Source organism: Pseudovirgaria hyperparasitica (genome assembly GCF_010093815.1).
Source record: "Pseudovirgaria hyperparasitica strain CBS 121739 unplaced genomic scaffold EJ05scaffold_4, whole genome shotgun sequence".
NCBI classification, from domain to species: domain Eukaryota; kingdom Fungi; phylum Ascomycota; class Dothideomycetes; order Acrospermales; family Acrospermaceae; genus Pseudovirgaria; species Pseudovirgaria hyperparasitica.
The window spans coordinates 452,014-706,080 of NW_022985552.1; the positions used below are offsets into that span (position 1 = coordinate 452,014).

The 254,067-nt window shown below is 48.8% G+C and overlaps 93 protein-coding genes and 1 non-coding gene across 94 annotated transcripts in view; 52 read left to right on the forward strand and 42 right to left on the reverse strand.

Moving 5' to 3' along the window:
* The first annotated feature begins 19,841 nt into the window (after positions 1–19,841).
* On the forward strand, positions 19,842–20,085 carry EJ05DRAFT_474092 (uncharacterized protein). Its single transcript, XM_033743532.1, has one exon. The coding sequence runs from the start codon at positions 19,846–19,848 to the stop codon at positions 20,056–20,058; it is 213 nt and encodes a 70-aa protein (XP_033602649.1). The 5' UTR covers positions 19,842–19,845; the 3' UTR covers positions 20,059–20,085.
* A 1,142-nt stretch (positions 20,086–21,227) lies between these two features.
* On the forward strand, positions 21,228–22,674 carry EJ05DRAFT_474093 (uncharacterized protein). Its single transcript, XM_033743533.1, has one exon. The coding sequence runs from the start codon at positions 21,600–21,602 to the stop codon at positions 22,485–22,487; it is 888 nt and encodes a 295-aa protein (XP_033602650.1). The 5' UTR covers positions 21,228–21,599; the 3' UTR covers positions 22,488–22,674.
* Positions 22,675–23,039: 365 nt separating this feature from the next.
* EJ05DRAFT_498167 (uncharacterized protein) lies at positions 23,040–24,149 on the reverse strand (the record flags this gene model as incomplete). Its single annotated transcript, XM_033746645.1, has 1 exon — positions 23,040–24,149. The coding sequence occupies one exon, from the start codon at positions 24,147–24,149 to the stop codon at positions 23,040–23,042; it is 1,110 nt and encodes a 369-aa protein (XP_033602651.1).
* Positions 24,150–25,098: 949 nt separating this feature from the next.
* Positions 25,099–25,928, forward strand: EJ05DRAFT_474094 (uncharacterized protein). The gene has a single exon (XM_033743534.1). It carries the CDS (start codon positions 25,513–25,515, stop codon positions 25,762–25,764), a length of 252 nt encoding a protein of 83 aa, XP_033602652.1. The 5' UTR covers positions 25,099–25,512; the 3' UTR covers positions 25,765–25,928.
* EJ05DRAFT_474096 (uncharacterized protein) lies at positions 25,784–27,734 on the reverse strand (the record flags this gene model as incomplete). The annotated part of the gene is made up of 2 exons (XM_033743535.1): positions 25,784–27,450; positions 27,652–27,734. The coding sequence occupies 2 exons, from the start codon at positions 27,729–27,731 to the stop codon at positions 26,016–26,018; spliced, it is 1,515 nt and encodes a 504-aa protein (XP_033602653.1). The 3' UTR covers positions 25,784–26,015.
* A 1,722-nt stretch (positions 27,735–29,456) lies between these two features.
* EJ05DRAFT_508765 (uncharacterized protein) lies at positions 29,457–32,231 on the reverse strand (the record flags this gene model as incomplete). The annotated part of the gene is made up of 4 exons (XM_033748032.1): positions 31,293–32,231; positions 31,220–31,244; positions 30,576–31,154; positions 29,457–30,519 (listed from the first exon to the last, which is right to left on the reverse strand). The coding sequence occupies exons 1-4, from the start codon at positions 31,981–31,983 to the stop codon at positions 29,457–29,459; spliced, it is 2,358 nt and encodes a 785-aa protein (XP_033602654.1). The 5' UTR covers positions 31,984–32,231.
* Positions 32,232–34,554: 2,323 nt separating this feature from the next.
* Positions 34,555–36,275, forward strand: EJ05DRAFT_436040 (multicopper oxidase; the record flags this gene model as incomplete). The annotated part of the gene is made up of 2 exons (XM_033741722.1): positions 34,555–35,425; positions 35,473–36,275. 2 exons carry the CDS (start codon positions 34,555–34,557, stop codon positions 36,273–36,275), a joined length of 1,674 nt encoding a protein of 557 aa, XP_033602655.1.
* A 966-nt stretch (positions 36,276–37,241) lies between these two features.
* EJ05DRAFT_483973 (uncharacterized protein) lies at positions 37,242–39,354 on the forward strand (the record flags this gene model as incomplete). Its single annotated transcript, XM_033745301.1, has 3 exons — positions 37,242–38,172; positions 38,226–38,565; positions 38,604–39,354. The coding sequence occupies 3 exons, from the start codon at positions 37,242–37,244 to the stop codon at positions 39,352–39,354; spliced, it is 2,022 nt and encodes a 673-aa protein (XP_033602656.1).
* A 454-nt stretch (positions 39,355–39,808) lies between these two features.
* On the forward strand, positions 39,809–41,491 carry EJ05DRAFT_498174 (uncharacterized protein; the record flags this gene model as incomplete). Its single annotated transcript, XM_033746646.1, has 1 exon — positions 39,809–41,491. The coding sequence occupies one exon, from the start codon at positions 39,809–39,811 to the stop codon at positions 41,489–41,491; it is 1,683 nt and encodes a 560-aa protein (XP_033602657.1).
* Positions 41,492–42,154: 663 nt separating this feature from the next.
* Positions 42,155–43,336, reverse strand: EJ05DRAFT_275395 (uncharacterized protein). The gene is made up of 2 exons (XM_033740389.1): positions 43,112–43,336; positions 42,155–43,059 (listed from the first exon to the last, which is right to left on the reverse strand). The coding sequence occupies exons 1-2, from the start codon at positions 43,202–43,204 to the stop codon at positions 42,343–42,345; spliced, it is 810 nt and encodes a 269-aa protein (XP_033602658.1). The 5' UTR covers positions 43,205–43,336; the 3' UTR covers positions 42,155–42,342.
* An 838-nt stretch (positions 43,337–44,174) lies between these two features.
* EJ05DRAFT_474101 (PAP1-domain-containing protein) lies at positions 44,175–47,361 on the forward strand. Its single transcript, XM_033743536.1, has 3 exons — positions 44,175–45,140; positions 45,190–46,460; positions 46,796–47,361. Exons 1-3 carry the CDS (start codon positions 44,634–44,636, stop codon positions 46,959–46,961), a joined length of 1,944 nt encoding a protein of 647 aa, XP_033602659.1. The 5' UTR covers positions 44,175–44,633; the 3' UTR covers positions 46,962–47,361.
* A 4,582-nt stretch (positions 47,362–51,943) lies between these two features.
* Positions 51,944–52,500, forward strand: EJ05DRAFT_474103 (uncharacterized protein). Its single transcript, XM_033743537.1, has 2 exons — positions 51,944–52,105; positions 52,253–52,500. Exons 1-2 carry the CDS (start codon positions 52,014–52,016, stop codon positions 52,383–52,385), a joined length of 225 nt encoding a protein of 74 aa, XP_033602660.1. The 5' UTR covers positions 51,944–52,013; the 3' UTR covers positions 52,386–52,500.
* Positions 52,501–53,254: 754 nt separating this feature from the next.
* On the forward strand, positions 53,255–54,924 carry EJ05DRAFT_508772 (uncharacterized protein). Its single transcript, XM_033748033.1, has 3 exons — positions 53,255–53,601; positions 53,651–53,907; positions 53,970–54,924. The coding sequence occupies exons 2-3, from the start codon at positions 53,750–53,752 to the stop codon at positions 54,688–54,690; spliced, it is 879 nt and encodes a 292-aa protein (XP_033602661.1). The 5' UTR covers positions 53,255–53,601; positions 53,651–53,749; the 3' UTR covers positions 54,691–54,924.
* A 3,268-nt stretch (positions 54,925–58,192) lies between these two features.
* Positions 58,193–58,927, forward strand: EJ05DRAFT_483979 (uncharacterized protein; the record flags this gene model as incomplete). The annotated part of the gene is made up of 2 exons (XM_033745302.1): positions 58,193–58,773; positions 58,825–58,927. The coding sequence occupies 2 exons, from the start codon at positions 58,193–58,195 to the stop codon at positions 58,925–58,927; spliced, it is 684 nt and encodes a 227-aa protein (XP_033602662.1).
* Positions 58,928–59,600: 673 nt separating this feature from the next.
* EJ05DRAFT_525317 (uncharacterized protein) lies at positions 59,601–61,427 on the forward strand (the record flags this gene model as incomplete). Its single annotated transcript, XM_033748842.1, has 3 exons — positions 59,601–59,631; positions 59,744–59,769; positions 60,581–61,427. The coding sequence occupies 3 exons, from the start codon at positions 59,601–59,603 to the stop codon at positions 61,127–61,129; spliced, it is 606 nt and encodes a 201-aa protein (XP_033602663.1). The 3' UTR covers positions 61,130–61,427.
* A 1,342-nt stretch (positions 61,428–62,769) lies between these two features.
* EJ05DRAFT_275882 (uncharacterized protein) lies at positions 62,770–63,647 on the forward strand. The gene is made up of 2 exons (XM_033740391.1): positions 62,770–63,263; positions 63,316–63,647. The coding sequence occupies exons 1-2, from the start codon at positions 62,954–62,956 to the stop codon at positions 63,522–63,524; spliced, it is 519 nt and encodes a 172-aa protein (XP_033602664.1). The 5' UTR covers positions 62,770–62,953; the 3' UTR covers positions 63,525–63,647.
* A 253-nt stretch (positions 63,648–63,900) lies between these two features.
* EJ05DRAFT_498181 (uncharacterized protein) lies at positions 63,901–64,322 on the forward strand (the record flags this gene model as incomplete). The annotated part of the gene is made up of 2 exons (XM_033746647.1): positions 63,901–64,222; positions 64,273–64,322. 2 exons carry the CDS (start codon positions 63,901–63,903, stop codon positions 64,320–64,322), a joined length of 372 nt encoding a protein of 123 aa, XP_033602665.1.
* A 298-nt stretch (positions 64,323–64,620) lies between these two features.
* Positions 64,621–65,955, reverse strand: EJ05DRAFT_462279 (MFS general substrate transporter; the record flags this gene model as incomplete). Its single annotated transcript, XM_033742678.1, has 2 exons — positions 65,416–65,955; positions 64,621–65,365 (listed from the first exon to the last, which is right to left on the reverse strand). The coding sequence occupies exons 1-2, from the start codon at positions 65,670–65,672 to the stop codon at positions 64,621–64,623; spliced, it is 1,002 nt and encodes a 333-aa protein (XP_033602666.1). The 5' UTR covers positions 65,673–65,955.
* A 285-nt stretch (positions 65,956–66,240) lies between these two features.
* Positions 66,241–67,288, reverse strand: EJ05DRAFT_474109 (uncharacterized protein; the record flags this gene model as incomplete). Its single annotated transcript, XM_033743538.1, has 2 exons — positions 67,159–67,288; positions 66,241–67,084 (listed from the first exon to the last, which is right to left on the reverse strand). Coding segments are annotated over exons 1-2 (689 nt in total), but the record flags the coding sequence as incomplete, so codon positions are not given.
* Positions 67,289–67,416: 128 nt separating this feature from the next.
* EJ05DRAFT_508778 (FAD-binding domain-containing protein) lies at positions 67,417–69,069 on the reverse strand (the record flags this gene model as incomplete). Its single annotated transcript, XM_033748034.1, has 3 exons — positions 67,417–68,399; positions 68,448–68,662; positions 68,711–69,069. 3 exons carry the CDS (start codon positions 69,067–69,069, stop codon positions 67,417–67,419), a joined length of 1,557 nt encoding a protein of 518 aa, XP_033602668.1.
* Positions 69,070–70,061: 992 nt separating this feature from the next.
* EJ05DRAFT_508779 (uncharacterized protein) lies at positions 70,062–70,840 on the forward strand. Its single transcript, XM_033748035.1, has 2 exons — positions 70,062–70,448; positions 70,514–70,840. The coding sequence occupies exons 1-2, from the start codon at positions 70,170–70,172 to the stop codon at positions 70,667–70,669; spliced, it is 435 nt and encodes a 144-aa protein (XP_033602669.1). The 5' UTR covers positions 70,062–70,169; the 3' UTR covers positions 70,670–70,840.
* A 509-nt stretch (positions 70,841–71,349) lies between these two features.
* On the forward strand, positions 71,350–71,762 carry EJ05DRAFT_275965 (uncharacterized protein). Its single transcript, XM_033740393.1, has one exon. The coding sequence runs from the start codon at positions 71,391–71,393 to the stop codon at positions 71,703–71,705; it is 315 nt and encodes a 104-aa protein (XP_033602670.1). The 5' UTR covers positions 71,350–71,390; the 3' UTR covers positions 71,706–71,762.
* Positions 71,763–72,424: 662 nt separating this feature from the next.
* EJ05DRAFT_275976 (uncharacterized protein) lies at positions 72,425–78,919 on the reverse strand. Its single transcript, XM_033740394.1, has 2 exons — positions 74,021–78,919; positions 72,425–73,964 (listed from the first exon to the last, which is right to left on the reverse strand). Exons 1-2 carry the CDS (start codon positions 78,597–78,599, stop codon positions 72,595–72,597), a joined length of 5,949 nt encoding a protein of 1,982 aa, XP_033602671.1. The 5' UTR covers positions 78,600–78,919; the 3' UTR covers positions 72,425–72,594.
* Positions 78,829–79,920, reverse strand: EJ05DRAFT_275990 (subunits of heterodimeric actin filament capping protein Capz). The gene is made up of 5 exons (XM_033740395.1): positions 79,806–79,920; positions 79,701–79,753; positions 79,515–79,652; positions 79,152–79,461; positions 78,829–79,094 (listed from the first exon to the last, which is right to left on the reverse strand). The coding sequence occupies exons 2-5, from the start codon at positions 79,727–79,729 to the stop codon at positions 79,059–79,061; spliced, it is 513 nt and encodes a 170-aa protein (XP_033602672.1). The 5' UTR covers positions 79,730–79,753; positions 79,806–79,920; the 3' UTR covers positions 78,829–79,058.
* A 750-nt stretch (positions 79,921–80,670) lies between these two features.
* On the reverse strand, positions 80,671–82,620 carry EJ05DRAFT_436600 (uncharacterized protein; the record flags this gene model as incomplete). The annotated part of the gene is made up of 2 exons (XM_033741754.1): positions 80,671–81,486; positions 81,538–82,620. 2 exons carry the CDS (start codon positions 82,618–82,620, stop codon positions 80,671–80,673), a joined length of 1,899 nt encoding a protein of 632 aa, XP_033602673.1.
* Positions 82,621–83,107: 487 nt separating this feature from the next.
* EJ05DRAFT_498189 (uncharacterized protein) lies at positions 83,108–84,913 on the reverse strand (the record flags this gene model as incomplete). Its single annotated transcript, XM_033746648.1, has 1 exon — positions 83,108–84,913. One exon carries the CDS (start codon positions 84,911–84,913, stop codon positions 83,108–83,110), a length of 1,806 nt encoding a protein of 601 aa, XP_033602674.1.
* Positions 84,914–85,639: 726 nt separating this feature from the next.
* On the forward strand, positions 85,640–86,992 carry EJ05DRAFT_498190 (uncharacterized protein; the record flags this gene model as incomplete). The annotated part of the gene is made up of 3 exons (XM_033746649.1): positions 85,640–85,654; positions 85,729–85,884; positions 85,922–86,992. The coding sequence occupies 3 exons, from the start codon at positions 85,640–85,642 to the stop codon at positions 86,990–86,992; spliced, it is 1,242 nt and encodes a 413-aa protein (XP_033602675.1).
* Positions 86,993–88,578: 1,586 nt separating this feature from the next.
* EJ05DRAFT_474115 (uncharacterized protein) lies at positions 88,579–89,526 on the reverse strand. Its single transcript, XM_033743539.1, has 2 exons — positions 89,207–89,526; positions 88,579–89,153 (listed from the first exon to the last, which is right to left on the reverse strand). The coding sequence occupies exons 1-2, from the start codon at positions 89,275–89,277 to the stop codon at positions 88,685–88,687; spliced, it is 540 nt and encodes a 179-aa protein (XP_033602676.1). The 5' UTR covers positions 89,278–89,526; the 3' UTR covers positions 88,579–88,684.
* Positions 89,527–90,232: 706 nt separating this feature from the next.
* On the forward strand, positions 90,233–91,367 carry EJ05DRAFT_483990 (glyoxylase I; the record flags this gene model as incomplete). The annotated part of the gene is made up of 4 exons (XM_033745303.1): positions 90,233–90,273; positions 90,327–90,671; positions 90,733–91,244; positions 91,303–91,367. 4 exons carry the CDS (start codon positions 90,233–90,235, stop codon positions 91,365–91,367), a joined length of 963 nt encoding a protein of 320 aa, XP_033602677.1.
* Positions 91,368–91,690: 323 nt separating this feature from the next.
* EJ05DRAFT_276037 (phosphoglycerate dehydrogenase) lies at positions 91,691–94,297 on the forward strand. The gene is made up of 4 exons (XM_033740396.1): positions 91,691–92,273; positions 92,323–92,423; positions 92,478–92,606; positions 92,656–94,297. The coding sequence occupies exons 1-4, from the start codon at positions 92,014–92,016 to the stop codon at positions 93,903–93,905; spliced, it is 1,740 nt and encodes a 579-aa protein (XP_033602678.1). The 5' UTR covers positions 91,691–92,013; the 3' UTR covers positions 93,906–94,297.
* EJ05DRAFT_276114 (uncharacterized protein) lies at positions 94,087–95,913 on the reverse strand. Its single transcript, XM_033740399.1, has 3 exons — positions 95,711–95,913; positions 94,921–95,662; positions 94,087–94,804 (listed from the first exon to the last, which is right to left on the reverse strand). Exons 2-3 carry the CDS (start codon positions 95,551–95,553, stop codon positions 94,268–94,270), a joined length of 1,170 nt encoding a protein of 389 aa, XP_033602679.1. The 5' UTR covers positions 95,554–95,662; positions 95,711–95,913; the 3' UTR covers positions 94,087–94,267.
* A 794-nt stretch (positions 95,914–96,707) lies between these two features.
* On the reverse strand, positions 96,708–98,045 carry EJ05DRAFT_276112 (alpha/beta-hydrolase). Its single transcript, XM_033740398.1, has one exon. It carries the CDS (start codon positions 97,945–97,947, stop codon positions 96,925–96,927), a length of 1,023 nt encoding a protein of 340 aa, XP_033602680.1. The 5' UTR covers positions 97,948–98,045; the 3' UTR covers positions 96,708–96,924.
* EJ05DRAFT_276111 (glycoside hydrolase) lies at positions 98,046–99,412 on the reverse strand. The gene is made up of 2 exons (XM_033740397.1): positions 99,005–99,412; positions 98,046–98,953 (listed from the first exon to the last, which is right to left on the reverse strand). The coding sequence occupies exons 1-2, from the start codon at positions 99,344–99,346 to the stop codon at positions 98,144–98,146; spliced, it is 1,152 nt and encodes a 383-aa protein (XP_033602681.1). The 5' UTR covers positions 99,347–99,412; the 3' UTR covers positions 98,046–98,143.
* A 1-nt stretch (position 99,413) lies between these two features.
* EJ05DRAFT_525327 (Pkinase-domain-containing protein) lies at positions 99,414–100,953 on the reverse strand (the record flags this gene model as incomplete). Its single annotated transcript, XM_033748843.1, has 4 exons — positions 99,414–100,059; positions 100,111–100,274; positions 100,323–100,840; positions 100,917–100,953. The coding sequence occupies 4 exons, from the start codon at positions 100,951–100,953 to the stop codon at positions 99,804–99,806; spliced, it is 975 nt and encodes a 324-aa protein (XP_033602682.1). The 3' UTR covers positions 99,414–99,803.
* Positions 100,954–101,368: 415 nt separating this feature from the next.
* On the forward strand, positions 101,369–102,590 carry EJ05DRAFT_483995 (oxidoreductase; the record flags this gene model as incomplete). The annotated part of the gene is made up of 2 exons (XM_033745304.1): positions 101,369–101,675; positions 101,815–102,590. 2 exons carry the CDS (start codon positions 101,369–101,371, stop codon positions 102,588–102,590), a joined length of 1,083 nt encoding a protein of 360 aa, XP_033602683.1.
* A 250-nt stretch (positions 102,591–102,840) lies between these two features.
* On the forward strand, positions 102,841–103,280 carry EJ05DRAFT_474121 (uncharacterized protein). The gene has a single exon (XM_033743540.1). It carries the CDS (start codon positions 102,923–102,925, stop codon positions 103,226–103,228), a length of 306 nt encoding a protein of 101 aa, XP_033602684.1. The 5' UTR covers positions 102,841–102,922; the 3' UTR covers positions 103,229–103,280.
* A 1,475-nt stretch (positions 103,281–104,755) lies between these two features.
* On the forward strand, positions 104,756–105,526 carry EJ05DRAFT_276501 (uncharacterized protein). The gene has a single exon (XM_033740400.1). It carries the CDS (start codon positions 105,011–105,013, stop codon positions 105,419–105,421), a length of 411 nt encoding a protein of 136 aa, XP_033602685.1. The 5' UTR covers positions 104,756–105,010; the 3' UTR covers positions 105,422–105,526.
* Positions 105,527–106,461: 935 nt separating this feature from the next.
* Positions 106,462–107,620, forward strand: EJ05DRAFT_525329 (uncharacterized protein; the record flags this gene model as incomplete). The annotated part of the gene is made up of 2 exons (XM_033748844.1): positions 106,462–107,329; positions 107,584–107,620. The coding sequence occupies exons 1-2, from the start codon at positions 106,485–106,487 to the stop codon at positions 107,618–107,620; spliced, it is 882 nt and encodes a 293-aa protein (XP_033602686.1). The 5' UTR covers positions 106,462–106,484.
* A 6,676-nt stretch (positions 107,621–114,296) lies between these two features.
* On the reverse strand, positions 114,297–114,956 carry EJ05DRAFT_498202 (uncharacterized protein; the record flags this gene model as incomplete). Its single annotated transcript, XM_033746650.1, has 1 exon — positions 114,297–114,956. The coding sequence occupies one exon, from the start codon at positions 114,954–114,956 to the stop codon at positions 114,297–114,299; it is 660 nt and encodes a 219-aa protein (XP_033602687.1).
* Positions 114,957–117,863: 2,907 nt separating this feature from the next.
* EJ05DRAFT_276621 (uncharacterized protein) lies at positions 117,864–119,313 on the forward strand. Its single transcript, XM_033740402.1, has 3 exons — positions 117,864–118,338; positions 118,500–118,613; positions 118,767–119,313. The coding sequence occupies exons 1-3, from the start codon at positions 118,167–118,169 to the stop codon at positions 119,126–119,128; spliced, it is 648 nt and encodes a 215-aa protein (XP_033602688.1). The 5' UTR covers positions 117,864–118,166; the 3' UTR covers positions 119,129–119,313.
* Positions 119,284–120,381, reverse strand: EJ05DRAFT_276582 (uncharacterized protein). The gene has a single exon (XM_033740401.1). The coding sequence runs from the start codon at positions 120,234–120,236 to the stop codon at positions 119,499–119,501; it is 738 nt and encodes a 245-aa protein (XP_033602689.1). The 5' UTR covers positions 120,237–120,381; the 3' UTR covers positions 119,284–119,498.
* A 9,163-nt stretch (positions 120,382–129,544) lies between these two features.
* Positions 129,545–130,474, forward strand: EJ05DRAFT_276711 (uncharacterized protein). Its single transcript, XM_033740403.1, has 2 exons — positions 129,545–129,886; positions 129,942–130,474. The coding sequence occupies exons 1-2, from the start codon at positions 129,661–129,663 to the stop codon at positions 130,265–130,267; spliced, it is 552 nt and encodes a 183-aa protein (XP_033602690.1). The 5' UTR covers positions 129,545–129,660; the 3' UTR covers positions 130,268–130,474.
* A 4-nt stretch (positions 130,475–130,478) lies between these two features.
* On the reverse strand, positions 130,479–131,761 carry EJ05DRAFT_508799 (P-loop containing nucleoside triphosphate hydrolase protein). Its single transcript, XM_033748036.1, has 6 exons — positions 131,685–131,761; positions 131,498–131,636; positions 131,330–131,449; positions 131,052–131,276; positions 130,917–131,002; positions 130,479–130,862 (listed from the first exon to the last, which is right to left on the reverse strand). Exons 1-6 carry the CDS (start codon positions 131,736–131,738, stop codon positions 130,593–130,595), a joined length of 894 nt encoding a protein of 297 aa, XP_033602691.1. The 5' UTR covers positions 131,739–131,761; the 3' UTR covers positions 130,479–130,592.
* Positions 131,762–131,954: 193 nt separating this feature from the next.
* Positions 131,955–133,457, forward strand: EJ05DRAFT_498209 (TRAUB-domain-containing protein; the record flags this gene model as incomplete). Its single annotated transcript, XM_033746651.1, has 2 exons — positions 131,955–132,024; positions 132,076–133,457. The coding sequence occupies 2 exons, from the start codon at positions 131,955–131,957 to the stop codon at positions 133,455–133,457; spliced, it is 1,452 nt and encodes a 483-aa protein (XP_033602692.1).
* Positions 133,458–135,670: 2,213 nt separating this feature from the next.
* On the reverse strand, positions 135,671–136,451 carry EJ05DRAFT_277084 (uncharacterized protein). The gene has a single exon (XM_033740405.1). It carries the CDS (start codon positions 136,201–136,203, stop codon positions 135,808–135,810), a length of 396 nt encoding a protein of 131 aa, XP_033602693.1. The 5' UTR covers positions 136,204–136,451; the 3' UTR covers positions 135,671–135,807.
* An 835-nt stretch (positions 136,452–137,286) lies between these two features.
* EJ05DRAFT_530940 (Six-hairpin glycosidase) lies at positions 137,287–139,522 on the reverse strand (the record flags this gene model as incomplete). Its single annotated transcript, XM_033748994.1, has 5 exons — positions 138,605–139,522; positions 138,499–138,556; positions 138,243–138,450; positions 137,761–138,186; positions 137,287–137,713 (listed from the first exon to the last, which is right to left on the reverse strand). The coding sequence occupies exons 1-5, from the start codon at positions 139,454–139,456 to the stop codon at positions 137,287–137,289; spliced, it is 1,971 nt and encodes a 656-aa protein (XP_033602694.1). The 5' UTR covers positions 139,457–139,522.
* A 154-nt stretch (positions 139,523–139,676) lies between these two features.
* EJ05DRAFT_276837 (uncharacterized protein) lies at positions 139,677–141,814 on the reverse strand. Its single transcript, XM_033740404.1, has one exon. The coding sequence runs from the start codon at positions 141,595–141,597 to the stop codon at positions 139,897–139,899; it is 1,701 nt and encodes a 566-aa protein (XP_033602695.1). The 5' UTR covers positions 141,598–141,814; the 3' UTR covers positions 139,677–139,896.
* Positions 141,815–143,210: 1,396 nt separating this feature from the next.
* On the forward strand, positions 143,211–144,556 carry EJ05DRAFT_498212 (alpha/beta-hydrolase; the record flags this gene model as incomplete). The annotated part of the gene is made up of 3 exons (XM_033746652.1): positions 143,211–144,212; positions 144,265–144,366; positions 144,422–144,556. 3 exons carry the CDS (start codon positions 143,211–143,213, stop codon positions 144,554–144,556), a joined length of 1,239 nt encoding a protein of 412 aa, XP_033602696.1.
* A 795-nt stretch (positions 144,557–145,351) lies between these two features.
* Positions 145,352–148,216, forward strand: EJ05DRAFT_525355 (MFS general substrate transporter; the record flags this gene model as incomplete). Its single annotated transcript, XM_033748845.1, has 11 exons — positions 145,352–145,824; positions 145,932–146,109; positions 146,154–146,301; positions 146,358–146,436; positions 146,655–146,940; positions 146,996–147,296; positions 147,367–147,392; positions 147,621–147,707; positions 147,783–147,879; positions 147,997–148,054; positions 148,150–148,216. Exons 1-11 carry the CDS (start codon positions 145,361–145,363, stop codon positions 148,214–148,216), a joined length of 1,791 nt encoding a protein of 596 aa, XP_033602697.1. The 5' UTR covers positions 145,352–145,360.
* Positions 148,217–150,901: 2,685 nt separating this feature from the next.
* Positions 150,902–153,240, forward strand: EJ05DRAFT_498214 (uncharacterized protein; the record flags this gene model as incomplete). Its single annotated transcript, XM_033746653.1, has 3 exons — positions 150,902–151,130; positions 151,213–153,083; positions 153,151–153,240. The coding sequence occupies 3 exons, from the start codon at positions 150,902–150,904 to the stop codon at positions 153,238–153,240; spliced, it is 2,190 nt and encodes a 729-aa protein (XP_033602698.1).
* A 503-nt stretch (positions 153,241–153,743) lies between these two features.
* Positions 153,744–154,563, forward strand: EJ05DRAFT_436250 (riboflavin kinase; the record flags this gene model as incomplete). Its single annotated transcript, XM_033741739.1, has 3 exons — positions 153,744–153,866; positions 153,955–154,071; positions 154,231–154,563. 3 exons carry the CDS (start codon positions 153,744–153,746, stop codon positions 154,561–154,563), a joined length of 573 nt encoding a protein of 190 aa, XP_033602699.1.
* A 190-nt stretch (positions 154,564–154,753) lies between these two features.
* Positions 154,754–156,471, reverse strand: EJ05DRAFT_277143 (uncharacterized protein). Its single transcript, XM_033740406.1, has one exon. It carries the CDS (start codon positions 156,330–156,332, stop codon positions 154,944–154,946), a length of 1,389 nt encoding a protein of 462 aa, XP_033602700.1. The 5' UTR covers positions 156,333–156,471; the 3' UTR covers positions 154,754–154,943.
* Positions 156,472–156,834: 363 nt separating this feature from the next.
* Positions 156,835–157,710, forward strand: EJ05DRAFT_498217 (uncharacterized protein; the record flags this gene model as incomplete). Its single annotated transcript, XM_033746654.1, has 1 exon — positions 156,835–157,710. The coding sequence occupies one exon, from the start codon at positions 156,835–156,837 to the stop codon at positions 157,708–157,710; it is 876 nt and encodes a 291-aa protein (XP_033602701.1).
* A 988-nt stretch (positions 157,711–158,698) lies between these two features.
* EJ05DRAFT_277362 (beta-Ala-His dipeptidase) lies at positions 158,699–161,969 on the reverse strand. Its single transcript, XM_033740408.1, has 6 exons — positions 161,586–161,969; positions 161,413–161,538; positions 161,232–161,363; positions 160,618–161,181; positions 160,379–160,565; positions 158,699–160,333 (listed from the first exon to the last, which is right to left on the reverse strand). The coding sequence occupies exons 1-6, from the start codon at positions 161,817–161,819 to the stop codon at positions 158,793–158,795; spliced, it is 2,784 nt and encodes a 927-aa protein (XP_033602702.1). The 5' UTR covers positions 161,820–161,969; the 3' UTR covers positions 158,699–158,792.
* Positions 161,970–164,310: 2,341 nt separating this feature from the next.
* EJ05DRAFT_508809 (uncharacterized protein) lies at positions 164,311–166,436 on the forward strand (the record flags this gene model as incomplete). The annotated part of the gene is made up of 2 exons (XM_033748037.1): positions 164,311–164,601; positions 165,027–166,436. The coding sequence occupies 2 exons, from the start codon at positions 164,311–164,313 to the stop codon at positions 166,173–166,175; spliced, it is 1,440 nt and encodes a 479-aa protein (XP_033602703.1). The 3' UTR covers positions 166,176–166,436.
* Positions 166,437–167,297: 861 nt separating this feature from the next.
* Positions 167,298–169,056, forward strand: EJ05DRAFT_530943 (cytochrome P450; the record flags this gene model as incomplete). Its single annotated transcript, XM_033748995.1, has 4 exons — positions 167,298–167,369; positions 167,414–168,511; positions 168,578–168,744; positions 168,806–169,056. 4 exons carry the CDS (start codon positions 167,298–167,300, stop codon positions 168,981–168,983), a joined length of 1,515 nt encoding a protein of 504 aa, XP_033602704.1. The 3' UTR covers positions 168,984–169,056.
* Positions 169,057–170,462: 1,406 nt separating this feature from the next.
* EJ05DRAFT_484013 (uncharacterized protein) lies at positions 170,463–171,536 on the forward strand (the record flags this gene model as incomplete). Its single annotated transcript, XM_033745305.1, has 3 exons — positions 170,463–171,207; positions 171,249–171,362; positions 171,415–171,536. The coding sequence occupies 3 exons, from the start codon at positions 170,463–170,465 to the stop codon at positions 171,534–171,536; spliced, it is 981 nt and encodes a 326-aa protein (XP_033602705.1).
* A 1,788-nt stretch (positions 171,537–173,324) lies between these two features.
* Positions 173,325–175,744, forward strand: EJ05DRAFT_474149 (putative oxidoreductase). Its single transcript, XM_033743541.1, has 2 exons — positions 173,325–174,300; positions 174,350–175,744. The coding sequence occupies exons 1-2, from the start codon at positions 173,790–173,792 to the stop codon at positions 175,669–175,671; spliced, it is 1,833 nt and encodes a 610-aa protein (XP_033602706.1). The 5' UTR covers positions 173,325–173,789; the 3' UTR covers positions 175,672–175,744.
* Positions 175,745–176,260: 516 nt separating this feature from the next.
* On the reverse strand, positions 176,261–177,484 carry EJ05DRAFT_508813 (terpenoid synthase; the record flags this gene model as incomplete). The annotated part of the gene is made up of 2 exons (XM_033748038.1): positions 176,261–177,314; positions 177,363–177,484. The coding sequence occupies 2 exons, from the start codon at positions 177,482–177,484 to the stop codon at positions 176,261–176,263; spliced, it is 1,176 nt and encodes a 391-aa protein (XP_033602707.1).
* A 698-nt stretch (positions 177,485–178,182) lies between these two features.
* Positions 178,183–178,737, forward strand: EJ05DRAFT_277651 (uncharacterized protein). The gene has a single exon (XM_033740409.1). The coding sequence runs from the start codon at positions 178,244–178,246 to the stop codon at positions 178,637–178,639; it is 396 nt and encodes a 131-aa protein (XP_033602708.1). The 5' UTR covers positions 178,183–178,243; the 3' UTR covers positions 178,640–178,737.
* On the reverse strand, positions 178,725–181,432 carry EJ05DRAFT_277670 (FAD/NAD(P)-binding domain-containing protein). The gene is made up of 6 exons (XM_033740410.1): positions 181,087–181,432; positions 180,902–181,030; positions 180,778–180,852; positions 180,531–180,728; positions 179,838–180,477; positions 178,725–179,782 (listed from the first exon to the last, which is right to left on the reverse strand). Exons 1-6 carry the CDS (start codon positions 181,246–181,248, stop codon positions 178,836–178,838), a joined length of 2,151 nt encoding a protein of 716 aa, XP_033602709.1. The 5' UTR covers positions 181,249–181,432; the 3' UTR covers positions 178,725–178,835.
* Positions 181,433–182,728: 1,296 nt separating this feature from the next.
* On the forward strand, positions 182,729–184,452 carry EJ05DRAFT_508815 (zinc finger protein; the record flags this gene model as incomplete). Its single annotated transcript, XM_033748039.1, has 2 exons — positions 182,729–182,859; positions 182,916–184,452. The coding sequence occupies 2 exons, from the start codon at positions 182,729–182,731 to the stop codon at positions 184,450–184,452; spliced, it is 1,668 nt and encodes a 555-aa protein (XP_033602710.1).
* A 37-nt stretch (positions 184,453–184,489) lies between these two features.
* Positions 184,490–185,850, reverse strand: EJ05DRAFT_508816 (class I glutamine amidotransferase-like protein). Its single transcript, XM_033748040.1, has 2 exons — positions 185,603–185,850; positions 184,490–185,548 (listed from the first exon to the last, which is right to left on the reverse strand). Exons 1-2 carry the CDS (start codon positions 185,739–185,741, stop codon positions 184,815–184,817), a joined length of 873 nt encoding a protein of 290 aa, XP_033602711.1. The 5' UTR covers positions 185,742–185,850; the 3' UTR covers positions 184,490–184,814.
* A 146-nt stretch (positions 185,851–185,996) lies between these two features.
* On the reverse strand, positions 185,997–188,359 carry EJ05DRAFT_462321 (mitochondrial Rho GTPase 1). Its single transcript, XM_033742679.1, has 3 exons — positions 188,266–188,359; positions 186,475–188,192; positions 185,997–186,426 (listed from the first exon to the last, which is right to left on the reverse strand). The coding sequence occupies exons 1-3, from the start codon at positions 188,273–188,275 to the stop codon at positions 186,274–186,276; spliced, it is 1,881 nt and encodes a 626-aa protein (XP_033602712.1). The 5' UTR covers positions 188,276–188,359; the 3' UTR covers positions 185,997–186,273.
* A 938-nt stretch (positions 188,360–189,297) lies between these two features.
* EJ05DRAFT_530947 (catabolite repression protein creC) lies at positions 189,298–192,366 on the forward strand. The gene is made up of 8 exons (XM_033748996.1): positions 189,298–189,690; positions 189,741–189,896; positions 189,950–190,680; positions 190,730–191,085; positions 191,139–191,424; positions 191,491–191,649; positions 191,704–191,779; positions 191,944–192,366. The coding sequence occupies exons 2-8, from the start codon at positions 189,752–189,754 to the stop codon at positions 191,994–191,996; spliced, it is 1,806 nt and encodes a 601-aa protein (XP_033602713.1). The 5' UTR covers positions 189,298–189,690; positions 189,741–189,751; the 3' UTR covers positions 191,997–192,366.
* A 1,182-nt stretch (positions 192,367–193,548) lies between these two features.
* EJ05DRAFT_492081 (uncharacterized protein) lies at positions 193,549–195,476 on the forward strand (the record flags this gene model as incomplete). The annotated part of the gene is made up of 4 exons (XM_033746019.1): positions 193,549–193,601; positions 193,664–194,129; positions 194,184–194,636; positions 194,688–195,476. The coding sequence occupies 4 exons, from the start codon at positions 193,549–193,551 to the stop codon at positions 195,474–195,476; spliced, it is 1,761 nt and encodes a 586-aa protein (XP_033602714.1).
* A 718-nt stretch (positions 195,477–196,194) lies between these two features.
* EJ05DRAFT_474158 (uncharacterized protein) lies at positions 196,195–198,367 on the forward strand. Its single transcript, XM_033743542.1, has 2 exons — positions 196,195–196,940; positions 196,992–198,367. The coding sequence occupies exons 1-2, from the start codon at positions 196,626–196,628 to the stop codon at positions 198,123–198,125; spliced, it is 1,449 nt and encodes a 482-aa protein (XP_033602715.1). The 5' UTR covers positions 196,195–196,625; the 3' UTR covers positions 198,126–198,367.
* Positions 198,368–198,459: 92 nt separating this feature from the next.
* On the forward strand, positions 198,460–199,978 carry EJ05DRAFT_474159 (NAD(P)-binding protein). The gene is made up of 2 exons (XM_033743543.1): positions 198,460–199,802; positions 199,855–199,978. Exon 1 carries the CDS (start codon positions 198,877–198,879, stop codon positions 199,747–199,749), a length of 873 nt encoding a protein of 290 aa, XP_033602716.1. The 5' UTR covers positions 198,460–198,876; the 3' UTR covers positions 199,750–199,802; positions 199,855–199,978.
* EJ05DRAFT_474160 (uncharacterized protein) lies at positions 199,855–200,929 on the reverse strand. The gene is made up of 3 exons (XM_033743544.1): positions 200,719–200,929; positions 200,301–200,666; positions 199,855–200,246 (listed from the first exon to the last, which is right to left on the reverse strand). The coding sequence occupies exons 1-3, from the start codon at positions 200,732–200,734 to the stop codon at positions 200,047–200,049; spliced, it is 582 nt and encodes a 193-aa protein (XP_033602717.1). The 5' UTR covers positions 200,735–200,929; the 3' UTR covers positions 199,855–200,046.
* A 975-nt stretch (positions 200,930–201,904) lies between these two features.
* EJ05DRAFT_462335 (DUF747-domain-containing protein) lies at positions 201,905–204,082 on the forward strand (the record flags this gene model as incomplete). Its single annotated transcript, XM_033742680.1, has 4 exons — positions 201,905–202,253; positions 202,404–202,648; positions 202,700–203,353; positions 203,406–204,082. The coding sequence occupies 4 exons, from the start codon at positions 201,905–201,907 to the stop codon at positions 204,051–204,053; spliced, it is 1,896 nt and encodes a 631-aa protein (XP_033602718.1). The 3' UTR covers positions 204,054–204,082.
* A 267-nt stretch (positions 204,083–204,349) lies between these two features.
* On the reverse strand, positions 204,350–204,437 carry EJ05DRAFT_t32. Its single transcript has one exon. It is a non-coding gene; the product is annotated as a tRNA-Gln (tRNA).
* Positions 204,438–204,588: 151 nt separating this feature from the next.
* On the forward strand, positions 204,589–205,363 carry EJ05DRAFT_474161 (uncharacterized protein). The gene is made up of 2 exons (XM_033743545.1): positions 204,589–205,054; positions 205,117–205,363. Exons 1-2 carry the CDS (start codon positions 204,735–204,737, stop codon positions 205,301–205,303), a joined length of 507 nt encoding a protein of 168 aa, XP_033602719.1. The 5' UTR covers positions 204,589–204,734; the 3' UTR covers positions 205,304–205,363.
* A 359-nt stretch (positions 205,364–205,722) lies between these two features.
* EJ05DRAFT_536409 (uncharacterized protein) lies at positions 205,723–206,761 on the reverse strand. Its single transcript, XM_033749312.1, has 2 exons — positions 206,731–206,761; positions 205,723–206,683 (listed from the first exon to the last, which is right to left on the reverse strand). The coding sequence occupies exon 2, from the start codon at positions 206,508–206,510 to the stop codon at positions 205,896–205,898; it is 615 nt and encodes a 204-aa protein (XP_033602720.1). The 5' UTR covers positions 206,511–206,683; positions 206,731–206,761; the 3' UTR covers positions 205,723–205,895.
* A 154-nt stretch (positions 206,762–206,915) lies between these two features.
* On the forward strand, positions 206,916–208,086 carry EJ05DRAFT_278260 (uncharacterized protein). The gene has a single exon (XM_033740413.1). It carries the CDS (start codon positions 207,211–207,213, stop codon positions 207,751–207,753), a length of 543 nt encoding a protein of 180 aa, XP_033602721.1. The 5' UTR covers positions 206,916–207,210; the 3' UTR covers positions 207,754–208,086.
* A 1,018-nt stretch (positions 208,087–209,104) lies between these two features.
* On the reverse strand, positions 209,105–211,511 carry EJ05DRAFT_474164 (uncharacterized protein). The gene is made up of 2 exons (XM_033743546.1): positions 210,891–211,511; positions 209,105–210,641 (listed from the first exon to the last, which is right to left on the reverse strand). The coding sequence occupies exons 1-2, from the start codon at positions 211,011–211,013 to the stop codon at positions 209,355–209,357; spliced, it is 1,410 nt and encodes a 469-aa protein (XP_033602722.1). The 5' UTR covers positions 211,014–211,511; the 3' UTR covers positions 209,105–209,354.
* EJ05DRAFT_278145 (uncharacterized protein) lies at positions 211,007–211,786 on the reverse strand. Its single transcript, XM_033740411.1, has one exon. The coding sequence runs from the start codon at positions 211,595–211,597 to the stop codon at positions 211,091–211,093; it is 507 nt and encodes a 168-aa protein (XP_033602723.1). The 5' UTR covers positions 211,598–211,786; the 3' UTR covers positions 211,007–211,090.
* Positions 211,665–213,151, forward strand: EJ05DRAFT_474165 (short-chain dehydrogenase/reductase). The gene is made up of 2 exons (XM_033743547.1): positions 211,665–212,051; positions 212,105–213,151. Exons 1-2 carry the CDS (start codon positions 211,976–211,978, stop codon positions 212,980–212,982), a joined length of 954 nt encoding a protein of 317 aa, XP_033602724.1. The 5' UTR covers positions 211,665–211,975; the 3' UTR covers positions 212,983–213,151.
* On the reverse strand, positions 213,071–215,390 carry EJ05DRAFT_278182 (uncharacterized protein). The gene is made up of 3 exons (XM_033740412.1): positions 215,156–215,390; positions 214,526–215,101; positions 213,071–214,330 (listed from the first exon to the last, which is right to left on the reverse strand). Exons 1-3 carry the CDS (start codon positions 215,262–215,264, stop codon positions 213,159–213,161), a joined length of 1,857 nt encoding a protein of 618 aa, XP_033602725.1. The 5' UTR covers positions 215,265–215,390; the 3' UTR covers positions 213,071–213,158.
* Positions 215,276–217,490, forward strand: EJ05DRAFT_508829 (serine/threonine-protein phosphatase 2A activator 1). The gene is made up of 3 exons (XM_033748041.1): positions 215,276–216,145; positions 216,194–216,545; positions 216,599–217,490. The coding sequence occupies exons 1-3, from the start codon at positions 215,499–215,501 to the stop codon at positions 217,052–217,054; spliced, it is 1,455 nt and encodes a 484-aa protein (XP_033602726.1). The 5' UTR covers positions 215,276–215,498; the 3' UTR covers positions 217,055–217,490.
* A 273-nt stretch (positions 217,491–217,763) lies between these two features.
* Positions 217,764–218,993, forward strand: EJ05DRAFT_278331 (uncharacterized protein). Its single transcript, XM_033740414.1, has 3 exons — positions 217,764–217,889; positions 218,010–218,282; positions 218,468–218,993. Exons 1-3 carry the CDS (start codon positions 217,877–217,879, stop codon positions 218,812–218,814), a joined length of 633 nt encoding a protein of 210 aa, XP_033602727.1. The 5' UTR covers positions 217,764–217,876; the 3' UTR covers positions 218,815–218,993.
* A 703-nt stretch (positions 218,994–219,696) lies between these two features.
* Positions 219,697–221,629, reverse strand: EJ05DRAFT_508831 (uncharacterized protein; the record flags this gene model as incomplete). Its single annotated transcript, XM_033748042.1, has 3 exons — positions 221,577–221,629; positions 220,573–221,524; positions 219,697–220,488 (listed from the first exon to the last, which is right to left on the reverse strand). Exons 1-3 carry the CDS (start codon positions 221,618–221,620, stop codon positions 219,697–219,699), a joined length of 1,788 nt encoding a protein of 595 aa, XP_033602728.1. The 5' UTR covers positions 221,621–221,629.
* Positions 221,630–221,915: 286 nt separating this feature from the next.
* Positions 221,916–223,751, reverse strand: EJ05DRAFT_474169 (zf-C3HC-domain-containing protein). The gene is made up of 3 exons (XM_033743548.1): positions 223,035–223,751; positions 222,070–222,987; positions 221,916–222,009 (listed from the first exon to the last, which is right to left on the reverse strand). Exons 1-2 carry the CDS (start codon positions 223,720–223,722, stop codon positions 222,125–222,127), a joined length of 1,551 nt encoding a protein of 516 aa, XP_033602729.1. The 5' UTR covers positions 223,723–223,751; the 3' UTR covers positions 221,916–222,009; positions 222,070–222,124.
* A 134-nt stretch (positions 223,752–223,885) lies between these two features.
* EJ05DRAFT_474170 (3(2),5-bisphosphate nucleotidase HAL2) lies at positions 223,886–225,429 on the forward strand. Its single transcript, XM_033743549.1, has one exon. The coding sequence runs from the start codon at positions 224,199–224,201 to the stop codon at positions 225,255–225,257; it is 1,059 nt and encodes a 352-aa protein (XP_033602730.1). The 5' UTR covers positions 223,886–224,198; the 3' UTR covers positions 225,258–225,429.
* On the reverse strand, positions 225,342–226,145 carry EJ05DRAFT_436126 (54S ribosomal protein L6; the record flags this gene model as incomplete). Its single annotated transcript, XM_033741729.1, has 2 exons — positions 225,342–225,715; positions 225,770–226,145. The coding sequence occupies 2 exons, from the start codon at positions 226,143–226,145 to the stop codon at positions 225,342–225,344; spliced, it is 750 nt and encodes a 249-aa protein (XP_033602731.1).
* Positions 226,146–226,672: 527 nt separating this feature from the next.
* EJ05DRAFT_508835 (uncharacterized protein) lies at positions 226,673–229,212 on the forward strand (the record flags this gene model as incomplete). The annotated part of the gene is made up of 7 exons (XM_033748043.1): positions 226,673–226,742; positions 226,857–227,399; positions 227,459–227,751; positions 227,798–228,028; positions 228,076–228,132; positions 228,182–228,401; positions 228,449–229,212. The coding sequence occupies 7 exons, from the start codon at positions 226,673–226,675 to the stop codon at positions 228,715–228,717; spliced, it is 1,683 nt and encodes a 560-aa protein (XP_033602732.1). The 3' UTR covers positions 228,718–229,212.
* Positions 229,043–229,989, reverse strand: EJ05DRAFT_474172 (uncharacterized protein). Its single transcript, XM_033743550.1, has 3 exons — positions 229,565–229,989; positions 229,324–229,518; positions 229,043–229,272 (listed from the first exon to the last, which is right to left on the reverse strand). Exons 1-3 carry the CDS (start codon positions 229,619–229,621, stop codon positions 229,099–229,101), a joined length of 426 nt encoding a protein of 141 aa, XP_033602733.1. The 5' UTR covers positions 229,622–229,989; the 3' UTR covers positions 229,043–229,098.
* Positions 229,990–230,099: 110 nt separating this feature from the next.
* Positions 230,100–233,800, forward strand: EJ05DRAFT_508837 (uncharacterized protein). The gene is made up of 4 exons (XM_033748044.1): positions 230,100–230,473; positions 230,533–231,553; positions 231,603–231,657; positions 231,703–233,800. The coding sequence occupies exons 1-4, from the start codon at positions 230,220–230,222 to the stop codon at positions 233,514–233,516; spliced, it is 3,144 nt and encodes a 1,047-aa protein (XP_033602734.1). The 5' UTR covers positions 230,100–230,219; the 3' UTR covers positions 233,517–233,800.
* EJ05DRAFT_508838 (uncharacterized protein) lies at positions 233,702–237,185 on the reverse strand. Its single transcript, XM_033748045.1, has 6 exons — positions 236,339–237,185; positions 236,174–236,286; positions 235,911–236,116; positions 235,707–235,779; positions 235,081–235,661; positions 233,702–235,010 (listed from the first exon to the last, which is right to left on the reverse strand). Exons 1-6 carry the CDS (start codon positions 236,684–236,686, stop codon positions 234,106–234,108), a joined length of 2,226 nt encoding a protein of 741 aa, XP_033602735.1. The 5' UTR covers positions 236,687–237,185; the 3' UTR covers positions 233,702–234,105.
* Positions 237,186–241,280: 4,095 nt separating this feature from the next.
* EJ05DRAFT_278562 (uncharacterized protein) lies at positions 241,281–243,150 on the forward strand. The gene is made up of 3 exons (XM_033740415.1): positions 241,281–241,568; positions 241,621–241,761; positions 241,819–243,150. Exons 1-3 carry the CDS (start codon positions 241,490–241,492, stop codon positions 243,048–243,050), a joined length of 1,452 nt encoding a protein of 483 aa, XP_033602736.1. The 5' UTR covers positions 241,281–241,489; the 3' UTR covers positions 243,051–243,150.
* A 2,820-nt stretch (positions 243,151–245,970) lies between these two features.
* Positions 245,971–246,619, reverse strand: EJ05DRAFT_278588 (uncharacterized protein). The gene has a single exon (XM_033740416.1). It carries the CDS (start codon positions 246,390–246,392, stop codon positions 246,060–246,062), a length of 333 nt encoding a protein of 110 aa, XP_033602737.1. The 5' UTR covers positions 246,393–246,619; the 3' UTR covers positions 245,971–246,059.
* EJ05DRAFT_449992 (ubiquinone biosynthesis methyltransferase coq5) lies at positions 246,576–247,962 on the reverse strand. The gene is made up of 2 exons (XM_033742353.1): positions 247,681–247,962; positions 246,576–247,616 (listed from the first exon to the last, which is right to left on the reverse strand). Exons 1-2 carry the CDS (start codon positions 247,895–247,897, stop codon positions 246,847–246,849), a joined length of 987 nt encoding a protein of 328 aa, XP_033602738.1. The 5' UTR covers positions 247,898–247,962; the 3' UTR covers positions 246,576–246,846.
* A 142-nt stretch (positions 247,963–248,104) lies between these two features.
* EJ05DRAFT_462353 (branched chain alpha-keto acid dehydrogenase complex, alpha subunit) lies at positions 248,105–249,887 on the forward strand. The gene is made up of 2 exons (XM_033742681.1): positions 248,105–248,296; positions 248,350–249,887. The coding sequence occupies exons 1-2, from the start codon at positions 248,154–248,156 to the stop codon at positions 249,599–249,601; spliced, it is 1,395 nt and encodes a 464-aa protein (XP_033602739.1). The 5' UTR covers positions 248,105–248,153; the 3' UTR covers positions 249,602–249,887.
* EJ05DRAFT_474178 (uncharacterized protein) lies at positions 249,528–253,365 on the reverse strand. Its single transcript, XM_033743551.1, has 6 exons — positions 253,075–253,365; positions 252,807–253,022; positions 252,511–252,758; positions 252,050–252,361; positions 250,985–251,987; positions 249,528–250,939 (listed from the first exon to the last, which is right to left on the reverse strand). The coding sequence occupies exons 1-6, from the start codon at positions 253,167–253,169 to the stop codon at positions 249,895–249,897; spliced, it is 2,919 nt and encodes a 972-aa protein (XP_033602740.1). The 5' UTR covers positions 253,170–253,365; the 3' UTR covers positions 249,528–249,894.
* Positions 253,366–253,503: 138 nt separating this feature from the next.
* Positions 253,504–254,067, forward strand: part of EJ05DRAFT_278632 (uncharacterized protein) — a 2,147-nt gene continuing 1,583 nt past the window's right edge. Inside the window, exons 1-3 of the mRNA XM_033740417.1 lie at positions 253,504–253,729; positions 253,794–253,952; positions 254,015–254,067. The exon at positions 254,015–254,067 is cut by the window's right edge and continues 1,583 nt beyond it. Of these exons, the coding sequence (XP_033602741.1) occupies positions 253,547–253,729; positions 253,794–253,952; positions 254,015–254,067 (395 nt within the window). The 5' untranslated portion in view covers positions 253,504–253,546. The remainder of the gene's footprint in view (positions 253,730–253,793; positions 253,953–254,014) is intronic.

The following is a 254,067-nucleotide window of genomic DNA, read 5'->3' on the forward strand; positions in this document are numbered from 1 at the left end:
TTAGGCCATTTTAAACCATTACTATATAGTTCTAGATAGCTTATAGAGTAGCTTATAGCCCTACTAAGGGGGGTAGTAATGGGATTTCTTCTCCGTTCGCCCCGAAACGCCCTTAGAACACTCGTACCCCATTAATATTTAGTAATCCGTCTCTAATATATTCTACCATCTCCGGATATCTATATATTAGGTAATCTCCTTCGTACGTGATATACACGATTAGTCTTCGAGGCCTATCCTAGGCTATAACGCCTTCTTAGGAGTCTCGGGTAGAGACGTATTCTCTATTCTATATATAATTCTATAGATAAACTTATATTAGTTCTATAGGCATGCCTTATACTTAGGGATGTACTAAAAGATTTAGCCTTCGCGTCTACTAGTTAATAATAGCCGAAAGTAGCTTAGATTCGTACTTCTTAAGGGATAGGAATAAGAGATTAGAGGTAAAGTAGGACTTCATCTTAATTAACGTGAGGTCTAGTTTACTAAATCTCTCTACTATCTCGTTAAACTTATCCGATTCTAGCGCGACGTGTACTACGACTAGAGAGGGGTAGTTAAATTTATTAGTTCTTCTTTCTTCATGTAACTACTCTTCTAAGCCGGTCTTCTTACTCCCTATCTTTGATTTATAGTATATGGCTATGGCTAGCTCTTATGCGGCTAAGTACTTATTAATACGAGCTAGTTCCTTAAGTACTCTAGCCTTTTATAATATGAAGCCATAGATAATTACCTAGTCGTAACTATATACTTCTATCATGAGTTAATATTTCTCTATAGCCCGAGCCTTAAGACTATTAGGCAGCCCTTCTAGGAAGAGCTCTATTCGCGAATACGAGCTTAGGCTTCCTTTAGCCGTAAGTTTCTCCATAATAATATAATACTAGGAGTAGTATATAGGGAGAGAGTAGGATAGGTCTACTTTAACTATTTCCACGTATTTTCGGACAAAGTAGATGGTACCTTCCTCGAGGGTAGAGTTAAATAGAGAGAATTCCTTTAATAATTCTTCACGTAGCATAGCCTACTACTATTTCTAAAACCTACTCATTCCTTTAATAGTAGGACGGAGATAGTCCTCGTAGTATAATAGTAGAGAGGTTATTTTCTTATTAGGCGGAACTTCGTAGTTTATATATATATTCTTATACTTCCGAAGGAAGGCTATAATGTTTATTCCTTTAAAGCGCTCGGGGGCTAGGGTAGATAGAGATACTATCCTTCCTTATCGCGTAAATGCTATAAAGAAGTTAAGCATCTCTCTACGAGTTACTAGGTCGTTGTTTTAAGCTCCTATCGCACTATTACTAGTAGTAGATATACTAGTAGAGACGCTAGGGGTAAGGTTATTAGTTAAGGGATTACCTTAACTAAAGGTTAGCCCAATGCGTCTACCTATAACACCTATTATCCCTTCTCTATGTTAACTAATCCCTTTATAAGGTGAACTATTACTATCGTCTTTATTAATATAAGGTTCATGGTATCCTACTTATGTTATTATCTTCGTGTAAGGCGTTCCTAAAGTAGTATACTCATGTGGCCGTGTTTATAAATAACAGCTATGGCAGCACTAAACAGGTTATATTTATCGTTTTTAAACTCTTCTTTACTACTTCATCTGGCCCTATTTTATATCCTATTCCCCTAAGACATTTTCGAGTCGCGCTATCACCCGTGTTAGTATACGCATGCTTTTTACGGCTACTTTTAAGAGGCTAGCCCCTAGCGACTCCGGACTCCCTGTTTTCTAGACTCGTGGCTTCGATCTAGTAAGTCTAGACTACCTTATTAGGCACGCTATATACTTCCCCTAAGCTAGTTTCGGAGTCCTAATCTCCCCCTATAAGTTTATAGTCCGGGTACGACCTCTAAAATTATAGTAAGCTATCGCTACGTATGTTCCTTTTATAAATAGCTATATTCCTAGTATAGTAGTCGCGACGAACTTATAAGTATCTCTCCTAGGTATTATAAGTTCTCTTTAAACGTACGACTTCTTATTAGTTCTCTTTTATAATAGGACGGGTCTATACAATACTCTCAATCAATTCTTTAATAGCTAAGCCTAATAATCAATACCTATAGAGGCCTATAAACGTAAGAAAAGGTCGAATAGTCGAATATTAGTGATGGGGGAAGCGCGCCGAGTAGAATGACCAAGGAAAACGCCCTCCTTAAATATACAATGAAGCCATGTGATCGAGCTAGGGACATATACATGTAGGGCTATAGGAGCGGCCTTCCATAATAGTACCTAGGCTTATCTAATTATATTACGTAATACGCTAGGCCTAATTAGATAATCTTATCTATATAAGAATTTAGGATAGATAAAATCTAGTTTATTAGAAAAATACTTATATAAATCTTAGATTAGTAAATATTAGTAAATATCTAAGATAAAGCGTAGAGAACGACTAAGGTCTTATAAGACTTAGAATAGAGATATAGAAATAGATAATAATCTAGACTACTAAGAGTAGCTTCCTAAAGGGAGGGGATAATTATTAGAACTTAGTCTTAGATATAATCTAATCCGTACGTATCTTAGCTAATAGAGTTAGAAGATAGCGTAAAGGGCGGTAAATAGTTACGTACTAGATAGATCGGCGTCCCTTTATATATATACTCTTAGATTTCTACTAAAAGGGTTAGGTAGTAATTTATTCTATAATAGAATACACCCTATTATTCTATCTAACTATACTACTATCTAATAACCCTATTCTTATATATAGAGTAAGAAATCTATAGAGATTATCTAGTCTATTAAGATTATCTTCTTTAATTATTATCTTAAGTATAAGACTAATACTTCTTATATACCTAAGAATCTCTATAAGGCCTTAATAAAGTCTATCTATAATAGTAAGTAGTATAGAGCTAGTATATAAGTATTTTTTAATACTACTAGTAATATTAGAATAATAAAATACTAGAGATAAGCTAAGTACTCTTATAATCTTAATTATATAGATAGTCTAAAGCTTAACGACGGCTTATATAACTATATAGTTAAGATAATAAGGCTAAATCTAAGTCTATTAAAGACTTATCTTCTTTAGAGTCTTAGAAATCTATAGATAGAACGTAAGGTTTCTAAACTAAGTAAGGCTAGTGGTAGTTACCTAGCTATACTATAAATCTATAACTAGGCTTAAGTAGTTAACTATAGCCCTAATCAACTACTTTAGAGTAATAACCTAAGTACTAATAATTAGCTAGATAAAGCTAAGAAGATACTTAGAAATTATAACTAGAGGTATAAGAGAGTTATTACTTATTACTATAACTAAACTAGTAATAAATCTTTATTAGTATTTGTAATGGATATAACTAAGGTATTGCTACAATGGTAACTAAGATATATTATAATTTAACTTAGAGAGAATAGGGATAAGCCGTATGGTTATAGCTTTAAGTATAGTCTTAAGCGAGGTTACGTGATACCCCTATACTAGTCTCTATCCGTCCCGGCTCCGTTATATAATACTAGAGATAAGGTAAAGCCGAAGTCTATAATATACCCTTATTCTCTAGAATCGTCCTAGGGACCGGCTTAGTATTTTATATAATAATAACCGGCTTAGTTAGGTCTTAGGTTTACGGTCTTTATATCGTACTATATAATAACCGTAGGGCTATATATTCCTTCTAGTAAGGTGGTAGCTTTTTATAGTAGCGTCCTAGCGGTCACGTGGTAGAGGTTAGTTCCTTATATTACGGCGTTATAGGTTATATAATCGTAAGGTAGTAGAATCCTATAGTTATATTATGGCGGTTATGTGGCGGAGGTAGGCTCCTCGTATTACGGCGTGCCGCGTCGGGTTATATAAAGGTAGGGTAGCCTACACACGAACCGCGCGTCCCGTTTTATTATTATCCGTTTTAGGACCGGCTACTCGCTAGGCTAGGGGTTATATAGTAGTAGTAGGGTAGCTTACGCACGACCCGCGTTTATTATTATTATTATCTATTTTAGGACCGGCTCTACCCCGGCCCACACGATTTTCCCTAACGTAAGTATATAGGTCCCACGCCTAGCGACTTTCTTCTTCCTTAACTACCCTTACGCCTACTATCTTAATACCGCGTAGTAGCTACTACGATATTAGTAAACTCGTATACCACCTCGTAGCTTCTATACTATTATCATAAGCGCTCTAGGCCTAAATAGTTCTATTATAGAAACCGGCGCCGTCTCGGCGGTAGCTATAGGTGCTAGAGGTTAAGACCCTAACGATTATCGCGCGCCTAGGCGCTAGGAACCAGCCGATCGTACCGTAAGTGGGTCCTATCCCTACGCCGTTCCTTATACTAACTAGATAGACTATTCCTCCTACTATACCCTAATAGGCTAAGCCTATTTACCGTATAGGGCTATATATTATAGAGGGTAACTCGTTAGAAGACGAGCGTACTAAGTCCGTGTACTTCGTATATCGCACATATATAAAGGCCCTAGAGAAAACTAGGGTACTTAGGTATATGCCGTCTCTACGCCGTAGCGGCGCCTACTAATCTTAGAGCATAGCTATAAGCCTAGCCGCGGTACTAACTATATAAAGTACCACACGTCGAAGGGGACCTACTTATAGAATACTAAGGATCTCGCCATGTACCTAGCCTTACGTAAGGCGTAGAGTCGTCTTAAAAAGTTTATATATAAGTCGGTTAATAATAACTTTAGCCATATAACGGATTATAGTAGTCGCGGTCTAGACCCGATAAAGCCTTCGTCCGGTAAGTAGCCGCGTATAAACTCTAAGTTCTACCGCCTATATAAGGACTATAAGTCTAACTTAGAGATTATCTATATCACGCGATATAACGCTAGTATTATTAGTTAGGCTTCTATAACGCCTTATCGTGGCGCCGTAACGTTATTTAAGCCGCCGCATCACGGTAGTAGTAACCATGGCTAGATTAGTAGCGTGATTCACTAGATAAATTAGTATATATCCTATAACGAGGCCTAGATAGGTAAGCTACGCACTAGTATCGGTACCTTATAGATATATAAGCTTTATAAGCCTAAATGCCTATTCTAACGTATAACGTAGGGTACTATATAGTAAGTTACGTCCGGGTTAGCCCATCTAGCGGAGCCACTATCTCGCCGCCTTATTACTTAGGTAGTTATGGAGGATAAGGAGCCCTTATTAGATAGTAGCCGCTCGCGCTAACCCCGGCCTATAGGCCATAGGGAGTCGCCGACTCGGAGCTCTCGCTATCGCCCTATTAGGTCCCTCTAGCTCCCTATTGCCGCCCCTCCTTATAAGTCCTCGCTACCTTATTATTAGCCCTAGACCCCTTCTCGCCACCGTAACCGCTCCCGGTCCTATAAGCGTTATAGCCGGTCCCCCACCCGCCGTAATCGGTCTCCCTACTATCGTGACCGGTCGTATAACCATCGGGACCGGTCGTACGACCGTCGCCGTCGCTCGGGTAGCCGTCGGTACTATTCCCGCGAGGATCGTTAAGCGTTACGCCGCTATTAGTCGCCGGCCTACCCCCGCTATAACCCTCCCGTAGACGAGTATAACTCGCCCTCGCCACCCGCCTAGATTAATAGCTACTACCGTCGTTAGGAGACGGCCTAGGGGAGGACTAGATAACTAACCTTATATTAGGATTTATAGATAAGGACGGCACCGGCCCCAGCGCCGTATAAACCTAGGGTAGAGCTAGGTGAATAACCTTTTCATGTCTTAAGACGGGTGTCGGTTTATTATTAGGTTATACTAGGTACTAGCGTTCAGTGTTTATTTCTTTCTTTCCTAAAATCTCTACTCTTATATTAGGTTATCGGGGCCGCTATAGGCCTATAATAGTAGAGTAATATTACTACTTAGGGATGCGTTAGAGTCGTGGGCCGTTATATAATCGAGTGTTACTATATCTAGACTCGAACCGGTCTAGCGCCTCGGTATCTTCTACGTCCTTAAGTAGGACCTATATTAGTTATAACTACCCTTTCTACTTTACGAGCACCTATTACTTATTCCGCCCCTATATATTTTTCGTATGTAGGATATTCTTAACCTTATACTCCGCGACGTCCTCGTCTACTTCGTTAAGCTTAAGCGCCGGGCCCGGGCGGGTATTAAGCCGCTCTTAGCTAGGTAGAGGGTCCTCTACGGCGCGCTCGATAAGGCTTATATAGACCGTTTTATAAAGGTCTCCGGGGAGGTCGAGGGTTACTATTAAGGGAGTAGGTTAGACTATAACCCGGTATTTTACCTATAGCTAGTCGAGCTTCCGGCTCGGGCGGTTAGTCTTTACGTTCCGGAGGGAGAACTATACTATATTACCGACCTCGAAACGCTCGGCCGGGCGTTATAACCGGTTTACCGAGTCTTAGAAGCGCTACTCGGCCTAGGTAATAGCCGCTTAAGCTAAGGCAGTGCCGTCCTAAAGGTATTTAAGGAAATTCATAGCCCGACCTTTCGCCGAGGTCGTAGAGGCGTTAGAGAGTGGCTACCGTGGTAATAGTTTAACGTAGTATCCATTTAGAAGTAAGTTTAGCGCTATACCGGTTACTAACGAGGTATAGTTATTAAGGGCGAGCTAATATACCGGGAGATATTCTAGCTAGTTAGTTTACTCGAAAGTTACTATAACGCGTAGTACGGCCTACACCTTCTAGTTCGCACGCTTAGTACCGCTATCTATCTACGGGTAGTAGGCCGTAGAGAGGTCCTAGCGTATACCTATTATAGAGTAGAGGGTTATCTAGAACTACCTAAGCTAGTCCGAGCTCCGGTCTATAATTATTAACTAGGGGAACCCCTAGAAACGCCACCACGTGTTACGGAACCGCGTAGCGTAGTCTTCGGCCACCATAGAGGTTATCGCCTCTAGCTAAATAAACTTTAAGAGCCGGTCCGTAATAATAAGAAGATATTAGGGCTAGGACGGGTCTAATTAGGGAAGGTCGGTTATAAAATCTATAGAAATTTAGGACTAGAACCGGTCCGGTATTAGAAGAGGCTAGAGAAGGCTAGGGGCCTTACGTCGGTTTACGTAGGCTCTATAGTAGTTATAGTTTCGTACGAACTACTAGACATTAGCCTATATCCGCTCCTAGTAGTACTCCCGCCGAATAGCTATATAAGTCTTATTCTTACCGGGATAGCCCGCGAGGGGGGAGGTATAGGACTTCTAGATAATAGTCGTAGTAAGGGGTTCCTACTTAGGCACCTAAATAACCCCCTACCATATTAGTATTCCGTATACTAATATAGCGTAGTCTATAATCTATTTAGTAGTAAGCGCCTCCGGTAGAAAGAGGCGTACCTCGTCTACTACGGCCCCGTAGCGGGCCCGGTATACCGGGACTAACCGAATGGCCTAGTCCTAGAGCTCCTAGAGGTGGGGGTCGGTAAAGATACTTCGTCCCTAGGGGAGATAGAACTCCCTAGAGTAGCTACTTACTAGTACTATTCTAATAGCCCGTGGGGTTATAAGCCGTCCCCTTAGGAGGGACTTTTTAGATAAGTTCTAGTTACGGCGGCTTAGGGTATCCGGGTAGGCCGCCTAGGATCCCGGCTAGTATATAAGGTCGTAGTTAAATAGTATAAGCTAGTCGGACTATTATTACTACCGTAGGATAAGAAGGTAAGACTTAGTAAAGTGCTCGAGGTTTTTATAGTCCGTATAGACTATAAAGGGGCGGTAGACGCTTCGGAGCTTAGGTTCCTACGCCTAGAGGCACTAAACTACTATAAGGAGCTCCTTATTATAGATCGTATAGTTCTACTAAGCGGCCATAAGGGCCGCGGAATAGTAGGCTACCGGGTACTAAATACCCCGAACCTTTTAGGATAGGTATCTACCCGCTACGTATCCGGAGTAATCCGCCTCGACTATTATATCGCGTGTCTTATTCTAGGACTAGAGGATTAGCCCGGTAATAAAAGCGTTCTTTAGTATATTAAACGCGCGGTCCTTAGCCGGGCCCTAGTAGAAGGCCGTCCTAGCCTTAGTAAGGGCGTAGAGTAGGGCCGCTATAGTAGAGAAGTTAGGGAGGAAGTTATAGTAGAAGTTTATAAACCTAATGAACCGCTAGACGCCCCGGACCGTAGTCGGGGGCTTCTAGTCCCGGATAGCGGTAATCTTCTCTAGGTTAGGGTAGATCGACTCCCTAGCGGTAATAACGTAACCTAGATACCGGACCTCCTTAGTAGCGAAACGGTATTTAGTAAGGTCGTAGTAAAGGTCCGCCTTTATAAGGAGAGATAGAATAGTTTTTATAGCGGCCTAGTGGTCTTCTAACGTGCCCGGGGTATATATAAGGATATTATTAAGATACGCTATATAGGTAACCCCGAGGACCCTACTTAGTACCCCGTTAATATAGCGCTAGAAGGAGATAGGGGCGCCGGAGAGACCGAAAGGGAGAACTATCTATTCGAAGAGGCCGAACCGGGTGTAGAAGGCTATCTTATATTTGTCCCCGGCGGCGACCCGTAGTTTATAAAATACCGCCCGGATATCCACCTTACTAAACCATAATATATTACTAATAGTGTGTAGGGTCTCGCGTATAAGTGGTAGCGGGTATTAGTTCTATTCGGTAATACTATTAAGGGCCCTATAGTTAATATATAGCCGCTACTTCCCTCCCGGCTTAGGGATAAGAAGTACTAGCGCCCCGGCCGCTAAGGAGCTAGCCTATATCCATCTCTTATCTATAAGATCCGTAAGCTAGCGACGGAGCTCTATAAGTTATTCCTAAGATATAGCGTAGAGCGGTCCCTAGGGGAGGTTTATAGGGGTTCCCGCTAGTATAGACTTAATATAGATATAGTAGTCGGTGTTCCCTCTATAGGGAGGTAGCGCCGACGCCTTTTCCTTATTAAAGAGATCGTGGTAGACGTATAGCATTAACGGGAGCGGGCGCCTATCCTCCATAAGCTTAGTCGTATCCTAGTTAGGTACTAGAGGTAACTAGGGGAGTATAAGTTATAGGAGGCGGGTAACGTCGCGGATACTAGTAGCGACTACTCGCCCACGGCGGTAAGCCGTCTCTAGACCCCTAGGAATACGGCCCTTCTTAGTAAGGACCCGGATGCTTATTAGGCGCCTATGGGTATTAATATCCCGGGCTATAAGGCCGTGGGCGCGGTAAAGCGTGATTTCGTCTACGCGTATATCGATAACGGCGCCGGCCTAGTAGAGCCATAGGCTCCCGAGGATAAGGTCCCGGTCTAGCCTAGGTACTATATAGGCGGTAAGGCGTTATCGCTACCCCGCGATATTATACTAGATAGTAATAACTTCCGTAATCTCCGGTTCTAACGCTCCGTTAGCGGCGAGAGCCACTTAATAACGTAGGACCGAGATACGCGACTTAGCTACGTCCGCCGTAAGGGCCGGGCTAACTACCGTAAAATACTCGCACTCTATATCTACTAAGGCGTCTATATACTTCCTATCCTAGAGGAATAGCGATATAACGGGTGGGGGTCTATCTATAACCTAAGCGGGCGCGCTATCCTCTAGGTCGGAGCTGTTATCCGGGTTACCTATAGCTTCGTTCCTTACTAAATATAGTAACGTCCCCTAACCCGGGCTTTAGTAGAGGGCTATACTTCCCCCGCCTCGGAGTTAGAATTAGTATTATTCTAAGCTAGGGCCGTAACCTTAAGCGCTCATATATTAATAGCGTTTAGATAGCCCCGGTATTAGTAGCTAGCCTAGCTATACCGGGTATATACGCCCGCCGTACGGCGCTCCTAGAATAAGTCCTTCGGGATCCACGAAGGAGTCTCTTTCTTCTTAACCCTATCTCTACCCTTTACTATTAGAGACGCGGCTCGCTTCTTACCCTTTATCTTAACGGCCTTAATAGCGACCGCCGACATCGTCGTATTACCGTTCTTATCCTTACTAGGCCTATTTTAAGGTGCGGCGCTTTACCTAGTACGGAGCCGGAATAACTCTATATCTATACCGATATCCCGAAGGCGGCCTATAGCGGCCTCGTACTAGTCCGGAAGGCCCCGGTTTAGAGCTACCGCCTAGGTCTTCTAGTTAAGGCCGTCCCGGAGCTATATAAGCTTCTAGTCATCGGCCTAGTATATTCCCCTAGCCTTCTAGAGGGCGGTATAGAACCATACGAAGTACTCTATGAACGGCTTCTTTACCTTTTATATAATTATATTTAACCGCTAGAGGGCCCGCTCTTTAGTATATATGTCTCCGAACTAGAATTCAAGGTAGTCTAAGAACGCGTGCGGGTTCTAGTCGCCGTTTAGCCCCCTAGTAGAATACACGGCGCTAACCCCCCTCTATACCTTAGGCGCTAGGTTAGCCTAAATAAGAGCTATTTAGTCCCTATGGGTGCCGATAAAGTTAGCGTCCCGGGTAATCTTATACCGTATTATAATAGACTATATACGGAAGAGGGCCTTAGACCCGTTATACGGGTCGCTAAGGGGGAGGGGCTTCCTCTTAGGAGCCCGGTCGAGTATAATATATAGCGTAGGAAGTAGTAAGGCGGGAGCGCGTGTAGGAAAGGCTAGTTCGGGCCTATATAGACGTTAGGGCGCTACTAGGGAGAAGTCGGGCTAGGGTAGAGACGAGTCGCTATAAGTTAAGGTAGCGGGAGTATAGCTATATAACTCGACCGTAAGGAGGCGGGCGTTAATACGTTATAGAGCCGTATAGACGCTATATTCGATATTAGATATCCGAGACTCGCTTACCGCTTAGGCGGCCGTAATAGACTCGTGGATGGACCGTATCTCGTCCCGAAAGCTAAGGAAGGAGTTAGAGAGTTACCGTATTAGATTAGAGTCTTACGGGTTAAGACTATCTTATACTATAAGACCACGTATAGAAAGAGATAATTAAAGTTAAATTAATATAATAGATATAACTAAGGTGTTACTATAATGGTAACTAAGATATATTATAATTTAACTTAGAGAGAATAGGGATAAGCCGTATGGTTATAGCTTTAAGTATAGTCTTAAGCGAGGTCACGTGATACCCCTATACTAGTCTCTATCCGTCCCGGCTCCGTTATATGATACTAGAGACAAGGCAAAGCCGAAGTCCATAATAGTATTCGCCTAGAAATATTAATTAGAGTAGCTAATTAACTATAGTAAACTTACTTTAATAGACGCTACCTATAGAACTAATAAGCTAAGATAGTATCTATATATCTAGATAATTTAGGACTTCTATAGTTCTTATCTCCTGTATATATATATACTATCTATATTAGAGGAGAGTAGAATACTTACCGCTATAATAAAGATACTAAGGTATTAGTATTATAAGATTCGACCTTATAGTAATAGCTAGTACCTATAGTACTTCCTATAAGAATAGGGTTATTAGATAGTAGTATAGTTAGATAGAATAATAGGGTATATTCTATTATAGAATAAATTACTACTAAACCCTTTTAGTAGAAATCTAAGAGTATATATATAAAGGGACGCCGATCTATCTAGTACGTAACTATTTACCGCCCTTTACGCTACCTTCTAACCCTATTAGCTAAGGTACGTGCGGATTAGATCATGCCTAAGACTAAGTTCTAACACTTCCTTATGGATGACTCGGCGGCTAAGTAGTATATAATTAATAAAGCTTTTCCTAGTATTAAGAAGGGTATAATAAAGCTAATATAGTTTCTTTATATGGTATACTTCTAGTATATAATTAAGAAAAAGGTAAAGAATATAGATATATAGAGATTATTAAAATAGGTAATATACTAGTATATATAAATTAGCTATAACGAGTTACTTAATAAGATAATAAATATTACTATAATATATATACGTCTACGAGATCTAAAGTATCTAAATTCTTTAGAGATACTAGCGATTAAGAAGAGCTAGTAAGTAGTAGTAATAAGGGCGAGACTTATAGATTTATAGAGAGATTCTAAGCGTTAATTTAAAGTTAAGTAAGCTATAAAAAGTAGTAATAGGAATTCGTCTATACGTTCTACTACTAAGATATCTTCTAGTACTAAAAGGTAACTCTCTAGCCTAAAAAAGCCTAGTATAAAGTGTGGAAAATAGGGACGTCTATCTAAAATATCTTTAATAGTATCTATAATACTTATTTATAACTCTATACTACTAATAACGACTAATATACGGCCTTAAGATACTTAAAATAGCTAGAATCTATAAGTAGAAGGTACTAGTCGTTCGAAAAAGCTACTATTTAACTTACCTAAGTATATATAGATATATTAGACGCTAAAGAAGTATCTATAGACGATATTTATATGGTAATACTTACCTATATTACTTTAGATTATGACTATAAATATTATTAAAGCCTAGTACTCTATAATTAAAGTACGTACCCTAGTAATAAAGAAGATAATAGTAAAGTTCTCTATTACTAGCCTTATTCTAGCGCTTAATTAGTAAGTTAAAAGTTAGAATATAAGGAGTAGAAAACGAGTAACTAAGTTCCGTACTAAAATACTTAGCTTAAGTTATTAATATCTAGGCTTAGAAGACTTTCCTCTACTATTTTAGAAGCTTCTAGATATAGAGATTTAATTCGCTTAGCGTGAAGTTAATAATAGTATAGTATTAAAGCCGTAGAGAGACTCTATTAAGTATAACTATCTTTTTTTTAGATAGTATATCCTACCCTATTACTATCTCTAGTACTACTATATACTATTTAGAGATATACTTAATAGAGATATACTCTATAGCTTTAGTCTTAAGTTCGAAGAAGCCGGGTATAAGGTATATAAGATACTTAGTGTTAGGACTTAGCCTTAGGTAGGACCCGACCTACACGTACCTTAGCTAACAGGGTTAGGAGGTGACGTGAAGGGCGGTAAACAGTCACGTGCTAGATAGATCGGCGTCCCTTTGTATATATACTCTCGGATTCCTACCGAAAGGGTTCGGTAGTAATTCGTTCTATGATAGAATACACCCTATTGTTCCATCTAACTACACTACTATCCAATAACCCTATTCTTACACTTAGTTAAAGAGATAAGGATAGTAATATTAAGGAGATAGCTATAAGCTTAGTATAACGAGAGACTCGCGATATACTCTAAGTACGTAAGATAATTAATAAACTAAGGGCTATCTAGTATAATCTACTTAAAGATTTATATTAGTTTAAGCCTAATTAGAGTAATAGAATAAGGCTAGGGTAGATAAATAGTCTATCTACGGCGATAGATAAACTTACTTAGATATCTACTCGAGATCTCCTTAATAAGGATAAGTTTAATAGAGTATTAGATAAGATTTAAGGTACTAGTACCCTTATACCTAGTAATAGTAATTCTAAGGTTAAGGACTTAATACTATAGGTTAAGTATATAAAGGAAGCTAATTATATTATTAAGGAAGGCCCTAAAGTAATTACTTATATATAACTTCCTAAAGTTAATAGTAATCTCTTAATTAAGGCTACTTAGAATACCCTTATTAATAAACTACCTCCCCTAGTATTTAACTATAATCTAGAATTATACTAATTTTAGAATAGAATATAGAACCTAGATAAAGGTAATAGTAATAAGGTTAGTACTAAGGATACTTATAATAGTAATAGCGACGGCGATATTAGTAATAATATTATAATTACTAGTAGTAATAAATTATATAAGTAGATAGACTTAGTACTTAATACTACGGATAATAATAGTATAGATAAATTAAGAAGTTATAATATATTAAGGATATAAATAAATAAAGATAATAAAGATAGATAAGTATAGTATATACTTAATACTTAAAAACTTCTTACACTCCAACGGACTAAACTAGTCAATTCGGGGTAAAACAGCGATTTACATATATTAAACGATAGAGTACACCGAGTATAATAACCTCCGATACACGTGTATACGTATAGTATATAATACGCGACGATACCGACGTGTAGAGATACTATATATATATACTCGAAGACTCTTTAATAACACGAGTATAGACTATATCTAATAAACGCTAATACGCCGACCCCCTTTTATTAGTTAAGGGCTACCCTTAACTAATAACTATAGCGGCCTTAGGCATCGTAATACCCCGGTATACACCGGATATACCCCTACTAGTATAGTAGAAACGGCTATATAGCGACATTAATATAGATAGCTAGACACCTATCTAAAATATAGGAACTAACCAAGGGTACGAAGCGCTATAGATAACCTAGACTAAGGGGACCCCGAGAGGGGAGACCCTCCTAGATAAAATTAAATACTAGGTAATATATATAGAGAGGGACGCCGAGAAGAGAAAGAAGACCCTCCTTTATATATTCCGGGACCTTATCCGGAATCTAAGAGGAATCACGAAGGAAGAAAGGAAGTCGCTATAAGAGGAACCTAGTAGTAGACTTAACTAAATGGAAGCTAGTCTACGGAGAATCTAGGAAGAGCTATTCTAAGGTAAGCGCCCTAATATATAGGCTTAGATTATAGTAACACCCGGAGCTACCGTACTAAGAACTACTAGGACCATAGATAGAGTATATAGTATACGTGTTGTAATCTAGGATAAGAACATGCTAGCGTAGGTCTAATAGGTATCCCTAAAGGAAATTATAAATAAGATTAATAAATAGAAAGGAATATGGTTAAGCGTCGTGGCTACTAAAGTTACGCTAGGTAGGGTAGTACTTACTACTATAATAAATACTACGTAGTAAAACATCTCGCGAGATCTAAACGCGATAGATAGTATCTTCCCTAGCGTGTCTATTAGGGTAGCTATATACCCGATTATAGTATACGTAGTACCCGTGTAGGGATAGACTATTAGAGCGGAGGATATTACGCGTATAGAATAATCTAACACGCGAAAATACCTAGGGATTAAGATCGTAAAAGCGTGGTAGAAGAACCTATAGGCGATTAAGACGACGGCGAAAAAATACTCTACTATAATTATAGAGCTCTAAGACCCCGCCCTTATATAATATATTATATAGAAGGGATTCCTAATAGAAGGAGAGCTCCTTATAGCCGAGCTATAGGATAGAACATAGATAATAATATAGTGCTTTAACTATTAAGGGTATAGACACACTATATAAAGGTACTTATAGAAGACTAAGTGCGGATAGTACCGTGGGGACCACGCTACCTAGGAGTACCCTTATAAACCATAAGGAGACGGACCAAGAAATAGAGACATAGTATAGTGTTTAAACTACGATGGGAAATACCCGTCGTGGTCGTTAACGTGTATAAAATATAAATAGGTTATAGAATACATTCGCACGATAAAAGCGAGAGACACGAGATAGTTATAGAATATAATACCTACCACAAGCCCTTCCTTTATAACACCCCTAACCTCCCCTCCGGAAGGTAGTTAGGCGGGATAGTAGACTATTCTAAAGACGATAGAACGACTAAAAGGTATAGTTAAAGCCGCTACCGCGCGAGGATAGTCGCGCCTCTAAGGAATAAGTATATAGGTATATATACTCTCTAGTACCTAATAAGGGACTAGAATATACTCTAAATTATATAGGTAAATATATAATATAAAAGAGAGAACTAGGTAACGCTCCTCGAAGAGACCGGGGCTATAATACTCGCTATCTAGGAACCCTATAAACACTACTAGACGAGTAAACCAACCACACACCCCGGATACTATACTATACACCCTCTAGGACTAGAAAGACGAGTCCTCTTCCACATTTATAGGTTAATACGACTCTTATTATAGTTATATACCGAGCGCGATAACCTTAGGATAACACTACACCTATAAATAGATATAGGCCCCCTATATATATAATATATATAACTAATAACGTATACTTATACTAGACGAGATACTCGAGGGTACTACGGAACTAGGATAATATATCCTCCTAGAAGACTTTAACCTCTACTACTAATAGTAGGGAGGCCTAGCCATAGTTAGGGAAGAACTTAGAGTAAGGGAACTACGCACCCGCTACTACGACTTTCTATACCTACTTATACCTATAGAATAAGTTATATAGAAAAAATATAAATAGGACGAAGACGGGTCCATGCTTAACCTTACCTTTACTATAGAGTATATTAGTTACCGGATCCAATACTACCGCCTAGGCTAGGTATAGACGGATTCCGACCACGAATACATGGAAACCATAATAAATATATATACCCCGAATAAATAATAGGGACGATAGATATAGAAGGACACTAACTAGGAAAAGTACCTAAAGGACCTAGAATCGGCGATTCTAGATCCCTCTATAGTTAATATATCTAACGATCTAGCTATAGACCAGGCCGTATAGATACTCCTATAAATATACTAGAATATAAGAAATAAACACGTACTATACCGAATATACCGGCCCCTAGAAGTAAAGGGGATTCCTTAAGTATAGGAAAGTAGATAAGACGTCTAAAGGCTATATAGACGCGTATACTATACGAGAACACCCGAGTCGTAGAAAGAATAGAAGGAAGTAATATAATAACGCGATAAAGTCCTCCGTAATAAAAGGCGTAAATAGTAGCGTATAATTACTAGTTAATAGATATGATACGTAATAGAGCTATAGTACATGGCGAAATAGGCTAAGGGCGTAGACACTCCGACACCCCCGCTACTTATACCTCCCCTAATATATTAGAGGAGAATATACTCCACGGGCCTTAAGAAAACTAAGGCCCTATAGGAGGCCATGTTCCCTCTCCCGGAACTAGTAGACCTATTAGATATTCACGGCGCCGAATATCTACACGCGGTAGATATCCCTAAAGAAGTTACGGAGGAGGATATACTTAATATTATTAAGATACTTCTAAATGATAAAGTACCCGGACTAGATAGAATTCTAAATTAATACCTAAAAAGTACTATAAAAGCAACTCTACTACTTATTACTTATATATTCTAAGTATACATCACGTAGGGGTACCACCCCTAGAGCTTCCGAGTCGCCTATACTATTATACTCCCGAAACTAGAAAAGAGCCCTAACTCCCTAAAGGGATAGAGACTAATCGCCCTTCTCTTCTACCTAGATAAGATACTAGAGGCTATAATAGTAAAGAAGATAAGTACCGCGGTATAGGAATATAATCTCCTCCCTCCGAACTAGAAGGTAAAGATAGATAGCTCCCTAATAATAGCTATCTAATATATTATTAAAGTCGTCTAGGCCGCATAGAAATAGGGACGGGTAGTATCGCTCCTCTCCCTCGATATAGCCGGAGCATTTAATAAGGTAAACTATATAAGACTTATTTATAACCTCCGGATAAGACGAATACTAGAATAGATTATACGCTTTATATAGTTATTCCTCATAGGAAGAATAACTTAGATATATATCCCTAGGTACTAGAGTAAATATAAAGAGATGGTATACGGCATCCCATAAGGGAGTACTATCTCTCCGATTCTATTCCTCTTCTTTATAGTAGACCTTCTTTAAGAAATAAAGTATATAGAGGTAGTCGGATACGCTAATAATATATACCTTCTAGCTATTAATAATAATACTAACCGAACGTATAGACGACTAGAATAGGACTACAAGAGGTACCTCTAGTAGGTAAAACGCCATAGAGTAAAGTTCGCCCTAGAGAAATACTAGCTTATACACTTTATTAATTATTAAGAGAAATAGGTAATTAGGGAAGGCGAACGACGCCCCCGAATCGACGTATTTAATAAACTACTAGTATAAAGTATACGCGCGCTCGGAGTTATACTAGATAGCAAGCTTAAATAGGGACTATAAGTAGTATATACCGTCTCTAGGGCCCTCTAGATAGAAGCCGCTATATAATAGATTATAGCCTCCACGTAGGGAACTACCTAGGATAAGGCACGCTAGCTATATATATCTATAGTACGACCCGCCTTTATATACGGACATAAGTACTAGTATACGGCCCTTATATAGACTAGATAAATAAAGCTCGAATCTATATAGAACCGTATACTCCGTCTTATATTAGGCGTATATAAAGCTACTAATATGGTACTACTACGACGCGAGATAGACGTTATAAGTATATATAACTTCTACTAGATATAGAGGGTAGTATACTTTACTAAATAATAAGTATAGAAATATATAGAAAACGTAGAATATACTTTCGCCGCGCTATATATATAAATTAGTATATATTACCGCGCACTCCTATATATAGGCCGGAATTAAATACGGTATAGGTGCTTAATAGAAGCTAACTCTAGCTAAGTAGTATAAGAAGTCCGAGATAACCTAGACGCTCTTCTAGACTAGTAGAGTCTTTAAGAACTCGTAAAAAATATACGGTCGTAGACTTAAGATAAGTAGAAAGAGACACTCTATATCTACTAGACCTTCTAATAGAATAGGTACCTAGAGTAGATTTAAGGGCTATAGAAGGAACTAAGTAAATAGATATATAAAGGGCTAACGAAAGCCTAAGTATCTATACTTATCTAAGCCCGAACGGGCGCTATAGAACTTCTATACTACATCTATAAGAGAGGCGTTCCTAATACCTCCCTATAGTATAAGGTATATAGCCGGAGAGGTATAATACGCTACTATCTAGCTATATACTCTAACCTCTATATATAATAGTAATAGCTTATCTATATTATAAAGACTTTAGATATCGTATAATAGCTTAATAAGTACCCTAAGAACATCTCCTAATAGATACTTATATATCTACTACTCCTCTAGTACTAGTAGACCCAGAAATATATACCGGAAGAGACCCGGTATACGCCGGTAGTAACCCGATATATACTAGAAGAACCCCGGGAGAACCCCGATTATTAGTTAAGGGTAGCCCTTAACTAATAATCTCTATATCTATACGTGCTACCTAAGGGTAAAATAATAGTAATATAGGCTATAGGCTAATAGGTATACCCTATAGCTATATACTTAAGATAAAATAGAGGTTTAACGAGATATAGTTATAGATATAAGGAAGTTTTTCCCTATAGGGTTTCTTCTTATATAGTGGCTTAGACTAGAGAAGGTATAGGCCTATAGAGTACTACTCTACCTAGTTATATAATATTATTATTATTATTATTATAGTATATACTTAGTAAGTCTCGGGTATCCCTTAATCCGAACGCCCTATATAAAATTATATAGAGTGTTTAGATCTACTAATCTACTTAGTCTATATATTATATTCTATACGTAGATGTTATATTTTATACATGTACACGTCACATTTTGTACGTATAAATACGCACAAATACGCATTTATACACTGGACGCTTGAGAAACCCTCCTTACGAGCAGTGTGACGGGAGCCTGGCGTTCCTTGCGGCCCCTTGATTGGCACTCTTGGGCTTACCCGCATTCCTGGATAGTCGGCCCCGCCAGTGCACACGTTAATAAAGCGGGCGGCTCTACCCATAATAAACCAGCCCGCGTAGAACGCCATACGGCTATCAGGCCAAAGGGCCTCCTCGCCTTCGAAAATGCGTGCAGCCTTGGGTGCATCGACTCAAGTGACTGACACTTATCTTGCGGATAGGCCTTCAACCTAGATCTTTCGTATAAAAATTCGGCAAAATCGTCGATATACTAGCGCTTCACCCCCTCAAACTTCGACCGGCTAGTTACTGCAGTGCATCACTAAACGCCATCTCCTGCAGCGGACAATACTGGTATAGCCCATAGTGATCTCGGTAATAATCGTCACCTTACTGCTCTTGCTGAGGCGACTCACCTTGGGACAGATTGCCTCTTTCCTACGAGGCGACTTCAGTCGTGGGGTTTCTACTTGAACGCCCTGCCTGCTGCCATACACCTACCGCACCAAGGATCAACGTAATAATGCTAACCGCATAGTCAACATCTACGCCGTACGCAGATGTTCTAATGCCTGTGCAGATATCTATATCTGAGAAAAATGATTATACTAGGACGAGTGATATGTTACAACAAATCAGACGCGTCTTTAGTTGCCTTATGGTCTTATTCCCTGAGCAGGACTCCTTGTTTTGTGTTTCTCTGTCTCATATCATCTCTTACATTTGGATCATTCAATACCTCGTTAGCGCGCTTCCTGTTCGCTTATACTTATTCGAGTGATTTTGAAGTAATTGAGGGCATTCAAACGTATTGTGTTATGGAGTGTGTCGAGAACAAAGTCCAAGAAACTCGGTCGGAAACTATTTAACCGGAGAGACACTAGTCTCAATCGGGCAGTCATTACCCCTCACGTTTTCCTTGTACAATACTGTCCAATCTTGCTCATTCCGCGTCTATCGTAACCCTCGCAATCGTCCAAGTCCCATTCACTTCCATCAAGCCTTTCTTCGACTCTGTGTTTTCCTTGATTACATCCATTAATTCGTCTTACTTCCTTTTATCTCTTACCTGCGATCTTTACATGATGCGTACCTGCTTCTTATTAAAGCCGGCCCTCAGAGTAGGACGGCGCTATACTAAGGAGCAAGGGAACATACATTCAGCGTGACAGTCATGCACTCTAATTTGCTTGCCATGTCAAACGAGGCTACTTCACTCAGACCGAGAAGATACTAACCCATGGTTTCGTCCGCCAAATTTTCCTTGACCACCTCGCCAATAGCTGCCTCGTCGCTATTCAAGTTTGCATTTCGACGCGCAGCTTTGCAGCGCCCGTATATTACCTGCTGACCCATAACGCGTAGTAGCGGTAGTTTCCACCACAGAAGCTCGCTGCATTCATACACTACATTACCAGCATTCGCAATGTACGATCATCCTTGGGGACGAAACAGGGCGACGAAGCGCACGTGGAGAAATTTGTCGTCGCAATGAATTTGGCTACTGGTCTATGTATGCGCCAAACCTTCGAGGGTGAAGGGTACAAGACGAGTATGTTGCTACCGGGCGCACGGAGCGATAACCTGAGATGGATAATAGACAGTACGCTCTACGCAGAAGATAAGGTTCTGCACGAGTGGCTTGAATATCAGTGAGGTTAAGGAAGCATTGAGCCAGATATTGCATGTTTATAAGCGGATATCTATTTGAAGAGGTATGAAGTTCTTGCAACTCATCTAACAGTCCTATGGTAGTCTTTACTCCAGCCGTGCTCTGGAATATCTCACAACAAACTTCCCCGATACGTGGGCCTCAAATGATCGTATGTTTCGCCACGTTCGGAGTAACAGAGGTCGATGGTGTAATCGGCATATTTGGCCTAGTATATACCTGTCACGGAACGGCCCACGACCCTTGTCCTTCTAGTGCCGGCGAACCCCTGTTCACCACGAATATAGAGCCGCGCCGGAGCTAAACCTTATTGAAATGGCTCGAACGTCGTGGGGCGACAACAAGGATCTGCTTGAAGAACCGAGGTCTCCGAGAGTCAGAGGCCATTTCTAACAAGTCAATGCCATCATTTGCTTTCAAGAAGTTCTCACCCTTTCCGAGACGTCTCGGTTGCTGTGCACGACGCAAGGGGTGAGCACGCGTAACGAGTTCGTGTAACAATTCGGACTGGACTGTCTTGTCATGAGTTGTTGCTGAAAGCTGTGAAGAAATCTGGTCTATCTTCTCGTTACTCACAGGCACGTAGCCTTTACTTTGAGCTGAGAGCCCAAGTTCATCCTGAGCCACACAACGACACGTCACAGATCACAATGGCCGAATCGACAAACTTCCTCGAAGCCACGGCCACTACCCAACTCACCACACACACCTACTCGGGTCTCGTTCCAGAGACGTACAGCGTCAAAGGTATCTCGCAAGGTGGCTATCTCCTGTCTCTCCTGCTCCGCGCTGCTCATCATCACTTTACGACCACACACGCCTCCCTCTCCCAACCACATACCATTAGCATACATGCCTCGCTCCTCCGGCCCACGCCCGTCGGCCGCGTTACGATCAGTATTACCGATACCAAGATCTCACGCGGCACGAGCGTGATCCACCTCTCCCTTGCAGCATCATCAGGCAAGGAAAGCGTCGCGGCCTACATCCTTCAAGGCAACTTCGACACACTTGAAGGCGTGAGCGCAGACACCGGGTACTTTGACACGCTAGAGAAAGTGCCGCCAAGAGGCTCCAGCGCGGAAATGCACGCAAACAAGGACCCGAACTGGAAATACGCACCTGAATACGCCGCTCAATTCGATGTTCCCAGCATCTCATATGCAGACATGTATGTGGTGCGAGACTCCGCCGAGTCTCAATCGTCACTCTCGCGCTACTTTACGCCGTCGCGGAAATATAATCCGGGTAATTTCTCCGCCTTTCAGATTCCTTGGCTTGCCGATATGCCGTACGTACCGGTGCTTTCGGAGGTCGCAATGTCGAAGTGGCTTGCGACACTGACTATGACTGTTGAGATCAAGCGGCCTTTGCCAGCAGAGGGACTGGAATGGGTGTTGTGTCGGACAAGCACTGCAGGCGTAAGAAATGGTGTCGCGGACTACAATACTTGGGTGCAGAATGACAGAGGTGAGGTTCTGGCATTTGCGACACAGGTCATGCGGGTTGTAGAAAGTAAGAAGAGAAGTAAGATCTAAAGATCGTCCTGAACGGAGAGAAACTCAAGACATGTCACGTGCTGAAAGTGCTCATCATATATATGTAGAATAGAACACATATCATACAAAGGCAGATGGATGCAATATGGTTACAATTCTGACACTATGAAAGCGCTCATTAAATGACATGAGTTTAAAGTCATATCATGCACAGAGAAAGCGGTTCATCAAAAGCCAAAGTATCATAACAATGGCCTGGTGACCCAGTGATAGATCTATGAATCATATTCCTCTCTTGCATAATGAAACCTCACATTGGTCTTGGGTTTTTTCCTTTTAAGGGGCATGATAGAGTACATGACGTCCTCTGTTCCTAGAGCAAGTGTCACTGCCTCCTACTTCAAGGTCGAATTCACGTAGTTTATCAACGTATACTGCGAAATATAAATTACAAGAGCCGGATGTAAGTGTCATATATAATAGTGGAGTATATCGATAGACTTATGCAAGCAAATTGAGCACTTTAGAATGTAAGACACTTCCAAAATCGCGAATGAAAAGAAGTCATCGAGAATAAGATTACAATGCTATCTATGTGAGAGTATGCCTTGGTCTCTGATATCGAACTACACGTCGCTCTCCTACCCAATCTCTCCATACCATTTCACGAATGCGGTATACCAACAGAGCGTCGTCATCCATTGCCAGCCTAATCGTATTATCCGTGTTAACCAATACATAAGTCTCCAGATCAGGTCTCGCCACAGGATCTTGATTCAAAGCGTACGGTGCAAACTCGCAGAAGAGAATCTTAGCCAGCTCTGTCGAATGCACATCCAAGGCTACGCAATTTGAGAAGATGCGCTGAACGTCCTTTTGAAGCCGCTCCAGAGTGAAATGCCCATCAAGTATAGTCAGTTCCTCCAGAATATAGTCCTGATCATTAGCAAGACAGAAGAATTCCAGTGATCGCTGTTGGGTTCGCAAGAAGTACTTGCCTGGTGGTCCTACGTCAGTGGACGTGCGACTAGAAACATTCGGCGGCCATGCTCGTCGAAGAGGAATCAGGAGCTGTATCTTCTGACACGGAGGGTTGGTACAGAACATGAACTTCCATCTGCCAGCTGGCCTATTGGCAAATTTCTGTAGCGCAACAGTATCTACGTCGGAAAAGAACGGCAGCTGCCGCATGCGTTGCATGAGCTGCATAAGTAAAGGGTTGATATAGATATCGGCCGCTGGCACAGGCTCGCCGTGTTGTTTGGCTAGATGCAGGTATTGCTGCACAGTAAGCCGCCCAAGATCAAAGTTGAACTGTCGGGGTTGTAGGAAACAGAGTAGGCCCGCTGCATGATTTCGATGATCTCGCAGGGCCTGAAAGACGAGATGACTGTCTTCTATAGCAGTGAGCGCTTCCGAGAACGTGGAAAATCGAGCTATAAGTGTCACAATATCTGGATCTCGGAGAAGCTCTGAAGCACTGATGAGATGTTTTCGAGGACGACTCCAACCTGCAACAGGAGCTGTGCTCTCGGGAGGTGCCGTGGGAGTCGTCATGAACTCCAACACCCATCTCAAAACCGATGGTGTCAAATTTCGAAGTATCTTCGCGTTAAGTTCAAAAGAAAAATCAGAGAGCCACTGCTCCACCTCCTGTTCATTGGCGTTAAGCGTTGCTGCTGAACTCTCCTGCTCGTTCATAGTCTCCGATGATCTGACTCTGTTATCGTGGGATTCTGGCTTCCAGTCAGCAGCTCATATATGATATATCATATTATACTTTGTGTTCTACGGAATGATGTCTAATGAGTGTACGGAGTGAATAAGATGTGAATACGAGAAGGCACATCTTGGCCATGCTTCATTGTTTGCTACAGAGCGTCATCTGTCGAACAACAGCCTTCAGTGAGAGCTACGCGTACTGATTCTCAAGAGTCTTTCGTGGTGTGATTCTCTGAGTGACGTATGTAGGGAGCCTGCTCACCCCAAGTCTACGATCAAGGTAACTCTGGGTGACTAGTATGCGATGGTTCTCCACTTAGATGGATAGATCACGCTGCAGGGACTGTGAATATTCTTGCAGAAATTGTGGTCTCGCACCCTGAATATTCGCAGCAAGAATAATCGCATCTTCTCGCGCACAGGAGGCGGTTTCCTTTGTTGTGTGAAACGTCCGTCCTGCGCACATTTTCTCAGCATCACTTCAAATCCAAATCAATTCCGCACTCTCGAAATAGACCCAAAACTATTGCGTACGTACGCCCCCGCTCCTTGTAATTATAAGGCACATACGCGCTAATCCTAAGTAAGTAAATTTGAGTATTTCGACTAAGCCAGATCTATCTCTAGTAGTGTGAGCAAGCCATAAGCTGCACGTGACGTATGCGAGCGTCTCGGTGATTGGCTCGTATGGGTCGTACCGACAGGGGCTGAACTTTGTTTTGGCTTTCTTGTAGCTTGGCGTTACACGTGATGGATACGAGGGGCGCAGCGATTGGTTCGTACAGGGCTCGTACAGAGATAAAAATGGGGTATAGTGGTGAGAGCGGGTGAGACTGAACCGGGCTTCAGGGATATCTGTGACGAGCGCAGATGGATGGGATTTATGTAGTGCGAAATGGAAGATGTAAATGTTGTAAGACAGTCGCGGCCGCTTCCTGATGATGCATTCCTTCTTTATATATTTGTGGCCTCACGCTCTTTCTGATCTGACGATTTGGTGGTCACTGTGCTCTACCAAACTTTCCCGTTCTGTGAAATTTCGATATTGCATCTCTATTATATCAGCTCATCAAATATTCGCACCGCGGACCAGATTGCGTAGCCCCAGTATTCATAAAACGCGAACCACCATCTCTAGAAAAAAGCAGCATAGCACACGAGACCACGCGCACGAACCAAACACCACCGAACAAAGTACAACTATACTCAGCACATCTTCTCGACGGAAACAGTCCATAATACCCTTGCTCGAAATTAGCCCGTCCTACTTTAGCCTGAGCCGGCCATTCTTTGCCACGAATACTACATAATATCGAGACGTCAGCAGGTAACCTCCACCAAGATGTCCTCGGTCGCCGCTCAATTCGGGATCGTCATTGCTGTCCTTGTCGGTGCTGGTGGCGTCACAGCCGCTGGATGTGCCATATCGTCAATCGTCGACCCTCCAAGCGACCAGACGTCATACTACAGACCAGACGCGAACCAGGCAAACTACATGAGAGAAGTACGGGAACAAAACGTGGACATGCTAGCGCGAGAGGCTGGCATGAGAACGAAAGCAGCTATGGACAGAAGGATGAGGGAGAGCCATTAGAGGGAACAGGAGATGATAGAGAAAGAATGGACGGGTATAGAGGCGTTTGGGCGGAGCTTTTGTATAATTTCAGAGCTGAATATACACACCGTAACACACGTACAGTCAATCACAGACAAACCACTCCTCCCAAGCCAGACCTTCCCCCACACCAGCACCAAACCGTTCCGTCTTGCCCGCTCGGATGTCTCCAGCAAACCCCCTTCCTGCCGTCATCCGCGCTGAAAACCTCCAGTTCAAATTACTTCCTATCACAATCGCACTCCACAGCCTCGTCCTCGCAAGCGGCCACCCGCGCTCATCAACCTCCGCCTCCTCAATCTATAACGTGCGCCTTGCGACGATCGCATACTGCTCCGGATCCCACATTCCCTCGCGAGGAATGCCAGGTAAAGAGAGATAGTTGATTGCTGCGCGCCGGGTGACAGGACAACGGCATCTATACGCCACGAAATAGAGGCAAGGTATGATACTGAGCTCGAGAGTGAGATTCTCTGCAGTGTGTTCTGAGCCCTGGCCGTGTCCATGCTGCGAGGCCAAGCTTGATTCCAGACATTCCGGCTCTGCGACCAGGAACCCAGATGCAGCAAGGACAGCGCCCACACACTGTACGATGGTCTGAAATTGCGTCTATATGCGTCGACGCCTGTCATGTCCTGGTCGAGCATGTTCGCGATTGAGATGTATGTGCACCAGTAAGCCATGCGCACGAGATACACGAAGACAGTATCTTTAGGCGTAGTTGTGCCGGCGATACGTGTAAGGAAGAGTTCAAAGCTGGCCATCCAGTGCTCGTGCTGATCGAGCAGGAGGCGCATGTTATACTCGACGTCAGCGTCGGGGACTTCGATGCCGCGGGAGCGGTTGTGCTGGAGCTCACGCTCATAGAAGAGTGCTATGTTCTCCACTTCATGCAATGCGAGACGCGCTTCCGGGAGGGTTCTGAAGATGGAGGGGTGCGCGTCTTTGAATGGAGAGGGCGCGGCGATGTAGGTTGCATGTTCTACGGGCGCGCCGTAGACGAGGGCGAGAGTAATGAGTCGGGGAAAGAAGCTTGCCAGACGGACGTCAACCTTAGTGTTGCGAGTGACAAGGGCGCGGTGGTATGCCCCAATGGTGGGTATATCCGTGGGAGGGGTAGGAGATAGGATGGAGATGACTTTGAGGCCGGACATGAGGTGCGCAAAGGCGGTTTTGTATTCACCACGAAAGAATTCGATACAGATGAAAAGAATGCAAGTTGCAAGACCGATATCAGGGGAGTAAGATGCTTCGCTCATGCGCAATATGAGATGACGAATCGACTTGTTGTAGTGGATGAGTAATTGTCTTTGTGCTTCGCTAGTGTCTTGAAGACCTGTTCGTGCGTGCTTCGTCCTCACAGAATCCGATCTGTAGAGACATGTCAGTGCAATAATGGCATGTCGTACTGCTGGTTCCGCGTGGGCCATTTGAAGTGATAGGCAGTACCAGAAGTCGTGGTTGAATGGTCCGGAAATAGCTTTGGAAACACAATGGTAATAGAGCTCCAAGAAATGGGCATTATTCCCTCCTCCCAGTGATTGCACCTGTCGTTCTGGAGCATGCACATGACTGATAGAGTACTTCGTTGCGTACTCGGCAAACTCATGTCGACATGTCTTCAGGACATCGTAGCCGTTACATTCACGACCGGAAATGGTACATCTACACCGGCAGCATCAGCATTAGCATCGTGATTGGGGTGGCTCGCCATACTTCATACAACTGGGTTTGGTTTCATCACATTTGACACGTCGAGCTCTACAAATGTATTGGTCAGAAGAATCGGATGTGATTAGCCCATACTCGGTCTCTGACGTTGTGGTGCAATAGTCTTCTTCGAAGGAAAGTGAAATGTAAACCTACTTGCATGTCTTACAACCAGTCTTGACCCTCCGAGTCGGCGCAGACGCCCGCGACTTCCTCGTTCGCAGACTTAAAGACATGGATGTAAGCCATAGAGATGGAGTTGAAAGAATAGTTGATTGTGTAGAGTCAGTGACATCTCTATTTCGCATGAGTGTGCCGTTGCGTCAGCACTCAGGAGCGTAGTAGTTGGCCGGGAAAAGATGCTTGCCTGTTTCGAGGCCACGAATAGATGGATTCCAATTGTAAGACGAGTCAGTCTAGCCGAACACACCAGTAACGTGATGAGTGCAGTTGCTTACAGCATGATGTGGTAATATATCACAATTTACGTGAGTATAATACACAGCACGACCCGCACTACACGATCTAAGCGCCGCAAACATATACACAGTGTTATGTCCTTTGACAAAGCTTCAGCACGCTGCTCAGATATTAATGCGCGTAAACTTAGCCATCACCCAGTTTGTACGTCCGACACAGGAACCCTGTATCGAAGCATGTCACGCTCAGTCAATTATTTGCTTGGTGTTTAGAGCAAATAACCGGTGCACATTGCTGTACATGAAGGCTAGGCTATTACCGGGGTGTGTTTGCAGTTTTTCGACCCAACTTACCATGCCTGCTCGAAGGTCTACCGTCATATCTGCCGAGTCGTAGGAAATCTCAGCCTGGACCGGGGCCAAAGTCGCATGCAACACCACAGATGGGACAGGGCAGAGAAAAGTGTTTTCGAAGTTGAGCTGACCTCATCCCATCTAAGTTGCAACCCGCAGTTCTTCTAACCATTGGCAGTGTTGGACCGGAAGAGAAGCTCGGCCCTTAGCTGAGGAAGAGTTTCGTTCTGCATCTGCGATAGAGGCAGCATTTCCTACATTCACGCCTAAGCCTATCAGCTAGGGCAAGTAACTATGATGACGAAAGTCAAGCTTGCTTCTTTGTCAGCGTCTACTCAGATGATTTCTCTAGAGCACGAATGTTGTGTACAAAGCTCACTGAAAAGATTGCGCCGTTGCACGAACGTGGTAAGTCTCCTGCTAGAACGTTCGCTTCCCTGGCTAAACAGTTATTGGTATTATGGAAAGTACTGTGAAATCGGAACAGATTTGGGGCATAGTTCTTCATCAGCTAGCTCGAAGATGTGATTCGATATGACACAGACATTGACGGAGGGTGGCCAGAGCTCGAAGCTCCAATCACGCAGCTCGATTTTGTGATACTCAAGTTGTTTGGTTGATTTACAGGCTGAAGGGCCGAGTATTGAACCTGCAGTGATACATAGCGACCTGTGGTAGAGGAAAGTTGAACTGAAATGGAGACCAGCAATCTGGTTCTATTTGATCCCGGCTGTACTTATGCTCATAACGAGCTGGATATTTGGCACATGGGGATGCTCAGGGGCTGGCTAGTTCAATTTCCCATGGTATATGCGCGTGTTTAAGCGCCATATCTAGCCTTCAGGGCCGTCAAGTGAGTGAGATGACCAACAAAGGCTATATATCATTCATCCTTAATTGATTGACTTGGATGGCCGTCCAGAAAGTGCGTCAAAGTAACTGTGCGTGGTTCTCAGGCCCAGAACCAGGAATTGCTGACAAAGGCAGTGCTTATAGAGTGTTCTGTCCTCTGTAAGAAGTATGGGCTTATCGAGACTTTGAAGAAATATGACCCATAAAAGTATATCAGTGTGACAGTATCGTACATTCCGTCGTGATAACGCATTTCAATCGAAACTCTCTGCAGCTCTCAACATGAACTGAGTTTGCTACTCTTTTTGAGCATTTGGAGATATTAGTTTGCGAGTCTTAGTCAGGCGTTGGGAGTTGACGCGTCCTCATCGCTACGACGGTCTCTGATGCTGTAAGGCTTCGGCTTGGATTATGAGCGATCCAATCACGCATCAATTTGCGCAATTCCAATGGCCCGTAACTTTCAGCCCAAGAAATTGGACTTTCACCGCAAGCGTCTAAAATACGTGGATTTGCGCCACCGCGAAGAAGGACCCCGGCAGTCTCTGCATATCCTCTGTAGCACGCTATGAACAGTGCAGTTGAGTTGTGCCGGCCACCTTTGGCATCAATTTTTTGCGTGGGATCCGCCGCAAGAATTGCTTTGACGACCTGAGTAAGACCAAAGGAAGCTGCGTAATATAGGGGTTGTGTGTTTGCAAGTGTATGAGGCTGTGCTTCAGGTAGAAGTAGCTGTATCCAGGTTCCAAAATTACCACCATTTGGGAGACTTCGCGTATTCAGGAATTTGAGAATCATTGCGAGGTCAGATTTCTCGAGAGTACTGGTTACACCATGCTGAGCCCAGCGAAGGGCTACATATGGAAGAAGTGCGTAGTTTGCAACGAGATTATGCAACACATGCGGCCCGAATCTGTATCCAGGGAGAAAGTTCTGAAATGTGAGATATTCAAGGCATCTCCGCATGATAAGTGTATCTGCTTGCTTCGGGTCCAAGTAAAACGTGTTGATATATGACGAAGCGAGCCAGTCGGAGGTCAAGAAGGCCTTTACGGAGGCGTGTGATAAGGTTACTGTGCCTTTATCAACATGCAGGAGGCCATAACATTTTCTTATGATCTCGTCGAGAGACAGGAATCTGCTGTCTTCATCGAGTACCCCTTCGCACTCCGTGATGATAACTGCTTCAGTGAGCTCGTCCAACTTCATAGGCCTCTCAGCAAACGCTACCCACAACAGAAGCTCTTGAACATAACGCGAATCTTCGGGCGAAATCCGTGTTAGTATATTAGCGTAAATCTCCTTTAACGTTCGAGGAAGGTCTCTCAAGGCGTTGCGCATCGCTTTGCCTGTCCTCTGAGAAGTCAGGTGACTCAGCGTTAATTGTGCCCAGCGGAAGCTGCGTAAGGTTAGTGACATGAGGTCTATGGTATATTCTGGGAACTCGTAGCTTACGAGCCGTCTGCATTAGCACAGATTGAATTCATGATATCGGTTCTGAGCTCAGGCTTAAGTTTATGCAGAATGGGATTGCTAGCAAGTTCAAGCTCTGTATGAGCTTGGATATCCCTGAAGACCAACATAGGGTCCATTAATACAGTCCGGATAGGGGCTTGTTGAGAGTGCCAGAACTTATGTTGTTCATCGGATGTACTAGTCATCACTATCCGGACATGTTGAGTTTGGGACACGATTCGACTGATGGATTCTATAATTTCATCGCTTCTGACACTCTCGTTAATAGCATCTAGCAGCAGGAAAGTGGGTCCAAGGATTTTGCAACATGCGACCAGGGCATCTTCTACATATGTGAGTGTAGGAGCTCGGGGTTCCGAGCCCGATGACTTCGCTGTCGCGGTCAGGTAATCCGACCGTATACGATCATGAATGGCTTCGTCAGCCTGACAAAGTTGGGCAAGAAAAGAGCCCATTATGTGGACGGTCTGTTGAGAGTCTAAACTGCTACCAGAGCAGTAGAAGTAGGCGAGGCGAATACCTTCCTGTGTATGAGTGAAGTGATCCACAATACTTGAACTAAAGATGCCTTAGCCCAAAAGTGAAGGACAGTTTAAAGTGCACTATGACTAAAGTGTGCTTACCACAGCGTGCTTTTCCCAGAACCAGCTATTTCAAATCAGTAAAATCGTTCGAGGTACGACACACGGCACTGACATTTGCCTTTTAAGACCATTATAAGGCTACAGCTGGTCGGATTACTCAGAAATTGAGTGAGAGGGCCTTGCATAAACCACTGTCCGGCATCATATCGACGGCCCTCGCGGATTTGCTTATGTGTTGTGGTATAGCTCACTGGACACAGCCAGGAGAGCATAGCAGTGTTCTCGTGTGTTGTTCTCACCTGTCGCCTTTCGTGCAGGTCTTGTTCCAGTGTCGCGCAGAGAACCTCCATGCTCGAATGAATTTCACGGACAAGCCCACTGCTTTCGGTGGTCAGAACAAGTACAAACCAAGTCTTGGCACGCTCAAGTCTTGCAAAGTGCTTGTCGACGTCTGTTCGCTTCAGTGGCCATTCCAGCCGCTTCATTAGTCGAGCTACTCGTTTCCTCGGTTCCTCCAAATCTTTGAGCAGTGACTGCAGAAAGCTTTGTGTCATTGTCACCATCTCGGAGAACTTCTGCTCATCAAAACTCGGAGTCATCTGGAATGGAGAAGTGCCAGAAGATACTCTACTGTTCGCATCGGTTTGGAGGTATTCTAGTGCTCCTTGGAGACTGAACAGTTCCTGGCTCAACCTCGCGACGTCGTCCGCCGCGTGTGCAACATTTTTACCGTAATCGATCAGACAAGCTGTGACTTGTCCAATAGCAATGATCAGTCCCGCGACTGATATAGGGTCTCCCATTTTGGGTTATAGCAGCAGGAGACGAGTTACGCGTTGGGACAGGTGCTATTATATAGAAGGCGGGCGAGCTCTACGCTCATGATCACGTCCTGAGACTGATGGCCTCAACCATGCAGCGACAGAAGCGCGTCTGGCTAGCAGCCACACTTAGTATGTAGTATAGATAGAGATGTTGACACAAGCGTGAATATGCAGAGACGAAGTGAAGCAAGGCACCAGGGCAGCAGCAAGCTCAGCTGGGAGCCTGGAGTTGGAGTTGACGTTTAAAGTCTCGGAGCCCGATCCTGGTGGGATGAGAGCGCGCTAAGGCCTAAATATACTAGCCCCATCGGGACTCGGACGGGAGGTCCGCCCGAGGGGCCATGCGGTGTCTAATATTAATTAGTTCTATCCTCAGCGGTTCCAACGCGACTGAAATTCTGCCACGCGTTGCAATGGCCTATCACCCTTCTAAGTCTCATCTCAAAAATGAAAGCGGAGGGATGGACTTGCGTAGATGCTAACAGGTGAATCTGCAGTGGCAAAAACGCATAATTTGACTAAGTTCCCTCACTTTCACGCGGATGCTTGAACGAGCAGTCGTCATTGTAGTAGGCGTGGGCAGCAAGCGAGGCTGGAAGGTTGACAAGGGCATAGTTCTCTTCATTGATTCTGATTAGGACAGGAAGATCTATTATCACCTTTGGCAAGACAGGTCTTGCATTTATTGACATCGGATCCCCGAGTTCTCCGGATAGGCATCCAATCACAGGGCGCCGGACAAATTGTAGCAGCATCGAGAAAAGCGATCTGACGCATCTCAACGTCTCCTTTCAGGTTTTAGCAGTCTTGTTCGTCATCCCTCCCTATCTTGTTGCATCAACATTTTACTCCTTCTGTTCAGACTTCACGATAATGATCGGGATCTGATGAATCATGTCTTTCGGCCTCAATTTAGTAGTACCGAGTACCCAGTCTGCCGAAACAGTCTATATGCATGCGCAGGCAAAGGCGGGTTGAAGTCCGGCGTGGTGGCATCGCTTGCATATTTAAAATACTTGTCTGCGACGGACTTCGAGGGTCGGGTAGCACCGGCCATCATGATATGTAAAGCTAAGAGCTGGGTGTCACTGTCGCCAGCTACAAATGTGAGCCCTTGGTCCAAAGCTAAGGTACATTCTTTTGGTCATGACACCTCTTTAGCAAATGAAAAAGTCAGCTATGGTGGCCGGCAGTTTTCAATGTCAATTGCCAACATGAGTAATGCGGTGGCACACGGAGAAATGCTGTCAATGTTACGCCACTTCGAGCACAGACTTACATGTCCCAGGTATCATCTAATGTGGGCTCCGATGGTGAGTTTACCGAGAGCACTGCCCATAGAGTGCTGTTCGGCTCGCGACATTTTGCGTTTAGATTGCTACAGTTCCGTCATACTCTCTGATGCAATTGCATCTCAGTATCATCGTACCGGACAGCGCGCTATTAGATGTGGACGTACCGTTACCCCAGATCACGGCAGCAATGGCTATGGTTATCTTTTGCCCAACGTGTTGAACAACACAACTATACCAAGTACGTCCCGTAGGCGACGAATGCGGCTGCACATGACGCTGTGGTCTGTGGTCGAGTATCGTTCCTGCGTTCGCTTCGGGAAGATAAAAGAAAGTCCGTTTACAGTGGGTCTTCACTTCGTTCATTATCTTCGAGTGATTTGTCTCTTATTTGCAATTTGAAAATTCTACGTGTCCCCTCGCCCACACAGACGTGTCTCGGTACGCTGGCTTGCAAATCTTACACATCGTTAAAGAAGCGGCTGGTAAGGTTGGGGTGTTGATTCCGTATCTCATCTGCAGTGGAAAAGTCGCTCATTGTCTCTCTTTCTTGCTCTCGCTCTTGTCTTCTGCACATCTTTCCAATCTATACTAATTTAATTCCTTGTGCCTGCTCCGTTATCCAGGAAGCACTTTCTCAAGTACAATGAGGTCGTCAACTTGGACGCTGCTCTTCTGTGCAGCCAATGCTGTCTCCGCCATTGGCCCCGGTCATTGGAAAGGCAGTGATGGGAAGTGCGGAGGCGCTTCGGGTTTGAGCTGCTGGCATTCCATGTTTGGGAACTGCTGTAGCAAAGATGGTCATTGTGGTAGCACACCTCAGCACTGCGGAATCGGATGCCAGTCACAGTTCGGTCACTGTTCAGATAACAAAGGTCAAGGCTTGCAGGTATCGCCGCATGGAAGATGTGGACAAGGAATTGGCTACACATGCGAAGGATCGCCCGAGGGTGGATGCTGTAGTGTCTGGGGATTCTGGTACGTACTAAACCTATACATATTAACAATGGCACTGACTTTCAGCAGTGGTTCGACTCCAGAGCACTGCGGTAAAGGATGCAATCCAAAGTTCGGAAAATGTAACAAGGCAGCGCGGAGGAACGCTCCACCACCATTCGTTACGGATGCCAGTACATGTCCCACCAAGCCAATGGAGACTGTCACCTCAACGATCTGGGTGGATGAGCCTGAAGAGACAGGATTTGATGGCTTTCCAGGCGAGGATGACGACGATGACATTCCAGGTCTTCCAAATGGCATGACTGACCCATATGCTGCATCGCCTGCTAAGGTCATCATCGACCCGCACTGTGTGCCATGTGAAGGTCAGCCTGGTAAAAATCCCGATGAATGGTGCGGTCTTACCATCCACACCAACTACTATAAGGAGATTCCGAAAACCTGTCGTACGGTTGAGTATACTGTGCATGTCGAAAATACTACTATTGCCCCAGATGGTATTGAACGTTTGGGACTCATCATTAATGGCCAAATGCCAGGACCCATGATTCACGCCAGCTGGGGAGATATGGTCCGAATCCATGTCTTTAACGACCTGACGAACAACGGAACTAGTATTCACTTCCACGGCAGCAGGATGAACCACACAAACGATATGGATGGTGTTCCTTCCATCACCCAGTGTCCCATTCAACCAGGCGGTAAGATGACGTATGAGTGGAGAGCTAGCCAGTATGGAACTTCGTGGTACCACTCCCACTTCGCAATTCAAGCTTGGGAGGGTGCTTTCGGTCCACTGGTGGTCAAAGGACCTCATAGCGCTGATTTCGACTTTGATATGGGTGTCATCACTCTACAAGATTGGAGCCACAACACAGTCGACTCAATGTACGCTGCCGCAGAAGATTCCGTTGCCGGTGGTCCACGAATTATGGACAATGGTCTTCTTAATGGAAAGAACACCTGGGGTCCTGATGGAACCAACAACCAAACGGGCAAACGATTTGAGATGGACTTTGCACCAGGACGCAAGCACTTGATACGCTTGGTAAACACTGCTATCCAGTCGACGTTCAAGTTCTCCCTCGACGGTCACAAGATGACTGTCATAGCGACGGATTTTACGCCCATTGAACCCTATGAGACTGATGTTCTAAACATCAACATTGGTATGTGAACCTGTCTTCTACACCTCAAAATTTCTAACGAACCACAGGTCAACGTTACAACGTCATTATCGAAGCTGATCAGCCGCATGGCGCCTACTGGATGCGCTCTGACAATCAGAATGCTTGTGCAGGCACGGTTCAGGCCACCGACATCAAGGGTATAGTGCGTTACATCGGTACTGACGGGACACCCACGAGCACAGCACATGGCTACACAGGTGAATGTGTGGACGAGAAGAGTAGCTTGATCAAGCCAATCCTTCAGCTCGACGCTTTTGCCTCCGATATCGACATTCAAAAAGCAGTCACTGTTGCTCCAGACTCTAATAACATGTTCCGCTGGTACCTCTCTGGGGAGACTTTCACATCACAGTGGAACAGTCCGACGCTGTACCAGTACCTTCAGAATGGCACCCACACTAGCACTGACAACCTCATCATCGAATTGCCGAACGAGGGCGAGTGGGTGTACCTGATCATTGAGCAAGAGGTCGCCCTGCCTCACCCGATCCATCTTCACGGCCACGATTTCTTCGAGATTGCATCAGGGACTGGTGCGTACACTAAGGATACTCCTCTACGCTTGAAGAACCCGGTACGAAGAGATACCGCACTACTACCTGGGAACGGCTTCCTCGTCATTGCATGGGTCGTCGACAACCCTGGTGTCTGGCTGGCGCATTGCCATATTGGCTGGCACACGTCCATGGGAATGGCTCTGCAGTTTGCGGAGATGACATCGCAAATTCGGAGCTCGATTAAGGAAGAGAAGACGATTAATGACCAATGTGCAAACTGGAGCTCGTACATGAACAGCAGTGGGTTGAAGATGGCTGATTCTGGGGTGTGAAAGTCTTTGGTTGACGATTACAATACAACCTCACAGGCTTTGGCAGCGGTAATTCATGACTTATTTTCTTTTACACTTTTCCAGCTTTAGGGTGTGGCGTTGTTCATATGAGAAAGGCCTACCTGCGTGTACGAAGAATTTATAGACACTAAATATTTCACTTACCTTTCCAAATGCAAGACTTCAAGCCTATACAGTAAAACCCCCGCATCTCTTGCAAGCCTTATGATCTTCTGCCTTAATGACGTGTTGAGATCCTAGACCAGTATCGTGCTCGGGATTTCGGGTTGTTATGCTTCGGAACAACCAGGTTCCTGAGTCTAGGTCACAGTAGGGCTATCCGCATTTAGTAAGCGACAGTCTCCTCACACATATTCATACCTAATAACAAATCAGTACATGAACATAATAAGTTTTTACTCAGAGTCCGAGGAACCGCTTCCAGGCTCTCCATTCTCCTGAACAGCCGTATCATACGTCAAGATACCCATATCTAATATGTCGTTTCCGACTCGTAATTTCTCTCCGCCTAATCACCCATCTCCCGCATTCTACTGTATGGCGAAATTCCCAAATCCCCTCACTCAAATCCTAATGTCATCTCCATAGCGCATATATCCCTGACTAGCCCAAACACGACGCTTGTCACGCTCGCAGGCCAGATCGGACGGGCTCCACACAGCGACTCTGTGCCCGCCTCGCTAGCCGAACAAGTCAGCATCGCGCTTTCGAACGTAGATCACTGTCTGGCCGCTGTGGGCGCAACGCATGCTGATATCGTTTCGGTAAGACAGTATGTCGTTAATTTGGATCCCAAGGAAGAGCAGAGGAAGAGGATCTACGCGGCGTGGATGGATGCTGAGGGGGTCATTGATAGAAAGGCACCAAGTACAGTTATCGGGGTGATGGGACTAGCGGTGGAGGGGTGTTTGTATGAGATCGAGGTGGTTGCAGCAATGAAAGATGATGGCCTTTGATGAGGTCTCGTTGTGCATGCCGATGCAATGTGTTGCATCGCGCAGAGTGGAGCTTGATACAGTACATGGCGGACATGCAGTAATGCATGGCGCAGTGTTGGCGTCTCCGACATGCAGGATCAAGTTTACTACTGACATACAAGCACACTTGAAACAAGGATGCCTGCGTATGTTCATGGACATCTGTAACTTCACACTCCAAGTTGCAACGTTTCACTACGCCACGGCTAGTGCTACCTGTTCAGCCCTACCACCCTTCGCTAGCCTGTTCTGGTCAGCACAGCCACACCTCCTGAACCCTGAATATCTACCTCGAAGTCATTCTCACATTCGAAAGAAAAAAGGATCACATGCCCCAATGAACTCCTCACGACCGTTCGCGTCCGCCAGAAACACCTTCGCACCCGCCTTCCAATACCTCTCACAAATAACGTCTTCGAACACAAGATCTAAGCCCTCGACCTTCCCTTCTCATCACCGCCGCGCAAGCTCCATCTCCATCGATGGTATAGACCTCGAGGCGTCCGCATACACCGACGAAGAGCTCGACGAAAACTTCGGCCCGGCCATGCCGCACTCTGCACGTACAAGTGCCAGTTCGAATGAGCTGGCCCCGTCAGCGATTCCACTGATCGATTTCTCACGGTCCTCGAGTCCATATCCTCGGTCGCGCAGCGCGGTGCAGAGTGAAGATGAGGACGACGATTATGAATTTGAGAGAGAGAGCTCGATAAGACCGTTGGTATCGCAGTCGCGAGGGGGCAGCCAGCGGGGCTGGAAGAGTATACTCAAGCCTGGTGGATTGGGACAATTCTTTTTTGGGACATGGGCGGGGTGGCAGGTTTATGTTGGAATACTTGTGTTCTGGGTTGGGGGCTGTTCCTTTGGCCTGTTGTTGATGAATCGATTTATACTGCTCAGTAAGTGCGAGTTGACTGGGGAGTGTGCGAGACAAGGGCTAACATGGTTGCAGCTGGTGTCTACAAGATCAGGTATCCTCTCGCGGCGACGTATATTCAACTTATAATCACGCATATACTACTTGTTGTCTCGGCCAGTTTGACAAGAGCTCTTGCGGGACCATTGAGGAGGATCGGACTTGGTGGAATAGCTGCTCCGGGCCTGCCCGCGCTTTCGAACAATCCGAGCTACAGATCTGGGAAGAGTAGCTTTGCGTACCGCTGGCTGATAGGAGGATCTGGAGGCATTGCAGGTGGTGGCTTGTTCGAATTTGAACGTGCTGCAGCTATGCACGTTCTTCCATTAGCTGCAATCTACGTCGGCAAGGTCATGTTGAGTAACATTTCTTTCACGTAGGTCTATTGTCCACGAGAATGACTAGCACTGACAGGCCCATGATCAACAGTTACACAGAGCTACCTGTCTACCAGATGTCACGCATTGGCATTGTCCCTCTTTCACTCATGTTTACAAGTGTACTCACGCGCGAGTCACATTCTGTTCCGACGCTCTCAGCAGCACTGACTGCAACTATCAACCTCTTTGTCGCGAGTTTAAAAAAGGATGCTAAAAGACCTTGGGAGGGTGTCGTACCGGGAGTCTTCTCTGCATTCTTTGTTGCGCTATATCCTATCTTCCTACTACGAACATATCGCCTTCTCGTCGCCGACCTGGTTCCCCAAGGCGACATCCTGACTGGATTTCCTGCTTCTAGTGGTGACGAGACCCCTTCAAGTCGCGAAGAGACGCGTGCCTACTGGAGGACTCTACACTACACATCCCTTCTCTCAATTTTTATAATGACACCGATCCTGTTCCTCTCCGGTGAGATTAGCGAGATGATGATGAACTGCTATGTTTGCGATGTTCCATTCCTCTGGTTGCTGATCTTGTGTGGAGGTATCGGCAGCTGGGCAGTGTTCGCGACCACTTTGCTTCTGGCCAAAGCTACCAGTCCGTTGACTGTCACGTTTCTAAGTATACCGCGTAGTGCGTTCCAGCTTACCATGTTAGAAGGCAAGATGCCGGTGCATAGTTGGGTTGGGATCCTTATTTGCTGGCTGAGCTGCTTGTGGTATTTGTTCACGAAGCGAGGAGAAGGGCGTCAGCTGGACCGATTACGTTTGGAAGGTCGGTCGTGACCATTGTAACATATCGAGCCGTGGCACAACAACGATACCAAGAGGGTCTGGCCGCGACCTCACGCCTGCATTTCTCGGAGTCATGATCTACCAGCGAATCTGTGTAATTCTGTTGTATTCAATCGACAATCGCGTTACGAGAGGATTTTGCCGGGTATGTAGCCCCTGAAGATAGGTAGCTCTGGTGATGATGATCATCCCTGGCAATGGTGGTTAGGAAAAATCTCATGATGCTGGCCTACCCGGCATTCAGTCTCAATAGACTCGTCGCTATTGATACCCGGTATTTTCCTATTCACCGCCATGTCCTTGCTCTCTCCAGGCACCCATTTAAATAGGATACATTATCTATAAAGGCGTCTTGCTCCGTCCCTCGACCACTTCCATCTCTCTTGACTTTCCCAAACCTTCCAGATCAACAACACCGTTTCCAACGATCTCTTTATATCCAGTCATGCCTTCCCCACGAGCCATACTTATGCAGAGGATCAAGGAACTGATCATGGAGGATGGGGGAGCGGCGAATAAGTCTTCTAAGCCCATAGATTCAGACATCACATCATGCGTCAAGCTTGCAAGTCCTTCGATGGACATGGATATCTCAGCTACACTCAAGACTGATCTTCCACCCCCTGACTCTCCTAGCGAGACTGTTTCTCCCGGACAGCCATCAAGCCATCTTGTGGTGGATAACTTACAGCCAGTCTCCTCCATCTCTGCGGTTCAAATTCTAGACGATCTAGTTATCAATAAAGAGTCACCTCCTACCCCACCACCATCTCCTAAACTCTACCGTCCCCAGGAAGCGAAACCAACACACTCATCTCCGGCCTCGCTCGTGGACCCAGGTATCCAGTACCTGCGCTCAATCTTCAACTTGCCCACGTCGACATATGATCCCGTCGACCCATCCGCACCCATTCCGCAGTTCATAAACTCGACCAACGCCCCGATCCTCGCCTCCATCGACTGCGAAGCCTGGGAAGACGATCGGCGCAGCGTGCAAGAGGTTGGTTTCGCCTTGCTCGATATACGCAAGCTCAGTGGTGTCGCACCAGGCATAGCAGGAAGGGAGTGGATGCATCTGATTGAATATCATCATTACATCACGGAGGAGTACAAGCATCTCGTCAACAAGCGCCAGCTCAAGGGCTGTCCTGATAAATTCCTCTTTGGCCAGAGCAAGGTTGTCAAGAAGGCAGAGTACAATGCTGTGTTGAGCGATCTGCTGACCATCGAAGACGATCTTGTGCAGAGTGGTGGAAAGAAGGAGAAGTATAGGAGGATTGTCCTTGTTGGCCATTCCCTCGCAGACGACGTCAAGTACCTGGGACTCTGCGGGTTTGATGTCGTTGCGCATATCCAGTCGCTTCTTCCGGATGGCCACCCATCCCCTACGGCGTCTCAGACCTCACCCAAAATTTCTATCAGTCCTACACAGGATCCAACCCAGAAGAACAAAGAAACGCCAACGCCACCACCACCATACCACCGGCCCCAGCCCACATCTTACCCTATCCCCACCCTCGACACCCACACCCTCATTCAAGCCCTCTCCCCCCCAAGCTCCCCAGACCACCCCACTCAAAAGCTCATCCTCAGCGTCGGAAAGCTTATATACATGTTCACGCCTCCCTCGTCACCCTGCAAATCACAACATCTCCCACCACCACACCTGCACAACGCAGGCAACGACGCAGCATATACCCTCCACGCGCTAATCCTACTTGCACTGCGCTGTGGCGAGCAAGTGGACGTGCCGTACTGGCCGTATGACCTGCTCACGTTCGTGCAGCGCAGACGGCGGGACGAGAGGTATCTGCAGGCTGTGTTGGAGATTAAATTGGGAGGAGCATTTTGGGGGGTTTGGAGGGGTTTCAGGGGGAAGATTCCTTTGGTGAATGGTGAGGATGGTCATGGTGGGGGGAAGAGGGAGGTGGTACAGGGAGAGGTGCAGATTGTCAGAAAGGAGATTACGGAGGCTCAGAGGGAGAGGAGACGCCGGGGAAGACGAAATGCGAAGGAGAATGCGCGGAAGAGGAGGGCGGAGGAGGATGCGAAGAAGTGCAGTGGCGTAGGTGTGGGTGGGGGTGAGGGTGATGAGAAGTATGACTCTGGTGTTGAGATTGAGGGATGAAGATTGGACTGGGAGTGTATTGGTACTGTGATCAAGTCTTTTCATGGACATTTTTTTGGGGAGCTGAGAACCGGTTTCATGCTTTCATATGGCTCGATACCCGGGCTATGAATAGTACTGCTTATTGCATGGTTGCTTTGGGCAAGTCAGTCATAGTCAGATCGAGGATCTGTTTCTCAATCTCTGACCAGGCCAGCTACTTACACAATGTATTTACCACACTCCAACTAGTAAGATCCCAGCTGTTCCATCTGTAGCTCGCTTATAGCTCTGGCCACTGGATACTTAAGACCGCGTTTCGAATGCGTTGAGCTGACCTGGGCAGAATCATGAAACGTGCTACTGGGACATGCGATGTTACGGTCTTCCAAGCTGGCGAATCGAGGCGTGATATGTTGGGTAGTGGTGTGTGCTGATGGATCTAATGCTGAATGATTGCAATGCAGGGCTGGCAAAAAAGAATTGTTAGTAGATGTTGGAGGCCAGAGTGTGATGGTGGTGGCGGTGACTGGGTGTTGTTGGGGATTTGGGATGGGTAGATTGGGATTGCGCGCTGGTCGAAAGATAGATTGTGATGTCCTCAAGGCAAAAGGGTGATGTAAAGTGGAATGGTGGGGGCTTGTGAGGGTACAGCAAGCGGAGCACAATCACGTAAAGCTATACACATCAGGTATGTTGTGGTGTGGGACTTAGGCCGCAGCGGCCCACCCACACGATGCGTATCATTTTTGATGGGGTATCAGCTACCATAACCATATACGCCGCCAGATGCCGCTGGCTTCTATTGAAGCCCAAAATGAGTACAAGTTTAAAATCCGCTTCGCCCAGAACACCGGCGCAACCCCCACTGTCTAGTCCTCCTCAATTTCCTCGTGTACGTGGCGCTTTCGCGCAACGTCCTTGGTCATTGGGCGACCAGAGCCCACGAAGCCAACGCGCGCATTGACGCCCTCGCCGGTGCGGAACATCGACTCTTTTGACTTCTTCTGCTTCGACATGAAGTCGTTCCAGTTGCCACGCGACTTCTCTAGCTTCTTCTCTGATCCCAGCTTGCGCGGGATCTTGGCGGGGCGATCCGGGCCTGCGGAGGCGAGCGAGGGTTCACGCTTCAGCTGTGCCTCGGCGATGATAACATTAGGATTCTTGGGACGTGCGGCTTCCTCTTCAGCTTTGCGTTTCTTGATCTCGTTTTCCTCGTTGATGCGGGTGGCCGGGCGGCACTCGTCTGCGCGGATCTGTGTGAGGAATTTGTCCTTGAAGCGAACCTGGAACATTTTGTTTTCGCCGACGCCGAGGATGGCGATGACCTTTGCGGCCGTCAGGCGCTGGTCATCTTTGTTCCGGTGTGCAAGGACCCAGTCGCCTTGCTTGAGTTCGATCTTGGGTTTTTTGGGTACGACGGCGACGGGCTCTTTCGGTTTCTCCTCAGGGAGTTGGGCGCGGAGGGTTTCGAGTTCTTCACTGAACATGGCAATGCCTGCTTCGAGCTTCACACGTCTGTCTTCAGTTTCATCGTACTTCTCGTCGCCCGGCTTGAGGCGTGAGAGGTCGACCTTGGCCTCCTTGAGCTGTTGGGTAAAGTGAGTGAGCAGCGCGAAGAAGGGGTATCAAGATGCGTACCTGTCTGTGGTAATTGTCGACATCGCTTTGGAGTTGGTGGATGTCGGCCTTGAGATTCTTGAGTTCGTACCAGGAGAGCTGCTTGGTCGCCATTCTGAGCGGTATTCTGCGAATTTGAACTTGAACCTACGGTTTGCCTGAGCGATTGAACGGCCAATTCAGTCCGTGGCTGGTGACGTAGCGTTGGTGGGTCTGATATTCACAGACGATATAGGGGAACAAGTAAGAACTCGTGTGTGGGAAGCACTGTCGGAGAGAAGTGACGTCGATGGAAGTAATGGTAGGACGTCGATTGAGATGAAGCGTTGATGGTGGGGATGAGTTGAGCGTGTAGATATGGGTCGGCCGGTGGTGAGCATCAAGCCGACTCACGTGATTGGTAAAGATGAGGAAAGGCTCCATCCTTCAAGTTCCTTGGCTGGTAGCCTAACCTAATACACCGACCTGGGCAATACCCAAACATTACAGGCTGTAAAGTGTAAGGAAGGAGCCTGCGAAGAGCCTCAGGTATCCATCCAACCCTGGGTGACCTGACGCCTTGACCTTGTTGCGTGGCCGCCCCCAGCCCCTTCTTCCCCTCAAAAGTCATCTACCTTTACCAGAACCATCAATTAGATAGATCATGGTAATTATGCTGCCGATATCGATAAGCAGATTTGTACCAGCTGGCGAGCCGCATCTTATGTGGAAGCCGGTGGAATCATGAGATGCAGTCCAGTCCAATGTCCTGTAGAGAAAAGAAACATGTGCGGTTTCTTAATGATGTCGAGAGCATACCGCAGCCTCCTTATGAATTTCCCCATTGTTCCATGCATCGCCATCATCCATGCAGATGCTGCTGCTGATGATGGATGATGCTGATTGATAATCAACCGTCAGACCAGTCGAGTTATACTGTATGTGGAATGGCGGCATCCACTCCCGACCGTCCAAGGATGCGCGCACGAATCAGAGGGGGTCCTGGTGTTGAAGCGGTGCCACTGGAAGAAACGTGCATGTGCGTGTCTGTCGGTGATCTTTGGTCTTCTAGCCTCCCAAGAAGCTCTCGAATCTCTCTTCCCACAGCCCTGATTATCTGACTCTCTTTTCCTCAATCCTTCTGACTCCAACCGCCGAATACTCCACCTGTCCTATTCCAATACACCACCCAGCTATACTGTCGTCGAAGCGCAGCTTTCCGACTCTGCAAGAAACGTGAGTTTAGGCTTGCATCATTCCACCCATACTCTTCCGCATACCGCCCAACCCCTCCTCTTACGTCCCTTGGAAGCATCGAATGCAAACCACGCCAGTAGCCGTCGCGATAGAGAGTTGACTCATGATACGACGCTGACCGAGGTGTCCATGTACCTAGGAACTCCTCAATCGCATTCATCACATTTCTCAGGTTCCGCTCAGGCCTATTCTCGCCTCGCGATACGTTCTGTTCCTTCGGAAGCCTCGACCGGCACAACGCGCCTTCTCGCCCGTTGGGCCAAGCCAAACCCTATATAACTTTCGTAGAAGAGCACCAGCCACTGTTATGGCAAACTCTAACAACCAGTTCTACGGTCCGGGCAGCCTCTCTCCTGACCAAGAGCATCTGTTGATGGCTGCCTTGAACTCGAATAACCCGAATCCGCAAAACGACTATAAGTCGAATCAAGATTTTGAAAACAACAACGATGGGACTTTTGACCCCAATCAGCAATTCCCCATAGATGGCGTTAACCCCGCGTTCTTTCAAGGTCAGCCGAATGGCATGAATTTCAGCACATTCGACAATATCGAAGAAAGCCCATACGTGGACTTTCTCGATGGTGACACAAGCTTCGACTTCGATGCAAGTCTTAATAATGGAGATGCTATGATCGGTGGACTTCCCGGTAGCAGCACCTCTCCTGAAGCTTATGATCATGACAATACCGAGAAACGAAAGAGTCCAGAAGATGACGCTGAAGATCCTGATGGGGGGGGCAAGAGAAGAGAGTCTGACGACAAAACGGCCAAGAAGCCCGGAAGGAAACCTCTGACTTCCGAACCGACAACAGTATGTCTTTTTTACTGGTGCTTCCCATCAAATTCTCACATATTTGCAGAAACGCAAAGCTCAAAATAGAGCTGCTCAGCGTGCTTTCCGTGAACGTAAGGAGAAGCACTTGCACGATCTCGAGACCAAGGTTGCGGAACTAGAGAAAGTGTCCGATGCGACCAGTCATGAGAACGGCCTGCTCAAAGCTCAGGTTCAAAGATTACAGACTGAATTGCGAGAGTACAGAAAGCGTCTGTCCCTCAATAGCTCCGGCGTGAATCATTCTCTTACGGGGCACAACGTATCATTTCTGTCGGGCATGGGAGGCGGCAATAACTTCCAATTCGATTTTCCACGTTTTGGTGGTCTTCCTGGCGCGCATATGCTCAGCACAGGGGCAATGAGTGCGGCCAAAGGCTTGTCGAATAGTCCTTCCTCTGCGCGCTCTAGCGTCGGAAACAGCATACACGTGAACAGTGGCATTGCTCAGCGACAGAACAGCAATGGTAGCGTTCAGAGTCCACGGACCCAATCAACTGGCGTTGCCTCACCAGACAGCAATGTCTCCTCCCAAGAAGTCCGTGCGGGGCAGCAGTCACAGTCGAATGCGCGCAGTCCCCCTCTTTATAACGGAGCGAGTACTCCGGTCGTCGATATTGGCCATGTTCTCAGTACCAATTCCAATGTCAATCGCGAGCGTACCGGCAGCTCTTCAGCACAATCGCGTGTATTCCAATTCAACAGCGGCGCCAACTCTTCAACCGATTCCCCTTCTGCCTCTTCAGTTTCTCAATACGGTGGCGCCAACTCGTCATGCGACACTTCTCCTGAGCCATCCTATAACTCACCCATGACCGGAAAGGCGGACGCTCCTGATGGATACGTTTGTCATGGCAATTCCGAAGGTGAGGTTACCTTCTGCGAGAAGCTCAACATGGCCTGTGGCAACCCGCGAAATCCAATCCCTCGAGCGAAGTCTAACGCCAAACTAGCAAACCCCGTGGTTGAGCATTCCACCCATGTAAACGATAGCTCTGCTCTTGACATCTTGACGAACCAAAACGGCGGGCAGTTTGACCCCACCCTCTTTGGCGATTATCGGGATCCACAGGCGGCTATCGTAGGCGACGGAGACTTCACCGGGGGCTTCTTCGATGATGCTTTCAACTTTGGTTCGTATGGCAGCCCATTTGCGTCTTTCGGAGGCGATGGTATTACTCCTGCAACCTCCAGTAAAGCCAATCCAATCTCAGAGATCGAAAAGATCCAAGATGGTGTTGAAGACGAAGTCGTACCGGGCGAGGATCCAGGCAAGTTCTTGAACTGTCATAAAATATGGTACGTCTTTCTTTTCTTCTATTCATCTCTTATTACTATCTCCTTTCTGCGATCTACGCGTCCCGCCCCTACCTGCAGACCAATATCCTCTGTTGTTGTGTTTCAAAAAAGTTCGTATGGCTCGCTGTCCGATTTCATCGCGAAAGAAGGTAGCCGACTGCGACGGTGATGAGCTTGCTATGTGTATACTGTAACGTGTATTTGAATTGAGCACAAAGGCATGAAATGCCGCCATATCGGTTGCAGAACGAGGAGCGTTGAGAGACTGCGCTCTCCTTTGCAGCATGTCGCGAAGTTGGTGATAATGCCAAGAGAATGTTACTGACACCAAACAGGGACAAATTGGCGCAACGATCTGACTTCAAGGACGGTACAATTGATATCGATAATCTTTGCTCGGAGTTGCGAGCAAAGGCACGCTGCTCTGAGAGTGGAGTTGTGGTTGATGATCAGGATGTTGAAGCTGCGCTGAAGCGTCTGCCCGCCGCAGACCGTGCGTGAGAGACAACCCCGGCCACCCGCACGGCGTTAACGACGACTGCGCTGCGTGAAATCATTGGGCAGCCACGGCGCATCAAAGGATGATTGAAATGTATTGGGAAATTCAGGCGCAAGGAATATAGGTGCCAGCTAGCAAACATGCGCTGCATCATGTCTTCGGAATATCATGCACATTGTGGGTGTCTGTTTGCCAGTCAAACTGACTACGAACGACGTTTACGATCGATCCGTATCGGAATCTACGCTCTTTGGGATACCTATAGGTAACGACTATGGATGGAATGGTTGTATGTATAATGAAGCTTGCGAGGCCTCCACTCTCTCTGCAGTGCCCCTGAGCATCCTGAGAAGTTGAAGTCGAGCACTCGATTTTAGATAGCAATATGCCGGTTACCAGTAGTCTTATTTTCTGCATTGACCCTCCCGTCAACTCGATGTTGCTAGGCTTGGCGCGAATTCTCCTTTGCTGCCTCGCTTCACCTTTTTTCCTCTCTCCCTCAACTCTCCCGATCCACCACTTCAGCATCACAAACCCCCCTCTTCATCTCCAAAGCTCATTCAATCTTCTTGCCTTTCTCCTGATGACCATATCCTCCATCCTATCTGGCTAGCTGCTTTTCCACAGCTGCAATGTATCAGAGTGACGGCTTTTGGCTATCTTCCCTTGGCCCTGAAAAAGTCTTCAATACTGACTTCAGCCCAACACCATCTTCTTCGCTTTGATCATTGAGCTCTGGTGGTAGCATCATAGCCAGTGTCTGAATCGTAAGTCTATCTCATCCGGACTTGATTGCCAACATCAATGGCAAAGATCTACTCCGCCTTCACACACCCCGTCAAGACCTTCCACTGCAACCTCAAGCAGCACCTACCCATCACTACTTCCTTCACGATCGAATCTACTATCATCATGCTTCTAGTCTCTGTCAGCTCCCATGACACTTATACTGGAAAGGTACTGATGAGTTCCTTGCAACCAGTCAGTGCCGCTGCCGGTGAGTGTTTGACTTTAGCTCAACACATCACGTAGCCACAACTTCAGCAAAGATGCATAACGATCTTGAAGGCAAGTCTGCCATTACAAGAAGCAGAAAGGTAAGCTTCTTCCTCTTCTCTCTAACGCTCTCCTTATTCCTACACTTCAGCACCTTGCTGTTGCTAGATCTTCAGCATCATAAAAGATGCCAACCCTTGTCACCATCACTACAAGCTCGGCACATATCGCCAGCATCACTTTGTAGATTTATCACTGTCCCTACAAGACTCTCTTGATATCTATCATGGGATTGCTGTACTACTTACTAGGCTTGTGAGTCTCAATGGCCTCGGCTGACAACCTCACTCCTGACGAAAGTGCACGAGGCTGAAACAGGCCTCTAGCACTTCAGCTTCATGATACAAAGTGTTTCTCCTTCTTGGAACAATTCGAGGGTATTGGTTAACCTTCACACAGGCTCGCTGTCTGGCTCGGATGGTGCGCAGACGGCAACCACGCCGGCGGTTACAGACAATTTATACAGAAGACTTCACGCTGAAGCTGCAGCTGCAGCTGTCGCTGAGCAGGATCGATCAGCAGAACATTATAAAGTAGAGTAAGTAGGTTTCCATCCTCACTTCAGAACCCAAGGAAATCAGGCTGACCTACTTTGAATGGCAGATTCGTAGTGTTAATCAAAGACCTCCTTTTGCCGCGCCAGGTTCTGTTCTGGAGAAGACGTGGTGTTTGATACCTTTGCATGGTGACTTCTGACACATGATAGAATATTTGGATGGCCGTCTCGGCTTGCACGTCAGCTCCGTGAGCACCACCTACTCATGCTCGCAATAGCAAGCACAGATCTGGCGATCGATCCGTCACCAGTGTATATCCACACTACCGCCGGTTCCTCCCGGCAGAAGAGCTCTAGTGTTTACTATTGCTTGGTGTCTCACATCTACCATGGCTTGGCTTCTTTCGCATAGCAGGCATGGGACTGCTACCGTTCACTATCTGCAGCGACCTGAGCATGTCCGAAAACTGCTCTGAGTGTGCTCAGCACGACTCGGACACACACGGGAGGTCAATATGTTAGTAAGTATCCCTGCTCTTCAAAATTACACGCCCATAGGCCTCGGGATGATGAAAACACCGCACTGAGAGCAAATTTGGAGGTCCTCCACTAGAAGATGTTGCCAGAGTGTCACAAGTGACGAAGCCGTCGTATTGCACGCTCTGGTTTCGTCCTTTTTGTCACAGCAGCATTGCATGGGGTTATCGAGAACCAATGATTTATTCATTCATCTATGCCAATCTGACTTTCCCCTTACGATATTATCTTTATACACATCTTGATCATTACGAAAAACAATGGACTAATTTTGTGTGGCAGATATACACTCATACTGGCGTGGTAAGATCACACTGTCAATGAACCCCAAGCTGTCGACCACCAGGCATTCCACTCTGCAGCACGCATGTTACAATTGCATCCTCAGCAGAAACATTGACAACAAGGTACGGCGAGATGGCCAAAGAGAGCATCATCTAGCTCCAGAAAGATCACATATCATCTGTTATGTCCAGAGAGCGTCCAGTTTGAGACGACATATTCGCCCGCATTCATGCAGCACAAATCGTTGTTCCCATAACGATGAGCTACCTCTATGGCTGCCTGCGTGCTTTTACAAGATCGCCGACGCGAGCTCGCTTCACATCACTCGAGTGTACGACCTTCTTGGTCGAATCATACATTCTGCCAGTCCTCAGTTACCATTGACGACTTGGCGCTGCTTCGTTACGACGAAAGTACTGTCAGTACCTACTTCCCAGACTACGAAGTTCCTAGAAGAAACAGTGCAACTTCTCCTAAGTTGAGTCTGGATTCTCTGTTTGCCTGAGACTCCAAATCTACCATGGATCCCCCAGCAGACAGTGCTTGCTGCGGTAAGTTCTGTGAATCATAGCTTCTCAGGCTCACATCAATTCAATGGATGATATGGTGCTGCTGCACATCACGCAAGTGTATATGACCGTCCTGGTCATTCCCATTTGGATAGAGGATCCTGAAAACATGCCGTCGCCTTAGCTCCGACAGTGATGAAGAGGACCGGCTTCCGCTCCAATCTCTGGAATGATCAGATGCTCACTTTGGATGATACATCTGTCTGCTGTCAGTAGCGGGTAATTCCAGAGCTTGGAGTGGAAGCTGATCTTCTTCTGGGCACCTGTTTTCCTTCCCATTGCACTGTACAGAGCTGGCTAGCGACATCGCTAGAACTTCCAAGTGCTGGCGGAGCCGCGTTTAACCAATCTTCAAGCAAGGACACACAATAGATGTGCTCATCCAGCTCCTGCTCGACTCATCTTTTCTATGACTCAGATCAGGAGCTGGTGACCTCTCTCCGGATGAGAGTCCTTCTAGCTGTGTTTGCCGTTCCTGAGTGGTCCCTTTTCATCGAAGCTTCTTCATATTGTAAGCCCTCAAAGAAACTCTTTCTGATCCTATTCTAAAAACCATCCAGTATGTCATGACGCAAGTCTTCTTCGAAGATAACCCGCATAGCTGCCCTTTGCCATTTGTCTTCTTGGTCTCGATGGGACTGGGAGGCCAAGCCAGACCTCGCGGAATGGCTACGACAGTCGTTCTTGGAACGAGCTTGGCTGATTCCTCGCTCTGCCAGGGTTTCAGCCAAGCTGACTGGTCCTGGCTGGCGGTAGGAGCGTGGCTTGTTTAAGACGCATTATTCTCACCGGATAGACAGCGTCGATTCACCGTCGGCTGGGACCAATGCCGTATGATCGTCGTTTATGCCTTTGACGAAGTTAACAAAGCATCAAATGAAGAAGACTTGTCTTGATCTCGAGCGAGATTCAAGTAGCTCTCGTAAAGCTACATGCTGCATTTTTGACTGACGAGCGTCGTGCCAGAAACAATGTCTGCATCATAAGGAATCAAGAGCGGGAATGTCAGCTCCAAACAAGAGTAAACTCACCACCATGGGTATAAGAGTATGTTCTAAAGATCTCCAGCAAATGGCATGTCAGACTCATCTCGAAAAGTAGACTCGGACACATCCAGGATCTTTCACTTACACGTCTAAGCATGTGAGGAGACCTGGGCAAGTTATCAAACTGCCCTGATCGTGCCAGCCATGCTTGTTCGTACAATGCAACTCATCATCTCCGTGACCATCTTTGGCAGGCAGTCATGCTTCGAGTACCTAGATATGTGAGTATTTGTTTCCTCAACTTTGCTATACCTCACTAATGGTGTCCTCTTAGTGAGTTCGGAGCAAGCAACATCTACTATCAGTGTGCTGTGAAGTCTCCGCATGATACTTGCAGGGATTAGTGCCACCAAATTATCCTAATACATACATGCAGCCGGGACGACTGCTTCAGTACCCCTTTACAGGGATGAAAACCCGGTCCAGCTCTGGATCTGGACCTACCAAGACAACATCGCTGCCATCGAATAAATAGATTGCATGAAGCCACTTCGTGACTTACAAGGGTCAAAGCATGTTGAGGAGCTCGATCGGCAACAAGTGGTGGTCCGGGAGCGGTATTCAGATCAACGAGACTAATTACCAGCCACGGACCATGTTCTCGAGGACTCTTAACACCGGATGCCGCTTTTGGAGACTGCTTACCGTCTGCACAGCCCGGTTACCTCGCAGGGCAGGAAAAACGCGTTTGGACAAAACGTATGGAGAGCGCGCATAGACTGTGTGTGAATGGACTTGCGAAAGCGAGGGCTAGAGTCAGAGTCAATTCAAACATTTATTGCTAGTAGTGAAGTTCAGACCGTCTTAGCACAGAGAGCCGTAGCATTCAATCTCATGCCAAAAACCTATTACACAGCCAGAAACGTTTTGGTAATACGCTCTTCCCGTTCAGGAGTGTACCAAATATTGTTGGTGATGTCGCGTATGTGCCAACAGTCGGAATCCAAAAATTCGGTACAGCTGAATGATCGATATTTCAAATTCATACGTGGTGGGTCCCAGTATAACACGTGAAGGCTCTCATGTATCGACGGAACGGGGACTGTCAAGCAACTACGGAACGCAATGACCTGGCTTCCCAGCAACCTTATCCATATTCCTCGTAGGATTTACTGTACTTCGATTACGTCTTTCGCTTGGAGGGCCGGTCGACCGATCTGCGAACCACAACATTAGACTACGCTCAATTACAAGTACCCGCCCCTATGGGTCAGCCCTTCCAGGAGTGTTTCGCCTCACAACGTGGCTAGCTAGGGCTATGCTCCTCCTACAAATCCTAGCACGCATCATGCGCATATACTAACCTCTTTCTTGGGAATTTGTCAAATTCTTATAGGTAGTTCTACGCATATGACCCGTTCTGAGAGTTGTGCAGAGAAAGGTATAGATGGATGGGCAGGTACCTCATCTACTAGGGATTTCTTAAGCTCTTTGTAACGTCTGGTTCTAAGTAAGTCTCGCCAAAGCATTGGTGGAATTGGCACACCTGGTATCCCTCAATACAACGCTCGTATTTCGTTTATTGGGCGCAGGAGAGTACTCATTTAGGGTGAGCAGCAATCTGAAGAAGAGTAGGACTAGCCTGGCCTTTCTTCTACGATTCCTATTAACCAGACCGTCTAGTCCGATCAGATGGGCGATAAGCAGTCGCCTCTGGTACTCTAACACCCCCGACTGCCATTTCGAGCTAGATCCGACCAAGTTTCGAACCTCTGCATCCTTTACAGCCTATGATAGACAACGGAAAGATCACATCGGCTAGTCAGAGGCTACATGGATGGTATAAGCTAGACCGCGCCGGTCTGGGTCGTCTACCCGTATGGGTCCATCCTGGGCACCTAGTTTCACGGGATGCTTTAGCACGGTACGCAACGGGCCTCATCTATAGTCTTTGCCATCCCGCCAGTAAGCTTTTTTGAGGCTGACAACTGCAACATTGCTGGTAGTTACCATTGTGGCGCGTGGTGAGGCCTCCCATCGGTGGCACTTGCGATCAATGACATTCAATGCAGATCTGATGAGATCCAAGGCGCATATGAAAAGGAGGTATGCATTGTAATTACAGATATATCTCTATTCAATAGTCTAAGGCTGAGGACTGCATGGACCTCCTATGTTTTTGATCGAAAGGCGCACGATTTTTTGCCAGAAGTGAGGGTGCAAAGTTGCAAACCCGAATCCGGATCCGAAGCTTCTGGAAGAAATGGACAGTTGCCAATAATTGGACCCGGCTAATTGGTCCAAGCGCTCTAGATAGATGTAATTAAGGTATCTAGTTGGAATGTCGCGCCTAACATGAAAAAAGTAACCTGTGATCGAAAGCGTGCTTTGCAAGCTATATCATGCACGACGATATACTCCTAATAGAGGGATCTTTAATTAGCGTCTTGCCTTTACCCAACGAAGTCAGGTCGGGGCGGCTGAACCTTATTTCTCCCCTTGGTATTATGTAGATAGACAATGCGTGTCGGGCACGATGACAGCGCCAATTCCTGCTTAGCGAAATGGGCTCCTAACAACCGTGTACTTTCGCGCATATTGTCTGAACGACCTGCTTCTCAAACATTGATTGGTTATTTGGCAAGTGCTTTCTTTTTTTCTTCTTGTCACTCGACTGCATACGAAAACCACAGGGTTATGTCACGCTACAGTTGTCAGTTACCGGTATACTCCCTTATCTTGCCAGTACTCATTTTACCTAGGCTTGACCATCCTAAATCCTTTTAAAGATGGATCTCTCTACTTCTGTCAAATGATCTGGGTAGAGACCGCACCTCATTCACAGTGAAGAGGTAGGAGATATGTCTTCTGCGGGTTCGAAACGGACATATGCTCGTCCAATACCCGAAAATATATGGGAACAGAAAAAAAAGCTTATCTCTGACTTATACTGCAGCAGCGAGATAAAATATAAGGACATAGTGCTTGCTATGAATAGTAAACACGGTTTTGAGGCTACGTGAGTTTAACATAACCCTAAGCTGGAGGTTCTGGCAGACGGGCAGATCTGACACATAACAGAATCGACCAGTACCGCAAACAATTTAAAAAATGGGGCTGGAAAAGAAGGGCTGAATATAGCATTGGCGACTCTAATGGCCCTGAGGATTCTGAGGACCCTACGGAATCTGAGAACCCTGGCGACGAGGATCATGATGGCTGTGATCATACAACACCACACCCACCTGCTGCCATAATTAGCGACTACCAGTCATTCGAGACCAGCCAAGAGGTCATAAATAACTACAATGCCTCTAGCGAACAACACCGGAGTGACGAGATATCGTGGGACCAACTTGAGGACCTTTACTTTTCCACGTTGGGAGTTGGAGCTGGAATAAGTAGCCTCATGACCAATGCAGTCGATCCTCCTGGCACAAGCACGATCGACCCGCGCAGACTAGACACGCCTGAACATAGTAACATAGAGCGACACTCTGTTCTCTACACTACTGATAGTCCCTGGATTAGCCTTGCTGCTCTCCGCCACAGCTCGATGGCAGTCACTGCGGATGAATGCAGACATAATAGCATAGCAGATCGACGAACCTCTTTTCTGGCATCGTCATGGACCTCATCGGGCATAAGAACCATGAGATCAGCGGCAGAGCGGGCAGCGAAAGAGCAGGCAGCCAAAGCTCGACCCGGTGATGTCCCAGTGTCATCAGAGCTAGGATCAAGCTTCGATGCCTCACAGGGATCGGCATGTTGTCTTAGTACGATGTATGACATTATTGACTGAGGCTTGTTGATTCCAGAATTGTATAGATTGCCATGTGCTCAGCGGGTAAGATTTGAAAACTAGACTTTGGAAATTTCGAGAAGTGCTCTTTCGTGGTAATACCATGCGGGCACAACCGAAGTAGGTTGAAGGCGCTATTTTAGACTCCATTAAGGTCGCGAAAAGTTGTTTGTTTGTAACTATATATTGTAACTCGCGCATATAAGCTGATAGAATTTAATTCATTCATTCGATAGCGCGAAGATAAACTGACATCCTGGTGACCCAAATAGAGTTATATACCTATTAACATTGCACCATGGTCTTCTGAGTCTCGATGAATTATTTTGAGTTCCTCTCTTCATGAAGTAGATGAGTACTTCTCCCCTAAAACTATTCATAATGTTATGCCTGTGGGAAGGTTACGACGTTTTGTTAACCCCCAAACGTCATCCAAACCTCATTTTATACATGAATCTTGAATAGGATATCATGGAAATCTATGTTACCATGGTATCATACATTCCTAAAATATTTCAATTTTATTTAGAAGTCTATGAGTGGCTAATATCATAGTAATAAAGGATCATGCTTAAAGTCATAATGAACCAACAACTTTCATGATCTCCATAAGAGCACACCGTCTGACGATGTGGAGTTTTCATTGAATCTTTTATGATCTGTTGAGGATTATCATACGATATCTCGAAATGTAGATAGGTATCGTAGTATCCAAGTAGTAGGAACTGGCTTCAAACATTGTGTCCCATGGTGCATTTTGAGCATTCCCATATAACTCACTCGCGGTACCAGTAGCGAGGGACAAGAGCTCTGTAGTGTATGAGTACAATATGATACCCTGTAATCGTTAAGTTCATACGGATAACAGAGGGCCAAGCCATAGAATATGGCCGCACAGCTTAGTTCCCTCTGTTGGTGATACAACCATTACTACTGCTCTCGTCTTCAATATATTTGTCAACCTAGTTATGATCATCGCTTTGGGTCCTTCGGTCTGACATTCGTAGAGTCCTGTTGCGTCTATTCGCTCTCTAAAATTATAGAACAGCCGTCTGTCTTCCATACACTCTGCATACTTAGTCTAGCATTCTCTAGTGCCACATAGCGGTATATTAGTCACTCTTAACAGCATCCATGATACCGTTCTCTTCCAACTAATAGATCTCATCATCCCTATACTAAAGCTAGAGAACCTGATGTATGTTCCGGTACTTTACAGCAGATAGGCTCTTACCTGGTCCAAATGTTGAATATATATACACAAGTAGGGCTCTGTTCTTAGGTTCCTTGCTTTAGCCATGAGTTTGCTTTTCATGGATCTTACAGGCACAAGATCTGGTGAATGTGAGCTTTGAGGCTGTCCCCAAGATCTTCATTCTATGACGGCACAAATTTCAATCTTAAGGTAAGACCTATGAGCTGTCCGATAGCACCAACCATAGTCTATTCTACCTTGTAAAGATAGTATCTACTGGCATATTTTCACCGAAGGCGTTGGGTCTCTGCGCTCTCATTCTCTAAGCACTACTTTTACCGTAAGTAACCTGCATAGCACACTTTACCTGGAGTTGAAAGGTGTACCCAACACGCATCATATCACTCCTCAAGGCGCAGTCTAAAGTTTGCAAGGATATGAGTCTCTTGGCAATGCGGCGCGTACGCATGACTCCATTTATGACGTCGGATGGCTGCTCTATGAACTCATACTGCACCGTCTGAAGTGGGCGTTTGCTAGGATAATCTCTGTGGATAACCCCTTCACGCTTGATTGTGCCGCTTTTCGTGACAGCGTAGGATAAATCATGAAAGACAGCATTTGGCATATAGGTGTACATATTAAAGACCATGTCAAAGATCGACAGAAGTAGGGGAGTGGTACTGATGAAAGATGTATAGCATTATCGGTAATTATAGTCGTGTAATGATCCGGATCTTAATTCCATACACCGAGAACAATGTGTAAGATGTTTAGAAAGACAAAGAGGATAACTGCAACTATAAGATTATCGGAGACCTGTCGCCGTGCAATGGTGAAGATGCCCAGATGCAGGCATCATCATTGTGTAAGGGAGCGGTTCAACTGATGATAATGAGATTAGAAATGCTCACGGTGTAGCAAAGTCGTGTTTCGCAGCGACGGGATGCTTATATGTGTTGTGAGCTGTCACAATGTCTGTGAAAGATAGTCCATTAGATCGACTTTCAGGGACGAAACACAAAGGAGACTAGCCAACTCTGACATAACGGTTCGTTGCTATGAGAGAAGAGACTTGACACCACGCACCTTTAGACATCACCGTCGTTCATTTCAATTCCGTTATGCTAGTGAGAATAAGATGGCATCCACCTCACTACACCTATCAACTATGGTGTCTTGTTCCGGATCTGAAGCATTTCAGACATCCTATCACCATGCAAAGTGACAGCAGGGTAACGAGGATTTTGCCAGACATCTTGAGAAAAGCCTGGGAGCTGACAGAAGCTGATTGGGATTGAATTGGTCTGATTGAAACTGATAAATATGGAATGTGCTTGGCACGAGAGTTCAAGGTTTGTATGTGCCGATTGACGTGTGCGCTCACAGCAGATTACGGCACTAGCAATGACTCAGATTGAATTAAGACAAAATACTACGGATCACACGAGCTTGTAGGTGTGAATGAACACACTTACTTATAATAAAATGATTCAGAGTTTGACTCAGGGAAATACGGCGTGATGAGGACAAATTCATGAGGTTTGCGCAGGCCAATGACGACATATCATGAGATGAAATATGCTGCAGGGGTTGTAGCAACGGTCCTGTGTGTAAGATACCGCTCAGCCTCTCGGAAGGATTAGCGACCCTGGTCGAATGCATCGTAGCAATCGTGGAAACTGGTCCGATCGTGCGGGGATCGAGATGGTCTGATGTGCAAAAGGGAGCGCACGGACCGATATAAACGGCCCGTTCAGGGACTCCCATGTTGAATTGGGTACAAAGGCTGCTCGGTCCGTCCAAAGCACCCACTCGCGCCTCACTTCCGTGGAACCCTTATCGTACAATTTACGTGACCTCTACGGAACGGAACGAAGTTGGGAAGCTTAACGACCCCCTGATGTCTGGTTACAATGTATTCACCATTTCCGGATGTAGCAAAGCACATGATGCCACTACTACCTACTTCTGTTATTATCACTTGTTCATATGAATGAAATTCTACTATAATCTGATGTTGTCAATAACGTGCTAATTCGGCGACGTGGCGAAGCTACCTCAGTTGGGTTGTAGTTTTACATGGGTGAGCCTGTGTTGTATACATGACCCTAGTCCCATAAAAATACTTTGCGGCGCTGAGAGGACCCGATACTGCCTCCACATGCGTCATTGGGATTTACTCTTATACTATAAATAAGCGTTGTCAGCCCTTCAAAGCTGTACACACACTCGAGACTAAATTTTCCAGTGTCGAGTTGCCAAACAGAACTAAGCTCTGGATATAGGGGGCAAATTTTCAACATAATGACTTCCTCATATCATCCGAACTCGCTAGGTGGCGAGGACGCCCGGTCCAAGCACTTCTCCCAAAGCGACACATACTATGACAGCAGATACGACTCCTCTCCGCGTGCCGCATCCTCCGATTACCCTCGAAGCTACTATCCAGCACACCGTGGGCGTTCTAGACGCCGAAGACCAAGTTCCATTATATCCAGTGATTCTTCATCAGATTCTCCCTCTCCACTGCGTACCCGGTCACGGTCACGCCGTCGGCACCACAGGCCAAGATCTGTCTCCAGACGCCGCCACACTGAAGATGTCGCCACCAAAGAAGAAAAGTCTTGGTACAACAAGAAATCTTTGTGGACCGGGCTCGCAACCATCGCTACTATCGCCTCCCTTGTGCCATCCGCAATGGCGGTGAAGCAGACTGGGCGCTCAGCACGAGCGACGGAGAAAAGTGCTGCGGCAGTGACCAAAAGTGCTCGAGCGACATTGCAGAGTGCCAATGCTACGAAGATGAGTGCCGGTGCCTCCATGCTAGGTGCCAGAGCGGCTATCAACAGTGGCGTTGCACAAGGCCATATGGACTTCGATGGACGGTAAGTACAACAATCAGTTGCTAAGTCAACACATACTGACTCACTCAACAGATACACTGGTCCTGCGACTCATATGAGTGCCAGGAAGGCGATTGACAACGGAGGGTATCCACCACCTCTTCAAAGGGCTGTTGGCATGACACGCCTTTCATGAAGCGTTTCGACAATCTCATGGTAGCATGTGATGACCTATGTATCATGACTCTTGATGTTTTCCCCCATCCAAGAATGGCATGTTCCATTCCCTCGGCGTCGTGTTCGACTGTGAGCAATATCTACGATCAACCTGTGGACCGAACCACGGTGATGACGAATTTCTTATCCAAATATTTCCGTTATGGTGTAGAAATTGATAAATGTGGTACTACTGAAATGATTGAAAGCCCAACATGAATACTGGTGTGTCCTAAGTTGCTATGAGTAGAAGCTGGGGGATATCAGAGCTAATGAAGTTGCTATAGGTATGCAGCTTGATGTCATACGTTGCCGATCAATTTTCCAGCGTCCATTTCCAACGTCAGCGCTGGCTGAGCTTGTCCTATGTTCTTTTCTTTTCATCCTCATTCCATGATATAAAAGCAGCTCAGACAAGATGATTCCAAGCTCGGATATGGTCTTGCTAGAAGTGCCCTACAAAATTAAGGTGTGAGTTTTGTCGCCACGTAAAGGCTTAGCTCGCTTCGTCGAATTTCGAACTAGTGGATCCTCGATGCAGGATCGAGCTCGAGACTACAATATACAAGTAACAGCGCATGTGACCTAGACCGTGTCTTGGGCCAATGATGATTGATATCATATTACAGTACAAGCGAGGAATCCGTACAAACATGTCGGCTACGTCCGGCGGAGTGATATGTCGTACGTCTCTGGTGGACATGGACCTCAATGCGACTCTCACTGGACGTCCAAATGAGTTACTCGATACTAAAGATGTTGTAGAGCTAATACTTTACCAATGAAACGTATTCAGTTCACGTCGAAGATGTTTCTTCATACGTATGTTGGGTTCAAACTTACGCAATGCATCGAAACATGAGGATAGACGAGTGTTGAGCAACGATAGAGGCGGTCCAATCAAAGTTGAGATTTCGATAATCTATAACAATCAGGTCTTCTGGGTCTCTTCCATGCTTCACTCATTGGATTTCCTCTTGAGAAATTAATCAAGTTGGCATTGATGACTTTTCATCTCCTATGCCGTGGGCAATATCTGATATTCACCTAGGATTGAGTCATGGAACAAAGAACTATAGTGCTTTCACCTCAATATCAATCCACTAAGCTACAAAGGGTCTAGATTGTCTCATCTGGTTTCTCCAACTTGTAAACAGATTCACCTTAAATAACGTGGGCATTAAACGCCGAACTGAACGCCGCAGTCATCGCTTACTCGAGTCACTTCACCTCGCTCACTTCACCTCGCTCACTTCACCTCTCAACAGGTAGCGCATCCTAGAGTTCTTTCCATTTCGTCGACGAAAACTCCAAATTCAACCTATTTTCCACGTCACGTCTGCCGAGTGCAGTACTCAGTGGGTGCTTATTGTCTACCGAAACGTTTACGATAGAGCCGTCTAAAGTGGAGCACCCACTGATTACTGCACTCGGCATCTGGTAGCTGAAAATTTGACGATTATGTCCCCGCCGCGAGCCCCGGCACTGACAACGTAGGCTTCCTTTGGTTGTCCCCTTCATATCCTCAAAACTACTTCTAGCAATTAATTCGGGAGATATTACCACTTCAAAAGATAAAAAATGTCAAAAACGTGTGTCCAGAAAAGAGCTTTAATCTTTGGACCTCGACCAGATTATACCAACCTCTCGTCGATCACAATCTCGCACGATCAGCTCATCGGCCCTGACTGCCGAACCAACCGATCCGCCCATAGTTTCATCCGTCGCCGAGAACAGTCTGATCAAAAAAGTCTCTGGAAACTCTAGGCTGACCCGGTCTCCAACACCACAAACGAGAATCTTCAACGTCCCTGGCGGATTTTCAGCCAACTATTCTCCAGACAGTCCGTTATCTGAGTTGAAAACCTCATCACGGGGCAACAACAAGAATTTTATCGAAATCGAAGTCGTCCACCCCACTATACAGGTCAACCCATTGCCAACGCTGTTAGGGTACATCGGATTCAGATGGAACAAGGAGAAGCTCGGTGTTATTGACATGGTAAACCTCGGAACTTTGTTGCAGCTCCGACACCTTGGGCTTGGAGATACAAGCAAAGCTGGTTTATTGAACCAGACAGATCAACATGGCGAAGTGAAGAAGCTTGGTGCCATGATCATGTACCAGGATGGCTATCACGTTCCTATCGAAGCCTCTGAGTTTCACTGGAACTTTGGGTAGATAACCGACAGTTATTCTATCGCCAAAGCGAGAACTCCATTGACGCAGCTCGCAACAAAAATGGTGAGCTCACACGTCAAGGCGCTGCCAGGGGTTGCATTTCGAACAGATGGGAAGATGTCTGACTTAGGATGAGTGAACCTAAGTTACTTAGAGGAAGCACTGGTGGTAGCGGCCGCATCAAAAAAGTTCATATCAAGATTTCGAAGAGTGGCCTGACGTGTCGATCGACATGGATCGATCACAGAACATCATGAGGACGTCTACGGGAGATCTGATTATCCCATCAAATGACCACAGGCACACAGGCAGGCCCTACTTGCTGTGTCTTTACGGTGGCAAACGGTTTAGGAAGCCGTTACATGTCAGCTACAATCTCAACAATGACAATACCTCTCGAGATCGTTAGACCCTGACATCTAGTTCGGAAGAAACAAGGGTGATAACAAAGATATGGTTTGCAGCAATGAAGATCTCTGAGGAGCTTCAGCGTCAGGATCCAGTGAAGCAACGTACTACGCTTCTTCTGTATCATTTTGATGAAGCAGATGATGTTTAGGAGGCAGCTTCACACCTATCAGAAGCATTTGCGGGAATGCTTTGGCAGCATTTGCAATCGCAAAGGGATGAAGCGTCTCAGAAGAAATTGTTTTGCTGTCGTGCATCTGACCACAGTAAGTCAGTCGGCCATAGCTTAAGCATATGGAGGAGTACTGAGCAAGATTCAAGATGTCTCCGTCATTCGAGGTTGTTTCAATTCATTGTTGAGCTCTGTACCTCAAAAGTCATGGGATCACCCCGGAAGTTCGGCCTCCGCCCAACGGTAGCTGAGGAACAGCCGCAGCGCCTCGCTGTTTCCATGAAAGTGGAGGTCTCAGGTGCCTTGGGACTCTTATGCGCAAAACATGGCTAGGCTTCTCGAAGCTAGCCTTCTGAATTACAGCACGACTCAGTGTCTCCGACTTCAGTATGTGATGCCACGAGAAGACGTTGGGATTGGATGTCTACCATTCAATTGACGAAGCTCTTTTGTATCTCAATAACGCACTACTATCGTTTGAAGCCACTCATTCCTGCAATCAATTTTGTCCACACTCTCCGGAACAAGAGCTATTCTTGTGTGACCACGCGGTTATCTCGCTATTGTTGATCATGCTAGATCAACTACACAGCACGAATCCGGCCAACTTTCCAATAAAACTACGCAATGAGCTGATAAGTTTTGCGATGGTCAAAATTCAGCAGATGCCACGAGGTATCCGGGTAAAGGCGGTGAACGATAAAGGGGCATATGAAGTGTCGTTCCTTGTTGTTGCGAGCATAGAGGGGAGAGACAATGATGACAGGTCTGGCGTACGGATTCGATTACACGGGTATCTATGCAGATTTGATCGCAAGAAGCACATTTACGAGCGTAGTACGTTAGCGAAACGCCGTTCAGCTTTTCAAAGTTAACAACAATATAGAGGACGACCAGGAGGTACAGGGACAAATAGAAGTGGACGCAAGGACGGTTATCAATGTTCGTTGGAGTCGTGGGCCATGGTGACGATGCCGTTGGAGTCGTGGAGACATGGTTACGATGCCGTTGGAGTCGTGGAAACATGGTGACGATGCCGTTCATTACAAAGAGAATGATGATGATGATGATCGCCATGGAGTCGTGGAGACATGGTGACGATGCCGTTCATTACAGAAAGTTGATGATGATGATCGCCATGGAATCATCTACACGATTTACCAGAACAAATCTTTTTAAGAACGCTTCACAGCGTCAAGTTCAGTCGCCAAGGCCTATAGGTAGATCCTTTCGACCGATCGTCAATGGAGCGTCACCAGACTTCCCTCAAAATCGCACGGACAAACATCACTCTGTGCGAATGCTCCAGCAAGGTGGTGTCATACTCGATCACTCGAGTTAAGTTTGAAGACCTAGACCCTAGCCAGGAATACTGGCCATCCATCTGTAGAGATAAGGTCGGTGCATTTTATGGTGTTTATTGCAAAGCACTAGCTCCTGCAGAGGACTCCTTGGTGACTCCTTATGATCTCATAAATGAGGTCTTTGCGAGGACCTACCATTCCATTCCAGCTCGTAATCGGGGGAATCTTGGGACTGCTGAGCAACAGCTTAGTATGTAACAGCCTGTCTATCACCCATGATCCTATGCTAACAGCGTATACAGAGATCGGTAAGCGCATAGATACACAGATTCTTCAAGATCGTCTAGGCTTCCCACACCGCTTTGAATGGTTCAAGGGAGAGAGCGCAGATGAACGTGATAAGAACAAGCACGTTCAACGTCGTTGGCTATGGAACAGACGCATTCGGAGACGACTTGCCACAGGCACAGGTCGCAGAGTTGGCGAGAAGTGCAACAATGACAAAGATTGAAGAGAGACGTCTCGCAGCCCGCAAGCGCCGTCGGAACTGATAGCAGGCTGATAGAATTGTCAGTCAAGATCACAGCGTACGACAATGAAAATTGCGAATTGGTTTGAATGATTGGGGACTCAGTTCTGGATTTTTGGGAACTTGATCGTAGGTTTCTATTAACAAGGCTGTTGTTCTCTTTATAAACACCGAAAGTTTGCGTCAAGAGGTCCACCAGAAGTATTAATCTATTAAAAGTGAGAAAACTAGCCTAGATATATGTCTAGGCACGCCCACTCAGAGGTATAGCTTGGAATATAATCATTAGGGTGTGTACTCAAACCACTTTTAGTTAAATAGTAGTGATAATAGGTTAATATTCCAAAGTAGATGGACTATGAATGTGTTCCTAAGTGGAATTCTGCTTTCTGAAATGTTCAAAGAGTGGCAATACACAGGCATCATCACTCATTGCAGGTTTCTGTACCACAAAGTCATCACTTTGTTCGACTATGAGAGTGAAGTCACATGTGACCAAGGAGAGAATGCCTTATTCCCTGGGTTCATCGCAGCAGATCTATCAACCATGACCTTACTTGAGCATATATTTCCTAAGATCCTTCGTGGTCTTCTGCCTAATTCTACACATGCACCTTGGATCGCCCGAATGATTCGAAGGATGTCAGTATGGATTATTGACTCTACAAGATACGTCTTGGGTAAGTTTGTGTGCTCCGCTGGCTATCGTTAGAATCGCTAACATATCCAGTGCATGAAAACCATACTCTATACTCAAGGGAACTACAGCTGCTCCTATAGGTAAATTAGGATCAATTACGGGTCGCTAGAGGTTTTATATTGGGGCTATAACTACTATCGTTACCTTGTGGTTAGCTGCATACAGGCGATGATGAGTACAAACGCACGCGACTAGATTACGGTCCACCTCTGAGAGACTGGCAGAATAATAGAGCTTAGGAGTTCCCTCGCGGCTCGGTGAGACTAGGTAGCGAGAGATATTATGCCATACTATTGGGCGAGCATGCAGAATCGTTTTGATTCGTAGTAAACCTGACTCTATCCAAGTCCCAGGTGAAGAACAAGTTGTTTGTACCCCTTAGTGCGTATACTTAAAGAACGGATTTCTGCGGTCGCTGAGATCCGCAAAAGCCATCTGCTCTCTCAAGGCCTCCCTATCCGCCTCGCCCATTGCCTCCAGAGTCCTCTCATTGACCCTGTTAAGATGATCATTATATAACCTCAGCCCGATGATTACTACTATTAGCGCAGACAGTGTCGCCATTACACTCACCTTGCCACTACTGTAGCCCGGCGCCTCATCGTCCTGAAACGTCTGTGTACCTAGAATGTTGCCTATGCAGAATCCGACAAGTGTCAGTGCGTATGTGACAACTTTTTTGGAGTGTCCAGCGATGTTACTCGCGTTCCACGCAAGGCTCAGCATGAATGCTGCGCCAAATGTCCCACTAAGGATACTTCCTGCAAGCAGTGCAGGTTTGTTCAGGGGTGTTCCGTCTTCAGCGACGAAGCCGTACATGAGGCCTGCAGCGAGGATGGTGGGCAGTATACAGACGAGCATGGTAATACTGCGGTCACCCCATTTGTCGCTGAGGTAACCTGTGAGTAGGACGAAAACAATACCGACAGCACCCTGGGGGATATCGAAGATCAGGGCTTGTTGGTTTGTGTAGCCAAAAGTTGTGAGCAGGATATTGTTAAAGATGGAGAGGCCGCCGTTGGGGATGCTAGAGAGGAGGGTGGAGATGAAAATGAGCCAAACGCGGATGTCGGTGAATGCTTCAAGTATCTGATCTTTTTTAATCACGGCGTTTTGAGTGCCACTTAAGTCATCAGCCACGTTTCTCTACACATCCAAGAGCCCTAGACTCACCTTTGATTCTCCTTTACTCGTAACAGCGCAGCCACTTTCTCGGACTCCGTGAACCGTCTTGCCTTAACCGGGCTATCAGGCAATAAATGGCAAACCAACCCACCAACGATGATGGTGAGGAGGCCAATGCAAAGGAAGAATATCCTCCAGGTTGCAAATCTCGATGTAGCGTGACTGATACCCCAAGCTACCAGACCACCAAAGATTAGATGTGATTGTACAGGGGCGATGGGCGTTGAAGTATCCGCTGCGTTCATGATTCCGATGTGCTGGATTGGTCACGTGCGGCGAGTGAATACAAATTCTCAAACATCTTCGGGTGGTAGCTGGGCTTCTTGTTTCTATAGGTAAAGTGCCGGCCAGGGTGTACATCATTGCCTGATAGGGATCCTGGTCGTGTGGACTAGATCTCCAGAAATGATAAATTTCCCGGCTATCATGTTCACGTTATCTGAATCCCTGTGCCGCACGACTGGTAGTGGCATCGGCAAGAATACCGGGTCCCTCCAATGAGCTCTAATGAGATAAACGATCCTCAACGGTTAGCTTAAAGGAGCACGCCAGAAAAGAGTAGCTGGATTGATCAATAGCTTATAGATGCAGCCAAGCGTTGACAAAACTTATCCATATTATTCACTCGTCATTATTGGGAACCGATGATCGACTCGCCAATGGGCGTTTGGCTTACGTGGGGTTTGATACATGCGGTATGATGCTTTGCCGGATATGTTAAGATAGGATCTGTATTCAGGTGTTTGGCCTTGAGCTGGCTCGGCTTCACCATTAGAGAAGGCTAGATTGAGACGTCTGAGCTTATCAGTATGGGTCGCAGCCTGTAATTATTTTGTACTGACAAATAGTGCGATATGCGAATAGATAGATATACAGAGCATTCGTTGGGTATCTAGCAAGGTTTAACATGATGGTACAATGTGACCAAAAGAATTACAGATGAGACAGTCGCCACACGAAGAAAGTACCGCCATGCGACCCAGCTGTCCTGAATCTGCACATTTTACTCATTCCACTCTGTTCTCCCAAGTCTGATAATATCAGACTGACCCACAAGCCAAGTACCTTTCTCAGTCTTCTTTCCCTCGAGACATTGCATCCCTGCGTGAACCGCAGCTTTTGCAATAACGTCAGCATCTTGCGCCCAGAAATCCTTCATACCATCTCCAAACTTGCCAGCAGCTCTTGCAATATGTCTGATGGCCGCCTCAGCAGGCCTGCTATCCGTCCGGTCTCCCACGATCAGTCCCGGCCTGAGAATGACGGTGTGCTCAAACTCCAATGCCTTGATATCCTCTTCCAATTGTCCTTTCATCTTCGGGTAGAACATCATGCTATTGGTATTTGCACCTGATGTCGAGATGAGAACGTATACTTTCACGCCTGCCTCTTTTGCAGCCTTTGCGAGCTCTAGATTTAGATCGTGGTCAACTTTGTATTGTGCATCTGTGCTACCGGCTTGTGCACGCGTCGTGCCAAGGCCGGAGAAGAGCACGACAGGCTTGCTCTGGCGCGGGAAGAGCGATGGCCATGTGTGGGTATCGGCGGAGAGCAGAGGGGTGAGCTTGGGGGATTGTTGAGGAAGGTCGCGGCGAGTATATGCACTGACTTTTGTGGTCGATGTAGAGGTAATGAGAGTGGACAAAATGTGTGAGCCCTATATAAAAGCGGTCAGGATGTCTGATGATGACGAACGCTTTTGTTTTGTAGGCTAGAGCTTGGAAGGCTTACAACCAGGCCAGTGCTTCCAGCAACGACAGCTTCAATCATAATGAAGTGAGACTGGTTATGATTGGGATGCTATAAAGTTTGGGAAATTTAAAAGGCAAGTTTCACTTATTACACAGAGGCTGTGCGGTTGTGCCCAGGTGAGAAAGCTTGGATTGTATCATAATTGCTAGGGTTTCAGGGAGTGTAGAAATGCTAGTCCTAATTGGGCTACGAACAGTGCCCAGGTCAACCAACCTTTGTGACCTCCTTTATCGGTTATCAGTCGTCAAGCTTGAAGCCTCCCGGGCATCTTCTCTGGAAGAGACCTGCATAGTCATATTTCTTTGACGTCTTTTTCAAGAAAGCCACATTGGCCTCTCCATAACCCGCAATTGGCTTGTCCCAAGGCAACGCGTAATTGAGGTAGACGTACGGGTGATCGACCTCCATCTCGACACACTTGGCCTTGGCCTTGGTGTAAAGGTCTTTCAAGCTCGCGTTGATCCTCTCATCGTCTGCTTTGTTGGCCCAAGAAACACCAAGTAATGCGTTAACAATATCTGGAGCATTGTCAAGCCCAAGTACGTTGCCACCTTGTTTCGCGCCCTTCGAGGTGATAGCTTTTGGTATCGGCTGATATGTTACGGCTCCAAAAAGGCCTTCAACATCACTAACAGTCTTTTGCCACTCATCACAAAGCTCGAAAAAAGCTTTCATGTATGCAGCACTGTTGATGTAGCTTAAAGTCGAGAAGTAATATCTTCCTTGCATGGCAACCTCTGTACTAGCAGCAATCTCCTCTGTCAAAGGCGCCAAAGTACTAATCCTTGTGGTATTGAGCAGCTGTGGCAGGGATGTGAGACCTCTGTATACGGGTGGATTTTCCTCAGGCTTGGTGTAGATGACGTTCGAAGAGTGTACCCAAGGTGATGACGTATTCGAGAATCCGTAGGTGGTTATCAAAGATGCATACTCATCGTAACCATCGCTCGCGGCAAATCCCTCGAAGAATTCATTGATCTTGTCCATCTGGCTGACATCTGTTATGACAGTACCACCCCAAAGCTCGCCTTGCTCGAAAATGCTCACGTCAAAGCGAGTAACAATACCGAAATTGTTGGAACCGCCCTTCAGAGCCTTGAACAAATCCGCGTTCTTGTCTTTGTTGGCATCGAGGATAACACCAGGTGCAACGACTACTTGGAAGTTTACAACATTGTCGCATGAGAATCCTTTCCGCGGAGAGAAATACGAGATGCCCCCTACTGCCCTCAGCTCTGTTCATGATCGTGGGATTGGATTCTGCTTACCTCCAAGGATCAAACCACCTGCACCTACGGGAGCCACGCGCCCACCGACCATAGCAAGTCCAACAGCGTCGAGTTTGGGGTAAATGTTTCTCCATCTGTTCCCAGGCCCTATGGACGCAGTCTTTCGATCTGACGCAATGTCGACCTGATTGAGACTCTGTAGATCGAATGTCACACCTTCGTCGATGTTCGCAGCACCACCCCATGGTGTATGTCTACGTTTGTCAGTAGATCACCAGACCACCATACACTTCTGGACTTACCCTCCGCTACGCACAGCGAAGTTGCAGTCCGTGATACCTAGCTTGTCTCCAACACTCAAGATAAGGACACCAACAGCCACATCATTTGCTGAAGAAGGAGATACAATGCATGTTGGTGTGAGGTCCACTTCTTGCATCGACCAGAAGGATTGCTGAGACGTCGCGTAGAGCGCATTGTCAGGAAACAGAACCTTTCCAGGAAGAAACTGGTCCATGACGTTGCAGCATGATTTGGACTGCTTCAACAAGGTTTCGGCGAATTCCGCAGAAGGGTTATCTCGAGCGACGACTTTCGTGATAGATGCAGCATGGGCTGTCCATCCAACCAAGGAACTCGCGATGATCGAGGAGAAATGCATCTTGCAGGAAAAGATAGGTAGAAGAAGAATACGTTCGCGCGGCTGGCACTATGTTGGAAAAGTCCACATCAAGAATGATAAATTTATAGGTAGGCCCCCGGCGTTACTCTTCCGGCCTTCACATACTACATGCCTGCCTAAAACGATAGTGGAAAAGCACCACCTTGGCCCGAACACCATGCTATGACACGCCAATTCCCCTATGGTCTGTGTTGTAGACAAAACGGTGCATGCCCGTAACTCCAGCCTCATGTGCATGTGCGTCCGCGCCGCTTGTAGGTCATCTATGTGGTGAAGTCTAAAGATGCTAATTTCGGTCGGCAACAACCAACATGATTCTTCACCAATGCACATTGGACTGTTCAACATCGTGTACACTGTAGGTTGGACCAGATAGTTTCATCCATACAGAGAACACGAGTCGACGCGTGACTCGTTCTGCGTGTGCAAGCCGTGATTTGAAAGTTGTGAACCGTAACCGTGTCGTGCAAAATCCTAAAACTTTGGAATAGCTCTCAAGCTCTGGTCACGATAGCAATGTTGAAGCTCGCATACATTGCCTCTTCGCGACACGGCGGCACAAAAGTTTAACGGGTATCTTAGGGTGTAGTAGGAGCGACCGTTTATCGGCATCCGAAAGATCCGGTATTGAACACTTACTCGTCCGTAAGACTAATGATGTGACTGATTGTGCTCGAGCATTCACTATCCCGCGCGTATTCCTTATGGTAGTTATTTATGCACGTGTGTATTCTCTGCATGCTGCGGCACGCGGAAGCAACCTTTACCGACATGGATGTACTTGCGTGCCTAAACTGTGCCACTGGATCCATGTGGTAATTACATGGCTGACGAAGGCCTGCGAAACGATGTCTCACAAATGAAGAGCTAGTGTGCAAGGCGCACGTACCGTATGGATATACTGATGCCTCAGGCCACAAACAAGCAAAGCTACAGGCATGACGTCAATTCACCATCATATCGGGATTACACTGGGCTAAGGCCAAGCTTCAATTCGATAGGCATCTCCACTTCAATTTCTTTTGCAGTGTATTACCTTTGATACACGCAAATCCAACCATAATTCATATCACACCACGATGTCCTTCATCGCACGCACCCTACGCATTCCAATGCGCCTCTCCGTCCAGCGTCCAACACGAGCACAACTCACCCTAGTCCGTCCATTCCAGTCCTCCACCGCCGTACTCGCGAGCAAGAAAGACGACCTGATGGACAAAGACAGTATGCAGACTGACTCCTCCGAATATTCAAAAACAGGATCCGATAGTGGAGCAGCCGACGAGAGCGCGGCTTTCGATCCGAGTACAACCAGACCTGAGACGGAGGAGGCACAGGCCGAAAAGGAACATGGCAAGGTAGTGGCACTCTTAATGGGTGATCAAGGAGATTCTCATGTTCTACGAGGTACTGATTTCCACAGGATTCATCGTTGAACGTCAGTCCGGCCAATCATGAAGCGAGTCAACCGGGAGACCCAAGTGATAATGGCGCAGAAGGCTCAAAGAGGGAGAGCAGTGGGCAAGAAAGTTCGAGGGGGAAGACGAGTGGAGGTCGGAATAGGGCCAAGAATGACTAGGAGCAGGAGACTCAAAATGAGGGCTGATATCAAGCAGTGGGAGTTATGATATTGGTATAGGACCGAGCGATAAGGAGGTTTAGCGTTCGGAGTTCTCCATGGGAGGTGTACTATCATACATATCAAGCATACTAACCCACGGTACCATAGCAAAGTGCGTAATCAAGGGTGATTAACTATACTGCGTGTCAAACCTTGGCTGACAGACGAGGAGTGAGACATCAGCGACATTGGTAGCCTCATCCTCCATGAAAGCTCTAATTCAAGGGCTCTTTAATCGATTAGCCTTACTCCGAGTACAATACCAATAACTGTTATATATACACTGCTCGGCGAGCAATAAGGAGCCTTGTGCTTCTTCCGCATCTGTGCTCGATACAGACACTACAGGGTCAGTCACTATAGGCGTCAAAATTGACAAGCTAGCATAGATACAGTGTGAAAATTTTAATTCTATAAACTCGTGATATAACAGCATATAACATCTCTTTGATCTTGGGTTTACTGTGTTTGTCCGGTGTAGTAGCCGGAGCTTTGAAAGAGGCTAGTTTGCAAACAAGGACGGCTAACAGCGGAGTTATCACGGAACGGCCCGCTCCTCCCACTTCGGACCAAGCTCCGGCTGTTTAATGTCGTTCTCAGTTCGCACTTTCCCCGAGCTCGACAGTTATCTACCATCACATTACTCACTCCTCAGGCTCGAAAACATCACCCCAAAGATATGCTTCGTCTAAATTACACGACAGTTAAATGCCCTAAGCGCATCTTTCGCTCCCATCATCAAGACGACAACGATTCGAATTCTAGCGCAGCGATCCCGCTAGCTAGCTCAGGACAAGGTTCCGTCCGATGCGGCCCTATCGTCACCAAACTCCCGTATTGCCGTGAACCATGCCAGTTTTTGATCGTCATCGTGTTTTCCGTAATCGATCGCTCACCTTGGGTGTTTCTATTATGGATAGTCATAGTAGCGTACCTTACGACGCAAAGAATAAACACAACGCTATCTAGATTTATCTCAACCCACGTGAATTAAGAACCCTCGAGGGGTCTAACCAGCTAGCACTGCCAGAAATAGAGTTCGACAATTACATATGCATATGGCTACCGTTTGATGGCAAAGCCCACATGCAACGCCAACCCCTCAAGCGGTGTCAGATCCTAGGCACAGTCAGCATGCTTCGTGTGGCAATCTAGACGGATCACATGGGACATTTAATCCGCAAATCCTAGAATCATCTTAATTCTGTATTGAGAGTGGACGTGCAACTCAACATCCTATGCCTCGAACAGTGATACATTCCATTCTTAGTCTTAGGAGGTCACGATGATAGAAAGAGCTAGAGGAATCTAATTTAACGGACGGCTAGTTCGGAATCGCTTTCATGGTTCATCTGATAGAAACATCAGCATCGTGTTCACCGCGCGCTTCATGCAAACATTCGATATAACAGGTATTCCTATCATTGAATACTGTCGTCTCAAGCTGTATGACTCCAAGTTTCACACTCATAATAAGGCATTGCTGGGTTCATTCGAGGGCCCTGAGACTACTCAAGCTCTATTTACTTCTGGTGCGAGATAATAAATAGCTAATCTTTCGAAGCGTACAGACTTTGCTCAATTGGCGGGTAATGAACTGGTGCCTGTTATGAATATAAGATTGCTATGTTGGGAATATGGATAGTCAGAATTGCAAAAAGGTAAGGCAAGAAGTCTAGTGTCATCTCTGGAAGATACATACGTGTTTTTATAGTATGGTAGCTATATTTGCGAGCTTTAAAAAGGAGAAACGATAACTTCTACCCATCATGTTGGATGCCTCAGTGTCACCTCTCTTTAGAGGCACACGCTATATTGACCTTATGTATTTCTCTTCGGGCTGTATCACGATATTCAATCTGTTTACGCTATCTTAAACTCGTTCAGATGTGCAACTGCCTCAATTCTGCTTCCAAATCGTCTGCACGACGAACTCCTGCCACAGCCTGATGATTCTGGCCGCCGATTCTTGCGCCGCAAGTTGGACAACGTGCTTCCTCCATGGGCATACCACATTCGCCGATACTGAAAGGATGTCCGTTGACACACGAGTACCAATGTCCAGTGCCTCGGAGCTCGCCAGCCATGGCTTTGAGGACTTCTCGTCGCTCCTTAGCGGATAGTGGAGCATTGAAGAAGCCGCTCGCCAGAGCTTTTTCACAAGCATCAATCTCGGACGGCAGGAAGTGGGTCACACTGTTTGGAATGGCTTTGCAGAGGTCGCGAGCTTTAGCAATGTGTCGTTTTCCTTTTTCATCGAAAATTTTGTATTTATCTTCGTTCTTACATCGAGACCGTTCAAGGGCGATAAGATTCGTGATGAATATATGTCCTTCCGTCTGGCGGACAGGGTCCTTGGCAGTAGCAGCGTCATTGATCAAGCGCCGACATTCTGCACGATTTTGAGACAGGTCGATCGCAATCTGCGTGCTCGCTTTACTACCCAGTGCTTTCGTAATCATAGTGAGATAATCCGACATGATCGCGATCTCGCACCGGAACTGTAAAGCGACACCTTGAAGTCGATATGTACTAGTAACGACGCTGTTATCCAGGTGAAAGGCCTCTTCAGAATTGCTACCGTTCAGGCGTCTTCTAGCTTCGACGACCTCGCACATACGCGCGAATGGCATCTCGTTCTCTTTTGATTGCTTCACGTACTTCAAAATGTTCTTATGACAACTAAACAAGGCGTCATATCTGGTACAATCTTTTGCTCCAGCTTTGATGGTAGAGATCTGTGACGACATACTATCTTTGAGCTTACAGTGCTCTGTAACGTGCTGCAGCTGTAGCTGCGACTTAGCCGCTGGAAGCTTCTCTAGCTCGTCATTCAGTTTCTCTGCAACGGAAACATACGTCTGTCGGGCCAAAGTGCTGAATCTTTTTGATGCTTCGTCAAGATGAGCTCTGCGTACAATGCGACCGTACCGGCACAGCGCACGGAGAGAGCCTCGGCACTTTGGACAAGTCTTCAATTCCGCGCTCGAGAATGGAGCAGCCGATGCCTTGATAGCCGTGAAAGACCCATCGACGCTGGTATCATAATGTCGACCCATGTCCATGTAACCATCCATGCTTGTCAAAGTAATGATGTGACCGCAGGCCGGAAAGACGCACGGCTCCTCGTCGAGATTGATATCCCTATATGTTAGCCCTTCAATATAGTCGACAGTCATGTCTTGTACAGCTTGCGGTGCGCATATCTGACACATTGTAGCTTTAGGACAGGCTTCCCCACAGACAGATGGGCCTGTACATGTGTTAGCTCGTGTATTCCGAATATCAATAGAAAGCCCCAAGACTTACACTGATGACCGCATTGCAGCTTACTCTCACATCGCTTGGAGCAGGGTAACCAGTTACATGGAGCGGCGCATGGTGCTGTGCAGCTGCTATGAGGACATCGAGAGGCGCAAACTTCTTCTGCGCAAGGAATGCAAGGCTCACAGCATCGTCGCTGGCATTGTGAGTGACTACATTGGACCTGACATGGTAGAGGGCAAGGAGAGCAGTCTTTTCCAGGATGACATGTCTCTTCGCAATTATGCTCACATGTAGCAAATGCGCGACCACAGGGCTGTTTGCAAAGCCCGTGATTGATGGCGACGGGCTTATCCTCCTTTTTGATCCGGCAGGCACTACATTTTCTCCGGCAATTATGACCGCACTCCAGACTTTTGTTGCATGCATGATCGCATTTGAAGGTTAAAGTGGTCACGTCTTCATGGCAAGGTACCTCAAGAACATGGTCACAGCCTGGAACTGTTTTCCGAACCTTTGTCTTGCACAACACTCTCTTCGGATCCTGGACCTCCCAGCACAAGAGCTCGGTCTTATGGTGACCACAAGGTAGTTCAATATCAAGCCCTATCAATTTGGTCAAGCATTTTTTATCACATTGTTGGTAGCACGGCTTTCGGCACGGATGAGTGCAACCTGCTTTGATCCTCAGACATGGCTCGAGGCACCTGACAACTTCATGCATGAGCTCACTGTGACACTTTGAAGGACAAGCATGGCCGCACGCAAGTCTTTGGATGCAGCGCAGCGTGCAACCACCTTCGGGTGATAATTTCAAGAAGTCATCAGGTGTCTTGACTGCCATGAGGTCTTCAGGGTGTCTTGGGCACCTGAGTTCTAACTGTGGCCCGATCTGATTTTCGGACTCGAGCATGCCAACGACATCTCGCCACATCGCAATGGAACCACTGGTGTCGGAATCCCCAATGATATACATGCCATGCTGAGCGCGAGAGAGAAGGACATTGATCCGATTAGAGGTCTTCAAGAAGCCACACTTTCTTTCCGGGTTGCTTCGGACTAGGGATACTACAACCACTTTGGCTTCCTCTCCCTGGAAATTGTCCACTGTTGCCACGCGCAAGGCACATAGCAAGGTCGTCTTTGCAATCTGAGTGGAAGAATCTGCTTCCTCCGTCGAAAGACCTGCCTTTTCAATCTCATCCTGATCGCGATCGCCCAGCGCGACTACAAATGCTTGAGACTGTGATAGTCGGCTCCGTAGAAGCATTAGTTGTCCAAGGTAAGGCGTCAGAACCGCGATTTCATCTGCCTGGTATGCTCCTTGTTTTACCAAATGAGTTACCAAACCTGCCACCATCTCGACTTCAAATGCATTTGTCTTTGACGTCGCATTCATATCCTCACTTGTAACAGCATCCTCAGGAACTCGATGGTCGAACCAGTACAGCCTGTTTCTCATGCCAGCGACAGGTTCGTAAGCTTTCACAGAATCGTCATCTTTCAAGGCTGGATACAGCGTGTTCCTAATTAATCTGGAAATAGATGGATCCATTCGGCGCTGCGTTTCGATCGTACTGAAAGGCAAGCGAGTAGCTGGTATACCATCAGGTGGTGCGACAAGTCGTTCGAATAGAGACATGTCAAGCGAGTACTGCTTTCCACGAGGACTCTCCTGTGATAGCTCGTAGTTTTGAACTTGTGGACGCAATTGAAAATGATCGCCAATAAGTAGAATGTGTTCCACAGATGGCAGCATTGCAGTCAGGACATGAGCCTCGAGTACCTCTGCGGCTTCCTCGACGCATAGAACCTTCGCTCGAAGACGGCGAAAAAGATCTAAATTGCGAGCCATACCTGATGTCGTGACGCCAATAATTTTTGCGTCTTGGAGACAACGAAGATCTAGCTGCTCTCGAATCTTTCTATGGCTCGCTTTGGCCTTTTGGTGTGCAGCGATGGAGGTGGCGATTTCCTGGCGTAAGAACGCTGCTGAACGCTCAGTCCAGTGTTTGTGCAACTTCTTTCGTTCCTGCTTCGACATACTCCATACATCGGCTTTTTCCAGGTCGTTCAGAGAACGTGCCTGGTTACCATTTCCGCCATAGTCTTTAGCTCCCAGCCAGAACACCATCGGCCCTTTCGACTGAACACCTTGCGTCTCCCAGCCCTCTTCATCCTTGTGTGTGAACAACTGAGAGTGATGCGGACGGTTGTGGTGCCACAGATAATCTCTAATACTGGATGTTCCACCAAGCTTTGAGAGTCGACTCAGACATTGATTGACTTTTTCCTGATGGGTTTCAAGGCTTTCATAAAGGCTAAAACGCCGCTTGCTCTCCTCCTTTGTAGGCTCGACACATTTTGAGACGACCCGAAGGTTGACCTCGGCAAGACGTGTCGATTTGGATCTTGATCCAATCCGTATTATATTTTTAATTTCATGGTCAAGAAGATGTTCAAGCAACTGATCGAGAGCATGATTTGTGTAGCAAACACATATTATAGGGCCTAGATTAGCCTGATGCTGATTCGCAAGAAGCACACGGAGTGCTGCAACTCCAAGGAAGGATTTTCCACAGCCTGGAGGTCCCTGTGTAATGCCGATACTTCGAGTAAGCAAGTTTAAAAGAGCGGTGGCTTGGGCTTTATCCAACTGAGTATGAGAGTACACATCCTTCACACTTAAGGGCTGGTCTAGAGATAATACAAGCGGCTCAGTGGAGTCCTTGGTAAGACAACTGAGATCAAACTTGAAATGAGGCTCAGCAGCGTATGCCGGCGGCGGAACGTTATAAGTACCCCGTGTCGGAATTGAATTTGGCACCAGCATGTTGGCAAATGGAATTTCACCTCTCTGGCTTAGTACCTGCAGTGCTTTGAGGGTTGGCAGGAATGACGCAAGTAGAATGCCGGGGAACTCAACGAGCTCTATTGCCTGAGGCGCGGCCTTGCTGAGACTGTCAAGCGCGCTTCGAAAGCTCTCGCCATCCTCTGCAACGAGAGTAAGGTTGACGACAGCCTTTTTCTTGTCCTTTCTGTCCTGCGATACCGCCGGGAGCTGCGAAGTGAACTTCTTACCATTCGATTCTGTTGTCTTTCGGGGACCATAAACGGAACAAAAAGTGGCCACCCCTTCCCCATCCAGAAGGCAAACCAGGGCATCTGCGTTTAATCGCTTACTGGATGCCCACCATTTGTCCCGCTCTTTCAATGGCATTTTAATGATGTTGGGTGCCTGCTCAAAAGAAATTTCAAGTACAGGACCGGCAAACATGTCGCAATTGATGCTCTGAACGCAGATGTTACGCCATCTGTGAAGACGTAGGCCATTCCGACTTGACGCTGACTTGTTTTTGGTGTTTCGTGCTTTCGCGAGATGTTGTATGGCATCGCTTAGTTGCCCGACGGTATCTTTGCGCAACAGTCGGAAATGTCTGTCAAGCAAACCCTTTACACCAGGCACATGCCATGTGGAGCTATCGAGTAGAGGGAGGTAGTCCTGACGCTCAGACATGATCTCTTGGGTAGTAGGCATGATTTCTATCTTCGAGATGTCGACGAAATCGTTGTCATGTCTTGGTCCCAACTCTGACAATTCTCCTGGCATGTCGCGTGTGAGTTCGAAAGTTGCTCGCTGATTCGGGATGCTCACTGAAACCTGCAGGTCGGGAATTTCCGACGCGATTTCAAACCGTTGCAACAGTCGTTCCCGGAAGATTTGGATATGCGGCGACAAGACCGCACCCTCGCGTTGGAGATTCAAGTCAATGTAATCCGAAAGCTTTTTCACCAACATTTTGATATTGTCGTCGATAGCCAAGGTCTGGTTGAAGTCTGCAGCCTTACTGAGAACCTCCACGCAAATTCGTAGAATTTTGCGGGTATCTCCGACTGAAGTAGTTTCCCGTTCGTTCGACTTGGAGACAATGATATCAATTACGAGCCTGAAAATTGCTTGTAATCTTCGCCCATTGGGACCGTATACTGCCGTATATATGCGTTGGGTATCAGGCTCTAACATGACGAAGGCATCGACATTTGGGTGAGTGATAGTTTCGAAGAAAGGAGTGAGGACGTAGGTAAAATAATCTGCTGCTTTAGTTTTAGACGTGAGTGTTGGGACATTTTCTCCCAAGTCTTTAATCCATAAAAGGCCCCCATCGCTGGCGAGTCCAGCGATGACTTTCTGTAGTACATCCGGGTCATCAGCGTACGACAGGTCTCTTGCCTCTTGATAGAACTGTTTGAGCTCGTCGAATCGAAGGTAGGATGGAGTCCCTGAGCTGGAACGACATTGGTACGTCCAGGAGGCCAATTTCTTCTCTATTGGTGAGGATGACTCCTTCTTCGTCGGAGCCTTCTTACTTCGCGATTCTAGGGGTGCGCGGTGTCCGACAGCACCATGTGAATACCGACAGTTATTTCTGCTGCATGTGCCACTCTTCTTAAATTCGTAGCATTCTTTGATATTCGTACCAGCCTTGCTGTTGGGCACCGAACTGGCAGAATTAGAACTGGCAGCTCCGTGCCTGTAAGGGCATCTCTTTTTACTACATGTTCCACGTCTCTTGAATTCGTGACACTCCCCACTCGATACGTTCGGTTCGTAACCTCGTTGCATTGCTGGAGGTACGTGATATGGTTGCGTCTGGGGCCAATCGGAATACTTGTAATATATGCCCTAGAGCTATGGTTCCTTTCCACGGATGATGTGTGAAGTAAGACTCTTGCTATATCGAAATTGTTATAGAATGTCAGGTACAGGCCGACGCCCAAGAGGTAAACGAGATAATTGAAGATGGGAACGAGAATTCCAGCTAAGCGAGAACGAAGACAAAGTAGCAAGGCACTTGGTACGTAACACAAGCAGCGGGGCGTTTTGAAGGCTGCTATAAAGCATAAACAGCGAGTGAGCTATTGGTCACATTCAATACAACGAAGCTTGCCCACATCCAATAGTAGGTGTGTTCACGGCGATTTAGCGCTGTTCAATCTGCGTTACCACCTGGAGATGAGCATGCGCCATGACCTGTCATACAAGATATATGGATGGGAATGTTGCCGTTGCTTTCCCATTTGCCTACCGCGAGCGACCCCCGCCGATATCTTGTCCAAGCTGTTGATACCGCTGCATTAGCCACCCAGCTTATTTTACTCCACAAGAAGGACTCACCCTATATGCACTGATTTTCTCCCAATTGATCTTCTGCCTTGTGACAGGCAGCTGTCTTCGCAAGCCCTTGAAAGCCCCCTCACTCAGTTGCACAAACGCTCTGTTCAAATCCTCTTGGTAATGCTTCTCGGCGCCTGCAATTTGTCGAATGATCTCTGACGCATTGCTTGACGAGACAGATAGCGAGAATGGCTTAGAAGTCAGTAAGCGCACATTACCGTCTTCGTAGTAGTGTACATCGACGTGCACTTTGCCGGTAAGTGTAGATGTCGATGGGTTAAACTGATAGACGGAACGCCAGCGGCCATTCCTTTATCATATCAGCTTTATAGATCGAAGTTATGGCGGGCTTGTGGGTGATACCAGAAGTTGTTCGGGCTGTATTTGTTTGCTACTAGGGCAATAGCTACGGCGGAATCGTTTTCAATTGGGTATACGCCATAGGATGAAGCTGGATAGTGCTCCTGTGCATGCGTAGATAACGACTTCAGCAGCGATTTCCTGTAACATCGTCAGCGTTCTCCTTGCGGGTACATTAGATATGCCTACGCTAAGTCTGCCTGAGCACCTTCAAGCATGTATGATTGAGCCCCAGAAGCTATCTGCGCAAAGTCAGCCAACCTAATAAGTCATATAATATCTTCAGTCACGCACTTGTGTCGCATGATCAAATTGGAAGCTCGTCTGACTCTCCACATCGAAATATCTACCATTCCCTAGCTCATTGAACTCGCTAACAAGGACCTGTTATCGCGTGAGCCACGCATGTTCCAAACTCCATTCTCTTAGATAGACCTCTCTACTAGACCCCGGAAGTTTCACAGTCGCGAACTGCTCCTCGTTATATTTCTTGTATGCTGGTTCGAGTTGCCGGACGACGCCTTCGTCTCCAACAATGGTCGAAAGGGCTACGCGGCTGTCAGCTCCACCTTTCTAGCGATTGAGAGAGACTCCAGGCATGGAGTCATACCGTTAATGACGTTCGCGAGCTATACAGAGGTCAGTTATCGTATACACGATTGTCTAGGAGAACAGGATCGCGGCGCGACCTACCTCGCCAGGAGGCGCTGATGCCACGAAGGACGATAGAACATCCGTGTTTGACACCATATTAAATGCTGCACAGGTCAAAAGAGAGAAGGAAAAGTATGATTCCGATGTACCTAAATTGTCCTCGCCTTCAATTGCGACACAACCAACGGCTCCAATGGAGCGGCGGGGGGTGTGGGTCCTTCAACCTCTTGGCGCTACCATCGTTCGAAGATCATCATCCCTGCCTGTCTACTGTAAGCTATCTATTAACGGCGGCTTCTGGCATCGCCCGCACTGCGACAGATATCGATTTGCTCTCTGTATTTACGCGATTGTGATATCTCATATTCCCCAAATCTGCTTATATCAGGGAATGAAGTCATTCATGAATAGTACATAAGTTCGTTACTAATGTAGTCCTAACTCCTGAAACACCACGCTCAAAGAATAAGCCAAATTGAGCAATATGATAACTCAGGGATCCATCTCATTCAATGCTCATCTTCATGAGACCATCATTGGTATCAGTCATCCCTTGAAGTCCAATTCTCTTCGGGCCTACAACAGGAGTCATACTCGCCAGACTTCCCCCGCTCCCTGAACGCTCTCCGTTCGCATGACCGCACACCGAACCCTCTCGGCTCAGTCTGGGATTATTCCAGGTGCCTTCGCGCTGGCTTGGGGATTGTGATAGGATTGGGCTATTCTGTACACTCACACCAGGGGATACAGCGCGTCGTTTTATTGAGTTGATGTCTAGGTCGTCGTCTCTTCGCCTTTTGTTAGACTTCTTCAGTCCTTCTGCCGCCGTTGGCGGATATGCCTGCGGTGTTCCGCTACGAGAGGCAGAGCTATGAGTGCCATTCTCGTACCCTCGTGCTGAGGCCGACGACGCCGCGGGAGAGTCCATACTAACATCGTCACTGAGTGCGGACGAACTGCCGCGTGGGAGGTAGGCAGGCGGTGGGGTATATGAATGTATCTCGTTGCTCCATGAGGTTCGCGAGCCTGGGAAACTTGAATTTGTAGCCCCGAAAGCTCCAAATAAGCCCTTATTGCTGGGTGCAGAGGCGCTTTCTAGCCCCATACCAGCATCCTCAGGTATGTCTTCGAGCGACTCTGCAACTCCCGAGGCTGGAATCAGCGATGGCGACGAGTGGGCTGTACTCGGCTGTAAGTCATAGTCTGCATCGCTTTCGCGGACTTGTCTTATGATCTCCGCTTCTCTGCGGGCTTCGCTATCTATTGGGGCATATTCTTCGAACAGTTCATTCTTGATCCGTCCGAATTGTCTGGACTTTGGCTACTCGGCATTAGTGTCTCGTGTATAAATCCTTGTACAGACTCGACCTACGAGTAAATTCGCCCGTCTGGAGACTACCCGTCGAACAACTCCCGGGGTAGTTGGCACAGGCGGGCCAGTCTCATCCCCACTGTCGTTTCCCGACGAGATGTGTAAATCATTTGTGTGTAAAGATAGACTCTCACGTCTCGAGTTCGACTTCCGCATGACGGCCTCTCGAACAAAGTAACCTCCGCCACCTTCTGTATTCCGGCCCTGTGGTGGCGATGCTGGGCCCGGGCTAGCGAGCGAAGTCCTTCCATTAGCACTACTAGATCCTTTTCTGCTCTTAGCTTTCCTGAGCCTCGCTCTGTGTATGCTCATGAAGTTTGGTGGGCCAGATGGTACAAAAGGATTCGCCCAGCCTCCAGGACTGTGGCCCGACGTCGCTGTAGATCCAAAGGGTGAAGGTATGTTGTGGTTCGACTTGACTACTTGCGGCGTCATGAGTACTGGGTCATCGACGTCGTCTGTGTATAACATGGCATCTTCCATCTCAGATTCGCTGCTCGAGGAATCGTCAATTCCCAGCATATTGACACTACCAACAGAGCTTGAGGTCATAGTTTTCTCCAGACCCACGTTATTCCACGCAGCATTCGCCCCTCCACTTGGTGAGTCCATTGTTATAAAGGAGCTTGTCCGAGATTTACGGGGTATCACGAGTCCTTTCTGTGTTATCGTAGGGGACGAATCAGGCGAGGACTGCTCCGCAAGGGTAGAGTGATGAAGATTCGTGCACGCTCGTGAGAACTCTGCACCTCGGGAACGGCGTGGGAGAAGGTGCAGAGGTGAGGCGTATGTAAGGGTACGGTCCAACTGAGGCGATAGAGGTGCCCGTGTTTGGGTATTTAAGACTGACGTTGGCATGCTAGAATCCCGAGGTGGCATCTGAAGTGACAAGCCACGCGAGAGGAGTTCTGGCCTTCTTGGGGTCTTCGGGCCTGATATAATTGTATGGTCATCTTTTGACTCTTTCTTCGGCTCGCGAAACTTTGGAGATGGTGATAGCTGAGGGAGAGATTCCGAGAAGGAGCGGCTCTTCGAAGGAGAATTAGCCGGCGTGCGATTCGGATTATTGTGGTTCGGTACCATGTCGCTAGGATGGCTCTTGTCCATTCGCGCGCTCGAGTCTGGCAGTTGCGATGTTATCTGGCTGGCGATGATGGCGCTCATGGTGGTAGCGTGGATCGGATCAACTGGACCATTGGAAGTGAAGCTTGAAGACATTTAGAAGCCTATTCAGCACCATAGTATGTATTAGGAGCTGGAACTGCAGTTGTTGAAGTTGGACTAGGATGAGCGTGTGTTTGTAAGACACGCATCAAGCGCGATGATGTTAGTGCTCCCGAGCAAGGTCTTGGGGCGTCAAACAGCCCCGCGTAGATCCATCCATACTATCCATTAATACCAGGAGGGGGTACGATGGAATATACTGATTATATCGTATCAAGAGGCGGCCACTTACTTGACAGGACCTGCTTGCGACTACACAACACATTTGGCATACAGTTTTATCTTAGGACTACATCCTTTACAGAACACTCACGGTCCCGTATACGAACAGTTTTCCCGATTGAGCTCACTCACTGCACACAATACCTCTAACATGCTTGACATCGTCCCAGCTAGCTTCCCAAATGGTGCTCATGACGAATTCTGGCTGCCTCTCGACGACTCTTATTTTCCCGATACATCTGCACATCTGTTTCTGATCCACTGCTGAGGCTTGCAAATGCAGCGCATTGAACTTGGAAAGCTCTGTCTCTTTGCGCACATCGTGCACTGATCTCAAGTATGGCGGTCTGTCGTGGAATAAGTCACACAGAACAAACTTCTGTGCATTGTTATCTCCTTCAGAGGCGCTTAAAATCCTTGCATAGAGCTCGATGACGATTCCTTGATTACAGCGCATTGCGCGTAGGCCCTCGTTTATAGCCTCTCCCACCCGAAAGCAAGTTCGAGATAGTGTGTCTTTCGATAGTCCGATGATTGGCGACCGGTCTCTCACTGACATTGGGAAAGGAGGCCTAACAAAAGGTCGGAGCCGATCTGAGGCCTCTTCTTCTGTGTGCGGAAGTCTCATAATTGCTATCCCATCTTCGTACCTCCTGTCGTCGAGACTACTCAGTTCATCATTGAGAACTTCGCTCGGCTCAGAGTCTCTAATGATACCATTCCTGGACTTTCTGTCATCACTCTCACCGTCGTCAAACGCATCTATCTGGAGCGACCAGTCTATTTCATGGGTTCCCTTGGGGCTAGAAGGTGGCTGTGACGCCAAGCTTAAATAGCCCATTAATGATGTATCAATGTCATCGAAAACATCTGACTCGAAACCTGTCTCGGTGGTGAGGTCTTCAATGCAAGGCTCATGTGGGTCTAGATTCTCGATTTGTTCGTCAGATTCAAGCTCATTGAACTCGAAGTAGCCAGAGTTAAGGAAGTCAGAAGTAAGGAAAGAATCACTCTGCTGAATTAGCATATGGAGCTCGTGATTTTCTTCCGTGGCATTCGTCATGGACGTCGTGTCGATCGCTGACGGACTCATAATGTTGATAGCTAGCAAGTCCGAATCTGATGATGTATCAGAATCAGTGAACATATCTGGGACTTCATGTGAAGTTGCGATAGGCACCGTCTCGATAACAATCGCAGCTTTGGTAGTGGACTGCTTTTGGTCGGATCGGACAACTGGGACATTGGGATTAGAAGATGGAGATAAATTGCTATTCTTGACGATTTCTAAGATTAGACGTTCTGTCCGGCTTGCGCATCCGGTCGAACTGGGAACTAGCTGCCCTATGCCTCTCTGTCGATCGTAAGCAGTAAACCCGTGAATGGTCTGTGATTTCAGTGCATCTTGCGAGGTTAGTGGCGCGACGAGCGATACTGCGTCTGTCAAGTCATGCCTAGATGCTATCTTCGTGGACAGAGTCGAAGGTATCGTTGCGAATCGTACAAGCTCTGTGGCAGTATTAAAGTCTGCCGGAGCAGTGAGTGGATGGAGACTCGGAGTGCTTTGATACATATGTAATGGCGGACTGGATTTATTAGGAGTCTTCTTCGGTTTGGTGATTTTGAAAACCCTGGTCACAGGTTGCGAGTGGTTATCACTGGGTATTCTCGTTGCACGCTTCTTTGTCAATGCCTTGATCTCTGGAGATTTCTGAAGACTTGGATTCGTCGATCCAGAATGCACTCGGATGCGCTTGCGTCGAGCTTGAGCCGCATATGAGCCTGTCGTCTCACATACGTGTTGTGGGCTCCTCTTTGGCTCAAACAGGAAAGGATGATCTAACGGTTGAGAGATTTCGACTGCGCGATTGTCACTGTCAATAAAACTTGTCTTCCCCAGTGTAACATTGATCGGCGTGAATGAAGACATCGGAGGTGTGGTGCTTCAGGTTCGCGGACGGTGTACTGGCTTTAGATATAAAAGGTCATCATCAGCGATAAATTGTCATGGAACCAAAGCCAGGTCAGATCTGAAGATGGAAGCCATTCAAGTTGCAGTTGCCGAAATTCGACCGAGTGGGGTCATGCCAGTCCTGTGACGTTTCTGGTGATTGGACCCACCATCCATCCCTCATAGCTCTTTGTCTCTTCTCATAGTCAATCACAATATACACAACCAAGACCCCATCCAATACATTCAACATATCCTCATTATTGGCCACTGCAACTGATCGTGCGCTTTGAGCCTGCTTTCAACTTTGGACCCTGTCTCTTCCAAGCTAGGGTTGATTGCTTGGACCGGAGCACCTCCGAAGCCACTTGCAGCCTGCCGTTCACCCGTACATGATAAATTGATACAGCAAACTCCTGTCAGTAACTTATCGAAAGAGTTATACCATCCTTTGGTGCATGCCAGTTCACCGCAAAAGCACTGTTAAGACGTGTTTCTCACACAAAGGACGTACGTGAAATATGCATTCGTATCTCACCCCCGCTGCTGAGTCATCCACTATTCATTCTCGGCTCTCGAGTAGAAAGAATGTGTTATGGTCCATGCATGATATAGCCAGAGCAATAAGGCTTACGTACTGGCATGTCTGACTGACCTAAGAGCCTGAACAGTCATCGAACTCTCTGAACATCATCACTGGCGAACATGTTCAGTACTCAGGTGAGCACGCAGCGGGTTTTACTTCTGTGTTGCCTGGATATAACTTCATCTCCAGTCTCTGACGTGTCCTCCAGCATCCGTATTCCGCAGTTACAGTCCAAATAGACCGATTGACAAGTGAGCAATACGAAGAAGATGACATCTCAGGCATCGTCGACCTTATCGAAGTGATTCGCATACAAGCCTCAGGTCCTACGGAGGCTGCGAGAGCTATTCGCAAGAAACTGCATGTCAGTATCCATGGCGCTCTGAATTAAACTAATCTAGATTAGCAAATATGGAGACGTGCATCGACAACTGCGGGCTCTCACCATACTTGATGGTCTGATCCAAAATGCTGGAAGTAGGTTCCAACGAACATTTGCCGACGAACCTCTTCTAGAACGTCTTCGTGTCATGGCTCGGGATGATATGATTGACAAGGCTGTGAAGGACAAGTGTAACCTTCTGTTTCGACAATGGGCTGTCGCATACAAAGGAACACAGGGATTATCAGGCATCGCGACAGTATACAAGCAATTACCCCAGAAGAAACGTCCAACGGTAGACTCATCTCGGGTCATTCGTGAAAACAATAGGGAAGCCGAGAGAGAAGAAGAGCCAGAGCAGGTGACACAGCACCGCCGTAACACCAGCAGCAAAAGCAATCCTGCGACCTCCCAGGGATCTGGCAGTCGACCAAATGCAGCAACTCTGGGCCCCTCGACTCCTGCAAGCTCATCCATCTTCAAGAGAGACAAGAAATCCAAAGGGAAGCCATTCAACTTGGAACGGGAAAAACCACAACTACTTGAGACCATCGCTTCTGCCTCGGTAGCAAGCACCAACCTTCTGAATGGCCTTCAGCTTGTGAACCGCGAGCAAAGTCGTGTCAGCGAGAATGCTGAATGTGTAAAGCGCTTTGAACTTTGCAAGCGTATACGTCGACAGGTTCTGCGATACATTCAACTCATCGAGACTAACGAGCAATGGCTAGGCGGTCTCCTCAATGCCAACGACGAGCTTGTCAAAGCCTTGATGGCATTTGAGATCATGGACAAGAGCATTGATGACGATAGCGATAGTGACACTGAGGCCGCGATCACACAGTCTAATATGGTATCCAGTTCTCCAAAGACCCCACACGAGGCTATGGCAGGACTCAATATCAGGGACGAGGACGCTCCACCTAAGCCTCCTCGACCAACACATCTTGGTATGCCTCCAGTTCCGCAGTTCGCTGGTGCTGGTAAGCAAAGGCTTGAAGACAGCGAGCCAGAAGATGACGATGAAGACCCGTTTGGCGACCAGAATGCAGTCAAGACGCCGTACATTGAAAATGACCAAATGACCTGGTAAGATCCTCTGAATGGCTGTAGCAGCATCGCTAATTCTTGCAGGCGCGACGTTTAAGTACATTCGCTTTCTAGGCTTCATAGATCATTCTAAGGCCCTATGCTCATACCTACGAATAACGTGCCCATCATATCATGTCTATCTTGTGATCTTCTCTAGTGCACGATGCATTTCTAAGCCAATCACCATAAAACGGATTGTAGGTCAGAAACTATGTACCTGGACATCGTTCTCACAGGACGAGTAAGTACACCAATTCCTGCCAACCAAGTCTCCGTATTTGTCACTCAGCACCTGATCATGACGTTCCAGCACTTGTAAACACAGAGGGCTATTGCACGTTCATTTCTATCCATGTTACTTGTCTCTCGGGTCAAAGACCCGACCGGTATGCGTAATCCTCCTTCCACATGTTGGTACCCTGATGCGCGAGGAACCCAACGGTCCATTGAGTCTCCACAGTGACAATTTGACACGATCCGGAAGTAAACCAACGCATAACCAACGCAGTGGGAACATACTCGCTGGTCACCAGATGGAGTGCTATGTTTCCACCATAAAGCAAAGATATGGAGAGCTTCGGTGCCTGTTAGATGTGGGGACTAATATGTGCTTCAAGAACAAAAACTTTACTAACTCAACACTGAATCCTTCTATAAACAACAAACACAACACTACCTGCAGATAAGAGGAATGAGATGGTGACGATATTGATGTGAACCTCAATGATGACTGGACCTATGATCTACGTCCTGTTGGAATATGCCAACAGCAAGCCACATGTATCGATCCATTCATTCGAAATTGCTTATCGTTGAGCTTGTACCTATCTGAATGTATGCGATTAGTCGGAAAAAGTGCTTGAGAGTAGCATGGATACTCAAAAAACCGTGCTCTTTGGGTGAGAGAAATGCGATACACCGAACACGGAGCCACCGAAATCAGCGTTCTAAGCTAGAATCTCTACTTTCAAGGTGGCCTGGAACGGCAAACATTGTACAATGGAGCTTGAAGAATTGCTTCCCAACCAAAAAACATAGCTATTTTCGTCAATCTCCAAGTTGAAAGAACTTCTAAAGGTAGAGCTAGGAACCGCAAAAATCGTACTTCTCAGCTAAGGAAACCGCTTCAACGTGAACAGGAGTCAGCTAGAATTAGTAGCGCAGAACATACTAATCGCTTTCTAGCCATGTGGAGGCTGTAATATATAGTTGTTATGTGTATTAAGGTGTGCTGATTGGGTACTGTGTACGAAGATCTTGAACGCCTCAACGTCGAGGACATCATATAAATGTGTCGGGTGTAAGTTACACAGATTCTAAAGGTTGGTTAATTGCTTTATTCTGAATCCGAATTGTGTATATAGATAGTTTCTGGTAGAAGTAACTCCTATTGCGTAGACCATAGGCCACGTTTGTGCATGTCTCGAAGTTTGAAGTCACCGAACGGTGAACAGGACACGCTGTTTTCAAGTACATCGATCGTAAGAAGCAGTGCTATGGTCAAATCTGGATATAGAATCGGATGGACAGATGGCAATGCTAGCACATAGAAAGTCACCAGGAAGCACGATTCACGAAGTTCATCTTGACGCGCAACCAGTATTCCATTCAATTGGTATCATTAAACCTGCTTATCCAGCCACCCGAGAACGCCATGCCCCATGCTTTGACCCCGATTTCTCCCACCCAAAGATCACACAAACGCGCTGCCGTCCGGCATGACAAAGCCGGACTCGGCAAAGTCCTCGCGCAAGTGCGCCACCATGCCCTCGACCTTGCTGCGCTGCTTGTCGAGCAGCGCGGCCTCCCTGCCAGATGCGCCGGAAAGAGGGTATCTTGGGGCACCGGCGACCTCTGGGGTCACCTTCCACATGGCCTTGCGGCCTGGTGGCGCAACGCCCTCCATGACAAGAATTAGCCCCTTCTGGACACTACAGGCGAAGATGTTGGCGTCCTCCGCCTCGATCGTGAGATTTTCGAGCTCCGGGCCACTGATGCTGGCGTCGGAGTCTTCAGTCGGATTTGGGTGTGAAGCACCCTGCTGGACAAGGTAGCTCCTGTCGTTCCAGACCATTGAGACGATGGCGGCGCGGCTACGGAGAGCTTTGATATCCTCCACTGGAGTGTTGTAGGCGATGAGAGTGCCGTTTGGCGACATGACGCTTTCGATGATGTTAGCAGTGCCGCTCAGTCGACAAAATCATCGACGACTTACAAGATGACAGGCGAATATATCTCGTGGGCATTCCGAGAGAGAAAGTCACTGAGCGCCTTGATCTCGAGCATGGCTACGGGGACCTGGCAGTCGTTAGCTTTAGGTGTTTCGATTGAAATTGACTTGCTTATCAACACCCGTGACCAGGGTGTTGTGTAGAAACTGCATTGATAATTACAGGATACTTTGATCGATGGAAGAAGTCATAGACCTTATCTTCCAGGTCGTTGAAGCCTTCATGAACAGCGTGAAAGAATCGTCGAATATGTGCGGTGACCATTTCGAAGAAAAACGACTTACGAGCTGAGTCTTGTTGAATAACTTGTAATAGCTCAATCGAGCTGCCAGGGAAGCTGGTCTTGGTGTATTGAGCTGTTGAAGTCTTGGAGAGTGAGTGTCAACGCAAGAGTATGAATCTCAGGCTTTGATTCGATGAGTGTACGGGCATGTAAGTTTTGGACGCGGTATCTAACAATTGACGCACAGCAAAGAAGTTTGTTGTTGAAAGTTGAGTTTGAGGTTCGCGGTTTATCTTCACTTTAAAGATCTCGAGCTCGAGCAACAATAGCAACACTAGTGCTAGCGCGAAAGCCTGGACTTTGCGCTAGTCCTGTCCTGTCAAGAGTGGCTGATGCTCTAGTCACGTGAACAGAAACTCGTGGCGTGAGCACCGAGATGAAGAGGCGTCGAGAAAGTTTGAGATCTAAGTGCAAGTACACGGATGCTGCTAGTCGCGATATTTCTGTCCTTGCAAGATCCCATCTAATTGATGATGTTGGTGATTAATCTCTCAGATGAAGCCAGAATGACCTCCACTTGCCCGGCCGAACCTAGCTCTCGACTGCACGTCATACGTCGCAGACGAAGCAACCCCTCTTATGATTGAGATACGCCTTCAAGAGTTCATGATCAAGTCTTTCTATCTGGGCGCACATGATATCTTCCAGATTGCTGAGACTCACGCACATTAGCACCTTACGCCCACGAACCCCATACAGGTTTTCTAAAATCGCATATTTCGCAACCATGGCGACCGACCTCAGCAAGTACAAGTTCAACCACTCCATGTACGCCGCACACTGCCCGAGTCACCATAGCGATGCACTAATCCGATCATTAGGATACGGGTGAAGGACCCAGTAGAGTCAGTCAAATTCTACGAGTTTCTTGGCATGAAGCTCATCGACAAGTCCTCACACCCCGACGCCAAGTTCGACCTTTATTTCCTTGCATACGATTCGCCTGGCGCTCTATCCCACGGCGCTCATCGCTCGAATCGCGAGGGCATTGTTGAGCTCACGCACAACTATGGCACTGAAAACGATACAGACTACAAGGTTGCAACCGGCAACAGCGAGCCAGGCAAAGGTTTTGGCCATCTGTGTATCTCGGTAGACAACATACAGGCTGCATGCAAGCGTATAGAAGATGCTGGGTACAAGTTTCAGAAGAAGTTGACAGATGGGTAGGTCATCACTCTACCTAATGTTCAAGATGGTTCTATGCTCATGGATGCACCTTTCTAGGCGCATGCACAATATTGCTTTCGTTCTCGACCCCAATGGCTACTGGATCGAGATCATCGCAATGAATGACGTCGAAGCGACTGAGAATGTGAAAGAGACAGACGTTAACACTTACCGTATGAACCATACTATGATTCGGGTAAAGGATATCGAAAAAAGTCTAGATTTCTATCAAGACGTCATGGGGATGAAGCTTTTGAAGCAGAACGACTTCAAGGAGGCTGGCTTCAGCCTTTACTTTCTGGCTTACGGCTCCGGTGCAGGCAGCAATGCCAGTGCCGTGAACCCTAGAGTTAATGCCGAAGGTATTCTTGAATTGACTTACAACCACGGAAGCGAGAAGGACGACAGTGTCAAGTACCACAGCGGTAATACAGAGCCCCAAGGCTTCGGGCATATTGCTGTTTCTGTTGATGATATTGAAGCTGCATGCCAACGTTTCGAAGACAAGAAGGTCAATTTCAAAAAGCGTCTGACAGACGGTCGCATGAAATCGATTGCCTTCATATTGGGTAAGCCAATGAAAACAACTCGTATTTGTCTGTGACGGGAATGCTAATGGCGATGCAGACCCTGATGGCTACTGGATCGAGATCATCCCGAACCAAACCTTGAAGCCTCGCGCTAATGCATGAGTGCACTCGAGCCTCTTCAGCATTCGTCATATGATGTATAAGATAGTGACAGTGATAGCAACTGCAACATCAATGAATCAGTTCAGGCTCTCAGAGTACATGAATCATGATCGACAATGTAATCGTCTGTTTCTTTCCTCACTGCACCTAACAGGTGAAATAAAGACTATAGAAACAGGGGCTTCTAGTGTGGGGTCAAGTATGATAGTGTGTGGGTCGTGGGGAAGACTTGATGCGGGGTATTGTGGGTAGCTGGCTTGATGCAATCATGTCACTGGAGGGTACCTATTCACTCCATTCCATTTATAGCTTAGCCTCGACACTTTGGCACAACCTCGTCCGCTCATACCTGTGTCTGGCGTAAGATGCATGAGTAATTCTGCTGTGGCAGTTTTGTGGTCGTGGTGCGCGCCGCCGATTGCGGAGAACGAAGACTGCTATGTCGCTTGTCGATACTTACTCGTGTCATGCTGCTGCTGGGTCAAGTACCTAGACGTATCCTATTGTAGTACCCGACAGGTCTTTGGGTACCTTCCTGACACGTCGTTGTTTTACCTGCCTACCGGGTACTTAACTGAACCCCGTGACGTCTTGTACATTCTCTCGTCTCTCATCCTTTCATCTTTCCTTGGCCGTTCAATTAAACATGGCTATCCCTATTCTCGAGAACAGAGATGCCATCGCTGATAGACCAAAGGTCTTGATCCCCGAGAAGGTCTCACCAGATGGACTTGCATTACTCCAGGCCACTTGTGAAGTCCACGAGAAGAAAGGGCTATCACCAGAGCAGCTTCTCGATATCATTGGCGAGTATCAGGCTCTCATTGTACGTTCTGAGACCAAAGTTACGGCTCAGGTCCTGGTAGCTGGTAAGAAGCTCAAAGTGGTTGCAAGGGCAGGTGTTGGGTATGCTATTCATGAACCGCTCTCGATACTACATACTGATCAATCGCAGTGTGGATAATGTCGACGTGAAAGCTGCAACTACGCAGGGGATTATTGTCGTGAACTCGCCGTCGGGAAACATAAATGCTGCTGCAGAACACACGATAGCTTGTACGCGATCCAACTATTGAACTCCCTCCAAGCTTTCCTGATCACATGATATAGTGATGATGGCCGTTGCTCGAAATATCGGTGATGCATCAGCGAGCATAAAGAACGGGAAGTGGGAGAGAAGTCGGTTGACAGGCGTGGAAGCCAAAGGGAAAACGTTAGGAATTATCGGTCTAGGCAAAGGTACACTTTATATTCATTTTCAAGTACGTCACTGCTAATTGGTTCTCAGTTGGTCTCACTGTTGCTCGTATTGCCAATGGCATAGGTATGTCTCTAATGGCGTACGATCCATATGCGAATACTTCTTTGGCCGCAGCAGCTTCAGTCACACTTGTATCTAGCATGGCCGACCTGTTACCTGCATCGGACTTCCTGACTATCCACACGCCTCTCATTGCTTCAACAAAAGGCATGATTGGTGCAGCAGAACTCGCGACCATGAAGCCTACATCCCGCATTCTGAACGTGGCCAGAGGAGGCATGATTGACGAAGACGCCCTCGTAAAAGCCCTTGACGACGGTACGATAGCTGGAGCGGGTATCGATGTCTTCACTTCTGAGCCACCCGAGGCAGACTCTTCGGCCTCAAGGCTGATCGCACATCCAAAAGTAGTTGCGACTCCCCACTTGGGCGCTTCAACGAAAGAGGCACAGGAGAACGTATCGATAGATGTGTGCGAGCAAGTCATCCACATTCTAGCCGGTCAGCTCCCAAGAAGTGCAGTCAACGCTCCGATCATCCTGCCCGAAGAATTCCGCACCCTCCAACCATTCGTCACCCTAGTCGAGAAAATGGGTTCTCTCTACACACAGCACTTCAGTTCCTCCAAGATCGTCGCTAATCAGTACCGCACGACATTCGATCTCATCTACGAGGGTGCTCTCGCATCAATAAACAACACAAAGCCCCTATACGCCGCTCTCGTCAAAGGGCTTCTCGGCCCCATCAGCTCCGCCAATGACGTCAACGTCAACATCGTGAATGCCGAGCTCATCACCAAGGAACGCGGCATTCTGATCAACGAGTCGCGCAGCAGAGAAGACCTCGAAGGAAAGGGCTACACCAGCTCCGTCACGCTACGTGCGCGCCTCACCCGCTCGACATCGCAAGCACGCACCGGATTCTCCGAACCGCCGGCTGTCGAACAGGTCATCCAAGGCTTTGCAACCGGCGAGACGGTGTACATCTCCCGCCTAGACCGATTCACAGCGAATTTCATCCCACAAGGCACGCTGCTGTTCTGTCGCAACTACGACCAAGCCGGAAAGATTGGTTTCGTGGGCAGTCACCTCGGCGCTAATGGTGTGAATATCGATTTCATGAGTGTTGCACCCCTTGCTGAAGATCTGTTGTCGCCATCGGAGGGTCCCAAGGAGGCATTGATGATTCTCGGCGTTAATGGCCCGATTACTGAGGAGATTGTCAAGGGCCTGATTGATCCCAGGGGTGTGATGGAAGCGCGCATTGTGCATCTTTGAGCATGTTTCGAGAGACCATATTATGGGTTTGCGAGCAATATGGAAACACAGTTCATATATTAGGTCATTCAAAACCACTAAGTTCAACAACGCTAGGACGGAGTCTGGCAGCTTCAACATAATACAGGCAATATATGGGCGCTCGAGAAGTCATCTTGAATGAATCAAACTGCCTCTTGTCTTTTGCACTATGATAATTATAATATTTGGGTCGAGTACTAATCACACAGTAAGTCTAACACATCATTGCTTCAAAAAATGCTTTGATTCGGATGGCAACGTCCTTTTTGTTTCTTCTGTATTGAAGCAAAGAAGAAAGTCTATGTATTTCCAAGCTTGAGAAAACACATTCCAGGCAGCAGCTACTCCATCTCAAAATAATACCTACCCGCCGCAACCTTCCCGCCCAACTCCCCATCATCACTCCAACTCACACACACCATCCCATTCCCAAAATCGCTCGCCCAGTCATGCGGATAAAGACAATACAAATGATCACTCTTGGGCATAATCTTTGGCCCATGCCCAATCTCATGAATATCATACGGCCCCTCAATCCGCTCCGCCGCACCGACATAAAAGTCGCCACTCATAAACTTGTTGACGCCAAACCAGACAAACGGCTTGCCGGCCGGGCCGTGGTCCGGCATGTAGAGGATGCCGCCCTGGGACATGCCCGCGATGACGTCTTCGAGGTCGGCGTTGGGGTCTTGGAAGTCCTTGACCCAGGATGCTCCGCCCTTGGCGAAGAATTCGTAGGAGCTGCGCTGCGTGAAGTCTGCGTTTATGGGCACGCGCGCGAGTTTGTTGCCGAGTTCGTTGCCGAGGGAGCCGAAGCCGTAGACGTAGCCGTCGGTGTGTGGGTAGGCTGTGATGCTGAAGAAGCGTGGCTCGTGTTCCTATGGACGTTTGTCAGTTCTGTCGTCTTCAGGAGAAGTAAAGAGCTGGAAATATCTCTGGTCCATGCAATCACTCCCAGTAAAGAAAAATACGGTTGATGGGTAGGACCACATACCCCGAAAACCATATTTTCCCCATCCACTCTCTCACAAGTCAGCGTCCCATCGTCCTTGGCAAGCACTTTTGCCACACCCATGCCAAAACACTTCGTCGCCGCCGCACCCTCGGTCCGGATCTTATCAAACCACAGCCACCCGCCATCCTCCCTCTCCACCACGCCTCCAAAAACCCAATTCACAAGCCTTCGATTATCCTTCTTCCCCTCCTCACACTCCTGCGCCTCCGCTGGCGTATGCGGCACAAAGTTGTCCGTCAACATCTTGCCATCCCAATAGTGGCTCTTCGTCGGGTCCGATGGGTCCGGGATCGACGCAATGGTGTTATTGGCCACACCCTTGAAATCATCGCTGTGGTCGAAGCAGAATGTGTCACCAAACATGTAGTATAGGCGACCATTGAAGCGTATAGATCGCCCGCCATCACGATTGATCTTGCGATTGGATGTGTCGCGAACTTCTCCAAGAACGGTTGGCGGTTGGAGGAGTTTGGGGGGCCAGACCATGCGAGTACCGGATTGCTGGGGGATGGGAGGGGGAGGGGCATTGTGGTGCTGGCCAGGGAAGTATTTTTGCTGGGCCTGGGAGGAGTAGGTATCCAGTTTGGACTTGAGTTTGTCGAAGATAGGCATCGTGGGTGGTAGATGGTTTATATGTTCAAGATTGAGTGGTGAACGAAGTGCAGCAGTGGAGTCTTAAGTATGGAAACCCGGGCTTTGAGGCCATGACGTGGTTGGAGCTCTAGGCTTTATATTAGCGATGACACTAGGATCTTTGGTAGAAGCTAACTCTCTGTGCTCGTTGACTGGCGAACGAGATGACTGTAGAGAGAGACAGAGTGTCTGGTGAAGGAGGTAGTGTGTATAGTCTGTTGATGATAATACTAGGAAGCATTTTTCAAACAAAGCATCAAAAGAACGATATGTGGTGGCACATGCTCGGTTCGACCATTGACAGCCTGAGGTTCTTTGTTCCAAGTTTACTGGAACAGGTAGGTGTGGCAAGCTTGTCGCGCTAACTACTTATAGACTTCCAATAACATGGGTAGCTACTTGCCTATTTCGGCATCCAGAGCTCAGGCCGAAAAAGGCAGCAACGCTGTAGGTGCTGCATTGTATAAGGTTATGCCATTTAGTTTGGCATAGTGCCCTTGTTGGAGCCACAGATCTTGGGCCATTACTAGTTGTTAAGGAAGAGTGTTGTCATGTTGGAGCATAGCTTAGTGTTGGGCTCGCTTAGAAGAGTGACTGGTTGGAGTGAAAGGTAACAGGTACCCAATATGTGTTGACTCGGGGGGAGGATCGTTCACCTGGAAACTCGCAGTACATAAACGCTATCGTTGGCTTGCCCTAGCAACATGTCCAACAACCTCTCATACATCTCAAGATGACTACTATCACACGCTGGGACTGTTCCCAAGGTCCGCCAGGACAATCCCAAAGCTGCATCAGCACCAATGTTGAGCAATACCAGCCGCTCCTGAACCATCTTGTCGAGGAGCGTCTGATGCGAGATACAAACGGCAACAACAATCCCCCACCACCGTGGCCTTACGGGGTAAGTGTTCATGTCACATATCCGAAAGAAGAAAAGCGTTCATTCCTCGCGTTGGGTAGTTTTTTCGAAGAAAACCACAAGGAAAATTTCAGCAAAGATACAGGCTGGGTGGACGAACGTTCGATTGGTGTGTATTGCGCATGTGGCGACGGCTGGTATGCAAAAGTTACAATATGGACTTGGCCGCCTGGTCAGATAGAGATTCCCAAGCTATCGCTGACAGATGTCGACTTTAAGAGGTTGGTCGAGTGGGATCCGTCGAGTCCAATCCTCGACACGGAGGAGTTAGAGACACAAGTCAAGCCTCGGAGTCCAGTCTTGAATACTCATGACTCAGGACTGCGAGCTGAGTCGATCCGCAACTTATTCACTGAGGCTGAACTTGCTCACATGGCCACTATGCACGATGATATTCTTGCCGAGTCCGCCAATATGGGTCCTGAAGACTATGAGATTCTGGCCGGTTGCGCGAACATTTCTCTCGATTCCACGGCCGAAGCAGAGTGATGCAAGCTGTTCTTCCGATATCGAAGCTGTTCGAGAACCCACTTCACCTCTTTCGCGACAAGCTGTGGTCTGCGAATGGGCATGTCATGGCCATAACAATCGATGACGACGTACCTACTGTTGCGGGATAGGCGAAGCTGAGCGGCCTTGATCTGATCATCGAAGATGCGATAGGAGTCAATGAATTTCTGTGCTCTTTCCCTTTCCTCTTTCGTGCCATTGCCCATCTTCACGCCATGCTCGTAGATGACTTTATAGTCTTTGTCGGCGGCATTGCATTTGATCACGCTGAGTGGTTTGTCGGCCATGACCTGTCGCTGCATCTCTTGTCGTTGTGCCAGCCATGTTCCGCTCCCGCGATTATCTTCTGCCCCGGCACCTTGGGTGGTTCTGCTTATGGCTTTGATTATGGCAGCCCACTCGTTGTCAGAAAGATGCGATTCTTCTTTGAGGTGAGTAACTTCGGCGAAGTCTACATTGGTGCCAATGACCTTGAGCTCCTCACATGGAACTGACGGATAAAGTTCAAACATCAGCTCTGTAGCAGAGTCGATGAGTACGGCACCAGCGACCGTGTTAGGATATAACTCTAGGAATGATCGAGCTACGATTGATCCGTAAGAGTGTGAGACAATGATGTATGGTGGCTCAACATTGACAGCGCGCATCAACGCCCGCAGTTCTTGGGCACTACGCTGTGTAGTCACCCACTCATCTGGCCCTCGATCGCTATTGTTGTAGCCTGCTCGGTCATAGAAATAGGTCCTAGTGAATTCAGATAGATTTTCCTGTAGTCGCATATATACTATAGACGGCGCGCCACCGCCTGTGAAGTATATTATGACAGGCTGACCATGCTTCCTAGGTGGACCAGACGTGGACAAGAATAGCTTGTACGAGCCCACCGAAATGAAGTCGCTCTTCGTTGAAGTCTCCCAAGGGTTTTCACTTCGGACGACCATATCGGCTCTCGTTATATGTCACCAAAGCGTGTTTTGCGGGATGCTTGTGTTCTATCAGCCGGACGTTCGAGATTCTATCGAAATGTGCAGCAACTGAGGGGTAGTAGCAGGGGACTCGGAAAGGCGTCGGTTGTCTCGAGATTAGCCACAATTCTATTGGGAGGCATCATATCTGACATTCTTGGCCACACCGAAATCATTGGTCAAATAGAATACCAGCTGCTAGTTCAACGTTGTTTTCTGTTGCACTGAGAGCTTGTATCGCATCGGCGCGACTGAACCCCAGCTCGACCAAGGTTAACACATCTTCTTCTCTCCATGGGTGAGGCGTATGGACTGGCTGTATCTCGACTACACTCCGTATCGTCTGACCAATGGCCTTGACCCAATCCCATGGGTTTTTGCCGGCCATGTCAGGGTCGTTTTCTCCTGAGTTGAAGTACTCCCAACCCATGACACCACCAAACCCGCGGTGACGACTACGTAGAGTCCTGAAGACTTCCAAGAGCTTCGCAAGAGGGACACTCCCAGATCCGTTTCGTGATGTCGTCACGACTCCTAGAACAACCTTGTCCGCTGGCCATCCCGCCGCGATGATCGCATCGTACCACTGTGGCTGCGAAGCATCTCCCCATCCACAATACAGCTGTGCATTCAACCACGATATCCTCGAGCCAATCTCGCTCCCAAATAGCTCAGGATAGGAGAAACCGCTTAGATGCTTTAGTGTAGGCTCGGTGCAAGCAGCTTTGCCGTTCGGCACAGGCGTGCTGTGGTCGAAATGGTAGGGGCGCACAGGGAGGAGGGGATTTTTAATCGTTTCTGGAAGTAACGCGGTACATGTCGGCGCATACGTAAGGAGGAAGTCTTTGCCAAACACGGAATCGAGTCGGCGCATGGTACGCATAGGCGTCGCTAGTGGAACCTCTTCTTCAATGTCGAGATCGAGGCCAGACAGTCCGTGTCTCTTGATAAGATCAATTACCGGTTCAAAGTAGGCATTGAACTAAAGCAGGTACTATAAGTATCATTCAAAACCGTGTTATAGAGAGCGTACTTCTTCTTCACTTCCACTCAACCGCTCCCAACTTCCCTTGGCTGCACCACCAACCATGATTGACACTTTGACGCCAGCACCAAGCAGCCATCCTACTTCAGCCCAAAGGGTATCGAACTTGGGATGATCTGGCGGATCATCATTGAGTGAGATGTTCCCGGGACCCTGATTGATGTGGAGCGCAGCGAGAATGACGTGCGTGACGCCGGTGTTCTGTGTGATTAGGGGAAGTAACGAGATTGGATTGCCTTCAGGAGTATGATGAGTCTGCGCATAGAGAACGAGACGAGGAGGGGTTGAAGACACAGGGAGAAGTCCTGACGATTGGGCTACAGGAGGCATCTTCAATATCTTCTTATAACCCGACTGGGATGACCCCGAGCTGAGTCTTCCAATATTCAATCGCGGGGTATCAGAATCACCCGTTTCGTACTAGCGTCGAGGGGCAAGACGCGAGACGAGTACGCGTTCATGTGAGATCTCCCAGCATCAGACGCAAGGTGTTAGACAGTCGAGTAGTACAGATGTAAGAGAACGTTCCAATGTTTTACTTGCCGGTCCAGCCATCTCCACTACGAATAATAAAGCGTTTACATGTATCCCAAGCCAGCGAGCCGCCAGGTCACCTGTCACTTGCCCAAACGCCAAACCACAATACCCAATATGCCCGTACATCAGAACCTAACCGTCTAGAAGAGGGCCAGCAACTTGATATTTTATCGTCAACGTCATTTTCAATTCAGGCTTTGGCGCTCGAGGTATATTTCATATCAAGCAAGGCCTTCTCAGAATCTCGTTCTTAGCGCAGTCCGTTCTGTCTGCCAGCCCAGATGTGGCTCTTGCCGTCAAAGTAATCATGCAGAAGTGCTTGCTTTGCGGATATTCTCTGGGATGGGTCGTAGAATAGCATACCATGGAGGAGATCAATAGCATCGTCGTCCATTCCAGGCACAGTTTCCTCGAGACTAGCTGCGGCCCATTTTGGGAATGAGGCTTTGAAATCTGGGAATGTGCTCACACCTGGCCAGTCGTGCTCTGTTGGTGTGCCCATTGTACTGTCTTTCAATCAGCTTTAGCAAGAGGTTGTCATTGTAAATTTAGCCTACCGGAAAATCTTGAAAATTTCATCGATTTCCGAATCACCCGGGAAGAGAGGCTTTCGGGTTACCATCTCCGCGAATATGCAGCCTACAGACCACATGTCGACTCCAGTAGAGTACTGACGGCCTCCGAGCAAGATCTCAGGGGCACGGTACCACAACGTGACGACCTGGACTAATTGTTAGTAACAAGCCATGTCATTCTATGGAACATGTACCTCGTGGGTGTACGTCCTCAATGGTACACCAAAAGCCCGAGCAAGACCAAAGTCCGCAAGCTTGAGGTTGCCTTCCTTATCAATCAAGAGATTCTGGGGCTTCAGGTCGCGGTGCAGCACACGGTGCGCATGACAGTACTTTACTCCAAGAACCAATTGACTCATGAACCGTTTCACCATGTCTGGCCCCAGTCCAAGACTTTGGAGAGCACTCCCTTGAGAATCTTGAGGGAGTGCTTTTCCGCGGCCACCCTGGGATACAGGGAGTGCTTCCATATACTTCTTCAAATCGCAATCGAGAAACTCGAAAACGAGGTATAGCTTGTGGCCGTCGGCGTGAACGATGTTGAGGAGCCGCACGATGTTGGGGTCGTTCATCTCTTTGAGAAGTGATATTTCCCGAATTGCGGTGCTGGGTACACCTTCATCTTCTGCTTCGAGTCTTATCTTCTTCAACGCAACGATGGGACGATCGGGTCTGGTGAGATCTCTCGCTTTGTACACGACACCGTATGTTCCTGTGATTGGCTCATCAGTACATAACTTCTGGTTCGAGTGAGCGATGCTGAGCAATCGCGCATGCGAAGACTTTACCCTCGCCAACCTTCTCCATTTTCTGATAGTTCTCCATGATGAGGGTGTAGCTCTCGGTTTGTTATCAGTTCCCAGTATATCCGAAGATCGACAGTTAGCGAACCGCGGGGTTCAAATACGGCGGGGCGCGCAAGAAAGCGAGGTTGAGGTTTTGAATGCCAAAGCTGAGCGTGTACGTGAGATCAAATGGTCATGGAGACTGTGGAGGGTTCATTGGTTAGTATGCGTCCGGGGAAAAGAAAGAAGGCGTTGCGTCGCACTATGCAGAAGCTGAGATGTTGTGGAAAAACAGCAAACGGTAAGTACCTAAACATGGTTGGCGGGCGTTCCTGGGCTAAAAGGCTTGGCACTGCGCGCGTTGGTGTCGCGCTGAAACGTGACCTGTCAAAATAAAATTCCGCCCGGTCCTTGTAAAGTAACGAACTGAACGTCAAGCCTCAGCTACCTTCATCATGGACGCTCTGTCTGGTCTGGATGCTCACCAGAAGCCCCCGGAAGACATCCGGCTGGTCTATAAGTCATACCAGAAGATGAAAGTGGCGGCGTTAGATTGGGATGAAAACCTGCTAGACTTTAAGAGAGAATTATCAAAAACGCATAAAAGCAAGGTCAAAGTCTTGCACACACTAGACTATGAACATCTTCAAGGTATCTTCCAACAGTTCACCGGAGAAGTGGTGGATGTCAGTAATCGAGCCTGCGAAAAGAAGGCAACGATTCCAGCTTCGATACCGGTGTATGAACACGATGACTGTCCAGGTAAGGATATTTGAACGAGGCTGGTACTGCTGCAATTTTCTGATCATCGCCTTTTCACGATGGAGAGCGGCTGTTCGACTTCGGACGTACTTCAAGCGCTACACCAGTCTTACCTAGCCTTGCGCCTGACACTACACAGGCTTACGCATAATTCCATCCGCAATCCCATTGAGTACTCAAAGAGTTCTCCTGGACCGGCTGCTCCATCGAGATCTCGTGAATCCAAGGCACATGACCAACGTGCATCTACATCACCACCTCATACAACCAGCGTCTGGTCAGTCTTTTTTCTCACTTCCACCGGAGCCTGTGCCAGTGTACAGACCAAAAGACCCGGCGGTCCATGGGCCCCTCACGCTCGAATCGCTTCTGAACCGAAAACTTCGATGGGTCACTCTGGGAGGCCAGTATGACTGGACCAGGAAGAGATATCCCACATCTGAGCCTCCACCATTCCCTGATGATATCGCTCGCCTGCTACGCGGGCTATGTCCAGACATATTACCTGAGGCGGCAATCTGTAACCTCTACACCCCAGGTGATACATTGAGCCTACATCGCGATGTCAGTGAGCAATGTGCTGCGCCTCTACTGAGTCTGAGCATTGGTTGTGATGCAATATTCATCCTGAGTGCCCTGAAAGATAGGGGCACCCCAATGGAGACAACTTATCCACCTGCCACGATCAAATTGCATTCAGGCGATATTGTTGTGATGTCTGGGCCTTCTCGCTTTGCCTGGCATGGCATTCCCAAGGTCATTGCAGATACGTGTCCAGAAGCCCTGAGCGAATGGCCGTCATTTGAATGTGACAGCACATCAAGTATAGGTGTCCGCCCTTTCTCGCAGTGGTCTGGCTGGTTGAAACGGAAGCGTATCAATCTAAATGTAAGGCAGATGTTTGCCGGTGAATAGCAAAACAACGCGCCCCGATACCGGGGAGTCTCGATCATCAACTGTATTTCTAAGCGTCTTTCCACGTAGGCTGCCCGTGTGACCGAGTTGACAGCATCGCCAGGGTAGCAAAGTGAGGAAGAAAAACATCTACCTTGCAGGGATGGGATCCCTTTGCCTTCTTTGCCTTGTGGTTCGCCTCACATCCAGGGCCGGTCAGCATTCTCCAAGCGGGTGTAGACTTCACGATATGTTGTGCATTTAGTTATCTTCGAGAAACTTATAGGAAAGTGCCCGCTCTTGAACTGGTCCAGGCCTCTGAAAGCATCACAGATATCCTTGACTAAGCACAAATGGACATGTTCTCCCCAAACGATTACCATTCTCATCAAGCTCGCAACGATGGCGGCAACACACCCCAATTTCTTCAGGTTCCATATTCTTACGCTCAGTATCATGATACCAGCAATCCTCCAAGCTACGCAATGCAGTGGTCACATTTGGACGGCTCGAATGTACCTCCCGAACAACCTGCTTATACGCACGCACAGAGCTCCAGCTTCCCACCTCACGAGGGCCTGCAATACGTCACCGATGCATCCGACGCTGGCAGTTATGCTGGCTTGGCGTTGTCACCAGGAGATAACAATAGCGTGTGAGTGCCCAATCTACTTTGTCCGCAAGTACAGAGGCGAATCCCCAAGGCTTCGCAAACACATATGGAAGGTATTTTAGAGACGTCAACGTTCAATGTTGGGCCCGTATCAGCTAACCGAGCTTAAACCATGGTCATGGGTCTATCCGAAGTCACCCCATTTCCATACATACCGCGAAGGAAAGCATTGGTTTTTCCGCCCCAGAGATACAATACAATTCCTCTTTTTCTTCTTCATATTTGGGAACGACCAACCAGTTCAACGGTTGATGTCTGTATACTGACACGCTGCCAAACAGTGGTGGAAGGGGCATGAGGCTGACAGGTTTCCGCAGTGTGCTCTTTTAAGGATGACATCCGGATAATAATGGACCGTAGGGCCTTTGGACCGTTGGACTTCTGGATCTATGGCGTGGACTTCTGGACGCATGATGTTTTCTTCCATTGTGACTGGGATGCTTACTGGACCTCTTGAACTGAACTGGAAATTGCCAAAGGACAAAGCTGGTCTATTGGCTCCCTTTGATCGTCCCTTGATAGGCGACAGAATTTTTATATGACACACTGCTTACAAGTTCCTGCCTTTGCTACCTGGTGCTGGATCCCCGGTCTTTGAAATATCGTGGCAATTCCAGCTACTTTCTCTATCCCGTCCGCCATATAGAGTCAGTTGCGACTAAGCGCCGCATGTCTTGGACGAATCCCTACCAAAACCCGACAGCGGTGTTGTTCACTCGCTTCACTCTCGCATTTCACAGACAGACCGCATATCTAGGCGATCTTTGGACTACACGACCCTCGTTTGAATACCCACCACCTTCCTTGCTTGGGACCGCTCCCAGCCATTTTTGGGCATGACCTCTCATGCAAACACACCATTTCCGTCAGGCCTTTTGAAAATTGGAATTGGTCGATACGATCCCTCGAACCTCAACTAAGACGTCTCTCTTAGAAGCAACATTCAGTCAGCGATCTCTGTTATTGCATACGTCAACTCCGACTACTCCTTCTCATGCGCCCTCGCCGGCTGCGAGGGTATCAGCTTCAAGCGTGTCGCCGACCTCAAACGACATCATGAATCGCATCACCAGCAGAGCCAACAATTCTGGTGTCGAGTTTCGACGTGTCGCCGAAGTCGCAAGGAGAGTCATTGTCAAAGCGATGGTCTGTCCGGAAAGGCATTCAAGCGCAAGGACAAGCGTGATGAGCATGAGGAGAAGGTTCATGGGATAATGTCGTCTCGGCGCACGTCTCGACACGTATCTCGTCTCAGCGCATCATCCAGGTGAGTCAATTCTACCATCATCTTTTGATAAATTCCTGACGATGACGCAGCAACACGCCGTTGACCAGCTATTATGCTCCTGAGATCACGCAGGCGCCCCCCGAATTCTATTAGATAATCCCTTCTCGGGATTATTCTTGTAAGCATGTTCGGTCGGCCAAGAGTCTGCTTTTCTGCACTTTAGATGTCTGGTATTATTAGTTCTTTGATGGTCTCTGGCCTGCATGGGTAGTTCTGGCGCTCGTACATTTTTATGCTTTCGCTGTATGGCTCTTTTCGGTATATAGACCCTTCTCTTTATTTTCTTGGCCTTCCCGGAGTACCCCGTCAGATCGCATTTTCTGCGACCTATCGCGTCTTATTCATCTTTTCCCGTGAAGCATGCCAATGCTATGAACTTGTGTTTTCTTCTTCCATCATTCTTTCAACATCTTCCGTATATAACAACATTGTACGGCGGTGTCAAGTGTCATTATATCAAGCATTCTTCCCTATTTGTGCATGTGTTCTGGTGGCTCAACAGTGCTCCTCATCCTGACCCATCAAAATGCTAGCCGCTTTCATTTGATTGGCAGATCCGATGCCACTGTGATATCCTTCTCTTCTCTGTGCCTCCTCTATTTCGGTACTCCTGACAGCCACTCTCACTCTTACGGTACTTTCGAATGCAACTTCGTGTATGCTCAGCAGACGGTCTGGAAATATTCTGGCTTGCGATCCTGGTCGAAACTGGGAGCTGTCAGAGAGAGTCAGAACCTTCCACTCAGAAGGGTTTCTAGGGCCAGGGTATGGTCACTGTCGGATGGAGAACAGTCGCGCTATTGCCCATCTCTCTCCACTCCTAGTAGTGCTCGTCATCTTCTCGGGTGTTGCGTTGCTACGGCTTGTATCTCCTTTCTGGTCCTTCCATGAAACCTTTTGTTTGGAAGAGGACGTCCTAGAGTATGAGATAACTCGTAGAGATGATGAACTTCCGTGGCATATGTCTCATATAACTGCTCAGGAGGGAGGGGGAGTGTAAGTTGGGTTTCACAGGACCGTAGACCATAGTGCTGGATGTCGTCTAATTCATGTTTAACTGTGAATACGCGCAGTGTTCAAAGTGAAGGGACTTGACTATTTCACGTTGTGGTGAGGATGGATGGATATATTTCCTCCCAAGACGACTTGCCATACGTTGGTGAGCAATAAGACATTTCAAAGTTACGTTGGGCGCATATGATCCGACAAGCCCTGACCTGTGACTTTAGATCTTCTGTCTTTTGCCTGATAAGCCTTTGGACTTTCATGTCTCGTTTTTCTTGACTTTTGATCCATGGTTTCCTCCATGTCTGGTTAATCAGTTCCAGAGAGAAGCTTCGACAATGCTTGGTGATTCAGCGTTGCGTCTAAGCGAGACATATCACAGCACAGAGTTGGCACATCTGCTGGATCGTAGTCATTCACTCGTGACTAATGAAGCACCGGGCTATCGCATGCCTCAGATGATCGTAGCTAGACGAGCGGATAGCCGGATATAAGACTCTCCCGTTGGACCTCATATGACGTTCCTGTTAGTCACACAGTAGTTTTATATTCACAATGAGTGTATGTGATAGCACAGTGAAGGTCAATCAAGGGATATCGGCTCCATTCTGCATGGGTCATCATGATAGGGGGTCATACTGCAAACAGGGGGCTTGCTTTCGATTGTTCACTTCCGGTTCTCCTGTCAAAGGACAATCTTCTGTCTTCCATATCTCTTCCCGAGATTTCTTGCTTCTACACAACTCTCGATTACGCATCTCCCAAGCATACAAAGAGCATTGATTCTCCTCTAAACCGCAGCTTTTCCAAATTCAGAGGCTCTCAGACAACTTGACACTGTCTACCAATCTGTAAGAAACACAGTTCCCCCACGTTACCTACCCGAGATCTAACGTTCTCAAGTCCACTCATCACACATCTACATCGTAGCCACAAAAATCAGCATACCATGTCCGATTCCACCCCAACCAAGAAGTCCTCAACCACCTCCTTCTTCACAAACGCATCCTCAGAATTCACCGCCACCCCGCTGAAAACCCAGCCCTCCAGCAGACCGACAAAGAAGCACCCCTCCAATCCCTCCATCTCAACAGACAGCTCCAGCAACTGGGACGGCGAGCGATTCTCCCTCCACGCCCCCGACGGCGGCCCACCCCAACACCCACCCACCAGCCAACCCCCTCTCCCCCAAACCCACACCACAGAAACCATCCTCACCCCCTGCTCCTCCTCCCTCCCCAAAACCACCACCATGTGCCCAAACACCCGCAAACCCCCCATCTTCTGCTGCCCCGCCCTCACCCTCCACCGCTCCGACCCAGACACCACCCTCAACAAACCCCTCCTCTCCCCCGACGCCTCCTCCTTCCTCGCCCACGCAGGCGCACACCTCGTCCCAGACCGCGTCCCGCGCAGCACCGGCCTCATCATCCAGCGCAACGCCCACTCCGTCAAGCCGCTGCTGGCCAGCGAATCGAAGCGACGACCGGTGGAATCGCCGGGCGCGCCGCAGCGCTTCGTCAAGGAAGCTGTGGGCGCGGCGGCAGGGCGGTGGGTGGAGGTGACGCAGGTAGAGTGGGCCGGGCTGGGGATGGAGATGCTGGGGACGACGGCGGAGGTGCAGTGTGAGGCGCATCAGGAGGCGTGGGAGTTGACGGTGTTTGGGCGGCCTGGGGAGGAGGAAGGGGTTGGTGGTGTGGGGGTGAGTAGTCGGTCGAGTTCGGAGGAGTCGAGTGAGATTGATCCGGATGAGGTGGTGGATACGAGTTATTTGACGAGGAGGCCGGTGGGTGGGTAGGTAGGGGGTTTGGCTAGTGGGTGAGAGGGGGGGTGGTGGTGCGGTGTTGTTTGGGGGATGAAGAGGTCTGGGGAGGGGGAGAGGGTTTGTTGTTTGTATATTAGATAGAGAGTCTGTTCAATGAGAGGTCATGAGGTGTCATTTCTAGCGATAGCCGGTGGAGCTTCCTTTGGTTCTACTGCGCTGTGATTATCGTGCTGTCTGTGAATGTAGCATGGAGAAGTCTGTAATGTTGCTATATATAGTATAGTATTCATAGCTATGACAGGAGAAACTGCTATATCTAGTCTATTGTAAAGGACTCGTATGTTGTATAAGCCTTAGCAGTCTTGATAAGCTATAATCTCTAAGCAAAAAATTATAACGTATCATCACCTATACCATCTGGTTTGTAATACTATATCCCTCTACCTTTGTCGAAGAAACACCTGGTGCACCTAGGCCAAATCGGGACGTATTCCAGTAACAAGGTAATTCATTGATCCAATCAATTGCACGTACGTTAGCTGTCGTTCTTGATCGACAATATCTTCTAATTGCAACGGGAATAGGTTCGCGTCGACGGGAGTCTTCCAGCCATTATAGTCTTACATTCCGAACCTGCGAAGAACCTTTAAAGCATGTCCTTTTTGGGAGAGTTGAATTTGCCCTTCTCGCGTTTGGTCGATTTCGATGCCTAAGATCAGACGAGCTTCTCCAAGGTCCTTGCACTTCATGCGTGATGAGACATTTTGGTTGGAAGTTTTGATGTCTGAGAGCTTATAAAATCCTTATAGTTAGTGGATCATATAAATGTCTCCTATAATTAGACTACATGACTCCTTATAGTTAGCTAATTAGATCAAAGTCTCCGATAATTCAACTCTATAAATCTCTAGAAAGAATATATTTATACATAACTCAATCGTCTCCTATTATCCATTAAACTAGTAAATGTTCACCAGCAGTAGTGAAGTATAGAATCAAGTGCTTCGTCTAGATGATATAGCTCAATTTACGCTTTTAACACACAACAAAGAAAAAAGTGCGTGCTTAGTCTAAATGATACAGCTCAATCTACGCTTCCAACACACAACAAAGAACAAAGTACGCGCTTTAACCGCAGGAGTATATAACGAAGCTTAACATATAAGCAGTGCAAAACTGCTTTCACGTACATCACCCAATCATGTCACGCATGCTACAGCTTTAGCCGATCGATGATGAGAATGGTGCATTCCGAACAGCATTCCAAGCAGGATTCCGAACAGCGTTCGTCATACAGGATGCAGGATGCAGGACATACATCGAGCCTGACCATAACATACGCCAAGACACAGAATCCAAAATGCCGTCTACGAACTTTTTGATCTCTCGTCTAGATTAGTTATCAGTCAGTATCAGGTGCACGACCGAACAGAGTTGTTGGCTGCACGACTAAGCTCTCCGTCGCAACCAGCCAACATGATCGAGTCAGTCATTCCCATGCCATGCTGTGCCGTGCCATAATTACCAGTCACTATGCCAGCCTCGATGCGGGGGCGCGGACAAGCGGAGGACGGGGAAGAACAAGAGCAAGAACAAGAAGCAAGACCAGGGAAGTTGTAGAGTCTGGCGCAGTTCGCGCAGCTGCGCCACAAGCGTGGGAGCGTGGGGGACATGAATGAGTAAGTGACGTGGGTAGGGGTTGTGACACCGACAGACTGACAGACTGCCTACCTGCCTACCTGCCTGCCTGCCTGAGTAACTAGGTCACTGACTACGTAAATGACAGACAGACAAACAAACAAACAGCATAAAACCTTGCTCTCCAAAGCTAGTATGAATCCCCTCAGATTGTATGTTCTATATAAGCGTGCTGTTTCATGCATTCCAAGCACATTCCAAGCACACCCCAAGCCCAATACGCCCTTGAAATTGGGGGGTAAGAAAAGAGAGATGATGATGAAGATGTGACGTCGAAATGGTTGCTTCGGTCTGTTGTCTTGGGTATGTATGGGTGATGTAGTGACATGTCCGTCCGCGACTCTGATACTTCCGGGCCGAGAGAGCGAGAGAGAAAGAGAGAGAGAGGGAGGGAGGGGTATGTCTGACTATGCTATACGATAATCTCAGCGAGCGTTTCGTTGCGGGAGTTGTTTCGTGCTAGAGGGGGGAGGGGGCACGTATTCGTTTATCTCTTTTTTTTGCTTTGGGAGTTTGTTTGAGAGTGTGAGAGGAAGGGGATGGAGGGTGGGCTGTGGTTGTGGTTTGTGGTGGTTTGTGTTTGTGACGTGAGGATGCTACTGTCAAAGTGCCAGAAACACAACGCCAACACCAAACTCCATCCCAATTCCGCAGTCCCGCAGTCCCACACTCCAGAGCCATACAGGACTATCCCAAATCCCATATCCACCCTCCCAGCATTCCGCAAGTCACGTGTCCAGCACAGCAAAGCACAGCCCATCCAACCCAACGCTACACCTCCCATCACCACCCCCCCAGCGTATAAAACGAGCGATATTACCAACCAACGCTCAGACTGTTTGAGATGAGATCACGGGGGTGAATGCAATGATGATGGCGAGTGAGAGATAGAGTGTCCAGTAGCCAGCCAGCCAGCCAGCTAGTATGAAAGGAGTTAGCACGGGTGAAGAAGAGTGAGGATTTGACTTTTGTCGTGGGAAACGTAAATAGATGAGTGTGAGGTATGATAGGTAGGTGTATGCATGTCATGTTGGCTTTGAGTGTGCTAGGAGAGAGAGGGGGGTATGAGAGTCCTGACGTCGACCGTAATAGCAGCAACAAGAAGCAGCATGGTGCGCATCGTCCTCGATGTCTGTCCCGTAACGGGCCGTCTCGCCGTTCGCATAGATCAGAAAGGGAAACGCGGAGAGAGGGAGGAGGAGTTCGGGGGCCGCAGTGTTTCATCTCCCATAAAGAACGCAAATATCCATCCCATCTCATTCATCCACCCATCCCGTAAGACGCCTCCCCAAGAAACGCTCCGAAAATAGAAAAAGCTAGAGAATACGACGACAAGAAATAGAATGGCATTGTAGTAGGCCATGGCCAGCATCTCAAACCGAGCTTGCGCCACACTGGCTCCAGTGCGGGTGGTGGTGGTGGTGGCGGCGGCGGTATATGATTTCGCGAGGGGTATCTATCACATACAGTATGAGACGCGAGACGAGAGACATGAGACATGAGACATGAGAACATGAAACAACGAAACAGCGAAACAACGAAACCACGCATTTGCAATGCTGGAGAGAGGTCCGTTGACGAACGCGCTAGTCCGCTTTCGAGCAACCGGGCTGTCTAACGGGAGTGCACGTGACGGCTATAAATATGACCTCTAATTACACCACGGACAAGCCTCACGCCTCTCCTTCGACAGGCCGTTGAAACGAAACCAACAGGATAGCAGTGACAATAATAACAATAGAATGAGTCGTTTCTTATGCTTATACCTATTCTTACTTCGGTCTCCGTGATTGCATTGACAGATAGTCCGTCCGTCCGTCCATCCATCCATCCATGCCTCCTCCGCACAGCACAGCCCGTCCATTCGGTCCGCCTGTATTCCCCCTCCCCCTCCCCCTCCCCGCCTGCCAGCCAGCCCAGCCAGCCAGCCCAGCCGCCAAGCCACACGCGGCGCGACCGACCTCAAACACACGCAAACGCAACGCCCGTCCAGACAAACAGACAGACACCCAATGCATATCCATATGTCATATACCCACACTCATATCCACAATGCATATCCACATCCACATCCATAACCCATCCGCAGGCCAAGCACCCCATTCCAGCATCGTCATGGAAGCAATTGCGACAGATGAAGGGCGCCAGCACAGCACAGCATAGCACGGCACGGCAGCCCCGCCGCGAGCCAATGCATGAGTTCTCCACACTACACGGTACTGTACCGCGAGGACGGCGAGGTCTGTTTGGGATTATGATGGTAGATGGATGGATGGATGGATGGATGGATACATAGATGGATAGGTAGAGAGGTACACCAGTCCCACATATACACACGTAGTTACTGTATGTATCATGCACAACCACAACCACAACCACCACCACCAACCCACGTTCCAGCTTCCGAAATCATGATTTGCACAATTCAAAAAAAGGCTGATATGAAAAGTAAGGGAGGTCCCAGGTCCAGGTACCCGCTGCTAGAAAACGCCACTGCAAAACGGTGCTGCAGGACGGTCAGGACAGACGCCCAACGCCTTTTGCCCGACGGCCCAAGTCCACACCCACATCCACGCACGCACGCACGCCCATGTCGACGTCGACGTCGACATGGACATCGACATGGCATTAGGCAGAGATAAAAGGGTAAAATGTCGTCAACACAGCTTCGACGAAACCTGTATTTTACGTTCCTGAGTGCTTGTCCATGCCGTGCCCTGTTCCGTCCTGCACTGCGTTGCCCTGCCCGGCCCTGCCCTGCCCTGCCCTGCCCTGCCCTGCATCCGTACACCATTCCACACATCCATCCATCCATCCATCCATACTAATTAGACAGATAGACAAGCGGATAGACGGGGCAGCGCGCCGCTGTCGAAGTGGTCGTGCAATGCAGTACAGTGTATGATAGAGTCAGTCGTCAGGGCAGCACCCCCGGCCCGACTCTAGGTCTCATCGCCTCATTATTTTAGACTTTTTCTCCCCTCTTTTTTAAAGGGTCCCACCATCCCGGACATTGGGGGGATCCCAGGCAAAAAAGGCATGTTGTATGTGTGTAAGTGACGACATAATCATGAGATTAAATGGGCATCCATCATCCATGGGCCGCCGTGTCTGTGCTTCTGGGGGACCCTCATTCTCTCGCTCTCTCTCTCGGAGATCGGAAACATGCCATGCTCCATACCATGCTCCATGGCATATAGATTAGATCTTCTGCTTCTGCTTCTGCTGTCTGGTGCTTTTGTGGGTAATGATTAATGGAGATGGAGGGTGTTTTGTCTTGTTTGATGCGCACCAGGAGGGGGAGTGGTTACTGTGGATTCACTGGGAATGGATATGCATCGCGTTATCGCGTACCCGATGTTTTCCTGCGTTGATGTGTTGTTGTTGTTGTTGTTGCTGCTTTCTGACGATCTACACGATGAGACCGTTGGGGAGACTAGAACTACTACCACCTGGCAGTAGGTAGCTCCCGCGTCCAGGCAACAAGGCAGACACGCACGACGTCACCACCCAAACTTCCAAAGCCTAGACCGCGCCTTCCTTTTTGCGATCGACAACCGGGCAATAAACAGCACCCTACCTTACCCCAGCTAGTCTCGCCAAATTGGGGAGCTACCCTTGCCCTGCTTCCTGCTTCCTGCTCCCCCTGCTCCTGCCTGTCCAGCCAACCAGCCCAGCCAACCAGCCAACCAACCAAGTAATGCCAATTCAACAATCAATCAACAAATAATAAATGATGATAACATCAAATAGCCTCAGGCCAGCTTTGCTCTCCCGTGCTGCAGGGATGGAGGGAGGTCCATTTATCCATGCTTGCAGTGAGTCTACTACGGAAACATGGCTGCGTCATCGTCGTCCATCTGTCCATCTGTCCCAGCTCCAGGTCAGCACATGCCTGCATGCCATGCCATGCGTCCGAGATCCAGTTGTCCCCTTTGTTTTGCTGCTGTTGTTTTTGTTGTTTCTTGTCCCACGCCTCGCCTTCGTTCTCGATCGTGCTCCATATATAGAAGTGGATGATGACAGCTCCGCTCAGCTCCAGCTCCAGCCATGTGCCTGAAGAGCGAATCTTTGTCCATGGATTATCCGTCTGTGAATATCAATCAAAGTATCGAGTTCAAGCATCAAGCATCAATCAACTACGATCTCACCCTAACGCATCAAACCATCAACCATCGAGCCTCGATCTCAAGACTCAATCGATCAAGCACGAGCACACTGCACTGCACAGTCCCATCCATTCCCATATTCTATCCTCAACAACATGACGCGTCCACACAGCTCCCAAGAAAAAAAAAAGAAGAAGAAATCAATAGCAAGCAACAAACCATAACAGATCGTAATACCTGTCGTCATGTCATGCCGTCTCACCACCAACACATCTAGAACCAGCCTAGAACCCACCTGCCTAGCTTCCTACCTACTGACCTAGTTTCGTACCTAGTGTCCGATGGATGGGATAGATGGTCGGAATAATTGATTAGATGGATGATCGGCGCAACTTGGAACCAACAAGCCCAAGGACCGTTTCCTGTCTGTTCTGTGAGGCGAGGCGCACAGACCATTCTACTAATTATGTGCAACGGTCGTGCGCGCGTGCCCGAGGGAAGGAGCTCTCCGTTCTCAGCTCCTCCCAGGTAAGCTATGGATCCATCCACCTCCTGACTCACGCTTTGACTCACGTCCTACTCCGTCTGATCGGGCGTTACGTGACTTCCAAACATTCAAGGGAAATGGCAAAAAGTCACCATGCACAAGCACTATCATGTAGAGTAATAGTAAGAGGCATTTGGGGATTGATATTGACGTTGACGGCTGGGAGAGCTACCTAATTCGTGCCTTGTGCGCGCTACATGCCCACCACTATGTCCTCCTCTGCTTCTTCTTCTTCGTCGTCTTCTTCTGATCCTGCAAGTCCTGCTACTGCATCATCACCATCATGTTGCCTGCAGGCAGAATCCATCCCTCGTCATCGCTTCTCCAAGCTTTCTCCACTCTCCCATCCTGGCATGCGTAGCTCGACACCATCTCGTGGAGCGCAACGCCGTCCCTTTACTCATACATGTATTCATTCATTCATTCATAACTCATCCATCTCCCATCGACCACCATCTTCGTCCACCAAGACAGCCATGTTTTTGGGTGTTTGTTTGTTACAAAACCGAAACTTCCTTCCTTTTCAGGGGTGGGGGGTCTGGGGCATAGAACCGTGCAATTGCGTGCCGTGACTGTAGATCGACGTGTGTATGATGCATCATAATACGCTTAAGAGAGAACAAAAAGACGTCCGGCTGTGCTTCACCGGTGGTAGTGGGTGTAGGCTGCTGCGCGGTCGACGGGCTCGCGTACCTCGACGTGGTAGCGGTGGTAGTCCTTGCGCTGCTGGGCGAGGTCGGCCTCGTAGTGTGAGCCGCGCTTGGAGCTTGCGGGCGTCACCACAGCAGGCACGTGGTAGTCTGGCCAGTCCACCACCTCTCGCGAGTGTCGTCGCGAGGACTTGTGTGTTTGGGAGATGGAGACGGGCTTCGGCTGCTCGCCCGTGCGTGACTGCACCATGTATGAGCGGTCCATGGAGACAAAGGGGCCACGGCTGCGGGACCGGAGAGAGCGTTCGATCGCCTTTAGGAGACCTCGTGTCTCGTCAAAGCCAACTGGGATCTCGACACGTACTCGTTGGTAGTCGTCACGTGTGCTGTAGGTGTCCGAGCCAATGTTGCAGAGGTATGCAGCGACGTCTTGGGCGAACTGATGGCCGGTTGTGCATAGCTGGTGTCCTTGACGGAAGGCCTCGTATGGCTTGTGGCAGTAGTGGCAGGTTCTGGCATGGTATTCAAAGTGTTCGAGTACAGTGTTTTCGGTTTCGGTGGTAGGGCGGCAGATGCTCTGGACAGGGTCCTTGTGAAAGGCAACACCAGCCTTTCGGGGGCTTGGAGCGCGGACTTGGATGACGGCAGGCATTGTGGATGATCTGGAGACTGAGGGCATTCTATGTGTGAGAGAGACCATGCGGTAGTCAATTGGTAGGCGGGAGGGTGGTGAGGTCGACAGTGGAGTGGTGGATGGTATAGCCGTGTGTTGGATTGGTATTGTTCTTGTTGTTCTTGTTGTCGAAGTTGATTGAAGAGTAGAAAGAGGAATTGACGAGAGATGGGAGAGTGGAGGGAGATATATAGGGGAGAGGGAGTGGAGGGGGGACAAGGAAGCTCACGATATATATAAAGAGTAAAAGAGTTGAGGCCTGGCCCTTGTCCCAAGTCGCGTCTCCTTAGCGTGGTTGCCTGTCGACGGGTGGAGCCCTGGGAAGCCCTGGGGAGCCCTGAAGCCTTGGGGGGGAGCGCTGGGTCGCCGGTGGAGGCTGCGCACACTCACTCTCACTCTCACCCAACTTTCCATTGTCCACTCCACTCACCCCTACGCTCCCTGACCATCACCACCACTCACCACTCACCACCACCCCTTGACCCTGGCTCTTTTTGACACTCCCTCATTCACCACCCCCTCCCCCCCCTCCCCCATTCCAGGCGCGTTTGTCTGTCTGTCAAAGCGATTGTCCTCGTCCTCGTCCTCGTCCTCCTCCATCATCCTCGTCTCCTCTTCCATGTGCGTGCCATGATTGAACAAAGCAATGCGCAGCTGCGTCAAGCTGCTGTCAATTCCCTCAATCTCTGGCTGCTAGTCAAATTAGTGCACGTCAGCATCTAGAGTTCCAGACAGCCAAGTCCATGAGACGATCGCTTTCCACAATTGCCGCTCGTTGCATGAAGCCGTGAGTCGCTTGATGTGACTCTTCCTCTACCGTGGAGGGTGGTGGTGGTGGTGGTGGTGTCGACAAACAGAGACACCTAGCTGTAGCTGTAGCTGTTACGGTAGCTCCCCAAGGCTCAAAGCAGCCCCCGCAGCACTCTCCACCGAGCTGATGGAGCTGATGGGGCCCGTCCAGCAGTGCGGTAATAGAATGTGGCCTGTCCTGTCCTGTCCTGAGACACTGCGCCTCGACGGACCATGTTTGGTCTTGTTTGAAGAGAGGTAGTGCGAAGAAAGGGAGGGAGACCAGCGTGGGATTGTGTGTGATGAATGTGTAGAGAAAGAATAAAGTGCGGAGTTGTTTTGTGTGGAGCGTTGGGCGTGGGAGGAGGTGCTGAGCCACAATTGCTGTCCGAATGCGGTAAGTGTACTGTCCCAGCCACAGCCAATCTCACCGCCTGCCCATCCTCTCGTCCTCTCTCGTCCTCTCATCTCACTCCAATTCACTCATAACTCTCTCCACTACTACTAGCACTGCCTCTCTATCTACTGCACGCAATAACCGCCTTCCATCCCGCTGCGAACGATGCCATCGGGCTCCTCCGCTCATTTCTCCTACCGCGCGACTGTTGCTCGTCATTCTTCATCTTCACAACCTACCTTCTGAACGACTCGTTCATCGTAGCGGTCATGGAAGAGGCCAGCGTCTGCGCTTCCGCCATGAGACAGTAGTCTCTTCACCCTTCACAACCCGCCCTTATCGCCCTTCCACAACGGCGCTATGACAAACATATCGTGTAAGAGACTCAAGTCATGAATTCATCGTCAAACGACAAGCGCGTTTATGGTAGCTGCAGATGTGAGTGTGTGAGTGTGAGTGGTCCACATTGACCAGCTACCCCAATGACCCCAGTGCCGTCGAGCTGCAGCTTCTAGCTATACCCAGTTCGTCTGACCGGTCAACATCGCATCCTCACCCTCTGCCATCTTTGACCGGTCGCCTTCTCGTTTCCCCAGCGCGCTTCCTGCTCCGACGGGCCGCTAATATCCGTTGCTCTGCCTGATTGCGCGTTTGACCATCGTGTCGTCATGCGCCGTGCATCCTCGTCAACAGTCAACATTCTTGCTGTGCCGCGACCGCTTCCCAAAACATAAATCGCTATAGGTGGGTGTGTTGACTTGTGATGCTGTGTCTGGCTCACTTGGCCAATTGAGGACGTGGCTTGGCTCCTAGGCCTGCCCCGCTATCATCGGCTGCAGAAAATGATAGTCTGCAAAGACAAAAGGGCGCCATCTTCGTAAAACCCCCCATATCAGCAGCTATCAGCAGTTCTGTCTGACTCCTACTTTGACTCAACGGATCCTCATGACCGACGGATTGATCTGCCCATCTCGGCCCAGCATCCGCCACAAGACATGCGCCCGTTATTGACAGGCTCGTCCATGATGACTCCCACACACATAACCTGGAGAATCCTTCCTGTGCTACACGTCCTGTCCTGATATTCCCAGGGACTCGATGCTAAGCATGCTAAGCCAGCTCCATCTATATGCAGTTCTGTCTCATTTCTTCTCCCATCCCTTCTCGCGTACATCTTTGCTTAGATCCTCCGCCAGCACTTCAGGACACGTTTCCCTTCCAGTCCATCAGCAGTGTACCTTTATTATTGTTTTTTTTAACATCACGTAAAAGTACCTGCATGTCCTGGTTGCCTGCTTCAAGTGCTCAATATGCCATGGTCCCGACGCTCTGTTTTCTACTGCAGCCCGTTCCGTCCCTTCCACCCTTCTCAGCTCCCACAAGCCTCGCTTCGTGATCAGGACCCCTGCCTGTACGATATGGTGGCTTAAGGCAACAGCGGGCCAGGCCATGTCTCCCTCCCGTTGTCTCCCTATTGATCCATCTCGCCCAATCGCCTTATCCAGCCTGTTGCCTTGCGGACGACGACGACGCGCAAGCTATCGGAATGTACTCGTAGCAACTGCTAGAAGACGCCATATGTCAGCAGAAGTATCATTGATATCAACAATGACGTCTCGCATGGCCGACCCTGCCTGAGGCATGTCGGCTGACCAGACAAGGCCACCGGTAACATCATCTACCCGTTGGAACAGGTTTGGGCCGATCGCTCACTGATGCCGGTCACCTAATATCTGTTGCCATGCCGTGCTATCTTGCTCCGGCTTTTCTGTTGATCATGCCGTAAATATCTCGTTGTCATAGTATTGTTTTGCTTGCTGCTGACCAATGTTGGGCACGACTGTCTGTGACCGGTACGTGTGGTGATTACAGGCGGGCTGCTTCACCATAACGCTCCACCGGTGTTGGGCTAGAGAATGGCTCCTTTTACCGATAACAGGTCGTCTATGCAGCTGTGTCCTGGAAAGTGGTCAAGTCCCGGCATCTGCAGATGATGCAAAGCCATGCCAAGCTGTATGTTGGTGCCTCAGGCCTCAAATACCTCGGCCCAACTCCGGGATATCAGAATGCTAGCGGAAATGCTGTCGAACCTCACGTCTTCACCACGCACGCATCCGCATCGCCAATTCCTGCTCCGCAACGGCTCTGGACGCTCCATCATGGCGAAAGCAAAGAGTATGTTGCCCTTGTAACTCACATCCACTCTCCTCTACACCAATTCATCAGTCCCGATCGTTCCAGTGCTCACTACAGCCTCACGCATGCATCCATACTCGCGTTATCAAATCCAATACAACACCTCTCGAAGCAATATACTAATCTCTTTCACTGCGCAGAATCCCGCACCATCGCCGTCCGCCTGATATCCATGGCGCTGACGGGCTACTTCAAAACCTTTACGCGGCCGCGCAAGGCGAGGCCCTTGAGCTTGCTGAGATATGATCCTGTTGGTATGTTTCTGTCTTTTCCTCCTGGGCTCTTCTGGGGAGAAAGGAGGGGTCATGAGAGGGCGTGAGGAATGGGGAGCACTACGTTATATTTTGAATTGAAAGGAGGAACCTGGTGCTGCGACTGGTCCTGGCACTGACATTCGCGTAGTGAAGAAGAAAGTCCTCTTTCTCGAGCGGAAACGGGGGAAGTAAAGACACGCATCCAACCCGCATCCGAGAAGTGCATATATAGAAATGAACCAACGAACTCGCGACCGTACCAATGTACCTCTACAACTACGCTACGCATCTCCACCGGCATCGAACCGCCCAACCCAACCGATAACACACACATCACACGATCCGAACATATGTACATATCACACACCATATACCACACCACCACCCCACGACCAACCGAAACCTTCAATGAGCGAGAGATAGTGCAGGAGACAAGACGCGGCTCGCGAAGCATTGTACTATATTCTTACCTGTTTTCGTTTTCTTACAAAATATGCATCGACCCGGCGTTCTGACGCGATATCAAGAGCTATATGCGTGCGTTCGTGCGTGCCGTCTAACCCACTTCCAGTGATAAAATGGAGCCGTATTCCTGTCTTACGCTGCTGGTTGTCCTGAATATGCTGTCTGTCGGGTACGAGATGTACTGAAGAATTAGTTGGATGGTGACAATGATGATGATGTGGATCAGCAGCTCATGGACATTTTGCGCGCCCTGGAGATATGCATGTATGCGTGCATGCATGAAACGAACGAACGAACGAAGTCGAATTGACTAATATGACTTTTGATACCACCTCCACCCGCCCCTACTCCCCTCTCTCCTCTCCTCTCTCTCTTCTCCTCTCACCACCTCCACCACCACCCCCAACTCCCCACCCAAACTCACTCCTCTTCTTCTCCCTCCTCCTCCTCCTCCTCCTCCTCCTCCTCCTCCTCCTCATCAGCAACAGCAGCAGCAGCACCACCACTACCAACACCAGCACCACCACCCACCGCCTCCACACAGGACACCGCCACCCGCGCCACCTCACACTCCTCCCACTTCCTCCACACACACACGTTCACCGCGATGCGCTTCCCCACGCGCTCCGCCAACCGCGGCACCGCGTGCCACCCCGGCGCCAGGTGCGGAGCGCAAGCCTTGACGGCCTGCCACCCCCCACCCGGCTGCACCGCGAAGGTGGCGGCCAGGGTGTATGCGCCACGGGTGTGGAAGCCGATCTGCTTCGTTAGCCGACTGTTCTTTGCTTGAGTCGTAGAAGGGAAGAAGACCGACGGACGAGAAGAAAGGGGGGGAAAGGAAGAGAAAGGGGAAAAGGAAAAGGAAGGAGAGGAGACAAAAGGCAAGAGGGGGAAGGGCAAAAGCACATAAAAGCGCCCCAAACCCCCCCCCCAAAACCAAGGAAAAAACCGCCAAAAGCGCAACAGGACAAGCACAAACCGACGTGCAGCAGCCGATACAAACCGCCACACGCCACGCCAGTACAACTCACCACAACACTCGCACCCGAGCGCGACACGCTCAACACCTGAGCATCCAGCCCAGCCTTCCACCCACGAGCCCGGCGCGAGGCCGGCGCGGCGGCACTCTCCACGCCGGCCGCGGGACGGCGCGACCATTCGAACTTGGCGCAGCCGCGCACGTCGAGGAATTGGCCGAGGCGGCCCTTGCGCGAATGCGCGAGTAGGGTGACGATGGCGTCGGAGGGGCGGAGCGCGGTCTGGTCCAGTTGACGGAAGTCCTGGGTGATGTCGAGGATGCGAGGGGCGGGCGGGCCGGGAACGGCGGAGATGGCGGCGAGGGCGGCGGAGATGGCGGCGGTGGCGGGAGAGGTGGAGGCTGCGAAGCGGAGGGGCATTGTTGGGGCCGGGAGGGCGGGAGCGGGGAAGTGGGATTGGGGGAGGGGAGAGGTGGGGATGAGGGCGGTGGAAGCGAGGCGCTTGAGGGCGCGGATGCGGGTTGCGAGACGGCACTTTTCGACGGTGAGGTGCTCGTCTTTTGTGAGGGTGAAGTCTTCTGTGTCGGGGGTTGGGGATCTCGGGGGCGGGCCGGTGGGGAAGGGGCCGGGGATTGCGTTGACGCTTTGCAGGACGTGGTAGGCCTTTGCTTCTGCTTTGGCGAAGGCGTCGTGGAGCGGATGTTGGGGCGGCGGTGCTTCGGATTTCATGACGATCAGGGCGGACTTGACGTGGGGTTCACGGTATGGAGGCTTGTCCGTGTCGTTGAGGAGGTGCATGACTGCATCTTCTATGCTTTCCGACTCAGACGTCTCGAGCGAGCAAGGGTGAGGATTGGGAGGCGACATTGGTGGTGTGGATGCGGTTGCAGCAGTGCTTGATGAGCCTGCATCAACTGGTGTCTCGTATCGTAGCAGCTGGCCTGACTGGAAGACTGTCTCCATGCCATGGGTCACAACCAAGCGAGCCAGTTCTTCGGCTGTAAAACCAGGCGGTGGCGCACCGGTGGCAAGAATGCTTTCTGCTATGCGAATCTCTTCGGCAGTGTATTCTGGCGGTGGACCTTGGCCACCAGGTGTGTGATGGATTGTCTCTACGAGGACTGTATGGGGTAGAGGATATGAATTGCCTGCCGAACGACGGACTTCCGCTGCAGTGAAACCAGGGGGTGGTGCGCGAGGTACCATACCTGAACGACGAATTACGTCAACAGTGAAGCTTAACGAACGCGGCGGCAGAGTGTTGGCCGAGTTTGCTGGTGCGTTTGACGGCGAGTTTCGTGGAGGCAGAGGCTGCTCCTGTTCCTCTTCGATCATAGGCATGACATTGCGAGCTGCGGCCTTGCGATTTGCTTGTGCTGATGAAGAAGGCATGGTTCGTGAAGATCTGGAACGATGGCAACGACTGTGAAGAAAGTAAGACAATGATGTTGTTGACAAGGAGCAGAATAGAAAGTGGGCGTGGGCGCGACTTTAAATACTGGTTGCTGAGCCTGCGCGCGCGACGCTACGCCGTGAACAAGGTAAACAATGCGTAAGTGAAGATCGTTTGGTCTTGTTCACTGCCGGAGATCAGGCGAGAAAACCCGCACATACCATCAGGCAACAGCTGAACAGACCAGAGACGTCATACTATCATGATGTATTGGACATATATCTCTCTATCTATCTCTTTACATGACCCCCATAAACACTGTCATATCAGGGGAAAGTCAATCGCTCAATTTAGTCGTAAAGATGCTGTGTAATGTAATCCATACGTCGAATGTCTTCTCAGTCTCAATTTTGCTGATATGTTTATCACAGGCAGTTCGCTTCGCACGTCGAGGCGTAGATTCCTTAGCGCCGGGTGTGACGAAAAGTGAATTCGAGAACGGGGTGACGAAGTAATGTCAACTACTCAAGTTCTTGCTGGAATCGAAGGCTATAGCGGTCAGCTATACAGTCTGTTAGTATCGATATCAGCATTACACAGGCAATGCTTACTCTTCTGCGATGTGGCCTTGGTTCTACGCGGAATAGTAGAGCTGCGGAATCGGGTATGATTGATGGACTGAGATCTGCTTTTCGCTGGACACATTGTCTGAGACGAGGATTTGGAAGGACCTTCTGGAGACCGAAACTGGCTTCCACCGTATGGCTGATCATGGCCTTTATAGACCTTTGCTTTCTTCTGTGTATTGCTTTCACCTGAGTGCTGCGACACTGCGCCTTTACGCTTGGACGCTACCTTGATGGGAGATAATCTGGACTTTCTCTGTTGACAGTCTTTGGCGTTTCCATGGCTCATTTCTGGTCTACTTGGAATTTGGTCATGGGCGCAATCAGTAGACGAGGTAGGGCTGAGATGCGAGCGAACAGGGTCTTCAGTCTGCTCTGCTGATTCATTGTCGTTAGAGCCAATGGTCCTGATACTCGTCTTGTCGTGGGTAGTCATCCTAGAATCCATTGGAGTGAGCTTCGACGCAGTGTTGGCTTGTGAACGAGGCCTTTCCGTCAAGAACGGGTTGGACATGTACGCTGTTGGTTTGCTCATCGCTCCATTTGACTGTTGATCTCGATCAAATACTCGGATTCGGCTGTTAAATTTCAGCTGTCTCGATGCTTTGGAAGGTAATGCACTACTGTCGTCTTTACTAGACAGCCAAGCGGGTCGCATGTACTCCTCCGGCGTCGATTGCGGCGCTAGCTCCGATAGAGGAGATGAGGGTGGTGATGATCGTGTATTCTGTTGATGGAATTTACAGAACTTAGTAGGCTCGTTGGAAGATGCCTGAGGAGCAATTTGACTTGCCCTGGCTTCGAATTGGATGTCATGTATCTCAGTGTCGTTCAGGAACACGGCCGGATATGTGTTTTCATTGTCCATCGGGAATATCTCAGAGTCGTCATTCACGAGGCTCAGTCGTGATCGAGGCGATCCGACAGTTTCTAAGGGTACAGTATGTGCTTGATCTGCTGGTGCTTCTCTTTGGCAGCTGCTAAGGGTTGCTCGGTCGACCTTTCTCCTTGGTTTCTTCATTACGCCTTGATTTGTCATTACCATAGGTTGATCTGTGGTCGTAGACTGCGTGCTTGACCTGATTCGCTCTTGAGAGTCTTCGACAACGCTAGTCGAAGGTGTACCGATCCAAGGATGCCTATCCATCATACTTTGACTATCCTGGCTGTCAACAGTAGTTTGTGCTCCCGAAACCTGAGTGTCTGGCACCAGGACCAATACTTCCTGCGAGGTGTCCTGTCTTGGATTGGTTAGAAATGCTCGTTCGATAGCTTGTAATCTGTCTTCGGCCTCGGAGGCTCTGGTTTGTGCTTCTTTTATCTCAGTCAGCAAGGTGTTGACTTGGGACTCGAAATTGGCTTTCATTTGTGCCGCATTACGCTGAGTAGCCAGTTTAGCAGCTTCTGCGTCAGCAATTTGCTGCTCGGCTTTCAAGTTTGAGGTAACTTTATCCACAATCGTGCCATTAAGTTGCCGCAAATCTGCCTTCAATTTCTCTTGTTGCTCTGTGAGCATGTTTATAGTGGCCTGCGAAGACTGATCGGTGTCGTAAAGCCTGCGCTCGAGTGCAGAAACATGAGACTCGTTGGAAGCCTTTTGCTGCTGGAAAGCCTCGATCTGTTCTTTGTACCTGCTTTGTTCATTCAACAGACTGGTTTGAGCCTCTTGAATTGCTTGCCGCGAGCTTGATGTAAGCGCCAGTTGCTCATTCTCTGTTGTTCTTAATTTGGTCTCAAACTGTTGCAATCCCTCAGTGTATTTCCTTTGTTGTTCTGCAAACGCAAAGTCAAAGTCAGATTGATGTTTCTGCAACATTCGGTAATTCTTGTCCAGGTTTTCATCCGCATTCTTGAGCTTCTCCTTCAGAACTCTTGTCTCAGTTTCGGCGTCGCTCAGATTCGAACTCAACTTTTGAAGTGCAGAATCTCTCTCTTGTACTGATTCAGCTGAGCGTAACAAACGCTCTTGAAGGTCTTTCACGCTTTCGTTTTTCTCATGGAGTTCATCCACGAGTTTATGCAGCTCAGTAATTGTAGAGGCTTGAGCACCTTCAGTCTCCCTTGCCTTTTCCAGCTCAAGCTGCAACGCGCTGATCTTTGTCACGTTTGCGCTTTCAGTCGTTTTGAATGTAAGAGATACTTGCTGAAGTTCATTGAGCTTGACAGTCTGTGACTCTACAGTTCTCTTCAATGTTCCTGATGCTTGGTCGAGATTGTGAATCTCTGTAGCTTGCACGCTCGCGGTCTTCTGCAATACCTCCAAAGCTTGCTCCAATTCTTTGATTCTTGTAATTTGTACGTTCTCGGTTACCTTCGTCGCGGCCAATGCCTGTTTCAACTCCCAAAGTTCCGCAGCTTGTCCGCATTCGATAGATTTGAGAGCGTCAATCTCGACCTTTTCGCTGATAAGCGCCTCATCTGACTGTTTTGAGACCGTCTCCTCACTCTCCTTGGATTGGCTGACAACCTGCTGTAAGCTGTCAATGGCTGTAGCTTTCGTACGAAGATCAATCTCCAATGTCTCGATTCTGGCGACTTTATCGACGAGATCCTCCTTCAACAGGTTTAGCTCGGCCTTCGCGGTTTCCAGTTCCTTTGCTACGTGTTTACGCCTTTTGTCAGCGTGGATAACCTTTTGAGTAGCCTGATGCATCTCGTTTTCATGTTCAGCCAACTTTTCATTGATAATGATATTCGACTCTTTCAGAATTTGCGCTTTGGTCTCCTCTATCTTGGTCAACATCTCGGCTTCCAGCTTCGCCTTCTGTTCGAGTAATCCAGAATACTTGCTTTCAGAATCTTGGTATCTGTCTTCACACACTGTGATATGGAGCCGGAGTTCCTGTTCAGCATTGATAGACGCTTGAAGCCTTTCGGCACTTTCGGACAACTCGGAACTTTTTGACTCGATTTGAGCGATCAGCGAACTGCACTGGGTTTCCAATCTGCACATGATTTCTTCATTGCCACGCTCAAGCGCAACAAACTGATCTTTTTGGGCTTGGACCTCGCGCTGCAGCTGAGAGATCTGTTTCTTGTAGATCGACTCCTCATTGCGGATTGTTTCGAGTTGACGCTGAAGGTTCAAACAAGAGTTGCGCTCTTGAGATACCTTCTCACCGAGCGTCGCAATATCTGTTCGTTGAGTGCCGAGTTTCTCTTCCAGTGTTGCTTTCTCAACCATGCTCTGCGCTAGGTCTTCTAACTTTCCCGTCAAGAGACATTGAAGACCAGTAATACCAGTCTTGATGTCACCAGACAGAGCGACTGGATCATTGACTGCCTCCAGGAGTCTGCACGATATTAGTGCTCAATCCAGACACCATGATTAAACAACTCACCTCTCAGCAGCCTCATTGACAGATGTGGTGACACGTTCAACATCGTCCATCGTTACATACTGACGACTCTGCAGATCTTTCAAGATTTTCCGAGATTCTAGCAATTCTTCCAGAATGCGGTCATTCTTGTGAGCAAGTTCGACATTGGTACATGCATCTACTAACTGGGCAGCAAATGTTTGACTCGCATGCTCGTTGTTAGCCTTCTCGGTCTCGAGTGACTTACTCAGGGTGGCTTTGGTCTTCTCGGCTTCTTGAAGAGCCAGTTGTGTGCGTGCTAATGTCTGCTGTAGTTTAATGTAGTCCTGCTGTAGAAGTCTCTCATTACTAATCGCCTGGATAGTCTCCGCTTGCGAGCGTTTCAGTCGTGAGGCGAAGTCCTCTAGAAATTCAATTACTTCCTTCTGCAATTCACGCTGTTCATCCGCCTGTTTCGGCAGTACCTGCAAGGCGTCGACCTCTTTTTCCTGGAGGCGTTCCTTAGACTGCCGCACCTTTTCGATGTCATTGCCCAGACCCTCGAGAAATTTTACCATATCTGCTGCTTTGCTTTGAAGTGACTTATGAGCCTCGTTGGCTTTCGCAAGTTCGGCTTGCAGGTTTTGAAATCGCTCAAGATCTTCTAGATAACCCTGTTCACGTGCTTTCAAGATTTGGACTTCCTGGCGAGCGAGAGCGAGCTCTTCCGTTTCTGTCTTGATGCTGTGATGAAGGAGAGCGAACAGTTGGGCGGAACAGAGAGGTGGCTTTTGGCTGCGCTTTCCGCTGGTCGCAGGTGGATTCACGTTCTTGATGGGTTTCGTTGCAAATCCTCGCTTTTCCACTCTCGACCTGCCATTTCTTTGAGCTACTCGGTGGAGTGCTCGTTCAGCGTTCGAAGTATGTGGTTCTCCTGCGCCTTGAGCAGTCGGTCCATTAACAAGGTCAACAATTGAAGGGCCTGGTTCATTGAGGGAGCACCTTGGTAGAATAACGTCTTCTGTCTGGGCTGAGCAAGTTCGTATATCGAGGCGAGAATTATGCATCCTATCATTGATAATAGAAGCATCGGGAACTGTTCGTTCGGTCGTGATCACGGCCATGGAACCGCCTTTGAGTGGATCTCCCTTGGAATGACAAGCTTTACCTGTTCCCATAGTGTCATCCTCTCGCACACTCTCTGGAAGGTCTTCATCGATGTGCCTAAAGGATTGGGGTCCATTGGTGCATCCTACCCATCCATCAGTTATATCACTTGATGTTAATGGATGGCAAGCGGTAATAGTACTTACCGAAAACAGTTCCATCATCATTGGGCGTGCATGTCGGTTCCTCTGCATAATTGGCTGTTATGTATTAGTACCAAGTGCGGATAAGAGGATTGACAGTGCATCTGAAGTACCTTTGGGCTTGGAAGCGGGATCCGTAATGTCAGTTGCAATCGGTAGAGTTTGCGGTAGAATTGCATTCTGTTTCAGGATATTCTCGAAAGGTCGAGAGCGGAAAGCGGCAATCTGGAACTGAGTCATTCCGGTAACATATCTTGAATCACTGCCCAAATCATCAATGACTTCAGTCAGTGGCGTAAAGTGATGACTTGCAGAGGATATGCCGGTGGGCATTGAAACCCTTGGCGCCTGTCCACGCTGTTGTTGGCCGTTCATAATAACCCGACTTCTCCTGGAAGATAACGTATTCTTGCCTGTACGAATCTTGAGGGCTTCACCCTTTTTGCGTCTCGCATCCAGCTGGGATGGAGAATATTGTCTTAGAGACCTGGATTCAGATGAACATTGCACCGCATTTGTCGGAGGTGCAGAATTGACAACAGAACGCACTGTTGCATCTACAATTTTGGACACATGGGATCCTGCCTGTCCAAGACTACTGGAATGAGGATTAGCTATGGTGAGCTGTCGATTCCATCAAATTGAGAACTCACTGTTTTGGGACAGCCTGGTCATGATTTTCTGCATGTTCAGAAACGAGCGTTTCCGGGTCATGTCTTTCAGCATCAGCTCGAACAACATTACGTATAGTTTCGCCATGCCTGCGTTGCTCATGACCGTCTTCCAGAATAGGCTGTAGTCGTGCACCACACGCAGAATTATTTAAGTTGGCAACAGATCTTTCTAGTACCTGTAAGCATGCAAACAACCATATTGCTGAGGTGTTGTAAACTTGCCGACAGAAGATATGGACTCGTCATCAGTTCGCTGGAGCTGACTATCCAGACTTTGTTGCATTCCAGTTTGTTGTGCCTGCAACTGGGAGGACTCGGCTTCGATGGATTGAGTTTGATGGCCCTGGAGTCGTCGCCCCTTGAGTAGGGGACCCTGAGCTGGAGGGGTGTCACCTCGGTGAGCCTGAGCTACAGGCAGAATATGAGGGCTTCGGGACTGGTGTACCAATTGAACGTCTCTAGGAGGAATACGAGGAATCTGAGATTCCAAGGTTCCAGGTTGAGATAAGGGATCTCCTTGGGCTGAGGTCGGAGGCTCCTGCAACTTGGGTTGCTGTAAGTGCGCCTGAGCATATCGATATTTAACTCTAACAGCTTCTTGCATCTGGGCTCCGATATCATTAATTGTAGGCTGAACACGCATCACTGGCTGCTTGTCATCTCGAGGCCCCCAGGTGAATTGAGGCTGAGATAGTTGAGTGTTCTTCCGCTGAAAACAAGGAGGTGAATTTTCCGTGACAAGGGATTCAGTATAGCCGGCAGTAACGGGCCTTTCTGGGCTGTTGGTGATCACATCGACGTCTGGGTCAGACTCCATTATGGTGGACTCTGATCGCAAGACCTCGATGTGCAATCGCGAAGGTCCGCGAGACTCAAAGTCAAGCTGTCTGAGCTGAAAGCGAGCGAAAGCTGGATCCAGTTCAGGCTCATTCATGCGTAGTTTCGATGGAAGTATCAGAAATCGCAACCGGACAAGATGATGGCAGTAGAACACAAGGACTGTGAGTAGAACGAGTCAAAGCGATCGGCTGAAGTATGAGAAATTGGAAGGCTTGTGATAGCATTGAATATTCGGAGAGTTGAGCTCCATTGTGGGATGAGTCGCTTGACGACTCAGGAAGGGGCGGACCTCTTGCTATGTTGTACATCAGGGCGAGGTATCCATGAATGTAGGCAATTCATTCTACTTAGTTGAGACACATTCTTGACTTTCTAAGGTTTTACTGCACCTCCAAGATTGCGATACTCAATATAGATACGCAAGGGAATGTTGATATCCCTGCTTGGCGCTGCAAGTATGGCCAAGATCCACTCTACAGTTCGCAGCCCATTGACGACTAGCCATGAGACCAGAACACAATGAGCTCCTGCGAAAGGCATGTTCGAGTTTGACAGGAGATGCTTCACAGCAAAGGGTATGTGTGGAGATAGCAGTGATCAATATAAATCCCAGTGGGCCTGGACTCAGCTTCCCGAGCAATAAATGGTTGGTACTGTTATACTTAAAAGGAAGTCTTTACGCCACTGAAGGAGTACTCGCAGAACCACGATTACAACTGGCTTGTCGATCCTATTCTGTGCCTACTACATACATTATCTGGGCGTGCCACCCCTAGAGCAAAGAGGCTAGGATAGACATACAACGCTTCGTCTGGTGTTGAGGGGCACTTCCAAGGAAGCAGTGTTTTCAATGCCTGAGACCATTTTCACCCACGAAATGGTCTTGAGTCAAGTACACTGAATCCTTCTCGTATACGCGCGACAACTTTGAAGAATCTGGTAAGTTGCATGGAGGGAGGCAGTGCATCGAGAATGGTGTTGGCTCGTTGAAGTGTGAAGTTCTGTTGTTTAAGGACTAACTTTGTTCCTGCAGCTCCCTCGGCGCTAAAGTCCAGCCCGATCTTCAAGCCACAAAGCGTCGCCCACCAATCAGTATCAGTAAAGCAACAAATCAGTAAAGCGACACCATTTAACCGCCCACGCTTTTACTCCACAACGCCAATCAACCTCTCTCGCACTCGCTCCTGAGCCCTCTTGTCGTTGTTCTAGTCCATCGATGCGCCAGGACATGCACGTATCGCCCGCGGCTTCGCATGGCGGTCACAGTGTGACGCCTTGTGATTTGGTAGCCGCCCGAGCTAGCTCAACCTCCTCGAGACCTCCTCCACGGCCGCAGCGCTCAAATATAGAGATGCTGCTCGCCATGGATGTGAAGGAGAGAAAAAGATTCCCGAAGATCCTATCCTTTCCCTGACATATCTGTGCCTCCTACGCCGCAGAAGAAACTCCCCATCGGTATTGAGATGCAACAACATGATGCTCAGCGCGCCTTATTGGCCCTGTTCGCCCTCTACCCTGTCCTGATCGCAGCTGAGGACGCAAAGGCGAATTCTGGAGAGTCAGACCCAGGCCATGTTCAAGATCCAAATGCCGCTGGAGCATCTGGGGACGACACGGGAGCCTTCTCTCTTTCCAAGGCCGGTCTGATCGCTATCATTTGTGTGGTCAGCATTGTTGTAGGACTCGGAGGTGAGTTCTAGCGAAGCATACCGCCTCAAGCAGACATCTGACTGAGTTCTTGTAGCAATCTCCCTCACGCTCTGGTACATTGCGAAGAAACGTCAATGGGAAGTTCGTGCATCATTCAGACGCGTCTCGCGCCGTCTCACAGGTCGTCTCGATGACTCCCGTTCGAAACGTCAAACTCGCCGCACGGGAGTCCGCATGGCATCACCGCCTTCAGAAAAGAAGCGGCACCCAAATAAGGAGATTGATGTCGAGAAGGCCGAGGCTCTGAAGACGAAGGGGGGACAGAAGAATGCAGGCACCTCTACAACAATCACAAGTCAGTTCGATGTTGATACCCCGAGGACGAAGACTTGGAAAGAGAAATTGTTTGGCGCCAAATGACGGGATTATTCTGCGCATTCACGGCGAAGGGGCAGACGAATTTAGCTAACTCATTCTGATACATGGCGGAGCTGTAGCTCACATCGCCTTATTACGATTTTTCTTCATTGTACATGACTACGCATTGCTCATATTTACGCATCATACTACAAGCATGGCGGCGTCATTTCGTAAATAGGGCAGGATACCAACGGAATTGCATTCAAATTTACGCAGGAACACGCTGCGAGGCAACATTAATATTCTACCCGTGAATACAGCCGTCGATTGACTCCGACGTTCTTGCCTTCACCGTCACTTTCTGACATGTGTCTATGCACGGCCATTACACAGACGAAAGACTCAAAGCATTGGCAACCTTCGTCGCAATGCCTTGAAACGCCTGCCCACGAGGACTCTCAGGTTCCGCCACCATGGTAGGCCTACCTTTATCTGCATCTTCGCAAATCGAAGGGTGCAAGGGAATCTCACCTAGAAGCTCCAGTTCGTGCTCAATACACCTCTTTGAGATAAGAGACGAAGGACCAAAGATATCGTGGGTCGAACTGCATGTCGGGCATATGAAGCCAGACATGTTTGAGACAAGTCCCAGAAGCTGTGTACATATAATGTTAGCTCATATTGTCGAGGTCCTGTGCGGAATACTTACAGGTACGTTGACCTTCTTAAACATATTTACCCCTTTCACGGCGTCTTTGAGAGCGAGATCTTGGGGTGTTGATACAATTACAGCACCTTGTACCAATCAGCGTGTTGCTCTCATACTTTGCATCGGGGATCTGACCGTCGAGAACAAGCTGCTGCGTAATAGTGAGCTGGACGTCACCCGTGCCGGGAGGTAGATCTAAAACAAGCACATCCAGCCCGCTCCACTCGACTTCGTGCAGCAGTTGTTGCAGAGCCTTCATCACCATCAATCCTCTCCATACTACCGGGGCAGATTCAGCAACAAGGTAGCCCATGGACATGGTTTTGATGCCATATCTCGATAGCGGAATCAGTTGGTTTTCTGTGGTGACAGTTAAAATCGTGATTACATATGAAGTTCATCAAAGAGCTGACTTTCTGACAGTCTCGGCTCCCCCGAAAGACCGAATAAAGTCGGTACTGACGGGCCAAAGATATCTGTATCGAGTAATCCAGCTCGGAGCCCACTGCGCGCGAAAGCCAGGGCCAAATTCGCTGAATAATGAATGAGCCAATGATGCATCTATGAACATAATCCTGTACCTGAGATGGTCGACTTTCCAACACCACCTTTCGCAGATGAGACTGCCACGATCTTAGCTACGCCTGGAATGCTTCGTTTCTGCGGCAATCCACGCTGCATTCGAGGCAGCTGGGGAGGTGCGCCTGAGCGCGGCAGTCCCTATTGGTATTAGCGATCATTCCATTAGAACCATGCTTCAAGGTGTACCAGAGGATTTTCATGATTGAAGCGCCTGCATTGAGAGAAGAAGCGTCTCTGCATTGCATGCTAAGCTGGAATCATGTTCATTGGTGTCGCATCAAGCGTCCGTCGATGATGAAGTTCGAATTATTCCATGCCAAGGCTGGTCGGCTGGCGGCGCTTTCGGGAGTCCGATGCCGACTCCGCCATTGGGGAATTTTTCTGACCTTGGCACGTACCAATTACACTTGCGACAACTCTTGTCGTTTCTAGTAGCAAAAGGAATTACAACTGAAAATGTCAAAAATAAGGAGGGTGAAATCTCTGGCCGAGCAGATCGCCGAGCTCGAAGATCCACAACCAAAAGGTGCGTCGACCCGAAAACCTCCAGATTTCCAAAGTCGCTAATAATTATTAGACTACGATCCAGAAGAGGACGAATATGGCAGAAGTGATGACGAGCAGGGTGATGAAGCAGAAAGTCAAGATAGCGATGCTGGACGAGAACACTACGAGCCTGTGGGCAAGAGCAAGCTTAGGAAGCCATCAGCACCTACACTGGGCCCAAAATATGCTGGCAGACGTGTTGGGCGTGACGCACTCGACGATGACAGTAGCGATAACTTACTGTCCGGTAATGACGAAGAGGATCCAGAGTCCGAACAAGAGCCTTCACCCTTCGGCTCAGACGATGATAGCGAGAGCATTAGCGCGAACGACGATGACAAGGACTCAGATTCCCAATCAGGACAAGAGGACGACGACTCAGTGTCAGATATGGAGTCAATACAAGGCGACGCTCCCATGACTGCTGTGAAGCCTCGCGATCCTTTTGATACGGCTAAGCTGCGCAAGCTCATGAATGAGCAATCTAAGACCATCGCCGCAACAGTCGGTGTCAAAGCCGACGCAGAAAAGGGTGTCGCTGTCAAGACCCAACGTAAGACCTTTGACACTCTTCTCAATACGCGCATCCGCCTCCAAAAGGGGCTCATCGCCACAAACACCGCTACAGTACAGACCAAAGCAAGCTCAGAAACTCCGACCGAAGATATGGACTCCGCTCTCAAAGCCGCCGAAGTTGCGGCCCTGAACCTCCTCAACACTCTGACAGACCTACTACCGCAGACCACAACAGCTAAAGCGGGAACAAAGCGGAAACACGCCACGACATATACCACAGATACCTCGTCCGAGCATATATGGAGCAGCCTCACCGCATCCGAAACTTCGCGCCTCCCGATCAGGAACGCCATCCTAGACCGCTGGTCAGAGAAAACCCGTCAAACAACTACTGCCGGCCCGCGTAGCCTCGCAGGAGACCAAGCTATTCAGCCTTTATCATCTGTCCTCGCATCCCAACTTAGCGATCCAACACGTCTTATTGTGCGCACGCAGACACCGCGTTCGTGCGCACCAGGCGTCACAGCCCTCACACCAGACATCTACGACGACGCAGACTTCTACGGGCTATTACTAAAGGAATTATTAGAGCAGCGGACCAGTGATAGTAATGGAGCTGCCGTGCAAGTGGACGAGGGACTGAGTGCGCAGTACCGTGCGGCGCGAGAAGCCAAGACAAGACGAGTTGTTGACACCAGGGCGAGCAAGGGACGCAAGTTGCGCTACACAGTACACGAGAAGCTGCAGAACTTCATGGCGCCGGAGGAACGGGGGACGTGGAGTGAGAGACAAGCGGATGAACTTTTCAGTAGTCTTCTCGGAAAAACGTCGCAGCTGGACGAGGATGTACAAGTCGAAGACGCGGACGATGATGTTGGGGGCTTGGCACTTTTCTGATAAAAATCCGCCGTTCAATGTATAGATGAAGATTACGCAAGCATGAGGACCCCACTGAATCTAACATTTGCTGCGTAGGACTAAATCTGAGTCTAGCCCCTGACCGCCGATCAAAGACAACAATTAGTCTCTCAAAAAACCAAAAATGCATAGGAACCATGATCCTGGCTGAATGATGAAAAGGAAAAAGTAAGAAAGAAAGAGTAAAGAAGAAAAACAAAACAACATGTCATGGGATTGATGCCATGACGTTCTGCCGCCCAAGTCCTCGGGAACCCATAATGTGGATACAACCTTCATCACCGAGCCATCTGACCTGTATACTATCTTTCAGAATGTCGCAAATATAAAGGTGCCGAGTCGATGACAGGTGAGGTCGTGCGTACTGTATTAGCCTACACTTACTTTCTTTCACTTATGTTTTACACAATACCATAGCGCAAAGCAACGCACTATTCGTCTATTAAAAATAACGAGAAAGTATTGACACGCACCCAGAGGAATTAGAAATACACTAAGCACCGTGAAAATCGGCTTTTCGGTTTCCCAGCCACACAACTTCCTGCGCCTTGTCAATTCATTCTCGTTCCATAACAAGACACTAGTCAGTGTTGTTCGCCTATGGTAATGACGCACTCTTTGGGCAAAGCTCTTAATAATAATCCTTGTATACTCACAACCGCGCAATAGCCATCAGGAATAAGAAATCATATCCACACAAAGTTTTACTCGCAGCGACGCGATAAACAACCCCGACATGTCAGACGTGGCCAGGGAGATGGTTGGTATTGCTGACTCTGTCCCACGCTACTACATGTCACATTCCCGTCATTTCTGAAAGAAAATCTCCCTCTGATTATGATTATTTAAAGTAGAATGCACACAAAATGAAGTGGATCCAAGGACAAACACCCCGATAAATTGCATGATCAGCAGGTAATAGAATAGTGAGGCGATGTCGTGCATATTTGAGACCTACTATGGCAGGTCGGAGAAGTGCGGAGTTATGTAGCTTACTGAACTAGTCGTTCGGAGTAGATGGATACCTCCGGACGTTTGATGTATGCTGGGACGGTTTGAATTGCATTTTGTGCTTTAAAGCTAAGGGTTGATACATGTCCTGGAAATGTGTTTTGGAATTTTGAAGTGGATGGGCTGGGCTGGGTTCACAAGGCAAAGAAGACGTGTAGCTCGAGGAATTATCAGAGTCACTTGATACACATAAATGGAGGCGCAGTGAGAACTTAGAAGGCTGAACAATCAGATCATTACAGTCAGGTTGCTCATTGTAGAAGCTATGATATGTGCAATACAAATCACCAGTGATACACCGTCTCGAAGCGCCGCCTGCGATCGCTAAGCACGAAATCTGTCGGACTGCAGCACCGCTGTACCTTTCACTCTCCAATCTCATCGGACTCATCCGTGCCAACTGTTCGACTTGTAGAACGACTTCGCACGGTCTTTGCTGGGAAAAAGCTTGCAGACAGTCACGGTCTGATGTGCCCACTACAGATCCCTACAAGCTTTCAAGTCGCCACTTGAGTCTTCTGCATTGATCCCTGCTTTATATATCAAAGCCTCACTATCTTCGTCTTGTTATCCACAGCTCCCCGGACCGCACCTTGCAGCGTTCCGCCTATCACCCCTAGACACATTACGCACTACATACCAAGTGGATCAAAATTCCAGAGATAACGTTGCACATGCAGTAAGAGGTCCGCTCCCTGTCGGTTAGACCCATGATGTACAAGGTCATTCTGATGTGCATTTTAGGACGATTGTAGCAAAGAAGTTGGTTATGATATCCTGCATAACTTGTGGTTTGTATGCGTCGAAGTGGGGTTCCTTTGAACTGACGATGGATGTAGCCTGGACTCCGGGACCCTGTCAATCTGCAGGTGCTCATTTATGCCAAACATACACGCACTGCAAGCATGTGCGGCTCCCTCATACCTTCAGCGTGACGCAGCGAGCGATGAGGACGTTTTGGTGTGGCGACAAGGCAAGGACGCGTATCCTAGTAAACCATATGCAAGCAATCTCATTTTGGAACTTCAAATCTTCGCGTGCTTGATTGAAGTCCCTGTAGCTCGTCTGAGCACGCGGAATCGAAGGATTTCAATTTCATATCTAAGATGATTCAGGTCCGGTCCGGTCCCAGACACGTAGTGTCAAATTGAAAGATATAGAGGTCGCTCACGGATGCAAGTTACTCTTAAGCGGGCTGAGAGTTGGCGGGAAAATAGAGAAAGGATTGAACCAGGGCCAGAAAAGCTGCATTGTCGAAGAAAAGGGGAACCACTCAACACGAATCTAGTGGTTTCCAGAAATCATATCTGATGGAACCTCAAACGACTCGGCAAAGCCCATAAACTGACGTTCTTTGATGTCCAGGGACGTTTGTGGATCTAGCCATGGGTGGAAGTAGCGACCACTGGCGAGACTTCGCTGCGCTGGGCACTGGCGATAAGTTTGGTCCTAGGGCTTGAACGTTCGTTCCCTCGAAGCGTATTCTCGTATTTGTGCTACTTGAATGCTTCTGACTTATGCTGTACCTCGAGGCAGGTAAAGGTGGCCTCTGCTTCGTGGACTGCTTGTATGGAAGGATTGCTGCAGTTGTGTCGGCTGGGCGCTCGAGTAGCGCACCACACATACTGTCGTCGATATCCCCATCATCACCGAGCTTCCGGTACGACTTTGATGATCTTCTGACGAAAGGTAATCGGTACTGAATAGACCACATCTTTGAAAGCTCAGCCGCGATGTTTATGATAGTATGGGTGAAGCAACCTTGCCTGAGGAGTTCGTTGGAAAAGAAAGAAAGGAATGGACGAAGCTGAAGCTTGAAGGAACTGCGGCGGGCGCGGTCGAATTATAGAATTTATGAAAAATGTCACCTCGGTACTTGATTATCGTAAACATCCATGCAGTAATGTCCGGAAATTGGCGTATCCATGCACCACCCCACCGCAATTGTCCGCTTCGAGCTCGTCAAACAACACGATTGTGATGTCTAGTTTCAACGAATAAGGACCAGTCGCTACTTTTGTCTCCGAGATAGCAGGAAGTGCATACTGTTTTGCATTTTCACGCCTTGTCCTTCCTTCTCTTGCCACACCACCTATGCGGAGCATTTCTAAAGCCAGAGCAGAATTAATTACTTCCTCCGCGTAGGCTATGTTAACGATTGTGACTATCCGACTGCTTCCAATAAGAAGGCGGCGACCTTTAGATCATTTTCATGGAAAAAATCTTGGTTGAAATTGTGCAATAGAGCCCTCCAGTTGGAGTTGACCAACGGTGCCCTCGCAAACATGATGCGCTTTAGAAGCTCCGCGTTTCAATGCAAGTAGGATTGGACTAGCACAAGTCAGCTTGTAGAGTCCTCGAGGCACTTCTACAAAGAGCGGGATCCTGTTACATGTATTGTACCTTGGCCATTATACACGCGTCGAGCTGCGTGACGTTCGAAGATGCATTACGGACGTATCCATACCCTGTCGGCACGCTAAGACCAGTTGGGCTGTAGCCAATCAGGGGTCTCGACGTAACATATAGTTGTTTCATTATAATTCAACATGACTGCAGGAGATTTATACATACGGAGAGAATATGTGTCTCATGCTCTCTCTCCCATGTGGTAGCCCCATGTTGTTTGCTCTTTTTGTCATATTTCCCGCAACCAATGCCTGAAATGATCCTGGTTCAGGAGCCTGTTGTGACAGAATACCAGTCATAGACTCGATCTCCGAGCATCATATTGTCCTGCACATAGTAAGTTATAGATCCAAACTCGTACCGTTGTCATAGTGTTCAACCTAGTGCCTTATGAAACTTCGACAGAATGGAATCCACCCTCAAACTCCAACCTTATAAACTTCTTCCCGGAAGGAGCATCATACAAGACAGTAGCCGGCTCAGCCTCTAACCCATCGACAAGAGCCATTATCTCTTTCTCATCATCTAAAACCGGTAACTCAACTACCCCAGTTGTTCCCTCGGGACATTCGACCTCAACGTTGAAACCCCACTCGCCATTTCTCCTCCACGCGGCTCTAAACCTCCCCAACCGTGTCCCAAATCCCCCTTCCACCCACTCCAGGTCTCCAAACTGTGGTCTGAAACTCCATCTCCTTCCCGCTCTGTCCTGTACCCTCAACCCCAGCACATATTCCGTGAGTGCACTCGTCGGTCCACTACTCCACCCATGTGCATGGCTCGTATAGCTCGGATTGACATATCCCCGGTTATATCTATAACCAAAACTTCCATCCTCTAGGTACCCTCGATGACGGTAGACTGTGTACCATTAGGGTTAGCTAGATACCAGCCCCAGCACCGGCGGATCAAGTCTAGACCACGAAGTGTTTCACCGATCGCGAAGTGTGCCTGGATCTCGAAGGAGGATATAAATGGAGAGATGGTATGCGGGAGTTCAGGTGCGAGGGCGCCTATGGGAGTCCAGTTAGCGAGTAGGTTCTTGGAAATGGACGAGGCGCGGGAAAGGGTCGTGGCGTTGAAGAGGATGGCCATGCTGTTTGCGTCTTGGGGGTAAAGAGTGGTGGCGGTGGCATTATCACGGAAAAGGCCGTGATTATCATCGAAGCAGTTGGCGTTTATGGCGGTCCGGAGGGCGAGTGCGCGAACTGTGTATTCCGTGCTTAGATCAGTGGCATCGTTTATCCAGGTAGCAAGTTGAGACGCTGTTTGGAGAGTGTGGTAAAGACTTAGATAGAACAGGTCAGTATTCTGGGTCTTGAACTACAGGAGAATGTTACCCACATGATATTTGCCTCAGTGTTGTTGCCACCTTGGGCTTCACGTGCCCAGTCTCGAATTCCGGTAACATTCAGTAATCCCGCCGGAGTAACTAGGCTATACACATACTCCATAGCATGGAGATAGCCTACCCAATGCCTCTCAAGGAATTCCATATCATCGGTATATAGAACGTAATTATATGTCCCAATCAAAGTCCACATGTGATAAGCTAGTGGATATCAGGGCTGGAACAATCCTACTACTACAGTTGACTCACTGTCGCTATCTTGTTGTAACAAAGGCGGCCCGGCTTCCGGAAATGATCCATCAGGGTTCTGGGTTGTTAGAAAAGGTAGATCCATGACTCGGAGATTGAGCAATACCTGATAGTCGTACATAACCTGAAGGGCATTCTTCACGCTGGTCATATCACCGACACTGACAAAGGTCGACGGGACAGCAATACCCATGTCACCTGGCCAGACAGCGCGATCACGTTTGGCACCATCGACAATTACCGTATCTCCAGGACTCAGAAGTCCTGTGTTTGACCATGTGTTCTTCACAAACGGTACAGTTCGACCAGTATTAGGAGGTACACTGTTAGATTGAAGAGTATAGGCGCCACTGTACCAGATCTTATTCAGCTGATCATCATTGGAGTGGAAATAGCCCTGATATGCTCTCAGACTAGACCACGTTGGCTGAAACGATATTTCCAGAGTGATGTTCGTGATTGTAACTTTGCTGCTCTGATCTGTTTTGAGAAATATGGTTAGATACCGAAATCCACCACGCAGCTTCGCCTCCGGCATATTATAAATGCCCTGACCAGCCGCTCTTATATCTGCATATATTGCTCCGTCAGGGGTTGAGCCACCATTTGAGAAGTCAGACCACTGTCCGATCCAATTCCTCGCTTCGGAAAAAGCGAGTCCTATGGAAGCTGGTGCAGTTGTGTTGTAATGGAAAGAGACTGTTCCACCAACTTCAATGCCGAAGTCCACGACTACAGTGGAACCATTCCCTTCGAGTGTCAAAACACTTTCGTACGGAAAGTCCACGTTTCTTAATAGGTCTACAATCGAATCCGGCTGGACTATCCTTGCATTTGGAGCGTAGATATTCGACTCCCATGGCCCTTGAAATAATGGTCTTGGTGGACCGCTGCAGATCGTATCTCTCCAGCATGTTTGTGCGTGGACCAGATTCCAGAAAAGTATGATTGCCAGCATTACTCTCTCGTTTCCTTTCCAGTTTGATCTGTAGAAAGAGAAAGACCGCAATGTTTTCCAAGTTCGTTTTCTTTGAGCGTACAGGTTCAGCAGAGCCTTCTTCCTCCTGTGCCCTGTATAATGTGTGTAAAATTGTTATCGGGACAAGTATTGACCCGAGGTATAGCTTATTTCGGAATCATCCTATCGATTGACGCATGCGGGGAACCCTTTGATAAACCAGAGACCAGGGTCCCTGGGAAGCGGACCGAATTGAACAGGACCATTCGTGGTAGCATGAAGGTGAGGGATACCTTCGCAAGTATCTATCTTGCTCAGTATTGCAACTTCCGTATTGTTTCTCTAACAACAACTTGTGCGGTACAGTGAAGTTTCGCGAGTCAGATCCAATTAGGTATATTATGTCGTCTATATCTAAAGACAATGCTTGACAATTAGTCCTATCCTTTACGCTCTCTTGATGCCATCCAGACAATGAGGTACGTAATTGCTCCTGCCAGAATACTCATAGCTATACCCCCGGCCCATGAAGGGGCAGCATCTTCGCGCATTCTGTCTCCACTGACGAAGAGGACCACCCATGCTCTCTTTCCCAGCCCGAGCACAGTTCCGGTGCACCAACAGCTTTCGTAGAACCCAATAAGTTCGAAAATAGAGCTGAGAATAATCCAAAGAGCATTCAGTACTGCTAGGATTCGACCGAGGTAGCGTGTAAGCACAGCAAGCACACATATGACTGAGTGTGTACCATAGCGTCGATAGTTGTGAACATTCTCAGCTTTCCTTTGGTAGATGAGCATGGCCCAGTGGGAAAGGAATGCAGAAGTAAGTAGCAAACCGTGTGCAGATGTCGCCAGAATGCCGTATAACAAGTAGCTACCCGACCGACATCCAAGACCACGTACTTCGGTGAGGTAAGAGATTACAGTTGCTGCTCCTGTAACGCCCCATTGAAGAAACAAAGCGACTGCATTAGCGAATAGGAAGTGCGCAACCCACGACGAATCTTGCCACAAATCAGCCCATTCAATGTAAGCGTCGAGGTCAGCCCTCTGGAAGACTACGTCGGGCATGGCGGCCCTTTTTTCCAATGATGTTGCCACAATGTCCACAAGGCGATGATGAGTGAAGGTTCTGGCGTAGTTGAAAGCCGGACCTTGCACTCGTTCATCACCAATCACACTACCGAAGCAAGAATCTGGTGGATGAAACTCAATTTCGTGGCATAGACCGGAGCGCGTTTCGAGAGCTGCCGCGACTTTTTCATCGTCTTGACCTTGAAGGGCCTCTTTGATTGTACCCTCCCTGGATTGTGTTCCTACGTAGACCCAGCCGAGTACGACGGGGACTAGCCAGACCCATAGCGTTCCAGAGGAGAGAAGTAGAGCTTGAGAGTGCATACCGAGAGACTGTATGTACGAGGCGGCGATAGTAAGGACCCATGCAGCTACTGCGAAGAAACTCTGCGCAACGAGTGACAAAGTGTATAGTCGACGTGTCTTGTGCAGTCTCTTTCGGATGGTAACCCACCAGTTCTGAAATCTTGCATCGCTTTTTACGATAAGTGTGTAGAAATCCATGTCATTGATCCGCAATGACGACTGTTGAGCATTTCTAAGAAAGTCTCGAGCGGCCTTGGCAGCTTCCTTGGAAGCCTCGGAACGAGATCGATCGATTGTGATGGCAAATCTCTTGTGTGTTCGATGGCTACTTAGCGCTGTAGACATCAGGGAGAAAGTTGAGAGAGAGGGACTGCCCACGGATAGACAGAAGCTCATTATATTCTCAAAGTAGTCGCCAGCTTCATAGGGCAACTGCGCTGTTAGACCCAGCCAGGGTAAGAGGTAGTTTGTTACTCCAGACGAGAAGTTGAGAAAGTCGAAGACCATTGGAAACTGCGATCGGCTGCAGTATTGATAGCAGGTTGGCAGATCTACTCCCCATATATCCCAAACACCTCTCACATATTGCACTGGTTTGACACCATTCTCTCCTACGAGACCATCTGCAACGTGGGTTATATTGTCAGCATCCAGCAGTTTGCCAATACATTTGGCGGTCCACGAGGGGCCGTGTTTCAACGGTTCCAGAAACTTTGTTAATTCGGATGTGTTCATGTCATAGACTTGAGGGCAGAACATCTGCAATCTGCAAAGCAGGAAGAGTAACGATTCTTAATGTCACCATCAGAGTTGGCCAAAAGCTGCGGCACAGCCCCACAGTTGACGAAGAAGCAGCTGAATGAGCGCACATTAAAGCCATGCATGCAGCAAAGGAGATCATCAGGTCGTGTGCCGGGTCTCGGCAGCGCCTGTTCCGCGTTCTTCATTGGTGGAGGCTAATTTGTTTTCAGTTCAACACGTATGTGTGTAGACATTGCGCTGTATACTGGCTCGTTCTGGAAAGACGAGGGTGGCTTAGCTAACAGTGGACGAACTGGTGGCTTGTCCGGTGAGACGCCACGATAAGTTTGCGCAGGTGGCTTGCCGTACACAGGTACAGTTGCCTAGAAGCTGGTGAGCGAAGGGAAATGCTGAAGCTTGATAGATAACTCAACCGGAGAGTCATGACTGTAGATGGCTCTCCAAAGATGCCCTCGTTGGGTAGAGTATGAAGTGAATCGAAACCTAGTCGCGAGGCTGGTCATCCTTGTGCAACCCTACACAGGAGCATCCCTCGGTCTCTCAGCAAAGCTTTCGACACCAAGAAGCCTTACGACAATGACTCTTTGGTTTGTCGTTGTTATTCTTCTCAAATGTGATCGCAGCAACATTCGTTGACTGGGTTTGGGTCGATGGCTCCGGCTCGCCGTTCGCAGCTTTCGCGGCTATTGAGGCCCCCACCTTGCAGACGAAGGCTTTACGGATTTGCTTCCAGATCTTCTCCGTCCGTTCACGATGTATGAAAAATCCATTTACTGTAGGTTTCTCACTTGGTAGCCGGACGTTCGATTTGGCTGTTTCGAAGCTCTGAGAGTAGGATCCGGGGCGTCGCGGCCAGCATTCTTGCGTTATCTTGTGCGCTCATGCTCAGAGGACATCAGATGAGCTCCTAAGCAGGGTCCCTCTCGCTCCAGCTTAATCGAAACTGGCAGTCTTCAATGAAGACAGTCGGACTGCGAGACAGGTATAGTTCATTCACTAAAGCCAAGAATCGTGCACGCACAGGTCTATCTTGGCAGTCGGCGATATGGATCCTTCACCCGTGCGAGAGGTGCACTGGCCATCCATGAATCGCAGGGATTTCTTCGCATTCGCAATCAATCGCAGAGGGTTCTTCGCATTCGCAATTAATCGCAGAGGGTTCTTCGCATTCGCACCAATGCGTCCATTAAAGAGTCGCACGAGAAGGATCCGACCCAAAACTGGATTTGTCAGACCAATTATGTATGCTAGAAGACTCTAGCACTGGGGAAAGGCTATAGTAAGCACGACTTTACTGGAATAGGTACTGCTGCGGCAAGCCATACATGTAGCTTATACAGATTCCAGTTGACATAATCATCTCTCACTAGTCACAATCTTTGAAACTCTGGACTTCGATCTTCGATAGACCCTTTTGATTGAAATGACATACTGCTCTGTCAGCTGCTCCGCACTAGGATTTACCGTAATCAAGAAGCAATAAATAATACACGCTCTGCTTACTGTATATAAAATGGTAAATCCTCTCGCTATAGTTCCCAGCTTGCTCTGCATTCTTGACCACACCTGAATCGAAGATGACTTCTTTCTGGACTGCGCCACGGACAAGCATGTCCTCATCAGCATTGCTTTTACCCATTCTCATATCCGTCGCCAAATGTTACAACGCATCATATCAGCCCCGCCCTTACACAATCAACGTTGATCCGACTTTCATCGAAGATACGCGTGTTAGGGCATCTAACTTTCGGCCGTCGCTTGACATTGATGCGCCAGCATGGTTTGATGGTCCACCTGTTGCCAACGTTTCAGAAGTGGCTGAGTATTGGGCGAGCGACTTCAATTTCGATCAATTCCAAAATGAGCTGAACACAAATTTCTCGCACTTCATTACGACTGTACCTCCACCGGGAGAGATGTATAATCGATCTTTGGATATCCACTTTATTCATGAAGTTTCTGATCGCGAGGATGCCATTCCAATGCTTCTGCTCCACGGCTGGCCATCGACAAGTCTCGAATGGGCGAAGGTGATTCCTAGCCTCGCCCATCCGCCAAACAGCTCCCTCCCAGCTTTTCACGCTGTTGCGCCTGATCTCCCAGGTTTTGGTTTCAGTCCTGCTCCGACCACCCCTGGGCTCAATCCAGAAGGGCACGCGATCGTATTTGCGAGTCTCATGGAGCAACTAGGCTATGAACGCTACGTCGTCTACTCAACAGACCTGGGATTCGTAGTTGCACAGCACATGGTACCAAAGTACGTTGATCGCATCATCAATCACGTCACGGACTTTTATCTCGTTTTTCAGAATGCGACCGACTCGGCAAGATTCGCAAATAATCAGACGACGCCGGAAGAGACTGCCTACATTTCGTCTCAGAATGATTTCCTCGCCAATCATGGAGGATACTCTGATGTACATAGTACATTGCCGTTGTCTCTCGCCCACACGCTACTTGACAGTCCTGTTGGATTCCTGGCGTGGATGTGGCAACTAGTATACACAGTCAGCGATGTACCGCAAACCGCAGAAGAACTCATACGGCGGGCACTAGCATTATACATTCCAGGCCCATATGGAAACATTCGGTCTTATAAAGAGCTGTTTGGTGTAAGTCACACCAATCCCTTTTGACGACTATGCACTAAATAGCACTTCGCAGATAAACCTGTTTACGGGCGTTAAAACGAAAGTGCCTGTTTCCGCAGTGCAGTGGGGTTATCCCAGCCCTGCGTACCCAGCTTTGAAGGATTTCAACTATGCTGTAAGATCTTGGCCTCCTCGTTGATGTTCAACCATGATGACTGACAATGACGTAGCCTCGAGACTGGGTTGAACGAACTGCCAACCTAACCTACTTCAAGAGACTACCGGTTGGTGGCCATTTTCCAGCAGAGAGCCGTCCACAATTGTGGATTGAGACCATCTGGGAGATATTTGCGGCTGCCGTCTAGGGAAAAAGAAAGCCCAGTGTGCTCCTGGGACAGTTGAGGCTGTTTAGCAGATATCAAAATATGCGAAAGTGACTGGTTGAAACTTCGTAGCGTAACAATAGCAATAAATGGACCTCAACATACATATCTATGTCTATGACCATTGTAGAGAGAGAACATCGCGGCTTGTTGCTGTCGCAGAAGTGTTTACGAGCCGACATGGAGGTTGATATTTGGAATCAGTGCCAGCTAACCGAAAACGGATAAGCCAGCCATGCCGCAACAACAATGACGGTGCGGTTGATGCCGAGGTCGGCTATCCGAGTCGGAGTTACGACTGGACCATTATCTCCACACTCCAATCTTTCCTATGTTCATCTTCAATTTCCGCATTGGCAGTCACGTGGGTTGCGGCGTTGCGACCCACAAAGTTTCTCAGTCTCAGTTTTGTTCTCACCAATTGCAATAAGACACGCTGTTTACCCTGAGATCTCCGGCCGTTTCACGACAGCTTGCTAAGCTATAACTGATAATTCTACTGGGTGTGATCTTATGTGCCGCAAGGCAGTGCCGATTGTCCCAGCTATACTTCTCATTGCCGAATGCTCGAATACAATTCCGATCCAGGTACTTGTCTTCCTTAAATGAAAGACGTAGAATGCTTCCTTAATCAGGCGTATTTCGCTGACGTGCTATAAAGTAGCACTGAGACAACAATCTAACCAGTCGTTCAGCAATTGGACATCTGCTATCATCGTTCATTGTAGATTGTGCGAAGCTTGTTTGGTGTCGTGAAGCCACATCAAACACACGACAAGTGCAACAATGGCGTTGGTGGAACCATTGAACAATACCGCTTATCGAGAGCCGACATCTAAGACATCCTCCTTGCTTGACTCACATTTCCCGGTATCCGATCAACACCATGGTGGGGAAGAAGAAAAGACGTTAGAGAGTAACAGCACACCGCAGAGAATCTCACCAAGACTCGAGTCTATTAGAGCGCCTGGAGATGTGAAGAAACCGACACTTTCAAGAAATCAATCCAACACGACCAACAGCTTGCGCCCAGTTCGTTCACAGCGTTCATATGCTGGCCAAGACGGATACACTTGTTTCAGCGACGAGGATGGTGCCGAAGGCTCTGATGGTATCAATGAACCAAGCGATCCTGAGAAGGCGTTTGAAGTCAAGTGGGATGGCGAAAAGGATCCAATGAATCCGAGGAATAAGGGCAAATTGCAGAAATGGCTCATAGTCCTGATCATTGCAGCAAGCTCACTCTGTGTGTATGTATTGATCCAGTCAAACCTTGCGTTGATCGCGCAGTACCACCATATACCAATGCTTGACGCAACGAATCATCATGGGCGATCCCTCGGACTGACTTGGACAGGACTTGCGTCTCGTCCGGCTATACAAGCATCTATGAGCAGGTTATACCACTCTGGAGCTCGTCACGCGAGGTTGCCACACTTGGCTTGTCTCTCTATGTTGTAGGCTTGGGTCTTGGACCCATGTTTCTAGCCCCCCTGTCTGAGGCAAGTCAAACCTTTGACGATCAGAACCACAGGGTTCGTTCTATGGAGATGAACACTGACGTCTTTACCCGCAACAGTTCTACGGCCGCAGACCAATATATATTGCGTCGCTTATATTCTTCGTCATCTGGCTAATTCCATGTGCCGTTGCCAATGGGATGGCTACGATGCTCGTTTCGAGATTCTTGGATGGCGTCGCAGGCTCTGCATTCTTGAGTGTTGCAGGTAAGCATGCAGAAGCGAAGGAAACTTGCATTTAAACTGACCGTATGATGTTCCAGGGGGTACCGTGGGCGACATGTTCTCGAAGTCTGAATTGTCAATGCCCATGATGGTCTACACAGCCTCTCCATTCATTGGGTACGTCACATAACCCTTCCCACGAATCATATGCCAGCCCATGATGTATCCTAATCAAAGGATCGAATGTACTTGGGTATGGCGGGGGCTCCAGTATCTGGTGCTACATAGATTGTTGATTCATCCGGGCAACCGGATCGCTCCCAGATACCGAGCATGGGCGCAGATGGACTAAATCACACCTTTCAGCAGATCATGGGCTAACTCATTGTTTGCAGGCCTGAGCTTGGACCCATCATTGGCGGTTTCATAAACCAATACACGAACTGGCGGTGGACCTTCTACACACTGCTGATTTGGGCAGGCGTGCAGCTAGGTCTTATCGTCTTCTTTGTTCCAGAGACGTATCATCCCGTGCTGCTTCGTGCCAAAGCTCAGAAGATGCGAGCGGACACTGGCAATGACAAATGGATGGCGCCCATCGAGCATATGGATCGAACTATTGCCCAGACGATTCTCTGGTCATGCATTCGCCCGTTCCAGCTACTCTTCCTTGAGCCAATGGTAAGTACCAGGTCAGCAATAACAGACAGACGATCGTTAACAACGCATTACGTAGTGTCTCTGTCTTTGCATACTCTCCGCACTTCTGCTGGGCATCCTGTATCTGTTTTTCGGGGCGTACCCGCTTGTATTCGGGGTCAATCATGGTTTCACGCTGTCTCAGACCGGCCTTGCTTTCATAGGTATCCTAATAGGTATGATCGCTGGAATATCGACAGACCCTCTGTGGCGGCAGTACCGCGAGTATCTGGTGCGGCAACGGGAGCAGCAGGGAGGGGAGCCAGGCGGATCAGAACCAGAGTATCGGTTGCCTCCTACGATTCTGGGAGCAATTCTCATACCAGTGTCGCTTTTCGGTAGGACGCCACCCACTGATTTATTGGAATTCCTCCAATTGCAAGACGGTTTGACTGACAGTTGCTACAGGGTTTGGTTGGACTACATATTCCTTCGTACGTACTGGCCGCTAGTGTTCCATGTACCCTTGCTGTTCTGAATATTTGCTGACACTACTTTTGTGGGGGTACATAGGTGCATTGGATAGGTACGTGCACACTTTTGGAATCCAGCAAACACAGTGAGTGCGAGAGACTGATGACGATGGTGTGCAGTTCCCATAATATTCTCAGCCATTTTCGGTGTCGGGTAAGTTAGACGCATAATGCTGCAGTCGCACACAGCTACCATGTATGGTCGTGTTAGAGCTGACAGTGTCCTGCAGAATCATATTCGTATACTCAGGCGTTTTCACATTCCTCGTCGACTGCGTAAGATACCCCTCACATGTCCATTCAACTCTGATGGAGGATCGCACCGGACTGACGCATGACATAATGTTGTAGTACCCATTGTATGCTGCGTCGGCATTAGCAGCCAACAGCTTTGCTCGATCAAGCTTCGCGGCGGCCTTCCCATTGTTTGGGGTGCAAATGTACAGTAGTAAGTCTGACACCAGCTTGAGACATGCATGGCCCATTGGACACTGGATGTACATCGGTCATGGGCGATCCAAGCGAGTGGACAGTTGTATGACTTGTGGACTAATTATGCCACCAGATCTCGGCTACCAGTGGGCAACGTCACTGCTAGCATTTCTGGCACTGGCCATGACACCGTAAGTGGGACACTCCCAGACTTGGGTAGAGCGAATACGACCCGACACAGTGGTTGCTGGGATCAGGATGGCAATGATTAACGGTTAGTGTGCAGGTTCCCATACCTCTTTTATCGATTCGGCAAGCGCCTCAGGGGCAAGAGCAAATTTGCCCAGGCTTGAGCTTAAGGGTGTGTAAGAGGGTGTAAGGGTGTTAGGGTTTGAAGGCGTGATGTGAGTATGAGTGCGTGTCCGAGTGTGAAAGTGCTCGTGTGTCCAACAAGAGACAGCATGTCCTTCAGGGATGTGAACGGGGGGAGACAGTCCAGCCCCACTATATATAAGGAGGGTGGCACGACATAGGATTGAATCTGGTGGATGACAGAAAGGATGGCGACTCGAGGTCCTGGTACTGTTTGTAAAGTAGCATGATATATCAAATATGGGTCCAGCGCATAGGCCTAGAACAGTGTAAGTGCTTAAGCATTTGTAGAGGCATTAGGGAGGCTGACAGTCCACAACAGACAGCATAGCTGAGGTGGCTGCGTGGAGTCGGGAGCTGCAACATAGCTACATCATGTTGCTTAATCAATGACTGCATGAATTCGATCGGTCTGACGCATCATCAGAAGCACATGGCACGTGACAGACACGCATCGCTGGCATCGTTGAGACGGCTGCGCCTTGATTGTACAACCCACGAGGCGCCATTCGCGGCCAGCATTCACGGTCCAAGGGTAGGACACGAGTGGGATACAACATGCTGCTAGCGGCGACGCCGAATATTGGGTTGAACCGCAACGTGGCTACCTCGAGCGTCGAGGCGTAGGTGATGAGACGTCAGGCGGAGTACGAGGGTGGAGGCGACGAGACAAGATGAGATGGCGATGCGATGCGATGAGATGAGATGAGATTGAATGAGATACTCTGAGCAAGGGGCTCACCTCACACTCAGATGGTGGGAAAGGCTTGGCTCATCTCGGTAGCAGGGCTGGAGATATGTGAGAGGCACTAGGTTGGAGGTGCAGCAGTAAAAGGCAACCAAGTTGATCACGAGCAAGTGCAAAGTGCAGAAGATTGGGGCGTTGTCCACGTATATGTTGTTGAGATGCTGGGAGCTGCAACAAGGGAGCTGCGAGCGTAAGCATGAGCCTGAGCGCCTTGATGCCTGATAGCCTGGGGCATCCTTAGATTCCATTAGGAGTCAGCATTCTAACCACAAAGGGCAACAAGCTAGGACCAGGTCAGCTGCACGGTGGCGATGTGGCATGTTCATGTGTTTATGCACTGATTGTGCATTATTTGTGCGTGGGCTTGAGCTTGTGCAGGGAGATGCTTGTGTTTTGTGCAGGTTGCAGGTGCTTGTGCACCTAGGGCTGCGCTGTCGCAATGGATCACTAGACACTGCTACCTATCATCCCTTGTATATACATCAGCCATCTAGGTCAGCTTTGAATTCAGTTGTAAAGTCCACTGCTCAGCCAGGCTTCCTCTCCTGCTCCTGTTTTTCCTCATAATTCATTGGAATTGGAAAGATGCATTAGAATCCGCGTTATAGGTAAGTAACACCTACTGTACGCTGAGGCAGATGCACAGATCTTGGCAGCCGACAGAGCGACCTCGGCCTTGTCGGCTCAACTCCTCACGCAGATGGACAGAGCAAGACGCGTGCTTTGGGAGGCAGACTGTCTATTACGCCGCCCAGTCTCATACCTACCCACGTCGCGGGCATGCGCAAAAGCCGATCGGTATCAGATTCAGATGTTGCGGGGCGCCGATCGGCCGAGACAAATGCTGACAACAGCACTGCAAACCTTCACTCCACTCTATACACACTCCACTCTCCACTCCATACATACTCCACATCCCACAGTCCACAGTCCACAATCCACCAGGGCCATCTTCTCAAAGCGCCTTTTAAGCTCCAAGCACGACGCGAGCACGCCCTCGCTGTCTTCTCGGCCAATTCCTTCTTTCCATAGCCACTATCGCATCCAAAGGCCCTGCACCTCTTGCAGTTCCTTTCCTCCAGTTTTCCCGCGAATCCCCACGTCTTCCTACTTCGACTGCCTGCTGTACCTTGCGAGCCCTGATCCTAGCTCCAAGACAACAACCCTCCAGCCTGGTCGCTGAGTGATATCAACAGTGACTCTGAAAGACTCTGAGACTTAGGCAAGCCGTCAGCTCCAGGACAAGCTTCGCATAATTAGCATCTTGAACCCTTGACCAAATCTCAGCCGCCCAAGACTCCTACAGCTTCAATTGCGCACGCGCTACCGATATAGACGCTTAAACCTCGCTTCCATTCGTGCTACAAGGGCCATCCGTATTCGCGATATAACACAATCAACGACGCCAGAGGCATGGGTGGATCTGCCTCTTGCGCACCATGATCATATCCACATCTGCTTCTCGAAAGCCATCATCTCTGCACTCACCCCGGTCCCGTGTCACCCCAGCATTGTCCCAATCCCACGTCTCGCTCGCTGTACCACTCCATCAGCTCGCCACCATTCTGCTCTCTTCAATAGTCTCGACCTACCAATCTAAGACTTTGCTTCCAAGCCTGTCGAGTCCTGTCGCACACACTTCCCCCGCGCCCAGCTGAGCACCGTCCACACTACCAGTACCACCCTGGCTCGAGTCTGTCTCTCTTCTGCACACGCATATTGCTCGCTCGAAACACTCTCTTGGGAACACCGACCTCCCTTGGATCCACGTCTATTGGCTGAACCATTCACTTGGGGCTATCTTTCGAGGCGACATCGGGAGCGGATAGCCGCAGCATAAACGTGGGGCTACGGCAGCGGTACGCTTGGATTCTCATACGGACGCTCCCAACGTCGTACACAGCTTCTCATATTACAAATGTCCACCCCAGACGCGCAAGATGCGTCTCCCTCCCCGGAACATAGCGGCGATGAGGACGGTGACGATATGGCTGAAGACAAACAGCTCAAATCTGAACCCGAGGACGAGTCGTCGCAGTCACAACCTGTGAACGGCTCGAAAACAAACCTCAAAGACCCCAACCGCCAGAAACGGAAGAAGGCAAGAAGAGCATGCTTAGCCTGCCAACGAGCTCATTTGACTTGCAGTATGTATTCCATTCTCTCTACTATCCCTGGGTATGCGTTATAGCGAAGGAATGCTCGTCCAAAGTTGTTAACTCTTATCAGGTGATGAGCGACCATGTGGTAGGTGCATACGTCGCGGCCTGCAAGATCAATGTCAAGATGGCGTACGCAAAAAGGCCAAATATCTTCATGATGCGCCGAACGAAGCATTACTACCGCCGCACTTGAGTAATTATCCACCTCATATGAACAGTCAGAGTAGCCCAAACAACCCATCAGGAACTTCTTTGACAGATCAAGGCCTTCCCATGGGACCACAACCGACGTATTTCTCCCCAACACAACCCCCAAACAACTATGGCATGTTTCCACAGAATGGCCCTCCCATGCATAGCAACATGCCTCCACCAGGTCCTGATATGGGACCTTACAGTGGACAGTCTACCCCGATTTCACCACCTCACTATACACAGCAGTCTGGCCAAAGAACCCCACCAGTCCAGAGTATGGGGCAACCAATGCAACAAGTCCCACAACAGAGTCCACCGCAAATGCAGAATTTTGGACCGAGCATGTTCGATACTAACGATCCGTCGCTATTCAATTTTGATCTCGCTGGTATGAACTTTGGGAACCATTATGGAGCTTTGGAATTCGGCATGCTCGGCCACATGTCCTCTGGTGCTGGAGAGACTCCACCGCATGAGAACAATATCATCAGTCCGTTGAATCAGGCCATGTATCATGCTAACAACCCCCAAAGCTATGCAGACAGCCCCGTGAACGTTGGAGGCTTCGACAATGTTGACTGGCAGATCGCTCATTCGAGGCAAGGTAGTCAAGTCAACATGCAGACGCCTCAGTCGGCAATTCCGAACAACATGGATTCCGTAGTACGCCCTGATACATATCACAACGCCTACTCCGTTGGCCACAATGCTGGCAGTCTTTCGAGTGCAAGTCCGGGTTCTTCGGGTCAAGATGGAACACCGACGACGTACGAAGGAGCACCAGCTTCACCAGCGTTCTTCGTAAACACCAACCAACAGCAAGCGCAGCATCAGCCTATCTACCAGAATCGACCTATAGTGCAGTCACAACAGTCGCAGCAACATCAGCGCCAGCCTGGCAGCTTACTTCGAAATATGAACCCCAACTTTGGCCCGAAGAGGGTGCATCGAGACACGAATGTCATTTATCGCGATCTTAACAAGCCTTATCCGTACACGCAAGCTTTCCATCGTTTTCAGGAGCTACTGCATACTCGATTCCCCGTCGACAAACGCATGCGAGTAGCTAAGTCCATGGCCTCAATTCGACCATCATTCATAGCGTGCACCAAAGACCTCGATGAGCAAGATCTGATCGCTCAAGAGCGCACATTTCAACGCAAGCTTTGGGGTTACGAGGATTGGCTCGCATATATTGGGACTCCTTCACTTGTTATCCGCCGCTCGGGCGAGGTTGCAGCCGTCGGTAAAGAGTTTTCACTTCTGACAGGATGGAGTCGTAATGTACTTCTAGGCCTTGAGCCGAATTTGAACTCCAACTGGGACTCGATTTCAACGCAGACGAGCTCAAGAGGTAGTATAGCTGGAGCCACGACACCGGCTGAAGACCTTCCCCCACGTACTTCCACAGGTAACCCTGTGATGATTGCCGAACTTCTCGATCATGACAGTGTCGTGCGCTTCTACGAGGACTTTGCGCGCCTGGCTTTCGGTGATGCACGTGGGACAGCTGCACGCCGTGTGAAGCTTATGTCATACGTTGCGCGGAACGAAGATGATGGTTTGATGAGCAGCGTTTCGAATGGCGTGAACCAGGCAAAGAAAGACGATCTCGGTGGCAGAGTTGTGGATGAAAAAATGAGACCTGCGAGACGGGCCGGTGGAAAGGATCGAATCGACTGTCAGATGTGTTGGTGTGTTTGGCATGATCAGTTCGACATGCCAGCGATGATCATACTGAATGTGAGTCCTTGTTTTGCCTCTACCATGCATTCAATGTATTCAGGATGCTAATATGGCCTCCTTCCAGTTCCTTCCCATCATACAACAACACTCACCGCAGGAATCATTCAAACAACCAGTCCAGCTGGGGGCTCAGAGGCAACACATCGTCGCCTAGAGCTTTGTTCGGACACGCTACATTGATCGGTCGACAAGCTGATAGTATTTACGCCATTCATCATTCGGTCAGAGCCATGTAGGATGCAGAGGGGACAATAGTTTTGACATCTTGTCAGGCTTCATCAAGGGTGGCGTACATTGAGCGTTTTTGGGGCACATACCTCGACAGGATTGCTATGGTCGCATGTTCCGGTGTTAGAGAAAATGCATTTACCCGCAAGGGCTCTCAGGTTGCAAGCAATGACATGGAACTGTAATTAGAACCCGTGTTACCTGCCTGCAGCAATTATCGTCAATCCAGAGCCTTGAAAACAAGGCGAACGGGAGCCTTTCCTTTCATGGTACCTTATCGCACCGCACGGACCTAATTGGTTTGGACCCTGAATGGCATCAATAAACACTGCTCACGTCATCCATTCACTCCACCACCTAAGTAGAACCCCGCCGTGTCATCCCACTTCCTTCAATTCTCTCCTTTCGCCCGCAACCCCGTCCCACAACATGCCTCCACCCGCGAATCGCCCACGCGATGAGATTGTCGGTTCAGACAGTGGGCCCGAAGCTCCATTTCCTATCAAACTCAGCGGTCCCGTCATCAAAGGCTTCGGGCGCGGAAGCAGAGAGGTGTGCTCTCTCTCTCTCTTTTTCTCTCCCTTTCTCCTTCTGCCTCTTCGATCAGTCAAATGCAGCCCTGACACTGACACGCCAGTAGCTCGGCATCCCAACGGCCAACATCCCTATCGCCGGGCTCTCTGTCGGCGGCCACAGCACACTCGCGTCCGGCGTCTACTTTGGCTGGGTCGGGCTCGACACCAGCCGGAGCCATGCCGTCGCAGGCAACGCAGCAGCAGCAGCAGAAGATGCACACACGACCGGCACACCACCCACCAACGCCGCAACACCAGCAACAAACCCCATAATCGCCAGCGCACACCAGCAACATGTCGAGCACTCCTCTGACAACAACGACGACACCAACAACGACAAGAGCAGCAGAAGCGGCCCGGAAGACACATACCCAGCCGTGTTATCCATTGGCTACAACCCGTTCTACAAAAATACCGTGCGCAGCGTCGAGGTGCACATCATGCATGCCTTCACGACCGACTTCTACCATGCGTGGCTGAATCTGTCGATTCTGGGGTTTATCAGGCCTGAGTATGACTATGATGGGGTGGACAGGCTGATTGAGGATATTCGGACGGATATAGAGGTTGCGGGCAGGAGTTTGGCGCGGGATGGATGGAGGCGGTGGAGGGAGGATGCGTGGCTGCTTGAGTTTCCCGCGGAGGAGGAGGGCAAGAAAAGGGGGCATTTGTGAACTAAGGGCGCCGGTGGATAGAGACGCCAATTGTGGTGATAACGACAAAAAAAGAGATGTATAACGATAGACTACATGTACGAAACGAATTTCTATCAGTGCGTGCATCAGGCAGCGCTGTGCTCTGAAGATAGGGCGGGAATAATTCGATGTCCTCCCGGTAGCGTATCATACGTCTCAAGGGAAGCACAGATAGCAGACGAGGTGAGCGCGCGAGTCAAACAGCCTCTTATCTCATCCTTTAACACCACTGACTACAGAGACGTAACAATGCCTTAGACAATCTTATTGAAACGTCGTCTCCACTATTCAGAATGCCCAGCGACTTCTCCTTCACCACATACTACTCTCCGATTCTCGAAGAACAAGAACGTGCATCCTCACAAATCATTCGCCTCACAAACCAGCATCTCCAAAATAGTTCGATCCGTACTATCGACCTGCTGCTCAATATGCAACAGGCTAGTGATCCAACTACTCATCTCCACAACCACTGGCGCCTTTCCGAACTCCTCAAATGCATGATCCACTTTGGACAGCTGATCATGGAACACACGATACAATACGCTCGCCTCACCTTTATGATACGGCGACATTTCCTTCCATTGCTCGATCGTACCTTGCTCGACGAGGCGGTATAGAACGCCGTACATGTGATCGTACGAGTCGCCGAGTCCGGCACGCTGTGTCTTGTGCCAGAGCCCTGTAGACGTTAACGGTGTCTCGAGGAAGCCGAGAATCCCGACGCCGTTGTTATATGCGAGATGAGCGTGGATGACGTGGGATGCAATGAGAGCATGGTGCTGGTTGTGCACGAGATGACTTTTCAGCGCCGCATCATCGGAATTATGGGCAAGTTCGGTGAGTATCTCTCGAAGAACATAAGCGCGGCGGTCTTCATCTCCAGGGAGCTTGTAGATCGTGATAGTGTGACTACGCTCGATTGGACGGAGTTTGGTTGGGTCTGAAGCCATAGTGGAATGTTTGGGGCTAATTGTGAACTTGGGCTGCCGTGTTGCGGCGTCGTCAAAGTCTATGTCCAGGTCGAGGCTGGAGCTTGACAGTACGGTGCCAAAGCGGCGCTCGAATCTTTCGAGACGAGGTTGATCGCTGGGGGAGACATTCCTGGAACGTCTGCTATGACGAGGCTGAACAAAGCTGTTGTCGCTGGCGAACATTGGGTCCAGGTCGATTGGCGACGATGGGATGCAGATTTCGGTAACATATTCAGGTCCAGGGCTTTCGATTGACGGTAAAGGTACTTCTCCCAGGTCCACAGAAAAATCACTACCTTTGGCCACATCCCCTAGCTTGATACAACGATGATTAGTCACTTCAAGGCAGTCGTCTTCCTCGACTTCAGTTGCCTTTGCCGTACGGCAAGGCTTCCCGGGAAATACTTCCTTGGCGGGAGGAGTGAAACTATCTCGCAGAATGCTAATCTTTTTTCGACTGACTCGCTTGATACTGGTCGTACCATCTGTTTTCTCACGAAGAATGTTGCGACAGTCGACATCTGCACGGTTAATGGTGCGTGCTTCGTCTGCGAGTACATCACCATACGTGCGCTTTATTTGAGCCGGGACTTTTTCTGATACACAGATATTATTTGATAACGCTCGAAGTGCAGGGCGAGAGGAAACAGGGCGTAGTGCGCCGTAACGGGGGTGCTGATGAGCTTTCTTGGGTGGTGAGGGTGGTTGGCTTGGAAGGAGCTGGTTCTCGATGTCGCTAGACGTGTAGAACGGGGTCTCCGGCTGAGATGCCATTATCGATGATGATGGAAGAATATTCGCAGGTACTGCCTTTAATGGTCAGCGTTCTAGACATGTAGATGTCGGAGAGTCGTTTGAACCTGCGAAAACTTTTTCTCTAATCCCAAGTCGAATGTCTAGGATGCTGTCATAAGTTGGATGATGAAAGCTTGGGAGATTTCATGACGAGGACTAATACCTAAAACTGACATATACGGAGACCATACACGGAGTATATCAGGAAGTAGTGAGGGATTCCGAAGAGCAACTTCGATGACCTACTATCGCACCTTCTATTCCATAAAATGAGGAGAAGTCACTGCGTCCCAACTATGGCTCGATGACAAGTCTTCAACTGTACTTAAACAATCATACACCTCGCAAAGAATGATCTCCTTCCATCTTGTGGACCCCCAGAGGCTTGTGACCCATTCTTGTTGACTAGTATTACACTGCCGGGAGCACTGATATTTATTGTCTACAGCAAATCTTTCAAACATTTGCGATCCGAACATATATGGCGCCGAACGCCATGCATTACCTTTACCAAGCCGGTCCAAGTACCAGAGATCGCAAAAGGTATATCACTTTCGTTCTGCATGACAACGATGGCAAGGAGATGAAATCTTATATCGACATACCGATCAAAAGCTTAGAAGACCTCAACGAAAAAGTGTTTTGGCTCAACAGACTCGTAAAGCATGACTTTCCGCACGCTCTTCACGTTGATGGTCACCTAGTTTTCAAGGGCGAGAGTTTGGGCAAGAGGGGCTGGGTTTCGCAGCTATTTATACCAGATCTCAACCCAGAATTGCCGATAAAATGCATTCTGGACAAGATCCCGACATGCCTGGAACTGTCTGTCCGGTTTCCTCACTATCAAAAGTTTCGTTTATTTATCCTGACAGATGTGCAACGGGCCCGAGAACGGAGTTCAGGCACATGCAGCCAGGATGTGCTCCCAAGCATATGCTTCCGCCTTGTCAAGAGCCGATCGCACGCCCATTATTGGCGGACTCAGTTGGAACAGCTGAAGGAGAAGGTTATAGACATCGAGGGAGGAACAGCCCCTGAACTTGACTTCACGCGAGCAGTCTTGAGCATAGTTCCGCGCACCGAACAAGCTTATTGGTCTTTCCGTCTTGGGAATGCAGATCCACATGACGATACTGGGATATCTTCCTTCTCGTTTAACAGAACATTACTAAGAAATGATGGAGTATATGAGAAATTTGATGAAACCGATCAGGTAGTCTTCGTGTTAGAGCAACAGGCAATGCGGAACGGACAAATAATGTACGCCGACTACTACACCGGTAACACGAACGGATTGACCAATAGAGACTATAGACCATCGGCTGATATCTATGAAAGTCAGCCAGACGCATGGTGATCTTTGTATGATTTCGAGTATGGTCTCCGGGACCTCAAGGTGCTCCTCCTATTCTTTCAGACTCGCGAGCTTTGCTTCGTTTTGCCTTATACCAGATGTGGCTTTGGCACTTTTTAATGAAGCGTATGTTCTTGTATAGCTGAGCCTCTCAGTAGTCGTTGATACCGCATGAAACGTCCATTCTTCCTGTATCTAGAAGAGAATGAAGGTATTCTGCGGTCATAAGGAACTTGATGATGAGATAAAGCTCTACTCTCTTCTGATGGTGGTGTGCTGCGAGACCACTTGGTCATGGTAACAGTCCTTGAAAAAACTTTTGACCATCTAGTGTAAGTGCAAAGTGTGAGAATGCCACAAGTCCCATTTTGGACAGAAACACTTTCTGCGTGATGCTGGTATCTTGGTCAGAGGTGATGTCTTCCAATCTCGTACTAGCCTTGGACTGGCCCTTTTCCTGCTACTTGCCTGCGGTATGCAGCCAGGCTCTCGCTAACGTGGCTTACTTCTTACACAACAAAGATGTTTGGTATACAGTCATGGGACGACTCACGGCTCAACACTTACCTTACAGCCAGTACAACGCGTGCCTTGGATCACACATGCAGTGCATCATGTCTAGAACGAACTATCCGGATGCGAACACCTACAGAACGCCAGCCCCCGATGGCATGGCTTTGGAGACAGCCATACTGTAGTATCGTGACTGTGAAGATCTCTAGACATGCATGCTCAAGTACACAAGACAGCGACTGACGGTTAACAGTAATTGAACATTAGCCTAGCGCTGCTGCTTCCAATAGTTTTTTTATATTGCAGTGTTGGCAAATCAATGCCTCAGTACTATAGTCTTCATTTTTTTTTACATCTAATACATGTAGATGAGCTAGTGTTGTGACCTTACATATGAAGCTACTACAAGACTTTTTAATCGGAGCGACATCAATGTCCAATTATTTGACGCGTAAGGTATACTGCTCCCTTCCTGTATCGTAACGTCTCAAGACAACATACTCCAGGTCTAGGCAGTCGCTTATCGTAATAACCGGATTGTCCGCTGTGTTTCATCTGGCGAGACCGTGTGTTTATTTCCTAGGCAAGTCTCGGAACACCTTCTTGAATATATCACGCCCCTTATAGAGATTGAGCAATCTGAGACGCTCATTGTCAAGATGAGCGCTATCACTAGCCTGTCCGATAGGTAAATGAGCTGCTGGTGCTCCAAACTCCTTTTCTAGAAACCGAATGGTAGGTATACTGCCTCCTTCGCGGATATACAAGGGTTTTCGTGCACGCATTGGTGCCTGTGCGGATGTCCCAGTTGGCGAAAGGATTACTGGGCTGTCGGGGGGTGTAACACTTCCATGAGCTAAAGTATTTGATGTGGTAGGACCAGTAGACGTCACAGGACGAGAAGGTGGACTCGTCAAGGAGCTAGGAGCAGCCGGCCTGGTGACAAGTGAAGAGCGGCGCCGACCATAGATCGGCCCCCAGACTTCCATGATGGCAGCCTCAAGTGTTTTAAAGATGGCATTGTGGACGTCACCTAGCCAAGGTTCTGCTTGGTGGTCTATGGTAATGGTAAGAGTGTTTTTTGTCTCCAGTTTGCTGAATTCTTTATGAAGGTATTCGATGAGAGATTTTACGATGACATGCGACTCTTGGTTTGGAACAAGCCGAAGAGAGAGTGCAGATCGTGCAAGATGTGGAATGATGGTCGAATTATTTGGGCCTGAGGTCTTGAAGCCATGGAACGTGAGTGAAGGATCTCGCCACCGTCGCATGAGGGAGTCGGCAAGTTCTTCGGAATCGCCAAGGTCTGGATTGCGCTCCAAGAGCACTTTGGTGATTTCATCGTAAAGAGCCCTTTCATCGCGCGTAACAGCCATGATAGGATCGTAGAACCCTGGAATTAGGACAGACCCCTTTTCTCCTGTCAACTTTGACAGAAGTAGCACCAGATCTTTCAGAGGTTCATCTAAGCGGGAGCTCCCGTCTACGCCACTATGTAAATCTGGGTGGTTGCTCTCGATCTGGACAGAAGCATGTATCACACCACGTAGACCATATGTCAAGCACGGAACATGATCGTCCAGCCAGTAGCTATTGGCCAATAATATCCAGTCGATATCGCCGACGAGGCTCTTATTGTCTTGGATGGTCTTGGAGAACCCACGTGAGCCGCACTCCTCTTCTCCCTCGATCAGAAATACGATGTCTGCCTCCAGAGCCTTCTCCGAGACCAATTCTGCGACAGCGTAGATCGCTGCCATGATAGGGCCTTTGTTGTCGGAAACACCGCGTCCGTAAAGGTGGCCATCAATCCCTTCCAAAGAGAACGGATCCATGAGCCATTTTCCTTTCTCGTTCTCGGCTGCGATAACGTCGTAATGGCCATAGAACAGAATCTTCTTACGTTGCGCGGCAGTTGCTGCGTTGCCTCGAAATTTTGCGAGGATTATGGGATTGTACCCATCGTCAGCGTTGAGCATATGTGTTGCGGCGCCAAAGTTACGAAACAAGGCGCGTAACCACGATGCTCCTCTCCGACAGTCGCCCTTGTATCGGGCATCCGATGATACGGTACGATAGGACACGAATGCCCTCAGCGAATCGAACAATTGCTCTGCCGCTGTTAGATATTATCACCCAAGACCGCTTCGAAGCTTACCATTGGTGGTTCTAAGCCCTGTGGCTTGGGTGCGATGACAATCGCTAACGTCCCATACAGAGACGGTGCTATCATTGCCTCCAGTCACATACATCGCTTTTCCTTTATGTATCGTGAAGGCTGAGCTTAGTACTAGACCTGCATGTGATTTGAAGTGTGCGACAGGCTCATATTGAGAGTTGAATTTCTAGACTGCATTAGCAATGTTTTGCTGCCTCGTTCTTCGGTGGCTGCCTCACCTCCACGACCCCATCCATGCCAGCACTAAATAGATAGCCACCCCCGATGGTCAAGGTAAGGACGTCCCCAATGGTGGTCTTCAGATTTCGAACCAATTGACGAGTCTCCAGGTCCCACACATTTATCTCACCTCCGAGTCTTCCGCTATATAGGAACATTCCGTCAAGTGCGATTGTCAAGACGGAATGGCCTTCCTCTCTTCCATCATCTAGCTGTCCAAGGCTACGCAAAGCCCCGCTGTTGTCTGCGTCTAATCGCCAGAGCTTGATCGCACCATCTCCGCCGCCTGAAATGAGAACTTCTTCACCTCGGTAGCCAAATATACTTCCTGCAGCAAGTAGCATACAGTATACATAGCCGAAATGGGCATATTGGCGTATATAGTGCTTGTCAATTTCTAACGACAGACTGCCCTTTGTATCCCTAGGCCGCTCGGAGGAACACTGCCGAGGTGTGCGTACACCACCAGGCCCAGAGGAATCGAAGAATCGATCTTGTCGGAATGATGGATGTGCAGAGGGTTTTGGGCGAGGTCGAGATTCTTTCTCTTTCAAGTCATACCACTATCGACGCCGTTAGTGCTGCCTGAAGGAGCTCGCAAGACGACATCTACCTGTATACTGGTATTTTGAGCCCCGAGATAAACCACTTGCAAGTCGGCGGAGTATGTTACACAAAAAACATCACCTGTGTCGTAGGTAGAATAGATGGAGTATAGTAGGGTCAATGTACTCGTGTCCCAAACCTGTGCAAGTTAGCACTGTGTTGAGCTTCTGAGCGAGCAGTGTCAATACGTTGACTGTTCGATCTCCAGAGCTGGAGAACAAGAGTGTATAGTCCGAGGACAGGGCAAGCCCCAATACGCTGCTGCTATGGCCCACGAGGACAGCTTCGCGTTCGAAGGTATCTAATCGATAGACCTTTGTGTGTCAGCCACACTCGGCGCGTGGAATATACTCATGCGTACTAATATCTCCCCACGATGTGCTCCGGCGTATATGCGATCTTTCGAGACTGCCATGCAAAGGACCGATTTGTCATGTCGCATGCGATGGAACAGCGACGGCTTGTATCGATTGTCGCCATTACTGTGGAGGGAAGGTGAAGCCAGGCCATTGGCAACTTCGACTCTTGCGCCATGCTGCTCATCAATATCTTGCGAGTCTGTTAGCACCAGTAGCGCGGGATCAGAGCTGGACATGGGTTGAAGAAAGATGAATATGAAGAAGTGTGTCCATGATCGCAGTCAATTAGGGTCTGTTGGGTGGAGGCCAGCTTAGCTGTGTGGTTTGGCGCGGCCGACGACCATCCCTCATTCCCCACATCCACCAGCTAACCAGCGACCACAAGGCAGTGTAGTGGTAGGTAGTGTGGTAGTGTAGAATACCTCACCCACGCCAATGTCAAGTGGACGCCAATGCCAACGACACCCACGCGAGGCTGTGGATCCCCGGTTTGCGGCCATGTGAGTTGGAAAGGCGCGGGCCGCGACAACCCAGTATCATCGACACAACACAACAACGACATCATTATAGAGCCACAGATATCGCGTCCTGTCTGATCTCCAAGCGCGACAGAAAAAGATAACAAAATACAGAAACCACTCACCTGTCTCAGAGGTCGATGGCAGACGCTTTTGCGGTTTCATCTTCGAGTGTCCTGCGCTCTTCGTGGTTCGTCCTTCGGTGCACATATTTTCTACGCCGTCTTTGCTCTCTATTCGTCCACTCACCACGGAGAGCGACGAACAGCTCAGTGCTCTGATGACGTCTGGTCTCAATGTTGGCCTCTGGGTGCGTTCATCTGCATGTCGAAGGCTGTCGTGGCCGGCTCCTGCATGGTGGTAGGCGTCTGAAGTAGTACGAGGATCTGAATGTAGGGAGCGATTTGAGGTAATGGTTGTTATGCTCGTCATTTCGAAACCAAAAGAAGCGGCCCTTCCGCCGACTGGATGGCAGCCGATGACGAGCGATGGTGGAATTATGGCGAATACACGACTTCCTCTTCAGGGGTGGAATCCTGCAGAGTCGGGGTGATGTTTGAGCAAAGTATATATAGGAAAGGCGGTCAGTCTCCTCCTGGTTGTTTAGACTCCTGGGTCATCTCTTGTTAGAAGATGCGGCGACAGCTCGTTGTTCAGACAGCCACAGTGCTAACCATCTGCGAACTCGCCTTGAGTGACTGGTCATATGCAGTTAAGCTCACACGGTCATGGATGCAAGTACAATGACCAAATGTCAGTGGAAGTCACCGTCTTGTGTCTACTAACATCAATAGGTGGTTGGTAGGTGTGCTCCCTTTGCGATGCCGTGCCTCCTGGTTGCTAGAATATCTGGTATCAAGTCCGCGAATAGCATTAGAAAATGACTCACCTGCACAAATAAAGCTATCATGTTTGTCTTCGATCAAGCGAACGCTCAACTACGGTCCCCACAACCTGGATCGAGGATCAGGGCTAACATACCTTGAGCACAACACAACATGTTGAAATCATTCGTCGCTTCATAGGTGCATGAACATGACTTGGTGCACTGTTGTGAACGTTTGTAAAACACAATGATTACAAGTCCTGCCTACTTCGTTAACAATCATAGTGTCACATCGTAGACGCTTGGATCTTTCATCGGGTGCCTATTATCGAAACGAGAATCCAGACATAGTGTTGTAGCAGCGATATCGCACGAGGGTGTTCCCGAACTACCATTTTTGCCCATGCATGGATGGGCATGGATATTCTACCAGCGATCCACACAAACATATCCGAATATTGCCATTGCTCGACCCTGGTCATATCGCTGAACGGATTCTCTCCCCGTTGTGTCAAGCTCAATGTCGTCTTGCAACTAGACACAATCAATGTCGTCTTGCAACTAGACACAATGTACATGGTGGCGCGGACGAATTACGAATGTGCAAGTCGTACAGTTCTGTCATGCTTAAATCGGCACGGGTACCGTAAGGCTATTATGGCGGTTGCAAACACTGTTTCACAGGCCGACCGTCGTTGTTCATAGTGCTTCGGAAGTGTCCCCGAATTACTCGATTCAGCAGTAAATTTGTCAGTGACAGTGAATGTCCCTGTTTCAGACACCGTGTCTGGTAACACAAGGCGCGCAAGGGCTCCCGTGCCAGGATCTTTCCTTTCTCACAAGATATACATCCTCAATATTACTTATAAAGGGTAAGGCATGTCTGACAAAACTGCTGTGTACCCAGGACTGGCCATGACTAGCTAGGCGCCACAGTCAGTCTGAGCCTCATCCACACAGCCACAGTCCAGTGTCTTCGACTTTCGTGGCGTGCAATCTGGAATTTTCTAATTGATGTTGTAGCCTGTACGGAGCTGAAAACGAGGTATTTGAGGGACGAGAGTCTCGGAAAGACGCGCAATTTCGCGCATACATGCCATGAATCCGTGACGCCATGATGCCATATGCCATGCTAAAGCGGCGGTTGACAGCTGGCAGTGCTGCCAGTGTGCATTGTTCTCGCCATCGCCATCGCCATCACTGTCGCCATCGCCCTCGATCGGCCGAGCCGCCTGCGCGAGAAACATGGCTCCGGGAATCTTGTATAACCACGTCCAAGGGTAGAGCCACGTAGATGATGCCGTCGATGTCATAGGGGCATGAAAAAAGAAAGGCCAAACGATATCAATAGTATGAGCATTCTCTGTATAGATGGCAGCCTTCATGGAGCAGCGACAGAAAGCCAATGGGACAGTAGCGACTGCGTGGAATGATAAAAGCGCGGGCGAGACGCTGGTCAAATCGCAAGCGACCACATCAACCTCCTGCACGACCAGCCACCCGGACTTCCATTTGTCGGCGCCTGACAGCAATAATACTCGCCGTATCGAGCCCGAGACCTACAAGTACCACTACAAAGTCACGCGAACCACGAAGCGTGTACTGCTCTGGGTGGTTCGCCAGTGCTTTCGCAACAAGCCTAGCCCCGCTGTATCCCTATCACTGGTCTACAAAGTACCTCTCTCCATGCGCCCGCGACCATCATGGCTGCCACACTGTTACTATACTGAGCAAAGCCTCTCGACTGCTGCCTCTTAACAGAGAGGGCCTCCTGGCCGGCTCTGTTCATCCGTCACATCCATACACATACCCACGGTGCTGGGCACTTGTCTCCTCACCGCTCCGTCTCGGGTACCATCACATCAGCCCTTGCCTGTTACTTGGTCACTCACACAGGACCCCCTACTGCGATCGTGTGTCCGTCTCAAGCCTCACAGGCTTGGCTTACTTGTTCAGGGTACAAAGCCTCATCTGAAACATCACCATGGCGGGAAACACAATGGGTCAGACCGTGACGGTGGTCAACCAGTCAGGAAAAATTATCAAGGAGGCAAGCATACCGCGAATGCATATTGGTACTTTCGCTTACAAGGGCATAGAGCAAGCATCTCATCAACGTATTCAGAGAGGCAAGAGCTGCGTATCGCGAGCGTAAAGCAGAGATCAAGGCTGTCCGCGATGTCGACTACGAACAACGAAAAGCACAACGGGCTCTCAAATCAATGACACTCGAAGACGACGACGCAGTCTCACGAGCTCCTTCCAAAGCTTCACGCACACGTTCTCGGGCCGACTCGAAGGCATCAGGGGTCCGACGTTCGAAAACACATCACCATCACACGCGAAAGCCGTCAGTGGAACGAGGCACACCGGACAACTTCTACGAGAATGATGGGAGAGACGATATACCGTTACGGAAACAACTGGCCCGGAGACACACAGAGGGGATTATAGTACCACCCAAGAAGGCTTCGCGCAGGTACTCCGAGGATGATATCGATATGGATCTAGCATATGGAGACCTGCCTCCACCACTGCCGGTTGCACGAAGAGTAGACGAGGACGAGCTGCGCGCTAAGGCGTCCAAGCTCACCATGTTACTCGATGAAGCAAACTGCTTACAATACTCCGTGACGACTATGATAGAGAACCTGCAGACGAATCCAGATAAGCTAGCAGCTGTAGCTCTTACTCTGGCGGAGATAAGCGGGCTTATCAGTAAATTGGCTCCAGGTGTGCTTGGTAGCCTCAAAGTCAGCTTTCCCGCCGTGGTAGCCCTTCTTGCTAGTCCGCAGTTTCTCATTGCCGCCGGTGTGGGTGTCGGTCTCACTGTGGTGTCACTTGGTGGTTTCAAGGTCATCAAGAAGATTAAGGCTGAACAGGAAGTCGCCAGAGAGCTCGAGTCACCATTAGAGCTTGACGAGCTCGAAGCACCGGAGCTCAGCCGTATCGAAATGTGGAGAAGAGGCATCGCGGACGTAGAGGCCGATAGTAAAGGTACAACTGTCGACGGCGAATTCATAACGCCTGGTGCATCACGTCACCTGATAGCCGAAGGTGTCCTGGAGGAGGATCGGAAGTCCCGCAGATCCAAGGCACCAAAATCAGTACGAAGTGCAAAGACATCGAAAACGTCTCGAACTGCAAAATCATCAAGATCTACCCACTCAAAGAGCGGAGACTACCCTGGCGAGAAGAAAAGGACCAAAGTTAAACAACCTAGCGGTTTACGCCTGCTTTTTTCGTAACAGTATGCAATGTTGATCACTATTGGTCCGCGCCTGTGTCATATACAAGACGTGATCATGTACACTCGGAGCCGGGAATCGGAGTTTGGGTAAACGGTGTTTAGAACCTGTTTCTTGTTCCTGTCCAAACGGCATATGTTGTATTTTGTATCTGTGCCCATAACAGCATGTCGATTCCGAGGACTCACTCTCAATGTTAGATGCCGATAGAAGCACGATACGTATCGATCAGGATTACATGAGACCAAGATGAATCTGCGCATAGCTAATGTCTTGTACCATATGAAGAGACGGCTCGCGTACAAATGACGCCATGGCTACGTACAAACGAGTCACCATAAGGCAGTGATACCTATTCATCAGCAGACGGAGTGAAGCTATCATCTAATCCGAATACGTTCGCGCACATCCAACGCGAACACGAAGCCGAACAAGCGTGTCCGCCAAGTTCTTAATGAACGGCCTAAGATCAAAAGTATCCCCGCGTCGGTTTACTGGCCCGTCATCCTCAAGTCGCACTTAGAGTTCCGGGCGCGATGAGTTCGCATCATTTCTGGGGAAGTCGGACAGGGTGCGGACGTACAGCATCAACAACTCCTTGGAATGGAAAGATTGCCCTCCCCAGCACAGATACATATTGACAGGTGCGCACCAGTTTATCCTTTCTATATTCCACGACCTACGCAGCAACTGGGCAGAACGGATGTTCGTTTCCATTCCGGCGTGGCACCCTAGCGCTCACTGTCCAACCGCATCGCCGCACTTAGTGGCCTAGTGACTCCATAGATCGCCTCCATTAATGTCGCCCGCGGCGCGAGTCAGCTTCAGCGTCATCAACGAGATCGACAGTGCGACTCTTCAAACCGTTCTCTTTGCCGAGTTAGGTTCTGTGTACGCTCTGTTCAATACGAAACCGAGAACCTGGCTTGGCTTCAACTAACCACGCATTCTCTATGGAACGCACTACGTACCACCGAGTCGTGGCTGGAATAATGTGGCATAAGGAATGTGATATAAGATAGACGTTGCCCTGGAGGGCTATGGCGATTTTCACACCAATACAATACATAAATCTACGTTATTTGATCTGTGGCTTGGTTACATTGATATTCTGCGTTCACCATGGCTATATCTTCCATTATCTTTCAATCACTCAAAAGTCCTGAGAATGCAGCGCTCCTTCTTCTACTATCAGTTAGTATACATTCATGCGTCTGGTGCCTTGCTGACCTTCCTAGATCACCATATATCTAGGTTCGATCGCAGTATACAACCTATACTTCCACCCCTTGGCCAAGTTTCCTGGTCCAAAATGGCACGCTATCTCACATCTTGCCTACTGCCATAAGCTCATCCGCGGCACATGGCCGTTCGACGTGCTCCTCCTTCACGAGAAATACGGAGACGTTGTCCGCGTCGCGCCCAACGAACTCGCTTTCTCCACCCCTGAAGCCTGGAAGGACATCGCAGGTCACAGAACGGGCGGTGGCGAGGAGCTAAGCAAGTACGAGGGTTTCTATAAAATCAATCCGATCGAAGCCAGTAACATCGTCACCGCCTCTCGAGAGGAGCATGGCAAATTACGCCGCGAATTGGCGCACGGTTTCTCGGAAAAGAGCATGCGTGAGCAGGAGCCTATGATTGGAAAGTACATCGATCTTTTGATCCAGCGTCTCCACGAAAACTGTATCAAGGGCCCCGTGAATCTCGGCGCCTGGTATAACTTTACTACCTTCGATGTCATCGGCGACCTCGCCTTCGGCGAACCCTTCGGCTGTCTCGAAAGCTCCGAATATCACCCTTGGGTCAAAATGATCCTTGAGTCTGCACGTCTCGGCACTGTCTTACAGGCCACCTACTACTTCCCCATCCTGAAATTCCTCCTCCTCCTAGTGCCCATATCAATCAAAGAATCGTCTATGCGCGCCAGAGAGGCCGCACACCAGAAAGTCGCTAAACGGATTGAGAAAGGCTCGAGACCGGACTTGATCAACGGACTACTGTACTCGAAGCAGTCGCTTGGGCTGTCTATCGAACAGCTTGCAGAGAATGCGAACACGCTTGTCATCGCTGGCAGTGAGACGACGGCGACGCTGCTGTCGGGGGCGACCTTCCATATCCTGACGAATCCGGACGTGTTAGCGAAACTGACGGCGGAAGTGCGCTCAACATTCGCCAGTGACGACGAGATTGATATCATCAGCGTGGGAGGCCTGAAATATATGCTTGCGTGTCTGGACGAGGCTCTGAGGATGTATCCACCGGTACCCATTGGACTGCCAAGAATTACAGGGAAGGCTGGGGCGACTGTTTCTGGGGAATACTTACCTGCGGATGTAAGCCATGACGCGTCCCTATCTAGATCAAACAGTGGTACTGGGAAGACTGACGGCTTTGTGTAGACTGTTGTTGCTGTTTATCAGTGGGCATCGTACCACCGCTCCAAGTATTTCTCCAAGCCCATGGAATTCCACCCAGAGCGCTTCCTGGGCGCTGAGGAGTTTGCACACGACAACAGGGAAATGCTGCAGCCTTTCTCCGTCGGACCAAGAAACTGTCTGGGCAGAAAGTAAGTTGTTCTTCTGTTCCGAACTTGTCGTGGTATGATTTACTTACGAGTTCGCGCGTAGCCTGGCATATGCGGAGTCGCGACTGATCCTCGCACGTATGGTATTCAATTTCGACATGCGCATCGCAGATGAGAGCAAGGATTGGAACCACGCCCAGAAGATATATTTTCTATGGCACAAGGGACCACTAATGGTGTACCTGACGCCGGTGAACAAGGATGTTAATAGGCATGCATAGGGGTTGAGTTCAGGCTTTGGACTGTTACATTTGTATATACTTGGAAGTCGTAATTAGACACATTTTGCTCGACAATCCCATTTCTCCTACGTCGGCGTCCGGAACGTGCCCTTGCAAGTGGGGCCTGCTAAGTCTGATCATCGGCACCAACTAGCTTTATCCCGGTTAACACCCCAGTTCCCCCCGAGGATTCCTGGTTTCCATCCGTCGCTTACTGAATTCTCGAGTCCAGTTTGTCGTTTAATTAGCTCTGCATTTACAGACACAAGGTCTTAGTGGAGCATTCGTGCGTATGCAAATCCGGCGTCTGCCGAGTCGCAAGAGTGAAACTGTTGTTCCCCTGTGCCGTCAGATAGATGTGGCACATGATTCCCGAGTACATTGCTGACATAGAAGCCTTGGGCAGTGACCATTGCAACAAAGCTTATACTATTATGGACATTGGTATTGGTGCCTTCAGTGATTGGTAGGTGCGCGTAGTGGGTTCACAAGGTAGTCTATCAGTCGCGATGGCGAAGATGGATCCGGTTCGAAGGCTTAAGGAAGTTATCAAAACGCGTAGTTCCACATAGTTATTAGCTATAGATACTGATAACATTTCTTACCTTATATGGCTTGCTAGAGATCTAACTACAGCGTGTCCTAGCTAGAATGAGCTAGTTGTCCTAGCTCTACATAGCCCTTGTAGCTTACTTATAGCTAATATAACGGTGGTGCAGAAGGTCCAGGATAGTGCTTAGATTAATCCAACAATTATCTGGCTATGAAGAATAGAAGGTGGCAGTATAACTCCGTAGATATGCAAGTGAGCACTAAACGAGGCCACGTAACGGACCGGTGATTGCCGAAGGAGCATGCTCATGGGCATGGCGACTTCGAATCGTGGCAAATAGCGAACTAAAAATATCTACTTAGGCTATAAATTAGTAGCACTTAACCTACGAGATTATTCTAGAAATTATAGCTACTAATAGAACGCTCTGGTCAAGAACTTTTTCATTGATACTTGAAACTAGAACTAGATAAGCGCGTCCTCTACGCGATTCCGGAGTTACTACTAATAGACTAACTATTACCCTAGCTTGTTTCATCGACGCATGGTTTCTGAACGCCTCATCCAAGTTCGCACGCGGAAGATCCTTCGCTTTTCGATCGCCAAGGTAGCAGTTCGCAATTCATAATGTTCAATACCGGTGGTATAGGACTGTAAAGTCTTGCATGAGATATGAGAACATTAATGGTTATACTATATATGAGAACTGCGTCTGAGAGACATTTTTACAATATACCAGCCGCTGTATGATAGCTGGAACGTGGCAGCGATCTGTTATCCATATTTGGTGCACGGCCGTTTCATCATTCATACAGTGGTCTGATTTTGCTATGGACTGAATGATGGCTTAGTATAAGAATTTTAAGGTTCCTCTCTCGCATCCGCGATGGCATCTGAAGCCCTCTTATTTTTTTTTTGCCTTGACAATGATCCTTTGGGCTGCATTTGCGGTCTTTGCTTCCTTCTACTTTTCCCCTTCACTTGCTGTACAATATGATATCGATAGCAGTTGTTCCTTCAAGTTAGCCAATGTGGGTGCGGCTATAGAGGAAGCAATATTAATGGCCCGCCGAAGCGTTGAGCGCTTGGATAACGCTGCTGCCGACCATACTAATGCCGACGACCATACTACTACCGACCATACTGCCGCCGGCCACATTATCGCCGATCACACTATCGCTGATCATACTGCCGCCGATCATGATATTGGGATTCTCTTCTCACGTATCTTCCATACGACTATAAGCGACCAAGAAGCCGTTCAAGATGTGCGTAACATCATGGACAGTATCGCGAATATAACACGAAACATCGACGGAGGGGAAGCCGATCTAACTCTCTACTGCGACAATGACGCTCGATGGCAGCAGGGACCGGGTACCTACTATCTTCCGACTGATCCGCACTTCAAACTCCCAAGAGCCCCGGCTTGTCGTAGTCCGGGTACTCTAGCTACCATGTACTCAGTTCCGCTAGACCACCCCCGTCATGACAAATTGTTCGCGCAGATTACAGTATGCGATCGCCTGGCAACTATGTCATTGTCTACATTACAAGATTATCTTGGCTTCGACTGGTCAACAGGAGGACTCATGGACCCAACTGTGAATCCGTACCACTTGTTAAGTGTTTACCTTTTACATGAGTTAACCCATTTCCCGGCGTGGCAAAGTAAGTTTGATCGTCCTCTGCTATGCAGGTATATTATCAAGGACCCCTCACTGAAGAGTCCGGTGTAGTCTATGATGTCGGTCCGAATTCATATTGGTGGCAAAACATAATTCAAAAGCCTAGGGAGGACGCACTGATAAACGCAGATAATTACGGTAAATGTCTCTGCATAACTGCATGCAATCAGTTTTGCTGACAGTGGTATAGCTTTCTTTGGTTTACTTGCCCACCTGGGTGACTCCGGTCTCAAGCTTAGCGATGATGGATGGCAGGTCGGAACTCTAGTACATACGGAATTTCGACCAATGATGAATTTTGGTTTTTTTTAAATCCGCCAGCCCAGCGGTATTCCGGCAATTCGTCATATATGTATGCTGCTTATCGGTGGCCAATACAATGGTTCAGAATCAGTTGTTGTTTCACTGCTACTGGTGAGAGTGGTCTTCTTCAGAAATGGTCGTGTGACTTTCTAATACTGTAGGGTCTATACGTCATATTCAATAATCCGGTTGCCCATGTCATCAGTTCATAATGGTATCCATGGAGAGTCAAGAGATTAATCTCCTACCCCAGTCACATGAACAAACTTACATGCTCGCTCGACTCAGAAGGCGCCAGTGCGTGTGCAGGCCGACATCCAGAGCATTTACTCGAGTATAATATACGCCGTATTTGCTATTGAATGGTAAAGTCTATAACTTGATGTTGAAGAATGAACATAATTAGTCTTAATGACACTTCACTTCATCTATCTGCATCACACAGTTAGAAGCATTAGGACCAGTTTTCCATCATATCTCGGCCTCACCATAGGTCACGAGCTCCATCGGCATGTACCCATCTCGACTCGCCCTTTTGATACTTGACGCGTTGCTCTCTAGTGCAGAAACTGCCATATCTGGTTTAGGTGTGTCTTAGGTATCGTCTCATGTTCAGGTCTCTGAATCCTTGCTTGAGCCTCTTCGACCATCTCATGTGTTTCTGGATAACTGCGTGGGTGGGGAATCATTTCAGTCTTGCGGTCCAGTTCCGATAGGTCTTTCATCTAGCTGTATACATCCTTGGCGATTCTGCGTTTTAACACGTATGTATCAAGGAGAGCTGCGGTAAAGGTAGAGATGCTATTGCTGTTTAGTGAAGTTCTAGAGTAAGCAACACATGACCATATAGTCACAGTCCAACGAGTGCAAATGAACACAAAGCCTTGTATGCCCGGTAAACCCTCACACCGCTATGGTTACCCAACATCTGAATTGTACGAACATGTTCAAGAGTGCTGCTGACCCACCAATTCAGCATAGTAGACCCGAGTGTCTAGAGACGGAGGAGACTGTTATTAGGCTCAAGGCGTAGTGTAGAGTTAAAGCCATCCTAGCAATTTCAAACAATCGTTGCTGTCAGACTAAAGACAGTGACGATCGACACGGACAATAGCTGTTGTTTCGATCAGACAGAGAATTGTTAGAGAGAGGCGAGCTGTACCAGAATGAAAGTCCACGGTGTTCCTATGCCGCCTTGGTTTACATAGTACATGAAGTCCGACATGATGGACGTAACAACCATTGGTGAAAGTGGCTGCAAGCTGCAAGCACTGTAGAGGATGGAAAAAGGGTACTCCGTAAGTTTTGAACGGCTTCCTCTTCTTCCCACACACTTTTCTAGCTTCTTACACCATGCCTGCATATTCGGCAAACAGATCTTGATCGCTCTACCTCGCACGATCTAGTATCTTCAGACGTTCCGACACTGCTGGTCCCGATCAAAGGCCTCCAAAGGTCGTGGGTGGTCTTCATTTATCCGGCATCGTAGGCGGGGTTTCAGGATTTTGATCGTGGTGTAAACAATAGTGGCTGGGCTTCATAGAGCTGGCTCAACGGCTCAGCGAAGTGCGAGAGATCGAAAGCTTTCCAACCATGGAGCTTTAGCACGATAGTATATAACGTTAGTGGACATCATGATACGCAGTTGGAATTACAAGTCTGAAGCTCCCTGGCAAGTGTCAAATGATTGATGGATCCGTTCGAGGGACCCTTGGTCCCGAGGTCAGGCACTCCGCTTTGCCAAGAAGGGTCTCACAAGCCGGAGTGCGACCTCTTATCTCGGCTCTCACATCGCAAGCAGAGCAACACCACAAGGCACAGAAGGGAAGACGGCGTTCATAACACTCGATGTTAACGACCTCGCAAAGTAGGTTGAGATAATCCACAGTCGCCAGAGTCTTTGATGATCTGGCTTCCCGCTTCAATGCTATATCCATTGGCCCGAGGACGCTTGTCTTAGACGATTCTCTTAGTACTTCTGACAAACCCTGTGTCAGCACTGGTAATTAGCGTCAGAAGGACATGACCTGCTCTCGGCCGGCTATTGTGTGAACATATACCAGATATGAGACACATAATCTACCTCTAGAGAATAAGCAAGCGACCACAGCAGAGTTGTACCATCTCTAGTTCTTCAGGAGCCTAGGCCGCTACTTATAAAGTGCTGCTTACGAGTAGCGTTTGACCAGGTCAGAGCAGCACTCCTTTCAGACTTGTCGAATTTCGTTCCCGAAATACTTCACGGTTAACACTCTGTCCACCATGGCATTCTCGATGGCTCTTCCCTGGTCGGAGGGCGAGGAAGAAATGCATCGTTTGCTACACGTTCCGAACCGAGATAATCCAACTTCCTCTATGCTAACACCCCAGGCGGCATTTTCTCTCCGACGTTTCCCTCTACTGGCTGTCGGAGTGATCGATGCCGAAGGCCGTCCCTGGGTTACTGTGTGGGGTGGCGAATCAGGCTTTTCGAGGCCTTTGAGTAACACGATTGTAGGCACGAAGACTTATGTTGACCGTGTGAATGATCCAGTGGTGCAATGCCTCGTCGGTGGGAGAGCTGATGGAGAAGTGGTTAAGGAGGAAGGAACAGGGAGGATGGTTTCCGCGTTGACCATCGATCTGATGACAAGAAAACGGGTCAAACTTTACGGGCGAATGGTTGCTGGGGCACTCGCCAATGCAGATGAGGGGGAAAATGAGGAACCAAATGCAGTAAAGCCTGTGAATCAAGGCTTGATTCAGTTGGTAGTGAATGTAGAGCAAAGCCTTGGTACGTATACTTACCACATCCAGGCGATCTCACGGCTGACCCATATAAGGAAACTGCCCCAAGTACCTCAATAAAAAGGAGGTGACGCCAGCACCAATCCAGTCAAAGCTTGTATCTGATTCTCCAAAGCTTAGCACAAAAGCTCTGGAGCTATTGGGTGACGCAGATTTGTTCTTCGTTTCATCTTACTATTTAGACACTGACATGGACACGAATCATCGAGGTGGGCCTCCTGGTTTTGTGCGAGTTTTATCTAATGACTCGGACGGTACTGAGATTGTCTGGCCTGAATATAGCGGCAACAGGCTTTATCAAACCCTGGGGAATCTCTGCAGGACTCCAAAAGCCGGTCTCGCATTTCCCAATTTTGTGACCGGTGATATCCTATACGTCACTGGTGATACAGAGATACTCATTGGAGAAGACGCGGCAAAACTCCTACCACACACCAATCTTTTGGTCAAACTAAAGATAAGATCCGCTAAGCTGGTTGAGAGTGGTCTACCTTTTCGTGGTGTACCGGGCGAGCTTTCGCCATACAACCCGCATTTGAGACTTTTGGTGAAGGAAGGTAGAGATGTGCTTGACACCAGCAGGAATCCTCCTAACAACGCCATGTTGGAGGCCAAAACAGAACTTACTCCTACCATATCTCGATATCGCTTCTCGACATCAGCTCCTATCTCGTATGATGCCGGACAGTGGGTTGCGTTAGACTTTTCAGAAGAACTAGATATCGGATATAGTCATATGAGAGATGACGACCCGGCTAGTCTGAACGATGACTTCATTCGCACCTTCACGATCTCTTCGCCTCCTTCTGGGCCTCACACAAACATATTTGAGATCACAGCGAGGAAAAATGGCCCAGTGACTAGTTTCCTCGAGCGACAGCGCCCGAATGTGGGACTTACCGTTCCAATCCGTGGTATCGGTGGGGACTTCAAGATCACTATACCACAAGGGACTGATGACCAGGTAATCTCATTCATAGCTGGTGGTGTTGGGATCACACCTCTCCTCAGCCAACTCCAAAGCATACCCATCCCTCAACTACGACTCCTGTGGGCCGTGCGTAAACAGGACCTCGGTATTGTTGCAGATACTTTGAGCACGTACAATGATCTTGGTCCTCAGACCACTCTCTTCGTAACTGAGACAGGAGCATCTGAACAGACTTTTGAGGGTAGACGGCCTTTTAATCTATTACAGGAGCAAGGTACTACTGTGATCTGGCGACGAATACAGAAAGAAGACCTTGAGATTGAGGGTGTGCATAGTTTCTATATATGTGCAGGGGTAGCACTACAAAATACACTCCTGAAATGGCTGGACGGGCGAAACGCAATCAGCGAAAGCTTCAATTACTAATTGCTATAGCAAGAATCTACCTTTTTCATAAGATATATGCCACACTTTAAGGTGAATATTGACAAGTGCATCTTAACGTATCACTTGCAGCCAATATGACACTGAAGCAGCCATAGAACAAGTCCTCGTTGATCGCTCACCAAAGCTTATGACGTTATGAAATACAAATCAAGAATACGTCCATTTAAGTTGTAAGACCTCGGTTTGCGTTGCTACTCCAGCAGATGATATAGCAATGATAGTTTGCTCCACACCGTTTAGATATGCTCTCCGTTGCGACTGATCTAGCGCTGCAATGACTAGTCTATGATCAGGATTTTTGCAATAGTCTACGCGCTTACTAAGAATTGTTCTGAACATTCTAGTCTGTAGTGACAATAGATATACATATGTCGTCCATGCATGGACTGGAAGCTGTGGTGACTGTCATTCTAGCAACACCGAAGATGGGCGTCTTGGTTTGGAATTTAGATCAGATCCAAAACGTAAACGACACGTCAAGCGAAGACGTATATCGTTTTTAGTCGACCGTAAGACTACTATATTATATAATAGCATAACAGAACCTCATCTACAGAAGCTGTGCTTGTCAATGCCAACCGACGCCCATGACGGTACGTACAGCCCGGTATACTGAAGCCAGGATTCTTTTTAGAGCGTCTATATCGATAAGTCCCTGTGCTAGCTCCTCGCGGCCATCTCCTTCATTTTTATGGTGCTCGGTATGTGCGAGTCTCAAAAATCGTGGAAGTGCAAGCACGTCGAGCTCTCCTGACTCTTTCAGTCGAATCCTCTTCTCTTCACTTAAGAAGCGACCGCTTTTGAAGCTCCAATACAAATTTGCCTTGATAGTGTTCTGCACAGCCTGAACAAACTTAGCCACCTCATTGTCGATATCCTCTCCCCAGCTAGGCAAATTCTGAATAGTGTGATCCAGTCGCTGGTGTCTTTCGCTTATATGATGCTCGAGGCAGTCAACAGCTTGTTGCATTGTCATCCCGTGCATTCGACACACTGCGAGAAGATTGTGAGGAACACTTTCTGACTCCTCTTTTCGGTATGAAAGTATGTCATTGTGCATTAATATCAGATCGACGCCAATTGTCTCGATGTTTAAAAGATGAGCATTATCGTGAAGGTTCTCTGGAACTCGAATTTCATGAGCATACTCGATCAGTACGTACAAAGTCCTTACGCAAACGGAACGACGTCTCATGGCAAGCATCTCATCTATTGTAGGCAGGGTTCCGTATTGGCCGACTTGATCGAGTGTTCCCATACAGTAGTCGGTCATTGCATCTGCGTATCGCCTGGACACGATATCCGTCGAATCCATTCTGATAGCTGAGTATATATGATCGTGGAAGGAAATGAGCGCAGACCACGTCGAATCTGTCTCTACTACACTGTTCGGAGGCTTCCGTAAGCTGGATAATAGTCGATTCATGCTTTCCCGAGCGCGCTTTGGGTCATCACGCAGTGGCCCGTCATCGAAAAGGTCGTCAAATGGGAAGATCCAGTTTCCCCATTCGCAGATGAGCTTGTATCGCTTCCGATCCGCTCTTGGCACCATCGCTGCAGCGAAAAATGCGAAGTTGCACTTCTCAATCTTCCTTTGTGTATCAGAGTCCAGGTCGCACCTCCTACCTTGCGTAAGCATAGTCTATCTGGATCTATTGTCATCAATATACCTGCACAGCTCTTCTTCGGCCTCAGGTCTGATAGACCCATAGAAGGCGTTGAGCTGAGGTTCCTCTTTGAGAAAGCCGCGAAATAGGTCTGGGACCTGCACGATAATTCTATTGTCAGTCATACTTGCCAATGTATCAGGTCTCATTTCCATGAAAGTCTCGTTCCCATGAAGGTCTCATTCGACGCAGTGAACTGATATATCCCCCTTGTGTACGCAAAGTAAAGGTCTATCGTCCAGCGCATTGGCGGTGCACCATGAGTAACATCATCACTTTTCACCGTTCGCACTGGTAAGGCAAACAGCTGTTTCATAGCCCAATAAGACACAAGAGACATAACCCTAACGATGGGTGTCTTTCTGGAGTCACGAGATACTCAAGGATATCAACGGACAAGTCTCACTTCTACTTCACTTCCTATACGCGGCATATCTCCTCGAAGGAAAAAGACGTCCGGACCATTGACTGTGCCCATTCTTGACATATATCTTCACATACCTAGAAGACCAATAGTCGGCCGGGAGGAAACCTATTGGCTTGCCGAATGTTTGCTCGACCGCGCCACATCGAACGTGCATTTCCCTTACATCGTGTTCCAGGGTGGTGATATCTTGTGTAGCCTCGCTTCGCACGTTCCCTGCTTCTACTGTTGTACAATATGCTATTCCGATATAGTAGTTACGGTCATTTATCAAGCTGAGGAAGACATGTGTTTTGGACATCACATACTGATGTACTAGAACAGGCCGGCCAACGTAATGAGATGAAAACAGCTCCATCTGATCTACCAACGATTGACACAACAAAATCTCAAGAGATTCGTGGCAGTCTGTCAGGCTTCAGTTTTCTACCACTTGTGGATCGCGTTATCCCTTTTTACCATGTTATCCCTTTTTACCACGTTATCCCTTTTCTCCGCGCTATCGCCTTTCTCCACGTTCTCCCTTTGCTCCACGCTATCCCTCTTCTCCACGCTATCCCTTTTCTCCACTATCCTATCAATCTCCCACCGCCGTAGCCACGACCAACAGCTGCAATGGTATGATAAACCATTACATGCGCTTCACAATACGGCGGATGCTTCATGCGGCCCGTCATGCCCCTTCTCAGCCTGGGCTCTCTGCAATTTCCCGCATGTCCTCTACGCTCCATTAGAATCTGAGCGCCCAGGAATCTGGAAAGCTGGGCTGTGCAGAGTGATCATTGCACTGAGGCTTACGTTCTGCCGGTTGTGTTATAACTCATGTATAGTGTCACTGGATCCGTTGGAGAGATAGCACCCCGTTGTAGAGGGGCGGTAGGGCTGCGCCGATGGACAGGGGAGGTCTGGATTGCAGCGAGCGTCTCAACAATATGTTCACGGGTGCCGCTTACTGAGTCAGAGACACGATTCGAAATGACGATAAGCGAGAACCGACAAGCTTGATTGAATTCGGGTCATGATGTATATAGCCTCACTTGGCTGCGTGTCACTCAATCAATACGCCTAGCAGAGGAAACGTCAGGCACACCATGTCCTTCCACCACCATTGCGCTAACCATCCCGTATACTGGTATCTCTGAAAGTCGTAACACTATGTGGTGTAATGTTGGAAGATCCTCCCAGTCCCCGGGGTTGAATGATATGCTCGCTGTTTCCCCTATCATGACCCTGGTCACTTTAGACGAGACTACTTGCGACTCGCTAACATGCGGCAAAAACACAGCATGTTCTATATCCGCCTGACCTCTCGCTGTGCCATTGAGATTGTCCGTACTCGGTATATACTTGTACGCAAATATGCCCTCACCAGGCTCGCTTTCATTTGTACCAGTTTCCTCCAAGGCAGGGATATCTTTAAGGCCGTCGATAGTAAAGTTCGCAAAAGTGATCCCTTGCCACTGTGCTTGTACATTATACGAGGTAGCCAGCCTGCATATTTCAAGTGAACAAAATAATTTTGGCACTCCAAGCTCTTCACGACCACTCACTATGGACTCTGCCAGGTTCTCAAACATCAGAGGTATGTACGTGCCATTCAAGACCTCGCCGTTCTTTTGGACGTACTGAACACCATGGATGTATAGGCCAAGATGACGGTATCCGGTACCCCCCAGCCATTTCATTCCCTGTACAGTGGTCTGGGAGAAGCTGGCGAGCGCAACAGTTCCTGGAGACTTGAATGTGAATGATGTAGAGGGAAATAGATTCTGTAGTATGGTCCGAGAGGTTTTGAATTTGAATGACCCTGTCACAAATTTTGACCCTTTTGGATTGAGATATGACCCTCCAAAGTACTGCCTAGGACCAGGCATTGGGCCGAAGGACACTGGCATTCGCCAGTACAAGTCTGGTTTCTGCGACCACTGCCATTTACGGAATAGTTTCGTCGAGTTGTCCCATTCGTCATGCCCGAAGTTATAATTGGTGAATTCCATCACTGATTTTGTTAGTCCGCGGCTTTGACTCAGAAGGGACCGAAATCTCTGACTTACTGTCTACAGGGCCGACCACGTCTCGGCCAGCCAGTCTAGAAAACTGCTGGATTCGATGAGCCCGGGCTGAACGGAAGTCGGCGTAAAGCTTCAGACGCTCAGCGACCTCTTCTTGCTTTGTGCCACAAGGTAGCACTACGGCCAGCGAAGCTGCATCTTCCATTGCCTGGCCAGCGCCTTGACCTTGATGGGGTGTGAATGGGTGTGCAGCATCTCCAAGTAGCGCCAATTTGTTGTTTACCCACGTCGGTAGCTGATCCATGTCCCACAGCTCCCAAACCTTCAGCGTCTTGACGTCCGCCTTGCTCAAGAGCGCTACAAGATCGTCATCAAAATCTTGATACACCTTTTCCAATATCGATATATTGGTTTGGGTGGTGTATTCTTGGTCCCGGTCAACCTGCTGGGACTCGGATGTGGGATGCAGGGCAACAAAATTCAACAGCTCATTATTTTGACAGGGGTACATGACAACCCTTCTGTCTTTGCCGTACCACATACTGAGATTCCCATTCACCTTTGCAAATCTTTCTGTCCTAGGATCTTCGAGCACCAATTTCCTAGGAATCATGAAGCGAAATGCGTTTTGACCAGAGCTCTTCGGCGTGATGTTCGGGTCTATTTGTTGCCTTGATCGAGACTTTATATGATCGAGGTTAAATAAATCTAGCACGATCCGCGACGTCTACTCACATGAACTCCGTCGGCACCAATCACAACATCACCAATCACAATCTCTCCGTCCTCCAGTGTGATACTTGCCGTGGCAGGATCGAAATCAATGGCTTTACTGCAAGTCCTCAAGACTGCTGGCTCTCCTTTGCCATCTGTGGATGTCGCCAACCTCTTAAGAGCTGCATGTAAATGAACACGATGCGCAAGAAGCCATGGCTGACAGAAAGTCAACCAATGTTAACACAGCTAGTCAAGAAATGCCTACATGTTGCCACAACTGGTTCATGCTTCGAAGGTCGATTTGCTCGCGCACTTCGCTCTTTGGGCTGAAATTGGTCATCTGACGGGATCAGTCAAGTTCCAAACTACTCGCGCAAGATGCATCATACTTGCTCAATACAATTCGCTCCTAAACTTTCCATGTCAATGATGCCGAGTCTACGCAGAAGGCCATTGGCGTTTGGCGTCAGATGAACGGCTGCCCCGAGTTCATTCGCGAATCGAGACTTCTCCACAAGCTACACTCATTTCAGTACTTGTCGTATAGATAGTGAGCTCTTTGTGCTTCGCGTACAGTTACTTTGTGGCCTTGCTGCCGCAGGAAGCATGCTGCTGTCAGCCCGCCGATTCCCGCACCTACAATGAGAATTTTCAACGCAGGAGTTACTCCTGGTATCTGACTGGGCTCATGGGGATCATTGGCCACATTTCCTTTCAAGACGTTTTGATGGGCCATGGTGCTTTGCGCATCCGAGATGCCCCTCGCTCAGAGCCTGGAGAGTTCTTTATTTGAAATCAAAGTATCTGTGCCCCCTACTCCTACCATTGTACTGTATATATATATCTGCTAAACCGACTGGCTAACCAGTCCTTGTAGACCTTCGGCATGTGCATGTGGGGAGCAAGGTGCAAAACCCGAATCGGGCAAAAGCCGAGTCGCGCAAAATCCGACCTTGCTTAGCTTAAAAGTGCTCCATACGAAAAGAGGGGCGAGGCGAAGTTATGTTGGTTTTTTTATGTGTGAAGCTCGAGCGTCCTCATCGCCGGTGGAGATCTCTCCAAAAGATATGTATCTAGGAGGCCTCCAGATCTCCGGCGCATGAAATGTCTCATTATGGCCGGGCCAGTAACGACAAGTCTAGCGACACATTACTAGATGCAGTTCCAGAGCAAGTCTCTCCAAGAGGGTTACAATTCTTTCTCAGATATACAACCGATGAGTTTCGCGTGAATATGGAGGGGGAAAAAGGTGTCAAGTCGTACAAAAGCTCCGACGCGTGGCCTCGTCGATCGCCACAGGGAAGGTTCGGAACGGCATTGCGCGTGGTCGAGATAACACTAGTCTGGACTTCGGCGTGGTGATGGTAGAAAAAGTCGACTCAATACTTGACTCCAGCGTGGAAATACGATCAGGAGAAGTCACATTGGTATGTAGCGAGGAACGTAGCACGTGTGACGAAATGCGGAGAATGCTGTAGTCTTTACAGTCTCTGACTATGTGCGACAAGACTTTGGACGAAGACAAAGGAAAAGGCGGTGCGTGACCCTATAATTAGATCCATATTTATCTATGAAGACCCGAATTGCTGGGCTAAGCGAAGACTGCCAGTGTTGATGAAGTATCCATCACGTAACGAAGTAAGTCGTAGGGGTAGCAAGTGCCGGGCACTTACTTATGCACGTATTTTACGCATATTTTCGTATACTATATACATATACCCTAAGTCTAGAAGTCTATCTCCCAAAATAGTTATATACACTTCTAGAATAAACTAGACAATCACTTCTAATTAGCTTCTACGCTATTAATGTCTAATTCTAGTCCTAATAAGAGAAATTCCTAAGAATTTGTATAGGCTATTATGCTTAAGAGACTCTCTTCTGTTTTACTATTTAGTACTTATTTATCAATTATGTCTATTTTCAACACACACACATATATATGTATCTAATATGTAATTATATATATTATAGTAGGAACTGTAATTAGTGTATGGATATGTAAGCACTTAGAGTGATGTGATTCAAGTGCTACCCCGCCAAACTGCCGCCTCGGTCATGGTTACAAATTGTGGGTGGAAAAAAGACTCGCTACAGTCTCGTCTTGTAATCGCATCTCCTAAGAAGCTTTTCCCTCCCTTTCCCTCCTCACTTCTCTCCACCTATTGACAACCAAGCAACAGCTAATACGCCGACTGTGTTTGAATCTGACTGTTATGGCCACACTCACCTCACAAGCTGCTCCCACCAGCAGCGCTGAGAAAAGCCATGCATTTACCTGCAACAGTTGCCTTGTCGCATACAGAACGAGCGAACTACAGCGAGCGCACATGCAGACAGATTTCCAGTAAGTACGCTCGCATATACTTGACATTCATAGCACTTACCATCTTTTCTCCTCAGTCGGTACAACCTCAAAAGACGGGTCGCGTCACTCCCACCTCTGACTCTGGAGGTTTTCACCGAAAAGGTTCTCGCAAATCGCGCTGATGCTGCTGCCACTGCCGCAAAAGCATCATTCGAAAAGGTCTGCTTAGCATGTCAGAAAACATACTACAGTCAAAACGCATACACAAATCACCTGAACAGCTCCAAACATAAAAATAACGTGGTGGCGAAAGGCAGACCATCGGCACGGCACGTCGCGGATGCCTCTGAAACAGCATCAATGATGAGCTCTACCTTCTCCCTTGGTGAGCCCACACCTTCAGCAGCATCAACGCCCGTCGCCGAGCTCAATGACGTAGTCGACCGTCTTGAAGGTGCGTCGTTGGAAGGACAGGATCTATCTCTCAAGCGACCTTCTGGACCAGATAGTTCTGCTACAGGCCAAGATCCTTTTACGCGGCCTCTTTCGAAGACCAGCACCACGTCGTCAGTATCGACACCAAGCAGCACACCTATTGATGGTGCAAAGCCCCCTTTGAAGAACTGTCTTTTCTGCAATTATACATCGCCTACATTCCCACTCAACGTCGAGCACATGAGCAAGCATCACGGCATGTTCATTCCGGAGCAGGAATACCTAATCGACACTGAAGGTCTGGTTGAATTCCTCTACAACAAAATTCATGGCGAACACAACTGTCTGTATTGCCCAAAGATCCTACACACAGCCAACGGCATTCAAACACACATGCGTGATCTGGGCCATTGCATGATCAATTTCGAAGACGAGGAGGAAGCATTTGAACTGGGTGAGTTCTATGACTTCACAAGTACGTGGAGCGACGCAGACTCGGACTCTGAATCTTCAACGTCTACTGTTGGCGGCGGCGTCAAAGTCCCTAATAAGCGCAAGGGCGCTGAGGAAGGAGACGGTGTTTCCTCCGATGATGGAGAAGACGAAGGCTGGGAAACTGACAGCTCACTATCCGATGTTCCTAGCGATGAGATCACTTCCGTGCCAATCTCCGACCGCTCTCACAGATATGCCGAACTCAATAAGAGCCGCCACCACTCTCATTCGGATCCTCGTCCTCACCGTTCAGCTGATGGATTCCACAGTCATGCCCATGCTACCCCACACGCCGTATATCACGATGAATATGAACTCCATCTACCAAGCGGTCGTACCGCTGGCCACCGCAGCCTGAACAAATACTACAAACAAAACCTTCGTACATACCCGACCCCGGCAGAACGCATGGCCCAGCGTGTCATTGAAGACCGGGATGCGGACTCAGATATTGACATGGATGGTGGTGAGCAAGCTCAAAATCGGGAGCGTGGCCGTGGCAGGGATCAAAACCGTCAGCTTGTCTCGAGAGCCAATGGTGGACTTGGTATGGTCGGTGTCAGTGATACTGTGAAGAGGGAAGTTCGAGCTCAAGAGAAACGCGATCGGAAGAGAGGGGAGCGTATGGAGAACAAGTTTCGAGCGAGAAGAGAGAAGAACGCCAACAGCCAAAAGCATTTCAGGGATCCACTCCTGCAGTAGATTTATTGTTATCGAGGTTCTTACGGAGTTCGGGCCGCCGCTTGTTCATCGGAGTTAGAGATGTTATGCCAGGACGCCGTACGATAGACACACACATACGTAGCAATTCGCCAGTTCTTTGTATGACACATTCAGTTCGCTGGGAGAGTTAACGGTATAGGTAGTATTCTTAGCTAGAGACAATACGCGGTACGATCTCTTGCACCGTGCATTTGAGCTTATATTCTTTACGTTCATTTTGAGCTTCACCAGCTCATTTTGTGTTCCCGACTATAGACCATACAACCACGTATGGACTTTTCTAGTCACTTATTATCTCATCGTACATGAGATACGTCCACAGACCATTTCATCTGTAGGTTCTAGACATCAATACCCTCTACAGTAACGCCTTTGCTCCAGTTGTATTGCATGAATTTAGCAACCTCAGATGCGGAGTCTACAGACACCAATGCCGCAATGAGGTATAGCGAAGCGTCAATACCAGTAGTGATACCTCCACTAGTAATGACTCTCAGCCCACCGAGAGGCATTTTCGCACGCTTGACAATCGACTCGCGACGCTTAGATAGCTTCCACGCCTCGCTGCCACGACGGGCGCTGGACTTGCGACGCGCATCCGGGCGTTGCGACATGATGAAGGGATTCTCGTCCCAGCGCTCGCCAAGCTCGAAGCGTGCGTTATTGACGACATACTTCTCTTCCATAACATCGGTGCGTACACCCAGGTCCTTCTGGCTCTCATCCTGACAGATCATCTCAAGGCGTGTGTAGTGTTCGGGGTGGGTGGTGGCAGCCAAACCTTGGAGAACACCTGCTTTGGCGAGAAACAAGGCGCCGGTGCAAACAGAGAATAGAGTACGTTCTTTAGAAGGATCTTTGCGTTGGAGCTCAGCCCAAGCTTTGATGAGGGGAATTGGGTCGTCGTTTTTCTCAATGATGGCAGCATAGTTGCCACCCGGAACGATGAGGACGTCAAATTCTTCGAGATCAGCCTCAGCATCTTCAAAGTCCATGTCGGCTTTGATAGTGATGCCTTGGGCGGACTGGACGGCAGGCTCTTTGGCACAAGTCTTGATTTGGAAGGCTGGATAGTCTGCAAGGAAGAGATTGATCAGCGTGTGAGTCGAGATGGAGATTGTTAGCTTACCGATGGACTTATCCTCGTGTTTGGTATAGTGAAGAGCCTCCATGGGCCCAACGTAATCAAGAGAGTCGAAGCCCGGGTGGAGCGTGAACAAGACCTGGATAGGTCCAGTACGCTCTGGGATATCAGCAATTGCACTCATCTTGCCGGTTTTCAATGGTGAATTGAAAGAAGATTTGAGAGTCGAATGAAGACTGTGAGCTGGAAGCTGGGTAATCGAGCGATGGAGGATGAGAAGAGGGGCAGTTGAGCTTGTGTCGTGTGCGTACGTTATGCAAGCATAAGCATCCCTAGGAGTGCAAAGATGGTCACCTGCCACTCTCACCATCAATCAAGCTTAAGTGGGGTATTGCGGGGGAGCTCCAGCACGGAAGAGGAAAGGCGGAGTGTGGGGTAAACACGCGGTCACGTTTAGTGCGTCCAAGTGGGTCTACGATCAAAGTATGCTCCCAGAATATCCATCCAAACTTTGGCGTCTTCCTGCTCTCCTTACGCCAGCCAAACCCTCAAACCGAACGGTTATAGGGCTGCAACATCATATATATATCAAATACGTGTACGAGGCCACGGATGTGGCATTTCTGCTGCACCAACACCCAGTCCTCATTGGCGAGCAAGAGTGTATACAGTCACTCACAAGGCCTGGTTTCCAGCTATAATAGCATTCCAACAGCTTACAATGCAGCATTGATCTTTTTCCATATACCAAACAATGCTGCCGCAGTACACACGGCCACGCCAATACCAATGTACAGATTCGTTCGATCCACCGGCTCTTCGCCATGTTTAGGCAAAGCAGTCACAGGGTTTGCCGCACACTCAGCTAGCTAGATGTTATTAGTCCTAAGTAACTGTGGCGTGTGCTATTGACTTACATGAACGAAAAATTCCGACACGCCACTCCATGCGACGCTTACGTGCATCGGAGCAGGCATCTTCAGAGCACTCGTGTACTCATCTGGTTGTCGCTCACTTCGCTGTACTGACCGGTCTTGATCAGCCTTGAGAGCAGTGTATACTGCAGGCAGACCTTCCAGATGTGGGAACTTCTTGCGCAACTCAATGATGTGCACAAAACTCTCAGGGTCACTAGAGTCATATGTATAGCATAGTAGGTCACAAGCATCCAATTTTGCTTGATTTTCCAGGATAGCAGACTCAAGCTCGCCAAGCTCCTCCATGATGAGGTAGCACTGTTTCCCACCTTTCAATTCGACACTATTGACGGCTGTCTGTGGCTTTATTGTAGGATGGTACGTCCCCGTGAAAGGGCGATTCAAGAACGAGGACAACAGAGACGATTTGCCGCTGCCACTCCCACCGAGCACGTAACACAGGAAAACATTCCTCTCTACTCTTCCTACTCGACCTCGACGTTTCCGTGGCTTCGTGACTCGTAGTGCAGTTGTAGTTCCTCCCTTCTCCGGTCCGTCAAACCCAAGATAAGCCAAGTACTCTAGGGTAGTCTTCGGCTCTTCAAATGTGGTCATGCTCCATTGTGCAAGCCATCCCTGAAGAGTTATGTGACCAGCATCGTTGCGAACTGTGCAGGATGGGAACGCAGAATCGACCCACGATGGCGGCAGACCGGGCGTTGGGGCAAAGAGTGCTGCGAGTTCTGCTTCGTTCAAGGCTGTGTCATTGTCTTTGTCAAAGAGTAAAAACAGGTCTACAAAGAAACGATAACCAAGAGGGCTGAGCTCAGCGGACGCGAAGACTGGAACATCGAATTTGGGATGTAGGAATGACTCGGTAAGGCTCAGGCTGTCCGTGTAATGGAATTTTCGTAGGATGATCCATATCGTCTCATGTCGTCCTTTTTCTGCGAACGCCTTATTCAAGGTAAGGAAGTCTTTTTCATTAATTCCGCGATCTAGATCTGGGTGCGTGGTATTGCTTTGGGCAACGCGTTTGATGCTGACTAGGTCCGAGTCGTTCAGCGCCTTCTCGAAGCATTTTATTTGGAAGTCCATGATCTCTTTGTCATTCCAGTAGCCATCCTGGTCCCTATCACAGAGGTAGAAGATCCGTTGTAGTGCTGAGACGGCAGCAGGCTTCAAGTTCCCCTCTTTTGAATCAAAGAGCGGAGCTACTGGATGGGTTACAGCTTTTTGGCAGAGAAAGAAGACCTCATTTATGTTATAATGCTCTTTTGCGCTTGTCCTGATACAAGAATCTATCTCTTTATACTCGTTCATAACCGGGATCATTTCATCGGTCATGATCTGGGTGGTACTGCCTCCTGGAAGAAGGTCTGCCTTATTGGCACATAGCACAACTGGCACGTTGACTCCAAGGGAACGAAAGAACGGTAGCCAGAACAGGGCAACTCTTTCATAGCTATAATGATCTGCATAGACCAATAATATTACTGAAGCTTTCCGAAGCTCTTTTCGCAAGGTCTCGCGGTCCTGAGGTAAAGATGAAGTGTCGGCTATCACAGTGGTGACATGCTCCGGCGTGGCTAGTGTCGGCGGAAGCGTAATTTGTGGGAGGATGGACTGAATCTTGGTGGTGACAAAGACATCTTTGACCAAGCTGGTGATGATTGAGGACTTGCCTACGCCCTCATCTCCCACACAACAGATTCGGACTGGTGAAAAAGTACGAATTAGCATACGTCCTATAAGATATTGATGAGCAGAACATGGAACAAGTTTAAGTACCGGTAGTCATCTCTGTAGCTCATGATCTCGAGCGTGGCATTATTGTACGTTGCGCGTAACACGTAGTGAATTGTTGTTTTGACATCGTAATTCAACCAAGAGCTTAGAGCTTCTGTCAGGTCCTGAGGTGGCCCGCCCGGGCGCAAGGTTGATGTGGGGAAGCAATGCTTGGCATGGTCATCCTTTGGCGGCTGGCTCTCTCGAAACCACTGTGACTGTTGGCACTAATTCTACCAAGTACCGCTTATATATATTGGAGTCTATATATATAAGTCTCTCTATATAAATACTGGATTAACTACATCAAGTCTATCTAAGAAGTTACAGAGTCTCTTCACAATAATAAACGATTAAAGGAGTGGCCCATGTAAATGCTTGGAACTACTTTCTACTGTCTCCTTCCTCTTAAGATATATCCCTCTTATTATAAGATAATACAGATATTCTAGAGCTCACAATGTATATAGATTTTAAATGGATCCTCTTCTTCAAGTTTATATAGATATTAAGTATTTGGCCTCTTATCTAGAAATAAATAGCTTTATAGACCTGGGTAGTGGGTGTAGGACGCTACCTTGGGTATGTAGCATCAGCGCCAAGAGTTACAGCTATTTTTGAGCTCGGCCTTTACGACCCAAATGATAATCATGAACGGCGAGAGAATGAAAGAGTTGGTACCGAATCTGAGAAGGATACTTCGCAATTTGGAAGGAGAGGCATCCAGCTCATAGATAGCCTGTAGCATAACCATGAATTGAAGCTTTTGTGAAGCTCTCGGCTTCAGACTGGGTTGTATCACGTATCAATTGTCCTCTACACAGATCATACTGCATCCATCGTTGTCTATATCTGGCCAACATTCATGGCGGGGGAAACCGTTGGTGCGAGGCAGCCGAGCTGTTATTGTCTCTTCAAGGTTATTATGTGTTATGGTTCAACCTTAGCATCATCCGTCGATAGAGGGCTTCGCACGGACGTTTCAAACCTCAGCCCCACATGTCTATAACATCATATACTTCCATGAATTATTACCTAAGGGCCTTCTATTCCAATTCTTGTGCACTCTGTCGTCGTTATCAGTCTTCTCTGGCTGCCAAGCACTCATTCTGAAGCATTCCTGGCCATACTCCGCCAATTACGAACTGAGCAGTCTTGTGTTATTTACTTCGTAGGTATGACATCGCCCTCTTCTGCGGTGATTTGGGCTTCTCGGCCAGCTTAGCCGCCATCGCGACCTGCGTCGCATACTGCCATTGTCCCAGAACCGTCTATATCACACATTCTATCTTCAAGGCCACTCTCGAGCGCTGTACTAGTCTAGTGTTCGTCTCGGGTAGCCTATGAATTGAGTGAGGCCAGCTCCGAGCCTATTGACGAGTGGTACAAACGCTTATTGCGTTGATGGTACCTTGGGCACAGCGCAATGTTGGTGTTCGAGCCATCCATATGACTGCGCTAACTTGTACTTGTTCTAGTAAGCCTATCTATGGAAGCAGCTATGTTTGTCCTTCCACCACCCCCAAGATATCCGACGAGCCAGCTCGTGGGTGTTGGTGGTCAGGCATTAATAGAGACGAACAATACATTGACGAAACCGTCCGGTTCCGAGTTTCAACTAGTCGTCGGTGAAGGTATCCAAATCCGAATGTGTTCACAAGGAATTTGTACTAACAGATCGTCCCAGGTACTTACGTTCTTCGAGACGAGCTCTATCTTGCAACACCTCCTCCTCATCCATCGGAAGCTCCAGTCCATAACCCTAATCCGCTGGCTACTACTATCGCACCTCCAACAGCTGGCGTAAGACTGTCCCTCACTATCCTAACTCCTCGGCAAGGATATGTATCAAGCCTTTACAGATCAAACACTACAAATAGAACAGTTTCGCCGTTCCCTGATAGCATACAAGAGCATCCGAATGAATCCCAGAGTCAAGCCAGCGATGCGGGATCACACTTACAGGCCAACGGCTCTCATAACCATTCATACGGACGAAGTACCGTCTTTGGAGATGGGAATCCTGCATTGGCAATACCCGTGGGAAAGGACTCGAAAGATCCCTCAAAGAAGAGAAAGCCGAAGAGTAATATGATTAAAAGCAACTCGTCTTTCGTTTCACGGGTCATACCACATGATGCGTTGACTAAACGCCTGAACGAGCGTTCGCCAGAGGGCATAATGGCTTTTGCGAACATAAATCGCGCCCTACAATGGCTTGATCTATCTTCATCGACAACATTCCCAAAGGAAGAACATTTGACAAAGATACTTTTCACCAAAGCTCACCCTCTATGTCATGACATCAACCAAATCACGAAGAGCACGACTCATATTGATCTCGTCATGGGGTTTTCGACTGGTGATGCGATATGGTACGAGCCAATTACCCAAAAGTATGCGAGACTGAACAAAAATGTACGTTTGGGTGCATATGCGTCGCGATTTTTGAGCTGACAAGTGATAGAGCTCAATCAATGGTTCTGCCATGTCTTGTATTCAATGGATACCTCATTCTGAGAACATGTTCTTGGCTGCTCATATGGATGGATCTTTGGTAGTGTACGACAAAGAAAAGGAGGATTCGCCTTTCATAGCGAAGGACACACCGACGTCCGCCGTTGACAAGCCGGCTGATCCAGCGCATCCGATATTGTCCGTCAAGAAGTCAGTCCAGTCGAGTAACCAGAAAACAAATCCTGTGGCCTATTGGAAGGTGTCCAATTCGAGAATCAATGCATTTGCCTTCTCCCCCGATGATCGTCACCTTGCAGTAGTGTCCGAGGACGGCTCTTTGCGTATAATTGACTTCCTCAAAGAGACGTAGGTGTCGGTCTCCTTCATCTACCTGATGCAGTACACTGACTATGCTATAGTCTCTTAGATGTTTACTCAAGCTACTACGGCGGACTGATGTGCGTGTGTTGGTCACCCGATGGAAGGTACGTCGTGACAGGGGGACAGGACGATTTGATCTCAATATGGTCGCTGGAGGAAAGTGCGATTGTCGCACGCTGCCAAGGTCACAACTCTTGGGTAACGGCCGTGCAATTCGATCCCTGGAGATGCGATGAGCGCAACTATCGTTTTGGGAGTGTTGGGGAAGACTGCCGGCTGCTGCTCTGGGACTTCAGCGTCGGCATGCTCCATCGACCTCGAGCAGTAGGTTTCCAGTCGATCTCGTGAATCCGCGAGCACAGTCCCGGGAAACTGACAGATAACGCCTAGGTAGCTGGTCGACAAGGAAGCATTACCTCACCGCTACCCGGGAAGATCGCCGGACGGCTTCGTTCGAGTTCCAATTTAACGTCCGTGAGTATAAATGGAGATGAAATCGTGCATCCAGTGGAGTCCAGAGCACGGACAGCTATCCTTCCGCCAGTCATGGTATACACTTTCAATCCTCTTGCCCTTATGGGACCCAGTTGACATTTCTTATAGGCCAAGACGATAGATGACCATCCGCTAAGCTGGCTGAGTTTTGAGAGCGACTGTATCGTCACTACATGCAAGAACGGTAAGCTGCCTTGTGTGATGCGGTTCCATGGTTCAGGCCGCTAAAACTGTTGGGCGATCCGGTCTGGCAGCTAGTCGCGCCATCCGATAAGCGATATCGGCTGTGGTCATGAAGAGGGCACTCGAGCATATGCGCCTTTGCTGATTGCTAACGATTCGACGCAGGTCATATACGCACTTGGGATCGACCTAAAGACAGCAGCGAAGAGCCGATCTAATATACAGGTACACCACGCTAACTTGTAGCCCGACGATTGCCATATATGACTGCAGACTCCAAATGCTGTTGGCAGTAACGAAGACAGGCCCCATGCTTCACTCAGCCGCCTTTACGTACGGGCATAGCACGGTATTGATTTTTTATCGTTGCAGTAGTGGCAGAATAAAGGCCGCATCATGATCGATGTGCGATAGAGGCACAAGCGGAAAATTTTGTAGATAAGCGGGCACCGAAGTCTGACGCCACGCCACTATTAGACTATCAGGCTATCAGAATGACAAGGATGTAAGAGACTTTACAGACAAGTGGCGCTTGCGGGCGCGAGCGTCTGAACAGCACGCCGAGATTGCTTGATCCAAACTGCTGACAACTCTTTATTGTTTGCTATCAGCCGCGGTTGAGGTCTCCGGGCCAGGTCATCAAACTTTCTCCCGTGATCATTGATAGTAACACGTGAGTAGAGAAGGTGCTCACAGCAACAACCCTTGTTATGTAGCTCTAGAATAAATAATACATCCAAGTACTGCGGTATGACATATGCATTCGCATGCACGTCGATCCACTGTCTTAACTAACACTGATTAGCTAAAGGGCAAAACATCGGGCAAGTTGGAGGCGGACCCTTCAATCATCGTAGGTACATGATACATGTTACTTGATATATTCACAGATATGGCTCACACCTTGGCGCCAACGCTCCCTGCCCCGAGACGCGCCTCTTGCTCACTTCCTCAGCCTACCATCCAGCAGCTATTCGGGCGAACCCCGTCAATTCAGTGACCTCGTCAGGTCAACGAGCCGAACTATAGTGCCCGCCGCCAGGCGTTGAGCTGCTTGAAGGGGGCGTGGAGACAAAGGCTAATCAACTCGTTGCAGACCCTCAACATTCCTGGCGACTGGGCATGTCACGTAATGAGTGATCATCCAAATCTGTGGGCGAAGAAGGCCCATTCTTTGCGGGAACTAAGAAGTTTGAGTATGTCTGTCTATGCTTCACAAGCCCGTCTCCCGCCGCACCGCAAACCCACTCGGCCGTGTGCGTCCATCACTGGACCTACAGAGTGTGTCTTGACTCTTGGTCCTCGTGCTCATCTAACAGGGCTGCGCCTGCAGCTTCCACGTTGTCTTGGCTATCTTACTTCTCACCTAGGTGCGACTGTTTCAAATTATCATTTGTCTCTTGCAAGCTCAGCCTCGATTGCACTTCCCACGTCATTCAACACCCAGCCTCTTGCACACGGGCTTCTATCGCATTCGCATTCTTGCGTCTGCTGCCACAAGCATTACTTGCTTGCCTTGAGCAAACACCTGACAATTCAAAGTCCTGTTGCCTTATTAATTCGCAATCTTGACCACTATCACCCTCGTTCAACCATATTACAGTTCAGGAAAACAAAGATCTTTACGCAGTCTCCTGGGACTTGCTGTGGTCTCATTCACATTCAGTGTGCTTCTGCTTCGCTGCATTCGGAAAACATTCCCGGTGGTTAATAATCCAGTGAACATATATTCTACATTGCTCTAAAGTATCAGAAGATCTGTAGCCAGATATGGTGCGGACTCCAGTCTTTGGCACACAGACAAAGCCTATATTAGAAATTCAGTAAGCACTCGCACACCATGTGCGTACTGTCTAGCAAGTAACTAACAAATAGCTCTCATCAGTCCATCCTCCCCATTTGTCGTTCTCTATGGGTCCCCAGCCGAGGCGCAAGCGACCGAGCTCACGGGTAAGCTTGTTCTAACGAACCCTGACTCCATGCCAGTGAAGGGCATAAAAATGTCCTTGGTAGGAATAAGAAAGGTGCAATGGATCACCAATACGGTGACACCACAGCATGTGACAAAGAAAACCACATTCTTGAACCAAGAAGTGCTCATATATCCTTCGGAAGGCTCGGCCAAGTCAGCCCATAGGATTGGGGCTGGTATACATGAGTGGTCCTTCAAGTTTGAAATTCCTGGGAACACTGAGGAGAGCGTTGAAGGGCTATCCATGGGCTACATTGTATACAACCTTAATGCATCGGTACAGAGAGGTGTGATGACGAAAGACCTCATGGCCACACAGCACATCCGTGTAATACGTACACTAGGACAAGACGCTATGGAGTCTATGCCCTTAGAACAGGTCCGTACTCCAACAGCTATAGGTGAAGTCTAAGTGCACTGCTAACGTTCCCAGATCAACGAAGATATCTGGGCGCAAAAGATTGCTTACAAGATCATCGTCCCACAAAAGAATTATATTGTGGGAACGCCAATAACGGCTGACTTCACTTTAGTCCCTCTCAAGAAGGGGCTCACCATTGGGAAAGTCAAGATGGAGGTCATAGAGCACCTTATTCTTACTGCCGATGCAGGCGGTTACTCGAGAGCCTCACAGCACACTAGGGAGCTAGCTGTAGAAACGATGGAGCAAGAGATGCCGTCGACTGCAGAGAGATTGAACACTCCGGAGATGGAAGCGCTCGGACCGGACTCACTTGTGGACGAGTGCTACAAGTTCAAGACTACCCTAGATTTACCGAAGTCTTTACGGTATTGTCGTCAAACAGTCGATACGGAAAACATCAAGATCATCCACAAACTGCGGATTTATGTAAATCTTCATAACCCAGAAGGCCACGTTAGCCAGGTATGTCCCTGTCTCGACTAATAGCATTGGTACTCAACTAAACACGCCCAGTTATTGGTGAAAAACCATCTACATCTTTTCATATCGCCGAACCTGCCACCAAATGAGGACCAAAGTGTGGTTGTAGATCCTGCCATACTCGCTTCCACGGCAGTGGCAGACGAGGTCATGCAAGCAGCACCACCACTTTACGGACGCCACCAGCTTGACTCACTGTATCATGAGATTGATCCCAGTGACTTCCACAGCCAGCCAGCCAGCGTCGTCCACACGCCGTTCCAGGCTCTGAGTCGAAATCCTTCAAACGAGCACCTTCAGACGTCCATCGATAGTGTCGCAGACGTAGACCAAGAGGCCTCTGCGAGCGTGCTACATTCACGACTGGTCACACTGCGTCTAGATCAAGACGCATCTGATCGCCCGTCCGCACCGCAACGTTCAGGTTCACAGCACTCCTTCCACACAACTTCTCACACAAGTACTCCATCAACTGCTATAGATTCTACTCGCTTGCCAGAAGCTACGAGTGGCTACTTTCCAGATCAGGATCGCTTGGGATTTGACATGTCTGCACTATCCCGAATTCCAAGTTACAATACGGCAGTACGAACACCGCTACCGACGCCCCTAAGTGAAGACCTACCAACGTATGATTTGGCAACAAGCCAGCCTAGTAGTCCAAATGTAGTGGCTACGATGCCGCGAAGTGAACGAAACTCTCCTTCGTCATCCGTGGGAAGCCCTGATACGTTACAGAATGCGACGTTACGAAATACGCATTTGAACTCGCGCCGAGGATCACCAACTGGGTTCGACCTGACAGATGGAGCTCGGAGGTAAACGATTCCTGTATGTTGGTTTATAACTGTCGGTGTGCGTAACGCGCACCGTTAGCAGCAGGTACAGGCGATCAGGTTCTTATAGCGTTTCTTTCTTTTGACTCATCAGTAGTTAGATACTTACATTGTTGCGAGCGTAGCATTACTTTCCCTTCGGCGCCATCATCAAGCATTGTATCATTCTGCGGCGAACAATCGGCGAACATCCTGTTATATCCCCACACTCCTCTCATCACATCAGAAGCTCCTGCCTCTCTGTCAAGGTCAGGTCGTTTTCGGTGGCTTTTTGATTTCCATATACCTTTCGAGTAACGTTGTGCGAATAGATGATTCGATAGACTAAATACAGTAATTGACTGTATACTTTGTGCGGGCGACAAATGCCGACGATACGAGAGCACCCAGAGCTGGGCAATCTAGAAACTTGAAGAAGGCAATGGAGAGAGGCATTCCATAGTGTGTGATGACGAAATAGTAAATCTTGTGCATCCTCAATGCCAGGCTAATACTGGGGATTAGCGGTACCTCTACTTCAAAAGCCGCGGATGATAACAAAACACACCTATGCTGCACAGCCACCACTAAGTTAGGGTTCACGATCTTGCGGGCACTTGCCACAGGCGTCAGGATCGAAGCATTTTCTGAGATTAGCGCGACTTTGGGAGGTCTTGTTCCCTGAAATGCAGGATCTAATGACGTAGGATAGCTGCCGATCACGCGCTGGGCAGGCTAAAGGGCCAAACGTGCTCACGGCCTTCTCAACACCCGCAACGAAGCGATCTGCACATGGAGCTGCACTGGCGCTGCTTGGAAACTTATATGGTAGAAGTTTTAGCAAGAGACGAGAGAAATTGACCAGTCTCCTTGAGGTATATAAAGGGGTGTTGGCTTTGCTATCCACTGCCCCTCTCCACTCTTACGCATACCTTAATCTTAATTAAGACCCCCAATCCATCGCGACTACCTGCGAAAACAATTTCATCACTTGCGCTCCACCCTAAGGCCATCCCCTGGACATTGCTCTTTTTCTCCCTCCGCAACCCCACCACCCTCCTATTGTTTGCTATCCCGAAACGCAAAACCACGACCGGGCCCTAATAATTATACAACGACCATCCTTACTATACATCATCCATCCTTCACAGGGAATATGGCAACCCCTACCAGCCCCACCAACAATGTCCCTTTCCGGACCACTACCGCCATGACCGACGAAGACTGGACACCGGGCGAGGATACCAGCGAGGTGACAAAGCTATTTCATGAGCGATTGCAGGCCTGGAAGCATGCTTGCGGCTATCTTGAAGACTACATTGGTGCAACAGAAAAGCTGCATCATAGTCAGGCAAAGGACTATGAAAAAGTGCTTAAGACCGTGTCAAATCCACTAAAGGAGGGGCACCACTTCGCCCAGGACCTTGGAGGCATTGCCGGCATGTTTGACAACATTAGGTCTAATACACAGGTCAGTATCGATATCTCGAAAAATTGCAGAGCTAATGCTAACTCATCATAGGGCATCGCTAAGTCTCACACCGATACCGAGAAGACCTTGAAGGGTTCTGTGCTCCCTGTCTTCGAACGTCTCCATACCGAGATCAAGAACAAACAGAAAGAACTTACTAAAGGTGCTGGTAAAGGCAGTAAGAATGTGGATAAAGCACGAACCGCGTCTCAGAAACACATTGAGAAATTGGGTCAACACACTGCTACATTTGACTCTGCAGGCGGCAAGATGACTGCTGCTAATGACCCATACGTCCTGAGACGTGGTGTGATGCACCTACTCAACAAGCAGATCATCGAAGAAAACAATAACCGTACAGACATTATCGCTGTACAGAACAGCTTCTCTCAATTTGAAGCACATGTCATTGCCACTCTTCAAACGGGTATGGGTCAATTTATGCAAGTAGTCAATGGCCAGTCTGAGCAGCAGAAAGCCATCTTTTCAGACATTACTGCAACCTGTCAGCGCATAGCACCAGACTTCGAATGGAACGGCTTCGTACAGAGGAACAACACGGTACTGATTGACCCGAGTGCTCCTCCACGGACCGTTAACGATGTTGCCTTCCCTAACGATCGCCATCGCGCGACCCAGCCGATGATTGCGGGCTCACTGGAGAAGAAAGGCAAACTGCTCAAGAAGTATGACACAAACTATTACGTTATCACGCCGTCCAAATTTCTCCACGAATACAAAACCGATGACGACTTCCAGAAGGAACCAGCGCCGGAGATATCTTTATACCTGCCCGACTGCCTGGTCGGTGCTGTCAACGGGCAAAAGTTCAATGTCAAGGGGAAGGATGTGTCTGGCAGCAGCATTGTCAACAAAATGAGCATATCGCACGAATTTCAGTTCAAGGCCCATACTCCCGCAGACGCCGAACAATGGTATGAAGTCATCAAAGCGGCGGCGGGTAACAGCGCCGTATCCACTGAGCTTGCACCCACCGTAAGCGACAGCGCTCCAAGCAGCCCAGCGGTTGCACAAGGGGAGGCTGTTACAGCTGAGAAGCAGTCAACACCGTTGACTACCACCGATCTGCCACCAGATACAACTACAGCCGCTACTCCAGTTGTTGCCACCGGTGACGGTTCTGCACCTGTAAGCGGTGTTGAGGGAAAACCTGGTCAATACTAGTGCGTACTCCATGAAAGACGTGCATCAGTTTGAGGAAGCAAATTGTAGACACTTATACCCTCGCTTTGTTGAAATTTCCCCGACATCAACTCATGCAGGCGCAGGTATCGAGAGGAGGTCATTTGCTATATAGGATAAATAGTGTTTAATGGATTTTGCTTGCAAACTCCCTCATCATGTAAGCTATGTTCAATTATTAATTGTATCGAATGACCACGTTGCACAGTGAGCGTATGTTCCACGCCAAACACGTCCTTGGCTTCAAGTTAAAAGGTAGCGATACGCTTTCCACTCTCGTGATTCCTAGTGTACGCGACTGTTGTACAGTCAATCGTGTTGAGCTCCGTTATCTACATGCTTCCCTTTGGACATGGTCTCGCGCTTAACGTTATTGATCATGTTGAATGGATCTAGTTAATACCCGACGTCGACGGGGAGTGGAGTTAGGACATAGTGGGAACATAGCGTAAAGCCACGATAAGACGGGGGAAGGAATCTGGTATATAAGTGACTTTTAGATTGCAACCCCTTGATTTCTCTTTGAGATCTCGCTCCTACTTTCCGTCCAAAGCTTCCGTATTGCGGAGTCCAACGTTCCCCGCTGCACAGGCCCTACTCGCAATACGTATTACTAGACTTAGACGATTGAACGCTAGACACTTCACGTGGTACATAATGGCACAGATTCTTGAGTCACCACCCTTGAATGGTTCGGTGCCCCCCCTTTAATGCTTCAAAAAAGAAAAGCAGCATGCTAAGAACCACAGGCAAGACATTCACACGCACTCTACCCAACGATACATATGCCTACATCACGCCGCAGCCTAGCTCCATGAGCTCGCGCTACGTCCTTATTACCGGTGCGTCCGGCGTCCTCGGGCGTGCCATGGCTGTTAGCTACGCAAAAGCAGGCGTCGCCGGCCTCGCTCTCAGCGGCCGCAACATGAGCGCACTCAAGCAGACCGCGGACGCCGTGACAGCGCAAGGGAAATGCGAACTTCTTCTCCTCACGGCAGATACGACGTCTCAGACTGATGTGGAGCGTATGGCGGAGGAAGTCAAGGAGAAATGGGGCAGGCTGGATGTGCTAGTGAATAACGCAGGCTTGATGGAGACGCCGAGGAAGATTGCGAATAGCGAGCCAAGCGAGTGGTGGAAGACGTTTGAGGTAAATGTGTTTGGTACGTTTCTGATGTGTCGTTCGTTCGTGCCGCTCCTCCTCGCGCCGTCAGCGTCGATGGGCCTCAAGACAATTGTGCAGATTTCGTCTGGGGCGGCGCATGTCTTCACGCCGGGGGCTTCCGCGTACCAGAGTAGTAAGACATGGCTTCTTCGTTTCAATGACTTTCTTACCGCTGAATATGCAGATGAAGGGCTGTTGGCGTACAGTGTGCATCCGGGTGGTGTCGCTACCGAAGTGAGTAAAAATCTGCCCGAAGAGACCAGGGGAATATTGAACTGCACACCTGAATTAGCAGGGGACAGTGTAGTGTGGTTGAGTCGCGTCAGGAGGGACTGGTTGGCAGATCGGTATGTGTGTGTACAATGGGACATGGAGGAGTTTGAGAAGCGTAAGGAAGAGGTCGTCGAGCAAAACTTGTTCAGAGTTAGGCTAAGAGTGTAGAATATGTGGATGCGTATTCTTATTCCCTGAAGACAGCTCTGCTGTAATCTTGTCTAGTCATATATGCGTCAGAATCTTGACTATGGTTGGGCTCAGGGACCGTACAGTCGCTTTGTCGCTACAATCCGGACATGACCGATATCGCGCTACAAACTCAGTTGTATTCGCGATTCGTATTATGCGCGCTGGTGCACCACCATTATTGCCTTCACATCTTGGCCCTTTCTTCCAAGCGGACCTCCCACATGCGATTTCATGGGGATGACCAGGTTTGTATCCTATCCGTAAACCAAGACTTCATGCATACATATCATCCCACTCCTCTTCGTCGTCGGCAGCATGTGGGGTCTCCACCTTCTTCTCTGGCTTCTTTGGGGTATACACATCTTTGCGGTCCAATGGACAAGTGGTGTTGAGTTTGAGCCATGGCTGTATACATTCCAGGTCAAACATGTGATCTTTATGGCACGGCAAACGAACGACGAGAATGTGTTTGTCTATACACGAACTATGTCAGGCAACACTTTGGAACGTGTACTAGGAGAACAAACCGTCAAGGAAGGCGTTGCCACAGATGGGGCAATCATCGTCCGGTTTCAATTTCTTGCGCTCAACTCTTTCTAGCTCGTCAAAGAAGCTATTGGGCACACCCTTCAATTCTGCTTGCGGATGATCAGCAGCGGACAAGAGCTGCTCGATCATGGGCTCGAGAAGTGCCGAAACGTTTGGATTGTCTCTCAATATATGATTATACGCATCCGCAAGGAGAAGATGTGGTGCCGCTACATGGTCTGGCTCCGGCGATGCATGTGCTCCTCTACCTGACGTGCTGTAGTCAAGTTCTGAGTAGAATGAGGACAGGTCTGGTCGATCGATATGCTTGGATTTTGACTCGTCGGACTTGATGCCGTGTTCGACTGGGATTACATGAGCGCGGAACACGGAATGGAAGGAGCATATTTGTGGTACCTTCGTATTCCGCCATGATTCGTGGATCCTAAAGGGTAGTCAAAGGTGTTAGAGCGTTTCTTTGCTCAAACAAGGACGCGAGTTATATTCATGTCGTTTACTGGTAGGCACTGACCGCACGCGTCACCAACAATGGATCAGGGTCCAGCCGAGCCCGAAGCTAGCTGGCTGACGCCCAGAAAATCTGGCCGAACCGACTGCGCCAGTTCTCTACGTCTAACATCGGCGCTGTAACAAACGACAGCTGCAAGCCCCCGGCAGACTGCTGAAAGCTGTATCGTTGCACATACAACGATGTGCCACGGTAATCTTCGACAGCCAGTTCAGTATGACGGGGTCACCGGTGCCTCATACCAACGGTGGAGGTCCGGTACAGCTTCCCTCCCCGACTCTTTCTCCCGTGCTTGAGAGGCCATCCACCATAACAGAAAAGTCCAACGGGGCAAAGAGTGGAATAATAGGCGAAAATATGACAACATCAAGAAGCAGTGTCGTGTTGCAAGCTGAAAACATGGACGAAAATCGAAGCTCCGAGGCATCTCCCACAACGAACGGGCCAAGAAACGAACATGATACGCACCATGCAATGATAGAACAGCGGAAACGTAGCATCGAGCGGAATACATCAGGTGTTTCTGGCAGCGATGATCGCGAAAAGGTTCTGAAGCTCTCGCCAGCACAGATTCAAGAGCTGACCTCGGAGCCTACCTCGCTACCACTACGCGCCGTCGGCAACATCCCAGATATATCATTGGTAGACTCTTCGATTAGGACGAACGAAAACAAAACGCAAGGTGCTATGGAGTTGAGTCAAAGTACAGATAAGGGAGTTGCTGAAAATGGGCACAAGGAAGCTATTCTCAAGCTCAATCTAGACACCTCGTCATCTGCCTTAAGTACAGAGGAAACCTCCGCCAAGGCTATGAGTGCGAGACGGCTGGAAATTGAAAACATGAAGTCGCCAATTGAGTCTTCTAAGGCACGTCCGGCTCTGGCCAGGAACTATTCAACTCCCCCAGTTTTCAAGCGCAAACCTTCGAGTCGGGCGCAGGGCTCATATGTTGACTCTCAGCCACGAAGTAGCAGACCTGTGCCTCCACCATTACATATAACTGGGGAGAAGCCCATCGCAGGATCTACTGGTAGTCTGAAGCCACCCTTGGTTGCAGACCCTATAGGATCTCCTATGCCTCCTAGCATCCCTTTGCCACCCTTATCGATACCTACGTATCTGCAGCTAGAATTGGCTGCAGACCGACCCTCCCCCCTGTACATCTATCGTCCTGCCACGAGCGATTTCCCATACGAATCAGCTAGAATTAAATACGAGCGACTTCTAAACTTTCTACTACTTCCTCCTCAATTAGAGCAAACCATTGTCTTCGGCTTTTTCGCATGTCTAGACGCCTGGCTATATTCCTTTACGATTCTTCCTCTGAGATTCTTCAAAGCGCTATATGTGCTAGCGGACTGGATGGTCAGGACGATAATCAAAGAATTCAAAGATATCGGTAGCTTCATTTACTGGGGCATAGGTCGAGTATGGCAGCGCAGACGATTTTTAGACGTGTCAGCTCCCCCAGCGCATACGGAGGAAAAATCTTCCATACGAATCCCACCCCCTTCAAGAAGACCATCACATGCCACAACACTACCATCTCCAAAGCATTTGTCTATGGGTACAGAGCCGCGCCATGAAATTACACTGCCTGAACAGTCGCGGAGATCAAGCCGAAGCTCAACATTTAGGCATAGAAGGACGAAGTCTAAGCCATCACTTCTTATGCCTACACACAAGGCAGACATATTGAAAGGCCTTTTGGTCATAGCGAGCTGCTTCATACTCATGCGATTAGATGCCAGTAGAATGTATCACTCTATTCGAGGTCAGGCAGCAATCAAACTGTACGTGATCTACAATGTACTCGAGGTGAGCGCGGTGAACGATTTGCAAAATCAACTTAGTCTAACATGATCTCAGGTATGTGACCGTCTGTTTTCGGCTCTAGGTCAAGACGTGCTCGAATGCCTCTTTTCAAGAGAAACCCTCGAACGCAACCCGGATGGCCGAAGCAAAATTCTCCGACCGTTCTGGATGTTCCTCCTCGCCTTGATTTATAACGTAATCCACTCGACCGCCCTTTTTTACCAAGTCATCACTCTCAATGTGGCTGTCAACTCATACTCAAACGCTCTTTTGACACTGCTCATGTCTAACCAATTCGTTGAGATTAAGGGAACAGTGTTTAAGAAGTTCGAAAAGGAGAACTTATTTCAGATGACATGTGCCGACATCGTGGAACGCTTTCAATTATCTTTGATGCTGTCGATCATCGTCCTACGGAACGTGTTCGAGGTTGGTGTTCTCGGTTTGAACTCCAGTACAGCAGGTACTGGGTCAGCCTTTAGCAGCAATGCCACTACTGCTAGCTTCAAGGGCTCAAGCATTATCCCAAAGAGCTTCACTGTGTTCCCAAATATCGGCGGGCAGGTCTTCGGCCCGTTTCTGCTCGTTTTAGGCAGTGAATGCTTAGTCGACTGGCTCAAGCATGCTTATATCACGAAGTTCAACAACACCAAGCCCGCTGTATATGGCAGGTTCTTAGATCTTCTTGCCAAGGATTACTATTCTCACGTAAGTAGTAACACGTAGACAATTTATGGACTGTATGCTAAGAAATCGTCAGGCTTTCGCAGATCAAAACCTTACGAAGCGCCTCGGACTACCTGTCCTGCCTCTGTCTTGTCTATTCATCCGTGCAATAGTCCAAACATACCGAATGTTCATCGAAACTCACATGCCCATTCCCCTCGCGTCGACTGTCACCGGCCTTACAGCCGAGTCCGCATCAACGAGCTCGCCTGCTACAACAGCTGCTTTGGCCCATATTGACCAGGTATTCCGCCGCGCTCTTGGACGATCATCCTTTGGTGCTGGCATGGGTGATGTAACATCGAGTTTTAGTTGGTGGTCGATGGATGACCTCATTGCATTCGCTACGATGTTGGTCGTGTGGCTACTTGCGTGGTTTGTGCTGCTGTCAATCAAATTGGTGCTCGGGATGCTTCTTTTGAGCTTTGCACGGAAGCGATATACGCGGATGAAAGAAAAGGAGAGATTGGCTGTAGATACAGGGGGCAAGAGAATTGGCGGATGGGGTGTGGTGGAGGTTGACGATGATAAGAGGCGATGGGTGTACGTCGAAGATAAAGAGGGGCTACAGAAACTAAGGGACAGGGACGCCAGGGTGAGAGAAAATGAAGAGAAAGGATGGGATGGGAGCGAATTGAATGGCGTCAGTAGGTATTCTATGGTCGCTAAGAGAATATGGTAGCATTCTATTCAGCTTTAGGCACATGCCTGGAATACAATAATTGCGAAGGCGCACAACATAACACATGAAGCCGCATCGACATGTATCTGTCCCCAAACGAATAGTCCAACCTGATCATAAATGCAACCCTTGTCGGATGGATGATCGGGGATTCTGACGAAATGACGTCCCCCTTGTGGTACAAAATCTAGGACTCGAATATGCATTGATAGGTTGTCTAAATAATTATATAAACCAAAAATCTATTGCAGGCAATGGCCCTGACCGCTTGCTCTACACCCCAACGAGGCAAAAGAAGGTCCTACCCGGAATTGAACCGGGGTCCCCGGAAGATAGAGGAAAAGAGATCAGAATCCGATGTGCTAACCACTACACCATAGAACCATAACGTACTTGTGAATTGAGAGAGCTCTCTATATTCCTAGGAACACACATGCTTTTCCGCAAAGCGTGAAATGATGTCATATGTCTGCCCCTCCCAACGCCCGAGGTCAATCTTTCTGCTATGTGGGGGCATCATCCATACCTAGTAATGTCTATAGCTACTACGTCAGAGTAGCAAACAGTAAAAATAAGAATGTAAGCCCCTGTAAACTCTCCTTCAGGGTGCTCACACTTGCATACCAAACGCACCACAACCACCCAATCACAGCCTCATATACCGGAATCTTTTCGCAATAAATGGCTCCAAAGAAGCTCGACACCCCACCCTCAGAGGTCCCCGTTTCCAGGTTTGAGAACGAACTGACAGGGTCGTGTCTCTGCGGCTCGATAAGCGTGTCGATACAGGACAAGGAACTGTTTGTGGGGAAGAAGCGTGGGCACCTGTGCCACTGTGCAAACTGCCGCAAGGTCGCGGGTAGTCACGTTGCGAGCAATCTGCTGATTGAAGAAGAGAAGGTGAAGATCGAGGACAAGAACGGGATTTTTAAATGCTATCTAGATGGCGAGACCCTGAGTGGTAATAAGCTTGAGCGATGGTTTTGCGGCCAATGCGGGAAGTAAGTTCGATAGTACTACTTGTGTGCTTTAGAATTAATTTGGGAAATTAATCGTACTGTAGTCCGATCAAGTCTGTCTCGCCACTATATCCCGGCAAGGTAATCCTTAAGATGGGAATCTTCCCCCGAATACCAGAGCCCGAGGCGGAGGCGTATTCAGTGAATCGACAGGTTTGGGAAGGAAGAAATAAGGATGTCAAGATGTATGCGACAAAGAATTTTGGAGATGTATACACTGGGGACTTATAGAAATTACACCATCGTCTTAGACCCACTTTTCTATCTTATATCATGCAAACTGACTTTACTTGAAACAGACAACTACAGTGATTAGCCGAAAAGTCTAGACAGCCAGAGTGTACTTAATTTCTCATAGTTCAAATACATGACTAGATGAGCCAATCTATATACTCGTTACTATGATGTCTAGGTAGAAGTTATAAACCGACTGTTCGCTTCATTCCTGCAGACCAGGAAGCTCTTGACTCACACATGAAATACGGATATAATTAGAGGTTCATAAGTATGAGGGCTTGTCAGGAACTAATAGCGACATGTTGCAAGACAAAGTCAGAGAAAAACATATTCATTCTCTTCTCAGTAATATACGCTATGTAATGTCGCTATCCAGACCTCGATTGTGACCTGTATCTTGCAAGTAGACATACCAGGCCAGATATGTTTGGAAATGGACCATTGCACAAATGTCGTAGGCATGATAAGACGCCCTCTGCGGATATTTTATGGTGGGAATGCGGAGCAACTGTCTGAGACAAATGGGGTTCAGAAGCCCTGGTCCGGCGTATTGATTGTATTAGAGTCTCCTGTCCACCATTAATGTCTAACGATACTTTGATCTTATGGGTATCGAGACAAACGCAGTACTATCCGGCGAAGAGGCGAGGTTCATGTCCTCTTGTAGATCCTCGGCATTGTAGATATAAGTATCCTCCTGGGTCTCGACTGAGCCCATCTCTTCATACCAAGCCATCAAAGAGAAGGGACATGCGTGTGGTGCACATTGGAAGAGTATGGGTGGACAGTTTTTGTATTTGTTAGCTCGATCAGCAGGCGCGCTCCTGATTTGCTGAGCTTGTTTGCTGTTCTGCTCTAGCTTGACCCATGTCATGATTTCGTTCGTCAAGTTGTAGTACATGGGGACGAAGTATTCAGATGTGGGTTGCTTGGGTCGATCATGCCACTGAATCTGTATAGCAAGGCTGTCTGGGCGATGCAGAGGGGGATTAGGGTTGTCGGTACCAAAGCCTAAGTCGAACCATCGCGAGAGTTGGTCAGTGAGAAACTGTTCTAGGACGAATCTGTCGTTTCGTATACAGGATCTGCTTGGACTGATGATCTCATAGCACCAAATGAGTTCAGGTTTGTCGTCAAAACTTGATTCGATCTGTTCAAGAGCTTCGAGCTCGGGGGTAATCATTGTCGAACAGAGGGACATCTGGTATGTGGTGATGTAACAACTCTTGGAAAGCAAAAGCCGGTCGAAAGTTGAAATGGACTAAGTACTGGTGAAGTGATATTTTTGGTAGTGGAGAATTTCAGATAATGCGATAGCTATGACAAGAACGGAACTTTGTCTAGAAGACTCAGGACTGAACACACTGTTGGCCACTGCAAGCTTGTAAGTGACCTACATTGAAAGTGCGGCCATGCCATACTGTTGTTGCCATATGCCATGTTTGACTGGGGTGTTTACGGAGTGAAACATAGGCAACAGCAATTGGGACGGTCGAAACTTCTTACTCAACGGTACAGCTGACGGCCAAGCGTCGGGACCTCGGGGCGCAGTCTTAAGCATGACACGGCGTCCCGAATTCAAGCGAACTAATGTTACTATGGATGTACTAATTGATTTTTATTTACGCGGCGCTTTAACGTCAACAACAGCGCGGGCTCCTCACTAACCCCACGAAATATGGATCCATATACCCTGTCAAGCCTCGGCAGCTGGTCTTGTGTAGTCCTGGTACCGACCTCTGGAACTCGGTCATCGGAGAGATAACCCACACAAATAGGAGCCACTGATAGTTAAAAAGCCGCAGGTCTCGTGATGGCTGCGATTCTCGAGTACAAAAGTCTGTTGGATCCCTTAGCAAACCCGTCTCGAAAGTTACGAGCACGCATCGACCTATACAATCATGTCACCACAGTTTGTGTCCCCTGAGGGCTCAGCGTCACCTGTTAGCCAAGGGTCTTCTATCTCGAAACCCACCAAATTCGATGTATCTCACATCTTACGCGTCGAAATCCTTCCCGGAGATTTTGCTTCACGAGCAGTATCGAAGGTCACCCTTCCAGCTGGAGCTCTCTTTACGCCAATTAAAGGCATCACACCTGCAACCCCAAGCTATTTGACTGTCCAGACCGGCCCGACATCGCATATCAGTCTCAACTCCGATCTTCAGTACATCAACCACTCTTGCAGACCAACTGTTGAGTTCGACATGGCAAAAAACGAAATCAGGGTTGCTCGGGACCTCAAAGGAGGGCTCAAAGAAGGGGATGAATTGTCATTCTTTTATCCTAGTTCCGAATGGAACATGGATCAGCCATTCCAATGTCGGTGCAAGGACGTGCAATGCCTTGGGAGCATTCAGGGCGCCAAGTATCTTGGTGAAAATGATATGAAGCGATTCTGGTTCAACGACCACATCCTCAAAATGAAAGAGAGGGGCTGTTAGATCAGTGATGGACAAAGCCTGCAATTTCTACCCAAAGACTCCATTGGTATGCGGCTTCAGGTCCAACGGGACATGTCGTGTATGCGAAGAAGATGTGAGACAGTGAGATGGACACAAGCAGGATTCATTGCGCTCTTGGATGACGCAACGGTATCCTCCCGACATTCAACATCGCGACGTCGGCTATGAGCATCCCTTCATCAGCATAGAGGACACAAGGGCTAAATCACTGTAGGTGTAAGGGGAATTCCACATGGGGTTAATCAGATGTAAAAATTTTACGCCAGCTAGTTTGGAACTACACACCGCACGTGAAACATAGCTTGGCTTTGGATGATAAGTGTAATTCGCACTCGTGGGTCCTTGTCTTTTCTGTCATTCGACCTGTTCATCGTCTCGATCTGCGTATTTGCTACTCGATTCTGTATCAGACGTCTCGTGTGTGCAGGTTGAAGTTCCATCGTCCGTCTGTTCTAGATCAAAGTGCTAACCGAAACCGAAAGCAGTTAGCGCTTTCTCCTGCATTTTTCAGCTCCCGAGCTTTGATGCTATGGACGAAGACGTCTCTTAATTCATTGTCAAAGAATCTGACCGCAATCGGTCGCGACAGAACAGCATCCACATGATAAAAACCGATTTTGAGACTTTTACCTTAAACATGCTCGTGTAGACGATTCCAGCACTGGCCATAGGACAAGTCATCATTCTGTCTGCTGCTTAGCTGAAAACAACTCTTCATCCAGGGCAACATCGACGTTGGTACAGAAGAGCCGTAAAAGCGGTCAAGAGAGCAAGCATGCACGATCCACAAGCCTTATGTCGTCTTCTCAGGCAGGGAACAGGAGTCTTGAGTAATGATCGGATGATTGATTTTATCATAGCAAATTGATAATCAACTCAGACGCAACCAGATCGCCCTCGGGGATCATTGCTCGTTGAGAAACAAAGGACAAGGAACATCACCAGGAAGATCCTGGTGTGCAAACGTCGATGTAGATCAGGGCCGTGCTCGTGCGTCAATCCGTCAGTTCCAGGTTGCTTCGCTGAAACTCAGGTAAAACTCTCTAGTGTTATAGTATAATTTTAGAAAGATATTGATAGATCAAAACCCGATGCTAGCTAGAATTTTTCAATACCTTCTATATACTTCATACTAAACTGATGTTATGTTAGATTATACAATAAATATAATCCTATTTAGTCGCTGACGTTATACGTGTGTAGGTTCTGGAGGCTACTGGGTCGACCGTCACGGAGTGAGTAGGGCGGGGATGACAAAGTATAATCTCTTCATTGACATACGGTGAGAGATCTTGTATTTCTGAGGCAAGAGGGAGATTTTGTATTTGGAGTCGATAATGGCTAGAGCGATGGAGCTCTAAGAAGCATATGTTGAGATATGTGATTTTGGTAGAGAAGGGGTAATTACGATGATAATGACAGTATCAATGATGCGTATGGTCGCGCCTGTTTACCTTTGCACTACTGATGGTACAATTCAAAATCTTGCTGTGCATGAACGTCCAGGTCTTCGCTCCAACCTAGACTGCTGCGTCCAATTAAGACACACAAACGCCCAACTCCCTAGTTGCAGAAACTTCCTAGCTTGACGCCGTGACATAACTGATATCCATTCTTCCTTCGCCTACTCCCGCCACCTCCATCGGCCACCTCAGCCATCCGGAATACCTTGCATCAACGCTCTTCTTGATTCCACTCAAGATATGTTCCACCCACCCACGCATAAACCAGCGATCCTCCATTGTCTTCATCAACACGGTAAAGTATGAAAGTATGATCAGGGCCAGTGGCTCCTTATCCTGTAGACACGCCACGAAGTCCGGGTCCATGTGATAGAACCAGATCATGACCGTCGCACTTTCATTCGGTGCTGGTGATGCAAGCTCTGCTGCACTATCTGCATAACACGACGCAAACGACGGCTGCATACCCTCTAACGCCCGACCAAAGAGGGCGCGGCGTGTAGGCGTTAAAACTGGGTCTGTCGAAGACTCGATGTACGTGCCTAGCTCTGCAATTTGCGTGCGCCAGGGCATAATGCTACGCGGCCGCTTCATAGCCAGTCGTGTCCCAGCAGGGCTTCCAGGCACGTTGTTCGTCACAGGTGCCAGCACGCCAGAGAAAATGGCCTGGGAGCCGGCAGTTGTTATGATGCTACGCACACCTCGGAGCAAGGGGAGCCAGAGAGAGAGACCACCAACGTCGTTGAAGATTAGGAAGTCGCCAGGCCGCGGCTGCATGGCGAAGGTGTAGATGCTGACGAGAACAGAAGCGACGTATAGGCCTTGGCAGTTCTCGCTATTTACCGAAGGCAAAACACGCGTGAGCTCTTCAATGCCAGTTGTGTAGTGTCGCTGGGCGACATAGGAATAATGTTCTGCACGGGACTTGTCGAAACGAGCGATGTGCAATGCGGCTAGAGCGAGTGGGAAGTGAAGGGCAAAGCTGAATCGGAAGGCCACTTGCATAGCCTGTGTCTGATAAAAGTGATGTCCCAGGGTGTCGCCGGCGAGCGTTGCAGAGGTGTTCATGATGTAGTGCCATAGTAGCTCTAGATCCTCCACATTCAGATGCTGGTGGACACTTGCGAGGGACAGTCTACTATCCTTGGGGTCTTCGGAGATGGTGCTCAGGTTATCGTTATTGCTATCCTGTGCGGCTTTGGCATTGGCGGCGGCAGAAATAGACTCCCAGTTCTTGCGAGGACGTCCACGGCGGCGGGGAATGACAGTGTCATTGAGGTCATTCGGAGATGGAGACGAGGAGACGATGTCATTTGGAGAGAGGCTGTTCTTCGGGAGAGGGTTGTAGTCGCACTTGATAGAGAATCGGATGCAATTCGAGCATGCAGGCTTCTCTTCGTCACACTAGGAGGCCAATCAGCACCGGCACTTGTCCGAAATGACATGGCCCTTGAATACGGAATGCGAAAATCGAGAAATCGAGACTGTCCATGTCCAAATTGGGGAATGAGAGTCTACGTTGTTTCTGTATGTCTGTTTCGTTGTCTCTGAATCTGTGCATGCTTGAGGCTACCATGGCTCCAAGCATGGTCAAGAGAAACAACAAGCAATAAACACAACACACGGAAATTGCAAAAGAAACCAGCGACTTACTTTGACACGTCGCCGTTTGCAGTTCTGGCATCCGGCCCTACTCTTCCTATGATTTCTCCTCACATACTTCTTGCCATTGGAATCCACCCCAGAATTCGCGTTAGGATTGCTTTCCGGGGACATACTGGCTTTCACTCATCCGAAGTACCACGACCTATGATGTCAGCAGGCCAAAGCCACAAGCGTAGCGCCAGCGCACTCTATCTCGCAGCCGGACGTGTCGCGTGCTGGGGTTCGATGCAATACCGGCATAAGCGTCCGTCGGCTGTCTGTGCTGGGTTTCCGATCAACAGTCCCGTCATGCCATGAAGACGAGATACGAAGTGAAGTCCGGACAAGGCCAGAGCGGCGTAAGGCTTAGGCCGTGCTCCGGATGTTGGTTTGCAGCGATTGGTAGAAGCTGACTGCAGGCGCGAATGCAAAGGGTTAGGGGCCACGGCTACTACCCAGTCTACTCTTTCTCTGTAGGATCGTGAACCCTGCGGGGCTAGACATGAAATGTTTTTCGTATCCACCGTCTTAAATCGATCACGATGAAGAGCGGTGAGAAGCCGAGAGATGGAGTCACGGATGGACGAGAAGCGCCGAATGCAGTAATCTATAAAGACGTCGATGGTTGACGCTCGACACGGGGCATGACTCCTGGAGCTGCGTAGGTGGACATGGCTCAAAGGCTTGACTCGGGAAGTCGTCCACTTAGTCAGCATCTACCTGTCTAACACTAGTACTTACTACTAGTACCTATCTACCTAGGTACTATGGGGTTATAGACTATAAGACGTCAATCCTGCTGCTCATCCTTCTCTTCAGTATCGTATTTGCATAGTAGTAAGTCCAAATTACCGAGTTTAACACATCATCACTCAAGCACGCAAGTCGGCCATCTTTCACAAGGACGTCAATGTCGGGTTGTCGATATCATAGCTCCGAAGTTCTTCGTCCGTACGTAGTCATCGCGTCAGCGCCAAGAGGGACATCACCTTTGATAAATATACAATCACTTCCTAGCTTCAACTTCGACTTCTACCTGTTGTGATCATAGCATTGTAGGCCTGTAATACGGCTAATCTGCGTAGTTATTTACAATGGTGCATATCAAGGCAATTAGGGCTGCTAATGCCGAGTTGAAGAGCTTGGGTCCTGGCCTTGTTGCTGTCTTCGGTATGCACTCAATTAACCTACCGTACCCGCTCTCCCAAACTCACCACATCAAGTTGGCGGTACGTCTGGAATAGGCGAAACCACGGCTCGTGAATTCGTTCGCCAGACAGACTCTCCGCGAGTCTACCTAATCGGCCGAAACCAGACCCAGGGCACGAATCTGATCTCCGAATTCAAGACCATCAATACCAAAGCCACCGTAAACTTCATTCAGGCCGACGTATCACTTCTCAAAAACGTCGACGCCGCCTGCGCCGAGGTTACGTCGCAAGAGTCACACCTGAACCTCCTCTTCCTCAGCCCCGGTCTCCTTACCATGCGCGGCCGCACCGAGACCGCCGAAGGTCTGGACGCAAAATTCGCCCTGCACTACTACGCCCGCCTGCGGTTCGTCACGAATCTGTTACCGCTACTTCAGAGTGCCCCAGAGCCACAGAAACTCTCTCGTGTCATCTCCGTGCTCGCCGCCGGCCTCGAAACATCCCTCAACATGGCCGATCTCCAGCTCAAAAACGCCTACACGCTGAAGGCATGCGCCGACCACGCGACCACCATGACATCACTCTCTCTCCGCCGTCTCGCTCGACAGTACCCAACGACGAGTTTTATCCACTCTGCGCCCGGAGGTGTGAGGACGAATATTGCACGTGACATGAACCCCTTAATGCGACTGGGCATGAATCTGGTTACTCGCCTGCCTCTTCCGATGATTGTCAGCCTGCGAGATAGTGGGGATAGACACTTGTATGCCGCCACAAATGCAGCATTCAAGGCGGATGGCAAGGCGCACCTAATTGGTTGGAGTAATGAACCAAGTGCGAACGAGACTGTGCTCCAAGAGCAAGAGGGATCTGGGATAAGTGAGGAGGTGTGGAAGCATACAGAAGAAGTCTTTGAGAAGGTGCAGAATGAGGGAAAATATGATTCGTGACACTCGATGGTTCTCTCTGCTTTCATTTGTCTGCAAGCTACGTTGGTGTTTGAAGACATACGAGTTTCGTTACTATTTCGAAAAGGCGTAGATGTATCATTCATATCATGGACATGACTATATGCAACGAACAATATTGGGTATCATATCAAACTCACACACGGAATGTCCAGCCGCTAACACCTACTCGGGATTCTCCTCACCCAATCTCTCTCCTCTAACCCATCCATCGCCTCTTCCTCCATCAACAAGGCCTTCATATATTTCGCCATACCATAAATCTCCTCACAATTAAAGTCTTGCAATACACCCCCGGCCCCACACCACCTCGCAAAAATACATTTGAATAACAGTAATGGCTCCTCGCTACTCTCGTGTTCCAAGCTCCACAGCAGCGCATCCAGCTGTTCCTCGCTCCAGCTCCCATTCCTCATCTCCACCGCTTCCAGCAGCGGTCGCGCCGTCGTACGCTCGCCAAACACCCCTATGCGCTCGAACGGGTCCCCGTTGGCATCGAGGCCGATATTGTCATTACTCGGCACCGCGCTGACGCACAGGAATGGTCTGCGCCGTGGGTTCTTCTCTACGTCGAGGCGCAGCTGGTTGAGCGCAGACCAAAATTTATATCGCTCATACCGACTGCGCGATTCGGCAAGCTCGCACTCATCGTCGATTGCACGGGCTTCTAAGTCCGCCTTAATACGAGCTTGGTCGGCAGCCAATTTGCGGGACTCTCTTTCTCTGTGGAGCGCCCTGTTTAGGGTTCTGCAGATTTCCTTTAGCGGGGCGATTGCGTGGGTCTTGATCGGTCGCTTGATAGGTAGGTCGGTGGCGGGTTGTATGCCCCAGGCGCGAATCTGAGCCTCGAAATTGATGATCGTCTCGGCAATCCCACGTATGAAATCGGATTGTTTGAAAGACATAGCGATGGAATTGTCACGAGATGCGAGTACCTCATTTCCGTACGCAGTGTACACTGCCTTGAGGAGCTCACTGAGCTTAGGGATGACCATGGTATATGCGTCTTGCACCAAGTACTTTTTGTAGTCCTTGTCGTCCTCATCCACCTCGCTGTTCTCCTCTTCCTCGCTATTCTCATCGTCCTCGCTGTTTTGGTCACCCCTGCTGTTCTCGTTGTCCTTGCCGCTATGGAGAAGGGTATTTAATCCACTCTTAACTTTGCCAAATAGACTCTGCGCATACTTGACGTCATCAAGGTTACTTTTCTTAAACTTGTTGATGACCTCGATGCAAAGCTCGACGAATTGCTTGCTTGTCTTGGTCTTACAGTTATCGAAGACGTGCGAGACAGTTTTGCCACGATGAATTTGAACACCAACATGTCGCGCAGAGTCGAACACGCGCTTAAAGTCAGAATCTAGTCCGTAGAAGAAATCTGGATCATGTGGATGTTCCATTTGAGATTCCTCCATTTGAGATTCCTCCATTTGGGATTCCTCCATTTGAGGTTCTTCCATTTGAGGTTCTTCCATTCGAGGTTCCTCTGTTTGGGGTTCCTCTATTTGTTGTTCGGCTACTCTGCGTGTCTGCGTTGGGCTGGCCTCAGTGCTCGAATCGACAGCTATGTTTGCTTCCACCGAAGCCTTCTGCCGGGTTGTTCTTGTACTGTCCGCAGTTGCGAATGATGGATTACTGTCTACCTGATCTGCTGTAGCATTTGAGATAATGCTTGCTCTTTCTTGGGCTCTCGTGGCTTCAGAAGTAGATCCAGTGTTACCTCCAGTGATCCTAGATGAGCGTCTGAGCCCGAGAACAGGACTCTTTGCCTGAGTACTTTTGATTGTACTTGTCTTTGGCCTTCCCCTCTTTCTTTTCGTGCCAGGCTTCTCGTTTGATGTAGCACTTTGAGTCTCTTCAATGCTCTGTCGCTCTTTTGAGGAGGCTGCATTCAAAGATTTTCTTATGATAACGACTGGTCGTAGGGACGACGTCGTGACTGCTAGCTGTTTCCCGAGTTTACCTCCCTTGTTTGTATATTGCGCGGACTGTTGTGGGTGTGGTTTTGTTTGTGGGCTTGCTTGAATGATAGCGGCGTTAATATCCGCAGCTGCTTGAGCGTCTTCAGGTCGCGCCAGTGAGGATTCCGGAACGAAAGATTCTATAAGGTAGGTTAGAATGATTGCCGACTGTCACAATCTGGAGAGTGGTTTACCTTCCTCCAGTTGCTTGCTCACAAGCATCTGTTGCTCTTCTTGTGCATCATGCGACTCATACCGATGGCCAGCGCTTCCATTGTGGCGGCCTGATCGCCGTCTCGACATTGTGCAAAGCGCAAGGCTTCAGATGCACCGCGAGTTCCTTTAAATTCGGCGTTTGTTCTGCCGGACAGGTAATCATATGGGTTGTCCCACTCCACCTGCAGCTACGTTTGGTTGCGTATCGGATGCGGTACCAACACGCGTAGCTCTACTAAGCCTTTTCTGCGCAAACACGTGCCATCCTTTGAGAATTGCCAACAGACCAAGTGCATCGCCGGTACGTTCCGCCAACGTACCATGTCAGAGGTTAGAATAAACCAATGCAGCCTGCCTGTATGGGATGCGGTTACGAAATGTGAATTCACCATTCCCAAAAAGCAGATCAATGATGGTGCTGATGTCTCATTCTTTCTATCTTCGATGGCCTATCGAGACATATGGAGCTTCATTTTCCAGCTGAATGCTTCCATATTCCCGAGATTGGCGCCAAACGACCAAGAATGCCATTCGGGAGTCACGACTTACGAGCTCTCGAGCAAACATGTCACGTATTCGTCAGCTGTGAAAAAGCTTGGTAACCTGATGGAAGAGCTGAGCAAGATCATCGATGAGGTGCCTCCAGACACAGGGCCGCGTAGGTTCGGTAATGTGAGCTTCAGGAAGTGGTATGAAATTGTCAAGAAAAGGCTTCCACACATGATGGAAGAATACTTGCCAACCCAGGTACTAAACTTTGGGAATCAATCGTCTGGTGAGGTAACCTCCAAAGATGAATTGGAAGCCTATCTTTATGGCAGCTTTGGAAGTGCTCAAAGGCTTGACTACGGCTCTGGCCATGAGTTGAGCTTCCTGGCATTTCTAGGTGGCATATGGAAGTTAGGTGGGTTCAACGTTACCGAGCATGAAGAAGAAGAGCGAGGAATTGTCCTAGGTGTCGTAGAACCGTGAGCGAAGCCTTCGATCACGAGGTCAACTTACTCAACTTACCGCAGATATCTTCGTCTCGTCCGCCGGCTGATTTTGACGTACACGTTGGAACCTGCCGGATCTCACGGTGTATGGGGACTAGACGATCACTCATTTCTGCCATATATATTCGGCTCAGCACAATTGTCACCACCCATCAGATCTCCGGCTGATATCACTGACGAAGGATCTGTCGATGGCGCACCTAATCCAGCAGACGTAGCAAAGGCTGACGCTGTTCAACGTGAGAGGAAGACCAATATGTACTTTAGTGCCATTGGTTTCATCTACGACGTAAAGAAGGGTCCTTTCTGGGAACACAGCCCAATTCTGTTCGACATATCAGGCGTTAAAGCTGGATGGGCGAAGATTAATAAAGTGAGTGATTATCCTTGTGCTTGCCGGACCGTGGCTTACGCATAAGCATCTAGGGTATGATGAAGATGTATAATGCAGAAGTGCTGTCAAAGTTTCCTGTTGTCCAACACTTCCCGTTTGGGTCCATCTACGAATGGCAGAGAGACCCAGAAGCAGTCACAGCACAGCAAACAGCTCACACATCCAACCAACCAAACAGAAATGGCTATCAAACAACAAGCATGGCCGGCTGTGATAGAGCAGTACCTGTATCGTCATCTTATACAGCTAGGACAAATGCCACCACACTGCCAACGGCTTCGATAGTGAGTCGTGCACCACCCCCAACAGCAGCACCATGGGCAAGGGCAAGCTCCCAGACGGCGCCAACCCCAGTCACCCCACAAGGAGATTCTACAGCAGCACCGTGGGCCCGTCGCGGCGGAGCGGGAGCGGCATCCAGCGAGTTCTCCAGCGCACGCTTGCCGCCAACACAAGCTCCCTGGGCCCGACAACCACCTTCTGGATGAATAAATTGCACCATGGCTTGCGTCAATAGACGCCCATAAGAAAATAGAACAGCTATGATCTGTAGTGACGGAAGACAACTTGACCAAGAGCCGTCTCAATAGACATCTTCCCAACTCGATGTTGTGATCCGGCGCTACTGTTTCGTGACAAAATAGGCGTTTGAGGTACCTAGCCCTGGGTAGGCATACGATGCTTAGCCCAATGGATAGAAGCATGCGTGACATGCGATCGTGGCAGTGCGAAATGCGCGACGAGCATGGGTGTCGGCGTCAACAGTTGGATAAACAATCTCTTCACGATCAGACGTGTTAGATACGTGTGCTATACTGCTGGATGTTTGAGACGATGAAACTGGAACAGCTGTGTGTGGTGTGAATATGTAACAATGTTACCTATGCGACCCATGCCATGCCAAATATAGGGCCCGTTGATAGCGTTGGAAGCCCCGCAAGCCCCCAAGCGTAATGACCAAATCAGCGACTGAGCCAGCCTTTTTACGTGGGCGCAGGTGCCCAAAGTTCCACCCTTCCACCCTTGTCCCTTGGCCTTGTGCCTCCCTGTCTGTGCGCTCGAATCCCCAGTTCATTTCCTTTGAGCTTCTCACCACCACATACACTCTCCCTTTCACTTGCTTGTTGTCCTCGCGCCTACGCACTCTCCTTCCACTCCTCATCATCTCTGCATGGCCTCTTACTTGAGCTGACCAACGCCACTCTTCGTCACCCCTTGACTACCTGTCCAACAGCAACGAACACAAACTTCGCAGCGCAGCGCTCAGCTGAGGATTCATCAGAAAAGCTTACTTCCGTACATCCGCCAATATGCCTGGTGTTCGTAAGTCCCTCTGCTCGATACTCCAAAGGAAGCCATGCATCAACGACTCCTGCATCAAGCTGCATGAAAGCTTATACATACCGCTTCACAAAATGCTTGAAACATACTAATGCGCTCCAGCCCCGGACGCGATCAATTTGGTCAAGAAGACTCTTAAGAGCATCTTCTCTCGCAAGAAGAAGGACAAGAAGGCACAAGAGGAGACCCCCGTAACAACCGCACCTACTCAGACTGAGGCCAAGCCCACCGAGACCACACCAGCTCCTCCTAAGCCAGAAACTACTGCAACACCAACTCCTGCTCCGGAGAAGCCAGCTGAGGGAGCTGTCCCAGCTGCTCCCCAGGCCGAAGAGACTCCTGTGTCTGCCAAGACCGCCGACACTACCACTGCGAGTAAGTCATGATGCGACCTCTCGATTCACATTGATCCCAAACATATGGACCGTTGGGAATGAGTTGGCTTCTATCTACTCAAAGCCATGCTTTGAGCTGTACCCCGAGGCAGGCCCTTTAAGCGTACAAAATCATTCATTCCACCACGAATAATTCCGCTATACTGATCGCCCAACGTCGTTCAGCGCCAACTCACAATGAAGCTAACAGGATGATAGCTCCTGCTCCTGCGGTCGCCGAAGTCACACCCTCAACTGCTGCTCACACTGCTCCAACAGCCAGCACCCCTGGGGGTGCTGTTGAGGAGAAGGTCACCTCACCTGCTTCAGTCGATACTAAGCCTACTGAAGCTACTGAAGCTCCGAAGGCTACCCCGGAAGGCATGTCCGCGACCTCAGGGCCTTTGGACGACAATCCTATTCTGTCCAATGCCGCTCCTGCTACCCCTGCTGCTCCCGCTGAGCCAGATGTCCCGGCAGCTACAGCACCAGTCGTCGAGGATAAGAAGCCTGAAGCCACCCCGGCTGCATAGATGACTTTTCACTTATCTGGGACAGAATTAATTTGCAACATGACTTCAAATCTTGCGTTCCTTGGCCTCTCATACTGATATAGCAGTCATGACGTGTCTAAGCTTTGTCAGCATAGGTTCCCACTCGCTCTTTTACACTGTGTAAGGATCCAGCCAAGGGCCTCACTCAGATCATGGACATTTGCGTGTCTCCCAGCTCTTATGTTTAGTGTCTCCTTTCACTCAAGTCATATCAAACTTGCCTCAACGTTGATCTTAGTACGGCGCGGCATCTCTAGTTATCTGATACCCCTCTACTGTACTTAATCGAGTTTGACCACGCGAGCGAGCGAGCGCGTGGACTAGTGCAATTGAGAATTTACACCTGACGGGCACTGTGTGAAATGTAGAATTGTACGCATCGTGGGTACTCGGCTTTCCAAGAGTTGGTATGTATAGGTCCGGAATCTACGAAAAGGGAGGGAATGATAGTACGCGTCGCGCTTTGGGTGTTGTAACGTGTGTCATGGAGCCGTCCAAAGCAACCAGAGTGTTCTGACATGGTGACCATTACAAACTATACAAAGCAGGCACTCACCGAGGATCTGTTGTATATGCCCTGATTTGACCGTTTAGAAATCGTTCGTAAGAGCTCATACAGACGAAGCAAAGTATGCCATATCGGCCATTTGCCACCACACTTCCGCGTGTCAAATAGAAATGGCATTGAATGTGCCTCTCATTTGATTTTCTGTTCCTTGTGAACGTATTCGTTCTATCACTTTTCTGCCTCAGCAGTACACGTGCGCTTTCACGAGCTGTGATTCCAAAGCCCTCTCTCTCTCTCTGTAACCAACATGATACACGGTCATTTTTGTCTGATCGTACGCGTCACGCTCGCTCTTATTCTCCAGCCAACCGACTAACGCCGCCATCTGCGCTCAGCCTCATCCTTGTTTTAATCCTCACCCCTTTCGCACCCAGTGCAATAGCATTTCCATCGCATACATCCAACACCGCAGTCGGCGCAAACAAGTAGCTCTCTCCTACTTTCAACTCTACAATCTCCTGGAACAGATCCCTCCCATCTCTAGCCCCTTCCTCGCCCGGCTTCTTAGCCAGCCCAGCGATATGCCCAGACAAGACACCAAACCAATCCGGACTACTGAAGCGATGCACAAAAGTCATACTACAGAGATCCAGCAGCTTCGGCGACACGGTAGGCTCCTGCGTGCTGATGACCATGCGCACGCCCGCATGCCGCTGCAGACGCACGGCGTGCAAGAGGGTGTTTGTAAACACGGCGCTGGCGTCGGTCGGGCCCATGTACTTGTGCGCTTCGTCCAGGCCGACGATCTTTGCTACGCCGTTGTCGGCTTCTAGGAAGAGCTCGAGGCAGATGTTGAAGAGCGAGCATGCTGCGGCTTGGTCGAGGAGGGGCGTGCTGAGGTCGACGATGGTCAATTCGCCCGGGCGCGCGGTGAAGAGGGGCAGGTAGGGGCCGCCGCTGTTTTTTGGAGGGTTGAGCTTCATGTAGTCTTCAAGCAAGGAGACGCGGAGGTCGAGGGGCCCGCGCTGGGTGTCTGAGAGGTCGAGTGCAGCGAGGTCGCGTTTGAACTTCTGGTAGCGGAGGAGGGTGAGCATGCCGCCGTCCTTGTGCACGCGGGCCATGACACGGAGGACTTGGTTGACTTTCTGGAATGCGTGGGTTAGCAATGAATGTGGGCATTGAGGCAACGACCACTGGCTGGGGTGGGAGGAGAAGCATCGCATACGTACAGTCATATACAGCGGCAGGTGTCCATTCTTTTCGCCAAACGCCATCAGTGTCTGCAGTCGGGCTGTATTCAGGTCCTCTGGTCTAAGGACGAATTCCTGCACGGTGAGGTTTGCCTTTGCGCCCGGAATTTTCCCATAGGCAGCCTTCAGGGTCGCATAATTAGTCTCGCTGGCAAGCACTCGAACTGGTATACCTAAAGACGCGAGATACGCTGCTTCACAAACGCTGCCTCTGGACTGGTTGTCGTAATGGAAGACGACGGCGGAAAGGGGCCTGGGAAGGCGGCCGATACTGCGATCTTCGTAGAGGCAATTCTCAAGAAGCACGGAGAGCGCGTGAGATTTGCCGCTGCCTTGGGAACCACAGATGAATGCAGACCATGGAGTCTCGGTGTTGAGAAAGATTGGCTCAATGAGCTCTTCTTCTGTTGGGTCATTAGAGTTTCCGGCTGGAGACGGCAAACAGTCTCTTGTTTTGTAGCCTAGGAGTGAGATTTGGTCGAAGGTGTAGAAGCCAGTATGCTTCTCTTGTGCAAGCTTACCGTCCCAAGTGAGCAGAGGTGTCATGCGGATCTGTTGTGCTCTACCATTGAAGCTAGCAGCCCCGACACTGCGGTTGATGAAAGCGCGTGCTGACACGAGAAGGTCACCTTCGGTTTTGCTAGATGGTTTCTCAACTGTCAACTTGATGTCCGACACTGAGTTGGTCAGATCTTTCAGACCATCTTCAACTGAACCTTTGAGCCCGCGTCCCTCTCTCTCGGTTGAGTTCAGCTCATGTTTCTTCATTTCAGGTCCTTGAGACGCGTTAGAGAATTGCGAATTCTTGTTTTTCTTCGGCATGTCTGCGCTCGTATCACTCGGAACCTGTGGGCTGAAGTTAAAGTCTGCTAGGTTGAACGTCGAACTGAAACCGGGCGTTTGGGAGTCTTTTGAATCATCAGAGATCAACCTAAAAACATGAGCTTGACTGAAATGTTTGCAAATGAATGTGCAATAGCAACCTGGTTTGGCCTACCGGCCCTGTCGTAAACTTTGCACCGAACATGTTGTCTGTAGTTCCCTGTGCACAAATATCGGGGTGTGTGCTGCAGACTCTGTAGCTTTGAAGCCTTGTGAAGATTTTAGCCTTGGCAAATAAGGGAGCTAAACAGTGTTTTGACAAGTGAAATGGCGGAAAACGGATGACACTGCGGAAAACAATATGGAAAAAACACAGTGTATAGGCTTGCTCAGTTTGATAATTGTCCTCATCTCTAGCAAAGGCTGGTTCAACTTTTGTTAAACCAAAAGGAACAACCGTCACTTCACTTGGAGCAAAGATACAGCCAATGAGCTGGCAGTGAAAGAGTGACATAAGACCTTCGGCTAACCAAGCTATCGTTGCACCGATATGCTATTACATGCACGCTTCTGCCAGTCTATCGGGCTTCAGACCTGAGGTCATAGTTTCAGTATTCTGCCTCCAACTTAAATGAACTAGAGGCTTTATATTACCGTCTTACCCCCTATCCCTCAAATCATGGATTCTCCACTTGGGCAATCATCATTCTCACGCAGGCGTCGGAGTTCCAGGAACACTATTCCTGCCATCCACTTGCGTGCTCGTCGGTGCCGGCGTCTCTGGCCTACTTTTCATACTTGGCGTCCCGGTACTCTTTCCGCCAACATCTCTCCCGCTCAGACTCTTGCGTCGACGAAAACTCATGCGTGCCCGTAGTTTCTGCCATTTGTTTGTCCGCTCGCGATCTAGCTTTTCAAGTTCTGCGGTTGTCAAGTAAACTTCCTCAAGTACCTCATTATCCTCGCCATCAGGTCCATCACCAGATATGCCTTTCCCAATAGGGGTTTGAGGCCTGCTCTCTACGCTGCTTCTCCTATCGCCAGATCTGGTGGTGCGCTTCAATGTGCTTAGCACTGTCTCCCAAGCACTGAGTCCGGCAAGTTGACCAACGGATGGATTGTGTTGTGTTGTTCCACTCCGCCAAGGGCAGTGCTCGCGGTGAGTCTCGGCGACTTTCAACCGCAGGTGCGAAAGTGGTATATCCAGTGACTTGCTCATCTCTTGCATACGTTCGGTGGTGTACATCCAAAGGCCGACGCGCTGGAAGCAATGATCGCAGAGAAGGAGAGGAAGAGTTTCTTGGGTTGTACCTGTCCAGCCATGGAGGGCGAGGGTAAGGGCGGGTAGGTTAGGTGTCGGCGACGGAGGCTCGCTGGTGTCGCTCTTGTCGATAGTTGTGAAAAAAGACTGCGGTAAGATGTCGATCAGTACGGCGGGTAAATCATCGGTGGGGAGGCAGAGGCTATCAAGTGGAGGAAGCGAGGCTGCGATGGTCAAGAGCGAGTTGTAGCGAAGTTTGAGAGCTTGTTCGCAAATTCCACGTCGAGCGAGGGGAATGTGATATATGTCACCTAGTTTGAATCAGCAGGTTATGTGTACTCCAATTGAGAGAGCTTACCTTTGCAACCAGATTTTCTCCACAAACATGTCTCTGTATGTGCTGTGACAAGTAACTCCTCATACCTATCCACTAGCTCATCTTCGACATCTAGTAGCTCGTCTTCCGTCTGATCAATCTCTCTTCCCTCCGAATCTTTCCTCTTAAGTCTGAGTCGTATTGATAAGCGTTGCTCACAGCCGCCTCTACATGCCACCGTGTTCCAGCCATCCAGAATCCATCCTCTCTTTGCCCACTCCATCTCACTGATCCGGTCTGGTTTTGAAGTCCAAAGCTTGACATCCGCAAAGGTTTTGAGGCGCGCGAGAAATTGTTCTTGGCTCCATGGCGCGTAGTACGGTGGCTTTCGCGCGGCGCCTGGGCTGACCTGTGCTGCCGCTCCCGCCTTGATCAACTTGATGCTACTCGGGGTATTCTGTTGCCTTTCCTGGGTCCTCAAAGTGTACAGTTGGGTTCGGGTCAACGATGCTCTAGAGGAGACACTGCTTGGCGTAGAAGGTAGGTCATGAGTGTTTGCTGCTGCTACATCCGATAAACGAGAGCGCTTTGTTGGAGGCTCGGTACGCATTACAGAGGTTGCTGATAACACATTGCGTTCAGATGAGGAGGTGGTCGACTCGTGAGACGACGAAGTCAAATTGTCCAAGAGTTTTGCGAACTTCCGCTTTGTGGTATTAAGCGCAACCATATTTGTTGTGTGGGATGTGTAGGTTACGGAGAACGCGTTAGACGATTGGGATATTTGTAGCATTTGGGATATATTCATCACATTGAGTATATGTCAGCATGCATTGATATTTCGGCCTACTTCGGTATGGATCCCGTTAGCTCCACAGACCTGTGAGGTACCAGATCCAGATAGGTTATTACAGTACAGTAGCACCAAAACTTAACCCCTCTGACGAAAGAAGTGGGGTGGAAACAAACGAACTCAGGCTGCGATGGATGTGACTGCTACTCGTGGTCATGCCAAACAGAACAACTTTACGTGCACATCAACCTAATTCACCTCGATCCTCATCCATACTCAAGTCCTCTCTTCTGTTTCTAATCGTCATCCTGGCCTTGAATACCCTCAGAAGATTCCCTTCTCGCCTCTTTCTCTTCTCTCAACATCTTAAGCCCCCCAACGCATTCTCCTCAGCTTCGCTTCATACAACAGACATGGTCTACGAAAAGGAACTGCTGGTGGCTCAATTAGCCGTACAACGTGCTTCAATTGCCACGAAGCGGGTCTTCCATCAGACAGCGAAGGGCGCTGTTTCCAAAGACGACAAGTCTCCCGTCACCATTGGCGACTTCGGAGCTCAGGCACTCATTATACACGCCATTCGCAAAAACTTCCCGGAGGACAAGGTTGTCGGTGAAGAAGATTCCGATACACTGAGAAAGAATGACGAGCTAAGGCAGCAGATCTGGGAGGTCGTGCAGAATACCAAACTTGAAGATGCGGAGGCAGAGAAGCTACTCGGAGGACCTTTGACAAGCGAAAGCGAGATGCTCGACGCTATTGATTATGGAAAAGATGAAGGCGGTGGTAGGGGGAGAATATGGGCGCTCGACCCGATCGATGGCACAAAAGGCTTCTTGCGCGGCGGACAGTATGCAGTGTGTCTCGCACTGATGGTGGACGGTGATGTCAAGGTCGGCGTCCTGGGATGTCCCAATCTTCCTATAGACGATTCTGCGCCGTTGGACGTCAAGATTGGTGAAAACGCAAACGATGAGGCCGGCAAGGGAGTACTTTTCAGTGCGGTCTTGGGACAAGGTGCGACGAGCAGACCTCTTGGCACGGCAGGTCTTCAGCCAGGGAAATCAATTGCCATGAAGAATTTGACGGACGTATCGCAGGCAACGTTCTGCGAGAGTGTAGAAGCTGCCCACTCATCGCACGGAGAGAATGCAGCGATCGCAAAGAAGCTTGGTATTACGAAGCCCGGTGTACGCATGGACTCGCAGTCAAAGTATGGCTCAATCGCGCGCGGTGCAGGTGATCTGTATTTGCGTCTACCAGTCAGGAAGGACTATCAAGAGAAGATTTGGGACCATGCAGCGGGAGATGTAATTGTCAGAGAAGCTGGCGGTGTCGTCACTGACATCCATGGAAAGAGGCTGGACTTCAGTATTGGACGCACTCTTCGCGACAACAAAGGGGTAGTGGCAGGTCCTAAAGGCGTACACGATGCAGTGTTATCTGTTGTCAAGGAAGTGCTTGGCGTTTAAAAAAGATATGCGGTTCAGAACGTACAGCAAGATGTATATGTACATTGAACTGTAGAGGTGTCGGTGCCATCCGATAGACACAAACTACTTAATTTTCTTATTCTTCATCCTGACTACTTCGTTGTTAACGAATATGCCCTTGCCTTTATACGGCTCCGGAACTCTCCATTTCCTGATGTTCGCCGCAAATTGAGTGAGCACATGCTTGTCTGGACCCTCTAGAAGGAGTCTGGTTGGCTGCGGGGAGCTTGCCTTGACACCGCGAGGTACTGCCAACTCGATCGGATGTGAGTATCCGACTTTTAAGCTCACGAACTTCTGACCGTCATATTCTGGCTTGAGAGTTGTTGCTTTGTCGTCAACACTTGCGCGATATCCGACACCCACGAATCGGAGGATACAAGTGTGCCCTTCTGATATACCGAGAACGTGACTGTGTATGTAGCTTCTAGTCGTACCTATTTGTACAATCAGAAACTAAGGTCGTTCGGACAGAAGGGAGACATACTGACCCCACATCTCGCGATGTTTCCTGACAGTCCTATCCTCGATGGACACATTAATTTCACTCCTTGCAGGGTCTTTCATAACGTTGATGAAACTCGGGTACTCCATCTGAGCTTCGCCCAAGGGTCCCTTCAGGTGTATCAACCCATTTACAGCTTTCACACGCGCGTTCTGGTTGGTAGGAGCGGGAGGCGGTGGCTTGATAGTTATTTGAACCTCTGGAGGAACAGAGATCGGAGCAGAGCCGATTCGAGATTGCGATTTAGTCGTCGTGGAGAATTGCGCTTGGAATGCGGGAAGGAGAAACGAAGGTATGTATATCGCGCCGGGATGCGATGACAGAGAGCTGCTGATGCTCCGCTGCGCCGTTCGGGAAAGCATGGCGCTCGCTGGGACGTGTTTGACCAACGGGTGTCTGATCGTGATGAGGTTGTAACTTTTGCAGGGAGGAGGCTCTTTGGGATAGGGAGCTTTCCGAACAGCTTCGGAGTCGGCAAACCCTGTGGAGATCAGCCAGGAGTCCAGGAATGCTTCAACACCATTCATCCCGGTCACGTCTTCATTATAGGTGTTGAAGATCCTTTTCGGGTAACAACGAGTTGGTCTTTACCAAGTCGATAGCGTATGAGAGCTATCCCTTACTTCTCACGCGGCTTAAATCTCACCTCTATAAGCAAAGGCCTCACCTTCGCCTACGCAGCGCAGGGTGAAGTCAATTCAGACGTCGATCACCCGTATTATATTTAATACTGCTTCAGTGCCTACACTACTCAACCTCGTATTTGCTCTTTCGTTTTCTACTTCTCATCTCCAGCTTGAATCTATCTCGTATCCCGTGATCGATTGGATCACTGCTTCATTTGCTTTCCTGTCTAGTCTCGACTTCACTATCCATACCTTCACTCGTCATGGAATTATTTGCTACTCTGATTCAAGTCTTCTTTGTTTCTTCTTTTGCAACAGCTACTTTCAGCCAAGGTCAGTACTAACAAGGCATGCTGTATTACTTGAGCAAGGCGATATGGTGTTTGCTCGGATTTAAACCCAAAAGCAAGTATAAGCATTCAGAGACGATTTGGCTGACTCTCACAGATGGTGGCAGTAGCGCTAACAGACCAAACTGGTCCTCTGAGTTGATGACTCGGATTCAAGAGCACACCGGTCATCAGCCAGAGATATACTCGCACGCATTGAAAGTCATGGAGGGACTTAAAAGCTCCCCATCTTGCATTCGTCTCGCTGTTTCCACTCTTGTAGACACTTGCCAGTCCCTCGAGACGAAAGGGGATGATATTCCCGCCAAAAGCACAGAGCTAGCGCTTGATGAAGTCAAATCGGAATTCGCGGCAAGATTGGCTATGTGCGAGCTGGCCGGAGCCCGAGCAACGCTGCCAGATTTCTGCAAACCACTTACGCCATCTAATACAGCATGTCCACGGTCTCGCTTCAGCGGTGTCTTTTCTTGGAGCCCCCAAGATGTGAGTGACAAGCTTTGCTACCCTACTGTGAGTGACGCACAGATCAAAGGTTGCTTGGAGGCCCTTGAGTCTCGCCCTCAATGGTGGACGAGCTATAGCAATGCACGGCAGAATGCTGTTGTCATATGCCAAGCGAGTCGAGATATGATTGAGAAAGGTGAGTCTATCAATCAAATTCGGCGCTCAAACGTGTTTGAGCGTGCTCACAGATCATAGATAATGTCCTTAGGACGTACAAGTCGCTGACCGAAACTGTATCAAATATCACTGCTACTATGCAGCGATCCATGCAAGACCATGCGACCTCACTCGAGACCACAAAAGAGTACACTGAATTTTTGATCTCGCTACAAAATGATGCAACTCGTGCTTTCACGGCTGGTAATAAGGAGTCTCAGGTTATTCTGACCAAGTTCTTGGTAGATATACAATCTTCTATAAGCCTTGAAACTGCGAAGATGTTACAAGCCTGGAGTGAGACCGAGTCTCGCATAGATGCATTGAACCAGGTAAGTAGTATGAATCACACTTCCCTACCATTACCAACATTTTCAGATCATAAAGGGTTCTAGCACTGAGCTGGAGCACATGCGACAGAATACGGCCGGTACATTTGGCATAATGCTGTCGCGTATTTCCGAGCAGAATGCACTCCATGATGACCGCATAGAGTACAGTAGCAGTCTCGCTGTCGAACTCTTGCGAACACTTGAAGATGCCCGGAGATCTCAACTCGAAGCTTTCAGTGAGACTGCGGCAGGTCTGAGCGACGTTCGTGTGGGTCTGGTAAGTCATCCATCGTGATGACGTTGATGTGGGCTAAACTATGGCAGCAACTCGTGGACCAGAATCTGGCCGACATGCGGCTATCACAAGCAAAGGTTCATGCCGTATGTATCCAAATTCTGTCTAAGGATGAATGTCTTGACAAGATGACAGGAAATTACCTCTACCGAGTTACGTCTTACGGACATCAAAGTAGATGCCGAATTCATCAAGCAAACCATGACAGACGCTGCTGAATATGCTAGCACTTTATCAAAACTTGTAGGCTACGCAAGGTTTTGGCAATGGATCCTTATTGCGATCCTCATAGTACTGTGCGTTATGCCACGAAGTCCAACATTGGCGATTAGTGTCCTGGTAGTCCTTTTTGTTGGTGAGTATTGATTCTTAGTATATTTGATCTGAACTAAACCCGTGTAGTTACGTCCCTACTTGACTTCCCTCTCCCAACGCTGAAGACGTCGCCAGAAGTTCTTTATGGTGTGTCTTCTTTCAGTTCGTCTATATGGCAGTCTTTGCCAAATGCGGCTTCGATATGGGTCATGTTCGGAGTCGCATCAGCAGTCACACTGGCAGTCATATTTTACTTCGCTTTTCGTCGCATGGTTCTCACGCGATACAACGGTGGACTATTGCCAAGCATTGAAGTACCGCGGGTTCCATCAGCAGAACGAAATGGGTACTTCTAACTGTTCCTTGACGTCAAAGTACGCGACAGACCTTTAGGAAGCTATCTGGTCACTGATGAGGCAAAGTCAACACCAAAAGTATATCCTCTTTATGCACGAACGATGGATTTCCGCCTCGACCCGTCATCATACCCCATGTCACATCTATCTACTCCTTTCCTCGCGAACATCGACACGCAGCGTATATTTCCATCACATTCTACTATCTCATCACACACAGCATTACGACGGGCGTCATATATATTCAGTCAGGCATATTCAGGCATTTCTGCGAGTCTTTAAATGGATTCTTAAAGGGGAGGAGCTTACTTCCGTATTCAGCGTGCATTGGTTCTGAGATTCCAGTGGCAGTCATTTTCTATAGTTTTTATCAGTACCTTTTTAGTCCTCAGCGCAAACGTTTTCGCCGCTATCAGAACAACCATTACAGCATCTAGAACATTGTACTCCAGCAAACATCTCTCTGATGCAATTCCACCCGTTATCTTCGACCTGAACCTTGTGTACTAAGAATGATGCGATCCGGTGATCCCATCCGTAGTCTCGCAGATCGTCCTGCACAGGGCACTTAGCAAAGCTCACGCCACAGGTATCCAAGTTACCTACAATTCCTGGCCAGAAAATAGCATCTGTGGGATTGTCGCAGTAATTCCTTCGACTTAAAGTCACGGCAACACCCGTGTCAGGGCGCAATGAACTGATGGCCGCAAACCACGGCTCCGAAAGGTTGATACACGTGTTCAATGGAAAAGTTGTGTAGTTTTTCAGCCCTTTTAGATTCGGCTCGGTAGACATCCATATCTATTATTGTTAACTATGTCTCGGGGCGGGACGGCTCTATACGGACGCCTCCACTTTCCGGAGCTGACAGATCCCGTCGGTATTCTGTGGTCGTTGCTGCCATGCTGAAGCCCACAATTAGGACGAAGAGAAAGCGTGAATACATGGCTGTTGAGGAGCTCAGTGAAAGAGGGTGTATGAAGCGAAAAGGAATGTTGAGGCTCTGCAATAGCAATCTCCTCGACTAGGTATGGCTCTATTTGTACTTTAGATGTAGCAACTGCTATATCAAGCTACCAGGAGCCCTTTTGCACATATATCGGCTCGTGCCCTTCTTGTGGAGCCACGCCCGACCATTGCGATCGAACACGGCCATAATAGTGGCTGCAGGACGCTGTAAAGGCATGTATATGCACACCAACACCTTAACAGTATATTGAAACATCCCGTTCTCCAGTTTGTGCATGCACATGATACAGCGGCTTGAAAACGGTGCTGTAGTGCAACATTGAATTCTGTGAACTCGGTTGTGGACATTGCGGGCGCCAAGAGTTATAGGGCTGTCTTGAACTCGGATCCATCAATGCTCGAGATTTTGTCAGAGCTTGCCCACCACAGGCTTCAATTCCGTCACTGTTACACGATACAGATGGTTGAATGAAATCTTCCCCAGATACCTGCATCCTAGGGATGTGTGCTACGGCTTTCTTGTTCTTACCATAATGGCAGACCGTGGCAATGTCGCGGCCCCTCCACAGTCGCCGACGATCGAGGAACTAGCATCCCAAAGTCGTCCGCCGCCTCAAGAGGCGAAAAGGCCGTATGCAACAGCCCTTAGGCTAGCGATTGGTCCATGGACGGTACAATTCCGAAGTGTCCATGGAGCCGGCTACATAAAGCCAGAAATGATGCAGAAGCTCGACGATGTGCTGGTTAAGAAAACGCTCACCAACACGAGGCAATATGCTGAGGTTCGGTATGTGTGGTGCTTCCTTTGAAACATAGCGAGGATACGTCCGCTGAACTGTTCGTTAGAGAAGACATAGGTACGGATTCGCAGTTCTGGCACGACATCGGCGACCTGATTGACTCTGCGATACCATCTATCGAGCAACGCTGTTTCAATGCACCACCGGCGGTTGATCCAGCGCAAGACCCCCCTGCACATGAAGATTATGACGGGCTTTCTGGGGCTCTCATAGCCGAAAATCAAGGCAGTCTCTGCGTTGACCTGGAACGTGTCAATAGCATGGTAGCAATAACTAGGAATGTCTTGACCGTTGGACCTAGAGCTCAACAACTGGCTTCAATGTCGCGGTTTGACAAAGAGATCTTTCGTCTTATAAACCTTTGTGTCAAGGTCACTGCTCGGGGGTACGATGGAGATCCTGGGTCCCAAGAGGAAGAGAAATGGCAAAGCGTCATAAATGCGTTCAAGAAGGTTCTCATTACCAGCCTACAATTTTTGAACAACCTAGTTACAAGGAACGAGAGACGGAAGTTAATGCTCTGGATTCAATTGTTTGACAGTACGACTCCATCCGAAGCTGTCGTGGACTCATATCAAGCTGATGAGGGCGACGCAACGTTCGATGTGCAGTACGATGAGGAAGGACCCTTCGAAATGAAACTCATGAGCGGAGTTTCAAGAAAGATTTTTGCGCCGCCACAATTGCCTTCGGGTCATGGGAAAAAGGAGAGCTCATCGGCTCACCCGCCGCAGCCTCCAGCATCGTCACCATTCTTACTCTTCATCGGTAAAAATGGTCTTGAAGTGAAAAAACAGTTGATCGACCAAGGTAAAGCGGGGAATGCCGCGGAGATTGCTGCTGAATGCAAGAGACAATGGGAAAGCATGCCACCAGAACGGAGACAAGAGTGGGATGGCTTTTACAAAGATCTCGTGAGGAGGGCTCCCCCAAATTCTACTGCCGCTCTTGAGTTCACCGGGGGTATGCTCTTCTCCACATCATCTGCCAAATATACTACAGGACATCCGCCATTGGACGAGAAGGTTGAAGCTCTGGCGAGAAGCATCAACGGACTAAAGATAGAGGTACAGTTGTTGTGTCAGACATCTGAGCATATCTGACAATCCACTACAGGCAGATGATCTGGCCCAGGACAAACTGGTGGACAGTAAGATGAGAAGACTCCACGGTAAGTCCATGTCGATTTATGACGCTCTCTGCTGACCTGTCACAGCGGCTTTCGGGGCCGACATCTTACAAAGAGGCAAGGACGATCTCATGAAGCGACTGGAACCACCACCGGAAAGAAACAACCAAACATCAATACAGGAGCCTTCGACTACTTCGCCTGCTTCACCCGTGGCTCTGCCATCCGAATCTCAAGCTCCTCCCCCTTCAGCAGCTGACCCTCCTGTGAGCGAAGAGGAAGACAGCGAGGAGGAATCTGACTATGTTGTTCCAGGAGATGATGGGCGCGGACTGCTGACAGACGTTCCTTTGATCCTCGGACCCGCCGAAATTGAAGTACTTCCAATGATCATCATGTCGGGAATCGTTCCTGCAGATGACTTCGTTCACGAAACAGGCTCACAAGAGGCAACTCAATTTCTCAATCTGCACATCATTCGGTGCTATCTACTTATGGCACAAGATAATGGTCGTAATCTCCTCCGAGAACTCCTCATATTCGTTGCTGCGTGGGATCTTCGTGAAGAGGAGTTGTATTTCAAATTTATGGTCAAGATCATGGAAGCGATTCTCAATAACGGTCTGATGCCCTTTGCGTATCAGGCTTTCAGAGAATCGAAAGATATTATATCACCAGCTCAGGCGGTCATTATGAAACTACTGACAAACATCTTCAAAGCAAGACAGGTCAGAGAGGCCACTCGTGCACAAGACTACCCAGAGGCTGAGCCTAGATTTCCACTTCAAGTCGATGTGGATATGGTCAGATTTCTGTTCACGGAGTTCCGCACGAACATAATTCCACAAACCTGCGCACTGATATTCCTACAAGGAAAGATCAGACTGAATCAAGCATCCCCCGATGACTTCCCGCTGAACTTGTGGGATATGGAACGGATGTACGAGGGAATATATCAATACCTTGAGTTCTTCGCCGTCCTGACCGAGCACGACATGTGGAAGAAAATGATGACAGACTGGGATCTGATCAGTGAGCTCGTGACTCTCCTAAAAGAGCTCGACACCGCGATACCGAAGGTCAACCTCCCGATGCTGCCAATGCGAACTGGGGAGACGTTGGAAGACAAGGTTCGTCGCAGCGCTGATACCGCCAGAGCCATCGCTGGTGGCAGTGCTCTCGCATATGACCCGGCTCTCCCTCCACCGAATGATTCAGGCACTCTACCATCGTCCGAGTCGCAGCCTGTCGCAGTCGAACGCCCCTTTGACACCTCCGCGTCCGCAAACGCGCCCAACCCTTACCCGCCAACCACATTCCTACCAACCGCACCATTCCCCTCCGCATCTCCCACCGAGCATCCCGACGAATTCGAGTGGCGCAACCTCAAAAAACTCGCCATCCTCGTCCTCTCCTCCCTAGTCTGGCGCTCAAAGGCCGTCCAGGACCAGGTGCGTGCGCACCAAGGCATCGAAGCCATCCTCAACTGCTGCGCGCACGACGAGCACAATCCCTACATTCGCGAGCACGCCATCATGTGTCTGCGCTTCCTCCTCGAGAACAACCCCGAGAACCAGGCCATTGTCAAGGAACTGGAGCCCAAGGTCGTCGTGCCCAGCGAGGTGCTCGACGACCACGGGTACGAAAGCTTCATGGACATGCGCGGCCAGGTCGGGCTGCGGAGGAAGTTTAAGCCTAAGGCGAAGACCGAAGGAGGAGCAGGAGGAGGAGCAGCAGCAGACTTGGAGAAGTTCAAGGCGTGGGACAGGGAGCCGGGCGATCTGGCGGAGTTGCTGCATAATATGATGAGAGAGCTGCCGGCGAAAGTCCAGGGCGTCAGGATGGAGGCGGAGAGAGCGGCGGTGGCGAAGCTGGATAGGGGGTTTGAGGGGAGTGGGTAGTGATGATGATCATGTTGGGTACGGGGCTTCACGAAGATGCAAAGACGACGTATGTGTCCATGAGCTCACGCGGTCGATCTGAACGGTCGGAGGAGGTGGGTGTTTTGGGGGAAATGCTATTGCTAGCTCTGTCGGACATGACACGGCACATTATCATAGCATCAAGTCTCTGAACTCCTATGTCTAGTGAACATATCATCATAAGACTCAGATGTAGACGTAGAAATATAAAAGTATAAAATAAATATAAAAATAAAACCGCGTACGGTAGGAAGGAAGACAATCCCCCCAAAAAATTACAATTGGAAGGAACCCTGTCTTCGTGCTCCATCCCAACAAAGATAATAGACCGAGACGGCGGGATTGTTATGTACATACATACTATTACGATCGAGATGTTCTTGGAGATTGGGTGGAGGGTGTGGGGTGGAAGTCTCGTAGTCTTGTGTGTCTGTCTGTCTGTCTGACTGTCTGTCTGTCTGTTTGTCTGTTTGTAGATAGACACGCAAGAACACGCAAGACAAGACAGACAAGACAGACAGACAAGACAGAAAAACACAAACTCCAAATCGCATCTCAAACTACTCACTCACCCCATAAACTCCAACAACGCCTTATCCAACCCGCCCTCTATGCCCCCAGCGACACCACCACCAGCACCACTACTACCAGCACCAGCACCACCCCCAGCCAACGCAGCAACCGCCGCCGTCGCCGCAGCAGCAGTCGCTTGAGCCCTCATCGAGGCTTGTCCCTGCCCTTGCCCCTGCCCTCCTCCATCTCCAATATTACCCTCTCCTCCACTCATACCGCCCGCACCCACACCCGCACCCGCACTACTACTCCCCGGCCGATGACTTTCGGTAACAGCAGCCTCGGCCAGACTCTGCAAGCCGGAGATATGATCCGTTGCACTCCCACTCCCACTCCCACCACCACCACCCGCATTCACAGCCTCGTCAGCAGCATTCGCACCACTCCCACCACCAGCCTTCGCAGCAGCCAGGACCTTGTACAGATACTGATCCCAGCCTGTGCCATCAGGAAGGATAGGCACGACGGGGCGAGTAGAGAGAGCAGCTAGAAAGGCGTCGATGGAGCGAAGCGCGTCAGGGCCGACGGGGGCAGGGAGCGTGGACAGGTCGATGAGGGATGTAGCAGCCAGACGGGCAAAGTGGACGTGGAGCGGGGAGATGGGGGTTGAGGGTTCGAGGAGCGGGGCGAGGAGGCGGTTTGTGAGGTGGAGGAGGGTGTGGGAGGGGGAGGAGGAGTCGAGGCGGGCGGCGGAGAGTTCGGCGTGGTGGAGGGCGAGGTGGAGGAGGGAGTTTTCGGGGAGTTGGAGGAGGGTGAGGAGGGAGGACTGGTTTGCGTGGAGGGCGGAGAGGAGGGGGGAGATGGTTGTTGGGGCGAGGAGGTGGGTGATTGGGTCTTGGGTGGCGGAGGGGAGGCGGGTTTTGAGGATGTGGGCGTAGAGGCCGATGGAGTCGGCGATGCCTGTGTTGGGGGGGAGAGGGGTTAGCTGTTTGTTGGCGGTGGTGGGATTTTGGGGGGAATTATGACGTACGGAGGAGGAGAGTGGTTTCGCGCTGGCCGACGATGCGGTCGTGTGTGTTGATGAAGGGTTGCAGGTACAGGGGCATCGTCAGGTTGGCGGAGAAGCTTAGAGCATGGTAGCGGTCTAGCACGAACAAGGCTCCATATACTCGGCGACCGAAATTGAGTAATCTGGTTCCGCCTTCGATCAGTTTCGTGTCGTCTTCCAGGCTTAGACTGTTGGCACGGCCGACAGCGCGGCCTATCAGCTCTCCAGGTCTGGAGAGTCCTAGAGGTGAATGCCTCTGATCGGCTTGTATGATCATCATGACCAGACTGACGAGGTACATGACGTGGTTTGAAAGTGCAAAGGTTGGGTCTGCGTTGTCACACTCGTACTGCGCGGCGTCCAGGAAATGCGATGTACGGCTGATCATCTCTTGGGGGTCATACTGCGGCTGTGTGGTTTGTCCAAAGGTATGCAAAAGGCATTCTGCTGCGCCGCAAAATGCCTGTCGCAAGTTGGCTGGAGTTTGTGACAAGCGGATGTTGAGTTCGGTGGGCTCCTCCGGTAGGAATTGAAGTACGGACTGTAAATGTGATGTATATAGCCTGACATGATTAGCAGAAGCATAATTTGATCACTGTCTGACGTACTGAAATGTATAGGCTTGTTCGGTGTCATTCAGGTTGCTGGTCTTGCTCATGATGACTTCATCGGGTGAATTTCCTGCAGATGTCAGTCATGATAATGCGCGTAGTGCTTTGCCTTATGATGGAATTGAGACGTGACAGCGACAATCCCGAGTCTCAAATCCCAGACATTGCAGAATATAGCTAGTGCTGGGATATGTTGCTTACCTAATATAGGAGGTGCTGATGGCTGTCTTACAGCACTGAACGGATTTGTGAACGCGGAGAAGCCATCGTGCGCGGAATGCGATGATACCAATGGGGGCGAGTAAACGCGCTGCACACCAGTAGACAACGAGGCAATCGGGCTGGAGCTTGGTACGTTTATGTTCCTCTCGATGAGCTTGACACGATCGGCAAGTTCTTTGATATAACTAAGCTATCATCAGCACTTTGCTCCGTTGTTCAGCAGGGGCGGCATCATGATATACCCTTTGGAGGGACCTCTTTTCAAAGGCTGACGACTGAATTGACAGGATGTCTGTGATCTTTTGCAGCTTGTGCAGGACTCTGGGCCGTTCTCCCCAGTCGCATCGCACCGAATCTAACACGTTAGTCTTACACAACTACCACAATCTCGTCGATGAGGACCCCACCTTCTTGCGTCGACATTCATCGCAGGCGCGAGATACTTTGGATCTTTTACGACTACTCGCGAGCAACTGACCATCATGAGCTGATGGCATGTAGTCATGTGCGGGATGACTTTGCAGATCCATAGCCTCCTGCGCGAGCATCTGCTGTTCCGCCATGAGTTGCTCCAGCGTATGGGCATCACTGTCTTGCATGGCAGTGTCTGCTACATCGAGAGAATTGTGCTCCTGATACTTCCTGCCTCCATGAGACTGTGGGCTGTGGTTCCCATGACTCTGCACGAAGAGGCCGGACGAACCATGTCCGTCATGTGCCTGGGGGTCAGGATAAGAAGAAGACGTGTTTGACATGAACGCTTTCTAATCAGGTATCATAGCCCTAATCAAACCAAGCTTAACCAGACAACAGGCTAGCCAGTATCAAGGACTGTGTCGGGAGGTGTTTGACGCGTGCTTGTACGCGTTAACTTGGTGACTGTAGGTCGCGGATCAGTCGCGCGCCGGAAAGAGCGAGCAGCTTTGATAGAGGCCAGTCGGTCGCAGAAAATAGGTTATATGAGATTCAAAACAGTTTGCACTATACAGCCTCATTCGTATACTAGGAGCTGTTTGATGGAATTGTGCAGCAAGGTAGTCATGTGGAATGGAGAAGCCGTGTGCGCGCGGCTGGGGCGGGAGGTGAAGCAAAAGCAAGCGTGCAAAAGTTCAATCCGGCGGGGGCCTGAATTGGATTAGCGCTATCTGGCAGAATAAGCTGCGTTTTGTCTGTTATGAAGCTGGAAACCAGACTGGGAGACATGATGATGCACGATACTAGAATCCTATTACATGACCCTTTTGGGTGAGTTTTGAACCGACAAGCACCTTTCATGGGAGTTCGGAGGCAGGAAATACGATTCAGCGGTCGGCGAATCATTTCTACGGCTCCTAACGCCGTTCTGAGGTGGATGCAACCAAGACCACAAACCGACATTCGGCCTGGCCTGTCTATTCTAGGGCATGGACTGTGCCAAAAACATCTTCCCTGCTCATCGGTCCAGGATAAACAACTTCCCGCACGCAGTCATCATGGTATCGATGTTATCACGATTCATCCGTGTCAATCAACACTTCTGGACATGATATTGTGTCACGTGAGAAGCGCACATGATGATTATCCAAGACCAATCGTTTCTAGAAGTATAATTAATAGCGACATGATCACAAAGTTGTATTTCCAAAGTGGATTGGTTCATATGTTTCTCTGTTCTTACTGCTTATATATATATATATATCAAACTCGATATTGACGACATTAGCATTGAGTCACGTGGAAGCTAAGCTTCGAGACGGGTTTGATCGACATGTACATGTCACGTTTTTGACCACGAGCACCAAAGTGTAGTGTGTTTAGGATCCATTAATATCATATGTGTAGAGTGTGGTGACTCATGCCAAGCGGGATGTAGAGCTAATCGTTGTCAAGCCAATGGACTAGGGCGCGAGTGTCGCTTCGTTTGTTGCGGATGAGTTGCGCCCAAGTTCCGTTGCCATATTTATCATGAAGATGTCTAGGATGAAGCAGAGCAGCCAGTGAGAAGACTGCGATCTGCTGCCTGTAACACTGTGGTAGGATCAAGAAGAACCGTGCCACGAGTTTTGACAGGTCTTCAGATGGCTTGGCATGCTGTTGAAACGCTCAATTGATCTGTGCACTTTCGGGTGTGTCACCTTCTAGAAGCTTGACAGCAACCCGCGGAGCAGAAGACCAATGTCATTTTCGAACGGTGTCTATGGAATCATGCAATGCTTGAGCCGCAAGCTCGGACTTGGACCAGTTTATTTTCGGTTGTAACGTTACCTTGTCGTATCAAGAGGGCAGTCAGGGCAGCGGAGGTGATCTGCGGGAAGGAATGGTCCGGACTAGAGAGTAAACAAAGCTCAGTCTCGGCAGTCTCTTGTGTCAGTGTCATAAGCGAGTCCAGCCAGGAGCATTCGAAGACATGATGGTTCGGCCGTTGTTGTTGTTGTTGTTGTTGAGCAAGGAAAATTTTGCAGAGTACCGAGCTTGGCTGTCCTATCACAGATGATGTACATCTCACAAGTGGAAAGACAGGAGATGCAGCCGCATATGTCCATGGTATCATGGCCAGCCCCGTATCTGAGAGCCCCTAGGATCTACGGAATATCATCAAGGATTCTAGCCTCGTCGTCCACGCCCAGGTTTAGCCAAGAGTATCCGCGCGGTGCTGGTAAGGATTTCTAGCGAACTTCTGGAAAGCCGGGGATCCAAAGAGGACTAACTGAGGTGGAATGATTCTGAAACAGATGATATCGGGGGATCCAATGGACATGCAGTATGTATATTACGGCCAAGGTGGTATGCAGTTAGTGACTGGGAATTTGTTTGAAAAGTATTAGGCGACAAAGTATCGCCACGCATTCCTGACGCGAACCGACGATATGAAGTATAGTAGTAATTAACTGTTGAATAAAAGTCGGCGGCAACGACATGTTTGTTATGCAGGCAGAGAGGATGAGGTAGAGAAGAGTGAAGCGGCAGACGGAAAGGCAAAAGGACATTTTCCTGAGCGACCGTTAGACTAAGGTAGCAAAGTAGCATGCACACGCACTAAGTCTGCCGGCGTCGGCATCGGACCGTTTAGCGTTAGGTGTCAGGTGTGTGTATGTTGGTAGATGCGTTGTATTAGTTGGCTGGAAAGGGCAGCAAATTCTTCCACTACTAGCGGGTGAAGGCCGGGCGGATCCGATCGTCTAACGGGACGAGCAGTCGATCATGCTGCACATCTCGATGCTATTCGCTGCTCTCTCTGCATACATGTCATCAGGAGGGGCCGTGCGCGGACATGAACGCTGACCCTGCGTTGCGGCGCGCAGGCGTCAGGAAGACTCTGTCTGCACTTCTGACTATTATCATCGACAGAAGAGGTCACCCCAGTCGAAGGGTCTGCCAGTGTTGAGTAGATGGGAGAGACGTGGTGGGTAAAAGCGCATGTCCGTCCGCCGAACGCTGCAGGAGCGCGGTGCTGGTAGGCTCGAAATAGAAGATGGCCGGTGGTGCTGCTAAGGGACATGGCGTTAAGGGCGCGGTGTGGTGTAGATGGATTAGTGGTGACCATCACCATCTTCCCGTGTCAACGCTGTGACCACGGTAAGATACCGGTCAGACTGCAAGTCATCGAGGGATGTGCTGGGGGAGGGGGCGGAAGTGACAGGGCCGATTGTATGGATGCACGATGCACATTGCATAGGCATGGCAATCTGTTGAGTAAGCTCAGACTGGCCTTTGGTGAATGGCAATGCCTGATTCCAGGCGAGACAGCTTGCGTGCTAGTAGCAGTGGTGAAAGTGGGGATTGCTCTATGGGTAGTGATGAGTTAGGTCCAAGCAGTAATTAATAGTTGGGACGTAGGAAAGGGTCGGATGCCAGCCAGCCAACAACAGACAGTGATGACAGTGATGATGTCTCGGCAGTCGAGGCAAGGCACGCGATCAGGAGAAGAAGAAGAAGAAGAAGACGGTGGTGTATGGCTGCTCTAGGCTGGAGTGTTCAGCGGATAGAAGGGTAGGAAAAGGGCATCCATGGTCGGTCTGGCAGTGCGATTGAGAAGGTAATTAGGTGGTGATGGATAAAGAGAAGTGTTGATGTGGAGAGAGGTAGTGTTAACCCTTTCCGGCGGGCTGCATCTAGGCGGCCCGTTTAGCTGGCGACGAGGACGAATGAATGCAAGAGTATTATGATGGGTGTATGTAATGAGCAGTCAGTCAGTGGAAGGAGGATATGATGATGGACGGCTTAGAGGAGAATGGAGGTATGTGGTAGTGGAGAGGATGGGTTAGCTAGTGGAGTGGTTGAAGCAGTAGAGTAGTAGTTAGTAGGTAGTAAAGTAAGTAGACAGGCATTAATTAGTCGGCGGCTCAGGCGCTGGCTCAGGCTGCTGCTCTCAGGCTTTCTTTCTCTGCTCAGGCTCTGGCACTGGCTCAGACGTCAGACTCAGGCTCTGGTCAAGGTCAGGCTTTTGCGTAAGTGGAGACGAGACAGCAGAAAGACATACACACACGCTTGGATCGGCATCTTGCTCGTAGGAGTAACTAAGAATAATGGGGTGCTGGTGCTGGTGCTGGTGCTGGTGGTAGTGTAGTTAGGCAGGGCACAGTAAAGTAGCTAGGTAGAAGAGGGCACCAGCTGCACAAAGCTACATTAGCTAAACAGGCCGGGTAAGTGTTGGCTTGCTTGGTCAGCCGCCAGCCCTGCCGAAAGGAGTTATACTTTACACCATTCTATACAGAACATCAACATACCGAGGAAAGAAGCACAAGCACCTGCACCGTGGTACCTAGATGGAGATGGAGGGGCAGCCTTTACTTTTGATTACCATACCTTCTTTACAGTTCTATACCAACCATCTTCCCCTCTTTCTACTTACTCTACATACTGCTCCTCGTTCTGCTTGCTACTGCTCTACTCCACAATCCACAATTCACACTCCAGCAGAAGAAGCCTGCCAAACAAGCCAGCTCGTCCCTGTTGCTGCCTCTCTCTGTTCGCGCCCAGACACCCGCTTCTATCCCATCACCACCACTAACACCTCCTCCACTAACTACTACCGACTTCTCCTCCACCACTAATTATCGCCTCCTCGTCTTCTTCTTCTTCTTCTTCTTCCTCTTCTATCCTTCATACACACACACACACACAATCATCATCCCTCCCAGATCCTGGCCCCTACACTGAACGTGCCGTTTTGACGTCCATACTCCCCACCTCATCTTGCGCTTCTCGGCCAGCGGCTTCTGCTGCACGGCTCGACCCCATCCCTCCTACCTACCCTACCTACCCTTCCTCATCCTCTTCTCCACACTCCACTCTCGGTACTCTTCTTCTTCGGCGGCTGCCTTTGTGCTCTCGGTTCCAATTATCCTCCATCCTCGCACTTTTGCTCATTCTTCGCTTGTATATCTTCTTTCTCCATCTGGACATACATACACTCCTCTGCACCCACTTTCATTTACCCACTCTCTTTCTCTACCTCTCTTCACCACCACTACCCTTCGCCCGCCGTCTGCGCACTGTCACTCACCCCTCTCCACTACCAAAGAGGTCCACTGTCCTCCTTTCTTCTTCCTCTTCTTCTTCTTCTTCTTTCTCCGACAATGCCAGTCATCAACGGCGAAAAGTATGCCTGCCTGTCGTGCATCAAGGGTCATCGCGTCAGCGGCTGTCAACACCATGGTATGCGCCGCCCACAATCTCCACCCACCATTCTGACTCTGACTCTTTGCAGATCGTGAGCTTCAGCATATCAATCCCAAGGGCCGCCCTGTGAAACAGTGTGACCACTGCCGCGCCAACCGCAAGACCAATTCCCTCCATGGTCGCTGCGATTGCAAGAGAGACAGAAAGGGTGATTTCAAGCTAGGGGATGGTGAGCAGGATTCAGATGTGCCGTTGTCCGACGCTTTCGTGTCTAACATTGCAGAAGTTAGTGGAGCTGACTGCGCTTGCCATACTGGCTCGAAATGTCTTTGCGGCTCCAAGAAGAACCCTGGTCTGCGCGTCGAAACTTCGATGAAGGCGAAACCTCGTCTGACCTCCACACAATCCGAGAGCACCTTGACCGTCTTCGCCAATGGCCACCACAAACCCGTCCACCACCGAAACAACGCCCATCACAATACCGGCATGCCGTACAAAGTACCACATCGTCATACTGTGCATGGCCACGGTCCGTCCTTTGGTGCGCAGCATTCAGACTCGAACGACAGCGTGAACAACATCTACGGCATGCCTGCGAAACGGCGATCTTTGGATCACCTGGGTATCACGGAACGAGAGGCTGAGTCTGAAGCCTCGGAACTGTATGCGAAACCACTCTTCGCAGGAATCGCAACAACGCCCACACTGATCTCTGGTCCCAACTCGCCCATCGATAGCACTCTACCGCTGCATAATTGGCCTTGGACTCGCAACGGCTTGCCCTCGGCCTACAGTACGTATGGCAGCTTCTCCACTTCGCCCTCGGGCGATTACATGTCACACGACAGCGACTGGGCTATTCCCTCCGCTGGTCTGCAGCCGTCGTGGTCGGCAACGGACTTGCCACTTGTCCCGGAGAAGCTCGTAGATGCTGTGCCGCAGCCAAACTCGCACAGTGGAGATTCCAATCGTGCCAGCGTTCCAGGTTTGAGCACCTCTTCATCCCAGTCGGAGGTTGGTGAGCCTAACTTTTTTGGAGATCTGGATCTCAAGTCTACCCAGACGGCCATCGCGGATCATGCCTGGGAAGACGCTTTTCACTATCACAAATCGCGTGCTTACCGTGTCTTGAGCAATGCCTCCACCCCGCCAGATCTCCGCCAAGCCCCAACCTCTGTACCAGACACACACAGTCGCAACTCTTTGGACCTGGACTACCTGAGACGTACAAGCCCTCCAGTCTCCACTGAGCTTGAGAGCAACTATCTCGCCCAGCAGCAGCAGCAGCAGTACGGGAACCCGCTCATGGACATGGTGCCACAGGAGAAGGCACCCGCAACGCCCACGAGCACCCCATTCATGAATACAGAAATGGAAAGCCAGCCTCGATCCATGCCCTTGGGTCCAGTGGATGAAGGTAGCACAGCGATGAATTGGCTAAACTACTCCGACTTCCCTTCGTCCACTTTCGACAACACCGAAGTCCCTGCATACAGCTTCGGTGATAATTTCTCGTAAGGCTGCAGATGATCCGGTCGTGGAAACCGCGGAAATCCTTTTTTTCTCTTCTACTATTTCCTCGTAACGACGCCATGAAATCATGCCGCCCTGTTCATAGATACCATCTTTTTTTCGTTTCTACTTCAGATCCCAGGCACCATTACAAAACGCGAAAAGAAAAACAAAAAAGAATTGCGACGGACTGCAGCGTTCTCGAATGAATGCCGCAGCAGCTTGCTTGGGAACTCTTTCGCTCCCTATTTTGTCTCGTTCGCGACCCACATTTGTACATACAACCGTGGACTTGCTAGACCGGAGAAGAATCACGTTGGGGGACTGGATACACACAGGCATAGTCTTTGCGCGAACGGTATTGTCGCGGCGGTTCAAACATGTTTTTTTCTCATTCTACTTGATAATCTCGTATATAAAAATATAGACTGGGTTTGGGGGGGGTTGCGTTCCTTTGGTATTGGAGTGGAGGAATGGACTGTAGCTATGCTCTGAATACAGTTCAGAGCATGTACGCTGTTTGGTCAGGTAGCTCCTCTAGCACTTTTTGATAGTATAGATAATCCTACACTGCTGACATGGCACATACGGTCCTCGTGGACAATTGAAACCCAGTGCTTGTGGTGGTGTTGTTATTGAGGTGGTTGGATGATGTCATGCCTGCCTGGACCCCCGCTCCGAGCCCTCCGAGCGTAGGAGGCAGTCAGTTCCGCAGTCGCAATCACTAGCAGCCACTGACCTCCGGCATATACCGTAGCCACACCTGACTGGAGAGTACCTTTTTGCCCGGGCCAAATGACGACGACGATTATGATTCAATAGGCCACCCCATTCGCGGGTCCTTTCTGTATTTGGACTTTCAAAACCTCAGCGCCTAGTAATTATCCTGCCATGCATTTTCCCAAGGGACTTTGGGGGAAAATAAGAAGAAAAAAGAAACACGTCAGCAGCACTCTCTCCAATCATTCGGTGTCGGCGCCAAAGGGAGGGAGGGGAAACAATAATGTATCCCCATTAATTCCCCGTTCTAAGTATCAGGTACGGTATGGTACGTACGGTAAATAACATGCATGCATGTATGCCTTTGGGTCTCGAACTGTAGCTAGTTAGGTAGTAGTGTGTAGTGTAAATAGTGCTAAGGACTGACCGCCCGGACACGTGGATGGAAAGGCTGAGGCAAGTGTAGCGGCTCCTTCCTTCCTTCCGGTCCTTATTTCCTTCCTTCCTGCTACAGCCGGCCGGCCGGCAGATGGATAGGTAGGTAGGTAGGTAGGTAGGGTGGGCAAAACATACGAAAAAAAGGCTCCGTGGCTGCGAATCGGGTCGTGCCGCTTTTACCTGTGTATGTACGTATATATTTCCGGGGAAAAAAAGGTTTAGATTAGAGGAGGAATGCGCTAAATTAAACTAAAGAAAGAAAGAAAATCACAGATCTGGTTCAATTGATTCTTTCTACCCAGGGTATTATGTTTGGTCTTGATGGAGCTGTGGGTGATAGTCGGGTGCTGTAAGTATGAATTAGAGGAGGGAGACTAATCCATGGAGCGAGATCGTCGTGCTTGGTTTTGTTTGTCTTGTCTTGTCGAGCGTTGCTTGGTGGTAGTCGGGCTGTGTAGGGGTACCAACCTGATGGTGCTATACTACCTACTATTGAATGTACGTAATCAAGGCACTTACTACCAGCCACATACCACACAACAACAATGTGTATGTATATGCAGACAATATCACGTTCACCGTCCGTTACCGGCCGCTTCCACAAGACACAAGATACAAAGGCTAGCATCAAACACCAGCACCAGCACCAGCAATCAATCAACCATCACCCATCTCGCACCTCAAGCTGGGAGTCCTCGAAGAAACAAGCCTTGACTTCTCCACACCACCATCCTTCCACTCATCCATCCATCCATCTCGCCCCTCCTCCCATGTTCTCTTTCGCCTTGCCCTCCTCCCCTGTCATCCTCGCCTTGCCTCGCCTTGCCTTGCCTCGCCTTGCCTTGCCTCGCCTCGCCCTGACTTCCGACTTCCATTCCTCGCACGGCCGCCCGCCGTCCCACCGTCCTCCGCGCACATCATTCATGCCCATTTCCCCGTCGGTACCCGTGAGTGAGTATGAGTGAGTGAGTGAGTGAGTGACCACACCCAACTCCACTCCACTCCACTCAACTCAACTCCACTTTTGACCGTCCGTCTGTCTGTCTCCATGGACTATCTCCATGACCACGAGCCACGAGCCACGAGCCACCACGCTCCATGCATCACGACATCTTCATCTCAGTCCGTGCGCTAGTGTCTCTGCACATGTCCATGTCCATCCGTCCATATGCATACGACGGTGCGGACAGCTAATTAGTCTAGCTAGTCTAGTCTAGTCTAGGCTGGCTACTCAGCGCCCTAGCAGTAAATCTACATACATACATACATACATACCAGGAATCTACACCCCATAATCACCCGCCAGCCCTAGCATCCTGGTTTTACATGCCCTATCCTGCCCTACCCTGCCCTATCCTATCCTATCACACTCGCCTGATCCTCCGGGGGGTAGAGCCGGCACCGTTTGTGTGCCGGGGTGTGTCCGGCTTGGCGCGTCTAGCGGGGCTTCTAGAAGGGTGGTGGGACGGGTGTGGCTTGTGGCTGGTGCGGGTGGACAGGGATGTAGGTAGGCAGGGGTTGAGTGATTGGCAGGGTGGACAGGGTGGCACGAGCACAAGGGAAGGAAGGAAGGCGTCACTCCTTCGTGTGCTGATGCTGTGCTGTGCTGTGCTGTGCTTTGCTGATTAGATACCGTAGATACCGTAGATACGTAGATAAGTCGATAAGTCGATAAGTCGATAAGGAATGAGGCTCGTGTGTGTCTGTGTGTGTGTGGCGGATACATACTACAGTAGCATCATAGTAGGTAGCTCTGAGAAAACATAAACGTCAGGACTAATCAATTAGACGATGCCCAGCCTGGACGGACCGACATATCGAACCATGGAGGCAGGCGGCTGCCTTATGCACATCATATCACATCACAATCACAATCACATCGCATCGCATCACATAGCGATGAACCTGGGGCGTGTGTGTGTGTTTAGCTAGCAAGTTATGCCTGGTATGAGGAGGTTTGGTTGACGATGTGACTGACGTACGTCGATGGGGAAAACTCGGCGATGACAACGATGACAACGATGACAACGACGACAACGATGACAACAATGACAACAACAACAACGACGACGACAATGACAACAACAACGACGACAATGACAACACAACGACGACGACGACAATGACAACAACAACGACGACAATGACAACACAACGACGACGACGACAACGACCATGCGAATACGACATGCCCACACACTACCACAACGAACGTTTCAGTTTGAGTGTTGAGCGTGTGCGATAGGGCCAAGGGAAGACAACAATGTGGATCACCGGGTAGGGTAGAGTACAGTCAATGCGTGTCGACAGTTCAGATGGTTTCCGCGATGGTGGGCATCTTCTGATGTGCGTGTGTGAAAGAGATAAAAACCAGAGTCAGACTCGCGTGATCCTATTGGATTGTCCTTCGGCTATTGTGCTATATATATGTATATCTATGCTATGTACAGTACATAATGTTACATGCCGCCCGGAAGCTATTTCAGGCTACTGGACGGCCCGATTTCGCGCTTTTGCCAACGAACGCTCTGCGTAGATGTACTGATTGCATGCAGAAAGTGTGCACGACGAAGCGCGGCGCATCAACCGGTGGAGATCACCAGACCGCGTTTCTTGGCTTTCATGTCACAACTGGCGAGCGCGTTTATGACGATGAAGTCTTGGGTTTGACGCCCTTGTGAATCGCCGCAATACCCCCGCTCAGGTCCTCCCAGCCCTGGCCCGGCACCATGAAGCCTGCCGTCTTGATCATATCCCTGAACTCCGGCTGGCTGGGGAACTTCTCAATGCTCTCGACGAGATACTGATAGCTGTCCCGGTCCCCGGCCACAATCTGCCCGATTAGCGGTATCGCGCCGAAGCTCCACCGCTTGTACACGTAATTGAAGACCGGGTTGTTCACGTTTGAAAACTCGAGGCAGGCGAACACACCACCGGGCTTGAGCACGCGGAATGCTTCGTGCAGGGCCTGTTGCTTGTCGGTGAAATTTCGGATCCCGAATGCGACGGTGTACAGGTCGACGCTGTTGCTCGGGATGGTCGGCAGCTTTTCCGCGTTGGCTTCCATGAACGAAAGGCGCTCCGATCGCGCATATGGCGTCTCAAGCGCCCGTCGCTTCCCTTCTGCCAGCATGTCGGGATTGATGTCTGCGACTGTGACGCGAGTCTTGTGATCGCTGTTGATCGTGGTTGCGTGGTCGAGCATGCGGAACGCAATGTCCCCGGTTCCGCCTGCAATGTCAAGTATATTCCATCCTTTTTCCTCTGATCCGGAATGTAATGATCCCGATACTGATGGCGATCCAGGGTCTAGTTCGCGGACGAAGTGGTCTTTCCATAGCCTGTGGATGCCAAGGGACATGAGATCGTTCATGCGATCGTACGAGGACGCCACCGAGGAGAACACTCCTTTGACTGGACCGACAGCAATATTAGCATTGTTCAACGGGACTTGTGCTCTGTCGTAGTAGATTTTTACCCTTTGATTCCTTCAATGACTCATCTATCGTCTCGAAGCCAAAATGCGTTGTCCGTCCAGCTTCATCTTTCTGGGGCGGCACTTTTCGCGGCGAAGACTGCTGCAGGCTCTGCCGGATTGAGCAAGAGAAACATCGATAGCCTCCTTTCTCTGTCGTTCTGCGTATAGATGGTAATAACCGGGATGGTTGTAAAGCTCGTATGCCCGTTGTATTCATCTTGATGTCGGTCGACTCGCCGCAGAGCTGTCGATTGATGTGTACGCGAAATGATTTTAACCATATGCTCGTTAGATAGAGACGGATATGGAGCTGTCGTGACGGGCGATGATGGAAGAATTTCGGCAAAGCGTCTCAGCCCTACGCGTGGAGCTCGGACATAGACCGATGATAGCCGCAGTGAACTTCCCCAGACTTCCCAACGATCGTGTCTTGACTGCCCAAGCCTGACTTCTGCAATGCCACAATCAACATCATGTCTGCGCGACTGTCAGGGACACTTAATTGCGTGAGACGGTCTACAGCCGTCCGGTCAACATCTTCGACGACGGCTCTCCGAAGCAACTCACAAACATGGAGACGATGGCAATCGATCTCACAAAGACCAGGCTCGGACAGGTAATATGCAGCCGTAAGAGCATTCGACAGAATATATGCTAACAAGCTTTCAGAGTCCACTTCCCTGGCGCTGTGAATAGTAGATTCACCACCTCTCTGAACTTCCAAGGCACCTCTGCCGACTCCGCCATGCCCACGTACCGTATCCTCGACCAAGACGGCATCGTCGTAGACCGCAACCGCGCTCCCCTCGACGTCACAGACGATCAAGCCCTCCGCTGGTACAAAGACATGCTGACAGTCTCCATCATGGATAACATCATGTTCGAAGCGCAGCGCCAAGGCCGTCTCTCATTCTACATGGTATCCGCAGGCGAAGAAGGCATCGCAGTCGGCTCCGCCGCAGCACTCCTCCCCGACGACGTCATATTCGCCCAATACCGCGAGACCGGCGTCTTCCAAACCCGCGGCTTCACCCTTGACGACTTCATGTCGCAGCTCTTCGCCAACAAGCACGACAGCGGCCGCGCGCGCAACATGCCCGTCCACTACGGCTCCCGGAAGCTCAACATCCACACCATCTCCTCCCCTCTAGCCACACAGATCCCCCAGGCCGCCGGCGCAGCATACGCGCTCAAGATGCAAGACGCCGGCAACCCCGACCGCCCGCTCGACAAGCGCCGCGTCGTAGCATGCTACTTTGGCGAAGGCGCCGCCTCGGAAGGCGACTTTCACGGCGCGCTCAACATTGCCGCTACCCGCTCCTGCCCCGTCATCTTCATCTGCCGCAACAACGGCTACGCTATCAGCACCAGCACGCTCGAGCAGTATCGCGGCGACGGCATCGCGTCTCGCGGCATCGGCTATGGCATCGACACCATCCGCGTCGACGGCAACGACATCTTTGCCGTGCGCGAAGCTACCGCGCGGGCGCGTGAGATGGCTCTGCGCGATGGCGGGAAGCCCGTGCTGATCGAGGCCATGTCGTACCGAGTGTCGCACCACAGCACGAGTGACGACAGCTACGCGTACCGGGCCAAGGTCGAGGTTGAGGACTGGAAACGACGTGACAACCCCATCACACGACTGCGGAAGTGGATGGAGAACAAGGGGGTCTGGGATGAGGCCAAGGAGCAGGAGGCGAGGAGCCGGATTCGCAAGGAGGTGCTGGGCGCGTTTGCGAAAGCGGAGAAGGAGAAGAGACCGCCTCTACGAGCGATGTTTGAAGACGTGTATGCGGAGATGACAGAGGAGGCCGAGGGTCAGGTGCAGCAGCTAAAGGATGTATTGAAGAGATACCCGAACGAGTACGACTTGGGAGACTATGATGGTGGACTAGACGGGCTGGAGAAAAAGCCGAGGTAGCCCGATCAATACGAAAATATCTTTTTGAATTATTCTGGCATGATACATCTCCCCAACGACGAACCCACTTCTGTGTCGACGTTACCCAGACGACCCGAGCACATTCGCTGCTTTCCGGACACACCTGTCCGAGCAGGAGGGAGTTCAGCCTGTGCCCGTCCAGAACGCCAATACAAATTCCACCTAGCCTAGCCCACAGATGTGAACATATATTCTAGTTCTCCACACATTTTTTCGCTGCGCCGAGACACTCCCTGATGCCGAAGAATAGAAAGGAAAGCTAACGTACAATTCTATGAATGTTGTTCCGGCTGGGTCGGCTGGATGATCCCGGCGCCGCCACCTGTGACAACGGCTTGCCAGAGGCTAGTCATATAATCTTTCAGAATAAGGTTGTTTGCCATGACGTAGAAGATATGGTCCATTATGGGATAGAATGCTTTCTGTACCCAGCCACCCTTCTGTGGCTCTCCCTCGTCGTCATCGTCCTCTCTGTAACGCTTGCGGCCACCCGGAGTTCCCTGTCTCCCTCGGTCTGTGTACTTGATCTTGGCCATCTGCCTCGCGAGATTGCGCATTACTAGGACTGACGCCAAGGGCAATCCTGCAGCATCACTGCGTTCGTCTGTAGCGGTGACTGACCATTTCACTGGCCATGGAACCGCTTGCGTATGAGCTGGAGTCGGGCCGCCAGGAACAGGCGCCTGGGGCTCAGCTAATTTCTCTGTCCGATTATACTTATTGCGTATTACTGACTTGGCGGAGTCGTCGGGCAGATGCGTCCTGATGTGTTTGCCCACCTGGCGAGCATCGGTGTTACCGTTCGTCGCCGCGAAATGTCTGCATCTCGCCCAATGGCAATTGTATCGTGTCTCGAGTGGAGTTCCACCACCATTCACCTCTGGTTTGATCTCCAGTGACCACTCGCCTGTGATTGTATCTCGCGGGATATTCAAGTGTGCCGCAAGGATGTGCTCGTACATATCCTTCGGCTGAGAGGTGTATTCGCTACATTCAGACGATGATGGATCCGTGATATCATGGGAACTCGTATGCCATTGGCATCGAATATAAGGACGTTGACTTCGGGGGCTCACTGGGACTGCGCGTGGACGAATTCCGCGAATGGTGTACTTTGCCCCTTGTCCTGACGTGACCACTTGAGCTTGCGCTCCAGTAAAAGTAGTAGACACGTTAGTAATGAATTCTTTGGCTTGCATCAGGCTCTTTTGGTGCTCTTGTCGTGACAATGCATTTAAGAATGCATCGTTATAGGCACGCCACAGATCAATCTGTGTGATTTCGCCAGAGGGATCTTCTTCATAGCAGGTCTTGAGCCTATAGAATGTAAGCTTCGACTTTTGAGGTGTCCAAGAAACTTACCATTGTGAACTCCTCTCAGGTTCATCCAGAACCACTAGTCGGTCGATAATAGCCTGTGACAGCTTTGGCGCAGATTCTGCTGCCTGTACGCTTTGACTCTTGTTTTTCGCTCCGTTCTTACTCTCTGTCAGAGTAGCGTTGTACATTAGCAGTCGTGAAAGTTGGTATACTAGCGTCTCTATGTTCACTGCGTGAACAAGTTGCTCAACATTCTCCAGGATCGCCGTAAACTGATAGAGAAAGTCAAGACAGGCATTCCGGAGATCCTCATCATCCACTAGTAGCCAATCGCAGATGCTCTGTAGTAGTTTCGCAGGCACGTTCCCTAACCGGTTCTTCACCTCCAGATTCAGCGATATGCGACTCAACGCTCTGAGAGACGTAATGATTGAGCCTCGATCCGTAGACTCGGCTTGCCTCAATAGCGTAACGTATACTGGATCGTGCGAATCGAGAGACCAGTATTTAGTGACCTGTTCGGCGATGTCGAGGGCGTAATGTTGAAGCTCCCTAACCGAAGGATGATTGGGCAGGTTTAGGACGATGGTGATCAGGTCGCGTATGAGAGGTATCTGCGACACGTAGTGTGCATTCTCTTCCAACATGACCATGTTGCGTAGCACCAAACCGGCCTCATTCACTCTTCCCAACGCGATTATGAAGTCTGCATCTTGAATATCATCACCTACATTTAAACGCTCCAAAGACCGTATGCGACCGAGAAGGTTTGAAGTTCCGCTTAGGCCATCTAGGACGTGAGCAGGTTCAGATCCGACTCCAGTGTAAGAGATGTCCCACTTGACATTGTAAAAGACAGAGCTGACCTCTAAGACTTTCGTCATCAAAGCTTCGGCGAGACCTGGAAAGCCAGTAAATTGGTACTTGTCACCCCTTTCGTGGGAAATTTTGACAAGATGATGTAAAGCGTATGCTTCCTCTTCTACAAGACCTGATTGCAGAGCAAGCAATGCTCTAATGTATATGTTAGGCCCGATAAAGCCAGCTGGCGAGTATTAGCAGTATTCCCATTGAACTCTTTCCTAGAGGAGGATTCTTGTGACGTACTCCCAGGCGCCATCATGCCCGCGGCCGGTCCCTTTCTCGATGATCGATGACGGTTGCGGACAGCAAGATTTCTGAAATGCTCTGGATTGTTCGAGGGTGTCACTACGGGCTTGACTTGGGACGGCGCAGGCTGCTGGGGCTCATAGCCAGCTATGGTCATGGCCGCGCCAGCGTTACCGCTGTTCAGACCGTTTACATGCGTCCCACCAGCAAGGTTGGAAGGTGTGGGGGAGTTCATGATTCCAGAATTACGCGTCTGTCGGCCAGCATCTGGCTGGAATAGGACGCGTTGAGGAGGAGCGTGTCGAAGACCTGAACAAGGCAGTTTAGTAATTGTACAACCTTAGTAGCAGGGCCGAAATAACAAATGATCGGCCAAATGACCACAAAAGTGAACAAATAAGATTTAACAGATGACGGGACCGCATTGCCTTCACAGCCTACCGGGAACAGTAATGTACCTCGTGTTACCCTTGCACCAGTGCTCCCAGGCTCATCTATGTCCATCTTCTCTTCTTTCGGTGTCTTATCCTCCTGATCAGAGTCGTCGCTATCTTGTCCGTTAGTTAGCATGTCGGCCTCTCTATTGCTAGATGCGAAATAGTTCTCGACTGTGCGATTCATTAGATCTCCTCCTTTGGCTGTGAGATCTTCGAGGATCTCTTTAGGTGGTGGCTCTTTCCCATGGAAGTTCGTTATCTCGTATGCCCTACTAGTGGATCAGACTCTTGCAAACGCGTGAATATGGCAGGCATACGCGAGGTTCTTGTAATATGCTGTCTTTACGAGGAAAGCCTGCGTGATAAGACTTGACACGCCTGGAAGAAATTCTGCAGCAAGTTTGCGCCAAGCTAATTTGTTTCCTTTTGTATCAGATACTCGATCGTAACCGCCTTCTTCGCACACTCTCTTGTATAATTTGTTAAGGTCTATATGCCTGTTCGCGATTTTCGGTTCACGCTCCAGTGTTGTACTACAATTTGTGAGTCTAGTCACTGAATAAAGCATTGTGTGTCGCAGCATACCCTCGTTTCTCATGATACGCCGCAAGTTTGGTCATAAACTCTTCGTATTCTTCAGAGCGATCGATTGAGGGTTCGCGCGGACGAGCTGGAGCCATGGTGGTGCAGTTGCACAAACTCCTGCGGTTGAGGGCTCAGCGCATGAACAGTAAAGAACGGATCGCGCAAAGCTGCGCCAGGCGATCTAGAAGTATCAGGGTATGCGCAATGTTGTTTGATGGCTGCGGGCGCAGAGAAATCGCGGGCAGAGTGATGAGCTGCGCGTTCCTGGGAAAGTTCGCGTTACGTTTGTCGGCGCTCCAACGTAGGCCGCTTCTCTGCTAGGTATCTCCATAAAATAGAATACGCCTGTTTCGGGCTTAGCGTCCGTGCCGGGAGCTGTAACTTATGCTCATCCGCCCTCTATACTAATTATTAATTACTCTTCTCCCAATCCAATTCTCACTCATTCACTCATCTAGCATCAGTCGCCAGTATGGCGTCCCAGACACCTCTCTCGCCTATGTGTTTGCCTCTGCTCAAGTTTTCCTATGCCACTGATGCTGCAGCTGAACTAAGTGCTTTCTCCTGGACTCATGTACATAACAGCAACTTACTGGTGGTGTTTGACCCTGTTAATGACTCGAAGATGAAAGTCCTTCAGGGAAATTTACTTCTGGTACGAGCGGGTGTCTTCCACCGACTCTTGTAGTCCATACATGATACTGACCTCACCGATGCAGGAACATGTTGATCTTAAGCAGAAAGCCAACGAGGCAAGTCAGGCTATTGAAATGGCTCGCCGGAGTGGAATCGAGCTTCGCGATGATCAACTTGCTATGACCGTCATTGTGCGGAGTCCCCTACTCGCCATACGATACAATATGCTGGAAACTAATCAAGTTCGTTTCGTTGGTCTCCTCAAAGCCTATCTTCTTGAACTGATCTCTGTGTGCCATAACAGAAACGAAGACTACAATTGAAATTTTGCAATGAAACCGACTTCCTTCAGGCACT

Bases quoted from the DNA above. Each gene is read 5' to 3' on its own strand.
- EJ05DRAFT_462353 (XM_033742681.1), top strand. From the start codon at position 248,154: ATGTCTGCGCGACTGTCAGGGACACTTAATTGCGTGAGACGGTCTACA. The intron at 248,297-248,349 runs GTAATATGCAGC...ACAAGCTTTCAG, and splicing joins CAAAGACCAGGCTCGGACAG to AGTCCACTTCCCTGGCGCTG.
- EJ05DRAFT_276111 (XM_033740397.1), bottom strand. From the start codon at position 99,346: ATGCCTCCTGTAGCCCAATCGTCAGGACTTCTCCCTGTGTCTTCAACC. The intron at 98,954-99,004 runs GTACGCTCTCTA...TACCTGCTTTAG, and splicing joins TGAGTGGAAGTGAAGAAGAA to TTCAATGCCTACTTTGAACC.
- EJ05DRAFT_508816 (XM_033748040.1), bottom strand. From the start codon at position 185,741: ATGAGTGCAATTGCTGATATCCCAGAGCGTACTGGACCTATCCAGGTC. The intron at 185,549-185,602 runs GTAAGCTAACAA...TCTTCCTTGCAG, and splicing joins ACACGAGGATAAGTCCATCG to ACTATCCAGCCTTCCAAATC.
- EJ05DRAFT_474165 (XM_033743547.1), top strand. From the start codon at position 211,976: ATGGTGCATATCAAGGCAATTAGGGCTGCTAATGCCGAGTTGAAGAGC. The intron at 212,052-212,104 runs GTATGCACTCAA...CACCACATCAAG, and splicing joins TGGCCTTGTTGCTGTCTTCG to TTGGCGGTACGTCTGGAATA.
- EJ05DRAFT_278562 (XM_033740415.1), top strand. From the start codon at position 241,490: ATGCCAGTCATCAACGGCGAAAAGTATGCCTGCCTGTCGTGCATCAAG. The intron at 241,569-241,620 runs GTATGCGCCGCC...GACTCTTTGCAG, and splicing joins CAGCGGCTGTCAACACCATG to ATCGTGAGCTTCAGCATATC. The intron at 241,762-241,818 runs GTGAGCAGGATT...ACATTGCAGAAG, and splicing joins TGATTTCAAGCTAGGGGATG to TTAGTGGAGCTGACTGCGCT.
- EJ05DRAFT_474172 (XM_033743550.1), bottom strand. From the start codon at position 229,621: ATGGCAGCAACGACCACAGAATACCGACGGGATCTGTCAGCTCCGGAA. The intron at 229,519-229,564 runs GTCCGTATAGAG...TAACAATAATAG, and splicing joins CAGCTCCGGAAAGTGGAGGC to ATATGGATGTCTACCGAGCC. The intron at 229,273-229,323 runs GTAGGTAACTTG...TGCCCTGTGCAG, and splicing joins CTATTTTCTGGCCAGGAATT to GACGATCTGCGAGACTACGG.
- EJ05DRAFT_277084 (XM_033740405.1), bottom strand. From the start codon at position 136,203: ATGTGGTCTATTCAGTACCGATTACCTTTCGTCAGAAGATCATCAAAG.
- EJ05DRAFT_276621 (XM_033740402.1), top strand. From the start codon at position 118,167: ATGCCAAGCTGTATGTTGGTGCCTCAGGCCTCAAATACCTCGGCCCAA. The intron at 118,339-118,499 runs GTATGTTGCCCT...TTCACTGCGCAG, and splicing joins CATCATGGCGAAAGCAAAGA to AATCCCGCACCATCGCCGTC. The intron at 118,614-118,766 runs GTATGTTTCTGT...CGCGTAGTGAAG, and splicing joins GCTGAGATATGATCCTGTTG to AAGAAAGTCCTCTTTCTCGA.
- EJ05DRAFT_474159 (XM_033743543.1), top strand. From the start codon at position 198,877: ATGCTAAGAACCACAGGCAAGACATTCACACGCACTCTACCCAACGAT.
- EJ05DRAFT_474178 (XM_033743551.1), bottom strand. From the start codon at position 253,169: ATGGCTCCAGCTCGTCCGCGCGAACCCTCAATCGATCGCTCTGAAGAA. The intron at 251,988-252,049 runs GTACGTCACAAG...AATACTCGCCAG, and splicing joins GGGCATGATGGCGCCTGGGA to CTGGCTTTATCGGGCCTAAC. The intron at 250,940-250,984 runs GTAAGTTTCTTG...TACATTCTATAG, and splicing joins CCTGAGAGGAGTTCACAATG to GCTCAAGACCTGCTATGAAG.
- EJ05DRAFT_474092 (XM_033743532.1), top strand. From the start codon at position 19,846: ATGCCTGTGCAGATATCTATATCTGAGAAAAATGATTATACTAGGACG.
- EJ05DRAFT_276582 (XM_033740401.1), bottom strand. From the start codon at position 120,236: ATGGTCGCGCCGTCCCGCGGCCGGCGTGGAGAGTGCCGCCGCGCCGGC.
- EJ05DRAFT_276501 (XM_033740400.1), top strand. From the start codon at position 105,011: ATGTGTTCTGGTGGCTCAACAGTGCTCCTCATCCTGACCCATCAAAAT.
- EJ05DRAFT_275882 (XM_033740391.1), top strand. From the start codon at position 62,954: ATGGAGCGTCACCAGACTTCCCTCAAAATCGCACGGACAAACATCACT. The intron at 63,264-63,315 runs GTATGTAACAGC...CAGCGTATACAG, and splicing joins GACTGCTGAGCAACAGCTTA to AGATCGGTAAGCGCATAGAT.
- EJ05DRAFT_275976 (XM_033740394.1), bottom strand. From the start codon at position 78,599: ATGCAACGAGGTTACGAACCGAACGTATCGAGTGGGGAGTGTCACGAA. The intron at 73,965-74,020 runs GTAAGTCTTGGG...ACACATGTACAG, and splicing joins GCTGCAATGCGGTCATCAGT to GCCCATCTGTCTGTGGGGAA.
- EJ05DRAFT_508779 (XM_033748035.1), top strand. From the start codon at position 70,170: ATGTCCTTCATCGCACGCACCCTACGCATTCCAATGCGCCTCTCCGTC. The intron at 70,449-70,513 runs GTAGTGGCACTC...TGATTTCCACAG, and splicing joins CCGAAAAGGAACATGGCAAG to GATTCATCGTTGAACGTCAG.
- EJ05DRAFT_277670 (XM_033740410.1), bottom strand. From the start codon at position 181,248: ATGGCCCATCAAAACGTCTTGAAAGGAAATGTGGCCAATGATCCCCAT. The intron at 180,853-180,901 runs GTATGATGCATC...TGATCCCGTCAG, and splicing joins GAGCGAATTGTATTGAGCAA to ATGACCAATTTCAGCCCAAA. The intron at 180,478-180,530 runs GTGAGTAGACGT...GATCATATAAAG, and splicing joins TTGGTGCCGACGGAGTTCAT to TCTCGATCAAGGCAACAAAT.
- EJ05DRAFT_474170 (XM_033743549.1), top strand. From the start codon at position 224,199: ATGGTCTACGAAAAGGAACTGCTGGTGGCTCAATTAGCCGTACAACGT.
- EJ05DRAFT_474101 (XM_033743536.1), top strand. From the start codon at position 44,634: ATGGCAAACTCTAACAACCAGTTCTACGGTCCGGGCAGCCTCTCTCCT. The intron at 45,141-45,189 runs GTATGTCTTTTT...ACATATTTGCAG, and splicing joins TGACTTCCGAACCGACAACA to AAACGCAAAGCTCAAAATAG. The intron at 46,461-46,795 runs GTACGTCTTTCT...GACACCAAACAG, and splicing joins TTGAACTGTCATAAAATATG to GGACAAATTGGCGCAACGAT.
- EJ05DRAFT_508799 (XM_033748036.1), bottom strand. From the start codon at position 131,738: ATGCAGAGACGCTTCTTCTCTCAATGCAGGCGCTTCAATCATGAAAAT. The intron at 131,277-131,329 runs GTCAGCTCTTTG...CTGTCACCACAG, and splicing joins GGAGCCGAGACTGTCAGAAA to AAAACCAACTGATTCCGCTA. The intron at 131,003-131,051 runs GTCAGATCCCCG...GATTGGTACAAG, and splicing joins GCAGCAGCTTGTTCTCGACG to GTGCTGTAATTGTATCAACA.
- EJ05DRAFT_474115 (XM_033743539.1), bottom strand. From the start codon at position 89,277: ATGCTCGAGATCAAGGCGCTCAGTGACTTTCTCTCTCGGAATGCCCAC. The intron at 89,154-89,206 runs GTAAGTCGTCGA...CATCATCGAAAG, and splicing joins ATATATTCGCCTGTCATCTT to CGTCATGTCGCCAAACGGCA.
- EJ05DRAFT_474169 (XM_033743548.1), bottom strand. From the start codon at position 223,722: ATGGTTGCGCTTAATACCACAAAGCGGAAGTTCGCAAAACTCTTGGAC. The intron at 222,988-223,034 runs GTAAGCTCTCTC...GATTCAAACTAG, and splicing joins GAGAAAATCTGGTTGCAAAG to GTGACATATATCACATTCCC.
- EJ05DRAFT_277143 (XM_033740406.1), bottom strand. From the start codon at position 156,332: ATGGCATCTCAGCCGGAGACCCCGTTCTACACGTCTAGCGACATCGAG.
- EJ05DRAFT_277651 (XM_033740409.1), top strand. From the start codon at position 178,244: ATGTTATCCCTTTTTACCACGTTATCCCTTTTCTCCGCGCTATCGCCT.
- EJ05DRAFT_278182 (XM_033740412.1), bottom strand. From the start codon at position 215,264: ATGTCGAGACGGCGATCAGGCCGCCACAATGGAAGCGCTGGCCATCGG. The intron at 215,102-215,155 runs GTAAACCACTCT...CCTACCTTATAG, and splicing joins GAGCAAGCAACTGGAGGAAG to AATCTTTCGTTCCGGAATCC. The intron at 214,331-214,525 runs GCAGAGTAGCCG...TGTTCGACTCTG, and splicing joins GGCCAGCCCAACGCAGACAC to CGCGACATGTTGGTGTTCAA.
- EJ05DRAFT_474149 (XM_033743541.1), top strand. From the start codon at position 173,790: ATGGCATTCTCGATGGCTCTTCCCTGGTCGGAGGGCGAGGAAGAAATG. The intron at 174,301-174,349 runs GTACGTATACTT...GACCCATATAAG, and splicing joins GAATGTAGAGCAAAGCCTTG to GAAACTGCCCCAAGTACCTC.
- EJ05DRAFT_474121 (XM_033743540.1), top strand. From the start codon at position 102,923: ATGGACATGTTCTCCCCAAACGATTACCATTCTCATCAAGCTCGCAAC.
- EJ05DRAFT_474103 (XM_033743537.1), top strand. From the start codon at position 52,014: ATGACCTGGCTTCCCAGCAACCTTATCCATATTCCTCGTAGGATTTAC. The intron at 52,106-52,252 runs CTGCGAACCACA...GCATATACTAAC, and splicing joins TGGAGGGCCGGTCGACCGAT to CTCTTTCTTGGGAATTTGTC.
- EJ05DRAFT_275965 (XM_033740393.1), top strand. From the start codon at position 71,391: ATGCTTCGTCTAAATTACACGACAGTTAAATGCCCTAAGCGCATCTTT.
- EJ05DRAFT_278145 (XM_033740411.1), bottom strand. From the start codon at position 211,597: ATGCTGACTAAGTGGACGACTTCCCGAGTCAAGCCTTTGAGCCATGTC.
- EJ05DRAFT_474164 (XM_033743546.1), bottom strand. From the start codon at position 211,013: ATGTCCCCGGAAAGCAATCCTAACGCGAATTCTGGGGTGGATTCCAAT. The intron at 210,642-210,890 runs GTAAGTCGCTGG...TTGGCCTCCTAG, and splicing joins GCAAACGGCGACGTGTCAAA to TGTGACGAAGAGAAGCCTGC.
- EJ05DRAFT_508829 (XM_033748041.1), top strand. From the start codon at position 215,499: ATGTCAGAGGTTAGAATAAACCAATGCAGCCTGCCTGTATGGGATGCG. The intron at 216,146-216,193 runs GTGAGCGAAGCC...AACTTACCGCAG, and splicing joins GTCCTAGGTGTCGTAGAACC to ATATCTTCGTCTCGTCCGCC. The intron at 216,546-216,598 runs GTGAGTGATTAT...ATAAGCATCTAG, and splicing joins GATGGGCGAAGATTAATAAA to GGTATGATGAAGATGTATAA.
- EJ05DRAFT_474161 (XM_033743545.1), top strand. From the start codon at position 204,735: ATGGCTCCAAAGAAGCTCGACACCCCACCCTCAGAGGTCCCCGTTTCC. The intron at 205,055-205,116 runs GTAAGTTCGATA...ATCGTACTGTAG, and splicing joins TTTTGCGGCCAATGCGGGAA to TCCGATCAAGTCTGTCTCGC.
- EJ05DRAFT_508837 (XM_033748044.1), top strand. From the start codon at position 230,220: ATGGCAGACCGTGGCAATGTCGCGGCCCCTCCACAGTCGCCGACGATC. The intron at 230,474-230,532 runs GTATGTGTGGTG...ACTGTTCGTTAG, and splicing joins AGGCAATATGCTGAGGTTCG to AGAAGACATAGGTACGGATT. The intron at 231,554-231,602 runs GTACAGTTGTTG...AATCCACTACAG, and splicing joins TCAACGGACTAAAGATAGAG to GCAGATGATCTGGCCCAGGA.
- EJ05DRAFT_449992 (XM_033742353.1), bottom strand. From the start codon at position 247,897: ATGAATACAACGGGCATACGAGCTTTACAACCATCCCGGTTATTACCA. The intron at 247,617-247,680 runs GTAAAAATCTAC...CTGTCGGTCCAG, and splicing joins GTCATTGAAGGAATCAAAGG to TCAAAGGAGTGTTCTCCTCG.
- EJ05DRAFT_276711 (XM_033740403.1), top strand. From the start codon at position 129,661: ATGCAACAACATGATGCTCAGCGCGCCTTATTGGCCCTGTTCGCCCTC. The intron at 129,887-129,941 runs GTGAGTTCTAGC...GAGTTCTTGTAG, and splicing joins CATTGTTGTAGGACTCGGAG to CAATCTCCCTCACGCTCTGG.
- EJ05DRAFT_474158 (XM_033743542.1), top strand. From the start codon at position 196,626: ATGGCAACCCCTACCAGCCCCACCAACAATGTCCCTTTCCGGACCACT. The intron at 196,941-196,991 runs GTCAGTATCGAT...AACTCATCATAG, and splicing joins ACATTAGGTCTAATACACAG to GGCATCGCTAAGTCTCACAC.
- EJ05DRAFT_275990 (XM_033740395.1), bottom strand. From the start codon at position 79,729: ATGCTTGAAGGTGCTCAGGCAGACTTAGC. The intron at 79,462-79,514 runs GTATCACCCACA...GATATGATAAAG, and splicing joins TACAGCCCGAACAACTTCTG to GAATGGCCGCTGGCGTTCCG. The intron at 79,095-79,151 runs GTGAGTCCTTCT...CGGTATCAACAG, and splicing joins AGAAAATCAGTGCATATAGG to CTTGGACAAGATATCGGCGG.
- EJ05DRAFT_278331 (XM_033740414.1), top strand. The intron at 218,283-218,467 runs GTAAGTCATGAT...AACGTCGTTCAG, and splicing joins CGCCGACACTACCACTGCGA to CGCCAACTCACAATGAAGCT.
- EJ05DRAFT_278260 (XM_033740413.1), top strand. From the start codon at position 207,211: ATGTCACCACAGTTTGTGTCCCCTGAGGGCTCAGCGTCACCTGTTAGC.
- EJ05DRAFT_462321 (XM_033742679.1), bottom strand. The intron at 186,427-186,474 runs GTAAGTCAATAG...AATAACATCTAG, and splicing joins TGTCGGAATTTTTCGTTCAT to CTAGCTGAGTGTGCGGCAAA.
- EJ05DRAFT_474094 (XM_033743534.1), top strand. From the start codon at position 25,513: ATGTCCTCGGTCGCCGCTCAATTCGGGATCGTCATTGCTGTCCTTGTC.
- EJ05DRAFT_276037 (XM_033740396.1), top strand. From the start codon at position 92,014: ATGGCTATCCCTATTCTCGAGAACAGAGATGCCATCGCTGATAGACCA. The intron at 92,274-92,322 runs GTATGCTATTCA...GATCAATCGCAG, and splicing joins GTTGCAAGGGCAGGTGTTGG to TGTGGATAATGTCGACGTGA. The intron at 92,424-92,477 runs GTACGCGATCCA...CACATGATATAG, and splicing joins TGCAGAACACACGATAGCTT to TGATGATGGCCGTTGCTCGA.
- EJ05DRAFT_536409 (XM_033749312.1), bottom strand. From the start codon at position 206,510: ATGTCCCTCTGTTCGACAATGATTACCCCCGAGCTCGAAGCTCTTGAA.
- EJ05DRAFT_474160 (XM_033743544.1), bottom strand. The intron at 200,247-200,300 runs GTTTGTTCTCCT...GTTCGTGTATAG, and splicing joins TGGCAACGCCTTCCTTGACG to ACAAACACATTCTCGTCGTT.
- EJ05DRAFT_474093 (XM_033743533.1), top strand. From the start codon at position 21,600: ATGGCCGAATCGACAAACTTCCTCGAAGCCACGGCCACTACCCAACTC.
- EJ05DRAFT_278588 (XM_033740416.1), bottom strand. From the start codon at position 246,392: ATGTCGTATTCGCATGGTCGTTGTCGTCGTCGTCGTTGTGTTGTCATT.
- EJ05DRAFT_276114 (XM_033740399.1), bottom strand. From the start codon at position 95,553: ATGCCTATCTTCGACAAACTCAAGTCCAAACTGGATACCTACTCCTCC. The intron at 94,805-94,920 runs GTATGTGGTCCT...AAACGTCCATAG, and splicing joins GGGAAAATATGGTTTTCGGG to GAACACGAGCCACGCTTCTT.
- EJ05DRAFT_277362 (XM_033740408.1), bottom strand. From the start codon at position 161,819: ATGTCCAGCTCTGATCCCGCGCTACTGGTGCTAACAGACTCGCAAGAT. The intron at 161,364-161,412 runs GTATTGACACTG...TAACTTGCACAG, and splicing joins CTGGAGATCGAACAGTCAAC to GTTTGGGACACGAGTACATT. The intron at 161,182-161,231 runs GTAGATGTCGTC...CGGCGTCGATAG, and splicing joins CTCAAAATACCAGTATACAG to TGGTATGACTTGAAAGAGAA.
- EJ05DRAFT_275395 (XM_033740389.1), bottom strand. From the start codon at position 43,204: ATGGCGACCAAGCAGCTCTCCTGGTACGAACTCAAGAATCTCAAGGCC. The intron at 43,060-43,111 runs GTACGCATCTTG...TTTACCCAACAG, and splicing joins TCGACAATTACCACAGACAG to CTCAAGGAGGCCAAGGTCGA.
- EJ05DRAFT_276837 (XM_033740404.1), bottom strand. From the start codon at position 141,597: ATGTTCTGCCCTCAAGTCTATGACATGAACACATCCGAATTAACAAAG.
- EJ05DRAFT_530947 (XM_033748996.1), top strand. From the start codon at position 189,752: ATGGAAGCAGCTATGTTTGTCCTTCCACCACCCCCAAGATATCCGACG. The intron at 189,897-189,949 runs GTATCCAAATCC...AGATCGTCCCAG, and splicing joins TCAACTAGTCGTCGGTGAAG to GTACTTACGTTCTTCGAGAC. The intron at 190,681-190,729 runs GTACGTTTGGGT...GACAAGTGATAG, and splicing joins ATGCGAGACTGAACAAAAAT to AGCTCAATCAATGGTTCTGC.
- EJ05DRAFT_508838 (XM_033748045.1), bottom strand. From the start codon at position 236,686: ATGTCAAACACGTCTTCTTCTTATCCTGACCCCCAGGCACATGACGGA. The intron at 236,287-236,338 runs GTGGGGTCCTCA...CTAACGTGTTAG, and splicing joins ATGAATGTCGACGCAAGAAG to ATTCGGTGCGATGCGACTGG. The intron at 235,011-235,080 runs GTACGTCATAAT...CCCCCAACACAG, and splicing joins CGAAACCACTCTCCTCCTCC to GCATCGCCGACTCCATCGGC.
- EJ05DRAFT_508772 (XM_033748033.1), top strand. From the start codon at position 53,750: ATGTCTTCTGCGGGTTCGAAACGGACATATGCTCGTCCAATACCCGAA. The intron at 53,908-53,969 runs GTGAGTTTAACA...GACACATAACAG, and splicing joins AAACACGGTTTTGAGGCTAC to AATCGACCAGTACCGCAAAC.
- EJ05DRAFT_276112 (XM_033740398.1), bottom strand. From the start codon at position 97,947: ATGGTCGTCCGAAGTGAAAACCCTTGGGAGACTTCAACGAAGAGCGAC.